This window comes from Ceratotherium simum, chromosome 11 (genome assembly GCF_057802395.1).
Source record: "Ceratotherium simum simum isolate JZ-2026a chromosome 11, ASM5780239v1, whole genome shotgun sequence".
NCBI classification, from domain to species: domain Eukaryota; kingdom Metazoa; phylum Chordata; class Mammalia; order Perissodactyla; family Rhinocerotidae; genus Ceratotherium; species Ceratotherium simum.
The window spans coordinates 11,565,332-11,853,689 of NC_141910.1; the positions used below are offsets into that span (position 1 = coordinate 11,565,332).

A 288,358-nucleotide genomic window follows, 5' to 3' on the forward strand; every position below is an offset into this window, starting at 1 on the left:
AGTGTCCTGGACACCTTTACAAGGAACCCACTCCTTGCTTGCTTTTGGGCCATCTTACTGTGGGGAAACTGCATAATCAAATGTCCCTTTTGTAACAGCATCTGCAGATGCTGCCAAAGAATTCAGGTGGAGCAGTGTGGGAGCTCATGCCAGCGTCTTGCTGTACACTTGTAACAGATTACCTGGCCCGGAATCGGAGGTGTAAAAAACATGCTCTGTCAAACCAAAGGGTAAGAGGCTTCTAAAACCCAGCCCCCACTTCCGTCCCTGCCTTTCCTTCCATTATTAGTGGAAACAAAGCACAATGAGTCTATTGACTATTCCTTGAGCAATGAATGTTAAACGCAAGCAGCCAATCACAGTTGGGGAGCTTATGCCCCAACAGATTCAGGCTAACTATCCAACAAGCTTCCTTCCCTGTCAACTGTCCTCTCAAGGCTGAGGGCCTTACTGGCAAGGTCCCTGGAAGCTGAAGTCCTTTGCAGTTGTCCCAATGTGGGGAGCAGAGAATCTTTCTTCAATAAGTCTCTCACCCTGTTTCACTAGGTTCAAATCCCAACTCTGCCACAAGTAAGTTGTGCAATCTTGGGCAACTTACCTAACATCTCTACACTTCTGTTTTCTCATCAATAAGATGAAGATGATAATAACACTTCCTTCATGATGGTTCTGTGAAGATTCAATTCGATAATCCCTGTAAGTGGTTAACATAGTACCTGCCACAAAGTCAGTGCTCGTTTATTTATTCAAAAAATATTTATTGAACCTGTTCTAGGTCTGTTCAACAAAACAGACCAAGAATAACATGAATCTTACATTCTAGTGAGGAAGATAGACAACCATGAATAGCTTAAATGGGTAAATGTTAGTTTGTTAGACAATGATAAGTGATATGAAACAAAAGGAAAAGTAATGCCAGGTGAGGGCAGTGGGAGGGCTGAGCTGTAAGTAGGCAAAGTCGCACTATTGAACAGGAATAGAGAAGCCTCATCAAGATAGAATTGCAGCAAAGACTCAAAGGAGGTGATGGAGTGAGCTGAATGGACAGCCAGGAGGAGAGCTTTCCAAGATCAAGCCAAGGCCCAAAGGTAAGGGGCCAGCATGATCAGAAGGAGCTGGGGAGAGTGGTAGGAGATGAGGTCAAAGCAACAAGAGGGTCTGATTGCTTGGGGCCTTGGAGGCCACTCTCAGAGCTTCAGCCTTCACCCTGAGTGACAAGGAGAACTGCTGCAGAATTTTGAGTAAAGGAGTAGGAAGATCTGACTTACATTTTAAAGGAATCACCCTGGCTCTTTGTTGCGAATAAATGGTAGGGGAGAAAAGCAAAGTTAGGGAAACCTGTTGCTACTGCAGTATCTCAGGTGAGAGATGATGGAGGCTCAAACAGGGCTTTGGAGTTTGGGTTGGGGAGGGAAAGAAAGAGGGGGCTAGCCATGGAGGTGGTGAGAAGTGGTCAGATTTGGGATGTCCTTTAAAGACAAAGCTAACTACCTTCCCTGAGAAATTAGATACCAAATGGGAGAGGAAGAGTCTAGGCGTCCAGCCTGAGCAACTGGAAAGATGGAGTTGCTGTCTAGTGGAATGCGGAAGATGGTGGGCGGGAAAGAGCAACATTTCAATCTTGTTACTCAAGGAACCTTAGCTACTTTTGTTAGTATCACATGCTGTCTCCTACTGTTGTAAATGCGTGTACCTGTCTTATCTCTTTCCTTGGATGGCAAACTACTTGAGACCAGGGGCCATGTCATGTCCTTCTTTTAGATTGACCACAGTGCTACCCCAGTTCCACTGACATGGCTATATTCCAAATTTGCAACACACACCAACTACATTCCTCATACTTGCCAAGTGAGCAAAACAACTACTGTCTATCCTTTAAAGTCTTATCATGAAAAAAATAAAAATCAATGGAGGATGACCTAAATGTATAGAGGACATTCCTTTACAGATACATAAATATCACCCCTAGGTTAAACTAGGGCTTCTGGAAGCCAGATCCCTGAATTGCAGCACACTGGTATCCCTAAATACTTCTATTAATAGTGTTTTGAAGTGTTGCCTTTGGCCAATATGGAGGAATGCTATAAGAAAGCCCTTTAAAACTCAGTGCTGGGGCCAGCCCCGTGGCTTAGCGGTTAAGTGCGCGCGCTCCACTACTGGCTGCCCGGGTTCGGATCCCGGGCGCGCACCGATGCACCGCTTCTCTGGCCATGCTGAGGCCGTGTCCCACATACAGCAACTAGAAGGATGTGCAACTATGACATACAATTATCTACTGAGGCTTTGGGGAAAAAAAAAAGGAGGAGGATTGGCAATAGATGGTAGCTCAGAGCCAGTCTTCCTCAGCAAAAAAAGAGGAGGATTAGCATGGATGTTAGCTCAGGGCTGATCTTCCTCACGAAAACAATAAAAAACAAAACTCAGTTCTGTGTTTCTTCTATGGATGTAGATAAAGATGTAGTTCAATACATTCCACTCTTTCTATATAGGACAAATTTCTCTCTTGACTTCTCTTTCTTTCCCTAATACAGCCCAATTTCTGCTCCTTTTTAAAATAAAACTCAAGATTATTGTCTATATCATAGGTCAGCAAATGTTTTCTATAAAGGGCCAGAGAGTCTTTTAGACTTTGCAGGCCAATGGGCTCTGTTGCAGCTGCTCAGCTCTGCCGTTGCAATGCAAGAGCAGCCGTAGACACATAAGTGAATGGGCCTAGCTGTGTTCCAATAAAACTTTATTTACAAAAACAGGTGGCAGGCCAGATTTGGGCCATAGTTTGCTGAATGTTAATCTATATTATTACCTCCAATTCATCTCCTGTTCTGGCTTAAAACTGATGACCTCTCAACTCTCCTGAAACTGCTCTTGTCGGGATTACCAGTGACTACCATATTGCTAATTCCAATGGTCAATCCTCAGTCCCTATTTTAACTTGATCAACATAGCATTTGACACAGTTGATCAGTCCTTCCTCCTTAAAACTCTTTCTTCCTTTGGCCTCCAGAACACCTTGTTCATCTTGGTGTCCTACATCACTTGCTACTCCTTCTTTGTCTTTTTTTACTAGCTCTTTGTTTTCTCCCTGATTCTTACTATTGGGGGACCTCAGGGCTCAGGCTCACTTCTCGTTTATATTTATACACATTTCCTGATGGTCTTATTGAATTTCATGGCTTTAAATATAATTTATAAGCTGATGATTCTCAAATTTTTATTTTCAGCTCAAATCTTTCTCCTATCTCCAGAACCATATTTCCAATGGCTTATTAAGCATCTCCAGCTGGAATCTAACAAACGTCTCAAGCTCATATTGTCCAGAACTGAATTTATGCTCTTTGTCCACAAACCTGACCCCTGTGTAGGCTTCCTTATCTCAATTAGTGGCTGCCTCATCCTTTCAGTTGCCCAAAACCTTGCCCTTTTCTTTCTCTCACACTCTACATCCAATCCATCAACAAATCCTTTTGACCTTACTGCCAAAACTCTATTGACAAAATATGCTCTCATCACCTTCTGTGTTACCTCCCTGGTCCAAGCCCTCTCATCTCTCACCTAGATGATTGATGTAGACTCCCATCTAATTTCCCTGATTCCTCTTTCCTTCCTACAGTCAATTTTCAACACAGAAACTAAAGGGATCCTTTTAATATACAAGACAGCTCATATCACTCTCTGTCAAAATCCCCACTTTATTCAAAGTAAATGCCATAGTCTGTACGATTCTTGACAAAGCCCTGTATTATCTCATGTCCTCTCTGATCTCATAGCTTACTTTTCTTACCTTGACTTATTCTGCTCAATGTGCCTCAGATGCAATAGAGCTCTTGTCCCTGCTGTTCTTTCCACCTAAAACACTCATTCCCCAAATATTCACAAGACTCTCTCTTTCACTGTCCTCAAATATTATCTTCTCATTGAGATCTACATTTACCACTATATTTTTTTTTTTTTTTTTTTTAAAGATTTTATTTATTTTATTTTTCCCCCCAAAGCCCCAGTGGATAGTTGTGTGTCGTAGCTGCACATCCTTCTAGTTGCTGTATGTGGGACTCGGCCTCAGGATGAACGGAGAAGTGGTGCCTCGATGCGCACCCGGGATCCGAACCCGGGCCACCAGCATCGCAGCGCGCGCACTTAACCACCAAGCCACAGGGCCGGCCCACCACTATATTTAAAATTGTAGCCCCCTCACTCCACATAAGCTCCCATCCTCCTTATCTTTCTTTCTTCTTTCTATAACACCTATCTCCTTCTATAATGCATATCTCCTTGGCATATCGGGTCCACAAAGGCAAAGGTTCCGTTTGTTTTCTCCACTGCTATATCTCCAGCACCTAGAATGGTGCCTGTCCATATTAAGCACTTGGTAAATATTTGTTGAGTGAATGAATGGTTTTAGGACTAGGGATAACCACGCTCCTGAAAATGGTTTATTTTGTGGACAATGTGGATTTTGTAACTCATCATATTTTCCCCTTCATTTTGACTACTAGGAAACTTAGAACCAGATTTATAGCACTTGTACAGGGCCTCACATGCATTTCACCACTTGTAGTAAAGAACCTCAGTTCTGGAGCTGAGGTCCTGGCTTTGAATCTCAGCCCTACCACTTAGATGTGTGACTTTGGACAGGTACCTAACCTTTCTGTGCTTTAGTTTTCTCTTGAAAAATAGGCATAAAAATAGTAACCTACCTCAAAGGGTTGCTGTGAGGACAAAATGAGATAGCAGATGTCAGATGCTCAGAACAGGGCTCAATACATTGAAAGAATCAAATAATGGTTTGCTGGTATTTTTAAGATGGTCAACCATCTCAGTTTGCCTGAGACTGAGGGGTTTCCCCAAATGTGGGATTTTTCAGTGCTACAACCAGGACAGCCCCAGGTACACCATCTTACTTTTTCCACTAATATTTCCCATTGTCTCTTTTTATTTCTTATTTTTATTTATTGCATCTTGCTGTATATATTTTTGAAAAGTGCCTTACATTCTTTATGAAACAAAAGGCAGTATGAATAAATCATACATGCATTCACATATAATGCTGCACACATTATATGCTCCAAATAAATATTAATAAACCATACGCTTTATAAAGGAAAAATGAATGACTGAATGAAGGCATAGGCATTTCTTCTCTAACAGGGTTTAAAATCACTCTTCTCAATCCTGTATGCAAAGCAGAGGCATAAAAAGATAAGGCAGAGATGACAAATCCTGAAAGACTCCATCACGGGCAAGTTTAGTATTATACAGCAGCCATAAGATTATGTAAATGAAAAGACTAACAGTGTTAAGTGCCACACAAATGTGGGTTGATGTTATTGTAACAATCTGGTCTTATGATACCCTGAGGCTTCTTGAATAACAGAGAAGTGCTAATGAAATGAGGCCACACACTTTAGACATACAAAATAAAGTGTGTGTCTGCAATCCTCCACAAATTCCCCATGTAATTAGCTTCTCCTATGATTGCCTTTGTTGGCATTTTCCCCCTCCCATGACTTTTGTGAATATCTGAAATTTGAAACAGGTATCAACATCCTTCTTACACAAGGTTGTTAGAATTCCTGGAATGGCAATGTGAGCAGCTCTGCAGACTCTCTCCTCAGCAAAACAACTATAACTGGTGAAAACTATTAAAAAATCTTTTTTAAGTCTCTGGAAATTGTCCTAAGGGCATATGGCAAATGGAGAAACATTTATTCAAGAAAACCTAGTATCTTGGTGAGAAGAGTTGGGAGTCTGTGGCATCTGAGCCATGACCTGCTTCCTCCTCTGTCCCCCAGCTCTGCATGGTGGGAGCTCTACTACAGGCAGGTGAAGCCAGGAGCACAGGGCTGCCTCTTCCCTGGCTCCCAGTCTAGGACTACAGCATCATCTGATGAGGAGCAGGCCACCAGTGTTTCTCATTTCTACCCCCAACCCCAGGCTTCCTGTTGCAGAAGCTCTATTCCAGACAAGAGCAGCTGAGAGATCTGGGGCTTTCTTCTTCCACTTAGTTCCCACTCATAGGGAATTCTACTATGTAGCAGAGTGAGAATACTGGACTCAATTACCCCCACTACAGCTTGCTCATAGGGTGAAAATTTCATGCCAGGAGAGTCAAGCCAAGAAGATCAGAAGCTAATGCCCCCACACAGTGCCCCATTCATAAAGCAAGGGTGTCACTCCAAGAGAACTGGCCCAACGTCCCCACCTCCAGCTCTGAAAAAAGGATGCAGAGATTTTGTCCAGAGGAAGGTGCAGCCCATAAGAACAGAGAGCTTCAAAGCTCCCCTCAAGGGAACTGAATTTATTTGGAACAAAGTGTGGAAGTTAAGCCCAACAGTGCCGTCAAAACAACAAGAGCAACAAGCTCAGCTGTAGAGCAGTTATAAATGTAACAGAGAGAACCAATGAAAGAGACGGCTAAGAAGAACTCTGCTGGAGTTGAAACAAGCCTCAAAGATTGTCTTCAAAGACCACCCTTTCAAAGGGGCCTGAATTTAACTAGATCAGATTGTGAAGCAATTTATACCCCATAGCATTGCTGAAAACAATAGAGCAATCAGCTGGAAATTAGTGGAGGCTAATAGCTGGGTGTGATACCAACAAAGGCAGACAGCTTAACAGAGAGATCAAGGAAATAAACTGTCAAAGAGAACTATGCTAAAACTATTGCCACCATGGGGTGACTGTGCATGGCCAAGACTACATCCTCTGAGGAGTTACATCAGAGGCTTCACACAGAAAAGAGAAATAGACTGAAATAGCCTAGGTAAATCATTAAACAAATAAAGAAGCAAGCAAACAACACCACCAAGCCCCTGCGTGTGTGTGGCTGGGTGGAGGGGTGAATCAATATTCATAACTGCTACAATACAGTATCTAAATGTCTAGTTTCCAACAAAAAAAAATTATGAGAAATAAAAAGAAACAAGGTAGTGTGACTCATACACAGGAAAAAGCAGGCAGTAGAAACTACTTTTGACAGGGCCCAGATGTTGGACCTAGCAGACAAAGACTTCAAAGCAAGTATTATAAATAAGTTCAAAGAGCTAAAGAAAATCATGCTTAAAGAATTAAAAGAAGGGAGATGACAATGTCTCATGAAATAGATAATATCAATAAAGAGAAAGAAAGTATAAAACAGAAACAATAAAAATTTTAGAATTAAAAAGTACATAACCAAAATGCAAAATTCACAACAGTAGATTTCAGTTAGCAAAGTTGAAGATAGATCAGTAGAGATTATACAATTAGACTAGAAAGAAAGAATGAAGAAAGAAAACTGAGCAGAGAAATGTGAGAACCCATTAAGCGTGAAAACATACTCATAATGGGAGTAGCAGAGGAAAGGAGAGAAAAAGGAGCAGAAAGAATAAAAAAAAGAAATAATGGCTGAAAACTCCCCAAAATGAAAAAAAACATTTATCTACACATGCAAAAAACTCAACAAACTCCAAATAGGATAAACACAAGAGATCCAGACTCAGACAGATCAGACTAAAAAAGACAAAGACAAAGAGAACATATTAAAAGCAGCAAAAGAAAAATAACTTGTCACATACTAGGGAAATACAATAAGAATAACAGCTGACTTGTCATCAGAAACAATGGAGGCCAGATGGATAATGTATTCAAAGTGCTGGAAGAAAAAAAAAACCTGTCAACAAAGAATCTTATATCTAGCAAAAATATCTTTGAAAAGCAATGATGAAATAAAGACATTTACAGATAAACAAAAATTGAGAGAATTTGTTGCTGGCAGACCCATCTTATAAGAAGTGGTGAAGGAGGTTCTTCAGACTGAAAGCAAGTGAACCCAGACAATAATTATATACCACAACAAAAAACACAGAATACCAGTAAAGGAAATTCTGTATGTTTTTATAAAATACAGTGTAATCACACATTTTTTCTCCTAAGTGATTCAAAACGCAATTGTATAAAACAATATGTATATAATTGCATTGTTGGCCCATTAACACATAGAAATGTAATAAATTTGACAGTAAGCACAAAAGAAGTGAGTGAGAGCAAAGCTATATTAGAGTAAGGAAATGAAACCAGACAGTAACTTGAATCCACAGGAATAAATGATGAGAACCAAGGTTAATACAATAAATTCTATACATATATACTTGTTCTCCTTTTTTCTCTCAGCTTCTTTAAAATACATAAAATTACATAAAGCAATACTTATAACAATGTATTGTTGAATTCGTGACATAAATACACGTAATACATATACTAATAAAAGTATAAAAGAGGGCAAGAGAGAATAAAGCCGTGTTGGAGTTAACATGTCTATATCTCACTAAAATTAAATTACTATAAATCTGGAGTAGATTCTGATAAGTTAAGATGTATATTGCAAGCCTTAGAGTATCTACTAAGAATATAACTAAAAAAATAGTTGAAAACCCATTAAGTGAATTAAAATGTTACAAGAGAATGTATTCACTTAATGCGAAAAAAAGCAGTAAAGGAGGAACAGAAGGACAAAAAAGACATAGAAAACATGAAAGAAAAACTGCAGATGTAAATCCAGCTATATGAATAATCACATTAAATGCAAATGGATTAAACAATCTAATCACAAGGTAGAGATTTAGTCAGACTGGATTTAAAAAAAAAATTCAATTACTTTATGTATACAGGTCATATACTTGAGATTCAAAGATACAAATGGCTTGAAAGTAAAAGAATGGAAAAGATATAGCATGCAAACAGCAACCATAAGAAAGATAAAGTGACTATATTAATACCAGACAAAAAGACTTTAAGACAAAAAAATGTTACTAGAGATTAAGATGGACATTTTATAATGATACAAGGGTCAATCTATCAAAAAGATAAAAGTTATAAACTTTTTATAATAGACACAGAGATTTCCTGGTCTGGCAGCAGGCCACCTGTATTTCTCACCTGTTCTGGGGTCTCAGGACTCAGAGTAAGCATTTTTAACAGAAGAGCATCCTTAACCATGTGCTCAATACCTTGAACTTCCCTGAAATTTGCTACACATCCATCTCTCCAGGTGAAAAGGAAAACATGCCCATACTTTGTCTCTGGATTGCCATAATTTATCTAACACTGAAACCGTGACACAATTCTGTGGCTTCTGATATTTCATCAATGGATGTACCATAAGGTATCTAACTAATTTCCTATTGTGGAACATTTAATTCCCCACCTACACCCCTCGCCCCAGATTTTGGTCTATCTCAAATAACGTGAGGATACTTCTCAGCATAAAGTCTTCATTTTACCTTTGCATACTAACAAGAGGCCTTTTTGGTTGGGTTTCCTAGAGCTGAGGAATGATTTGCCCAAAAGTCTTCAGTCTACATTCCCGTAAATCAGAGAATTACTGAAAGTTTGAAACTACATTTTTTTTTCTGAGTTACAGACTCCCTGTGTCACACAGAGTTCTGGCACAAAACAGAGGGTAAATTCAAACTGGGTCAACTGAGGAGTGTTAAGGGGGGGGGCGCTATTTACTAAGAGTGAACAGAGTTTAAGGAAACCTATCAGAAGGATAGGACAGTAACCTGGGATAGTAACAAAGAGGAGCTATTATTGGCCCTCTGGCTGAAGGTACAAGGAGAGGCAGCAGTTACTAGATTTCATTCATTCAACAAATATTTATTGAACACATACTATATACCATGTGGAATGTAGATACTAAAAGCAAGATGTTTCAGTAGGCAGGTGTTATGTGACTATTACTACCATTTATGTGATCAATGCAATGCTAAGGACATATACATTATCTACTTTAATCCTCCAAACTGTCTTGAGGAAGGTAATACTAATATTCCCATTTTACAGATGAGTAAATGGAGTCTCAGAGTGGTTAAGTAACTTGCCCAAGTTTATAGACGTTGTATATGGCAGAGCTAAAATGGAAGTCCAGATGTACCTAGCTCTCAAACTTTTAGCCTCTATGTATACTTCTTCTTCCACATGATCTATTGCTAAGAAAGCAAGAGTGTGGTGATCCCTACCCTTGAGAAATAAATGTGGCCTTAGAAAAGAAAGGTCTGCTTGAAATCTTTATAGTGCAATCAGATTAGTTGTACTGTACTTATCAGCTGTGAAATTGGTTTTTAATCCTCTGCTGGTAAGCACACATGCACTCCTAGTTATAGCTGACTTTTCTTGATCTTCTCAGCTATTTATCTACTTAAAGAAGGTTGACCTGCCACAAGCAGATGCAGCCATTCCTGCACTCTTTTTTAAGCTTTGGAAATGCACAGGTGAAGGGCCCTACTAAGTCCCTGTATGATTCAGCTACCCATCAAATTCTAGCATCCCCGAAACTAAGCCCCGCCATGAACTAGCAATCCCGAGGGAACAGAGATCTCATGAAAACCACACACTTCCACAATTCTAAAGTACTAAGGAAAGGGGAATGGACTGGATTAGACCCATTTAACTGTTAATTTTCACCTAAATCCCAAATATTACAAATAGAACATTGTCTCTACACAGTGATTCTCCTCAGATCCCAGCAAATTTGAAATAACTGTTATTGAAAACATTTGCATAATTCCTTTTGGAAGTCAGCCAGGAAGATTTATGTGGCAAGATGGTATCTGAGTTAATGAAAAATTTTCAATAGTGTGCTTATTTTTACAGGGCTGTATGATTTTGAAAATAGCATGCATCTAATTTGCAAATTATAGAAGTCTATTATGATAGTTTTAACTGCATTTAGCAAAGGAGAGAAGTGGTAAGAACAGAAAATAAACAAATTACCCAAGGTTACACAGTTTAAGATTGGAAGAACTGCTGTAGAGCCCACCACGTCTGTTCCTTAGAACAACCATCTTTCCAGTTCACTGCAAGTCTAAAAAGCAGACCAGGACCCATTCTACGTTTTACTTTGGGTTGACGAATCTGTTAATAGAAAAGCACTTCAGGCCAAATGAACTGATCAGGTGCTAATACCCTCCCCTCATGACAGATGATAGAGATACAATTATAGATAGAGGGCCGTAAAAACCAAGCAATGGGTTGATGAATTTGACAGTAGAAAGTAAAAGGGTTGAAGAAGGGTGTGAGCTCTATGTTGTGTTAATAATGGCCTTTTGAAAATTTTTTTAAAAGACTTTAGTTTTTTAGAGAACTTTTTGGGTTATAGCAAAATTGAGAGGAAGGTACAGAGATTTCCCTTATTCCTCCTGCCCCCGCACATGCATAGCTTCCCCCTTTATCAACATCAGTCACCAGAGTGGTATATTTGTTACAATAGATGAAACTACATTGACACACCATTATCACCCAAAGTTCACACTTTACATTAGGATTCACTCCTGGTGTTGTACATTCTATAGATCTGAACAAATGTATCCACCTTTAGAGTATCATACAGAATAGTTTCACTGCCCTAAAAATCCTCTGTGCTCTACTTATTCATCCCTCACTCTCCTGGCAATCACTGATCGGTTTAGTCTCTATAGTTTTGCCTTTTCTAGAATGTCATATGGTTGGAATCACATAGTATGTAGCCTTTTCAGATTGGATTCTTTCACTTAGTTATATGCATTTAAGTTTCCTGCTTGTCTTTTCGTGCCTTGATAGCTCATTTCTTTTTAGTGCTAAATAATATTCCACTGTCTGGATGCCTCACAGTTTATTCACCTACTAAAGGACATCTTGGTTGCTTCCAAGTTTTGGCAATTATGAATAAAGTTGCCATAAACATCTGTGTGCAGGTTTTTGTGTGGACATAAGTTTTCAACTCCTTTGAGTAAATACCAAGGAATGCAATTGCTGGATTGTATGGTAAGAGTTTGTTTAGTTTTGTAGGAAACCGTTAACCTGTCTTCCAAAGGGGCTGTACCACATTGCATTCTCACCAGCAATGAATGAGAGTTCCTGTTGATCCATGTCCTCTCCAGCATTGTAATTGTCTTTTTATAATAGCACCCTTGTAGATAGATTTTTAAAAATGTTCCAACCTCTCTTGTGCATATTATTAACATGAAGTTCTCCATCCCAGAACCCTGAACCACATATTCTCCTGATCCAATCCAGACTTTAGGTATTTTGAGGTCTGCTGTGCACTTGGATACTGTCTTCTCTTCATCATTTACTTTCTTGTTTTGCTGAAGTACATCCACTATTAGCTTCCTAAGAGAGAACATATGGGAAGTATATTTTTTCAGTCTTTCCACCATGAAACTGATTTAATTTTTCCACACTACATTGATAGTATGACAGATATAGAATCTTATCATGGAAGTAATTTTATCTCAAAATTGGGAAAGCATTTAACTCAGTGTGTTTGAATATTTAAAATTGTTGAGAGGACATTTTAATTGGAGACCTTTGAAATGGCAATCTGCCCCTCTTCTCTTGGGCCTTTTATTTTCACCTAGAAAAATTTTCTAATCTTTGCTAGGGATGGGGGTTGGTATATCCTGGATGTTGGTATTCTGGAAGCAGGGCTAGAGAAGGGGGCTGAAGGTCCTCAGTCCAGGAGGCAGCTTTTTACTAAGCTCCCTCTGTTTTCAGTAATGTGCCTCACTTTAGCCCTCTGATGTACCCGTAGTCCTTGAGGAATCGCTGTTCAGTTTCCCCAGAAAATAAACTTTTGGTCTCCCTGGGAGGGGGTAATGATGGTGGGTGTTGTTAGTGGAAAGAACAGAAAGGGAAGTCTCCTGGATTTACACAGTAATGGAGGGAATTGAATATTCAACTGTTTAGTTACAGAATTTTAACTTATTCTCATTGTTTTTAGCCCCTCATCTGACCTCTGGATGCCACAGTTGCCTGGAACCAAATAGTCAGCCTTTCAGGGATTTTGCAGAGTGAGCTGGCTTGTTTCTTGTCTTAATTTACAACTACATGCACTTAGATAACAACTTTCTAAATTCTACTATGTCAGCTACCACTCCACCATTTGCTTTTGATGTTTCAAAAATTATGGAAATCTCTCATCTACTACTCTCCAACCTCCCATTCTCTTTGTCCTCATGGGTTTACTATTTTTATTGCCTTACCATTATTTTAACAGGTCTACAGTGGGAGAAGAGATAAGTCAGTGAATCAACCCAACATTTTTAACCAGAAATTGAGAACAGACATTTTAATCATTTGGAATGGATTTTTACTGTAGTTTTTGTTCCTCAGCATCCACTCTCCATCCTTGTGAGGAAATGCTCCTCCCTGATTCTAAGCTCCAGGCAGAGCTGACTCCAACAGGGATCTAGGGGAAGAGCTAATATCCAGGCTGAATCAATCAGAATATTCTATTCTCTAGCACAGTAATTAGTTCAAGAAGGGACATAGACCTAAGTCAAACTAATCCTGACCAACAAAACTTAATTATGAGAATTTAGGTTGAGATCTTGGGGAAGTGGACTATCTCATTCCCATTGTACTGGACTTTTATTGATGGGAATCTGTAGCTGCTGGGCTCCCCCAGAGGAAATCTTGGAATTGAGTCAACTCAGAGAAAATAGAACAAAGAGATGGACCTTGATGACACCAATTGAGTGAGTCCTGGATTGAGCTAACCCTGAAGCCAGAGTACTTGTGGATTTTGTGTGTGTGTGTGTGTGATGTTCATTGATGAATTGTTTTTGGGACTTAAGGAAGTTTGAAATATTTTTAGACATAATCTCAAAGAATTCTAAGAGATACTCAACTGTAGTTCCTGGTGGAGTGCAAGGCAGAGTGGGGAATAGGAGTCAGAACCTAACTCTTAGTTTTGATTTGATTATTATTATTTTGAGTTGAAATTTTGAAATGATAAACAAAATCAACAAACCATTAGCTAGACTAAGGAAAAAGGAGAAAAGACTCAAATAACAAAAAAACAGAAATGAAAGAGGAGACATTATAGCTGATGCTACAGAAATGAAAAGCATCCTTAGAGTCAACTATGAACAATTATAAGCCAACAAATTGGATAACCTAGAAGAAACTGATAAATTTCTAGAAACATACCACCTACCAAGACTGAATCACGAAAAACTTTAAAAATCTGAACACACTTATATATATATCCTTTTTTTTTTTTTTTGAAAGAGTTTCAGGTGATGGGTGTTAATTCTTCTTTAAATGTGTGGTAGAATTCACCAGTGAAGTCATCATCTCAAATTCTTTCAAAAAATAGAAGAGGAGGTGTCACTTCCAAACTTATTATATGAGGCCAGTATTGCTCTGATATTAAAATCACGCAAAGATACTACCAAAAAATAAAACTACGGACCAACATCTCTGATGAATATTGATGCAAATATCCTCAACAAAATACTCATAAACCAAATTCAACAACACATTAAAAGGATTACACATCATGATCAAGTGGGATTTATTCCTGGAATGCAAGGATGGTTCAACATATGAAAATTGATCAATATAATACACCATATTAACAGAAGGAAGGAAAGAAATCTCATGATCATCTCAATTGATGCAGAAAAAGCATTTGACAAAATTCAACACCCTTTCATGATAAAAACACTCAACAAACTAGGAGTAGAAGAAAATTACCTCAACAGAATAAAGCCAAAAATGAAAAATCCACAACTAACTTCATGCTCAATGGTGAAAAATTGAAAGCTTTCCCTCTAAGATCTCAAATAAGGCAATGATACCTCCTTTCATCACTTTAATTCAGCATAGTACTGGGAGTCCTAGCCAGAGCAATCAGGCAAGAAATGGAAATAAAAGGCATCCAACTAAGAAAGTAAGAAGTAATATTGTCTCTGTTCACAGATGACACGAATTTGTATGAATGTCAAAAATCCTAAACATTCCACAAAAAAACTGTTAGACTAATAAAAAATTCAGCACAGTTGCAAAATACAAAATTAACACTCAAAAATCAGTTAAATTTCTATAAACTAATATGAACAATCTGAAAAGGAAATTAAGAAAAAAATTCCATTTACAATAACATCAAATATTTAGAAATAAATCTAACCAAGGAAGCAAAAAATCTTGTGCACTGAAACTACAAAACATTGCTGAAAGAAATTTAAAAAGACACAAATAAATGGAAAGATATTCCATGTTCATGGGTTTGATGACTTAATATTGTTAAAATGTCCCTATTACCCAAAGTATTCTACAGAGTCAATGCAATTCCTGTCAAAAATCTCAATGGTATTTTGTGCAGAAATAGAAAAAAAATCCTGAAATTCATATGGAATCTCAGTGGATCCTGAACAGCCAAAACAATCTTGAGAAAGAAAAACAAAGCTAGAGACCTCATACTTCCTGATTTCAAAACATACTAGAAAGCTGCAGTAATCAAGACAACATGGTACTGGCATAAAGACAGACATATGAATCAATGTAACAGAGAAGAGATCCCAGAAATAAACCCTCACATGTATAATCCAATGACCTTTGACAAAGGTGCCAAGGCTACACATTGGGGAAAGGATAGTCCCTCCAACAAATGAATTTTGGAAAACTGGATATCCACATGCAAAAGAACAAAGTTGAACTCTTACATTACACTGTAAACAAAAATTAACTCAAATAGATTAAAGATCTAAATATAAGATCTGAAACTGTAAAGCTCCTAAAAGAAAATATAGAGGGAAAGCTTCATGACATTGGATTTGGCAATGATTTCTTGGCTATACACCAAAAGCACAAGCAAAGAAAACCAAAAATAGACAAATGAGACTACATCAAACTTAAAAATTTCTGTGCAGCAAAGGAAACAATAAGCAGAGTGAAAAGGCAACCTATGGAATGGGAGAAAATATTTGCAAACCATATGTCTGAAAAGGGGTTAATATCCAGAAGACATAAAGAACTACAATTCAACAACAAACAAACAATCTAACTTAAAAATTAGGCAAAGGACTTGAATAAACATTTCTCCAAAGAAGATATACAAATCACCAACAAACATATGAAAAGATGCTCAACATCACTAACAGTTAGGGAAATGCAAATCAAACCACAATGAGATATCACCTCACATCCATTAGGATGGCCATTACAAAAAAAATCAGAAAATCACAAGTATTGATGAGGATGTGGAGAAATTAGAACCCTTGTACACTATTAATGAGGATGTAAAATGATGCAGCTGCTATGCAAAACAATACGGAGGTTCTTCAAAAAATTAAAAATAGCATTAACATATGATCCAGCCGTCTCACTACTGGGTATATCAAAAAGAGTTGAAGACAGAATCTTGAAGAGATATTTGCACAACCATGTTCACTGCAGCATTATTCACGATAGCTTAAGGGATGGGAGCAAACTAAATGCCCATCAACAGGTGAATAGATAAAGAAAATGTGGTATATACGTACAAAGGAATATTATTCAGCCTTAAAAAAGAAGGAAATCCTATCACATGCTACAACATAGTTGAACCTTGAGGATATTATGCTAAGTGAAATAAGCCAGTCACAAAAAGGCAAATACTGCATGATTCCACTTATATGAGATATCAAAAATAGTCAAACTCCTAGAAAGGGAAAGAGGAATGGTTGCCAGGCACTTGAGGGAGGAGAAAAAGAAGAGCTGTTCAATGGATACGGTTTCAGTTTTGAAAGATGAAGAAGTTCTAGATATCTGTTGTACAACAATATGCATATAGTTAACACTACCATACCATACACCTAAAAGTGGTTAAGATGGTGAATTTTATGTTATGTGATTTTGACTGCAATAAAAAGATGCTATATCTTTCTATATATAAGACACTGTATCTATATGTATCTATATCTATATCTCTACCAGTTAATACAAAGGAGCAAGGAAAACATGAAATCTCTAATAGGACATAGTAAGTGACAGGAACTAGCAATTTAACCCTCAAAATGTTCAAAAAACGTGTAGGAAATAATCTGTCTTACTTATAATCAAAAAACACAAATTAAAACAACTTAAAAAATCAGAAATCCTGGAATAATTTTGGACTTTGCCTTCTCTTTTCACCATTCTTCCCCATGTACAGTCACTGTGGGTGAGTATATATATATATAAAAAATATATATATTTTAATGCATAATTATATATTATGTACATATATAATTATGCATGTACATACATATATACACACGTAATTATATATTATACATATTATATATAATGTTCATAAATAATTATATAATATACATAATATTATATATAATGTTAATAATATAATATATAATAACATATTATACATAATATTTTATATATATATATACTCACCCACAGTGACTGTATGTTGGGGAGAATGGTGAAAAAAGATTATACATATGTAGTCTGAAAACATCTCCTTCCAGAATTTCTTCAATGCATTTGATTTTTTTACTACTATATTATAGACATTATCCATTTCTTCTTTCAATTTGTCAACTAGGTAATCGGAGTATTTGTGAAATAATGGCAAAGAAGATCAAGTGAGTACAAAGTGGTAGTGTTGACATTCATATGTTAATAGTAGCTTATGAAAAACAGTCTTACTGCCTTGTGTTGTGGTGTGTTTGTGTTTGTGTATAACATAAGGCAGATGTTTACATAAGCCTTTACTGTTTTGTGTTTACATATAAGTGCATATAATATACGCGTAATATGTGATATATATATATGTAAAACACAAAGCAACAAGACTGTTTTACATAATATATAGAGAGATATATAATAAAAATTGTGAAAATGCAAACTTAGGTCAATATTTAGTAAATATTTCTTAATTGACATTACATAAGACTGCCTGGGTATCAATAAATACAACTAATAGAAAATCAAGTCAGTCTTTCCAACAGGAAATGGATCATTTTCAGATAACTCGCTTGTTTGCAAGTATGGTGTTCATTTTCCATTTGTCTTAGGCAAATATAAACATGAATTTAAAAAAGAATGTCTAATTCCTCTGGATATATTATTGTGAGCTTCATTTTAATCATAACTCATAGTAATTTTACATCACGGTAATTTTGATCTAAGCTCATTACAAACGAATTCTTTCTCTACTAACGTTCACTGAGAATAGTGGTTTTATAAGGAGGTACGGTTCTGCTAAACCATGGCAACAGATACAGATCACCGAAAACTCTCAGAACTGAGCATCTGGGATTCCGATACAAATGGAAGAACACTGGACTTAAAGTCACCTAACTCTATTCTAGTGCTGTGTCTACTCCTAATCTGTTTGCCTCCTCGGGTATCAGCTTTTTCACAATACAAAAAGAGGTCATGTGACACAATTCCACCCAGCAATGAAAAAGCAAAGGCTCTGAGAATCACCGGGTCAAGGAACATCACCTTCACTTTGGTTTATTTCAGTGTGATGAAGAAATGATGCTTTGTCAGGGTCATTTACCACTGAGCTTCAATTCTCCAGGAAATTGGTTCTGAAGGCAACTGTGCTCCCACCTTTATCCCTTGTCCCTCCCCCGCTCCAACCACAACACCTTGTAGACATATCTAAGAATCCCCCTGCTTGTTCCCTGGAGGAAATATTTTATCAGTGATAAACAGTCTTCTCATTTTTGTTCTGCTTAGTAATTCAGGATTACATAGCCTCAGCCTGGGATCATTTTAGAGTGAAAAGCCCGATGTTTCTGAAAGGTTTAGCCTTATGAGGCTTATCACAAGTTGTAAATATTAATATATCATGTCCTCAGTGAATGTGACCAGGGCAGAGAGTGCTTCCATGAGGAAAATGCCGCTGAAAGCAAATTCAAAAATATTCTCAGGGAGGGATTACAGTGGCAAGGCTGTGGGACGTAAGCGTTCATCAGCTCATGAGTGTGTGTGTGCCTAAGTCAGCTTCCCATTGTGCTCTCTCGTACCGCCCCAGCCTCTTTCTTCAAAGCAGTTACCAAGATTCATAATTATGAATCTATTGATGGGATCGTTTGTTTAATGTCTGTCTGTCCCGCTTGCTTTGCTGAAGGCAGGCGTCACACCTGTTTTGCTCCCTCGTCTCCATTTCCTAGCTGAGTGCCTATAACATAGTAGGTTCTCAGTAAACATTTGTTGAATAAATAAATGAAGCTTCTGCAAACAGGGAGATAATAATTCCCTTTCCTTCCCAATTTCCAATTCTAAGCTATTTGCTTCTCTTGAGCCAAAGGACTTCTCAGACCTCTGGGCACCAATATAATGATCTAGACTCTTTTGGGGGTCTCAGTGAAGAGAACTGCTGCGGGCCTTTCTCCTCATGGGAAGGACATGCATCAGGAAAAGAGCATCAGAGCCTAGAGATGAGAATCAGAAAGCAGGGGACCTTGGGAAGAACTTGATGCTCAGGGATCTGGATAGTGAGAGAGATTTGACCTGTCCTCACTTGAGCATACAGGTCACTTGATTCAGAAAAGGCTAAGGAGGATCTGAATGGACTGAGTCTTTCTTGCCTCAGGAACTTCAAGAGTACACAGAGACCAGGGGGCAGGGAAGCTTCCTCAGGTTCCTCAGCAGAGGGCTGACAGTCAGTCAGCCTCTGTGGAACAGGCCTCCCACTAGCCGCAGGGTTCTTGCTGTGTATGGCATTCTGCTAACCAGCTCTGAGCCCTGGTGAGTCAACAAAGAAAGTAACAACCCACCTAATAAGATAGAGGATCCAAAGAGAAGAAAAACAGAAGGAAAAAAGATATGCCCAGTGAGTTTTCACATTCAACCATGACAAAGCAGTCACACCACAGAGCAGAGACTGGCAAACCAGGACCAAGGAACTATAGAAATATAAACAGAGTAGTTGACATTTTTATATTATAGAATAATACCTGTTTATGGGAGAAAAAATTTAAAGTATAGGAAAGGAAAAGGAAGCATAAAAATGATTACCTATAATCTGCCACCTAGAGGCAAGAAATGCCACTACTTTACATATTTTCGTCTTGGTTTTTCCTATGCATTTACTAAATAGTTGAGAGTATACGTTACTTACAACTTTTTAGCCTGATTTTTTAGCTCAATATTCTATTACAGATATTTTCCCATATTGTTGAAAATTTTCCATAAACACAATTTCCTTGGCTATAGAGTGTGCCATGGCATTAATGTACCGCAATTGATTTACTAATCCTCATAATGTTGCCATAAGATAAATTTTTGTGAGAGTACATTGAAGAGGCCACTTACAAAAGAAACACAAAAATATTTCCACTTTGTGGACATTCCATCATCGCAGGGACTGAGTGTATCTAGTTGCCCTCAATAGGGCAACTTAGAATCCCCAATGCTAAGTACTGGACCTAGCTGTAGCTGGTGAAGACACATATTTGCTAAATAGATGAATAAGCAATGGTTTCTCTATATCAAATATCTAAAGGAATTTACCCTTATTTCTAATATACTAATGGTTCTTTCAGATATTCATAAACATATTTCAGCTTATATTTCTCTAATTATCAACATCAAAAATTAAACAGTGTCTCTATAAGTTGGGAATTTAATAACAGAATTACTTCCTCTTCTCAGGACAAAAGAAGAAAAGTTGGGCTGGCATAAGTCTTATTCTTTGCCACACAAAAGGGAAAAAGAGTTTTAAAGAAATAATTTTGTGACCGAATAACTTTTCACTCTGTCAAATTCTTAATAAGGGATGAGAAAATCTTTTGGTTAATTCTCAGATGTGAAATAAATCAGAGATTGTAAGACTTCTCTATCTTTCTGTAAGACGTTATTTTGAAATACACTGAGATTACTTTGATTACATTGAGCTGGACTAAAATGAACAACTGGTGAAATAGTATTATTAAAGAGCTCATGGTGAGTAGAAAACCAATGAAATAATTACATCTGATAATTTTATGTTTTATAAAATGTAAATGTAAAATTAATTATTGAAATAATTAGACATATTTGCCTAAAATTAACAATAATAATAATTTGGGTTAATATTCCAAGACAACATAAGTGAAAACTTTGTAAGTGGGAGGAGGGGAGATGGAAATAAACATATTAAATTTTCCATATTTCACAAGAATAAAATAACAGATTTAATTTATTTTTTATGTTGAAAATAAGATAGAACAAGACCCATGATATTTTTAACTTCAATGTATTCATTAGTAAAATAACAATAGAAGGTGACTATTCTAACCTATTGAAAGAAAAGAAACAAACAGAGTTAATGTAAAAGAAAAATGAGGGGGAAAATAGCACGAAATAAGATGGCAGAGAGAGTAGTAATAATAATAGCTAGCATTACAGAGAATTTGTTATATCCAAGAAACTATCTAAAGTCTGTACACATGTTAATTCCTTTAATCTTCACAATAATCCTATGAGTAAAGGACCATATTAAGTGACTTGATACTAACTAAAGGCAAAAGAAATTGTTACAACATAAATAGACATCAAATTATATTACCTATTTAAAATAAATAGATAGCTCAACTGTATTTCAAAAAATAAAGACTGCATAGGCCGTATTCTCTGATCACAGTGCAAAAAAATGAAAAGTTAATGTAGTCAAATCCCACACGTTGAGAAATATGAAGAGATGGTCTGAAATTGCCGTTACAGGCTATTTAGGAAATTACAGTAAGAATACTCTGTCGTAAACTGAGATGTGCAGCAAGAACTTAGATAGTCAAAACCTTGAATGATTTAATTATTTAACATAAAAAAAATGAAATGAAGTGAAATAAGCCTTCAAATCAACGTGTTAGAAAATAAACGCAAAATTAAGGAAAACTGGAAAATGGATTAATAAAGACCAAATTGAGAAATTAATATGTTTGAAAATAGTAAAACAGTAGAATCGATAAGTAAATCTTTGAATTGGCTCTCAGAAGGTCAATAAAGATGAAAAATTCTAGCATGTCTAATCAATAAAAATAAGAGTGAACAAAAAAGTCAGTAAACAATATTAATGATAAGGGATGAAATTAGAGAAAAATGTAAGTGCTGCCCTCTAACATATTTTAAACCATTAATGTGCTTCTAGAATAAACATAATTATCATAATTTCCTCATTAAGGAAGAAAACACATAGACTGACTAATAAACATGGACTCATTACATAAATACTTTTAAGTCGTCAGAGAATTATCTCCAAAAAAACTGCTGGACCAAGATGCTTTTTAAAGGTGAACTCAAAAGTCCAAGGATCAGAAAATTGCCTTGCTACAAAAACTATTCCAAGAATATAGAAAAATAATGGATAATTTCCCAATTATTTTTACATAACCTTGGCAAAAAAGTATGACTAAAATAAAACTTAAAAAAAATTAATGTCAGGGCCAGCCCTGTGGCTTAGTGGTTGGGTTCGCCGGGCTCTGCTACTGGCGGCTCGGGTTCAGATCCCAGGTGCGCACTGACGCACCGCTTCTCCAGCCATGCTGAGGCCGCTTCCCACATACAGCAACTAGAAGGATGTGCAACTATGACATACAACTATCTACTGGGGCTTTGGGGAAAAAAGGGAGGAGGATTGGCAATAGATGTTAGCTCAGAGCTGGTTTTCCTCAGCAAAAAGAGGAGGATTAGCACGGATGTTAGCTCAGGGCTGATCTTCCTCACCAAAAAAAAAAAAAAAAATAGAATTAATGTCAAATGTAGATAACATAATCCACAATAAATAGTAGTAAATTGAATACAGCAAAATTTTTAAAAGAATATTTATTCTAGTAATCCAAGGAAAGCTTCAAATTTAAAAATATATTAACATAATATTGTCATATCAACAGACCAATGAAAGAAAATATTTCATATAATCTTGATAACAAAAGTTTAGTAGGCTAGGAATAATTTCCTTAGCATGTTAAAAAAATTCCATACGATACATGAATTAATATACAAAATATTTGAATATTCATTATATATACATTCGTATATTATATATATGAATATATTATTATCATATGAATAATATATCAATTACTATATTAAAAAATTCATATAATAGTACATAAAAACTCTGGTGTGTTTTTCTTCAAATCTCCGTCACGATTAGAAGAAAAACGCACCAGAGCTTTTTCCCTGAAAACAGAGTAACCTCTAAAGTTATTTAACAGAATTGTGGAAGTTCAGAGGAATGTGCTAAAGACATAACAGAACTAAGTACAATATTAAGAAGGAGCCAAAATATGTCATCATTAGATAGCATGTAAACATATACCCAGAAAACACAAGAATATCAACTGTGAAAACGCTTCTAAATTGATGAGCATTCAGTAGGTCTATTATATACTCTACAGCAGAGGTCAGCAAACTTGTTCTGCAAAGGACCAGATAGTAAATATCTTAGGCTTGCCTGCCAGATCATCTCTGCCACAACTTCTTAACTCTGCCTTTTGTAGTGCAAAACCAGCCATAGACAATATGTAAACAAATAAACATGGCTGTGTTCCAATAAAACTTTATTTATATATAAAAAAGAGTTATATTTGTCCCCAGGCTGTAGTTTGCCAACCCTTGATTTACAATATACAATATTGATTATTTTTTATTCAAAAGATTTCCTGAGTATCTACAACCAGTTTAAAAATAGGACAATATGATCCCAGTTGAATCAATAACCACACATACATAATTCCCAGTAATAACATTAATAAGCAGCATGGGAGACTTACATGAAGAAAATTACAAAAAATTACTGAGATTGTATAAAAAGAACAGCTTGAACAGAGAAGAACAGGACAGACATAGCCTTGAAGGGAGGAGGCATTATTATAAAGACGCTAATTCTTCCCAAATGAGTATTGCATATAACATAATTCTAATCAAATCTCTGTGGAGTGTGGAATTTGATAAAATTATGTTAAAATTCACCTAAGGAGTGAGAAGAGCAAAAATGTTTTAAACTGATAGTAAAGAGGAGAACTTTGCTCTGCCATATATTACAACAGATTTTAAACACTATGCTATTTGAGACAGTATACTTCTGGCAACAATGAAACAAAATAAAATCAGACGTCTGAACTAAACAGAATGGAAACTGGAAAATGACAGTGCAAGCCAAAACCATGCAAAGCCATCTTAACAGTCAGTGGGAAAAATTGCAACTGTTCCACGAACTTGAAACAATTTTATCAAAACATTAAAAATTCTCTTATTGTTAGTTACAAATGCACAGGAAAATGAAAAAAACTGTAACATTAGTATTTATTTAGCACACTGAAACTTAGAATATTAGAAACATTGAGTGTTTTTTTCTCTATAAAAAGCTCATCAAAAGTCATTTTAACATTGCTTGCTGTTTTTTCATGGTATAGCTCATGATATGGAGCAAGCATCTTTTCTATGCTTTGCCAACTTTTCACGCTCCTTTCTAAGTTTGGATCAGCTGCCATTACTTTATCCTTTGCACTTTTAGTGTTGTGAGATATCTCTGCGAGTTCATCTAAAGTAGAGCTTTTGCTGGTGTCACTTCCTCAGGCACAACTTCATTCTTTTTATCAAACCACTTTCTCCCTTTATGCCAGTAAGTTGCCCTTCACTTAGTTCCTCTGGCTGCTTATCGAGTCTCTCCAATGGCAACAGTGTCAACATTTCTATGATTATGTATTTTTTATAACTCCATTTATATTCAATTCGAATTCCACTTCCAGTGTCATCACTTTTTATTTCTTTGCTGCACTTTTGTCTTTGTTGGCCAATTCCCCCCTCTGCCTGTCCACTTTTGTAAAATGTCACATGGGTTTATCACTAGGCAACAAGGAGGCAACATGACTACACACTTTTCTCTGCAGGAACTGAATAACAGATGCACAGTGACCAGCCACAGACAGACTTCGAGGGAATGTGGTTGGTCACTGATCATGATGTGAATCTGTTATTTACTTAGTAATTTGTAGACAGAAGAGCTAGCTTGTACTTGATGCAATTACTCACACAATATACCATGGTAACTGGAATTTGAATCGTGTTGTTAGGGGACTGGTGTCATTTAACCAAACCATAGTAACTAAAATCCATGCAATAACAAAACTACGCAAAAAGAGGACTTTCAGTGTGAGTGTGTGGATGTGTGTGTGCGTGTGCATGATCATCATAATTCAGGGTAAATAGAAAAGGGAGGAAAATTATATGAGATGCTGGGACAGTTGATAACTAATTTGGAATAAAGCAACGTTTATATCTGTCTCACTATATTCCAAAACAAATTCCGTGATGTTTGAAAAGTTAAAACTAAAATAATCAAGCTAAGAAAATTATAAGTAAGTGAGATTAAATATGGTTTGGAGATAATGTAAAATTGAGGTCTAAAAAGCTAAGAATAATGAGGTTTGTGATTGTTGAACTCCTGACCGGTAAACTTTATTAAAAAGGGCTTTTTTGGGGGGGCCGGCCCGGTGGCATAGTGGTTAAGTTCATATGCTCTGCTTTGGGAACCCGGGGTTCACAGGTTCGGATCCCCAGTGCAGACAGGCACAACGCTTGTCAAGCTATGCTGTGGTGGTGTCCCATATAAAATAGACGAAGATGGGCACAGATGTTAGCTCAGGGCTAATCTTCCTCACACACACACACACACAAAAGTGCTTTTTCATATATGATCTCATTTTGTCCTTTCAACAATTTTGAAGTATAGCTAGCAGGGATAGCACATGTCTGAGAATGTCTTTGTTCTTATGAGATACAAGTTGAAGTATTTAGATGTGAAGTGTCTTGATGTCTGCCCCCAACTTTCAAACAAACAGTTTAGCCAACAAAGATGTATATCTATAGATAGATAATCTATAGATAGACAGACAGATAGATAGCAAATGACGAAATAGTAACAGGTGATAAATCTAGGTTAAAAGTATATGGGTCCTCATTACACTATTCCTTTCATATTTCTATGAAAACATATTTTAAAATTTTTTAAAATGCAAAATTGGGGAGAATAAAGTAAAGCATCTACAGTGTATTTTTAAATGGATACTTAAAATTTTGTCCATAAATTCTGGATTTTATTCATTATTTTGTTTAATGAGATCCAGGGGAAAATACATCAATTTGAACATTTGTCTATTTTGTGCTTTTAGCATTAAATATTTACTACAGTCCAGCTGTCTTTTAGAGGGATAATGCTGTTGATAGCTCTTTCTCTTAGTTAAAAGCTAATGGAAAGAGCTCTGGTTGTGAGAATGAGGGTGCTGAGTGAGGCAGTTTTCAGTAGCTGGATGAAAGGTAAAGCATCATATTCCAGTTTTAAGTGTCTTACAAACTAGAAAGTCTAATAATATCCCTATTACTTCACCTGACTTTCCCCAACTAGATCCTCAGCTAGTTTGTAATCGACCATCACTGGCAATTGGTCTCCTCCTTTACCATCTCGGACACAAGGTGTGGACGTGACAGTTGACACTGCAGGTCCCTCCAGGAGTAGGAATTGTGGTCTGGTGGAAAGAACACTGTTTCCAACAAGATGAGATGGCAGGCAACGGAATAAATCAACTCTATCGCTTGAACATTAACCAGGTTTCTGCAGCAACTCTTAGAGAGTCCCCATTCCTTCCACCCACCACAGTATATTATCTATATGGATCTGGCATTTTTAAAAAGTATGACCAATCCTATAGGCCATTGCTACCCTCTCAAGAAAGGCTTGATTCCTCCCATCTCTCTGATGGTCATTGCTACTTCTATGGCAAGCTGAGAGCCCTAAGACAGACCTGCACACTTGGGTGATGATTTCTTAAAAGAACCATAAGCATGACAAAGAGCCTGCTGGTGTGCACAGACCTCAGATACCATTCAGGACCTCAGTCAGTTCTGGCATCAAAACAACTTGAAGCAAAATTCCACTTTGAGTCTTGAGATCCAATAATTCTATCAACTCATCCTCCCACCTGACTAGTGCTGGTTATTCTCTTTCTGCAAGTTCATTCTCTACTCTTATCTGCCCTGCTCTGATCGCAAGAGAGGCTGAATCCTATGGACTGCATCAACTGGTCTCCTTTGCCAACTGGCTTCCAGTTGGGTTTGACCAGTGGACACGCTGGAAAGAGACTGGAGGGAAGAAGAGGAAATAGATCAGGGTGTTTCTTTCCCACTAGCTCCCTACTTCGAGTTGCATTTCTGGCAATAGCAGCATCCTTCCACAACTACAGACCCTATTAGGCACTCTCTCTCCGACTTCCATAGTGCCAACTCTCACCACCCTCCTCATGATCCTTCAAGCCCAGGGATGCAATGGGTGTATCTGTTGCTGGTTTATGGATGCCTTGACATTCTTTGTTGGTCCCCAAAACCCTTATCACACCACAGTGGGTAGTCCCTTCACTTAAGGCTCTTCAGCTGAATGATCTGAATCAGATTCTGTTGCCTGCCTGGACCCTGACTCATACAACTGTTCATCTTTTTTTTTTTTCTTTACCACCAAACCATACCATGCTCAATTTCCTATACCTGATATTTTGCACTATTTACCTCACTCTTGACATTTTCCACTGTCCACTCTAGAGAATCATGCAATGATTAGCACACTTTTCTATACCTTCACATTCATCACAGAATGCACCTTCCCATCCCACCCCACCACCCGCACATAAAAATCGTTTTACTTTGAGACTCGTTGCACAGTCCTATATTAACCTATTCTCCTTTTCTTGCTATCATTTACCTTCATTCTTTGAGAATATTGCCATTTAGATCAAAGTTTTTTCTTCCTCTCGTTACCCCCTAGGTGACATCAAAGTTCCTTGATCCAATCAATGTCATTCAAGTTCACATCCACTTCACTGCAGCCAAACACACCTATGGTGATTAGTTAAGATATAGGTTCAATTGCATGGAACAGATTTTTAAAATAACAGTGGCTTAAACAAGTTCAAGTTGGTATGCTATCTATGCCCTATGAAATCTTTAGGGGCGCAGACTCCTACCTTGTCGCTCTGCTTTCTACAGGTTATTGCTCTTGTCTACATGGACCATGATGGGTCGCCACCAGTCTGCATTTTAGTCAGCACTAAGGGTGAAGAAGGCAGGAGAGAGCATGGCTCTTCTTCCAGGGACATGGCCAGGATTGTGCATATCACTTCTCATTTGCCATTGACAGGTATGACTTTGTCACATGGCCTCCCATATAAGCTGTAAGGGAGGCTGGAAATACATTCTTTATTTGGAGTGTCCATGAATCTAGCTAAAAATTCTATGGCTAAGGAAGAGAGGATAGAATGTACACTGGGCTACTACTAGCAGTTTTTGCCACATATCATATCCTAGACATTGTCATCTGTCAAACCTATCCACTATGAAATGTTAACCCTGGTCATCTAACAACCACTTCTTATCTACACACCCCTCTCACTCACTAAGTCCAACTAAATTCGTTTGTGGACAAAAAGAAGATCCATTTTCCATTGAGCCCCTCCCTTAGATAAATCCTGTAGCCAGCTGAGACTGCATGATGCATTTCTCTCTTGCCTATTGAATCTTCTGCCAGATTTACCTGGAAAAACTCCAATTCTAGATGAGCCCAGTTTTCTCCCTTTTTTTTTCCTGGCCACAGACGGCTAACCTCCCACAACCACGTGAGCTGGTCTCATGACACATTCAAGGTCGCCAATGTCTGCTAGGATTTGGTGTTGCCTGGAAATCTTTCTGTGTGTTCCTCACCAGCCCCTCTTCAGTTCTCCACAGTGAGTATTTCACTTTCCTCAAGCCCCTTGCCACACAGCTTTCCTCCTCTGTGCAGGAGCTGATGGTATTAGTTTCCTACTGCTGCTGTAATAAATTACCACAAATTCAGTGACTTTATGTAAATAACATGAATTTATTCTCTTACAATTTTGGAGGTCAGAAGTCTAAAATCAAGGTGTCAGCAGGGCTGCTTTTCCTCTGGAGACTTCAGGAGAGAATCTGTTTCCTTGCTTTTTATAGCTTCTGGAGGCTGCCTGCATTCCTGGCCCCTTTCTCACATCACTGAAACTTCTGTTTCCGTTGTCACATCTCCCACTCCATCTTTGCTCCCCTTGCCTTCTTCTTATATTAGGATCCTTGTGATTACACTGGGACCACCTGGATAATCCAGGATAATCTCCCCATCTGAGGATCCTTAACTTAATCACGTTTGCAAAGTCCTTTTGACCATTTAAGGTAACATCGTCACAGGTTGCCAGGATTTGGACATGGACACTTTGGGGGGGCCATTATTCAGCCCACCACCCTGACGTTTCCTCCCACTTCACAGGCAGAATACAGGCATCCTGGGGACCTTCCCCAATATCTATTCCCACTCCCCTGGGGACACATTTATTTATATTCAGTCTCATCCTGACCTCCCTCTTTCCAGTTTCAGTGGAGCAGGTATTCTTCCCATCAAAGGCTGATGTCCCAATGTTTTCCTGTAACTCGAACTTCTTTCCTCTACTAATGTTTTTCACCTTAAATTCTTCTTTGTCTGATATTAAGATTGCTACCTTAGTGTTCTTCAGTTTACTTTTGCTAATATAGCTCATTCTTTTAATATTAAACTTTTTTGTCATTATACTGTAGTGGTTAATTCTGCAAATACTTGGGTGTTAAAAAATATAGTAAGCTCTTCTATAACACGACATACCATGGTCCTAAAAGTCACAACATTGTGCAAAAGTGGGCAGCAAAAATCACAGGGCTTATGAGAAAAATGGGTTTAGAGGCACAACACTTCAGGCACAAAAACTTCATCAGTAAATGGGTTTATGGGCACTAGAGGCCAAAAACTTCACCAGTAGCATATTTTTTAAAAAGATAGAAAAAAACAAATAATGCAGTTGTATACATTTTAAGCAGTTAGGAAATATAGAAATACTGCAATAGATTTGGCATTTTACCTTGAAAAACAAGTGAAGATTGCTCGTGGAAGTGGCTGACAGAAGGCTTGCAGCTCGCAAGTTGTTGTGAAGTGGTGGAAGGAGGGTTACCTGAACTCGGAAGGAAAGATGTAAAGTCAGATGTGGATGGATGTGGCTCCTTACACCTGTGGGGAGCTGAAGGGCTGGGAGCTGTTTGAGGTGTGTGCGTTCTGTGCAATCCCACACAGCCCGGTCCAGCTGGGTGATGTTTTCAGCGTTCATGTAGTGTTTCTCACAGACAAAGTCACACAAAAGCAAATGGGAAATTTCTGTTATGCTCCAAATGTCTCCAATATATCAATCGCGTTGGAATAAATTCCCATTTCTAAAATAAGCACTATAGCAAAATTAACTGTACATTCTGAATACCTCTATATTTTAATAGGCAAGTTTAAATTTACATTTATTATGATTACTGACATATTTAAGCTTATTTCTACCACTTTACTTTGTGTTTTCTATGATGTATTTTTTACCATTTTTTCTCCCTCCCTCCTTGTCATCTGTTAAATTTACTGAATTTTTTTCATTCCTTTTTTCTTTACCGTCTTGGAGATTGTTTTTGTTTTTATTCTCTTTGTTGCCATCCTTACATTTTAACATGCAGACTCTATGCCAAAATTAGTCAATATGCCTGTCACTCTCCTGCACAAGTACCTTAAAACATTTCAACAACCTCTAAGAAGACTTCTCCCATCTTCCATAGTATTGTTGAAAATAGAATGTCATCTTGTTTTTAAACACCCGTTTTTTAATTATATTTTCTAGTCACTCATTATCAGATGTACCACTACATGTTATAAATGTCATTCTTCAACTATTATTTCTTGCCTCTCACTCCTTTTTATGAGTTCAATTTACTTCTTACTGAAGTGCACCCTTCAACAATTATTTCAGGATGGTCCTGTGGGCAATAAACTTCGTTATGAACATAATTCTATTTAGCCCTTCCTCCTGGGCAATCATTTACCTTGACGTAGCGTTCTGGCTTTCTTTTTCCCCCGCAGCACTTGGAAGATGTTATTTCCTTGTCCTTGGCATCTGATGCTGATGAGAAATCTAATGTCAGTCTGACTGTCATTTCTTTATAAATAATCTGTGTTTTCTCTTTGGTAGCTTTTAAGGCTCTCTCAACATCCATAATATCTGCAATTTTATTACAAATTGTCTAAGTATAGATTTCTTTGACTTGTCCTGCTGAGATTTGGTGTGTCGTTTCTCTCTCTGAAGACTCACAATCATGTTTAATATTGGAAAATTGTTCATCACTGTTCCTTCAACATTATCTCTTCTGCAGCCTCTTGACTCCGTCCTTGAACTCTTTTTAGATGAAGCTTCTCATTAGGTTCCTCATATCTCTTAATTTCTCTTTCATATTTTCCATCTCTATCTCTCTGTGCTGCATTCTGGGTCATTTCTTCAGATACTCTAGTTTACTAATTCTCTATTTAGCTATCTAGTCTTATGGTTAACCTATTTATTCAGTTTTTTTTAATAAATTTTTCCTATTCCTAATGTTTATTTTATCTGCTTGTTCCTTATTTATAGTGTTCTACACTAGCGTTAGGTATTTTATTCCTTCCTTTATTTCTTCCCATTTCTAAACAAATTTATTTTAAAATCTCTTTCAGAATGCTTTCTTATCTGTGAATTCTGTCATTTCTTTTTTCTGACTCTCTCTCATGGTACAGATCGCCTACCCGCTCATGGATGCCTCGCGTGCTTTGTTTGTTCACCAGGAATGTTTCCCACACAACATCAGTCACAAGGAAACCAACGGAGTGTTAGCTTGAAGTTCTGATTTCTCAGGAATTCCTCTTTTCCCAGCATGGTTCAGAGCAGATGGCCTGCTTCGTGCTTGTTCAGAGATATGACAGCCCCTTCCTGATGTCCAACTTCACACAGGGGGTCCTGTCTCAGCTTAGGACCTTGACTTTAGACCTTACATAAAAAATTAGCCTCCAAAGGATTCCCTACTCCTCTCTTGGCCCTTTGGCTTCAAAGCTAGCTCAGCACTGTGGTATTTGGGTTTTGTCTTCATTTCTGATCCCTGAGGCCATACATTTCTTGCTTTAAGGCTTGACTATGTGTTTACAATGAACTTATTCCAAATCATCTAGCATATCTTATTTACATATATGTGTAATATATATAATATATCTATATATATATATTGGACAGTGGTCATCCTGTGCCTGCTTTGTTTGCCATGTTGACCAGAAGTCTTTCCAAACACCATTTATCTGTGGTTAACTCCCAAATCTCCATTTCTAACCCAGATCTGATGACTGAGCTCTAGAACCATATCCCACCATCTACAAATCTCCACTTGGATATAGCACAATCACCTAAACTCAGCATGTTCAAAATTACTTTTTTATATTCCCCAGATCCCAACTCTGAAACTCTTCTCTCCATTTCCCTATCTTAATTGGCCAAGGTGCCCAATCTAAAACCCTGGAAGTCATCTTTGACTTCTACCTCTCCCTCTCTCTGCTGGGTTAATTTCACCAAGGATGACCAACCATCCCAGTTTTCCTGAGATCGAGGGGTTCCCACCATTTTGGACTCTCAGTACTAAAACCAGGAAGGTCCCAGGGAAACCGGGACAAACTGGTCACTTTAATTCCACCCTAAGTATTTCTCCAAACCCTCCACTTCCCTTCATTCCTGCTTCTTTAACTCAGACAACCACAAACACCAGGATTCTTTTAATGACTCTTCCTCTAGTCTCCCTGCCGCTGATCTTACCCTTTCCCATACATTCTCCATATTATTGATAAAGCAGTTTTTCAAGGATATAAACCTGGTTAGTCTCAAATTAAGTCATCAACTAGCTCCCATTGTCTCAAGAATAATTTCTAACTTTTTAACATAATCCACTGCAAATCCCTCTAGAATGTGGCTCCTGCCTGTCTCTCCAGTCCTATTTCTTGGTCCCTCTCCCTTTCCCACACACGTGCTCCAGTCACACTAAATGACTCATAATTCCTCAAATCTGCCATGGGATTTGGTGCTTCTGGGCCTTCCAAACAGGCTACCCCTTCTGCCTGGACTGCTCTCCCCAGGCCCTTTACCTGCTGACCGCCTAATTTGCATTCAAAATTCAGCTCCAAAGTCACATCCTCAGGAAAGCCTTTCTGATTCCCCTTTTCTACCTTTGTCTGAGTAAAATGTCACCCTTGCATGCATCATAAATTCCCTGTGCTTGCAGCTATAGCAGGACTTACCTTATCATGTTGTAATTATTTATGTACTTCTCTGTCTATTAGACCATGGAATTATTGAAGAAAGGGGTGTGATTTCTTCTCTGTAATTCTACTGCTTGAGATATATCCAGCATGTGTTCCATGAATGAACAAGGAACTGAGAGTCTGAGGGTTTGAGAAACAATCCTGGCTCTCGCCTTAACAAGTCACTCAATTTCTCTGGCCTCCGTTTCCTGCCTTTACTTTGCTTGGCTGCTCTACTCATCCTGTAGGTCTCAGCTCATATGTCATCGGCTCTAAAAAACCTTCCCTGATCCCCCAGGGCAAGGTTAGGGCTGCTCTGATGGAATCCCATAGCACCCTACGCTGCCCCTGTCCGTTTGTTTATAAATCCCATTAGCAGAGGCGTCACTTCTGTCTTTTTCACCTCTGTATCCCCAGCATCTAGCATAGTGCCTGGAACATAGTGAATGGTCAGTAAATAACTGTTGGATTAATAAACTATAAACTACAGGCATCAAACAGAAGAAAATGATCTCTAAGTTTCCTTCAGGCTCTAACCTTCTGTCGAGCAGAGATAAAGCCCTATATTTCTACAGTGACCAATAGGCATTAAATGATGATTCCTGTTTTTGGAAGCTGCTCTAAATGTCATGATGTCAGCCATTGCTGAAGCTAATGCACATCCCATCGGGTTTTTGCCAAAAATAGGTGCATCATGAGGCAGAAACTTGGGTGAAAAAAACAGGGTTATCTAACAGTGAAGCTAGAGAGAGAAGGAACCCTAAAGGTAAGCTGTGAGTTCCTCATGAGTATCAGAGATGGTGCAACCTCACTATAAGTCCTGCTGCCAGCCCATAGCAGGCCACATGGAACCTTCTAGCAGCTAAGTCTGGGAGAGGCCAAGGATGCTCTAGTCTCACCTTATCCTCTCCACCTACTCTGCCACAAGCGACAGGGCCAGCCCGCAGGCCAGTCCCCACAGGCAGAGCAGGAGCTCTGTGTGCTCAGCCCCTGCTCTGCCGTTGCTGATCTGGAGAACACAACTGTCTCATTCCACAGGCCTCCCTACCACCAGCCCAAACCGAACCTCCCTGGCTGTCCAGACTTCAATTTCTTCACTCACTTCTCACTTTCCAGAAAGCCCTGTGGCTTGTGCCTCTCTAGCCTACTTTCACTCTGATAGCACACTCTTCATAATGGCAAATAAAGAGATTTAGTTATAATCACTGGCAGTGCCACCTTGTTTTTTCTATTCCTATATTAATTTTATCCTTCCCCAGAGAGTCACTTTCTTTGTCCACCAGTTACCCCCAGCGCTTACTGCCCTTTATCTTCCAGAATACAGCTCTGTGTTAGAATAACTTTACATCTACGGAGAATATGGATGATTAAGACTTTGTCGAGTAGTTTTCTTAAATTATTTACCAAGAATCATTCTCAAGCCGGAATTCAGACTTTCAAATGGACAGACAAGATTAACACATTTCTTTTGGGAGAGTTACTTGGATCTTAGAGATTTTCTACTTCTTATTATTATTGCCATAGTCTTTCAATTTCCTCCACTTAGGAGGCAGCATCTTAATGTAGAAAAAATCTTAAAGTAGAACATAAGTCTTGTGTCAAAAGGGCTGATTTTAGAACTCCTGGGAGAATGATGGGAAAGAAGGCAGTATTGAGGAAAAATGGAAATTACCTCTGTGGAGGTTCATATGTGAGTCCTGGGGAATGATGGGAAAGAAGGCAGTATTGAGGAAAAATGGAAATTACCTCTGTGGAAGTTCACATGTGAGTCCTGGGGAAAGAGTGCTGCAAACAGGAATGAGAGGGGCTATTTCACTGAGACATTGGGGAGCAAAGAGGATCACACAAAGGAGGTGACAGGTGACGCCACAATTTCTGCTTAGACCTGCAGCCAACATGGCATGTTGGAGTTAGAGAACCTTGAAGGTGGCTGCTCCTTGTGGGAAGATGAAGGACTATGTTAGGCTTTGTTAAGGAGGGCTAGAGCAGGAGTAAAGGAACATAAGTGCTATGTGGTAGCTGACAGGATTTGTTAATAAGCACTGTGAGAGAGTCTCTGGAAATTTCTAGAAATATTTGGAGGAGAGTTTTCAGGGGCCAGAGGTCGTTTTAATAATGGATGGGGCCAAGAACCATTGTAATAAGGCTTATTGTAGTTAATACGATACTGCATTCAAGTGTGGCCTCTGTGAACACAGGTTATATTTTGAAAGAGCTAGTCCATGGTTATTGATGAATTCTGATGTGATGACCATCCATGTAAAACAATAATCATTATCCAGAGAATAGAGCCAGGAGGGCATCTGCATCCTGACTGCCCAACCACTGGCAGAGTCACGCCTCAATATGCGTTCCAATTCCCAAGGGTTGGGCTAGTCTTTCTCTAAAAAGAGAAAAATTGTTGAAGCTAGTTAACTTCCTGGGGCACAAACACTGTTTGTGGCTTGATATAGCTGACATAGAGTGGAGTGTTTACAAATTTGCATGAACGGCTTTAGGTGGGAGAAGTGTCAAATGAAGAGAGGTCTTAGAAGCTATGCATAAGCCAGCAGCAACAGAAATCAAATTTGTAAAATTATTTTTTAAAGATGGAGTCTTTCCCAGAGCTAAAAGAGAGACCCATGGTAGCAAATACATTTGGATTGATCTAAATCGCCTGCCCCGCTCCACCTCTCTGTGCAGCATCCCCTGGGATGAGCCTCTGTGACAGGCAAGAGGGAAAACAGTAAAGCCCCGGGGGAGAAATAAAGGGTACACTAAATGTGTATACTTGGGGACTGTGTGACGCCCAGTTCCTGCAGAAGAAGGTTTTGCAATTGAGACTACAAAACACTACTGAGATGGTCCCTAGTGGCAGGTCCCTGAGGCAGGGAAGAGAAGAAAAATTACAGAAAGTCGGTGTTTTCTACACTAGACGTCATATATAACATCAAGCTCACCGGAGCCTTTGTTTTGACTGCTAAAATAGCACATGGAGAATCAACACTGCACCAAAATGCAGGCAAAGCCACCCCCCAGTCGGATCTATACCTGGAGTGCTAATCACAAAAAACAGTGAAGAAGGGCCAGTAATCGGAGGCTGGCCAAAGCAGGCCCATTTGGAACCTGTGACAACAGAGGCTATAAACGGTGACTTGCTGTTGTGGACACTCAGATTGTATTAAAGTCTGGAAGCCTCTTTAGACCCTCACTGTCACTGTTAATTAGGAAGAGCAAATGAACAGAAGGAAAGCACAGGCACACAGCAGCCCTGCCTCAGGCGTTAGCGGTAGAAGTTAAAGTAGACACGGTCAAAATGGCAACTTGAGGTCACGTTGGGTTGTTCATCTTTTTAGGAAGTAGTAGTGACCAGGCCCCATCCCTATTAGCAGGGAACCCCCCCCCCAAAACACACACACACACACACACTAACACACGATTCTACTACTGAAGCAGGGAAAAGGATGGGCACAATTTATCTGCTCCAATGGTCAGGATAAAATACCCTGTGATTGAAAAAAAAATTGGAGGACATTTCAGCAAAGTAACATAAGTAGGTTTCCTTAAAAACTTTTTTACATTGTGGAAGAAAACACATAACGTACCTTAAACATAAATGAATGGTACATTGAATAACTATAAGTGAAGACTCGCAAAACCACCACCCAGGACAAAAAATAAACATTGCCAGCACCCAGAAGTTGCCTGTACGTTCCTTTTCATATCCCCTAAAAATAACTACTGTCTAGAATTTTTTGGTAATTGCTTGCTTTTTATTTTCTTTACAGTGTTACCATTTAAGTATGTATCCTTAAAATCATAATTTTCTTTTGCTTGTTTTTGAGATGTATATAATTGGAACTTATGATATCCAGTCTTCTGCATCTCGCTTGCTTTCCATTCAGTGTTATGTTCATAAGATTCATTCATGTTTCTGTGTGCGACTCTAGTTCATTCTAGTGCATTGCTGTATATCATTCCATTGTACGACCATAACATAATCTGTCCATACATTCTACTGTTGATGGACATTTGTATAGTTATGCTTTGGGACAACTATGAACAATGCTGCTATTAACATTCTTGTATGTGTACAAAATGGTACTCACCTGCTTGACTTTCTCTATGGTATATATCCACGGGTAGAAATACTAGGTTGCATGATTAGTGTATGTATTAGTCAGGGCTCTCCAGAGAAACAGAACAAATAAGATGTGGAAAGAGAGAGACAGATTTATTTTAAGAGATTGACTCATATGATCATGGAAGCTGGCAAATCCAATATCTGCAAGTTTTTCCAGTGGGCTAGACATCCAGGAAAGAGCTGGTGTAGTATTCAAGTCCAAAGGCCGACAGCTGCAGAATTCTCTCTTGCTTGGGAGAGATCAGTCTTTTATTCTATTCAAGGCTTCAACTGATTTCATGAGGCCTACCCGCATTATGGAGAACAATCTGCTTTACTCAAAGTCCACTGATTTAAATGTAAATCTCACCCCTAAATACCCAGAAACATCCAGAATAATGTTTGACCACATAACTGGGCACTTTGGCCCAGCCAAGTTGACACAAAATTAACCGTCACAGTATATATTCAACTTTTGTAGGTAATGCTGAACTATTTTCCAAAGTGGCTGTACTAACACAGGGTCATTATGGGTGGAGCTGATATTGATAAGCAGCCTATTTTCTGTCTTCTAAGATGAATAGCCCCCTACAACTCCCAGAGAAGTGAAAGCTAGATTGAAAGAGGCCTTGCCTCCTGATGCTCAGTGGCTAACGTAATTTTCAAGTCTTTCTTGCAATCAACATCAAGCCAGGTTTCTACTATAAAACATGACAGGCTAGGATATCTGTGTCTGAGTGCTGGGGCTTCTACCTGTGGTTCCTGTCAGTGAATGATGCCACAGTCCACACGATTGCATGATCAGAAACCTGGGTTTTATCCTAACTCCTCTACCTGTTTACAGCTAATTAACCAACAATTCCTGTCGACTCTTCCTCCTATGGCTCTCCCAAACTTATCTGTGTCACTCTATCCTCTCTGAAACTACTCAAGTTCAGGCAATCCATCATCTGGACTACTGCAAGACCCTCCTAACTGGATGCTTCCTCCAGTCTCACTCCAACCCATTGTGGACTCTGTGAAGCCAGAATGATTTTCTGATAAATATCTATGAAATTGTCACTCTCCTGCTTAAAATCTCCACTTTGACATGGGATAAAATCTTTCCTCTTTAATATGGTTTACAAGGCTTAGCATGATGACAGCCCCTATCTGGTTTTTCTTTACACCCTTCTCCTACCTTCTTCTTCCCATTTTGCCCTCACAAAGGTTCAACCACAGAACACTTCTGCCAATTCCTCAAATAAGTCACATTCTTTCTAGGCTCCAGACTTTCACATACGTAATCCCCTCTGCCTGGAATACTCTTTACTTTCCATCCCTCCACCTGACTCTACTCTTTCTAATTCTTCAAGTTTTCACTTAAGCAGAGACAACACTTTGCATTCATCAAGTCCACTTTCACATTACCTCTTCTTGGGCACATGGAAAAGTACACTTCTCAGCCCTAGTGATGTTAAGTGGAGCCATGTTACTAGCTTTTACCGAAGAAATGTGACCAGAAGTGATATGTTTCACTTACAGCCTGAGGCAGTGAAAGCTTCTGCCCAATTTTCATGTCTCTTGGCTTCTCCTGTCTTGCCAAACTCAAAGGCTTCATTTTGAGAAGACAGAACCATAAGACTGAGGAAGTGGATCTATGAGTGGCCGTAAGGAAGAGAGTCACCCAGGCAGGCTTTATGAGCAAAAAACAATAGGCATTTTGTTAACCCGCTAAGTTTTGGGAATGTTTGTTACCACAGCATGACCTAGTATCCTCTGACTAATACAAAAAAACGGTATTAGGAGTTGGGTACTACCACAGAAAACACCTAATACGTGTAGTGTTGGCTTAGCAGATGGGTGGCAAAGGTAAGAAAATTGACAGTCAAGGCTGGGAAAATGTTATAATAATAATACATATAATAATCAATGTTATAAAGTGGAAAAATATTTAGTAAAATTGTTGTTTCTGATTACTTGTAAATAACTTCCCTAATGAAGCTTGGGTTCTCATTGAAAATGTTGAAAAGAGGAAACTCAGTAATATGTGCGGTTTATTATTTGGCTGCATTTGGCAAGGAATTACAAGAAGAGATGAAATCAGGAGGGAGTTAAGCAGAAATGAAAGAGAATAGATAGCTCAAAAATTCATAGCCTTGAAGAACTGGAAAAGCCAATTGCTTTTATACCCCAAACAGAAATAGATAATGTTAAGAAAGTCTTTGAGTGCCAAAGGCTCATTAAAATTCAGTCTTGTCAGAGATCAGATTATGTGTGAAGCCTTTTCATAGAAGCTTAACACATTCTCCATTAAGAGAGTTTGGGGATGATAAAGAAAAAGAGAAGATATGAGAATTATGTCTTGTAAAGAACTGTGAGTATAGGTACAGATACAAGGAACTGGTTAGAATCAAATAGATGTGTTTTTGAAAGAGCTGACTGTCTCTTGCAAACTGTCAAAAAAACCCAACAATTGAGAAAAAAGAAAATCATGATTGGTCAAGACTTAAAAAGACACTTGAGTCCCCATCTCACAGGAGTGACAAATGTTCAGTACTCAAGGAGGGCATACTCCTCAGTGCTCAATTCAGATGTGGCCACAAAGATAAATGGAAAAGGGGGGAAGCTCCAGGAAGGTAGGAACTAGGAGCCACAATGAATCAAGGAACAGGATTAGGGCCTCATCAAAGGATCTTCCTTATCTCCAGGTCAGGATTTCTCAGCCTCGGCACTATTGACCTCTTGGGCTCAGTAATTTTTTGTTGTAGGGGGCCTGTCCTGCGCATTGTAGGATGTTTAGCAGCATCCCTGACCTCTACACACTAGATGCCAGTAACATATCTTCCCCAGTTGTGGTAACCAAAAATGTCTCCAGACATTGCCACATGTTCCCTAGGGGCAAAACTGTCCCTGGTTGAGAACCACTATCCTAGGTTAAGGGAACCCCACAAGGTCTGCCCAGTAGGATTTCAGAATTGCCATGGAGTATTGACTGCTGTGTGTTCCTATTCTCTTCCTTTCCAAATAAGAATGTTGTGATTGTGGTTCTTGGTCCTATTTTACAATTAAATATTGAGTGGAGGGTGGAAGTACAGAAAATTGTCTATTTTAGTTCATATGTCTCCAGACTAAGAGAATCCACATTCATACCTGATTTATCCAGAGATCCTTAACTTTTGAGTTTGATGCTGTAACTAGACAGGATACTGAAATAACTCCCTGAGGAGTGTATTCTATGTGTGGAAGGAAGAATGAAATGAATATCTGGTGACCAGAAGGATTGATTGTGGCAGAGACAATGCTATGCATTCAAAAATTCTCTTTCACCTTCCTCCTTCCTGGGCACATGGTAACTACTCTTCCCAGCCTCCTTGTAGCTTGGTGCAGCCATGTGATTAGTTTTAACCAAGGAAATGAGGTTAGAAATGCTTCTTGCAAAAGAAAGAAATAAACTTTTATTGGGTTAAGCCACTGGGATATGGGGGCTGTTTGTTACTGCGGCATGGCCTTGCTAGCTCAGATGTCACTCCCTTTGTGAAGTCTGCCCTGACTCCTCAGCTCTGGGCCAGGTCCCCTTTTTATAAGCTCCATGCTTCCATTAACATGGCACTTATCATGCTATATTGTATTTGTCTCTCTTGTTGAAGACAGAAACCATACTTATCTTATTTACCATAGGCATAGTACAAGAGTGTGGCACTCAAATATTTGTTAGGTGAACAAAGAATGATTACTAATCTTAGGTTGGTGAGGTAAAAAATTCCCTGAAGAGTTTACAGAGAGGTAGAGCCAGCTATTATAAATGTCCATATCTATGGAAATAGTAGGAGGGAAAAAGCCTTGATGGGGGCAACACCAACCCATTTAAATGTTGTGGCACTGGGACAACATCAAGCGCACTAACATCCGTGTTATAGGTGTCCCGAAAGGAGTAGAGCGAGACAAGGGGGCAGAGAATCTACTTCAAGAAATAATAGACGAAAACTTCCCTAACCTAAGGAAGGAAACAGACATCCAGGTACAGGAAGCACAGAGAGCCCCAAACAAGATAAACCCAAAGAGGCCCACACCAAGACACATCATAATCAAAATGTAAAGAATTAAAGATAAAGAGAGATTCCTAAAAGCCGCAAGAGAATGTCAAGTTACATACAAAGGAAACCCCATAAGGCTATCAGCTGACTTCTCAGCAGAAACCTTACAGGCTAGAAGAGAATGGCATGATATATTTAAAGTGCTAAAAGGAAAAAACTTACAGCCAAGAATACTCTACCCAGCAAGGTTATCATTCAAAATGGAAGGAGAAATCAAAATTTTCCCAGACAAGCAAAAATTAAAGGAGTTTGTCACCAAGAAACCAGTGCTACAAGAAATGTTAAAGGGACTGATTTAAGGGGAAAAGAGAAGACCACAAATAGGAAAAATTATCTATTTCCATGATAAGAATGTAATGGATACAAATGCACAAAAAAGAGGTTAGATATGATATCAAAAACATAAAAGGAGGGAGGAGGGGACTTAAAGAGTACAGCTTTCAGACAGAGGTCAAACTAAAGTGACCATCAATTCTGTATAGAAGAAGAAAGGAACAGAGAAGGACTACTAGAACACTGAAAAAAAAAAGTTTAAAAATGGCAGTAAGTACATACTTATCAATAGCTACTTTAAACGTCAATGGACTAAATGCTCCAATTAAAAGGCATAGGGTGGCTGACTGGATAAAAAAACAAGACTCATATATATGCTGCATACAAGAGACACACTTCAGACCTAAAGACACTCACAAACTGAAAGTGAAGGGATGGAAAAAGATACTCCACGCAAATGGAAATGAAAAGAAAGCTGGGGTAGCAGTACTCATATCAGACAAAATAGACTTTAAAACAAAAACTGTAAAAAGAGACAAAGAAGGGCATTACATAATGATCAAGGGAACAATCCAACAAGAGGATGTAACACTTGTAAATATCTACGCACCCAATGTAGGTGCACCTAAATATATAAAGCAATTATTACCAGACATAAAAACAGAAATAGACAGTAACACAATAATAGTAGGGGACTTTAACACTCCACTTACACCAATGGATAGATCATCCAAACAGAAGATCAATAAGGAAACATTGGCCTTAAACGACACACTAGAACAGATGGACCTAGTAGATATATACAGAGCATTCCATCCAAAAACCGAAGAATACACGTTCTTTTCAAATGCACATGGAACATTCTCCAGGATTGATCACAATATTAGGCCACAAAACAAGTCTCCATAAATTTAAGAAGATTGAAATAATACCAAGCACCTTTTCTGACCACAACGGTATGAAACTAGAAATCAACTATAGGAAGAAAAGCAGAAAAGCCACAAATACGTGGAGATTAAACAAAATGCTACTGAACAACGACTGGGTTAACGAAGAAATCAAAGAAGAAATCAAAAAATACCTGGAGACAAATGAAAATGAAAATACGACATGCCAGAATATACGGGATACAGCAAAAGCGGTTCTAACAGAGAAGTTTATAGCAATACAGGCCTATCTCAACAAACAAGAAAAATCTCAAATAAACAATCTAACAATGCACCTAAAGGAACTGGAAAAAGAAGAACAAACAAAGCCCAAAATCAGTAGAAGAAGGGAAATAATAAAAATCAGAGCAGAAATAAATGAAATAGAGACCAAGAAAACAATAGAAAAAATTAATAAAACCAAGAGCTGGTTCTTTGAAAAGATCAACAAAATTGACAAACCTTTAGCTAGACTCACCAAGAAAAAAAGAGAAAAGGCACAAATAAGTAAAATCAGAAATGAAAGAGAAGAGGTTACAACAGACACCTCAGAAATACAAAAGATTATAAGAGAATACTATGAAAAGCTATATGCCAACCAATTTGACAATCTGGAAGAAATGGATAAATTCTTAGAATCATACAACCTTCCAAAACTGGATCAAGAAGAAGTAGAGAATTTGAATAGACCAATCACCAGTAAGGAGATCGAAACAGTAGTCACAAACCTCCCCAAAAACAAAAGTCCAGGACCAGACGGCTTGCCTGGTGAATTCTACCAAACATTCAAAGAAGACTTAATACCTATCCTTCTCAAACTCTTCCAAAAAATTGAGGAGTGGGGGAAGCTCCCTAACTCATTCTACGAAGCCGATATTACCCTGATACCAAAACCAGACAAGGACAGCACAAAAAAAGAAAATTACAGGCCAATATCACTGATGAACATCGATGCAAAAATCCTCAACAAAATACTAGCAAATTGCATACAACAATACGTTAAAAAGATTATACACCATGATCAAGTGGGATTTATTCCAGGGATGCAGGGATGGTTTAACATTCGCAAATCAATCAACGTAATACACCACACTAATAAAATGAAGAATAAAAATCACATGATCATCTCAATAGATGCAGAGAAAGAATTTGACAAGATACAGCATCCATTTATGATAAAAACTCTGAATAAAATGGGTATGGAAGGAAAGTACCTCAACATAATAAAGACCATATATGACAAACCCACAGCTAATATCATCCTCAATGGTGAAAAACTGAAAGCTATCCCTCTAAGAACAGGAACCAGACAAGGATGCCCACTGTCACCACTCCTATTTAACATAGTACTGGAAGTCCTAGCCAGAGCAATCAGGCAAGAGAAAGAAATAAAAGGGATCCAAATTGGAAAGGAAGAAGTGAAACTGTCACTATTTGCAGATGACATGATTTTATATATAGAAAACCCTAAAGAATCCACCAGAAAACTTTTAGAAGTAATAAACGAATATGGTAAAGTTGCAGGATACAAAATCAACATACAAAAATCAGTTGCATTTCTGTACACTAACAACGAAGTAGCAGAAAGAGAAATTAAGAATACCATCCCATTTACAATTGCAACAAAAAGAATAAAATACCTAGGAATAAACTTAACCAAAGAGATGAAAGATCTGTACACCAAAAACTATAAAACATTTCTGAAAGAAATTGAAGAAGACACAAAGAAATGGAAAGATATTCTGTGCACTTGGATTGGAAGAATTAACATAGTTAAGATGTCCATACTTCCTAAAGCCATCTATAGATTCAATGCAATCCCTATCAAAGTTCCAACAACATTTTTCACAGAAATAGAACAAAGAATCCTAAAATTTATATGGAACAACAAAAGACCGCAAATAGCTAAAGGAATCCTGAGAAAAAAGAACAAAGCTGGAGGTATCACACTCCCTGATTTCAAAATATACTGCAAAGCTATAGTAACCAAAACAGCATGGTACTGGCACAAAAACAGACACACAGATCAATGGAATAGAATCAAAAGCCCAGAAATAAACCCACACATCTATGGACAGCTAATCTTTGACAAAGGAGCCAAGAACATACAATGGGGAAAAGAAAGTCTCTTCAACAAATGGTGTTGGGAAAACTGGATAGCCACATGCAAAAAAATGAAAGTAGACCCTTACCTTACACCATACACAAAAATTAACTCCAAATGGATTAAAGACTTGAATGTAAGACCTGAAACTGTGAAACTTCTAGAAGAAAACATAGGCAGTGCGCTCTTCGACATCAGTCTTAGCAACATCTTTTCAAACACCATGTCTGACCGGGCAAGAGAAACAATAGAAAAAATAAACAAATGGGACTACATCAAACTAAAAAGCTTCTGCACAGCAAAGGAAACCATCAACAAAACGAAAAGACAACCTAACAATTGGGAGAAGATATTTGCAAACCATACATCTGATAAGGGCTTAATCTCCAAAATATAGAAAGAACTCATGCATCTCAACAACAAAAAAACAACAACCCAATTAAAAACTGGGCAAAAGACTTAAACAGACATTTCTCCAAAGAAGATATACAGATGGCCAACAGACATGAAAAGATGTTCAAAATCACTAACTATCAGGGAAATGCAAATCAAAACTACAATGAGATATCACCTCACGCCCGTCAGAATGGCTATAATTAACAAGACAGGAAACAACATGTGTTGGAGAGGATGTGGAGAGAAGGGAACTCTCATACACTGTTGGTGGGAGTGCAAACTGGTGCAGCCACTATGGAAAACAGTATGGAGATTCCTCAAAAAATCAACGATAGAACTACCATATGATCCAGCTATTCCACTGTTGGGTATTTATCCAAAGAACTTGAAAACACCAATTTGCAAAGGTACATGCACCCCTGTGTTCATTGCAGCCTTATTCACAATAGCCAAGACTTGGAAGCAACCTAAGTGCCCATCAAGGGACGAATGGATAAAGAAGCTGTGGTATATATACACAATGGAATACTACTCAGCCATAAGAAACGACGAAATCCAGCCATTTGTGACAACATGGATGGACATTGAGGGTATAATGCAAAGTGAAATAAGTCAGAGGGAGAAGGTCAAATACCGTATGATTTCCTTCATTAAGTAGTAGATAATAACAACAATAAACAAACACATAGGGACAGAGATTGGATTGGTGGTTACCAGAGGGGAAGGGGGGAGGGTGGAGGGTGAAAGGGATAATTCGGTACATGTGTGTGGTGATGGGTTGTAATTAGTATTTTGGTGGTGAACATGATGTAGTCCATGCAGAAATAGAAGTACAATGATGTACACCTGAAATTTTTGCAATGTTATAAACCAATGTTACTGCAATAAAAAAAATAAAAAAAAAAAAAAAAAAAGGAAAGAACTGATATTTGACTGGATCATTACCAAAACCCACAGACCACAGGCTTTCCCAATTTTTGTGGCGAGAAAGAAGTCTAGAGGGCCGGCCCCGTGGCTTAGCGGTTAAGTGCGCGCGCTCCGCTGCTGGCGGCCTGGGTTCAGATCCCGGGCGCGCACCAACGCACCGCTTCTCTGGCCATGCTGAGGCCACGTCCCACGTACAGCAACTAGAAGGATGTGCAGCTATGACATACAACTATCTACTGGGGCTTTGCGGGATAAATAAAAAAAAAAAAAAAAAAGAAAGAAGTCTAGAAACATTTGAATATGTGTGGAGTACCATACTCTTAATTGTCTGATTAATATTGACGATTACACAGCACCCTGTGTACAAGAAGTAGTGGACTATTGGTAGAAAGCCAGCAGTTCACTGTGTTACCATTTCAGAGTAGATATATTAGATGCATATTGCTCTTGAAGATAAGGAAAAAATGGCCTTTATTTGCCTGGAAAGCTTTTATCCATTTAGGAAAGTATCTCAATATTTCCAGAGCCCCTCTTAGTTTTAATGCTTAATGGAGAAGGTGGTAGATAAAAGAATTACGTGAAACACACACAGAAAGGCATTAGAGGGGCAAAAGTCCTAAATCACCTGGTTGAAACTTCTCTGAAATTATCCCTGGCCAATGCCAGTTTTATCTAGACTTTATAAAATATATTAGATAAATAGCACTCCAAGTGAGAGTGAACATTGTTCCAGAAAAGATTTCTGCTATTACCTTCTCGCCATGTCACAAATACTGCTGAGAATTAAAGGCCTCTGTAAAGTTCTATGAGAGAATTAAAGGACTTTGTGGAATTTTAACTCTAAGGACATTTGTAAAGCAATAATTCAATATCACAAAGTTCTTTTTAAATGTGACACAGAGGTATCAGGTCCAAGCTGGGTCAATAGTTAGGAAATGAAGCCAGAAATGTTCTGTGTCTTTGGAAGTTGGTAGGGAGAGAAATCTGAGAGGGCTTTCAATGCTTTGCTGGCCTACTTGGCTCAGGCTCCGGTGAAGAAATTAGCTGATCCTCACAAGCCTTTCCTAGGTTTGTTGTTTTTTCATTACGGCCAGTAAAATTATATTAGGAAGATGAAAACAGTAAAAAGCCCATAGTTTTGCCAGCAGTTCTCTGTCAGATAGCATGATTTGACTCTTTGTCTATAGAATATAATTTTGGCTTTGAAGTAGGTGACCAATTCCCTTCATAGATATTTGTTGACAAACTATTCCTTACCTATGTGCCTGCTAATGCCAGCTTGTCACCTTAGAGAGCCAGGTAGAAGTCTAAGGTCATCAGGGTGGGGGCAGATCAAGAGCATATAACTTGAAGCTTCTCTGGGCTCATCTCCCATGAGATGTGGGGACTGGCAGTAAATCAGAGCCATTATTCAGCTGGAATGCACTGTTAAGGCTAATAAAAATGGGGGAAACTGGTGGTGGGAGGGATTATATGGGTACTTTCTGCTCATTTTTTCTATAAACCTAAAATGTCGAAAACATAAAGTCTATTAATTTTTAAAAAATTTAAGGGGCCGGCCTGGTGGCGCAAGCAGTTAAGTGGGTGTGCTCCACTGCGGCGGCCTGGGGTTTGCTGGTTCAGATCCTGGGCGCACACCGAGCCACTGCTTGGCAAGCCATGCTGTGGCGGCGTCCCATATAAAGTGGAGGAAGACGGGCACAGGTGTTAGCCCAGGGCCAATCTTCCTCAGCAAAAAGAGGAGGATTGGCAGATGTTAGGTCAGGGCTGATCTTCCTCACAAAAAAAAAAAAAATTTAAACACTGCCATACTTGTTAAGAAATAGTCACCTCGAAATGCCTAACAGCTGCCTCCCACTCCAGCCAATCACCTTGATTGGCTTTTGCTTTTTCCTAAGCAGTGGCGAAGAGGCCAGGAAATTGAGCAGAGGTTTCAATAGTTTCAAGTGGCTGAAAAGACAAAAAATGGAGTTCAGTGCCCACAAAGAAGGAAGGGTCCTTGTAAATGTCAAAGGCTTCAGTTTAGACTCCCAAAGAACATTACCCTCGGAGTAATGGTGAACTGAAAATAGACCAGACTTTACAAAGACTAAACTGTTGCTTCCAATCAGCTCAAGCCCTGATTGGATTAAAGTCATCCTAACCCCCTGCCAGGAGCAGAAGTAACTCCTCTCTGGGGGAACAGAACATCATCCAATGCCTCAAATGATCTCTATAATTTTTCAGACACCTTTTCTATCATACAATGAAAATAATCAAGCATGCAACAAGACAAGAATTGACCAAAAATCAAGAGAAAAATAGACAGTAGAAACAAACCCACAGGATATCCAGATATTGGAATTAGCAAACATGGATATTAAAGAAACCATGATAATGTGTTTTAAAAAAGTAACAAGATGGAAAATTTCATCGGAGAACTGGAAACTATGAAAGAAACAAATGAGGATTCTGGAACTAAAAAATCATATATGCTTTGTAAATACTAACCAAAATAAAGGGGGAGTAGCAATACCAATATCAGGCAGTGTAGATTTGAAGACAGGAAATATTACTGGAAATGAAGAGGTATATTTTATAATGATAAAAGGATGAACTCAACAGAAATATATACAAACTTATCTTAAGTCTGTATGTACCTAATAATATAGCCATGTCAAAATATACAAAGCAAAATCTGGCAGAATTAAAATTGTCTTTATTCCTTTCAATGGTTGTGTACATAGAAATTCTAGAGAAATCTAAAATTAAACCATGAGAATTAACAAGTGAATCTACCAAAATCACAAATATCAGGTCAAAATGCAAAGATCAATTATATATCTATATACAGCAACAATTAGAAAGTAAAATTTGAAAAAATAGCACTTACAATGGCATCAAAATGATCAAACGCCTAGCAATATATCTAATGAAAGATGTATAAGATTTCCATACTGGAAATTATAAAACAATTAAGAAATATTAAGAAGATCTAAATAAATAGAGATATACCATATTCTTGGATTTGGAATGTTCAATATTATAAAGATGTAAATCCTTTCCAAATTAATCTATAGATTCAAAACAATCCCAATTTAAATTGCAGCAGAGTTGGCTTTTTGGTAAAAATTGATAAATTAATTGTAAAATTTGTGTGTAACTGTAAAGAGCTAAGAATAGCCAAGGCAATTTTGAAGACAAAAATTGGAGAACTTACATTGCTAGCTTACAAGACAGCTTATTATGAAACTATAGTGGTATCGGGGCAAGGATATCCAAAAGGCCAATGGAACAGAACAGAGAATCTAAAAATAGATTCACATACGGAGATACCTGGTTTATGGCAGCAGTGGCATGGAAGACAATAGAAAAAGAACATTTTTTTAAGTAAGCTCTTCTAGGACAATTCAATATCAATAAGGGTGAAAATGAATCTTAACCCCCTAGTTCACACCAGTCATAGTAATCAATTCCAAGTAGATTATAGATCTAGATATAAAAGTTAAAATAATCAAGTTAACAGAAGATAACATGAGAACATCTTTAAGATCTTGGTGTAAGCAAAGATTTCTTAAAGCACAAAAAGCATTGACCAAAAAGGAAAAAAAGTAATAAATTGGGATACATTTAAATGAGCAATTTTTAACCATCAAAAGACAATGGCAAACTACGGAGTATGAAAAGATTTGCAACACATATAGCTGACAAAGGACCCATTTCCATAAAATATATAAGGAACTCTTACAAATCAGTAAGAGATTTTTTTTAAAAAGTGAACAAACCACCAGAACAAACGCTACAAAAATTATATGAAACGGTGCTCCACTGCATTTCTCTATTCGTTAGTGAAATGCAAACTAAAACCACAATGGGAGACCCATCATGCGTATCTCACTCACCAGAATGGCAGGCATTAAAAAGACTGACAATACCATTCATTAGCAAGGATGTGAAGCAGCTGGAAAACTCGTGTGTTGCGTGTTGCCTCGGGAACGTAATTGGCATAATTGGCACAAGTGACTACATGTTTGTAAATATCTACTAAAGCCGAGCATATGCAAACCCTATGACCCAGCAATTGTACCTAGGCATACATCCAACAAAAATGCATAAATACGTGCTAAAATAAATAGTAACATTATTCTTATTGCCCCAAACTAAAACTAATCAAGTGTCCATCAACAGTAAATTAGTAAACTAGTATTTTCAAATAACGGAATGTTATAGGACAATGACAATGAACAAACTCCTGTTATAAACAACATAAATGAATCTCACAATTGTAATGTGGGGTGAAAGAAGCTAGATAGGTATAATTCCATTAATTTAAAGTTCAAAAACATGCAAATTAAATCTATGGTTTTAGAAGCTAGGATAGTGCTTACCTTTGGAGATGATTAAGAAAGAAGGTACAAGGTGGGGGTCTCTTCATTTTTTTTCCTGTGTGTTTACACAGATACGTTTACTTTCTGTGATTTATTGAGTTCTATACCTATGATATACATCCCTTTCTGTATAAATATTATACTTCAATGAAATTTTATTTAAAAAAATAAAGATAGATATGCATTTTCATTTCAAACATATCGATTAGAGATGGTCTTTAACTTTTCTCCTAAAACATTCTCCAGTAATAGAAGAGAAATACTTAAGTAGTTAGAACAGCTTAAAAGGACTGGAAATATTCTCCAGTGAAAGGAAATTGTCGTTTTCCTTAAGAAATGAGAGGTATACAAACCCTTTAAAAATTTTGTGTCTGTAAAATCATAGAAGCCTGTGAAAGATGCCAAATAGTATATGTAGTTTCTAGCATTTCTTTTTAAAACAAAAGAATATACAGATATGCCAAAGCTAACCTTCTAGTGTGAAGGAGATAGAAAACAGTTTTAGGGCCGGCTCCGTGGCTTAGCGGTTAAGTGCGCGCGCTCTGATGCTGGCAGCCCGGGTTCGGATCCCGGGCGCGCCCCGAGGCACCACTTCTCCGTCCAACGCGAGGCCGAGTCCCACGTACAGCAACTAGAAGGATGTGAACCTATGGCATACAACTATCTACTGGGGCTTTGGGGGGAAAAAAATGAATAAATAAAATCTTTAAAAAAAGAAAACAGTTTTAAAAATGCAAAACTCTACTCATGAGCACTTCCTGAGGAATCTACTACAGAATGAGCTTCTTTCAACCAAAAGATCAAAGCAGCAACTTCAGCAAAAGGCCTGATGGTGAATATTGAATATGTATCATTATAAATCTAAGATCAAAACAAAGGTGGAGATATGTATGAAAGAATAATGAGTAAATGTTAAATATTTTGTCAAAGTAGAAATAACACAACTTTAAAAATGGGAGAAGGCAAGAAATGAGAAGGAAAGAGTATTATCAGAATAAACCACATGAAATTACTGATAATCAGCCATTTTTGACCTACAAAGACAACATTTTAGTATGGTTCAATATAATAGGAATAGCTCACAGATCACTACCTGGGTAAGAGGTGGAAGACTCAAGATGTCATTTAAAGCTGATAAACCAAATAATAGAAGCCTGTATGAATAAAAAGAGACTACAGGCATTACAAAAGGTACTAGTGTAAAGGTAGTCAGCCCTGGTCTAGCGGTTAAGATTCGACACTCTCACCATGGTGGCCCAGGTTCGTTTCCCGTCAGGGTACCACACCACCTGTCTGTGGGTTGCCATACTGTGGTAGCTGCTGGTTACTGTGATGCTGAAAGCTATGCCACCAATAGTATTTCCAATACCAGCAGGGTCATCCATGATGGGCAAGTTTCAGCGTAGCTTCCAGACTAAAACAAACCAGGAAGAAGGACCTGGCCACCACTTCTGAAAAAACTGGCCATGAAAACCCTGTGAACAGCAGTAGAGCACTGTCTGATACAGCACCAGAAGGTGAGAGGATGGCGCAAAAAGACACAGCAGGGTTCAGCTCTACTGCACACAGGGTCAATAGGAGTCAGAATCCATTTGACCACACTAACAACAAAAAGTATAAAGATAGTACTAGGAAAAAAAAAACAAACACCTCACAAATTTTTCTAAATAACAGAATAATTTTTAAAGCCAAGAGACCATAAAAATAACTCATATGCATTTGCCCATAAATGTAAATAAATACACTCAGGAATATAACACAAAATAATAGAACAGACTTAAGACCAAACATATCAGTCATATCATTAAATATAAATAGGTTTAACTCACTCAAAAGAAAATGATTTTCACACCAGCTCATGAAAAGAACCCCAGTTCTATGCTATATTCTAGAGGCACACATAGAACAAAGTGATTCAGAAAGCTAAAGCTAAAGGCATAGGCAAAGCCATATCAGGTGGATGCAAACAAAAAGAAAACAGGAACTGATATCCTGATAGCAGGCAAGGCAGAGTTCATACCAAACAAACATTAAATGGGACAAAGAAGGATGTTTTATAATGTTAAAGGCCATGATTCACTATGAAGACATAGAGTTATAAATATCTATGTACCACAATAACACAGCAACCATCCTCATAAAGAGAAGATAGGAGATGCAAGGAGAAATGGAAAAACCACTCTACTAACAGGAGATTTGAACACACTACTCTGAGTTCAAGTCAGGAAAGTGAATACAGAATAAAAAGTATGTGGAAGATCTAAACAACATAACCAATTATGTAGAGCTTATGTATTCATACCAAAATGCATACTTCGATAGTGGAAAATATACCTTCTCAAGTGCACATAGAACATTGATTAAAAGACCATATGTTAGATCACATAGAATTCTCAATAAAGTAGAAATAATAAAAAAATTATCTGATCATAGTATAAAAATATTAGAAATTAGTAATAAAATTTGAGTTCCTTCCACTTGAAAACTATTTTTAAAACCTCTTTTTAAACAACTTCTGTGTGAAAGAGTAAATGGAAATCAAGTTGTAGAATTTCTAAAATATGATAAATAAAACACTGTCAGAATCTATTGGATACAATTAAAGCAATGATCAGAGGAAAATTCATAGTATTAAATAGTGGAACTCAATTCTTTAAAAGTGAAAGAATGAAATAAATGAATTATATCCCCAACTCAAAATGTAAGAAGAGGAATAACAAGGTAAACTAAAATGAAGCAGAAAGAAGGAAATAATAGTTAAACAACACACTCCTCCAAGTGTGGGAAATCAAAGGTCAAAGAAGAAATCAAAAGGGAAATCAAAAAATATCTTGAAACAAATGAAAATTGGAGAAAAACATACCACAACTAATGGGAGGCAGCAAAGGCAGTTCTAAGAGAGAAATTTATAGCAATAAACATCTACATTACGAAAAAAGAAAGATCTCTAATAAACAACCTAACTTTACACTTTAGGAAATAGAAGAAGAAGAACAAACTAAGCTCAAAGTTAGCAGAAGGAAGAAAATAACAAAGATCAGAGCAGAAATAAATGAAATAGAGATGAGAAAAACAATAGCAAAGATCAACAAAACTAAGAGCTGATTTTTTGAACACATAAACAAAACTGACAAGTCTTTACCTAGACTAAAGAAAAAAGGAGAGAAGCCTCAAATAAAATAAAAAATGATAGAGGAGACATTACAACTGACACCACAAAAATACAAAGGACCATTAGAGACTACTGTGAACAACTATACACCAACAAATTGGATAACCTAGAAGAAATGAATAAATTCCAGGAAACATACAACCTACCAAGACTGAATCATGAAGAAATGGAAGATTTGAACAGACCGATAATGAGTAAGAAGATTGAAAAATAATCAAAAACCTCCCAGCAAAGAAAAGCATAGATGGTTTCACTGATGAATTCTACCAAACATTTAAAGAATTAATCCTCCTCAAACTCTTCCAAAAAATCAAAGAGGAGGAAACATTCCCAAAATCATTTTATGAGGCCAGCATAACCCTGATACTAAAGCCAGATAAGGAAACTACAAAAAAATAAAACCTCAGTTTCTAATTCAATAGGTGTTATGGGTTGAACAGTTTCCCCCCAAATTCATATGTTTAAGTCTTAAGGCCTGCTACCTCAGAATATGACTGTATTTGGAGAGAAGGCCTTTAAAGAGGTGATTAAGTTAAAATGAGGCTGGTAGGGTGGGTCCTCATCCAATCTGATGGGCATCCTTATAAGAAGAGGAGATTAGGACAGACAAAGACACCAGGCAGGTATGCACACAGAGGAAAGACCATGGGAGGACACAATGAGAAGAAAGCCATCTGCAAGCCAAGGAGAGAGGCCTCAGAAGAAACCAAACCTGCCAACACCTTTCTCTTGGGCTTCTAACCTCCAGAATGGTGAGAAATAAATCTCTGTTGTTTAAGTCACCCAATCTGTGGTATTTAGTTATGGTAGCCCTAGCAAATTAATACAGTAGGTCTAGGGTGGGGTTCCAGAATTTGCATGAGCTGGATCAGATATACTCCCATTAGGGTAGAGGAGCAGGCGTGGAGGAGCAAAGATCAAGCCCTAGCCAGCAACTGGCTGGAGAGCCATCCATAAGCAGTGCTACTGGTGAGTGATTGTTTTCCCCTCTGTTCTCCTTTTCCATATTTCTATTTTTTTAAATTATCATGAATTAATTTGACATGAAAGAACTAGATAAAATTTTTAAATTAAATATCCTTCCAGATCTTGTTATGGAACCACAGCTGAACGAGGTGAACCTAACCACCATTCTTCCTAGTCAAGAACTGGTGCCCAGAATGAGTAGATGATTAAGTGAGGCCTTTTCACAATTGTTCCTGAGTGGGAACTGATGCTGTCTGATGGGTTTCAGTGTCTTCTCAGATCCTTGCATGATGCCTCTGGTGCTGAGAGATGAATGAGTTCCACAGCATCCTACAAATAGCTGCATTTGCAGAACTTGAGGAAATGGCAAAGCCCCCAGACAACTAGCTATCCTGAAGGGTCTCTGTAACCTCCAGGACTGAGAAATCATTCTGACTGGGAAGGCTGAGGAGATGGCTCCATGTGACAAGGTAGACCAATTCCCTGAGCCGCTAGTTGCATAAAACACAATCTGCCCAAGAGAAAGAAGGAAGCCATGATGCTCAGGTTGGCATGCCTGGAGCCACATGTAGGAGCCAAAACAAACAATTATCATGAATGAAACCAATTTCGTATGGAAGGCTTTTGGTTCGCAACCTTGGGAATCCCCCAGGTGAAATTTGAAACTGGTCCCTGTACACAGAGAGCAAGGAGAGACCAAAGAAAGAAGCTAGCCACTATGGATTGGTAGGCGGCAGGTTTAATAAGCAAGGGAACTTACTTATGAGCCTTGTCTTGAGCAAGACAAGCAGATGTCTGCACCCGCCTGCCAGAATCTTAACAGTTTATATAGAGGTCTTAACTGGGTTCAGTCACATATTCAGTCCAGAAGTTCTCAGCGACACATTGCTCTCTCAAGGCTACGTCCTTGAAACAACTCCTGGTGTTGGAACCGAGGGCAGAACATACATTCCAAGGACAGGGGCAGGTGTGGAGGGGAGGCGTGGTGGAGATGAGGAGCCTCTGATAACCCAGTCCACTTCTCAGGTCAGCCAGTGGTCATGTCCTCTCAATGACCTCCTCCAACAATGGTTTTGCAACATGACAGTTTTTCATTTTCCAGGAGAAGCCAGTTTTCACAAGTTAAGGTACTCACTTCAGCCACATTGATTTTTACAGTATAGGACTCCAGAACGTATCCCTGATTTTCTAATTTTAGAGAATTTCCCTTTTAAAAATGCATTTGTTCTCAGTATTAAAGGAAAATATATTCATTGTAGAAGATTTGGAAAATACTAAATAATAGAGAAATAAAAATTTAATAGTCTCTATGCTACCACTGTGAATATTTTGATGGGTCACTTTCCATTCTTTTCTCTTCATATGTAATAATTTTTACAGAGTTAGCATCAAATTATAAACACTGTTTAGTATCTTGCTGCTTTCAAATATCTATTATAAGTCCTTTCCTACATCATTCACGTTGAAAATATGATTTTAATTGCTGGATCACATATGAATGTGCCGTGAGTTATTTAACCAAATTTCCAGTATTGAACATTTCATCTGTTTTCATTACTTGCTATTATATAGCAAGTTACAGTGAACTTTCCTAAACAAAAATCCCTGTGTACATCTCTGATGTTTTCTTTAGAATAAAAAATCTAGAAGTAAAATCACTGGATCAAAAGGATAGGTATTTTTTTAAGGCTTTTAAAACCTAATTCAAATTGTCCTCTAAAGAGATTATATCAATTTACACTTCTACTTGCAAGGATTTGATGCCAAAACCCTGGTAATAAGGAATGTCCATTGGCCTAGGGTCCCTGATATACATCTGACATTCAATTACCTGGGATGAAATAGAAGACTAGTTCAGGTTTTGAGGTTCTTGGATTCCAGCCAACAATCTCCTCGTATCAGGAGACCAGATGCAAGGAGACAAAACCAATAGCAAAGTGTTTAAAATCTATCGCCGTAAGTTATACTTGGTATCACACAGTTTTCTCTCCATTTTTAAACCTCTGTGTGTGTTACCATGTTTATTTCGATTTTTACTTATTTCCCGAAGTTTTAATCAGAAGTTTTATTTCAGAAGTTTTAATTCTTTATATAATAAGTTATATTTTTCAAAAGAACCTTCTTTGGGGTAAATTTTTAGCATTCTATTGTTTTTGGACGGGAAGAATAATTATTGAGTTAATAAATTATGATTCCAGAAAATCTTTCTAGTTGAGCTTATTTAATACCCTATAATTTAGAAAGAGGTGACAGCATATGAAAATGTTGATCAAGCCTGAGTTCTTTCTGTTAAACTTAATGTGTGTGAAACATAGATGACATATTTTTATATATCCATAGCTCTCATCTAGAGAGGACATCACATCCCACATAAATCTGGGAAATAAAAGTAAAAACAGAACCATATTGATACATTTATTAATTTTTCATCTACCTTGTATACATTAGCTAGAATTTTAGTCATTAGAGAGGAATGTCTATTTTTAATTTTATTCCTCTGTCCTCTTCCACTTTGCATAGAAACTTTCAGACTCTCATAGTCACTCTGTATCTTTTTCAGCTGTTCACACATATTATCCTTGAAAATTTTCCCAGATATGGGTTTCCATCTCAGGGACTCACAATTATATTCTGTTCCCATGGATGTCAGTGCATCCAGAGTGCTCTCGCTGTCTCCCTGCCCCAATACAGCCTTTTTCTTGCAACTGTCATTTAAATTACAACTCTCAACCAGTTCAGCTAAAATGAAATAATTTGTTTCAAGGCTTGTTGTGACCAACTTCTTCCTCTAAAACTACCTCAGACAACCCCTAGGTCATTACGTCCCTAAAGGCGTGCTGATGTCTGCCTCCCTTGAAGAAACAAAGTCTTTGCATTGGAGCCCTTCAGACAGACCACAGCTTCTGTCCCTGCTCTGGCTGAGCACCACACTGTCCATTCCCACTGTCCTCGGTTCAGTTCAGAGAGGTCTCACAGCTCAGTAAACGAGCACCATGAGGAACAAGGGCCAGAGTGGAAATGGCTCGATGGCGATAAATGTTTCATGTGCCCGGAGAAGGGGGAGGGGAACAACATCCACAAACAGTTATAATGGTTGTACTCATGTGTTATAAGTTAGAAGTGCTGACAAAAGGTCAAATAGAGTGACCACATGTAAAGCACGTGGAACTGTTCCAGGCATGCAGTAAGCACGGTTTAATTGCCAGCTACCTGCCTCTTCATCCCCCTGCTTCCTGTTCTTATTATTAATGTTTATTGTTGTTTTGTGTCAGAAAGATTTACAGTTTGATGATTTCTGCTCTGTTGCTGCCTCCCCACCTCTCCACCTTTCTAAATTCAACCATTTTCATGCAATTCAGTCCAGTTTAATACACATGTATTGATCATCCCCTCTGTGCAAAGCACTGTATGGAAGAGAGTGCTAGCAAATGAATGGTCGAGTCACATGGTTCCTTGGAGAACTAACAATCTAATTTGAAAGAGATATAATGCACCCCAGACAGTTTGCCCTGTGAAAGGATGGCTGAGGAAGGGAGCCAGTGACTAATAGTAACTTATCAACACCGTGGAGGAGAGAAGGGGATGCCTCCACACCAGGGCCTTCAGGGGACCAGGGTTTATGGGGACCTGAACGCAGCTGCCCTCCCTTTCCCTGCTAACTCCAACGTCCTCTCACATCAGTCAAGTGGCTGCAGGCCTCAAGGGCAGATGGACACAGTGAGCCGTGGGGCTCTGTTGGGGTTGAGCCAAGAGAACAACAGAACTGGGCAGAGCTTCCTCTGGCAGGCTATGCTTTGCTAGGAGATCAGTGTGGGAACCTAAAGAGAGGATCAATGCAGAGGAGCCTGGGTTCTCAGAGATCTGAGGGTAGGGGCAGACATCTGCACCAGTTGGTGTACCAGGGGGTCTCTTTGCTGCCTAAAAGGCCTAGAGGGAACAGAAAAGGATGAGCGAGTTCTCTCTGCTCCTGAGGCAGGAAAAGGGCAGGGAGAGTGGAGGGCAGGGAGGCTTCCTGGGGGTGTCACAGCAGAACTCTGACAGCCTGTGTTGGTATGTGGGGGAGGGCGCGGCTAACCCTAAATCTAATTCCCCCACTTCTTTCACGACCTAGGGAATCCCTAAACTCCCACTGCTTAGAATGCTCCAACCACCATGCCTGAGCTCTGGTAACTCTATAAAGAAAACAGCAACCTATGGAAGGGTGCCTAATAGCCAGAAAAGATGAATCTGGGCAATCAGAGAACATGCTCAAGTAAGAGAGCTGCTGAAAGAGCCAGATGAACACTCAAATAATTCAAGTACAAAAGAAGAAAAAAAACAATCTTCAGAAGCTAAATAAAAACATTCTGGCTAAAATATTCAGCATCTGTATTAAAAGACTCAAAGGAATGGCTTAGAAGATCAAGTGCAAGAAATATCTCCGAGCACAAAGCAGAAATATAAAAAAGATAGAAACCATGAGGAAGTGTTTAAGAAACTTATAGAACTGCTTTCAAGCATTTTTTTTTTTACTGCAAACTATGGTAAAAAAATAGATTTTACACTGAAAACCTGTACACATAAAGTTATAATGGAAATAAAAGTTCACAAAACAATACTTACCCTTATTCAAAGTGTTATGCACTGTGATATTTTCTATTCTGTGTTATTTCATTTTTTAAAATACTAGTCACCATTAAGGGGTCAGGAATAGTTTTTAAAACATTCAGAGGATAAATCCAGGAGACCTAGCATGCCAGCAATGAGTCCCAAGAGGAGAAAAAAAGGACTGATGGTAATAGGTAGAGAGAAGAGGTAATACTTTCAGAAAATACTAAAAGAAAAATTTTCTTGGGATGAAGAAAGGATTCATCTAGATTCAGGCTGGATTTAAAATAAAAGGCTCACATATTTCCAAAACTTGCTTGAAGATAAGACTGATCCAGGGTACTTAGTAAAAACAGATTACTGAGCCCCAACCCAGAACTACCAATCAGAATTGTCAGGGGAACAGGATAATGTGTTTATTTAACAAGCAACTCAAGAAATTCTTATCATCTGAGAAATTTAGAAAACACTGGACCTGTTTTAAGCTCCTCAAACTTTAATGTGCTTACAAACCACCTAGGGTCTTATCAAAACGCAGAGTCTATTCTAGTAGTTCTGTATCAGCCCAAGAATTTGCATTTCCAACAAACTCCAGGGTGATGCCAATGTTGCTGGTTCAGGGACAGGACTAATATTTCTGGCCATAGTTAAAGATGAGTTGCTTCTCAATTCATTTTTCATTGCATAACACTAATATCAAAACCTGATCAAGAAAGAAAAGGAAAAAAGTAAAGGAAAAAAATCTCTACATCAATCTTACTTAGGAAAATAGCTTCAAAAATGTTAAATAAAACATTGGCAAGTTGAATCCAGCAGTATATCAAAGAGGAATGATATAGCATCCGACCAAGCAGAATTTATGCCAGGAATGCCAGGGTGGGTCAGTGTTGGGAAGTCTATCCACTTAATCCACTATGTCAACAAGTTAGTGAAAAAAATTACACAACTATATTAACAGATCCTGAAAAAGGCATTTAAAAATAAAAGAAATTACAAGATATTTCTGTTAAAACTTCAAGATAAAATAAAGTAGAAGGAAACTATTTAAACATAAAAGACTGTTGAGCAAATTTAACAACAAATATTATCCTAAATGGTAAAAAAACAAAGCCATCTTAATTTAAATTCAGAAACTATACAGAAATACCTGCTATCACAATTTTTAATTTAACATTGTCTTAGAGGGTAAAGGAAATTCATAGAGACAAGAAAATACTGATGATGTGATTGAAAACTAAGGAAACTCAAGTAAAAAACACTAGAATTAATATTAAATTTAGGTAAAATATATGTATATACACACACACACTCACATACACACAAATTCATATAAATAGAAGTCAACAGCTTTTCTTTGATCTAGGACAAAAAAGGAAAAATATTTCATTTACAATAAAAACAAAAACTATAAAAAATAAAGAAATAAATTTAATCAAAACACTGGATCTATTTTAACCAAAACTATAAAATCTTTTTGAAAGGCATAAAACAAGACTTGAAGAAATGGAAAGCCATACCATGTTCTTGGATGAAAAAACTTAATATCAAAATGTTAATTTTGTCAAAATAAAATAAATTCCAGCCTGTTTCAATTAGAATACTAGTGCAGTTTGTTTTGTTTGATTTTTTAAAAATTGAAAAAAAATATTGATTTAAATGTGATGCCACAAAGTAGATAAGAAAAATAGGAAATGAGCTCTCAGGTGAACTTGCCTTACCAGATATCAGAATATTTTATTCTTGTGGTAGTCAGGATAAACTGCATCATGGTGAGTAACAAGTTAATCCAAACCCTAGTGACTTAACATAACAAAGTTCATTCCTTGCTCACGCTGCATGTCCATAGCGACTTGGCAGGGGCCTGTGTTACACAGTTACTCGGAAACTCAAGGTGATCAAGACCTGTCATCTTGTAGCTGCATCATTTGGGGCTTGGCAGAAGAAAATACATGGAGAAGTCTCTCTCTCTCTTTCTCCCTCCCCCCCTCCCACCCCACACACACACATACTTCTATGCTTCACACATCATTTCCACTTAGAATCTATTGGCTGAATTTGTCACATACATAGCTCTGCCTAATCACAAGGAGGCTAGGAAAAGTAGGAGATCATATGAATTATATATATATATATATACATATATATATGTATATATATATATAGTGTTGCTATAGGAATAGACAAATGGATCAGTGGGCAAGGCTGTAGAATATAAATATTAAATCACATATACTTGAAAATTTAATCTAAGACAAAGATAACGGTTTAATTCATCAGAAAAATGGATGGAGCTGTCAAAACTAGCTAACTACATGAAAAAAATCAAAGTAAATATTTTACATAATATATAATAACAACTCCAGGTGAATTTAAGATATAAATGTAAAAAAATGAAACAATAAAAAGCTGCCAAGAAAATTTAGGAGACTATGTGAAAAAAAGGATTTGGGAAGACTTTTAAACCAAGACTCAAAAACCCAAATGTTATTAAAGTAAGTACAGATTATATAAAAATTGTTTTAAGTTTTTATGGAAAATACATAAATTCAAGAGATAAATAATAGCATTAGAAAAAATATTTGAAAAATTTATGACAGGCAAAGTGTTATTCAAAGAGCACTTAGAAAAAAATGACTGGAAAGCAATCCAACAGAAAAAGAGACAGGAATGTGAATAGACAATTTATAGATGGAAAAATCCACATAGCCAAAAAATCTTAAAAGAAGTTCAAATTCTCTAGTAGTCAGAAAAATGAACACTATGTATTAGCAATGTTATCATATTTTTACATATTTCAGACTGACAAAACTAAAAGATTTTTAACATCTATTACTGGAATAGATGTGTGGAAAAGGGTAATTTAGTTGCTAGTGAAATGTAAGAGTGCTACACCCTTTTGGAAGTCAATCTGGCAACCTTAAATGGAAATATACAACATGTATACATATACCCATACAAATATAAATACAATCCGTTACCTAGAAATTCCACTTGGAATCTCTCCCATAGAAAGAAAACATCAGACTGTGGAGACATAGGTAAAAATGTTGATTAAAGCCTTGTCTTTAGCAGCAAAAGCTGGAAGCAAAGTGAATTTCCATGAATAGGGAAAGGAGTGTATAAATGATGGTGCATCCATACCATAAGAATAATATTTAGCCATTGGAAAAAATGAGTTAAATCTATACCTGTTGACTCTGAAGCATCCAGACAATGTTTTGAGTTAACGCAACAGAAGTACGTTTCTTTTGTTGGACTTTCAAAAAGTGAAAGTCCCATATTTGTATAAGCTTACATGTACAAGTATCGTGTGTATTTCCGTCTGTATAGTATTAAAGAGCCTAGACAAATAAGGAAGGATTTATTCTAGATTGTCAACAGAATTTACCTTGAGACTGGTGGGCCTGTGTTGTGTGTCAAGGAAAGAGTTAAGTAGAAAGGGGAGCCAAAGAAAACAAAGGGTAAGGAAAAAATATCAACTGTTGGAGGAAAAAAGCATATACAGGATCTTATCTATACATCTGTGCTACGTTATCCCTACGTGGGAAAGAAAGTCTTACTTTTATAGAAGGGTCAGAGCTAGAGAAGGTCCCTCAGCAGATTGTGCATGAACCAAGGACACCTTCTGTTACTGTATGGCTGACGCTTTTTTTTTTTATGTGACCCCGTTATGAATATGCTTTGCTTTTTTGTGGGAAAGAAATTAACTTTAGCAAGTCATACATATTCCTAGGACATGGCTACCTGCCGTGAGGAATTAGGAGCAGGAAAGAGAGCCACTGAGGCCAGCCTCATCCACATGTGAGGGCCAGGAATGCAGACCCTTGGAGGCCAGAGTAAGGAATGGAGGTGTTCCTCTAAGTGAGCTGGGCAGTCCCTGTGGGACCTTAAGCAGAGTGCCCTTGTTTGACATATAAAATGCCTATCTGGAATATTCTGTTCCCTTTCATCCTCAGCCTCTTCTCATCCTTAACACATTCTTCAGGCTTCTCTATGGATATGATTTTCTACTCTCCTCCCCGATTCCCCTCGTTGTCAAGGTTAAGTGCCCCCACCATCTTCTCCTCTCATGCAGAGCCTAGTACCTTTGCTTATCCTAATACTTCCCGTTTTGTGTAGTTAATTGTCTCATTCTCCTTCACCAGACTGAGTGCTTGGCCCGGCTGTATCCCCAGGACAGTACCTGGTTCAAGGTATCGACTTGCTCTACTAATGAAGGACAAATGGATAAATCTTTGTTTTTTAGCTTTTATTTTATACTTAGCTTTCATGATATATTTAGGTTTTATTAGCTTTCTTTTTTTCCTCTAAGCGTTGAGTAAAGTTCCTTTAGAAAATGTCAGCCTGCCTCCACTGGACAGGGGGAAAGAAAGACAGCTTTAAACAGCTTGGGAGGAAAAATAAAGGTGGACACACACGCACACTCTCCTTCAGCTCTGCGAGGTGATGGAAGCAGTAATGAGAGATCCAGGGTACAAGGGAAGGCTTTCCGTTCCACAAGAAGGCTCTCCTTTGCTGTCCCTCTAAATAAGGGGGCACAGGGTTTAGGGGTGCCTAGAGGACCACGCAGTGCAAGGGGCAGTTCATATAAAAGCTGACATTACAGGCTTAACAAAACCAGAGCGATTCCCCAACCACCCCGGCGAGAAGATCCGCTTTCAGTCCAGCACAAATCAGTACAATAAATTTCTAAGCCTTAAAGCGCTTCCGGCGAGATACTTTGCGCGATACTTTGCGCGCCCGCCGCAGAGGCTCCCAACAGGAGGGCTAGTGCGTAAACGCCGCTCTCGGGAGAGCGCGGGCTTTCGCCAACTCGAACCTCCGCGCCCCCCCCACCCCGTGCCACCCGTCCCTACCCGGGTCCCACAGTTCCGAGTTCCCGCAGTGAAAGCGGGGAGGTAGAGAGGTAGATGGCCCCCAGAAAGACTCCGAACGTTCGATTCCCCGCGGAACCGTATCTCCTGGGCAGACTGGCTGGAACGCTCTCCGCATCTCAGCCCATCTTCTCTTCTCCAAAACGGTTCGCACCGACTGGCTAGTTCTTCCCGCCTCCTCCCAGTGCCCCGCACCATCGTGGCCGTTTTGAAATGGCCTTGAACTGGAAGATGAGTCCTCAAAGCCAGCCAGGGGCGGGGTGAGGGTGGGGAGAGAAGGCAGGCAGCTCTACCCTCTAGTTCCTATGCAAACCTGGGAGAGAGGAAGAGGGAAGAGTTCGCGACGCCACCTCGGGCCCCGCTCTGGCCCGCAGGCCCGGGAGACGCGGAAGCAGAGGCTGCGGTGTCCCCGAGCGGAGAAGGCGAGGCCGCAGTGGGTGCTGGCAGAGAGCCCGGAGCCGCGCGTCTGGGCGACACACTGCTCACCGAGCTTCACAGGGAGCCCAGCCCAGTCCCCATTGCCTGCACGGGGGGCTCATCTGGGGAGATCAGCTGTAGCTTTTCATGGAGCGAGGGGCCAACCCACTGCTGGGGAATGTGTCCCCAAAGCTTAGCGCCTATCACTGCTTCCCGGGAGAAGCGGCCCACCAGGGAAAGGAACTAGGTATTTTGGGGATGTTTCCTAAACGCGACCTCAGGAAAGTTATTTTCCGGACACCTGGAACCGGGCAACGTCGCCTCTCGCTTCTCGGCAGCAGCCAGAGCGAGCCCGCGGTGCACTTGGGCTGGAGAGCGGCCCGGAGCGCAGCGCTGGCGCGTCGCCCCCACTCTTGCCCGACTTCCACAGCCACAGGCAGGCCCCTCTGCAGAGCTGTCGCAGGGCTCCGGGCTACCCTCCTTGGAAGTTAAGTGTCCATCACCACAGCTCTTTGGCAAATTCTTCCTTCCCTCTTGGCGCATCTGTGGTTCCAGCTGCAGACCCCATCTGGCGCAATTACTCCGGGGCCACCTAGCGACCCCTCGCGGACTGCGTGGGGCGCCCGACTTGCAGACTCCCACAGCAGGTAGCTGCAAAAGGCGTGGCGGCTGCAACGGTGGAGTGAGACAGTTGCCAACAGCTGGTGCAGCTGCCGTGCTGCGCACGGGTACTGGCGAGTACGCAGCCCAGGTACTGCCCCTTCCCGGTGACGTCTCTGCAGCGGGTTATAAAAGCCTCGCGCAGCCTGCCGAGGTTCTGCTAACTCCCGAGCCGAGCGGGACCCAAGCCAAGAGGCGCCTGAGAAGCTGCAGGCAGCTGCGGCGGCGGCAGCGACAGCAAAGGAAAAAATCTCCAGTTGGACACGGGGCATAAGAAATCCGGACATTGACTCAGAACTTTTACGGGTTGCGCTGTGACGAGCACCCCCCTTCGCCCCCAAGTCCTCACGCAGTACGGGGCTTTGCCTTTCCCGCTGCAGGAAGGGGGAATAGGAGTTGCAAGCAGCAGCAGGTGCAGAAAGGCGGGGGTCTCCTGCTTCCTGGAACCGCGACCCGTGGGGTTTCTTCCCCTTTTCCAACCCGACGCAAGAGAGACGCTGTCTCCAGATTTCTGAACTCAAATGCTTCCTGAAGCTTGAAAGTGGAGGAGGAATTCAGAGCCACGAGGGGCAGACAGCGCATCAATAAGCGTTTATCTTCTGAGCCCAAGTCTCCTGCTTACAAGGAAAGAGCTCTGCCCAGAAAGAGCCTGCAGCCCTCCTGTCCTGGTTAAGTAGAACCCTAACCCCCGGCGCCGGCCTCAGGACCCTGCTGCAAAGGCCAGGTGTGTACAGAGAGGAGGGTTTAACCGCCTAGCAGGGGAATGGATAACGTCTTCCCAGTTGACTCAGACCTCTTCCCAAACATCTCCACCAACACCTCGGAGCCCAACCAGTTCGTGCAGCCGGCCTGGCAAATTGTCCTTTGGGCAGCTGCCTATACGGTCATCGTGGTGACCTCCGTGGTGGGCAACGTGGTGGTGATGTGGATCATCTTGGCCCACAAGAGAATGAGGACAGTGACTAACTATTTCCTAGTGAACCTGGCTTTCGCAGAGGCCTCCATGGCAGCGTTCAATACAGTGGTGAACTTCACCTACGCTGTCCACAACGAGTGGTACTACGGTCTGTTCTACTGCAAGTTCCACAACTTCTTCCCCACCACTGCTGTCTTTGCCAGTATCTACTCCATGACGGCTGTGGCCTTGGATAGGTGAGCTTGCCCTTTGTGGAACAGGGAGAAAGTGTCTATAGAGGACCATGGCTTTGCTTTGGAGCTTCGGGGCTGGATTGTGCCTGGTTCAAGGTGGAGATTGGCCACCCAGACCCTGGGGTTTTTACCGACAGCCAGTTGAGTCAATTGTTGATGAGGGACTTTCTCTTATCTCACCATTTTCTTTTCTAGTTCCTCTTTTCTTTCTCCTCATTTTCATCCATCACTAGTCTCCCTTCCTTTCTTTACACATTCTCTTTTTTCCTTCATTAAACCCTCTTCTTCATCCCTTCTCCACTCATCTTCCTGACACTTCTCTTTCAACTCCTGCTTTGCTTCTTTCCATATATGTGTTCTTTCCTTTACCATGAAAACCTGAAGGAGATACCCAGGGTTTGGCCAAGGGGCTGGCCCCTGGCTAGGGCTTTGTAGTTCCCTGCAGGCTTGCTATTCTACTGGGCAGCCTCTTGGTGCCTTCCAGTTTTAAGTAGGCCTAGGCAAAATTTCTCATTTTTCACTTTTTTCCTGAAGATTCAGGGACTCTCTGCTCCCACCTCCTCTCTCCAGTATCATTTGGATGTAAAGAGCGTTTCATTAGAATCATAAAATACTTAGGATTCTAATTCAGCTCCCTCTATGCAGCTAGGGGATCTCATTCAGGAATAAGAGGCAGCTATGCTGTTCTTAAGGAACTCTTCAGATAGGAATCCAAGGAGCTTTACCCAGGAGTTTTTCTAAATTTCTCTTGCAATGTAAGGTCAATGTTTTTAGCCTGTCTGTATCCACAGAGAAACGTGCTTGGCAAAGGCAATTGAGAGCTCTTTCTTTCCTGCAGCCAACAGGTTAGGGCTTCAGAAGCTGATTGAAAGTGAAAAGGTTGCATTTTCAAAGATTGGGGCTGGCATTCTGGAATGAATGGTTCCTCAGGTGGCATGATGGAAAATTGATTATTAGAGCGCAGCTTTATTTGTATTGAATTTTTTATGGGTGTCCTAGGTCTCTAATATGTATATCTGTGTGTGCACAAGTCTTAAATGTTTACCTGGGCTGTGGAGGTATGTTTAAAACACCTGCCACTGTGATTTTTAAGTGGTTTTTTTGATGGCCTTGCTGAGATGAATATGAGAAACCCAAAGAAGGAGCTAAGAGAAAAACTTCAAAAAAAAAAAAAATTCCCAAACTACTGAACCCTTTTGCATAAAGATTGTTTATGGTTTGCAATTGATTTGAGATCTTTTTCAGTTCTGCGGTCAATGAACACTTAAAATCGGAGAAAACTATGTTTACTTTGCAGTGGTGTCCAAATGCTGATTTCTAAGTTCCATGTACACCTCCTTTTATGCAACTTTTATGTGCTTGATATGTTGTGTGCAAAACAAGTTGTGGTGAATCAATTTATATTTTAAATGCAGAAGGGAAACCAGTTACTCAAAGTGCTGGTAAAATGAATGCTTTTCTAAATTTATCTTTTATGCTACTCTGGTTTTTAGATATTCAGTTGGCTGAAAGTAAGGTGCACCTGTAAATCTTTCTGCACTGACTTGCTTTAACCTCACAGAAGCCCCGTCAAACTCAGAATACCCCTAGCATGCTATATAACTGAATATAGGTGCAGAGATATCTGGTACCACTCCAGCCTTCCACACACTCTCTTGACGATCCCTAAATTAGAGGGAAAGTTGGCATTTTTACTGTGTTGGGGCCTTGCATGAGCTCAAGGGAGACCTGTCAGTCAGTGTGAGCTCCAGCATTCAGTAGCTGATGGAGCGCCAGCAGACAGCTCTCTTGCTTTGGCTTACACAGAAATGACACCATGTTCCACAGCCCTGCTCTTTCTCTTTGAACTTAGAAGGTTAGAGGCTGGAGTCGGGGTCAAAATCTTCACAGTGGATTGGGCAGGGAGCCAAATTTCGGCTGCCTTGACTCTGGCTTCTCAGCCTCCACTGTTCTCTCTCTCCAGGCAAACCACAGACAGGACCTTGACCCTGAGTGACACCTGCTCAGTAAGGTCAGAAGATCTCTGGGGCAAGAGCTAAGGGAAATGACTGCAGTGAGAATGTCCCCATGTCCCTAATGTACAGATATGGCCTGGGGAGATTATCAGCCACATGCTCAAGGTTCAGAGTTCAAGGTAGGGTTAGGCATGAGGCTTCAGGGCTCTGTCTCTAAGTCCTCCAAGGGCTCCTTCTATTTTCTTTACTCAGCCTCATGAGCACAGTGAATTAGTCCCCTCAGGCCCTCTGAAAAATGTAGCTCCCCTGCATGCATGGTCATCCATTCCCTCCCAGAAGGGGCCTTATCTCTCCTTTCTTCATCACGGCAATGCAGACTTTGAGGAAATGTTAAATTGTCTTTTTGTATGTTCCTTGAATTTTTAACAGATAATCTTTGAATCAAGTCTTAAAAAATAAAAACAACATGCTTTTCCTGATTATAGAATTAGTTCCTTGCAGAAAACCTGGGAAACATGCAGACCATAGACCCCAAAATACAGATCAACCATTACTACACCATGTAAAAATAACACCTGTTAACATTGGAATTTCTCTTTTATGACCATTATCCTACATAATTGAGGTGAGATTCTATATAATTTTGTAGCTTACTTTTTTCCATTGATATTAGTGGAAAACATTAATAATATTTTCCCATGTTATTAAAAAGTCTTCAGTAATATAATCTTAATGGCTTCCTATTATTCCATTTATGAATGTGCTATTATTACTTTAACCACCTCCAACTGCTGGGTATTTAGGTGATTTCTAGATTTTTTTGCTATTATGATTAATGCGCTAATAAACATTTCTGTATGATAATTTTGTTTTGCTTTCTTGATTATTTTCTTAGGATAGATTCCCAGAAGTGGAATTACTGGGTCAAATTCAATGAATGTTTAAAAAAACTTTTCATTCTAACTTTAAAGGATTACAAGCTCTGAGCAGAGCAAGGCCTACTTCTGTTCTGTCTTATTTACTTTATCTCCTCAGCACAAAGCAGAGTGCTTGGCACCTTAGAATCACTCCGTGTTTATTAAGTGAATGAATATTTGGAAAATACATAAAATTGTAAAGAAAATGTAAAAATCTTCTACAGTCCTACTATTGACAGATAACCAGTTAAAATTCTAGAATGCTAGCTTTCTATACGTGTTTACCTCTGCTGCCTACAGCCACTCACGCTTTTAAAATAAATTTTGTATCATAATAAGAACAGTTTCAACAGCTGCTTTTTTGGTTTTTGTTTTTTTCCTTAACATCATATTATGGGCATTGTCCATGTCATGAAATAGTTTTCAAAGCAAGATTTTTAATGGATGCATTGTATTGTGTGGCTATAATCATTTTTTTCAACCATTCCTTTATTTTTCGATGTAAATTGTTTCCATTTTTAATGATTACAAGTAACTTTGAAATGAATATCCAGGACATAAATCTTTGAGAGCATACTTGTTCTTTCCTTAGAATAAAATCCTTGCAGTGGAATTGCTGGGTCAAACTTTCTTGGTAAATTTTGCCAAATTTCCTTCTAGAACCAAAATGTATGCAGAGAAAAAAACTTCAGCTGCAGATTGTATTACTAATTTAAATCTTTCCTGTAATCTTTCCATTGAGTGGAGAACGAGACAGAGAGAGAGAGAGCCTCTTCAGAAGGAATACTTATTTATTGAAGGCAATGGTTACCTAGAATAAAAAAGTTTTAGAGACAAATAAACTTGAATAAGAGCAGATCTACCTCTAATTAAACTCCAACAAACACCAGGGATTTTACTTTTGGAAACTCTGTACTTTCTCCCACTTAAAATAAAATTTAAAATTTCTTTCCTACTGTACAAACAAAAAAGTGTATGTGATGTTTCATGAGATCAGAAGGTAGAGGACGCTGAAAGGTGACACCTCCATTTTGCAGGGACTGGTGATGATGGCCAGTTCTGGTATTGTGGGACAACATCTAAGAAGAGAGGAGGGAGACCAATCCCTAAGCCCCACCAGAAGGGCTATAGGGGCAAAAGGTAACCTGACTTGGACCCAAGCACACAGCAACAGGAGGCTCAGAAAAGCACTGGCCTCTTAACACCGCTTCTCTACCTGCTAGGGGCAGGTATAATTTCAGCAACATGAAAGGTGAAGGATGCCCACTACGCAGACTGGTTCTGGATATGTTGTATTTGAGTGAAAGGAAACATCCAAATGATGATGGTCTCTGGACAATATGAAATATAGTCAGGACTAAAAATATAGTTGTGCAGATAGGGGTACTGGTTGAAAGGAAAAGAGGAAATGAACTCTTTGAGAGAATAAAAGAGGAACCGGAGCAAAGAAATGCATAAATAACAAAACCTCTGCCCACTGATCCCTGATGTCCATTCCATTTTGTCCCAGTCATCTCCAGCTACAAGTTTAAATAGCCTGCTTCTCAGGTCTCCGCTAGACCTGCAGTCTGTCCATGAACCTCACCATGTTGGCTAGACTTGGGTCCCATTGTATATCTCAGGGCAGTCCTTCCTCACCCAGAGGCTGGACTTAGATTCCAGCATCCTTTGCACTAATTTAGATGGACCTTACAATCCGTGACCATCACTCCTGTAATGCTGAGAATGGTCATTCACTAGAAGCTGGCCCTGACTTCTCAAATTAGGAACCTCGAATGTCTGGGTTGATGTGGATCAAATTTGAGTTTGTTACATCTAGGATGGGTCATTTAGGCTGCAGGATCTTTCCTGGAGAAGTTCAATGCCCATCTGCTCTCTGAAGCTGCCCCCACTGCACTTATCACATCCTCTCTCTACTCACGAGAGTCCTCAGTGTCCTGAATGGTCAAGGCCCTTGGTTTTTTTAAAAACTGGCAGAAACATAGGTTCAATTGGGGGAAAATAAAGAGTAATTCTCAATGTAAAAGCCCATAGTAGGAGCACAAGACTTTGTTACTATTATTGTGTTGAAATAGCAAATGGTAGAATGAGGATCATGGGGGAGAAATACTCACTGTTAAACTTGGACAAAGATCTTCAGTCTATCAAGGGATGATGCCACCAGGTAAGGTGATATTTCCTATGAGGGCTTAGGTTACATATTGGGGCAAATAAGACTGACTGAGAGATAACTACAATATAAAGTGTTAAGCGATATGTTTCATATGGATTGTACAGACAAATTCTATAGGAGAGAAGAGGAGGGAGGTCGTGTCCAGCAATGATGATCAAGGAAGACCTCAAAAGGTGGCAGTCAAGTTGGGCCTTGAAGATTAGATAAGATTTTGAGAGACAAGGATAAAGAAAAGTGAGATTCCAGGTAGAAGAAACTGTATTGACACAAGTGTGGTGGTAAAAAGTTGCAAAGTGTTCGGGGAGAATGACAGGCTGACTCAATTGAAGTGAATTCACAAGTGAATCAGGGAATGAATGGAGGAGTTGATGGGAAGAAAATGAGTACAATTTTTGTTGGATTTGATGTGAAAATATAACAATTAGTTGGAAATACCCAACAAGCAACTTAAGAAATGGGGCTAGAGAATGAGAAGCCAGGAATCCAAATGTAAATTTGGGAGTTTTCCAAACAGAAGGGTTATTGGAATTTGGGAAGTAAAGAACATCACTTTCACCTGTGTAGGCACATGTTTCCCGAGAAGAGGCCAAAGATTCACAGGAATGTCCTATCAGGCGATAGGAGGGGAAAAAAAGAAGAAATAGAGGAGTAGTGGAGAAATCAGCATATGTGGAATGACAAATTTTAAGGGAGGTCACTTGTGGTTAGTTATATTCATTAGTGTCAATAGAATCCAAAGACGATGAGGACATTGGATTTGGTAATTAGAGAACATTGGTGAACTGTGAGAGACAGTCATCCATCCATCCATCCACCCATCCATCAAACCATTGTGGAGCACCTACTATGTGCCAGATGCTGAGGCAGTAAAACACTGCCTTTGCCTTTGTGCTCTCAGTCTTTGGGGATTGACAAAGTCATGAACACCATTATAACCCAATGCAATTAGTACCATGCTGAAGGAGCTTGGAGACAGAGCAAAGAACTACCCTTGGGAATATGGGAAAGAATATTTTACTGGTAAAATAGAGAAAAGGAAGGGGAGGAGGAGGAAGAGGGCAAAGGGGAGGAAGAGGAGAAAAGAAACAGCAAACTAAAGAGAAAACAATGTGGATTTTTGGGGCTTTTTAAATTAACTTCATCAACATTGGATTGGGAATTCTCATAATGATTTATTAATGTTTGTCACTTGGAAACTAGAAAGGAGATTTCATGTTAATAAAATTGACAATGATACCATATATTTGCATGCTCTTCAATCCATTGTTTCATCTAATTCTCAATACCAATAGGGATTCTGTTTCGACCTTGGAAAGACTATTAGGCACTATTTCTTTTAGCATTGTCCTCCCACTCTCCACTCCCTCAGAGCTTGGAGACCCATGCAATTTGCTTTCATGTGCCTTAGATATCTGCCTACATACTCCCGCTTAAGGTGGCTTTTGAATACTATATCATTTAAGGAAAGCTGTCCTTGAAGGCAGAAAAGCGATGTAAGGGTCCTACTGTGCCAGAGAGGACATTAGAGACCCTTAGACAATTTTCTACTCAAGTAAAAATTCAACCCCCCAGCGGTCTAGACAGGGCCATTGTAAGAGTATTAAATTCTGCTTAAATATGTTACTCAATTTGTCTTATTTGTTAAATTAATTCAATTTTGAATCATTACAAAATTATTCCTTTTGCTGAACTAAAATCTGTGCCTGATTGTGGGCTGCTCCTACTAGTAAATGCCTCTTCCATGTGGCAGCCTTTCCGATACATCCCTCCTGAATCTTCTCCCCCACTGGTTAACCATCCCTGGTTCCTTCCTCTTTCCTTCTCCATATGTCTCAACCGGCTATTCTCATTTGTTATTGGTGCTCTTAGCTGAGAGGTTAACTAATGCCCACAACTGAGCATTACCCTATCACCATTACCTCGAGCAGCTCCACCTGCTGCAGGGCTGGCATCCTATCTGGTGACTTCATTGTCCTCTTAGATTTAGTTGAGCTGCCACCGCCACTAAGAAGCTGACCTCAACCTGCAAGTATAGATGAAGTGTCCTTCTCATCTATTCCCATGTCATTTAGCCAATGAGGTTGTAACTCTTGGTAACTTGTCAGTCTCTCCCATACCTCCCTGCCCACTAGGGCAAGCACCATGAAAACAGGGATGCTTTATCTGGTTTCCCATTCCCACCAGCTATCCAGTTGCGTGACATAGAGCAGGTACTCATTAAAATGTGTGTATAATGATTGACTTGACTGTACCTCTCTCCTGCACACATCAACTAAAATCTGAAAACCAGACCCAATGCATCAGGCAGACCTCAAAGCACACCTGTGTACTATGCCCTGAAGCAAAAGAAAAATTTGGACCAATTTATGCCTGCCATGGAGTTTTGCTACAATATAGAACACTTTTGGTTCAGAACCCCCTGTTCTAGAATAACTACATGTTCTAATTCACACTTGCCTCTCCCACACTCCGCTTGACTGGGCCCCACTGGATTCCTGACCCACGTCCTGTCCCCAACAGGTACTGCACCCCAGGAGACCACCTCTAATTGAGGGAGGTGTTTATCATTTCCATCTCACCTCCAGTCTATCCAGGCATCCTGAAAACTCTGGGACATTTTATGGACCCTTCTCTTGCTCAACTGTTATCAACCCTCTGGCTTTTTCTTCAGCATCCCTACTAGCAACAGGAAGTGCACTCTCTGCTTTACTTGTCCTTCCTGAGGCCAGGCCAGCAGAAGCCTACCCTCCACCCATCCCTCCAAGTCTTGTATCCACAGTAGTTGTCTGAACACCTAGTCCGTACCTTGTTAAAACACCACAGACACAGGCAAATTCCAGCAGAGTGGCCTGAGAAAGTCATAGACCTGGAGGACAGACTGGGGGACTGGCTTACATTGCCCAAACCTCCCTCTTGCCGCCTTGAGAGACTGTGATTCCACTTCACTGGAAGGGGAAATACGAGGCTCTGGATGAGGAATTCCAGGGATGAAGAGATGCTTTAACGATGTCCTTGAGACATGAATCTCAGCGTGAGTATTAATGCAGCACATGAACTGCTCTAGGACATTTGTCTAAGCAGCCCTGAGCCTGGTGCCTTGCCCTTCTCTTTTATAATTCTTTACTTAATCCACTTTCCAATTCAGCTTTATCACCCTATTTAATATTTGGGACTCTCCATGGAGTGCCTTTCAAGTCCTTTGTGTAAGAGTGTCCTTTAATAACCTCACATCTAACCTTTGACAATGGAGTTTAGTGTACGAAAGAGCAAGAGCTGTGGGTTCCAGTAGGGATTCTACCACTTACTTGCCGAACCTCAGCAAGATACTTAACCTCTCCGGACCTCTGTTTCCCCATCTGATAAAAGGGATATTATAGGGATATTATTACCTTGTAGAGTATTGTTGCAAGGAGAAAGGCAAGGGAAGTTCCTGATTCATTGCCTGATACCCAGTAAGAGCTCAGTTAATAGCACTATTATGATCTCTAATAAACCCTGATACACCATTAGATCCTTATACACACCCATTCCTGTCTCAGCCTCCTCTTGGAGTCCTTCTACAGCAGGTATGACAGCAACAGGGTGAAACATTTATATCCCCCCCATAAATTATAGTTTAAAATCCTCCTAATCAAGTCAGCAAACCTCTTGCTAAATGCTATTCAGCATCCTTCCCATCTGTGGAGATGCACACACTCTCTACCGGAAGCCCATCATTTGAATATATCATGGTCCAGAAAAATCAAATCATTTTCTTTTATACCATCTCCAAAACCACACATTCACTCCACACATCCTGTAGGTCCCAAAGTCACCACCATCACATGAAGCATCATTTGCATGTTCAATGTCTGAGAGAGAACTTGGTCATCGTAAAAAAACTCTTACAGCTGCGTGTGTTTTAATTGATATTCAGTTTGTTAAAGTTTTATTTATTTCACCTTTGAACACATCTTATAAATCTTGGAAGCTTTCTTATAAATCTAGTTTGTGTGTGTTAAAGTGTTAAACATTCTCTTCCCCTTGTCCTTTGACTAATGTTCAATTAGCTCTTAAACATGAGATGAGCTCCTTCCCCCTAAATATTTTAACATCTTTTAAAACTTAATCAATCTTACACATTTCTAATTAGTCACAAATTTTTATAAACTTTACACATCAAATAATCTTAATGTAAACAGATTATAGACTTGATTAGTTAAATTCCCCTAAACATTTTAAACTATAATCACAAATTTAATACATCTGGTTTTCTCAAAATTGCAAATCCCTAACAAATAACTTATAAATAGGAGAAACAAAATCTTTCTCAGGACTTACATAGTTCTAGTATATCTAATAAATCAAAACTTCTAAATTTATCATATCAAATTCTCTTAAAGCATTTCACCTCCTAAGAATTAAACTTACAAGTCTAGTAAATGAGGTTCTTGTGAGTATCTAAAGATGGACTACAAAATTAATTAGTTAAATCCTCCTAAGTATTTCAATTAAAATTATAAGTCTGATAAGTCAAATTCTCTAATAGATTCTCATTTCCAATATATTAAAAACAAATCACACACAAAGTAACATATATTGATCATAAAACTTACTACTATACACACACATCTTACACAGAAGTATCACTTCTTCATTGTCTGTTTACTTTTAAAACATGCCTTCCCAGGGTTACAAAGCTACACCAACAGAGGTGGCAGAATCATCTTCTCCACAAGGGGCCACTGAAGTTCTGGGATGAGGGTTGAGTTGGACACCCGAATCCAGGTGTGCCTTTCAGGGGTCTCCTCCAAAGCTGCAGCCTGGTACCCTGAGCCCTTCTCACGGTGGAGCTCTGCCCACCCAGTGCCCACAGGACCCACCCACATCTTGCCGCTGGAATTGAACAGTCCCAATGTGCCACGTATCTCCTTGGCTTCCTTCAAGTTTTACCCTTTTCCAATTTTCATCTTAACACTTTACCACTTGAAATACGTGGGTGGAATCATGCAGAACCTCACCCCAACACTAGTTTGCATCCAACAGCTTTGCTACGTGAGTAGAATTACTACTCAAGCTGCATTATATTTTACCTTCATATCGACCTCCGTTTCAGACTTGCTCATTGACACGGATAAGGTGACAAAAAAATTACCATCTGTCCTGGGTCCGTCAGTTGCTTTTCTGAGACTTTGAGGTCGTGAAAAATATGTGCCAGAATTTTTCTGGGTGTATCCTGTTTCTTCACGCGCATCATCAAAAATGGAGAGGTAAATGCCTATCGGTTTTGACAAACCCAGGCTCTCAGCATGTTTTAGATCTTTGCCCAGAGACGTTGTGTGCCTCCTATGTAGAAGGTCTACACAGAAGCTTCCGTTTCTCTTGGCATGAAGTTTTCAGCGGCAGGGCCTTTCTTCTTGGAGCCTGGAAGCCAGCCGGCACCCTTGACTCTTCCAGCTGGATCATGAGATGTTCTTTCTTCAGACCAACTGGGTTTCCCCTATGGGGACAGTCTCTTCGCTTTTTCACAGCTCTAGGAGTGCTGAGTTCCTTTACCTTCCCTTCCTTCTCAGTGTCATAGATTTCAGATAATAAAACATAAGTGACACTGTTTTCATAGCTCAACTCAGTACCCTAAGCCATCTATGGACTAATGAGGAGCTACTTTCGCAAATCACACAGCTGCCTGAGCTCACGCAGGGAGGGTGCTGAGCAGTCACGCTAGCCACCCGGTACTCTGCTCTATCAAAGAATATAATTGAGACCCTAATTTTTAAAAGTCTCATGTGCACATTTAGTGGCATGTGGGGAGATTAGGAGCACAAGGTTAAAGACCCATCTTCTACAATTTATCAATTAATTTTATTTTACTGTAGAGAAATGTCCTTTTGAATAATTAATATGTTTTCATAAGATTTGTCTGAGTCTGAACATGTTTAAACAAAAGAAAACCCAAACAGCAGAAATACTCTCCTAAGTAGCCCCAGGGAGCCGGAAGAGGCTTAAATGCCCTAATTCATGATGGGAACTAAAATGAAAGCAGCCCCAAGGGTGAAAAACAACTAGTTAGCTCAACAGCTTAACTGAGCTCTTCAAAGAGGAGCTAGATGATAACCTAGAAACCTTGCGGCTGAATCCTCACTGGGGGCATCATTTAAATTTCTTCCCAAAGATGGGCCAGTTCCTTTATCTCCCCAGCTGGAATGATGAAGGGTCTGAAAGTTACTATGTTAAAAGAGTCGGCTAGAATATGAACTAAACCACAGCCATCATGGGTTTCCAGTGGCCCAGCTAGGGCACTGCCAGCCTAAAGCTAGGCAAATGCAAAGAAGGCAGAGAACCTCTCGTCTTCTCTTTCTGGTGATTTCCCTCCAATAATGCTCTAAACAGCTCAGGTCTGCATGACGGTGCTCCCCCTTCCTGCCTCACAAATGCGTCGTTCCAAATGACTGCTCTGTTCTCTTCGCAGCCCAATCCAATTTAGTAAATTGAGTTGAACCAAGAGAAGAGGAGCTAATTAAAATCACACTAAGGTGGGAATGATATGAGCTTCTACCTCTCAAGTCCTATTTGCATTTTAGAATGGGAATGTAGCCGTTCTAGTTACCTACTTCTTGAGCAGCAGAGAGTATAGAGAATCAAGACAAACTTAGTCACAGAACTGAGCTGATGTGGGATGTGCTGGGATTCGGGACTACAGAAGTGTCCGGAGTTTGGCTTTCACGACAAGGCCCCATGTATCTCCCAAGGAGATGCTGGGAAGCGCAAGGGGCTGTCGTCATGAGCCTAAATGGCTGCTGACAGAACTTCTCCTGCCACATTCAGAGGGCCCTGAGGTGCCCTCGAACTCTGCATCTGTGTTTGCGTAGTGAAACAAGGTTGAATTTGCTTCTGTTCTTCATACTTCTTTGTAAATAACTAATTCTCTTTGATTAATATGTAATATTTTTATAGCTGGAAGGAGATTTTCACCAGAAGGGACTTTGGGTCACATTCTCAGCCAGTCCTAAGGGTCTGGTAGGTTGGGGTTACCAGCAGCAATGCAGCACAGTCCTGTGTAGATGGCCAAGGCTGACCCGTCACTTCTCTAGCATCTTCATCAGTGGCTCTGTCGTGTTTGCAAATCCTGGGGTGAGGGCCAGGTTTCCAAGAGCTGTGCTTTCTGCCAGGGTCTGTCTGGACCCACACTTCGTCTAGAAGCTTGCATCCGTTTTTCTCTGTCCGCGTCTTTCCTTTCTCCCCTTCTCTCTACACCTGGATCAAAAATTCCCAGCTCCATTTCCTCCCAGCTCCTCAGCATTTTGAAAATAGCATGGCTTCAATAAATGTCATTGACTGAAAAATGGAGTTGGAGCAGACAAAAGCCAAAAGCTGTTGTGCATAAAAGAAACGAAGGGAAGATTAGACAGCAATATAAAAAATGCAAAGTACTATGATTCTGATTAAGCAGATGAGTCCAGAAGGATCCTGAAAAGATTCTTTAAGGTTGTTTATTTAGGTGTGAACTTAAGCTACGTTTTTTTTATTGAATATATTTGACATATAACATTGTGTAAATTTAAGTTGTGCTTAAGCCTACCTTTTTTTTTTTTCTGGCAGAGTTGCCCTGAGCTAACATCTGTTGCCAATCTTCCTCTCTTTTTTTTTTCTTTCCTTCCCAAAGCCCCAATACGTAGTTGTATATTCTAGTTATAAGTCCTTCTAGTTCTTCTGTGTGAGCCACTGCCACAGCATGGCTACTGACAGACGAGTGGTGTGGTTCCATGCCCGGAAATCAGCCCGAGCTGCTGAAGTGGAGCACACGGAACTTGAACAACTAGGCCATCAGGGCTGGCTCTTAAGCTACTTTTTAAAGAGACATAACTTAGTATTGAACATTATCTGCACACCTGCACATTCTCATCTGATAACATTTAATGTACATACTTTTAACACTATAAAGTATTACATATTCATTAGGGAGAATTAGCACCTTACGAAAAAAATAGTATGATGAAAAACAAAAGCAAAATCAACCCTCATCTCACTGCCCAAACACCACTATTGTCAATTCTTAGGAATTATTTCAATACAAGACTTTTCCCCTATACATAGGCTATTTTACATAATTATAGTCCTATGGCATATACAATTTTTAAAATTTAACATAAAGTAAGAAATATTTGATGTAGTTAAATGTTCTTCTATAAAATCATGCTTAATGGTTACAAAGTATCATAATTTAAATAAGCCCCCATCCTGAGACCTTGCAAGTATTTCTAGCTTTTGCTAAAATATTGTAATTTGTGATCAAAACATTTTAGCTAAACTTGCACATGTGCATGACTATTAGGATAAATCTTAGAAGAAAAATCTGTTCAGAGTACTGGACATTTTAAGGCTTTCGCTTCATTACGCTATATTGGTCTTCAGAAAGCTCTAGCAATCTAGCAGCATGAATCAGAATATTTAGACCCATTGTATAGGAGGGCTCCTTTCTCTGTATTCCTAACAATTTCAGAAACATCTTTTCCAATTTAAAAGATTAAAAATGTTATTTATGTTTGCATTTCTTACTGGTGAGATTGAATATTTTTGCATATTTATTTTTCCTTTATATTTTGCTTTTGTGTGAATAACCTATTCATGATCTAGGAGATTTTTGACTTAAATCTTCATTTTTAAGTTACATATTAAATGGCAGAAACGGTATATTAAGGATATAACCTTTTGATTGTCATGTGCTGCAAATATTTTTCTATGTTTCTGGTTAAAATTTTAATTTCCTTTTCAATGATTACCTTACATTAAACTATTTTGCATAGTTACATCCATCTATGTTTTCTTTTATGGCTTCTTCCTTTGGTGTTACGCTTAAAGAGGCCTTCCTCAACTCAAAAGGAAATAAATATGCAAAATTTTATTTTCTTTTATAGTTTAGAAGTTTTTCTTAAATCCATTGGTAATCCATTTTCTTAAATCCATTTCTTGAATCCATTGGTAATTTAATTTAGATCTAATTTACATCTAATTTTTTTTAAACACCGTTTATGTTTATCCTGTTGTCCAAACACCATTTATTGAACGATCATTTCCCTACTGATTTGAGATATTTCCTTTGTTGTACATCGAATTTTATTAACACTTGGGCTGTTTCTGATCTATTTTGCTGACTGACTATTCCTTTAACAGTACCAACACGAAGTTATCTATCCTGATAGATTCTGGATTCAATATTTTAAATCCCCCTATTGAAAAGTCCTATTGGAATTTTTCTTGAAAATGTGTTAAAGTTAGAAATTAACTTTAGGAGGGGGGGCCAGCCTGGTGGCACAAATGGTTAAGTGCGCGCGCTCTGCTGCAGCAGCCTGGGCTTCGCCCGTTCGGATCCCAGGCGCGCACCGATGCACTGCTTGTCAGGCTATGCTGTGGCAGTCGTCCCACATAAAGTGGAGGAAGATGGGCATGGATGTTAGCCCAGGGCCTGTCTTCCTCAGCAAAAAAAGAGGAGGATTGGCAGATGTTAGCTCAGGGCCGATCTTCCTCAAAAAAAGGAAATTAACTTTAGGAGGAATTGTTAGCTTATCAAATTTTTTTCAGTGTATGAACATGGTGTATTTTCTATGTATCCAAGCCTATATGTTTTCTTATATAATTTTTTGTATTTTTCTTCATATAATCCCTCACACTTCTTTAACATGTTTAAAATTTAACATTTTTGGTTGCTAATGAAAATGCCGTCATTTACACATGGTTTTTTTCTAGTGGATTAATGTTGGTGTGTTAGAAAGCTATTGATATTTTTTATAATTATTTTAAACAAGCTATCTTAATGAACCCTGTACAGCTGAAGTTCTAATGTTTTTCCTGTTATTTTTCTCAGATTGTCCTGATAATCATATAGTCTATAAATTATCTTTTTTATTTTATTTCCAGTGTTTGTGTCCTTCTTTTTCACTAGATCTTCCAGACAATGTTAATTAACACTGGTGATAGTAGTCATCTGTTCTTATCCCTGACTTTCAAGGAATATTTCTCTTAATATCACTGTTAAATATGTTGACGATTGGTTTAAGACAGATACTTTTAAATTGCATCATTCAATTTCTAGTTTACCAAGAGAGTTAATCAGATCGAGATGTTTAATTTATCTATTGTCCTTTTGGCATCCATCAATACGTTTTTTTCTGTTGCCTAATTTCCTAGTTTTCAACTGTTTTAGAACTCCTAGAATAAATAGTACTTAGTCTTAAGCTTTATTCTATTAGCACGCCGCCAGATTTGCTGGCTGATATATTTTATTTACATTTTTGCCTCTTTGCTGTAAAGTACAACTGCCATTTCATTTTCTTTTTGGTGCTTTCTTTTCAAGTTTTGGTTTTAGGGCTATAAGTAAAGCAAGTATTTTCTAAAATTTATTCTGTCAGCTGAAATAAATGAACTTCAGTGAGAAGCTTTTTTTCCAAGCAGTTTCCTGGAAGATATTGCTACCCACTTTTTCTCTGTTTAGTCATCACACAGTAGTACAGGGCATTTTCTAGGCCCTTCAGATAACTATACAGAAACTGCCAAATAATAATGTACACCTGATATTACACAATGTTATAAACCATTATGACCTCAATAAAATGGTTGAAAAAATATACACAAAAAATAAAACTGAAAAAAGAAATAACACAAGAGGTTATTGATTCATAAAAATAGGGGGAGTAAGGCCTACAGGTAGTTTGCAGATTTCATCCTCTTAGCTTAGGGGCCTCGCCAGCCAATGATATAAATGCAGGGAAAGAACCCCAGCCACACTCTCACTGTGAGGATGATCAATGCAAAAGGCAGCCCCAGGCAGAGCAGGCAAGAGCCCAGCCACGGTTCTCAGTGCACAGAAGCTGGAGGAAGAGGCTGATTCTCGACGCTCCATCTTTTTTTCTTCCACAATACGCAGTATGCCGTGAGAGATACATCCTCAAGGGCAGACACAGATTTTGACAACATCCAGGAAACTGTAACAGATAAGTAAAATATAGCAGCACAGACTTTTTGAGCTTGGATGTGCATTTTGTAAGACTTTTAACAAGCCTGCAGTTAATAACACTGCCTATTTAAGGAGCTCCATGATTAACATTTTAGAGGGAAAAATAAATAAACATTGTAATTTTTTAAAATTAAATTTTACTTTTAAAACATTCAGTCTTATTTTCCAGACTCTCCCTTCCCATAAACAATATGATTAAGAGAAGCAAGTAAATACTATTGAAGAAGAAATATAAATAAACCTTACTTTGTGGTTTAAATAAAATCATTAGACATACAGGTTATTGGTTTCTAACATGTTATTATTAATACAAATTGAGTTTGGCACGTTTTATTTTCATCATCACTTTGCTTTCGAAGTGATAATTGTTATGTTCTACTGACACTGAACTCTCTCATGCTGTGTAGACGTAGATCTGAATATTTATAAAGGGTCAATACCATACATACTTTGGCTCCAAGGATAAAATAGTCAGCAAGAATCAAGCCTGATTTCCGCCCTCAAACAGATATTAATAAGACATTAATCCAATGATTATTCAAATAAGTTTATAATTACAAACTGTCTTAAGAGCTACTAAAGAACATTAATGTTAAGAGAGTATATAAAAATTCACTTGGAATGGTTTTGGGCTGAGATCTAAAGGATGAGTAGGAATTAGGGCAAGCAGGGTGGCGGACACTGTGGGTTGGCTACACAAAAGCCATTTACAGCCCCTTCTCCTTTGCATTCCTCTACCAGAGACACTGTCGGTGTCCCAGACTTCCCTGAAGGAAGCACTGGCCACATGAGAAAGTTTTGGCCAATGGGGTGCAGGAGGAAGTCTCTAGATCGAGCTTCTCTTCCTGAATAAAAAGGCAATGGTTGCAAGGAGAAATACCTTTTTTGCTCTTTGCCTTTCCCCCTTCTTCCTCTCTAGAACAAGGCCTGGAAGGCAGCAGCACATTTTATCTATGAGAACAAACTCTACCCACTAAGGATTGTAGATCAGAAAGTTAGAAGAGCCTGGAACCCTGAGTGTGTCATTGACCCACATACCACCCCTAAACTACCTAGCTTTGGCCTTCTTGTTATGAAAAACAATGAAATGTCTATTGCCTTGATAAACAGGCTATCTGTTCTTTGCAACCAAATGTAATCCTGACTAACTTAAGAGTGAGGCTGGTTGGAGAGGAAAGAGTTCTAGACAAGTTAACTGCGTTTATGAAAGCCCTGAGCAGGAGGAGGTCTGATGCAATGGAGGAACCAATACTTTTCATTTATACTTCCATTGTTCACATTAAAAATTTATCCATGGATAAAATTAAAAGAAAATGGAAGAAACATAAAATCACAACTCATAAGTACTATGGTGAGTGAGTGACATGACCATAGGGGTCATGTTGAACCCACTTTCATTTATTTTTATTAATCTTAAAATTTTATATTATATGAGGAATAATAAAGTAACTATCCAGACAGTTAAGAACTAACAGGCTGGAGTATGTTTGCTTTTGTTGTTTTTTATTATTTTTTCCCTTATTGAACTTGCCCAGGTCATATTTCTTTCTTTTTTATTTTTTCAAAGGAATTTTGGAAAGAAGTTTTTCAAAGTGACCCCTTGATCTTTTATCTAAGTATAATTGATCTTTTATCTAAGTATAAAGTCGTATTTGTTTTTGAAGTTAATAAAATTAATAGAAGTGGAGAGAATGTTCTAGAGTGGGGAAGAAACTATTGGTCAGGGTTCCAAATAGGAAGTTATTATAATATTGAGGTAAAATATCACTAGAACTATGGGAGTGGAAAAACCTGATTCCAGAGAATCATTCCATTTGCTGTTTGGAAGGGAGCAGGAGTTGGAAATGAGTGAGAGGAAGTGGTTGCGCCTTCTCCCAGTTTACTAACTTGAGAGAACGGATGAATGGATGGTCAAATCAGGAACACAGATGCTGAGCAGGTTAGGAAAGAACATCTTCACACCCACTGTAGAACACTGACATATCCACTGTAGACATTCAATAGCTATTTTTTTAGCCCCTGTTTTATCAGTTATCTACTGTCACAATAATGCTGTGTAACAAACAACCGTAAGATCTCAGTGGTATACAATGAGAAATAATTGTTCAGTTCATTAGTCTGCAGCATTCAGCTGATATGGGCTGGGCTTCTCTGAATCATGGCTGGGCTCATTCACATGTCTGCGGCTGGCCAGCTGCCAAGTGATCCAAGCTGGCCTCAGCAGAGATGACTGGGGCAGCTCAGCTCTGCTCCATATGTCTTTTGTCCTTCCACAAGCAAGCCAAGGTGTGTCCTTATGGCCATGGCAAAGGTGCAAAAGGCAAACAGACACATGTGAGCACTTTTTCAAGTCTATACTTGTGTCATGTCTACTAATACCCCACTGGTCAAAGCAAGTCCTCAGAATAGATCAGATCGAAGGTTGGGGAATCAGATTCCACCTCTTTAGGGATAAGAACGGAAAACACTCATAGTAAAGGGCAAGATTGCCACTGATTGAGCTCTAGGGAACTCCAAATTTAGAAAATCAGGAAGAGGAGTAGGAACTAGCAAATATGACCAGGAAGGAATAGCCAATGAGTTAAGAGAACTAGTAAGTGAGGTATTCTGGGAGCTAAATAAGACAGCCTTTCCTTCACAGTAGGAAGAAGTACCTACTGTGTCAGAAGCTGCTGAGAGCTTAAGTAAGATGAGGACCAAGACTGGATCATTGGACGTGACAAGATGAGTCCTTACTGACCTTGACAAAAGTGGCTTCAATGAAGTGGTGGGGAATGACTGGGATAGACTAACAGAAAATTGTGAGGTGAGAAGTGGAGTTATAAATGGGAGAAGAGGGGAAGTATATTAGGCAGAAGGGACATTAAGAGAGAATATTTTTTTAAGGGGGGAGAAGTTACAGCGTGTTTGTATTGTGATAACAATGGGGCAATTAAGAGAGAAATTTACAATGCTGGTGAGGGTAGAACGTAGGAGCAAAGCTTTTGAGTGTGTAAATGGAGACGGGTCCAAGTTTGGCCTTCAAAAGGAAGAGGGACAATCCACTGTAGCCGGAGAAACAGTGGACTTATGGGTAGAGATGAAGATAGGCTGGTAGATTTAATTATAAAATGACATAGTTCATTTTTATTGTTTCTATTTTCTCAGTGAAATAAAAAGCAAAGTCATCAGCTGAAGGTGAGGAAGGAGGCGACAGTAGAGGCTGAGAAGAGACAAGTTGTGAAATAGTCATGTTGTGGAGGCAGAGAGCAAAGTGACTAGAGAAATACCCTAGGATTGTCGAGCAATGCTGAAGAGCCACTTGAGATTTGTGAATTGACAAGAGAATTTAAAGATTTGTCAACATAATGCGTGTTTTTCTATAATGTAGGCTTACAGAAGGCAGAGAATTATTAGCATTGGGGTTTTATCAGATGAGTGAAATAGAGAGAGGGAGAAAAATGGAGTAGAGAGAGGGAGAAAAGTGGAGTAGAGAGAGGGAGAAAAATGGAGTCAATGGTATGTGCAAGGAGTGATTATAGGGATGGACCACGAAATCTAAGCTGGCTGAATAGAGAAGCAAGGACGTGAAGGGGTGATACCACAAAAAAGTGGTAAGAACGATGGGCTGGAGATCCTGAGTGTTAAGAATTGTTAGACTTGGAGTGCCAGAGAGCACGAACTGAAAAGATAGGAGCTGACAGAAAGTAAGGGGGTTGAAATAGAAATTTTAGAAATGGTGTAGTTACTGGTGATGACCAAGTCCAGGTAATGATTCACCATGAGAGTGGAAGGCTAGAGGCAAGGGGAGGGAAACATAACTGGAAGTGAGGAAGTCAAGGAAGTGAGTCAGGGAGTTAGATTGATCATATATGTGGATGTTATAGTCACCAAAAGTGAAGACAGGAACAGTGGTGGGGAAGAAGACGGTGATCCAGGGGCTAAAATCTTCAGTGGATGAGAAGGATGAGCAGTAGATGAGTCAGGGAATGGCTGCAACAAGTGTAGCAGGTACTGTAGTCTGACAGCATGTGTTTCAAAGAGGCCAAGTTTAAAAGAGAAAGAAGGAATAATGGTCTGGAAATGGAGGTGAGGAGCAGTGAGTACATCTGCCCCGGTCCAGACTCTATGGTGGGTAGACTGTGGAGGAAGAACAGCCACCACCTGAGATGAGGGCAGTGGTGGAAGTGATATCCTGAAACAGCCAAGTTTTAGGTAGTAAAAAGGTGAAGGGGGCCTTTGAAGAAGAGGGTGAGGATTTTGTTGATGACAGACTGTGTGTTCCACGGGGGTTGGAAGGGTGGGAACGTACATCAGACAGGGGAAATGTTTTGAGCCATATTGGAGATAAGAGCCAGGGTAGTGATTGTTAACTGGAGAAGCTCACACCTCTGGTGGTGGTCAGATACACAGAGAAGTAAGGAGCAATGGGATTGGTCCTGGCGGTCATTAAGAGGAAGGCCCATAATGTTCCTGACTAGAGCTTCCTCCTTGATACTGGGCACTGAGACATCTTGTAGTGGCAAGGTAGGGACAGAGTAGAGGTCTTATCGGGAGCATGTGGGCTCCATGGGATTCCCCGAAATCCTGCTGTGGGAAGAACAGTTTGGCCAAAGCTCTTGGAGATCTAGAGGCCTCCTCCAGAGATTTTTCTGGAAAGTTCATGATCTTGGGAGTGGAAGATTACCAGAACTATAGAATATGTCATTGGGGCATTGCTTGATGCCCTTAGCAAGAACAGGTTCAGTGGGGTTTTGAAGGTGATTGAAGGGAGTGAATCTAATGCATAGATGACAGCATTGGCCTGGAGAAGAGGGGCTGCAGGAATCTGAGACACACACATCAGACTCAATGCCCTGCTTTTTTATAACAAATATTTTATAATGTCCCCTTTATTATACAGAAATAAAAATTATAGACATTAGAATCTGCCCATTCACACATTTTCAAGGAAATAAATCAATATAATATCCTATTATAAAAAAGAAATAAGAGAAATGCAATTTATAATAAAATAATATGTATTTCGATATGGAAATGCTCAGGCATACAACTTTAGGATACAGGATAAATGTGCTAGGCTTACACCTTCATTTGGAATAAAAGAGTGTGATGGAGCAACAGATGGAGGCGGATACAGTAGTGGCGTTTCTTGTTCGCTTTTTTTTTTCTTTTGGCAACTCAGATACTGTGAGCCATGCGGCTATCAGTGACATGACGTTCTAAAATGGGAAATGGGGATCAATTTTTGGTAATAATCAAAACAAAAGACGATCTTCTCTTACTCACATGGTAGTTAGGTTCCCAGAAAATTCAAGATATGTTAAAAAAAATAAAGTTCAAAAATACTCTCTAGTGTAGGCAGAATAATTGTCTCCCAAAGACATTCACATCCTAATCCCCAGAACCTGTGACTATGTTACCTTACATGGCACAAGGGACTGTACAGATGTGATTAAGTCAAGGATCTTGAGATGGGGAGATTGTCCTGGGCTATCTGGGTGGGCCCAGTGCAATCACAAGGGTCCTTATAAATGAAAGTGGGAGGCAGGAGGGTCAAAGTTGGAGAGAGATCTGAAGATGCTATGCTCCTGGCTTTGTAAATGGGGGAAAGGCCGTGAGGCAAGTAATGTAGGCCGCCTCTAGAAGATGGACAAGGCAAGGGAACGAATTGTCCTCTGGAGTCTCCAGAAGGAACACAGCCCAGCCGACACCTTGATTTTAGCACAGCAAAACCCATTTCAGACTTCCGACCTCTAGAACTAAAAAATAAGGAATTTGTGTTGATTTGAGTAATAGGAAATTAATTCACTTTATTTATATAAAAATCAAAGCTAGGTTCTGGATTTGGGTAATTATAAGTAAGTTTTTCATCTGCAATACTATCTGGAGGGACATTTGAAAATCATTTGGCATGTGGGACAATATTTCTGTGTGCAGGACTGTACCACTCATTGCAGGCCATCCAGCATTCCTGGCCCCCAAGTCTAAATGCCAACAGCTCCCCCAAGTCATTGTGACAACCAAAACTCACCTCTACAAATATTCAATTTGCAAAAGAAAGTACCCATCATCTAGAAGCAAGGAGAGCGAGGGCATTCATATCTGAAGACTTCTTTGATCTAGAAACCCAGTTTTGAAGATATCCTCATGGACCTTTAGTTACTTGGCTCTCAGTCGCCTCAAAGCAGACACTGTTTCAGAGTAAATGTCAATAAACTATCAGAATTCTGATCAATCAATAAAGAGCCCTGATTGATTCTTAAAAGCCTGTGTTCAGCTCCTCCTCATTCCCTGCCCCTGCAATTGGGACTGAGAATGGAATCTCCATTTGATAATAGAAGCCATTGCAGTCCATAACCTTCTAATTTCCCAGGAAGGCATCTTTAATGAAATCCCCAACCACTATAAAAATTCACAAGTGGGGAGAATTAATGCAATTAAAATAGAAAAAGAAATGATTTTCCTTTTAGTCTCCATTGTTATGGATTATGGAAAAAAAAAAAAAAGAATCCTCTTTTATATAACACCTCTTCCTCCCTCGGCAGCCATTTGTTATTATCTGCAAGGGTGATGCATACTTAGCTCCTGCTTTCAGAAGAGAAATGTTAGAACACAATACGTGATAGACCTCTGTGTTACAGTGGATGCAATAACATCAGTGCCACTTGAGGGTCCATTGGGGGATTCCCGGTATAACATGGAGAGAAGGACCACAGAATTCAGAAAGCGGAATGTACACATTGGGAACCAAGACACGGACGTCCTTCAGTTGGGAGTGCAGCACAGGAGTGGGTGAGGAGTCAAGGCAAGAGAATGATTGCTTCGTTCCTGAGTTCCTGAGCCACAGTGCTGTAATTAGCCCTCACCGGGGAGACTAGGCACCAGCATATTGTTTAGCACATCAGGCGTCTTTCCTCTGGGAAGGCTGCGTGGCTCAGAAGAATGGAGCAGAGTAAGACAGCTCATTACAGAATTGTTCTCTGTATAAGAACAGGAAGGTCTAATTTCTGCCTTTCTCTCTACTTGAGAATGTAGTTTGATCATTACCAAGTCAGAGGATGTTCTTTTTGGTGAGGGAAAAATATGATGAATATTTTTTCGAGTTAAATGAGTAGATAATTATTGTATAATTAGACAAAACTTCACCTTACGATTTGCTTGCTGCTTACCCCTACGTGAAGGTTAGGAAAGGAGTTGTTTTCCTCCCTTTTTGCCTGGTTCATATGGAGATGTCAGCTGCTAAATTCCTCAGTCATTCCCATCCCTCCTTCATTTTTAACACTCTTTTAGTTTATCCAGATATATTTGTCAAGTAGATCGAAAGCCAACTTCTTAAGCAGAAAATGACTCCCAGTTATTATCCATGATTCAATGAGTAACCCAAAGAGGGCATTAAAACAATTCACATCAATAAAGTATGGTAGAGGTACAGCAGAACAGACTCTGGAATCACTCATTTATCAACAAATATTTGATGACTGGAGTCCCCGGTTAATCTGGCAGTCCGTTAATAAAGCTTCTTCAGGCTTTATGCTTGCAATAAATACTCAGCAAAGTAGATAAAATTGTGGAAACCTGCAAGAGCATTGAGTACTGAATTTAACAGCTGAACATATGCCAGTGTGGGGGAGCAATTTTCACCAGATTGCAAGAAGCTTACCCAGGCCTATCCACCCCTCCCCTCTTAACTGGAGTTGCACCACATCCAGGATAGAAGATGGAGAAATGACTCCCTGACACTGTTATGGGGTGAATTGTGTCCTCCCAAAATTCTTATGCTGAAGTCCTAACCTCCTTTACCTCAGAATGTGACCTTATTTGGAGATAGGGCCTTATAGAGTTAATCAAGTTAAAGTGAGGTCATTAGGGTGGGCCCTAAATCAATATCACTGGTGTCCTTGTAAAAAGGGAAATTTGGACACAGAGAAGCACAGAGAGAGAAGATAATGTGAAGAGACATAAGGTGAAGACATCCATCTCCAAGCCAAGGAGAGAGCCTGAAACAGAGCCTTCCCTCACAGCCCTCAAGAGGAACCAACATCTTGGTTGGTTCTACAAAGATTGCTAACACCGCAATCTTTGACTTCTGGCTTCCAGAACTGTGAGACAATAAGTTTGTGTTGTTTAAGCCATCTGGTTTGTGCCACTTTGTTATGGTATCCCCAGCAAATTAATACAAGCATTTTCTGCTTCTAATGTGAGGAAACAGGTGTTGCAGCCTCCAGGACAAGTCATTATTTTCTGAGGTGATCAGAGGAGTGTATTCATCCTATCCTCTTCCCCACTTGAGAGCCTCTTGTCCTGGGAGGCTGCAACTCCCAGGATGCATCAGGGAGGTAGAAGGCAGGGAAGGGACAGGTATTGGCACCTGAGTTGTGTGTTCAATTCCCTTAGGGAGAACATGAGAAGGAATGAGCCCTGAAAGAGGAGTTCTCAAGGAGCTGTTGTTTCTCATGTTCCTTCTCAGGTCAAAGGATTATGTGACTATTCTTTCTCGTAGAGAAATGGGCATTTGGGACAAGAGAAAATGCTATCTCAGTTCAGCAAAACTACACAAGATTAATACCTGACAGGTCCAAAACTTGGGCAGGGGCTGTTCAACATGCCTTCCAGATTTAGATTCTAGAAGGGATTTCTACCAGCTCCCAAATGTTCAATGGACCCTTTTCATGTCAAATCCAGATTTGATTGGCTCTCCAGTCAAGAAACCAATATGGGCGTTGTAAAAAGATTCTATAGTGCAAGATGAGGAGAGCATTATCTGAGGAATTAAAGAAAAACTGTTCTAATAATTTAGCACAAGAAAGAAAAAAAATCAGAAAATATCCGCATTATGTTCTCTGAATATACAAAAGAAATTTGCCTCTCAAATGGAGAAATCAGATGAGAAGAAAATCAAGAGGGTCAGGATAAAAAAGGATCTGAGTGAGAGAAGAGAACACTACAAAGAGACTAAAAATGCAATTTCAGAATTTTAGTTGCATTGAAGATAATAAAAATCTGAACTGACACAGAAAAGCCAAATCAGTCAAGAAGAAAAAAACCAAGTTGTTCTAGAACAAAGGTAACAGAAGAAAAAATAAAATTTGAGAAGGAAGTTATTAGTTATGAAAAATACAAGGTGGAAACCCAACTTCACGTACCAGGTATTCTTGCAAAAGACGCCAGCTTAGAATAAAATTTGCCTGAGCAGAATCTACTCTCCAGATTCTACATAGAATGGGCTCATATATTCAAAGTAACTGGAATGGAAAAAAATCTATACTCATTAATATTCCTTTCACTATCTAGTAAATTTTTGAAGTTAATGTTACAATTTTAAAATCCCGTCATATATCCCAGCAGGAAAAATAAAAGATACCTAAGAGGAAAGAAATACTACTCTGTCCTTAATCTTCTGGTAGATGGCAATAAATATCAGACAGCAAAGTCTATATAGAATTTTTAGGAGAAAAGATTATTATATACTTAGCTACATTGTTATTCATGTGTGAAAGGTATTTTCAGATATGCAAGGACTTTGAAAATAGAACAGGCACATCCTTTTCCTGGATAAAAATTAAATCAATGCAAAGACATATTACAACCAATGAAGAAATGAATCAAAATTGAAGATTCAACTTGGAAGAACTGGTAGAAAAGAAGTAAGAATGAGAATCGTTACCTGTCAAATATGATTTCCACCCAGTTGCTATCTAGTAATGAAACTGGAAGCAAAAGTTAAAATTGAAAAAGATAAATCTTGAAAGAGATTTATATTTTATTAAAAACAATAATGCAACAGTAATTTTCAGTAGCATAAGACTAGGATTTAGGTAGAGTTGGGAAGTAGGTATTTGCCATAAGAAGTAAAGCCATCATAAATTAGATTACTATTGTTGATTTAATAATTAGAGAAATATAGGTTAATGTGTATTTTACCTAATGCTTATTTGTATTTTTTTCTGATTACAAAGGAAATATATTTTAGAAAATCTGGAAAATAGAAAATCAAGTAAGTAAAAGTCACTTACAATTACAGCACCCAGAAGTGATCATTGCTACTCTATTTACGTTTCATCATTGTAACTAGGCTGCCATGCTTAACAATTTTGTAATCTGCTTTTTACTTTAACTAAATTCTTAACCAATATGATTTTTAATTACTGATAGCAAAGTATCCCAATTGTATTCGTTTTCTATGGCTGCTGTAACAAATTACCACAAACTTAATGGCTTGAAACAACACGAATTTATTATCTTATGGTTCTGTAGGATAGAAGTCTGACATGGGCTAAAATCAAGGTGTCAGCATGGTTGTGTTCTGTTCTGGCACTCTAGAGGAGAATCCATTTTCTTGCCTTTTCCAGTTTCTAGAGGCCAACTGCATTCCTTGCCCCTCCCTCCATCTTCAAAGCCAGTAACACTGAATCTCTCTGACGATTCTTCTGTGGTCATGCCCCCATGGGACCAGGGCTGAGAAAGATTCTTCATTTTTAAGGACCCGTGTGATTAGATTGGGCCCATCTGATAATCCAGGGTTATCTCCCCATTTTAAAGTCTTGAATCACATCTGGGAAGTCCCTGTGTAAAACCTTCACAGGGTCCTGGGGTTAGGACTTGGACATCTTGGGGGTAAGGGGAGCATTATTCTGCCTACCACACTATTTATGGCCATAATTTATTTAACAAATTCCCTTTTGTTGGACATCTGTTTCAAGATTTTTTTAAATAATAAATAACAAATATTGTTCTACATAAGTCTGTGCAAACTGAGTATTTCCATAAGGCAAATTTCTAAAATTGGAATTCCAAATTAAGGGTTATTTTTGTAAATGCCAAGCTCTTGACATGTTGTTGAATTTACTTTCCGAAAGGTCTAAACTCATCTCTCTCAGTGGTCTATGAAAATGCTTGATTTTGCACCTTGACAACTGGGGACTATGTATCTATTTTTTAATATTTGACAAATTGATGAATGAAAAATAGTATCACGTTATTGTACCAACCGCATTTCTTTGCTTACTAATAAGCCTAAGAATTTTTTTCATATTTCTGTTGGCCATTTGTATTTCTTATGTTTTGAAACTAGTTTAACTCTTTTGCCCATTTTTATATTGGGGTTTATTTGCTTATTTCTTAAATTAGTTTCTAAGAGTTCTGTCTGTGTTAACAATATTAACTCTTTTTTTTTTTTTTTTTTTTGTGAGATCAGCCCTGTCCTAACATCTGCCAATCCTCCTCTTTTTTTTGCCGAGGAAGACTGGCCCTGGGCTAACATCCATGCCCATCTTCCTCCACTTTATATGGGATGCCACCACAGCATGGCTTGCCAAGCAGTGTGTCGGTGTGCGCCCGGGATCCGAACCGGCGCACCCTGGGCCGCCACAGCGGAGCGCGCGCACTTAACCGCTTGCGCCACCGGGCTGGCCCCTACTCTTTTTAATATAAGGTACAAATATATTTTGTTTGTTATTTACCTAAAGTTTTCATAGATTTTTTTGACATTCAGAAGTTATACGTAATCTATTAAGCATTTTTTTTGCTACTGGTTTTAAATTTAGCAAGTTCTCTGTCACCCCAAGATTAGGTATTTATCTATATTGCCTTCCAGTTTTTGTATGGCGTAAGATAATAAAATTTTTTTCCAGATACCAATTTTGCCAGAAGGATTTCTTTTTCCGTAAATTTGTAATGCCATGGGTATTTTATGCTAATTTTTTATATGTCATAGAGTCTGTGTCTAGGCATTTTATTACAGTTTTTAATCTCTCTATCTTTGTGTTGATTCATCACTGTTTTAATTATTAGGATTTTATTTTAATAACTGATTGGGCAGGGAGATGCCTCCTACTACCAACCATCCTATATACATGCCATGTTGCTGTCTCTATTTCTGACTTACTGGATTCTTTTGCCAGTTTATTCTCCCAGGTGAACTTTAGAATCACTAAGTCATGGTCCAAGAAAAAAATCTCACTGTAATTTTTGTTGGAATTGCATTAAAATATAAAATAATTGGGAGATAATTGATTCCCTTGTCATTATAAGCCTTCCATTTTTAAGTTTTCCATTTCACCTCTGATGAGCACTAAATGTATTCATCATACAAATGTCCTGCATATTTTAATTAAATTGTTCCTATAATTTATCTTTTTGCTGCTATCATGGAAAAATATTTTTTATAATCATATATATTCTTACTTATTATTATTTTTAATATATTTTAAAAATCTATTATTTAATATCTATTTTATAACTAGTTACCTCCCTGCATTAGCTCAACTCAAACCATCACAAGCAAAAAGCATACATTAGGAACACTAGGCATCTCACATAAACCAAAGGTAGGGCCACAGCTGCATCTCAGAATGAACTAGATAGGGCTTTCCTGTCACCTGGCTTTGGACCTCTCTGTATGTCTACTCCATCCTTCCTTCTCTCTCCTCACAGATAGCCTACCTCAGATAACTTGAACCAAATAAAAGAGGATGTAACCTCTAATGGCATCCCAATTTTACATTTTGCAACTCCAGCCACCCACAATCTCTAGCCCACTCCTTTGCTGTGCTCTTATTCTCTCACTCTTGTTCTCACTCTTCCAAAATGCCTTGGGAAGAAACTATCAGCCAGACTACCTCTGGAGGAGTCAGTGATGGCCCAGAGGCCCAAGGCCAATAACAGTGTATTGGGGGCCGGGGTGGGGCAGGAGGGAGGGGGGGGTCCTGATTGCTTGGCCAGTAGCCAAGTGTCCATTACAATCCTCTTGAATTTTCAAGTTAGATAACCACGTTATTATGTTGATTTACTTAAAGCATTTGTAATATTAAACCGTAGTAGTAATAGTGGACATCCTAAATATAATGGGAATGCTTTTATAATTTCATCATTCTATATGTTTGTTGAGCTGTGATGCTTTCTATCATGTAAAGGAAGGATCTGCCCTAGTTTCCAAGATTGTATCAAGAATGGATGTTGCATTTTATTGAATCCATTTCTGGTCTCTATCCAGACGGCCACATGTTTTTCTCCTATAACCTAATGATATGACATTTTACTGTTAATGAAGGTCCTAATATTAAATCATTCTTGTTTTAATAGAGCAGGCTGCCTATGATTGTGTTTTGGATTGTCCCAGAGTCTCATTCTTCTCCAGTCACAGTGATGGGAAAAGTATCCCTTTAGGGCATGTTCATTTATGTGACATTTTAATTAAGGGATAAGAACAAAAGGGATGTTTGTGTGCTTCTTAATAGAGGTTAGTTGTTTGAATTGACTCATGAAAGTATGGAGTTTTTCTTCCTGTTAAAAAGTCATTCTGGCAGGTGTGAGCTCAACAAGAGCGTTCGCTATGTGACAGAGAGACAGGGAAGCAGGAGCTGGGGAGTAGGCCTCAGCAGAACATGGGCCATCGTCCTGCCTCCACTGCTGGTCACTCCTGATATCAGAAGAGGAGAACTAAAGGACAGAGGGCCGGAGCTAAAGCAGTTGCCATAGTGAGCAGCAGACGTAGCCTGGGGGCGTCCTTTGACTCCCTAAGGGCAGAGAGGTCAAAGGCCCCTCCCAGGCTACTCAAGCAGCCCAAGGTTCTGACTTGGAGAATGGAAGGTGGGAGGCCAGCCTCAACTGAGTATCATCCCTTTGACTATCCATAAAGAGTTTGCAGTGAGCAGATAGATCCTTCTTCCTCTTACTCTTTCATGATCCTTTACTCAAAAAGGGCCAGAGGCGGACGCTGTGGCCAATTTGTGCTAAGACACTTTATCTTAATGGTTTTCCTTACAGGAATCGAATCTGCTCTCTAGTCTAGCTTATGACAAGCCCCTTTGGGAGGATAGTAAGACCAGCATTGATGCTCATTCAGTTCATCCGGAGTTCTTGCTGGTACCAGGTCCTGTGCACCTACCCCTCCAACTCAACACACAAGAAGAGCCATGAAATCCCTGAGCAGGATTGGTGCTAGTTCAGTATCAGGTTGTCATGAGCCCAACCTCATTCCTTGGCTTTACTCTACCCACAGCATCATAAAACTAATTAGTTTCGTAAAGTGTTGCTGGAGCTTGGGACTAAGCATTGTCAAGAATCTCAGCAGAGGCCAATTCAAGGCTTGAGCTGGACCAATTAGGAGTAGGCATGGTAGACCAGGAGCCCAACAGACAGGGCCTTCTTGCAATCCTAGGGGCCAGATTAACTATAGTCATGGATAATTCTGCCTAGACTATGATATGTTATCTGCCTTTATATTCATGAATTTGTATTGCAAATATTTTATTTAGCTTTTCTGAGTGAGGGAAGATTCATGAGGGCAGACTGATGACTCATTGAGATTATGCTTCATGAAATGAATTTGGAGGCTTTACCTCTCTTTCTTTGAGTTTACGTATCATAGAAATCATATGATCTCTTTAAAAAAAAGTTTACCTCTTAAACTGCCTGGGTCCAACGTCTTTCAATAGATAATTTTTTCATTTTTTTTCCAAGATTATTGTTCTTTTTAGATAGCCAGTTTATGCTTCAATTGATTTTGGTAATTTTTATTTTCCCAGAAAATTATCTATTTCATTTGCTGCATTCAATTTTTGTGATTGTTATATCTTTTATTAGACATTGTTTTTAATTCTTACAAAATAATTCATTTAGTCATAATTATTTTTTCTATTATTTTTATTTTGTATAATGTACATATGGTCACTCCTGCTTTTTTAGTTTGTATTTGCCTGATTTGTCTTGTACATCCATTTGTTTATTTTTTAAGGGCGTGTGTTTTTATTTCAAGACTAGGGCAACAATGTTTACACCACTTCATGAAACACTCCAAAGAAGTAGAAGAACAATCATTTTGTACAAAATATAAACTGGTTAACCTACACGGAGAAACTAAATGACACATTTTAAATTTCATTGAACAGAATGAAATCATGCAGAGTAATAATGCAATACTGGAATAAGAATCAATCTCTCTCGTCCCCCTCCCTTACTATGAATACATCTACATTTTTATATTGAATAGACTATTCAAAATCACCTTCTAAATAAATCATAAAGTGCTTCAAATGAAAACAAAGTTGAATATCATATTTTTAATTTACCTGTGCACCAACTTTCTGAAAGCAAGTCACTAGGATGTTCTGAGCTCAGTGTTCCTATCTCAACTTTTTCCCTATTTATCTGCTAAAGAATTAATTTTAAAAATAATAATAAACGGCAATACTTGCCTTTGCCTTACCAAGCAATTGATGTAGAATTGCATTTAATAGAACATATGTATATGAAAAATGAAATTGGTTATTAGGGTTTATATAACTGCATTTATTTTAGAGTTTGTACATTTTAGCTGCTATGAATTGATTCACGTTTTCATTCAACGCAAATATTTATAGGTCCTAAGGAAGTTGTGCCCAAAGGAAAGCACAGAAAAGCCTATGTTAGGGTAAGTAATCCATAGCAGCTGCAACAGACAAAGCCTGAATTCTCAGTAGTTTAGTATGAGTTTATTGCTTGCTCTTCCAAGCAAAAGTCTAGGGTAAGTCAGTGGGGGCTGTCCTCCACGCCATGACTCAGGAATCAAGTCTCCCTCCATCTTGTGACACAGTCATTTCAACACATGACTTCCAAGGTTTCCATGACAGGATAAGAGGGAAAGTGGAGGTGGCTCATCAGCTCTTAACTCTCTTAGCCTGGGAGCGACACACATTGCTTCCACTTACATTTTGTTGGCTAGACTTAGTCACACAACCTTGCCCAGCTGCAAAGGGACTGGGAATTGTAATCTCTCACAGAACCAGGACAGAGAAAATAACTGGATGTGGGAGAGCACCAGCAGTCTCTTCCACAATTGTCAAATACATAGTGCTTTATACTCAGTATAGCAGATTGTAAATGGAATCCTTGCATGGGATTTTAACAACCTTGAAACATCAACAAAATTTGTCTGAGTCATCCATCTTTAAAGGAAATGGTAACATAAAATTAATGTGCAAAAAGGTCTTAAGTAAAAAAAGTCAGCATCTTCAGTGTCGTCTTGAGACATAAACAGTGTAACAAAAAATGCTAAAAATATAATCATATTGACCTTCAATTACCGGGAACTGTATCCCCAACAAAGAAATTCATGAAATATAATTAAATATGTCTGAGATAAAACAGAGCTCAAATAAACCTACTCCCTTAGATATATTTTTCACTTCTAGCTGAAGCTTCTCAATATCCACTGACATATTTTATTGTTCTAGTCCCAAGGGGTTTTTTCCCTAAAATGAGATAACTAAATATGGTAGACTTTCATAGATAGGCACAGGCTTTCTTTTGAGATTATCTGGAGACCCAGAACCATTAGCCATTGACTTGAATTAGTTAAGGTCAGCTACACTATGTGCCTCTTCCATATTTTTAAAAACTTCTGTCATTTTTCTTAAAGAACTATTTCAGTGGGGTCATGAAAACATGCAATACTTTGGGATGCCTTTGACCTTCATAAATCTGATTATGTAAACTTTTTATTGCATGACTGTCTTCTGAATTTGTAGGTGTCACAAAGGAATAACATTTTATTGTAAAATGCACTTTTAGAACATTCTTTGGCTAGTATTCTACAAATAGATTTCCAGTATGCTCCTGAGTGATATTAGTGGGAAGATTTCCGACATTTCCTTTTTTTTTTTTTAGTGGTAGTCTGTACTTGTTAGAGTCTTGATTGGGCTTCTCTGTTCCTGTTTTGACAAATTCAGCCAGTATTCACTCTGGTTTAGTGATTACCTGACTCATCACTTGCTCTTGACTCAACACTGCCCATGTTTTTCTCTGCAGCTGATGAGATAGGGCTCAATTCCTTAAGCTGAATTTATACACTGGGTGTCCATTTTTTTATTTGCAACTTTTCCTAGGGAATAGTTTTTTAGGAAGTCTATATAGTTGTTTATATGCTGCTGATCTTTTAGGGTAATTTTCTCTTAGTAAAAATATATTATCCATTTACATTTCTTGTCATAATGAATATGCCTGGTCTGGTTCTGCTTCTATTTTATGTGATTTGTTGTTGTTGTTATTGTCTTTTACTGTTTTCTTTTTTATACCTCCTTTACTACATGGACTATTTTTTCTTTGACTTTGTTTCCTCTAGTGATTTGAAAGTTATATGCTCGCTTGTTATTTTTCTAGTGATTAATTTTACATAAAAAAACTTACTTGAGAAGTTTATAGCGATACAGGCCTATCTCAACAAACAAGAAAAATCTCAAATAAACAATCTAAAAATGCACCTAAAGGAACTGGAAAAAGAAGAACAAACAAAGCCCAAAATCAGTAGAAGAAGGGAAATAATAAAAATCAGAGCAGAAATAAATGAAATAGAGACCAAAAAAACAATAGAAAAAATTAATAAAACCAAGAGCTGGTTCTTTGAAAAGATCAACAAAATAGACAAACCTTTAGCTAGACTCACCAAGAAAAAAAGAGAGAAGGCACAAATAAGTAAAATCAGAAATGAAAGAGGAGAGGTTACAACAGACACCTCAGAAATACAAAAGATTATAAGAGAATACTATGAAAAACTATATGCCAACCAATTCGACAATCTGGAAGAAATGGATAAATTCTTAGAATCATACAACCTTCCAAAACTGGATCAAGAAGAAGTAGAGAATTTGAATAGACCAATCACCAGTAAGGAGATCGAAACAGTAATCACAAACCTCCCCAAAAATAAAAGTCCAGGACCAGACGGCTTCCCTGGTGAATTCTACCAAACATTCAAAGAAGACTTAATACCTATCCTTCTCAAACTCTTCCAAAACATTGAGGAGGGGGGAAAGCTCCCTAACTCACTCTACGAAGCTGACATTACCCTGATACCAAAACCAGACAAGGACAACACAAAAAAAGAAAATTACAGGCCAATATCACTGATGAACATTGATGCGAAAATCCTCAACAAAATACTAGCAAATCGCATACAACAATACGTTAAAAGATTATACACCATGATCAAGTGGGATTTATTCCAGGGATGCAGGGATGGTTTAACATTCGCAAATCAATCAACGTAATACACCACATTAATAAAATGAAGAGCAAAAATCACATGATCATCTCAATAGATGCAGAGAAAGCATTTGACAAGATACAGCATCCATTTATGATAAAAACTCTGAATAAAATGGGTATGGAAGGAAAGTACCTCAACATAATAAAGACCATATATGACAAACCCACAGCTAATATCATCCTCAATGGTGAAAAACTGAAAGCTATCCCTCTAAGAACAGGAACCAGACAAGGATGCCCACTGTCACCACTCCTATTTAACATAGTATTGGAAGTCCTAGCCAGAGCAATCAGGCAAGAGAAAGAAATAAAAGGGATCCAAATTGGAAAGGAAGAAGTGAAACTGTCACTATTTGCAGATGACATGATTTTATATATAGAAAACCCTAAAGAATCCACCAGAAAACTTTTAGAAGTAATAAACGAATATGGTAAAGTTGCAGGATACAAAATCAACATACAAAAATCAGTTGCATTTCTGTACACTAACAACGAAGTAGCAGAAAGAGAAATTAAGAATACCATCCCATTTACAATTGCAACAAAAAGAATAAAATACCTAGGAATAAACATAACCAAAGAGGTGAAAGATCTGTACACCGAAAACTATAAAACATTTCTGAAAGAAATTGAAGAAGACACAAAGAAATGGAAAGATATTCCGTGCTCTTGGATTGGAAGAATTAACATAGTTAAGATGTCCATACTTCCTAAAGCCATCTATAGATTCAATGCAATCCCTATCAAAGTTCCAACAACATTTTTCACAGAAATAGAACAAAGAATCCTCAAATTCATATGGAACAACAAAAGACCCCGAATAGCTAAAGGAATCCTGAGAAAAAAGAACAAAGCTGGAGGTATCACACTCCCTGATTTCAAAATATACTACAAAGCTATAGTAACCAAAACAGCATGGTACTGGCACAAAAACAGACACACAGATCAATGGAATAGAATCGAAAGCCCAGAAATAAACCCACACATCTATGGACAGCTAATCTTTGACAAAGGAGCCAAGAACATACAATGGGGAAAAGAAAGTCTCTTCAACAAATGGTGTTGGGAAAACTGGATAGCCATATGCAAAAAAATGAAAGTAGATCCTTACCTTACACCATACACAAAAATTAACTCCAAATGGATTAAAGACTTGAATGTAAGACCTGAAACTGTGAAAGTTCTAGAAGAAAACATAGGCAGTACACTCTTCCACATGAGTCTTAGCAACATCTTTTCAAACACCACATCTGACCGGGCAAGAGAAACAATAGAAAAAATAAACAAATGGGACTACATCAAACTAAAAAGCTTCTGCACAGCAAAGGAAACCATCAACAAAACGAAAAGACAACCTAACAATTGGGAGAAGATATTTGCAAACCATACATCTGATAAGGGCTTAATCTCCAAAATATAGAAAGAACTCATGCATCTCAACAACAAAAAACCTACCAACCCAATTAAAAAATGGGCAAAAGACCTGAACAGACATTTCTCCAAAGAAGATATACAGATGGCCAACAGACACATGAAAAGATGTTCAAAATCACTAACTATCAGGGAAATGCAAATCAAAACTACAATGAGATATCACCTCACGCCCGTCAGAATGGCTATAATTAACAAGACAGGAAACAACATGTGTTGGAGAGGATGTGGAGAGAAGGGAACTCTCATACACTGCTGGTGGGAGTGCAAACTGGTGCAGCCACTATGGAAAACAGTATGGAGATTCCTCAAAAATCAACGATAGAACTACCATATGATCCAGCTATTCCACTGTTGGGTATTTATCCAAAGAACTTGAAAACACCAATTTGCAAAGGTACATGCACCCCTGTGTTCATTGCAGCCTTATTCACGATAGCTAAGACTTGGAAGCAACCTAAGTGCCCATCAAGGGACGAATGGATAAAGAAGCTGTGGTATATATACACAATGGAATACTACTCAGCCATAAGAAACGACGAAATCCAGCCATTTGTGACAACATGGATGGACATTGAGGGTATAATGCAAAGTGAAATAAGTCAGAGGGAGAAGACCAAATACCGTATGATTTCCTTCATTAAGTAGTAGATAATAACAACAATAAACAAACACATAAGGACCGAGATTGGATTGGTGGTTACCAGAGGGGAAGGGGGGAGGGAGGAGGGTGAAAGGGATAATTCAGTACATGTGTGTGGTGATGGGTTGTAATTAGTATTTTGGTGGTGAACATGATGTAGTCCATGCGGAAATAGAAGTACAATGATGTACACCTGAAATTTTTGCAATGTTATAAACCAATGTTTCTGCAATAAACAAGGAAAGAATTATAAAAAAAAAAAAAAACTTACTTGAAACTATTCTTTTCTTCTTACCACTGCCAATTCCAAGAATAAAACTATGTTTATTGGCTACTTCTATGAACAATTAACATTTTAGCCTGCATTTTTCATTCCCTTTGCTTCTTCTCACTCTCCCAGTTTTTTTTTTTTTTCTTTTTTTTTAATCTATGGAATGTTTTTTCTAGGGTCAAACCATTTTACCAAGCAGCTTGGTGGGGTCTTGAAGGGCTGGGAAGACAATGCGATCTGATATCCTTAGCCTGGCTGGATCTCGCTAGCCTCACAGTAGCTGAAAGCTATATATGGAATTTTAACACATTTTCATGCTGCATTTTATGCTATATATTTTCTGCTTCAAGAGCTGTTTTTAACATTTGTATTAAGCCTTATAATAATATTACTAGTATTATCTTAAAATAACTATTATTAAGCCTTAGTTTCATATTTAAATGGTTGCAATGTCAGCCACAATCCTTTTAGTCAACAGCTTTCCTTTTCTTGTACTATTTTGAGCTGTTGCTCTGCAATCGAAGAATGGCTTTGAGTGGTGTTTTGGAGTTTTTTTGTTGTCATTATTTTTTCAGGGATGATATTGCTGGTATATTTTCTAAGCTCTTATGTTCCTGAGAAATTCTTTCTTTTGTCTTAACATATGAATAACAACTTAGGTAGACAATTCTTAGACTATAAGATTTCTCCTCCTGTTTTATAAATGTGGCTCCTTTATTTTCTGGCATTATAGTAGAAGAGAATTATGAGGTCAGCTGATATTTTTTTCCCTGTAGGCAAAGTGTTTATCTTCTTGGATGGCTGGCAGAATTCTTTCTTTACTCTTGAAATAAGAAAAAATATATATATCAGAATCTTTCTAGGTGTGTATCCCCTCTCCCACATATATTGATTTTGCTTAGTCTAAGCAGCCCCAGATCTTTGTTTTTAATAATTTTATTTATTTATTTTTTCCCCCAAAGCCCCAGTAGATAGTCGTATGTCATAGCTGCACATCCGTCTAGTTGCTGTATGTGGGACGTGGCCTCAGCATGACCGGAGAAGCGGTGCCTCGGTGCACGCCAGGATCCGAACCTGGGCCGCCAACAGCGGAGCGTGCGCACTTAACCACTAAGCCACCGGGCCTGCACAAAGCAGCCCCAGATCTTTATTCAATTCAGGAACATGTGTCTTCTATTATGTCTTAAATCATTACTTCTGTTCAAATTGTTTAGTTCTCTTGTTCAAGAATCCCAATTTCCTCATTATTTTTATCTTATTGTACATTCCCTTTTTATTCTGAAACAAATTCTAAAACTGGTTCATTCATTACTAATTAGCTTTTCTGCAACTTACTTATTCTAATGCTGAATTTAATTCTGTAGTTGCATTTTTAATACCTTACGAGTTGTTTCTCATCTCAATCAACTCTTTTTTCATTCCTGCCATTTTTTTTCCAGCTAAATCCTTTTTATTTCAGCATTTATTCCTTTGACCTCATCTTTGACCTGCTTCATAGAGTCTATGTCATTCTGAACAATTTTTAAAGCCCAAAGCAACTATACTATAAAATTTATTTCTGGAACCTGCAGTAAATCATTTTTTCAAAACTGTGTTCTTCCTCTGCCTCTTAAGCATTCTGTTCTCCTCCTTTTATAATACACACTCATAATTCATTGGCTCTAAGTTCAATTTTTTTTCTATTTACTCATCCTTTAACGTAAAGAGGTCCTCTCAGACTACGTTGTACTGTAAACGCCATATGTTTCGATTTTTTTAAACTTTTTTTAACTTCACTATCCACATAATTACTAATAGAATTCTCCTTTTAGATCTTAAGATGCAGTATTGTTTGATATTCATACTATCTAGCCCATTTTTGCTGTTTTGAAGTCTTTTATTTGGTGTGAATATATTGCAAGAGGAGACATCTAGGTCCACTTCCAGTTTATCTTTTCATTAGTGACCATGAGTCCTGCATAGTCAGACTTTCTTTCTAGTTGCTTACTCACCTAACCCAGTGAAAGGTGGGTTTGCCTGGCATGTAGTAAATGCTCAGTAAGTGGTTCCTCCAGGATTCAGTAGAGCTCCCACAATGCACCACAACTCTATCAAGCTCAACTCCTTCCAGCTGCCAACCTGACCCTTCTAGATATAAGCACTCCTAGTCACACAGGATAGTGGGTAATCACAGTCCCAGAATCGATGCAAGAAAACAGTAATTAATGCCAGGGAAGACGTGGTGAAAATGGCTCTGATTATTCTAGAAGTCAGATTTAGGCTGGCTCCTCTTTGTCTGTTGGGAACATATTTCAAAGGAAAAGATCTGTAGTTGATACAGCTTTATCAAATGCCTTACCACCCTTTTCCTTTCTCCTGCCTGTAAGCTTCCTCAGAACTTTGGCTAATAGAAATTCTTTCTGTTTCCTGGCATATCACTGAGGAATACTCAGTTTTCAGTTTTATAGAAACTAGTTTCTTTTTGCTTTTTTCTTAGTTATTTCACAATAAGATGGAGGAGAGAAAAATTATGATTTATTAGATTTTTTAATAAAAATATAATACAACAATTAATAATTCTTTAGATTTAACTGAGTTCAGTACTTACTGGTTGACCTTTTGCAACATGCCCTCCCCATTTGAATTCTTTGCTTTGATTTGTGTCTCAGTTGCCTTAATACTTTAAATGATATAACTGGGAAGGCATGTGTTTGTGATCTGCTTTCCAAACTCTTACAGATCTAGTGTTAGTTAATAGCAAACCTGGACTAGAAATCAGGTCTCCTATTCCTTGGCATTTCCCGCCAAGTTAGCTCCTTTACTTATCCCTCCAAAAAAAAAAAGAACCAATAAAAGGCTGTTTTTTCACTTAGTGGTTGTTGTAAGACTTAAATGAGATAGTACATCTAAAGCACTTAGTACAATACCCTTAGAGGTTGGTGCGCGTACTATCTCTGTTTTACAAATGAGGAAACAGGTGCTCAGAGATTGAGATGGTCTGCTGGAAGCCACGCAGCTGGTCAGAGGCAGAGCCGCAGCTGGGACATGGGGTTGTCGGAGTTCAGAGCGAAGGCTCAGCTCTCACTAAGTAGCTGTATGGGAGCATCTCCTTGACCACTGACTCCTCGTGTCAGCTCTGCTTCCTCTGCTCTCCTGGTGTGTTCATTGAGGACCGCGCAGCTGTCAGACACCCAGCTGCCAAGTTAGATTATGTGGCAACCAGTCAGCTGTCTCCCTGTGCTACACCACACACTCAGCAGGCATTTCAACAAAAATTAACTGATGAAAATATATGGCAACCACCCAAAGCTGACAAAAACAACTTTTAACTCTTCTGTAAAAAACTAAAGAATTTTAAGGTTAGAACTTTGCTTTTGGCAGCCTGGTCTCCTCTTAGTATCATTTCCACTTTTGCTATTTATCTGATTAAGTATGTATTTTATCTTGGCAAATAGCTGTCCTGTTTCCACCTCTTATAGTAATCCCTTTTAGTAAGTCAGACCCCAGGAATACACAATACGCATGTTCTGCTCAGGAAAAAGGCAGAGAGCAAATGAGAGTTAGGAAGCCTTGGAAATCTCTCAAGGTCTACTTTGCCTAATCGAAATTACACTGATTTGGTAGTTATCTGGAATAACGCCTTTCCCATACATGCCCAGACCTTTGCCCATCTGAAGATCTCAGAGACATTAACCCAAAGTGATTAGATCCCGAAGTAGCGAGGAGTGTTGGAGAACTAACTTGGGTCATATTCAGAGCCTCGTATTCTCTCTGTCCTCAACTATCTCTATGATCTTAGATAAATTCTCGACATAGCTAGGCTCCATTTTCTCATACATAAAATAAGGTTCAGACCTAACCCATGAAGTTGTAATGAGAATTGAACAAATCCATGTGTACATATGCAAGTGCTTTGAGAGACGAGCTCTGAACTAAAGCTCATTTCTGCGGAGACTTGGACTCAGAGTGCTCTTACCTCCCTATCTCTAGGTAGAAAAGCTGTAAATTGTTTCACCGTTGTCAATTCTCTCTCAGTAATGAGAAGATTTTCATTCAGGCTTCTTCCCACAACTTCCTGATAACAGCCAGTAACCAGAACTGAAAGAACAAGATGAAATAGATAAATTGCTTAATACATACCTCTTCCCGAATACAATAAGTACATTGATAATTTTTTTTTTCTTTTGGAGGGATGGTTCCACCTGGGTATGAGGGCTGTGCATTCCTGTGCCTCTGCCCTGGGGTGGGGGTAGGGTTCCCACTGATGCCACTTGGCATGGTCCTGGCCCAGGGCTATTTGGGGGCCCCCTGGGCTCCTTATCTGCCCTTCTTTGGCACATTGTACATAAACAGGTGGGTAACCAGCTGAGTGCAATCCTCCTTTTTCAGCTCTCTCCAGTACCTTCTCTCATTCCACTAAGTCAAATCCTTGTCTTTGCAGATCTTTACCTTGCCTATGAAAGGCTTATTTGTGGGACTTGAGTCCTCTCTTTTGGGAATGTAGGAAAGAGAAGTGTGGGTATTTACCCAAGTTGCCAGGTGGTCCTTACTTCCATGGATGGATGGGGAGGACGGCAGTGGGGTGATGCAAAAGAAAGTGGAAGGAAAGGTGATTTGTTCAGACTTGGTGGAGTGGGGTCTAGCCTTCCTCCAAGTCTTGGTCACCAGTTTGCTCCAAGATAACATCCTTTCCTCCTTCACCTTCCTCCTTATCACTCCTTCAACCCCTATCCTCCCACTACCACAAACCAGAATAAAAGCTGAGGAGACAACCCCTTCCAGCCTTTGTTTCCAACCACTGTGGATCCAAGGCAGACACTGGGATGCATTGGAGAGATGAGTGCTTTGGAGAGATGGATGGAGTATCCAGCCCTGACCCCCACCTCCACCATGGGATCGGGAGAGGTGTCAGCTTCATCGTGTGGACACACACAGGCTTTCTCGTTTTCTTATTCCTCTTAATTAAATAGAAATTCAATGTATCCTTACATGGCACTACCTCTTAACCTCCTTTAGGGGAAAACTAAACTTGAATGAGCATAACAAAATACAACATAGAAATGCAAATTCGAACAAGGATTGGCAAACTTTCTGGAAAATGTCAGTGTATTAATTTCCCAGGGCTTTTGTAACAAGTTATACAAACTCGGTGGCTTAACGCAGCAGAACATTATTTTCTCACAATCCTGGAGGTCAGAAGTCCAAAATCAAAATGTTAGCAGGGACATGTTCCCTCCAAAGGCTCTAGGAGAGAATCGTTACTTTCCTCTTCCAGCCTGTGGTTGTTCTGGGCGTTCCTTGGCTTGTGGCTGCATAATTTCAATCTCTGCCTCTCTTGTCATATGGCCTTCTCCTCTGTGTCTGTGTCTTCTCCTCTTCTGTCTCTTACATGAACACTTGTCATTGGATTTGAGGCCCACTCCAATAACCCAGGATGAGCTCATCTCAAGATCCCTAATTTCATCTGCAAAGACTCTTTCCAAATAAAGTAACATGCACAGGGCAGGATATCAGAGTATGGACATATCTTTTTTTGAGGGCCACAATTCATCTCATTACAGTCAGATAGTAAATATTTTAGGCTTTGTGGGCCATAAATGTCACAACTACTTTCTGTCCCAACTACTCGACTGTGCTATTGTAGCTAGTGTGAAAGCTACCAGAGACAGCACATAAATAAATGTGTGGCTGTGTCCCAGGAACATTTAATCTATGGACACTGAAATTTGAATTTCATAGAATTTTTACAAATGATGAAATATTCTTCTTTTTATTTTTTATCAGCCTTTTAAAAATGTAAAAACTGTTCTTTGTAGGCCACATAAAAAACAGGCATCAGACCAGATTTGGCCCATGGGCTATAATTTGCCTATCCTGGGTTAGAATAATAGAATATATTCTAAATCATCTTGTTTTCTTTTTGAAGATCTCCAATAACCTTCTAATAAGGCCAACTATATTTTCTCTGTATTTTTCTAAAGGTTTTTATTCCTTTTGACACATGTTGTGACTGCTGTTCTTTTTGAAACTCTCCCTCCAGCCATGTGGAGATGATAAAATGTAAAAGTGGCTTTACAAGAAATATAATAAGGGAGGGTAATGTGCTGACTTCCCAAGGCAGGACGATGATGGTCTTGACCTTGTTTACATGCATCTATGTGCATAAGAACAGGACATGGTGACCTCTGTGGAAGGTTTTATTCCTTCCACAGAGGAGATGAAGCAGATGAGCTGGTGATGTGGGGGTGGGAGATGAATGGGGTGATTGTGAGGAGCTAATGACATTAGAGAGGGAGATAGAGACAGAGAAAGGACAGGGAGAAGAAGGGCATGTAAGCAAAGAGAAGGGGAGAAGGGAAAAAGAAGGGCGAGAAGAAGAAAGAGACAGAAAGATGAAATGAGGCTGCTGATGGCAGCACCGGGAAGATAGAAAAGAGAGGAAATTAAATCCGGATGAAGCTAAGTGAGCTTGAGGCTTATTAGGCCACACCAGGAGAGAGGGCAATTAGAGACGTCTTAGAGCTGAGGAGAATTAAGATGCGTGAGGAGCTGAAACCTCAAGAATGGAGAGAGCATTCCTGAAGGCCAGAAGGCGGGATGGGCAAGGACACTGGGGCTTGGGGAGAGTTCTTGAACGTGTTTGGGTTTGTTTTTTGTTATTTTTAAATGGAAGACAAAGTATAACAACCTTCCAAAATAAATAAAGTTGTATTTACCAGCGCTTTCCTTTACTATGGAGAGGAGGGGTCAGACAGGACCGTGTTCGGTGTAAATTTAGATGAGCAGAGGAGTGGGGAGAGCACAGATGGCCGGGGAGAAAGGGAGCTTCCTAAGGCTGACCACCACGAGTGACTGGCAAGTGGGCTTGACCCAGCCTCTGAAGCCAGCAGCACAGGGTGGGCCAGAAGGAGTGACGGGGACGTAACTGGAGCTGAGCAGCACTTTGGAGTGTGCTTTAGGGGACTCCTCTGACAGCAATGGGGATGTAGGGTGGGTAGACAGGGAGAGACTGGGGCAAGAAGCCCAGAGAACACAGCACCTCTTAGGAGCCTCTGGCCACAGTCCAGGCAGGATACACGAGGGCCTGCCCTATAGGTGACGAAAGGAGATGAAAGACGGGAAACACTTGTCAGAAAGGGGCACTACGGCTGGGTGGCTGACAGGCTGGCATTTCTCACTCAGCTGTGCTGGGTTTGGTCCTGAATCCCCAGTGTTTTTTGCTTGGCTGATTATCTCCCTGGGGCCAAACTTGCAGTTAGAAATCTCCCAGAGCGAGCGGCTTCAGCGATGCAGCCGTCCCTTGTGACATGCTCGATATAGAGGGTCTAAGTACTCCCCCGTGGGACCTCCCAGGGTGTTGTTGTTTGGGGGTTTTCAGAAACAGGACATTCATGCCTCAGCAGCAATAACATGACCCTGATCATTGGGATCCCAGGGGAAGCCAGGAGCCTGGGAGGAAGACAGCATTGGGCACAGCCTTCCAGTGAGCCAAGCAGGAAAGGGGTACATGAGGGAGCTCGTGTTCTGCACAGCAAGCCCCCGACCCTGGCCCTTCAATTAGTCTGTTAACCAGCAGGCTCAGCCAGTTGAAATCCTACAGCAGGCCAGTCCCTCACCAAAGCTGATGTCCTTATACAGCAGGGCCCACCCCAGTGGTTTTCTTTGTACAACAACCCGAATAGTGTTGCCCACAGTCCGCGACTCCGGGAAAAAGTTTAATGAGTCTGATTGGAGTATTTACATGTCACTGATGACCTAGAAATAGCTTGAGTAGGAAGAGAGGACATGCGAGGAGTCAAATTCTTGCACGCAGGAGTTAAAACTGTCTCCTCCGTTTTGCTTCCTGGGTCATCCTGCCTGGGTCTTCTGCCCTGATACATTAAAAGCATTAGCAGCCACGTGGAAGGAAATGGGGAATGTGTTGGGTGCATTTCAGAAATCTTGCTGTTGCTTCCCCCTTGGTAGTACACAACTACTCTCAGAATTAAGAGATTTGTTTTAATAATGTTTTTCTGATTCTGGAAACAAATCCTAGGTCCTTCAGTTTGGAAGAGACCAGCCAACATTGGTATTTGACAAATGGGGTCAGTGACCCACAGTGACCCTTAGAGGGGTCAGTGGCTTGCCCTGGGTAAGTTATCCCATTTCAGAGACAGGACTATCTTCCTAGCAGCAATCTTTCCTAATGTCCCACTGAAGTATAGAAGACTTCAGAAGATTCCTGTCGACTTCTGCGTCCATGTCATGCCATGGTGTCTTGTTCAATTCAATCAAGGTGATTGTGACCATGGTGCCATTCCCAGCCTACTCTCCTGCTGAGCTTCTGCCTAAAATAAACTCTTACAAGAGGTGTTGGCCCCATCTTTCTTTGGGATTAGTAGTCAACTTGTCCACCTACCAAGGATGGCAGAGTGCAGTGTGTAGTCCATTCTCTCAGGGAGCATCTGTCACTATCCCCTTAGAAATGAATTACCCTAATAGGAATAGAGTTGGGGTGACTAGAAGAGCTATGATCTATAGACATGTTTAGTGGTATTCATCAATTGTTTATTAAGCATTAATTGAACACCTACTATGTACCAGCTGCTAAGCTTGCTATTTTCGGAGTTAGAAGGAGTCAGACCTCTGACACTTTAAATCTTGGCCTTTTGGCTGAACTGGCAAACTGGATGTCCCTTTTCAGGGTTTCTATAGCACTTTGAACATATGTTTATTAAAGTTCTTATCTCACTGTCTTGTAATTAAGTGGTACCATGTTTCTCTTTTTCACTAAACTCCAAGTTCTTCAAGAGCAACTCAGTGTCATTTATCCTTGTGAACCTTATCCCTGGCAGAGTGCCTGGCATTTCATAGATGCTTGATGAATATACTTTGTAAGGATGGATGAAGGAAGGAATGAATGTGGGGCTAAGCCCATTGTATTATGACCACTTGATAGTTGTCACTGAATTGTTCCTACTGAGGGTCTGAAGAAATGTCAGCCCTGTGGCCATTTGAGATCCCAACGATAGCGAGGACGCACAACTGATATGTCAGCTGATTTGGGCCCTGTGCCACGCTTCTGAGTTATGTTTGGTGGAGGTGCTTTCCAGTTAAGTTCTGGGAAGGAACATGGTGTTTATTTAAGTGCTGGCATCTTAGACAAACAGGAAAACATTCAGGCACCCACTTGATTGGAACTGGAATTCTGCTCTCCATTTGATGGCTGAAACAATGCAGGGCATTGCAAAATATTTCAGATCAGTTGGCTTCCCCAGAAGCTTCATTTGCGTCAGTGCAGAAGTACACAGCAGATCGCGTTTCTGTGTTAACAAGCCTGCAGAACCTGCCTTGGGATGAAAAACTGGCAGTAGAGAGAAAGTGATAGGGAAGTTTTTCAGGGCCATTATCTCAGTGCCGTTATCTTGAACACATTTCATGCTAAAATATGGCCTGGAAGATCACCACGACTAAAAGTAACACCACCTGTTTGTATAGTGCTTTATAGTTTATAAAACATTTCATAGTCATTATCACACTGTTTTTTCGGCAACTGCAACTCCACTTTATAGATGAGGAAATTGAGACTCATTAGGGTTTGGTGACTTCGCACAGTAACTGGTAGATTCCATGTGACCTGTCTCCTCTGTGCTTATCAGCACCACAAGAAATTCGACAATGCTCACCTCTACTTTGGCACTCCCCAGTTCCACTGGAACTATTCTTGCCATTGTGACCATCAATCTCCTAGAAGCCAAGCAGCATGGACTCTTTTCCATTTTTTTCTTGCCTGACCCTTGCATAACAAATAACCATGGGGACTACTCCCTACTTTTTAAGGCTGTCTTCCTTCGTTTCTATGGTGCTGCTCCCTCCTGGTTTTCCTCCTTCATCGTAAACCACACCTTCTCAATCTCGTTTACCGGCACCTCTGTCCCTGTGCGCCTTATGAATGTTAGTGTTCTCCAGGATGTGGTCTTGGCCCTTTTCTCTTTGCACTTCACACTCTCCTACGGGGTCTCATTCGTGTTCATGGCTACAACCATTAACTCTACAGTGGTAACTCCCAAAGCTCTGTTACCAGCCCAGATCTCTCATCTGAATTCAAAATATGTAACCTATGTGCTTTTGCATCTCTCCGCCTGGATGGGCAATAAGAGCTTCAACTTCCCCACACTAGATTGTTCTGACATTGCTGTACTGGATATGCCCATTCAACGGGAGATAACATTTCGTCACTTATCTGTTTCCATTATTTCTTTCAGTAAAGGCATATTAGGTAGTTTTCTTTATATAGATCCTACACAATTCAGTAAGTGTTTATTTCTAAGTATTGTATACTTTCATGACCATTGTGATATGATCTTGTTTCCATTATGTTTTATAAATGGCTATGCTGGTATATAGAAAAGCCACTGATTTTTACGCACTTGTTTTGAAACCATCTTATGAAATCTCTACTTCGTTTTATCTGTTTTTCGGTTGATTCTGTTTGGTTTTGTAGGTAGGCTATAATCTGCAAATAAAGATAGTTTTCTCTTACTTTACACTATTTATTCCTCTTATTCCTTTTCCTTATCTTAATTGCATTGGCTAGCATTCCTCGAACAATATCGCCACTGGTAATAACGGTGATTAGACCACTTCTATTTTTAATCATTACGTTTAAAATCCTTTCACCATTAATTTAAATATATATACTTTAATTAATGGCTTATCATTATATTTCTATTTTATACTACTAAATGATGTTAAATTTTTATTGAATGTCTTTTAGTTATCTAAAGAAATGATTATGTTTTTTGTCCTTTGATCTAGTTATATGATAAATGATATTGATAGAGTTCTTAATATTGAATTGTCTTTGCAGTAATTTTTTTCTAGAAAGGGCCTGTTTAACTTAAGAAATTAAAATTTTATTCAGCTCAGGAGACTACATTCTAAATTTATTAATTATTGCTTCTCCTTCTAAAATTCCTGTTATTATATGATATTTTATCTCGTAAACCTACCCTCTCATATCTCTTGCAGTTTTATGTATTATATTCATTTTGTCTTTTGTTTCTGGGTTTTTGGGAAATTTCTCAAGCTGGGCTTTTGAGTCATTGCTATGACTTTCTATACTATCTAATGGGTTATGTACTACTACCACTTGCAAATAAAAATTTGAAATTTAACATTTGAATTTACAAATTTATAAGGTAAATTTACTTTTAAGTTTTTTAAATGTTTAAGAGTAATATTTCCTTTTTTTTTTCATGTTCATAGTTTATTGAAATATCAATACAATTCTAAATTATCATGGAAATCATTGACATTTTTATTGGTTCTTTTGTTTAGAAATAAAGCATGATTTTCATCTTTTCCAATTCTTATTTTATATCCCTAAGGTATTGTTTGGAATTTTTAATAATATCTACCTTGCCTATTTCTTTTTTTTTTTTTTTAATTTTTTGTTTATGGCAGTAACATTGGTTTATAACATTGTATAAATTTCAGGTGTACATCATTATACTTCTATTTATGCATAGCCTACATCATGTTCATCACCCAAATACTAATTACAACCCATCACCACACACATGTGCCAAATTATCCCTTCCCCCCCCCCTTCCCCTCTGGTAACCACCAATCCAATCGCTGTCTCTATGTGTTTGTTTGTTGTTGTTATTATCTACTACTTAATGAGTGAGATCATACGGTATTTGGCCTTCTCCCTCTGACTTATTTCACTTTGCATAATACCCTCAATGTCCATCCATGTTGTCACAAATGGCTGGATTTCATCGTTTCTTATGGCTGAGTAGTATTCCATTGTGTATATATACCACATCTTCTTTATCCATTCGTCCCTTGATGGGCACTTAGGTTGCTTCCAAGTCTTGGCTATTGTGAATAACGCTGCAATGAACACAGGGGTGCATGTATCTTTTTTTTTTTTTTTAAAGATTTTATTTATTCAGTTTTTCCCCCCAAAGCCCCAGCAGATAGTTGTATGTCATAGGTTCACATCCTTCTAGTTGCTGTACGTGGGACTCGGCCTCACGTTGGACGGAGAAGTGGTGCCTCGAGGCGCGCCCAGGATCCGAGCCCGGGCCGCCAGCATCAGAGCGCATGCACTTAACCGCTAAGCCACGGAGCCGGCCTAGGGTGCATGTATCTTTATGCATTGGTGTTTTCAAGTTCTTTGGATAAATACCCAACAGTGGAATAGCTGGATCATATGGTAGTTCTATCCTTGATTTTTTGAGGAATCTCCATACTGTTTTCCATAGTGGCTGCACCAGTTTGCACTCCCACCAGCAGTGTATGAGAGTTCCCTTCTCTCCACATCCTCTCCAACACATGTTGTTTCCTGTCTTGTTAATTATAGCCATTTTGACGGGCGTGAGGTGATATCTGATTGTAGTTTTGATTTGCATTTCCCTGATAGTTAATAATTTTGAACATCTTTTCATGTGTCTGTTGGCCATCTGTATATCTTCTTTGGAAAAATGTCTGTTCAGGTCTTTTGCCCATTTTTTAATTGGGTTGTTAGTTTTTTTGTTGTTGAGATGCATCAGTTCTTTGTATATTTTGGAGATTAAGCCCTTATCAGATATATGGTTTGCAAATATCTTCTCCCAATTGTTAGGTTGTCTTTTTGTTTTGTTGATGGTTTCCTTTGCTGTGCAGAAGCTTTTTAGTTTGATGTAGTCCCATTTGTTTATTTTTTCTATTGTTTCTCTTGCCCGGTCAGACATGGTGCTTGAAAATATGTTGCTAAGACCGATGTTGAACAGCATACTGCCTATGTTTTCTTCTAAAAGTTTCATAGTTTCAGGTCTTAGATTCAAGTCTTTAATCCATTTTGAGTTAATTTTTGTGTATGGTGTAAGGTAAGGGTCTACTTTCATTTTTTTGCATGTGGCTATCCAGTTTTCCCAACACCATTTGTTGAAGAGACAACTCTCTCTAAGAGTAATATTTCCTGATGTCAGATCATTGCTTTTTGATGGAGTGGGTGCTCAAATCTCAAGTCTTATTGAGAATATGAATGAATTTTGTTTTGTTTCTGGTTATATCTTACTTTTGGGAGCAAACTTCCTTCAGAGGAGAACATTTGCCCTGCTTCTTTAGATACGCTTCCTTCTTTCAAATTGTGGAATCATTTCAGATATGTGGTGATTTTTCTGTTTGCCCAACTTCCATGAGAAAGTACTGTTCAGGGTTGTGTGATACAACGGTTTCCATCAGAGATCATTGGGATGCTTATTCAAATCTTAAGTCCAAGAAGAAGAGAGAAGTCTGAAGCTTTAGTTTGAGGAGTACAGTTGGCTGTGAGAATTGGGAAAAGGTGACAGCCGGCAACATCTGCACAAAAGAGAACCTCAAGTTGTGCTAAAGGATTTCTTCCACAGTGAAGTTCACGGTTGTCTCAACCCCACCAGATGTGCCCACACTTGAATTATCACACTTCTCAAGGCTGGGAGGCCTCCTTCTTCAGCTCCCACAGTATTTCCTGAACACCTTTGAAAGACCACATCTTTTGTCCTAATAGTGGCACCATGGAGTCCTGGTGCCGCTGCTCAAATTTAGGAACATTTATGCCAAGTTAGACTTCCCCTCGACTGTGGAAACTAGGAAAGTAATTATGACTGAAGGCAGTCCCATGGCAGGGAGCTTCACTGCTCAGCAGTTGGGGAGTCGCTCCTCTTCTCTTGTTGCCATAGGTACCGCCATTAGAATGCTCCTTCTACACCCTGCCATGACCTCCTCGGTTTGAAAACCCTCCAAGCTTGCAAGTTAGGGAGATTGTACTGTGTACCCCATCCACCCACTGGCTGGATCAACTTCTCCATCATATGCACAGAATTGGGGGCAGTGGATCCATCAGTCAATGAAGACCACTAGTACCATATTTTTATAATATATTAGGTAGTATAATGCTGAGTAAGTGCTCAGTCTCCAGAGCCAGACTCCTCCAGTTCAGCTCTACCACTAGCTGTGAGACTGATGGACTTAGTTACCTTCCCTGTACTGTGGTTTCTTCATCTGTAATAGGGGGATAATAATAGCCCATCAGTGTGGATAATGATAGCACCTCCCTCATGGAGTACCATGACACTAAACATTCCAGACAACGCCTACACACAGGAATGCTCAGTCAATGTTAATGCAAAAAGTGTTAACACTTCTGGTTTGAAGAAGCCATCCTTCCTTGATTTTTCTTTTTATATATATATATTTCTTTGGATATTTCCATGGAAATTTTAGAAAGAGAAGAGTTAAATGTGTAGGCTCACATTTCCATCTTGGTCCAGAAATTCTACAGTAATCTTTCTGAAATGAAAGCTGATCATTTCACTCCGATTTAAACCTTTGAATGCTTTTCATATCAGAGAGTAAAATTCTAACTCATTGGTGGGATCAACAAGGCCACCTGGGATCCAGCTCACCTTCTGGCCTTTTCTCTAATCTAGTCCTCTCACACCCCAGGCTCCAGCTCCACCAAACCTCCCAGGATCATCATGGTTGTTCACACCACAGCGTCTGCTCATATGGAGCCTTCCACCTAGAAGCCCTCCCCCCTCTCTCATCTCAACACCCCTGTGAACCATATTTGCTCTATTGCAATTCTGAAGGCTCACTTCACATATCGCCTCCTCTATGAAGCCTAGAATTGCACCTGCAGACCCCTCTTTGGTATCCACACTGCACCCATTTATAATATGCCTATCAGGCTTTACTCCCAACTGTCATGGTTGTTGGAATCAACTAGGGAGCTTATTAAAAAATGCAAATGATGGCTCTGGAAGATTCCAGTTCATTAGGTTAGGAGTGGGGCCTAGGAATCCATATATTTATAAAATATCTGAGATGATTCTGAGGACCAGCCAGGTTTTGGTTAATAATACATTCTCTCTGGTTAATATCCTCCTGTGGTTAACGTGGCTCCTCTCTGGTTAGGCCCTCCTTTCTGGTTAACCTGCCCTCCTCTCTGCTTAACCTGCCCTCCTCTCTGTTTAATTCACCTTCCCCTTTGGTTAGCATGCCCTCGTCTCTCTAACAGACCACAAATTCCTTTTGAGCAGGGACCATGTCTTATCTGCCTCAGATCCCCAGCACCTTACACAGTTCGAGACACTCAAAAATGTATTGTATGAATGAATGAATAACTGAATCACCTCATCCCTAAATGCTTGAGCTGCCAGTATCTTAGGTGTTTCCATCCTTTATTGTTCACTGCGTTTGCCCACCTTCATTTGACTTTCAGGGACTTAATTCAGGAGTTTATAAATGAGGCAGGAACCATTGTTTCTAGGTTGGCAACATATGCCACACTTGTTTGCCAAACTTACTGTGAACCTTCTATCTTCTTAAGAAAGGTGGGCCAGGGGGTCAGAGGAACTATTGTGTAACAGCCTTCTCCGGAGACTTAAATATTTGGCAGCTTCAAGTTTGGCATGAGCATTGGCATGAGTAGTGAAAAAACTGAACACCAAGAAAGTGTGAGCCAGCACCTTAAATGGACTTAATGGTGTGCTAGACAAGATGTGGGAGTAAGGCTGGGGACTCCAGGACTGAGCCCAGGACTAGCTTCCACTGGCTGTGTTACTTTAGGCAAGTCATTAACCCCTCTGAACCTCAATGTCCACATCCATATAAGAGGGATGAAAATGGGTTATCACAGAGTTGTTAAGAGAATAAAATGAAATAGTATATGTGAAAGCACCAAGTATAGAGCAAGCAATGTTTCCTCTCTCTTCTCTGTCATATCTTGGGCCAGGGCCTGGAAAATTGCAGCAGAACAGTAGAGAGCAGCCAGAGGCCTGGGCTTGGACTCTTGTGGTGAGTTGGGACAGACAGTGGAGCATGCAGCTGCAGGAAACTGGGGAGAGTCCAGTCTAGCAAGCAGACCACAGTTCCAGGAGGTATGAAAAACAGACCATTGAGATAGACCAAGCATGCCACCTTCTCAGGATATCCAAGAGTCCTCAGGGGGTTGCTGTAACGGGAGAGGGTATAGTGCTTTTCCAGCACATATCAGTTCTCTTTGGGGAAAGGCCCATACCTCATCCATCTGTGCAGTCCTAGTGTCTAATCAAAAGCCCGACAGAGGACCAATAAATAGTTATAAATTGAATAGTGGGAGGACAAAGACACAGCTTGACACCGTCTGTCCCCTGTTCTTTCCTAGTTCCTCCGTCCTCCACACTATGCGTGATGGGAATAAATTGATATTTATTGAGGATCACAGAAGCCGTTTGGTCCATGCCCCTGCCTCCACATGTGGATGTGTTTAAGCCATCCCAAACAGAGTTCTGTCTCCTATGCTGTTCTTTAAGGTGTACAGTCCCCCGACGTGGCAACTTTGAGCTTCCTGCTCTCAGATAAAGTCATGCGCGGTGCAAACCACCTTTATTAAGGAGGTGTGCTTGTTGGAGAGGCAGCAAGTCCTGTTTAATGCAGCAGGGAAAAGCTCCAACTGTTTTCTAAGGAGAGTGGGTTGTGTTATGATTTGGCTTTGTTCTGCTGAGACCCTATGGATATGGATTTGCAAACTGGGAGAGCTGGAGGATTCTACATTCTAAAGGGAGCATGACCTGGGGCTTCTGGGTCAATCCAAGAGAGAGATGAGAGAGGAGAAGAGAGCCAACAGGATGATGTGAGTGGCCCAATGAGACCCTCCTGCAATCTCTAAATAACCAGTTCTTACTAGACTCACCAACTTATATGGAAACCGTAAAGAGTGAGTTTTGCAACCAGGTGAATGACGGAAAAAAGAGATAGTCTATGCATTTGAGAAGTAGTCACAGAGGGAACCATGAAAAGAGAGACCATGAGAATCCCCACATATCATGGAGAGGGCTTTGGACTTTACCAAGATTATGAAACTGAGAGTTTGAGCCAAATTAATCTGGACCACTGAAGGGCAAAGCAGAATCATCTCGAGAGATACCTGCATCCTCTGAACCTGGCATCATTCCTGAACACCACAAGGAATGCAAAATTAATATGCAAATTGGTCCTGTCCTCAAGGAGCTTACAGCTTCATTGTGCAGACAAGATATAAAGCCATTGGGCAATGTGCTTTCAGGCTGCACTTTAGTTTCAGTAGAGAGTAGTAGAGGTGATAGTGGTAGAGAAAGGCCTTGAGGAGGGCTTCTTGAGGGATCCCCCTGAGTTGAGTTTTAAAAAGGAGATGACTGGGTTTGGTTTGGCAGGATACGGGAACAGTCTTTTCATCAGCTACCTGTCAGAACCTCCTACAACAGACCAGCCAGGAAGTACCCAAGAAGACAAAAGCAGCTCTGTCCACTCCTCGTTTTAAGCTCATGCCTCATATAATCTGCCTGTGTAAACTTTGCCAGTGTATTTGGCTTCCTTTTTCCTTATAATGACTTTTTAAAGTCATTCTACAAGTGAACATTTGCCTGTCTTTGCTTTTTTCCCAAAACAAAACAGAAACAAACAACAAAAAAACAAAAACCTTTCTAAGGAAAGTAGGTACTTTGAGAAATTCAAAATTGTAACTTCCAAAGGCTAATGGGTGAAATTGAGTATTTCCATTTCCATTGTGGCCAGGGAAGGTAGAGATAATCATACAGTCTCCAGAAAATGACTGCTCCATATGATGGGACTTCAATTTCCATTTTAATGGAAATATGTTGCTTTAACAGGAACAAAAGCAGATTTCTGAATTACATGTCTTGTCTCCCCATTAACAACCTGATGTGCATCTAGAATTAAGGGGCCACATTTTTATTCCCATTTTCCTGGGGGCATTGACTGGGGCTGTTGCGTGGCCTGATGTCTGATCTTTCTAGTGCTTACCTCTCCATCTCACTATTTCCCCCTCCTGAATGAGATGTTAGCATCTTGACTGCGTCTCAAAAAAAACTTACAATTCAGGTTTTTGTTTCCCCCTGCAATGAAGCCTCTCAAATCCCTTATCTTCAGCTCAACAGGAAGGAGATTACTTTGTTACCAGAATATTGAATGCTGATGATTTACTTGTTTATAGATGGGGTAAGAAGGCTCTGAAATATTCGATTTCATATACAATAGTTCCTGATTCTCTGTGGGGGGGACCCGGTGTGGCTGAAGTGCACAGAAGGATGCTGTTTTACACAGCTTCACCAAGAAGGGAGGAAAGGACACCTGAGCCCACGGGTCAGGCAGAGCAAACCAGACCCGTGGTTACACCCTTGTGGCCACAGCGGGGAAGCCAGCAGCATGATTCTTCTTTGCTGCTCTCATTTTAGCAGAAAAATCACAGGCCCTGAAGTCAGGCAGCCTGGACTCAAATCCTGCCAGATCCCTAACTCCAGCCTAATAGGCCTATTCAGACACCCACTCCCGCCCCAATTTCTCACTAGCAATGTGACCTCGGGCAAGCAGCTTCATTGTTTTGTGCCTCAGTTTCCTTATGGGTAAGATATGGACAGTAATACCCTGGTGACAGAGCAGTTTATAGGAAATAAAAGCCATGAAGAGTCCAGCGTGTTGCCAGGACAGCTCCACTTGTTAAACATCCCCTCCTGAACGCTTAAACAAATGTCCATTTTGTTTCCCTTTCCTTTAGAAGGCTAGATTAATACTTTAACTGTTTAGTGCAGGGGTGAGCAAACTACAGCCCATGGGCCAAATCCAGCCAGCCACCTGTTTTTATAAATGAAGTTTCACGGGGACACAGAGGCACACGTTCATTTCCATGTTGTCCGTGGCTGCTTTCACTTTATGACAGCACAGTTGAGTCGTTGCAAGAAAGACCATGTGGCCTGCGAAGTCAAAAAGATTTATTGTTTTGCCCTTTAAGAACAAGTTTGCCCACCCCTGGGTTAGCAGAAGTTGCCCGGGTTTTAGAGAAACAGACTCAAATCCTGGCTCCAGTGTCTATTAAGTGTGAAGCATCGAACAAGAACTAAACTGCCTGAGCCAAAGTCTCCTCGCCTGTCAAATGAGAAGAACATTACCAGCCTCAAAGGGCTGGGTTGAGCATTAAGCAATAGAAAATATATAAACTGTCTTAACGTTGTGTCTGGTTCTTCCTGCTCCTCTTTTAACTGATAAATGTAAATCCAGCTGATGAGTCAGGACCACAGAAGTGGCCAATGAGGACAAAGTTCAGGAGAGGCAGACCCCCCACACTTTGACGTGACCACAGCCCAGCAGAAGTTTGTTTCCCACAGTGTATAGTCGTGTAGTACAGTCCAAGGCTCCCAAGGTCAACTGGGTGACACTCCCACCTGCCTGCGATGGACCTGTTCAAGCACCCCCTCAATTTGAGTCAACAATATGGAGCACCCCTTCATGGGCGAGGGACTGTTCCGGCCCTGTAGTCTATTTCTACTTGAGTAGCAACCACCTTCCTTGGGAAGAAGGCAAGACAAAGCTGGGTAGCTTCAGCCATGGGTAGAAAGCAAAGATTTCAGGGAGCTTGTTCACTCATTGCTCTGCCCAAAATCAAACTGTCTCACAGCACACAGCACCTGGTACATAAGAGATCGTTCAAATAAGTAACTACTGATGCCACCGTCTGTGACTGGGTCATTTCCAGTCCTCTGTCCTTCCTCAGGACCTCCAAACTGGGGAGGACTCTGCATACCCCTTCCAAAGCATGGGATTTGGAATCAGACAGAACTGATGGGCCGGGGTCCCATCTTTACTATTTAATTTCTGCATGTCTGTGAGCCCCAGTTTTCTCACATGTTGTCAAAGGGTAATGTGATGGCGAATATGTTCATCTTTCCCAATACACCTCTATGCTGGTGTTCAGAGTCATTGCCATTTTATTCGAAGCTATTAAGTAATCTTAGCCAGCGCTGGTGATCTAGTGGTTAACATTTGGCACTGTCACTGCCACAACCAGGGTTAGTTTCCTGGTCAAGGAACCACACCATCCATCTGTTGGTTGTGATACTGTGGCAGCTGCCTGTTGCTGTGATGCTGAAAGCTATGCCACTGGTAGTATTTCAAATACCAGCAGGGTCACCATGATGGATAGGTTTCAGCAGAGCTTCCAGACGAAGACAGACTAGGAAGACCTGGCCACCCACTCCCAAAAAAACTGACGACGAAAACTCTGAATAGCAGTAGAGCATTGCCTGATATAGCGCCAGAAGGTGAGAGGATGGAGCAAAAAGACCAGGCAGGGTCTGCTCTGCTGTCACAGAGTCCCTAGGAGTCAGAATCGACTTGATGGCACTAACAACAAAGTTGTCTTAAATGTACAAATGTCCCAAGCAGCACTGGTGAAACACAGCATTGTATACTCAATACTCTGCAGTGTTTTTTTGTTCTGTTTTATTGAGGTCATAATAGTTTATAACATTGTGAAATTTCTGTTGTACATTATTATTTGTCAGTCAGCATATAAATGTGACCCTTTACCCCTTACGTCCATCCCCCAAGCCTCTTCCCCTATGGTAACCACTAATCTGTCCTCTTTGTCCATGTGTTACTTTATCTTCCACATATGAGTGAAATCATACGGTGTTTGTCTTTCTCTGTCTGACTTATTTCACTTAGCGTAATACCATCAAGGTCCATCCACGTTGTTGCGAATGATACGATTTTGTCTTTTTTTTACAGCTGGGTAGTATTCCATTGTATATATATACCACATCTTCTTTATCCATTAATCAGTCAACAGGCACTTGGGTTGCTTCCACATCTTGGCTGTTGTGAATAATGCTGCCATGAACATAGGGGTGCAAAAGCCTCTTTGAATTGTTGATTTCAAGTTCTTTGGATAAATACCCAGCAGTAGGATAGCTGGATCATATGGTATTTCTATTTTTAATTTTTTGAGAAATCTCCACACTGTTTTCCATAGTGGCTGCACTGGTTTGCATTCCCACCAGCAGTGTATGAGGATTCCCTTCTCTCCACATCCTCTCCAACATTTGTTGTTTTTTTGTCTTGGTAATTATAGCCATTCTAACAGGTGTAAGGTGATGTCTCAGTGTAGTTCTGATTTGCATTTCCCTGATGATTAGTGATTTTGAACATCTTTTCATGTGCCTATTGGCCATTGGTATATCTTCTTTGGAAAAATGTCTGTTCAGATCCTCTGTCCATTTTTTGATGGGGTTGTTTGTTTTTTTGCTGTTGAGTTATGTGAGTTCTTTATATATTTTGGAGATTAACTCCTTCTTGGGTATATGATTTGCAAATATTTTCTCCCAGGTGGTGAGTTGTCTTTTCATTTTGTTCCTGGTTTCCTTTGCCTTGCAGAAGCTCTTTAGTCTGATGAAGTCCCATTTGTTTATTTTTTTCTTTTGTTTCCCTTGCCCAAGTAGACGTGGTACTCAAAAAGATCCTTCTAAGACCAATGCCAAAGAGTGCACGACCTGTGTTTTCTTCTAGAAGTTTTATGGTTTCACATCTTACCTTCAAGTCTTTGATCCATTTTGAGTTAATTTTTGTATATGGTGAAAGATAATGGTTTACTTTCATTCTCTTGCATGTGGCTGTCCAGTTTTCCCAGCACCATTTATTGAAGAGACTTTACTTTCTCCATTGTATGTTCTTAGTTCCTTTGTCAAAGATCAGCTGTCCGTAGATGTGTGGTTTTATTTCTGGGCTTTCAATTCTGTTCCATTGATCTATGTGTCTGTTTTTATGCCAGTATCATGCTGTTTTGATTACTATAGCTTTGTAGTATATTTTGAAGTCAGAGATTGTGATGCCTCCAGCTTTGTTCTTTTTCTCAGGGTTGCTTTAGCTATTCAGGGCCTTTTGTTGCCCCATATGTATTTTAGGATTCTTTGTTCTATTTCTGTGAAGAATGTCATTGGGATTCTGATTGGGATTGCATTGAATCTGCAGATTGCTTTAGGTAGTATGGGCATTTTAACTATATTTATTCTTCCAATCCATGTGCATGGAATATCTTTCCATTTCTTTATGTGATCATCAATTTCTTTCAACAATGTCTTATACTTTTCATTGTATGGGGCTTTCACCTCCCTGGTTAAATTTTTTCCTAGATATTTTATTCTTTTTGTTGCAACTATAAATGGGATTATATTCTTGAGTTCTCTTTCTATTAGTTCATTATTAGAGTATAGAAATGCCACTGATATTTGTAAGTTGATTTGTACCCTGTAACTTTGCTGCAGTTGTTGATTATTTCTAATAGTTCTCTGATGGATTCTTTAGGGTTTTCTATATATAGAATCATGTCGCCTGCAAACAGCAAGAGTTTCACTGCCAATTTGGTTACTCTTTATTTCTTTTTCTTGCCTAATTTCTCTGGCCAAAAGCTCTAGTACTATGTTGAATAAGAGTGGCGAGAGTGGGCACACTTGTCTTGTTCCTGTTCTCAGAGGGATGGCTTTCAGTTTTTCCCCATTGAGTATGATATTGGCTTTGGGTTTGTCATATTTGGCCTTTATTATGTTGAGGTACTTTCCTTCTATACCCGTTTTATTCAGAGTTTTTATCATAAATGGATATTGGATCTTGTCAAATGCTTTCTTGACGTCTATTGTGATGATCATGTGGTTTTTATTCCTCATTTTGTTAATGTGGTATATCATGTTGATTGATTTGTGGATGTTGAACCTTCTATACCCATTTATGAGAATTTTTATCATAAATGGATGTTGGATTTTCAAATGCTTTCTCAGCATCTATTGAAATGATCGTGTAGTTTTTATTCCTCATTTTGTTATTGTGGTGTAACACATTGATTGATTTGCAGATGTTGAACCATCCCTGTGTCCCCGGTATAAATCCCACTTGACCATGGTGTATGATCCTTTTGATGTATTGCTGTATTCAGTTTGCCAATATTTTGTTGATGATTTTAGCATCTATATTCATCAACAATATTGCACTGTAGTTTTCCTTCTTTGTGTTTCCTTGTCTGGCTTTGGGATCAGGGTGATGTTGGCCTTGTAAAATGTGTTAGGAAGTGTTCCATCTCCTTCAATTTTTTGGAATAGTTTGAGAAGAAGAGATATTAAATCTTCTTTGAATGTTTGGTAGAATTCTCCAGAGAAGCCATCTGGTCCTGGACTTTTATTTTTTGGGAGGTTTTTGATTACTGTTTCAATCTCTTTACTTGTGATTGTTCTATTCAGATTCTCTATTTCTTCTTGATTCAGTTTTGGGAGGTTGTATGAATCTAAGAATTTATCCATGTCTTCTAGATTGTCCAATTTGTTGGCATATAGTTTTTCATAGTATTCTCTTATAATCTTTTGTATTTCTGGAGTATCCATTGTAATATCTCCTCTTTCATTTCTAATTTTATTTATTTGACCCTTAACTCTTTTTTTCTTAGTGAGTCTGGCTAAGGGTTTGTCAATCTTGTTTATCTTCTCAAGGAACTAGCTCTTAGTTTCATTGACCCTTTCTACTGTTTTTTGGTTTCAATTTCATTTATTTCTGCTCTAATTTTTATTATTTCCCTCTTTCTGCTGACTTTGGGCTTTGTTTGTTCTTCTTTTCCTAATTCCGTTAGGTATAGTTTAAGATTGCTTATTTGAGATTTTTCTTGTTTAGGAATAAGGTGGGCCTGTATTGCTATTAATTTTCCTCTTATGATCTATTTTGATGCACCCCATATGAGTTGGTATGGTGTATTTTCATTTCATTCATCTCCAGATATTTTTTGATTTCTCCTTTAATTTATTGAATGATCCATTGTGTTGTTCAGTAGCGTGTCATTTAGTCTCCACATATTTGTCACTTTCCCAGCTTTTTTCTTGTAGTTGATCTTTATTTTCATAACATTATGGCCAGAAAAGATGCTTGATATGATTTCAACCTTCTTAAATTTATTGAGGATTGCCTTGTTTCCCAACATATGGTTTATCTTTGAGAATGTTCCATGTGCAGTTGAAAAGAATGTGTATTCTCCTGTTTTGGGATGGAATGTTCTTAATATATCTATTATATATCTTAATATATATATTATTATATATCATAATATATCTTAATATATCTATTAAGTCCATCTGGTCTAGTTTTTCATTTAATTCCACTATTTCCTTGTTGACTTTCTGTCTGAATGATCTATCCATTGATGTAAGTGGGGTGTTAAGGTCCCCTACTATTATTGTGTTGTTGTTAATATCTCCTTTTATGTTTGTTAATAGCTGCTTTATGTACTTTGGTGCTCCTCTGTTGGATGCACATATATTTATAAGTATTATATCTTTTTGGTGGAATGTCCCTTTTATCACTGTATACTGCCTTTCTTTGTCTCTCATTGCCTTTTTTATGTTGAAATCTACTTTGTCTGCTATAAGTATGGCAACACTCACTTTCTTTTGTTTGCCGTTAGCTTGGAGTATTGTCTTCCATCCCTTCACTCTGAGCCTGTGTTTCTCTTTAGAGCTGAGATGTGTTTCCTGGAGCCAGCATATTGTTGGGTCTTGTTTTTAATCCATCCTGCCACTATGTGTCTTTTGATTGGAGAATTCAATCCATTTACATTTAGAGTGATTATTGATATACAAGGGCTTAATGCTGCCATTTTATCTCTTGTTTTCCCATTATCCTATATTTCCTTTGTTTCTTGTCCCATGTATTTTGGACTGCCAATTCAGTTTGGTGGTTCTCAATGACGTTTTTCTCAGTTTTCTCTTTATTTATCATTTGTGTCTGTTCTGATTATTTGTTTAGTGGTCACCGTGAGGTTTGTATAAAAAAACTCACAGATGAGATAGTCCATTTTCTGATAGCCTCTTATTTCTTTGGTCTAAGCAGTTTCCATCCCTCTCCCCTTCCCCTTCTAAGTGATTGATTTCACAACTTATTCCATTTTGTGTTGTGCCTTTGTTGTTAAAATGACAAGATTATAGTTATTTTTGATGTTTTCCTTCCCTTTATCTTTAATGTTATAATTAAGTGTTTACTAACCTGTTCTGGTAGAGAGCTGCAATTTTCTGATTTTGTCTGTCCATTTATCTCCTTGCTCAAGGCTTTGTAAACTCTTTCTTTTTTTTTTTTTTTTTGAGATATGAGGACCTTCTTGATCATTTCTTGTAGGGAGTGTCTTGTGGTAATGAACTCCCTCAGCTTTTGTTTATCTGGGAAAATTTTTATTTCTCCATCATATCAGAAGGATATTTTCACTGGATAGAGTATTCTTGGCTGAAAGTTTTTGTCTTTCTGAATTTTTAATAATTTATTCCACTCTCTCCTAGCCTGTGAGGCTTCTGCTGAGAAATCCACTGAAAGCCTGATAGGGGTTCCTTGGTAAGTTATTTTCTTCTGCCTCACTGCCATTAATATTTTCTCTTTGTCATTGACATTTGCCAGTTTTACTACTATTATGCCTTGGAGAAGGTCTTTTTACATTGATGTAATTAGGAGTTCTATTAGCTTCTTTTACTTGTAATTCCAGCTCCTTCCCCAGGTTTGGGAAGTTCTCAGCTATTATTTCTTTGAACAAGCTTTCTGCTCCTTTCTCCCTCTCATCTCCATTGGGAATACCTAGAATCCTGTGTTGTATTTCCTAATTGAGTGGGATATTTCTCAGAGAGTTTCTTCATTTCTTTTTAGTCTTAGTTCTCTCTCCTCCTCCATCTAAAGCATTTCTATATTTCTTTCCTCCAAGTTACTAATTCTGTCCTCCATAATATTAGCTCTGTTATTCAAGGGCTCCAGATTTTTCTTTATCCCATTCATTGTGTTTTTCATCTCCAGCATTTCTGATGGGTTTTTCTTTGTAGTTTCAATCTCTTCTGTGAAGAATTCGTCTGTTCATTCTTTTTATTCCTGATTTCATTCAACTGTCTTTATGAATTTTCTTGTAACTCATTAAGTTTTTTTCTGAGAGCTATTTTGAATTCTATGTCATTTAGATTGTAAATTTCTGTGCCTTCAGGATTGATTTCTGGGTGCTTGTCATTTTCCTTCTGGTCTGGAGTATTAATATACCTCCTCATATTATTTAATGGGGTGGATTTGTGCCTTCCCATATTGGTAGTATCTGGTCGCAGATTCCACCTGCCGCCACTGGGATGGGGGGGACAGGAGCTGTGTATTCTGAGGCCACCGTGACCCCGGCATCTGTGTCTGTCCTTTGGAATCTATGCTGACAGGACCTGTCTGTGATTGCCTGCTCGCAGCTGCTGCTTTACTAATACTAACATACGCGCAGGTGCTCTAGTGGGGTTCCCTTGCTCTGGCTGACTGGACGAGCCAGTGCACTGGGTGGGGTGCGGGGTGCATTCTTTCGCATGCATGATCCCAAGGGTGTTCTCTCTCTGCCCTCACTATCTGCCCTCCTGGGGTGCTGGCTTGATGAAGTCACCCCTGCAGTAGCTTAGCCTCCTCTGTGTGGAGGCAATTCGGAGAGTGAAGGCATTCCCATGGAGAACTGCCCCTCCCCCCTCTCCTCTGAGCTGTGCACAGTCCCATGCCCCAGGTCACTGCTGTGGAGGGAGAGGAGATCCCCTTACATCCTTCCACTTCCTCCCAGAGGGTCCAGCACCTCCACCTTCAGATGTATGGCTGCATGGATCTGTCAGACATCTATTGTGTTGTGTGAATGCCGTCTGATGGTTTATGAATGTTCTTTTCATTGTGTCTTAGAGAAGAGAGTCTAAGGGAAGAGCTCACTCCACCAGGATGCTGACGTCACTCTCCTCTATGCTGTGGTGTTTTATGTCAAAGAGCCCACCATGAACAAACACATTAAAGATCTAGGGATGTGGGACAAGTGGATATATATAGGAAGGACAAAGGCACCCTATCATCTCAAGCATTGGAGGATCCTATGGGCCAAACGTTCTCCATAAGCAGCTGGATCTCTAAGGAATGTTTTTCTCTTGGACCTAGAAGAGGAGGGGAATTGGAGGTGTGACCACTCTACCTAAATAGCTAGGATTCTGTTTATGGAAATTCTATTTTGTAATGCCAATTTTAAATAACTTGTAGGAGTGAACTAAAATAAGCTGTTCTTTCCATTGGAAAATTTGGCCTTTCTATTAAGCTCTGTAAAGACAGGGGACGTGTTGTTTGACATGCTAAGGATGTCAGAGATATGCAAACTGGGAAAGCCAGTGGCCACAGGGAGACCCAGCATCCCCCAAAACACAAGGTGGTCCATGGGGATTGGTATCCAGGCTAAGACTTGAGCTCACCACCTTACAGGGAAGGATAGCAGTCTTACCCCCTTCTATGGGTACAGTTGTACAGCCACCACTTATAATTACTTCACTTGGGTACAAGAGCAGTTGGCTCTTTCAACCCAACAATGCTCCAAATTATAAGCTTTTCATAGCAAAGCTGTATTTCCTCCCATTTCTGTGTGCAGATTCTCAGTCTCTAGCCTGAGGTCATTGTTCTCATGGACCTTACAAAAACAGCAAGAAAGGAGCCCATAAATGCCATTGGCCCTAACGCTTCAGGCTCCAGCAGCTTGAGATCTGGCTTCCAATGTACAGTGAGCCATGTATTAACCACTGCATAATGAGGATCACCAAGCTTCCAGCCTGCAACAGCTGAGTCCTTAATATATACCTTCCCTTTCTCCAATAAGTTAATGCCATATTTTAGGTTCTGTTACTTACAGGTGCTAAATTCTGTTATCAGTTATGATTCGGATCAGCTACAAGTAACTGAGACCTGATTGCTATTCTTAAACACACAAGGGTTTATTCTATTACATAAAATAATCCCAGAGGGAGGCAGGTTGACATTCTAAGGATGCCAGAGTCATGAAAATGTTAGACTTACCTGAAAGCCAGTGGCCACAGAAGGACAAGAATGGTGGCTCTATGAAGCCATCAGACACCTGGGCTCCTTCTGTCTTTCTGCTCCCCCACATGTGGCTTCCATTCTCAGGTCACCTCATGGTCCAAAGTGACTGTTGAGGTTCCAGTCATTGCATGCACATTCTAGGCAGCAAAAAGGATGAAGGGAGAAGGGAGAAAGGTTCTCCCTTATGGAACTCTTATACCTTTTCTACTTACATCTCTTTGGCCAGAATTTGCTTGACTCAAATTAGGGTTTTTTTACTGAGGAAGAAGGGGACAACAGAGCCTGGTTGGGCCACCAGCTGGCTCTGTTCGTGACAGCGATTAGGTGTCATATCCCAGAGGATGGTGAATTGGATATCTGATATAAAAGGGACCATGCTCAGAGAATCTGAGGGGGACACTACTTTCTCAGAAGAAGAGTGGGTGATCATTGGGTACTCAAGAGTAAACAGTTGTAAATGGATGAGATTTGACAGCAAAGACATGTTGATGTTACCAGAATTTGAACGATTTCTATTCCAGGTGTTTTAATAGGCTCCTCCCTCCCCTTCCTGGGCCCCATTCCCATCTGTCATTCCCACGTCATCCCCGAACTTCCCTTAAACATGGAGGCTGAGTAAGGTAGGGATAATGAAGGGGGAAAGCCTTGGGGATGGAGAAGTCATTTTCTGCACATCACTTGATATAAGAAAAACATTTCTACATGTTGACCCCACCGTGTTAAAAAAGCCATAACAAATCTGTTGAATCAAACTGTCCTGCATAATTTCAGATGGGGTACCTGGCTCAGTGACAGGGCTGAAGTAAGATTCCAGAGCCACTTGGAATATAAACCTTCCAGCTCCTTTTAAGGACAGTAGCTCTGGAAGTGGCCCACAGCCATCTTTGTCAGTTGGCCAGTTACTCAGGGGACTTGCAACCACTTAGAGTAAATAGTCCAAAAAAAGAAAAAGAAAGAAAGAAAGAGAACGTTGGGAGGAGAGGCCTCAAAGCCACTGGGTAGCCATGAAACAGAGACAAAGCCATTGAAGCTGTTCAAACAAATGTCTCTAATCTGTTTGAGACACCTGTTGCCTAGGCACAGAAAAGGCCTCGGAATGTCAGAGCCCTTCAAAACGCAATGGGAGAGAGAGTCCTTCCACCATCCCCCATGCCAGGGCATTGTAAAGCTGGGAGTAAATCATTATCTTTTCTGTTTGCAGTTATTATTATCAGTAAAATCACATTTTAATGAATTCTGTTGGCCCTCCAAATTGCTTTATGGTAACAAAGGTTGGTACTAATGAGTTTGTTGTTAGAAATCACTTCTATCTGGGCATGAGATGGAGGCACAGGTGTCTCTCTGTAATGACCATCCATTGCCCCATGCTGGACCCAACTCTGCTCCTCACCATTGCTTCCCCACGACCCTGGCAGGGGTGGAGCCAGGGCTGCCTAGTCTAGAGGGTAAGCTCATTGCTGTGTGGACACAAGAGGACCTGCCCTCTTCCCCCCTTACTCAAGAATGTTCAGATGGCCACATCTAGTGGAGAAGAGCAGGAGACAGAGTCCTTGGGCATCAAGCCATGTTGGTACCAAAGGGTACCAAAGGGTGGCTTAAGTCCTCTCCCATCTGCATCAGCTCTTCTCTCCTATTCTCTGATATAGACAGTTGGTACTTTTTCCATCTTATGTAAAGTTTTGCACAAAAGCATTCAAGATAGCCCTTCCTCATCCCCTCAGCCTGATTTCTTCCCCCAGCCCTTCCAATATAGAATTTCTGAAGTCACCACTGGCTTCGAGCACAACTTGGCCGTAAACTTGACCTTGATTATTCATGCCACTTCTCCGGGCCCTGGTGTCCTCATGTGTCTAGTGAAGGGACTGGACTAAACAACCTCTCCACCTCCTCCCCAATCTTAACAGCCTATGTCATCACTGAGGTCCTGTGTGCCATCAGCGTGCAAGGAACACGGACACGCTCACCAGATTCCTGGTTCAAATTGCTTCTAGGATAGTGAGTTACCATTGACCTAACAATTTCTCCTAACAGACCATATAAATTGGCAATTAGGACATCCTTATCTGTTGAGGTCCCCATCTAAGCCAGGTGCAGGCACCACAGATTCCCTAGATAGTTGGCCAGGCATTCTGCTCTGCCATCACCCACCCCCAGTTGTCTATCATCTTTCTAAAGGTGGGAATGTGGCATAACGCACCTTAATGAGTTGCCTTTCTTCCCGTCTTTCCTGGGCCTGAATGTCTGTTTGGTGAGTCTCCCTAACAGAGCCTCCTGTAACAATCACAAGTCCTTAATTTTTGTCTTATTTGATCCTCATAATAACCACATGAGATGGAAAAGTTAAAGTGCCTGTTATGGATTTGACCATTTCTGACAGGAGTAAGGGGACTTGGGAGAGGCACTGGCTGAGAGGTCCTGTGAGATGGAACAGAGGTGAGGGAAGGGACAGGCCTCACCGGAGCTGGTAGAAGCAGCCCAGCTCCACGTTCAGGACTGAGACTCGCAGCAAAACATACTCGGAACTTACAGGACATCTACGGAAATTGTTCACAATAAGGAAACCAAAAGAGATGATTTGCCAAAAGCCCCCACCAGTCAGGGGCAGAAAAATAAAGGACTAGAATACAGTTCTTTCTGCCTCATTGTCAGAGGAGATTTTGTTTCTGTTGTTCTGCTACACAGTAAGCGCAAATACCTCACATCTTCTGCTGTGGGCTGTATAAGAATGAAGACATGAGGGCAAAGCCCCTTGGAACTCAGATCTGCATCTCCTGAGGGAGCAACCACCACACAGGGCAGGGAGGAAGGCCAGAGAGAGGGCTGCACCAAGGTATCTGGAAGAACAAGGAGGTGGGCTGTGCCCGGTCAGAGGATGGGCCTGGGTCCCTCTCCACACGGCTCATATCTGACAACCCCTGCTCTCCTCACGCACTTCCTTCTTGCTGGGGGAGGTGCTTTTCTCCTGTGCAGTCCCCACATTCACAATCTGTGTGGTTTGTCCTCTGACAATGCCCTGCTAGCTCCTGGTATCACAGCGGCTCTCTGGCGAGCCTCTAACAACTATTCCCAGAATTTACAAGAGCGAGTCCCAGAGATTTACAAAAAAGGCAGTGAAATGGGATGCTGAATGGAAGGGGAGGATTGGATACCCAGGGGAGGGATGGAGGGGACGGGAGAGGTTGAATCAGGCTCCTCCTGCACAGGGAAGCAGGGTCTTGGGGGTCCCCCTGCAGGGAGGCAATTCACGGAGGTAGGTCCGATGTGTAGCTGGAGGAATTTCAGTGTCCCTTTACTGCCTGAGACACCATGTTTCAGCAATTGTCAGTGGAATTCACACATAGGGACTACAGGGATGAATAATACTGCTCTAATTTATTTTTTCCCATGAAATACTATTTAAGTTGTAAATTGAGTAATTCCACCCTTGACAACAGCTATTAAGCTGACGCCACTGCCTCATCGTCCTCTTGCTGTTTGAGTATCTTTGGGCGCCTGGCCCTGGATCCAGCCAGTTGTGCTGATGGCTTAAGCAGTTTAAGCGTCTGATGCCCTGGGTACTCTGATTTAAGCTAGACTGAGCCTCTGAGGAGACACCGTGTTGCCTCTGGGCATGCGCGTTACAAAGACGCACGGGGAGAGTGTGTCTTGTGCATGCTGTGCACGGGTGGCTGTCTGTTCCTGTCTCACGTGTTGTGTCAGGCAGCCATCACTACCCAGTAAATAGTGTCCGTCCTTCTTCACAAGGAGCAAATTGAGAGTCTGAGAAATCACTTCAAGAGAGATTAAGTAGCTGAAAAAAGCAATAAGGGCAAGGGGGAGAGGGAAAAAGGAATGTTCTGTGCTGGGAGCCCCACCGGAGAAGGAAAGCCATAACTCAAGCAGCAGGGGCTGCCATGCCCAGGAATGCAGGCTGAGGAAGCCCTACATCACCAGCAGGATTGTCTGTAAACGCAGGCCTGGGGAGTGTTTACTTTCTGGAAAGTGTGGGCTCTTGCTCTGTGTTTGGCAGCCCTGGTCCCAGTATCCTTCTTATGTTCCCTTGGAGGCTAGCTTTCCCTCTAGGCACTTTCACCAGCAAGGGTCTGCAAGACCATATCCTTCCTCCTTTGACCCTCTAGCCTTCTTTTCCCATCAATATCTGGAGGGAGCAAAGTCAGAGGTCAATGTCTGCATGCTTAGTAAAAGAAGCCATTAAATCAAGTAGCTGGTGGTCACTAAGGGGCTATGTTGTGCCTGCTCAGGTGCCATGGGGATTCAAGAGAATACAAGATGCAGTGCTTGCTGCTTCCTGATAAGCAGCTAATAAAATCTTAGAAGCGAATATAAACAAGCCAGTTCTTTTCAGGTCCACAGACCTTTGTATACGCTATTGCCTCCTCTTAGAAAGTATGGTTCTCCATATTGTGGAGACAATATGTGGCACACAGCTCTCCAAAGATATACACACCAACTCATCCTTCGAGGTCAAATTCAAATATCACCTTCACTGAGAAGTTTCCCTGACCTCCGTGCCCAGGCCAAAATGGCCTCCTGTCTGCTCCAAGCTTCCTGCACATTATAGCTTTCCTGCAGCACACAGAACATTGCATCTTCATTATCATGTAAGTATGTGCCTCTTCCATAAGACAGACTACTCCTTCAAAATATGAATATGCTGGGCTCAGACCTGACACATAGAAGGGGATCAAATAATGCTTAGTGAATGAATAAAAAAGCAAACAGGAAAAAGTCTGAATATACAGATTTGTATGTGCAGAGAAGGGAAAGTTGCACTCATCATGGACAGTGGGTATGCGAGTCCTGGATAGTGCTATAATTATAAGCAAAGCAAAGGGGGGAAAAAAACAAAAATACCATGCAAAGTCTCTGAAGCCAGACTGCCAAGTTCAAACCCAGCCCTGTACTTGGTGGGTGAGTTACTTAAATTCTCTGAGCCTTGATTTGCTCATCTGGGAAATGAGAGTCATAACAGTGGCCTACCTCAAAGAGTTGGTGAAAGATAAGATGAGTTAATACACAGAAAGCACATAGAATGGAGCTTGGCACTTCCCAAGTGCTCAGTGTGTTAGCTAGGCGTTTCTCTTAAGGAATAGAGGTGGGAGAAAGGCTTTCTCTTTATCTTCTCCTATATTGTTTGAATTTTTCCTCCAAATAATTAGATAACGAAAAGAAAAAACAAAAATAAGACAGAAGAACTTCTGCTTCCAGCAAAATGGCAAACTAGATATCCCAATTGATGCTTTGGAATTAATTTAAAAAATCTGGATAAGATACCACCACCACCAAAAAAAAAAAAAAAAAAAAAAAAACTTCTTAAATGCATTAATTATCTGGCAAGAAAGTAAGGAATATTCAGGTCAAAATTTAAATGAAGACAGAATTTTTAAGTATTGGATAGAGCAATGAAGTTAGCTTTTATCTTAAAAGCACTTGACCTTGACTTTGACTCACAGGGTATGAAGACAAGATACAAAGGCTTGGACCTGCTCAAGGTGGGTGTCTAATAGGGGACCTTCTCTTGAAGTTGAGAAGCAAACGGCTTCACCCTCAGTGTAAAAAAGAGCTAGAGTGCTCGCTTCGGCAGCACATATACTAAAATTGGAACGATATAGAGAAGATTAGCATGGCCCCTGCTCAAGGATGACACACAAATTCGTGAAGCGTTCCATATTTTTTGTAATCTATGCAGAAATAGAAGTACAATGATGTACACCTGAAATTTTTACAATGTCATAAACCAACGTTACTGCAATAAACAAAAAATTAAAAAAAAAAAAAGAGCTAGAAATAAATGCCTACCCTACCAGGGATTGCAAGGAAAATTGCCCATCTCCAACCTTGGTGCTGGTGCTGAGTCAATAGAAAAAAAAAAATCTCTCCTGAAAGTTTGCAGCAAAAAAAGGAGTTCTCACATGGGTATGCAGGCCAAATTCATATCAATTGTTTGGTCTAAAAAACCTTACACTGAAATCTAGTTCACAGTGGTCCCAGCCTGGAAGTTCTCCCAAGTTCTTGGCAGAAACTATTGCAAATCTTCTCAGAAGAAACCCGCCTTCCACCAGGCATCAATGAATTCTCACAGACAAAGTTCCAAGGAAAATTGCAAGATATAGTTAAAATAAAACAGACAATGAAACAAATTGTGAGTGAGAACCTACAGAAGCAGACCCACAAAGACTTCAGCTATTGGAGTTAATAGAGACAAAGAATATAAACTATGTTTATTATGTATAAAGTAATTGAAAAGAAGCTTGGAAATATGAAGAGCAAGTGAAAAATATAAAGAATGATCAAGCATGCTGAAAAATAAGCAAATCAAAATTATAAAAATGAAAAATACTAAGAGTTAAAATGTAACTCAGTGGACAACTCTAGTAGTAGATTAGAAATGCTGAAGAGGGAATCAGTGAACTAGAAGACTGATCCAAAAAAATTATCCAGAAAGAGACATGAAAAGATAGCTTTAAGAAACAAAACTACGTTGATAAGTTGTCTCTGTGTTTCTTTTTAATGTTTTACCAAATTTAGATAGTGCATAATTTTAGTCCTTCCCAATTTGATACCCGTCCTTCCTGATACAGAATATAAATTATTTACTAAAAATTAGGAGATCCATCAAAAGATTCTTCCCACAAGTCAAAATATTCTGAAGAGCAATTTAGGAATTTGAAAATTAAATCATGCACCATAGAGCTTTCATTGTCGTTCCTCTGTTGCTTTATAGGGATTAATTTCAATGTCTTTTTGTTTGCCAGATCTGTATTCAAAAATTGCAATTTTCTAAAAGCTTCAGAAGCTAAACTTTTGGGATACTCCATTGAAAAGATTTTCATGATGATTTTCAACTAATTTTAAACAAAATGCAACCAAAACGTAAGAGAACTCAATTACAAAAAGTTCAGTACTATAACTTAGGTTAACTCACAAAGCAATTTGCAAATACTCAAATACTTCTAAAATCCTGTTGAAGTATACTTTTGTATTTATCATTAACTTTATCACCAAAAAATAAATAGTTCAGTTACCCTGTACCTACAAAATTTTTTTAAATTTCAAGAACTTCAGCTTCTATTTCAATTGGTAAAATATCACCACATCTTTGGACACAGTGGCAAATTATGTGTATCACAGTCTGTTCCAAGTACATTTCTATTCCACAGTTTCTTCATTTAGTAAAAATATTATTTTTATCACTTTAGTACCAAAACAAAGCAAAACAATTCATCTTCACTGTTGAAGTTTGAAATGAATTTATAATAGCATTCACAACAACGTCAGTTGTTTCACCTTCCAAAATCTTTGAATCCAAGAAGTGGATTAAAAAAGAATTGAACCATTATTGGAATTAACTAATTTCCTATTTGGAAAATCTGATGACTCATATAAAACTATAATCATTTAGCTATTTGCCAAGTTCTTCTGCTAAGTGAGCCAACATATTAATAGCTATCACTTGAACTTTTGTACATGGACAGGAAAAATTGGAACTGAAAATGAGTGAAATTAATTTAGAACAGTCATTTAATCTAAATGAAAAGTCGTGCTTCACAGAACGATGGGCAAATGCACCATATTCACTGCATTGTTATATCAACCTCTTTGGGCACAGTAGTCTTACAATAACTAATTACCAACTTTTTGGCGTAGATGCTACTGCTTCTTCAGCAGATTTGTGTCTTCTGGTTTACACGTGTTCAGTGATAACACTTTGGCCCCACAGAAGGCAAATGTCTAAAATCCCTTTGTGCAGATTACACATTCCTCATCGACTTTCATGAAAAACAGAAATCTAGTCCTTAATTTTTCATTGAACATACACTTTTGTTTATTTATAACTTATTGCTGCCAAAAGATTGTTTTTAACTAAGAAAGCACTATCAATCAATCAATTAATTAATTAGTTATGGATTTGCACTACACAATCAAAGCAAAATCGCTGTGGTAAGGGTACCCAAATTGCTCTCTATACTCTCTCCAGCAGGATTGCTCAGCCTCCATCCTGCTCATGTTAGGGATAATTTTCCAGGTTTCTCACCAACCCTGCCACCTGTGGTCTGGTGACCTGGGGCATTACAAGGCTGCAGGCAGAAGACACAGCATGACTTACTGGTAATCAAGTGGTTGGCAGGGCCGGCAGCATCAAACAATTGTCCCACCACTACCTGAGTCCAAGCCCACTTCATTTTATCAGTTATTGTCCTGCTTGATGTACTCGAGAGGGAGATGTTATCAGGGCCGGGATTTTGCCTGGGGTGAAAAATTTAAGGGGGTACAAAAAATTCAGCAATCCGGACAATAATATCTTAATACAATATTTTAAAATATCAAAATTAATGCAAAAACTCTATGCCGAGTAAAATATCAAAATTTTCAATAAAGATAGGATCCAACACTGCACTTGTGCAACCCTCACAGTGAGCGCCTTACTCACCTCACCCTAATCCCAGCCCATGGATCCTGCCTTTATGGGGTGAATAAAGGAGATTCATGGGCGAAGAGAGGCTGCCCTGAGCGAGGAGAGGGAGGAAATATGCCGTGCTCCGAAACCCCTTCCCACCCCAACCTTCTGTCTCAAGCGCCTCTGTTTTAAATTTTCTGCTATCAAGATTAAAAGTCAAACCTATGGTTGTCCAAAAACATGCCAATCACACTGGGGAGAGGGATGGCAGAGAATCAGGGAAATCCTAAACACACCTTTGTGTGACTGTGGCAATCTCTATATGGCCTACTAAGCCTGATGAAATGGGCGTTTCAGTCCCACAGGAAATACATCTTTGATGTTGCTCATACAAACTTCAAAATTGGTCAGAAGAAAACATGAACTAACTTACTATCAAGGCCTGCATGATAGGATGAAAATTCAACCCCATCTCAGATTACAGCCAACTACATTTTCCTACCTAGCTGACCAGAGAGGGTTAGTCAACACCCCAGTGACAGCAAAGGCCAAAAAGCATAGTGCCGACAATGCCCTAAACGTGAACTTCCTCCCATTATTAAGTTTCCAGTAAAATGATAAAGCTCAATCAATACAATTCTTTATTCCTTTGTAGTAATTAAAATCTCAAAGAAATTGCATTTCAACCTTCTGTCCTTTCTTTGCTTCTTACTGTGCCACTGGAGTTCATGTGGCCCCATCAGCACTTCCCAAATCAAATTTCTATAAACCTGAGTCTCTCATCTATCACTACATCCCTCCTACCCAGGTTTTAGTTCCAGATCCCAAAAGTGGGAATGTCACCAAGAATTCGAATTTGACAGTGGCACCATCCTGTGGACCAGGGGATGGTTACTGCTGTGTGTGTCTGTCCCCTGCATACCAGCACAGGCTCAGGACTGGTGTCCCAAATTCAAGCATGAAGACCCTTTACAGGAAGAAAGCAGTGGTTAGAGGTGTGCCAAGCTAGTAAGTGCCTTCAGTCAATCCTCGGCAAAAGCCTGCAAACTGAGGAGGAAAAGGTATATTACTTCACTCACCTTCCATCACCTTCTATCACTCTGTGGACTTGCTGTCATTTCTTCTCTCAGTTAGAAAAGATGCATGCTCTATCTTCCTCCTCAACACCAGCTACCTGCACCCCTAGTCCAACAACTGAGGGGTAGGATTTCTGTTGTGAATCATGGACTCCCAATAATTAGTTGACTAATACTCCTAGTGTTGCTCATTCTCAATGGTAACTGTCTGCTCACCCAAATCTGGCCTGCCTCTGCTAGCAGAAACACTCAGGATATTATACTTGTTTTGGACCTTCACTGCCTTTTCCCCATAGTTCCTTTCAGGCCTTAGTCATGTGTACTTTTATGGTAACCCTGAATGGAGACTTTATATCTAAATCATCTTTGAACCACATGGGCCCTTCTTGGATCACGCATGGACAGGACAGCTCAGACAACAGTCAGCTACATGCCCTCCATCAATTCACTCTAAGTTGTCACAGGCTCTCAGTTCCGTCTGTCTTTGCATCCATTTCTTATGGTCTTGTTGACTGTGCTGTTGCTGTCAGCCAGCACTTTTTGAAAGGAGTCCACCCACGGTGCTGTGAATCTATATTGGGCTTGGAGGCCAAAAATTCCTGCTTTTCAGAATTGTGCATAACATAGCAGTGAGGATGCGAGGGGCTCTGCTATTACCAAAATGCTTTAGTAGTGTGTGAACTTTGGGTCACCTCTGTTGGCTGCTCAAAGGCCTCTTTGGTTATGGTTCGTGAGCTTGAGCTTAGTTGAATAGACAAAGCTGCTGGTCAAGTCATCTGGCTAAATGAGGTCCCTGGATTTTGGTGATTAAAGAAACTTCCTGGAAGAAAACCCCAACTGATGAAATGTTAGTGACCTCAAGTAGAAAGACTGTGTCCTCCTTGAGATGGAAGGGAGTGGAGGGTGGGAAGAAAAAGGATAAAGCAACCTCTTGTTCAGAGGAAGAGCTGGGGATGTAGAAAGACTGAATTCTGTAGTTCTCAACACACTGGTCAATGCAGAAGTCAGCTGACAAATACCTATTGAAAATTTATTTAAGGGTTTAATGTCAAGAGATAGGAAGACCCAGGTTGAGTGAGGTCACTCCTGCAGGATGATCCTGGATGTCTGTATGACAGAAAACACTGAGCAATAATTATTCTCACATAATAGTCTCATATATGTTCAGACTGGGAGGAACAAAGGGGTAATACATATGTATGTCTCCCGCTGCATTTATTTTCATTTGACAACCATTTATGAAGCCTCTGCTATGTGCCAAAAATTTTTCATATTTGTTTATTCAATTAAACTTTCATTGAGTATTTACTACATCCTAGGCACTGAAGGAGGCCAAGGATACCAAGGTGAATAAGTCACAGCAACTGCCATCCTCAAAGAATCCATAGAGGATGAAGAGAGAAGAGACAGTTATGCACATAGATAAATAAAGTGAAGTGTGTTTGGCACAAAGTTAGAGATCTTCACAGCAGTAAAGGCAGAGCACCTAACCCAGCCACAAGGACACGATAACTGGGCCAAGCCATGAAAATAAGTAGGAGTCAGCCAGGAGGAGACTGAGGAGGAAAAACATCCCAGGCTGTGACTGCTGTACTCGCACAAGAGGCGGGACTCTGGGTCACGGCTGGCAGCTGACCACCTTACTGACTGCTTGTGGGCTGTAAGATTTATCCCCCCAATGAGCTCAGTCTGTCAAACATGGTGTTTCTGAAGAGTACAGACTGTTCTCCTGTGGTTCTAATTCCCCCTGCTCTTCACTTCCCATAAAATAGACCAAGAGTCAGCAAATTATGGTCTGGGGGCCAAGTCCAGCCCCCACCAATTTTGTAAATAAAACTTTGTAGGCACACAGTCATGCCCAATAGTTGCCTTGTCTATGGCTGTTTTCACACTACAAAAGCAGAGTTGAGCAGTTACGACAGAAACTGTATGGGGCACAAAGATTAAAATATTTACTATGTGGCCCTTTATAGAAAAATTTGCTGACCCTTGAACTAGATTATTGCAGTCATGCTCTCAGCTGTCATCCCTTCTGGTCGTTTGAACCCAGGAAGATGTGGTCCCTTAGAGGAAACTTGTACCATCCCAGGAAGAAGTAAGTGGGGACTGGAACCCCAGGAGAAAGGCTGTGGAGAAGGGCCTGGTAGATCAGATCTCCTGGTAGAGGAAAGATGCCGTCTCTGCTGGATGATTTAGGGCTGGTATGGGAGGAAGCCATGAGGACACTGCGGCTTGTCCAAAGATTGGAATTCTTTTTCACAGTAAGATTGTTTCACTCTGCCTTTTTTAAAAAATGTGCAGACTTATATTTTGCCAGATTTAAGGGACTATACAGAGAGTTCTTTTTATAAAGCATAATCAGGCAAGGGAAGACAGCATCTCAGGTTTTTTAGCTGGAAGGCCACATACAATTCAAATCAGAGCTGATGGCCCTCTGTGGAACTGGAACAACCCGAAGTGGAGAATATAATCCACACCTTGCACAGCCTCTAGACCCCTGTCTCTGGCAGCCTGTTGATTAATGCGTGAACTAGAAAGATGTTTCATTGACTGCCTTCTAGTCCTGTGAGCACAACGCAGTCAATAAATATTTATTGAATATATTTTCCTAAGGCTTGCAGCACTTGCTCAGTGATAACTTATAACCAAATAAGCAAGAATTGTTCAGGGTGGCTACAAATAAATATATAAATGTCTGTTAATGGAATCCAAGCTAGGAATGGATAGTAAGAAAGAAAATATGCGTCCATCTATGGAAAAGTCATCCAAGAGGTACTAGATGTGGAGTAAATAAGAAAGAAGCATGTTACACAAGCCACAGAAGTAAGGATTGCAAGAGAGAGAAAGAAGAAAGGAAAAAAGGAAGAAAGGAAGAGAAAGACATTTATAAATGGCTCTATTTTGGACAAATGAAAATATATACATTTTTAAAGCCAATCTTTTTTATTCTCTCTGGCTTTGTGTGGGTAATACTTTCATCTGTCACTGAAATGGCTTCTACACTCAAGAAATGGCAGAGCGTTAACTGAAATGGGCTCCCAAATGGCAATTTTTGCAATAAAGATAAAATATGGCTTTCTGCCCCCCATTTGGAGTTACAGCACCAATATGCTGATGCAATCCCCCTTACACCCCTGTTGCATTAGATTCTGGTGTATCACCAATTCGGACATGGAGATGGGTGTCAGGGCACATTTATTTAAGATTGAGCATTTATCCTGAGTTAAAAGTAAATTAAAATCTTGCATTTGAGGGAATATTAAAAGGGGCAATGTAATTATCACATTCTTCCTCGTGCATCCTCCTCAAGCTCCTGCGAAGCCTGAGAATGTACAGCCACAGTGAGAGCAGGAGCCTGGGTGGTGCTGGAAAGGAAAGGCATCTTCATGGCAATGTATCCAGCTTTGTAGGGGAAATATCTTGCCTCTGGGAAATGATCCAAAAAGCAATTCTATAAATTTTTTTTTTTTGGGTGAGGAAGATTTGGCCCTGAGCCAACATCTGTTGCCAATCTTCCTCTTTTTGCTTGAAGAAGATTGTCCCTGAGCTAACATCTGTGCCAATCCTCCTATATTTTGTATGTGCGACACCGCCACAACATGGCTTGATGAGTGGTGTGTAGATCCGCACCCAGGATCCAAACCCAGGAACCCTGGGCCACCAAAGCAGAGTGCACGAACCCAACCACTACGCCAGCAGGCCGACCCCTCGGTCCTAAAATTTTAATGCAAGCGCTCAAAAAGATTCTGGCCATGACCATCCAGGTCCAGCCCTTCACCAAATTGGAAAGAAGACAACGATAGTGGTTGCACAAGTCCACCTCCGTTGGCTCTGATTCTGGGTTCCCCACCCACCACCACCCCATAACTGAAGAGGAAACCAACACTTCATCACCTTCAGGCAGCAAGAAAGAGGCAGATCCAGGAGAGAAATGAAGACTTCTCAGGGTTCTTTTCAGGAGACCACCCAGGGATGGAAGGTCATCAGGTCTGTAGTGTACTGGGCCTCCCTTAGAAGTAGCTATGGCCCCTGGGGGTAACCTAAAGAAGACAGACAATGCCTGCTTCACAGCCTCTTGAGAGTTGTCTTTGCCATTTTGGTGCTCTGTAGACAGCAGTTGAGTGATAGGCTTTGTAGACACCAACTCAGCTGGGGAAACTTGCCCAAAGATTTATAGATTACTACTCACCCCCACGAAGAATCTCTTCCAAGTCTCTTCCTAATTCCACTCTCTCCTGACTTCAAGACCACCTACCCACTTTCTCAAAGATGCAGAAGGAAAAGATTCTGGGAGTTTCCTTCCTGGGGATTATCATCACTTCTTATCATATATGTAAAGGCTGACCTGAGGCATCTTAATATCCAGCCTCCATACACTGAACACCTTCCGTGGCATCACTCTTAGAGACCAGAGAAGAAAGCGTAGGTCCCTGGTAAGAAACTGTGAAGAAAGATATTCTAAAGTTTAGGATGATAAAAGGACGCTCAAAGAAGCCTTCGTGAAAACTGAGCCATCAAGCTTCCGGGAAAGGGAGTCAGATCTAATCATATCTCGGAGAACAAGGAAGGCTCTGAACACTTCCTGCCCTTCAAGCTAGATGCTCAGCAGGCTCACCCCAAATCCAGCTAAGCATACTCTTTAAGCCCCTCCAGTAGTCCGCCTGTCATTTCAAGCCTTGCTTACCTCTGCAGCCTCCCTAAGGCTCTACAGTATTTTTATAAGCTTACCACTTGAGGTCACACATCCTACGGTCGTGCTTTGTGGCTGCTTATTTATGTGCCTTTTCTCCCTGGAGAAATTAGAAACTCAGAGCCCAGAAGGAAACACTGTGCTCTGAGCGCAGCAGGTGCCCAGTGCAAATTTGTAGAACGCTTACTGAATGAAATTGCTTTACTTGTAACCCTGGCCCCAGTTCTGGCCTAGAGATCCTAGGAGTCCAAAGAATGTAGAGAAGGAATTATGTGAAGCCAGCTGACAGCTGTGCTATTTGTCTGCTCATTTCTGAAGTCTCCATTGACCATTCTGTCTCATGGAAGCCAGAAATACCTGCATGTCAGAGGATCAACTGTGTGATTCTGAGGTTTTGTCAGATAATATTTAAATCCCAAAGGTGGTATAAGACATAATTCCTACTCTGAAAAAAAAAAAGCATATTTTAAGGGATGGATCCATAAACTTCGCAAGAAAAATACACAAAGGGAGATGACTTTTAAAATGGAGGAGGCAAAATTGATGTGATTATAATTGATATGAAATGCTGATTGGAATATTTATTCTTCCTAAAATCTCTGCTGCATCTCAGAGGCTGCACATAAATTTAAACATGTGGACACAGTCATTCAGATGATTCCGTTCAGTGCTCGATCCCAGGCGAGGAGGAGGAATGGCTCCAGGCCTGAAGTCATCATTCACTTTCCTTCCCGCTTCCGGCAACCAGGTTTCGTGCCTGCCCCCCTTTGATATGCTCGAGTGTGTCTGTCTCAGCAGGTGGAGACTGTCTTTCTTCTCACGAAGCGTGTGTTGTTAGCCACACACTGACTTCTAGATATTCAAAGAATTGATAAAGATTTCTCCAGGAGCTGTTGTTTTTTGCTGGGTTTAGGTCACTGCTTTTTCATACATACACGTTCTCCTCAAATTGTATGGAACCATGTAGGATTGCTAGCCTTTTTAAATTGCCATATGAGGACTTTAAAAACTAGTATTTCTATCACCATTATTCTGTAATCCAAAAAGGATAAAGACAGTCTTTATGTGGAATAAATTTACAACATTGCTCGTGTTTTTCTAATCGCCTGTTGGGGCATCATGTCCGTAGCATGAGCGTTCCAATGATGGAAACTTCTCTCCTGGGCTATTGCTAGATGGGTTCTAAAATACTAAAATCTGGCTGACTTTTCTTATAGATTTTAGCATTTTATGTCATAAGAGTCATAAAGCTTAAGGATAGAATATGAGAAAAGGATCAGAAAATAGTAAAAATCACCAGGAGTCAAAAGGTTTCTGAGAATTTTTCATTGGCAGGAACAAGGCGTAATTGCTAATGCAGCTTTTGGTGACCAAATAGGAACTTCGTCCTTTCTTCTCTGCTCCAGGTACATGGCCATCATCCATCCCCTCCAGCCCCGGCTGTCGGCCACTGCCACCAAGGTGGTCATCTGTGTCATCTGGGTCCTGGCTCTCCTGCTGGCCTTCCCCCAGGGCTACTACTCCACCACGGAGACCATGCCCAACAGAGTGGTGTGCATGATCAAATGGCCAGAACATCCCAACGAGATTTACGATAAAGTGTGAGTAGACACGACTGCCGGGTGCCTTCTTTGCTCTTTCTTCTCCATTCTTTCTTTCCACGTTCTTTCATTGGTTAGGATTTAACGTGTATCTGTAAGCATTCCTCACAACCGCTCTGATATCTGGTTGATGTGTCTATAATTATCAGGGGACAATTATGTCCCAAATGCTATTCTGGGCTTTGAATGAAAATTTTGAAAACTTAAGACCTGGATTCTGTTATAGCACACCATTTGGGTGCCCTTCCATATCCCTCCTGCCTTTTACCAGCCACTTTGCCCTGCCAGTGTCTGCATTTCTTTGCCTGGTAACTTTTTCCTAAGCTACAGAATGCCACTGGGTCCTGTTGCACAGCATGTTGGAGGGTGGGGGAATTACCCCCACTCCCAGCAGCTCTCAACAACCACTGATGGGAGATGGCGTATGAACACCCCAGCTCCCTCACCCCTCAAGCGGAATGTCTCTGAGGCATCTGTTTTATACAGTGTCCAGGGTCTCCTTTTGGGATTAAGCTTCAGTCACCCTGGCGGCCAGTGGCTCGATGACACACCCTTTGGTGGCCACCTTCCCTTCCCTGTACCACCGCCACACTCCCTACTGGTGTTTCTTTCTCCTCTCAAATAAGTCTCTTGCACTTGAACCTTTATCTCAGGATCTGCCTCTGGGGAAAACCAAACCAAAACACCTACCTTCCAGGATTTTGCAGTTGGAAAAATAAGACATGCATATATGAAATTCATGGGAAGGCAAGGCCAGTGCACTGAGACCTTATGAATTACAGATCTACGGGGCAGGCCTGCTTATCTTCCAGGGGCCTGACTGATCACATTTAGGGTTTTTCAACTCTATTTTGGCAATTTTCTCCAAGATTTCCTATCCTAAAGGCAACAATGAAATGGCTTATTCTTTGTTTTGTTCTGCTCAACAGAGCATCGATGTGACATTTATATTCCCATCAGTTTTCTGGACTCAGAACACTTTGATAATGTGGGTCCTTTTGAAAGTCCCCTATAATTCTCCAGTCTTGAGTTTATTATGAGAATCGTAAAAGAACACGTGTTAGAATCAGAAGATCTGGGTTTTAATGACAAGATTGCCAGTTACTAGCTATGTAACTCTGGGCAAGAATCACAGTCTCTCCTTGTTGTTAAGATGGAAAACGATAAGGGCTGGCCCCGTGGCATAGTGGTTAAGTTCGCACATCCTGCTTTGGTGGCCCGGGGTTCACATCTTCAGATCCCAGGTGCGGACCTATGCACTGCTCATCAAGCCATGCTGTGGTGGCATCCCACATGCAAAACAGAGGAGGATGGGCACAGATGTTAGCTCAGGGCCAATCTTCCTCAGCAAAAAGAGGAAAGATTGGCAACAGATATGCTCAGTGCCAATCTTCCTCACCAAGAAAAAAAAAAGAAAATGATAAAACACTGCTTCCATAAACAACTGTTGTAAAGAGCAAACAAGATAATGTACCCTTGCCTTATAAGCTATTAAAAGCCATACAAGACGTAAGACATTGTTATTGAAGCAAATCCATCAGATAGCAGTATAATCGTTATAGGCCTTTAAACTTGTTAAATGGTAAAATGAGACACTGTACCTGTCAGGCCCCAAGATCTGAGGATCCAAAAGCCTGTTCCACACAGTGATACTGCTGCATCTGTTCCGTGAAGCATGGAAATGTGGCTTGCCAGAAAGCAATACATAAAGCTCAGACTTCGCCTTCCAGACGCAGACTGTGGGATTTAATCGATCAAGCAGTGGAGGGATTAATGTTCAGCCTAGAAGGAGACATTGAAAATTATTCTTTCAAATGAAACTACAAGCCTGAGCAGGATCTTGGCGGGAGAAAGAACATAGCCTTACAAGCCGTACAGGACCCGTGAACATGTTTAAGCCAGAAGTTTCCCTCAAAAGGGAAAAAAAAAAAACAAACATCCTCTAAACTAAAGCTCATTATGTAAACTGCTGCAGAAACTGCCTTGACTTCACGGACTGCAGCTCAGTTCTTAACTCTGTGATCTTTTCAAAGTCTGATCTTCTTTCTACAACTTCTGTTTCAAAATACTCACAGTTCTTTTATCTTCCAACAAATTCAAAGTTTAACTTGGAAATAAAGGTTTATTTTCCCATCAATCTCTGGGGTCTTGTCTAAGAAACAGTGGTGTTTGGTGTTTTACTTTTGAACATTTTGCTGTTTTATTAACACTTTGCTGCTTATTAATGACTAGAAAACCCCTCTGCAACTCGACACAATGAGTTGGGTTGTCGTATCTCCTTGTTTTGGGAATTTAGGGTGGCTGCTACTGGATGCATGGTTAGGTTTGCCATCATTGTTTATTTCATGATTCTAACCTAAAAAATAAGTCTGGATCAGAGCATCTACTTTCATCTATTCAAGATGTATAGAATGCTTATGGATGCAATAGTAAGTTCAGAGAGTCTGTATTTGCCACTCCCATATCAGCTGTGGTGCAAACATTAAGGGCAGAGTAAGCTTTATGTAAACCTATTTTCTTTTTGTCAGTATTCTTCATAATGCATGACGACATATTTTTAGGGAACTTAAACTTTACCAGCTCTAAACTGAGTACTTAATTATATTCTCTTCAGCTAGAATTGATTGCCATTTCCACAGTACATAATAATCCTAAATTTGAAACCAGAAGGAAGCTATTTTGAGGCAGTATAATAATCAGGATAAGAACATGAACTCCGGAGCTAGATGAGGGATCATCTCCAGCCACATCCTGTCTAGTTGAGTCATAATGGGCAAGTTATTTAAGCCTCGAAGGCTAATGTACATTCCACGCAGAGGTATTGAGAGATGTCAGTAAGATACATGCTTAGCTGGGTGCTGTGCACGTGGTAAGAGTCTGGTAAGTGTTAACTACTGTCGTTAGCATCATTCATTGATCTGGGTGCATGGCAGATGACTGGCAGCAGATAGTGTGGTGGGCAGATGCTCAGGCCCAATTCATCTGATGACTAATTTGTGCCAGCTAATTACATAAAAAGGTTTTGTGAAAAATCTTACATTACTGTGTTTGCCTTCTGGCTGCGTGGTGAAGCTCCAACCCCAATCTTTCATCGTTCAGATTCTTTATTAATACATGGATTAAATAAGCACTGTTAAAAAAGGTAATCCAATAAAAGAATAGGCAAAAGTTTTGAACATGTGCTTCACAAGAGGAAATATCCAAATGACCAATTAATGTATGAGGCACACAACTTCATTCGTCAGTGAAATGCAAATTCAAACCATAATGAGACTTTACTGCACATCCATTAGACTAGCAAATATTAAGAAGTCTGACTAGACTGAGCATTCAGAACTTTTGGCGAAGATGTGGAACAAGGAGAACCTTTGTAGACTGCTAGAATAAGTATGCATTGATAAAACCACATTGGAAAATATTTTGTAGTGTCTAGAAAAGAAGAACCTATTCATATCCTATAACCCCACAATTTCACTCAGGTGTAATCACCCTAGAAAATCTCATGCATGTCTGCACCCAAATACATCTAGCATAATGTTCATATCAGCATTGTTCCTAACGCTCCAAACTGGAGATATTTCAAATGTCCATCATCAGTAGGATGGATAAACAATTGTGGTACAAGCACGTAATGGAGTATTATACAGCTAACAGAATGAACAAAATGTAGCTCCATGCGACATAGATGCTCTTATAAACAAAGTTTTAGAACAAGCAAAATGAAAGTACATTTTTAGTACATAAATAGGTGGCAAAACTATACATGCAAGCAAGGAAGTAGTCACCATGGAAGTGAAGACCAGGATTATCTCTCATGAGACACGAAAAGGGTGTGATCAAGATTACTCACTTCTCAACCTTTTGGCTAAGATCAAGTGAAGACGGGACACTTAGAGGTGCTTCTGAGGGGATGGCATTATCCTGTTTCTTGAGCTCAATGGTAGTAGCATGAGTGTTTGCTTAAAAATTACTCAGAATTCCAGGTAATTGATTTATGCATTTTCTGGAATATATGTTTCTTTTTTTAACTTAAAATTAAACACTATTTAAAGGTTTTTACTTTTACAGGCTCTCAAGAAACTGCTTTCATTGGGATAACTCCAAAAGTTCCTCCATAAGAAATTATCTTCCGAGCTGTGGGGCTTTGCTGGGATGACATTATTCATAAGCACTCACCTGTGAATAAACCCAGGTGTGGATGTGCCCTACTCCGTTCTCAAGTTTACTTGACCTCTTGCATTTTTCCTTGCTGACTCTTATGCTTCAGCCCACCTGGAATTTTCCCAAGTGGTCTAAGGGGGTTTAGGACAAATGCTTGCTCCTGGAGAAAGGTGACAAATGTTAACCATATACCTCTGGGCTACCAAATATTTCAGATAGTCTTGGTTCATCTTCTAGAAAGTCATTTAAAGCTTTATTTTGCATTTAAAAATATGAATATATATTATGGAGTATAGTGAAAATTCCTATAATTTCTTTAATCACCCATATTCCCACCACCTACGAAAGGCTCTAACATTTGAATGAATATCCTTCCAGTCTTTGAGTCCATCCCTAGGGAGATACTGTTTCTAGTTTCTTTTGAAGTGACATATATATACAAGTCAACACAAATAAAGATTGTTTCCCTCTTTGTAACATAAAACATAGTTTATTATACACATTGTTCTGTACCCGGTTTTTTTAAACTTAACATGTCTTGGAGATATTTTCATATCAATCCATTGAGAAATTTTCTATTCTTTTCCTTAGCTACACAGTATTCCGTATTGTGAATGTACAATATTATTTAACCAGTCACTTTTGATGGACTTTGGATTGTCTCCAGCCTTTTGCAATTACAGAGTGCTGCCATAAATAAACTTTACATATATCATGGAAGGATATCTGTAGCATATAAATCCCAAAAGTAGAATTGTTGAATCAAAGATATATGCCATTTTAATTTCGATGTTTGCCCTCCATGTGGGATTGTACTGATGTGTATTCCCACCAGCAATGTGTGAGAGTCCCTGCTTCTCCACAGCCTCACTGGTAGAGTCAAGCTTTCAGATTATTGCCCATCTGATGGGGGAAAATGATATCTCATTGTAGTTAAAATGTGCATTTCTCTTATTAGGATAGGGTTGGACATCTTTTCATAATTTAAGAGCCATTTGTATGTATATCTTATAATCTGCTTATTTCGTTTACCATATCATAAACAATTTCCTATGTCATTAAACATGTTTCTACAACTTGATGTGAATATATATACACATATATGTATATATATATAATGATTTTGTTAACTAATCCCCTCCTTTGAAAATTGATTACTCTAGTGGCTTCTCTTAACTGACCAGTAAGATAAAACACTGAACTTCAAAGTGGGCTGCTTCAAGCTACATCCCTAGATTCCTGGGGGCACTGGATCAGTATCCTCTGCCATCCCCTATTTATGTTTAAAATCTCAAGTTATAGAAAATTATGCTACATTATAATATTCATGAAAGTGGGGACTTTGGCTCTTTATTAATACAATATTATCACAATTTGTAATTGAGTCCTGTCATAATTAGCAACCTAGCAGCTGAGCCATGGCTGCTCTAACAAAACTGTGACACCACCCAGGAAGTCCTATAAAGGTGGAATTGCTTGACTGGTGAGGAAGAAAGATTTCATGGGTCACCAAATGTGACTCTTCCTGGTGAAGAAAAAGGCACAGTGAAAGGAAGATGAAAGTATAAAGAAGAAACATTTGACTTTGCAAAATACATCGACCACCCTGTTCTATGAAAACTAGGAGCAGTGTGCAGTAGCTTTCAAAGCTACTTGGAGCCAAGCCCACTCTTGAGGATGCTCTACAGGCTGTCAGGTTGCAGTGGTTCTGGAAGGTTCTAGGGCAACACCCCTGAGGACAAGGAAAATGAACAAGCCAACACCAAGACCAAGAAAAAGTCTGTAACGAGGATGAAAAATGAGAAAGACATCCAAAAGAAAGAGATTTAGACAGCCTGGGGAATTTCCGCTTCCCTGAATCATTTATTAATATTGGTCATATGTCATTTCTGTTAATTAAACTTCTATGTACATAACTTTGTGGTAGAGTTTTAGCAAGAAGTAAGACATTCCTATTCTGAATTCCAAATATTACCAATAGCACTGAGAAAGGAGGTTATGCCAGAAAACAGCATCATTCATGACTCTAATTACCTGGAGAATTTTGTGGAAGTATACATGGATGTAGACATATTAACTCTAATATAATTCTCTATAAGTACTAGTTGTAACAAAGACTATAAAAATATACCATTGTCATGACTTACAACATTTCATCTTTTGTACGTTATGACTCATTATCAGAAATTAGCTGAAAGTTTTATATTTATATGTATTCTTTACTTTCATTAATAATAATGAAAATTGAAAATCAATTAATTGATAGAGAGCAAGAGGGAAAAAGAAGATATAGAAAATGTACCTGCAGCATTACTTCTCAAATTTTCCACTTTCTTGATTATTTTACAAATAACAAAAAAAAAGAAGTGTGGATCCTTTGCCAAGCTGCTCTAGGCCTCGGCCAAAGGGGTGTCAGCATACTTGCGTTTCCAGGACGGATTGTTTATGCTGGCTGTTGTGATTAATCTCCTCCCCTGACCCCTGCTACATTTATAAATATAGCCCAGGGCCCTTAGTATTGTCACTGCTGTTGATGAAAAGCCGTTATATCAAGAATGAAAAGTGCATTGACACTTCAGGAAAAAATGGTAGCATAAAAACAAGCCCTTAACACTGACTTCCAGAAAGAAATGAGAAAGAACAAAGTAAAGAAAAGAAGAAAGTAAGAAAGAAAAACCTACATGAATGCAGAACCTAGGAAAGTTGCCACACAAATGCCAGAAATTTCACTATGTTTCTGGTAGATATTGTTCAGAGAGAGCCAACGAGGAGGCAGCCACCAAGGGCTGTCATGGACAACACATGCTAGCAACCCCTACTTAGGAGGTGAAAGTGCAAGCCTGAGAAAGAGGGGACCACCCAATTTGGGATTCCTGTGGGCTGCCTCGGTCAAGTTCCAGAGGCAGCTGCCTTAGACTGAGAAAGAGGAAGCACAAACAGACCAGACAGCATAACTGACAGTAAGATAAAATGGATGAATTTTCTACGAAACTGTAAATAATCAAATTGATATACTCAATGTCAATTTAATAATCAATTAAATTGATGCAGCTTCAGGAAGCAGGATTGAAAACACTGTTCAAGGATTACATTTATAGAAGGCACTGGGATCAAAATTTGTGCAGAGACATTCTTTCAAATACCCTATAAGCTCTTCAAGAGTTCAGAAGCATATGGAGAACTTGCAAATTTATTATACACATTTGGTATGACCTAAATGTAAAAAGCTGACAGAGAGGGGCTGGCCGGGTGGCGTAGTGGTTAAGTGCACGCGCTCCACTTCGGCAGCCTGAGGGTTCACATGTTCGGATCCCAGGTGCGCACCGACGCACCGCTTGTCAAGCCATGCTGTGGCAGCGTCCCATATAAAGTAGAGGAGGATGGGCATGGATGTTAGCCCAGGGCCAATCTTCCTAGGCAAAAAGAAGAGGCTTAGCATAGGCACAAAGAAGAGGCTTGGCATCGGATGTTAGCTCGGGGCTGATCTTCCTCACCCAAAAAAAAAGCTGACAAAGAGAGCTCTAAAAACAAACCTTCAGGCCAATTCCATTTACAAATATAGATGCAAACATCCTGATTAAACGAGTCCAAATTATATTAAAATAGTAATGCTTTGGTTTTGAGCATGACTTTTTCTGACAAATAGAGTTAGTCTGTTATCAGGAAATCTGTTATTATGTTTCATCAAATTGATTGGTCAAAGGGAAGCATCATATATTTGTCTTAATAAATGTCAAAAATAAATTCCTTAAAATGTAATATCTAGTAAAGAAAGAAAGTAGCTTATATCAGCAATAATCCTTGAGAAAATGAAATGAATGACAGACCTCCTTTACAACAGGAACAACATAAAAACACTTAGAATAATTAAGAAATAGTCAGGAATTGTATGAAGAAAATGAAAAACATCCTGCTATTTTAGACTTTACTGAATGGCATAAGAGAATATTTGAGAAATTTTTTTCGTATGATTCAAAACCTAGAAAGTATCTAAGGGTATAAAGCAAACAGTCTCCCTTCGATCTTGAAGTAATTCCATGAAGCTGTAAGTTCTTCTCAAACTCTTCCCACGAGTGTGTTTACGTGGTTGATAAACAAAATAACCTGAAAGAACAAATGGATAAGAATAGTTCAGGAAAAGATTGAACCAGAAGAATTGATTTTGATACCAGCAAAATAATGAAAAAGAATGGTAACAAGTGACTTACTCTTCCAGATATTAAAACACTCAGTACTGGGGATAGAATTGGTCAATAAAAAACAGAATGGAAATCATACACACACACACAGAAACCCAAGACTATAAAATTTTGTATTTAGTATGTGCTACAGATAGCATGCCAAATCTATAAGGATTATTCCATAAATTGTTTTGGAAATCTGATAACCCCAAATTTTATAGGATTCTGTGCTGAAATAAGTTTACAGGTAACTGCATAACACACCATTACTTCCAACTTGGAGAGTCACAAAATATATTAGCATATTGAAGCCTCTGAGATGCTTTCCATTTAAAATTTTTTTAATTTATTTTTATAAGTGATATATTCACGTGGTTTAAAAACCAGGAAGTATAAAGGGATAATCAGGAAAAGATTTCTCCTTCTAACCACTATTCTTAGTTTCTTCCTTTCCAAAGTTTCTTTATGCTTATCTAAAAGAATTTGAACATATATTCTTATGGTCACCTTTCTTAATACAAAATATAATATATATAATACACCCTATTCTTGCTTTTTCCATTAACAATTTATCTCTGATATCCTTTCCCATCAGGAAATTCTCATTTTTTTCTTTACAACTGCATACTATTCCTTTGCATGGAAAAAAACACAGTTTATTTATCTGGCATGATATGGCTGTATATTTGGACTGCTCTTAGTGTTTCGCTATTTCAAATTATATTGCAATGAATAGGCTCCACTCTGATAAGTTTTGCAGTAAAGAAACCCGATGGTTTTGCTTAAATCTTGTGTTTCCCAAACATATTTGATCACAGGGTCCTTGTTTTGATTAACTCCTGTTAACATACCCACAGAAATATTATCCATAAAAAATGTTCTGGGGAAACTGAGTTAATCATAAAACTGTATTTCTCACAACTTAAAACCAATATAAATTCCAAATAAGTTGAGATGGATGAGAGGCTTTTGAAGCATAACACCCAAGGCAAAACCAAAATGAAAGAGATTGCTGGTTTGAATAGAGACATAGATCTAGATGCAGATATAGACGTATTTGTTAAACTCTGTGTTATCAGGAAGCTCCATGAGGAAGTTCAGCAAATGACAAATTCAGGGGAAAAAATGCAATGTCTGAGATAAACTGTTAATATCATTAACATAAAAGAGCTTTAACTAATCAATAAGAATAAGGCAAGGATCAAAAACCTAACAGCTCATAAAAGAATATGAAAAACTATATTACAATAATGGATACAATTTTCTCTTTATTTGACTGGCTCAGGTTAAACTTAATGAAAATGCTAGGTATCAACAAGGTTATGGGGAGGGTGGCTGCTGTTTTCAGGTGGATAGTTTGGCAATATCTATCAAAGTTTTTAAATGTACACTTGATTTGGATCAGCAATTATATTCTTAGGAAGTCATAAGAGAAGAATGTATGTGCAAGATATTGATATCAGCACAGTTTATAAGGTTGTAAAATTAGAAACAAACGCTCAAACATAGCAGACTGATTAAATCAATGTGGATCATCCACACAAAGAGAAACTATGCAGTCGTTAAAAATAATGTTGGACAAGCATGATAATTAACATGAAAATGTATTCACATTGTTCTCATGAGTAAATAAAACAGGGTTCGAAGTAATATGTATAGTATAATACCATTTGTGTGTTTTGTAAAGTGTATACTTGTACTTACAATTTATAGGGAAAATGTCTGGAAAGACATAAAGCAAAGTTTAATGCTCGATGTTTTTATTATCTTGGAAGTGGGATTACAGGTCATTTAAAATATTTATTTTTGCTTATCTGCAATTTAAGTTTCTTCAAACGGAATATAAATTATTACCTGCACTGCATTTTAAAATTCAGTAATGTGAAATTTTTAAGGCATCTACTTCTAGAATAAAAATATTATCACTTGGAAAAAATCACTGGAGAATTAAAAGGTGAAACAAAAGTGAATATTTTAGCCCCTGGAAAATAGTTTGGCTAATTGTAGAGTCCTTAGACCACAATCGTTTTCTATCTAAATTCTTTAGACATTGTTCTGTGGTCTTCTGGCATTTAGTTTTGTGAAGAAATCTGATGCCATACGATTTTTTCCTTTTTAGATAATTTGTGATTTCCGCCTGCCTGCATTTAAGACTTTCCTTTATTGTTTATATAAAAAAGATACACCAGAATGTATGTATATTTAGAGATTTGTATTGTGTTTTTCTATCGTTGCTGACACCTTGTAATCTAAAATCAGATTTCTAGGTCAGAGAAATTTTCTTCAAAAATTTTTTTAATTGCCTGCCCTCTGTTCTGCTCTCCTTTTCAGAGTTAATGCTATGCATATATTGTTTCCCTCAGTCTATTCTCATGTCCCTTACTATTTTACTAATCTTGGTCATTTCTTTCATCTTTTTTCTGGCTTCTGGGTGAATTCCCAAGCGTTTCTTATGAAATTGTAAGATCGAGAGATTATCTGCTCCTCACTACTTCCGTTGCATTTTAAATTCTGTAATCATGTTTTCCTTTGAAATAAGTATTTCCTGCCCTTTTCATAGATGCAACAGCCTCTCAAATCTTGTTTTAAAAACACATAATGGATTACCTGGAATTTCCACCTGTTTCTTGAAGTAAGATCTTTCACAGAGAGACATTTCTTTCTCACCCAGATTGGTTCCCATTGTCGGTTCTGCCAAGTGTCCAATCATTTTCTCTTTTTGCTCGTCCTTATAAAGTGCAGCCCAGTGTGGGGAGTGAAGATGGATTCAGAGTTGTAGGGGGTCCCTCCTCAAATCTTTCAATCGCAGATGAAAGGAGGAGAAGTAAGCATGAGTTTGCTGTCTTCTTCCTCTTCCCAGCTGCTCAGCCCCCACTGTAGGGGGGCAGCCCAGAGATATTCAGAGCCCTGCCCTCCTTCTCTGGTCATTAGGGTTTGTGCCCTCAGCAGTTCATGCCAGTGGGCAGCTGGGCCCTGGCCCCTGATTTGGCAGTTTCTTACCGTGATACCAGTAGACATTCCAAAGCTGGAAGCAGGTTCCCACTCTAGCAGGTTCCCGGTCTAGCCTCGCCCATTCCCTGAAGCCCTTCCTCAGCTCCACCCCGTAGCCTTCTGCACTGGGGCGCTTCCTTACACTTGTTTTCCCAAGTGGGTTTTTCTTTCTCCATCTGGCTGGATGGAGAAGCTTCCTCAGTCAGGTCTCAGCTGCTCAGGATCCTGAAGAAATTTGCTCTGGCTGATGAATGACACTTTGTACTCATTTCCAAAGCTGAAATCAATTTTTACATTTCTTTCACAATTTCACGGACTATTCTAGAAGGAGAAGGAATTAACTATATTGGGCTTAAACTGGAGTATTACATCCAAATTTTGAAATGACTCCTTTTATATTTTACAACTAATAACATAGCCAAGTAATTTGTTTTTATGAGCGTATCTTTTATCTAGCCACTTTATTGATTCTAATAGTGTTTAAGCTGATTTTTTTTCAAGGAATACAATCATATCATCTGTAAGTAATATTTGTCTTCATCTTTCGAATGGTTATGCCTCTTATTTCTGCTTCATGCTGTATTATAGTGACCAGAACTTTCACAGCATTAAATAACAATGACTTTGAATTTCTTACTTTTCTGGGAATGCCTCCAAAACTTTATCATTAAGTAGAGTTTTCGTTATTGGTTTCACAATTAAGTTTAATATTGGAAACTGTGTTGAAAAGTTTGTTTCTCAATAATCATACATTTTATTATTTTAAGAAGCATCTTTCTGTTCTTAGTTTGATAAAGAGTTTTACTAAAATATGTTAGCATCTGTTAAGAAAAACATTTTTTAATGTACCCTATGGATGCAAATCATTGTAATTCTATCTTTTGATTGGAATTAGCAAAGGAACTCATCCATAAAACCAGCTAGCCCTAAAGCCCTTTATGGGAAGAACTCTACAATACATTGTTAATTCTATCACTGCTACTTTTAGTATTTCTGCTTTTTCAACTAAATTTATATTTTGAAGAAAAAATATCTATTTCATAGTGACTTTTAATTTAATAACACAATTATACACTATCTTTTAATTTTTTTTAATTTCTGTTTCCTTTATTTTTATTCCAAAATACTTGCCAAAAGAGATTATTTTTCCATTCTGCCTTTCGTTTATTAAATTTTGGTCTTTTTTTTTTTAATTGAGAAGCCTCATGTGTACAGCATTATAATTCAACTTCTGTATACACTACAGTGTGCTCACCACCAAAATCTAGTTTCCATCTATCAACATACAATTGACCCTCCGCCCCCACCCCACTTCCCCTCTGGTAACCACCAATCTGTTCTCTGTATCTGTGTGTTTGTTTTTGTTCTGTTTCATTTGTTTGTTTGTCTTATATTCCATATATAAGTGAAATCATATGTTATCTATCTTTCTCCATCTGACTTATTTCAGTTAGCATAATACCCTCAAGGTCCCCCTATGTTGTCACAAACGGCAAGATTTCATCTTTTTTTTACAGGTAGGTAGTATTCCATTGTGTATATATACCAAATCTTCTTTATCCGTTCATCCATTAGTGGGCATTTAGGTTATTCCCATATCTTGGCTAATGTAAGTAATGCTGCAATGAACATAGGAGTGCGTTTATCTTTTTCAATTCGTGTTTTCGTATTCTTCAGATAAATACTCAGAAGTGGAATAGCTGGATGATATGGTAGTACTATTCTTAATTTTTTAAGGAAACTCCATATTATTTTCCATAGTGGCTGCACTAGCTTACATTCCCAGCAGTGTATGAGGGTTCCCTTCTCTCCACATCATCTGCAACACTTCTTATTTCTTGTCTTTTTGGTAATAGCCATTCTAACGGGCATGAGGTAAAATCTCATTGTGGTTTTGATGTTCATTTCCCTAATAATTAGTGATGTTGAACATCTTTTCATTGCCTGTTGGCCATTTGTGTGTCTTCTTTGGAAAAATGCCCATTCAGATCCTCTGCCCATTTTTTAATCAGGTTGTTTGTTTTTTTGTCATTGAGTTGTACGAGTTCTTTCCATATTTTGGATATTAACCTCTTATTGGATATGTGATTTGCAAATATCTTCTCCCATTTGGTAGGTTGTCTTTTCATTTTGTTGATGGTTTCCTTTACTGTGCAGAGGCTTTTTAGTTTGATGTAGTCTCATTTGTTTATCTTTTCTATTGTTTCCCTTGCCTGGTCAGACATGGTATTTGAAAATATGCTGCTAAGAACAATGTCAAAGAGCGTACTGCCTATGTTTTCTTCTAGAAGTTTTATGGTTTCGAGTCTTACATTGAAGTCTTTAATCCATTTTGAGTTAATTTTTGTGTATGGTGTAAGATAGTGGTCCACTTTGATTCTTTTGCACGTGACTGTCCAGTTTTCCCAACACCGTTTCTTGAAGTGACTTTCCTTTCTCCTTTGTATGTTCTCGGCTCCTTTGTCTAAAATTAGTTGTCTATATATGTGTGGGTTTATTTCTGCACTCTCAGTTCTGTTCTTTTGATCTCTGTGTCTGGTTTTTCTTGCCAATACCATGCTGTTTTGATTACTATAGCTTTGTAGTATAATTTAAAATCAGGGAGTGTGATTCCTCCAATTTTGTTCTTTATTCTCAGGATTGCTTTGGCTATTTGGGGTCTTTTGTGGTTCCATATAAATTTTAGGATTTTTTGTTCTATTTCTGTGAAAAACGTCATTGGAATTTTGATAGGGATTGCATTGAATCTGTAGATTGCTTTAGGTAGTATGGACATTTTAACTATGTTAATTCTTCCAATCCGTGAGCACAGAATATCTTTCCATTTCTTTGTGTCTTCTTCAATTTCTTTCAACAATGTCTTGTAGTTTTCAATGTACAGGGCTTTTAATTCCTTGGTTAAATTTATTCCTAGGTATTTTATTCTTTTCATTGCAATTGTAAATGGGATTGTTTTCTTAGTTTCTCTTTCTGCGGAGAAAGAGAATGTATAGAAATGCAACACAGATGCAATTGTATACTGATTTTATATCCTAAAACTTTGCTATATTTGTTTATTATTTCTAATAGTTTTTTTTTTTTTTGGTGGACTCTTTAGAGTTTTCTGTATATAAAACCACGTCCTTCACAAATAGTGGCAGTTTTACTTCTTCCTTTCCAATTTGGATGCCTTTTACTTCTTTTTCTTGCCTAACTGCTCTGTCTAGGAGTTCCAATACTATGTTAAATAAGTGTGGCAAGAGTGGGCATCCTTCTCTTGTTCCTGATCTTAGAGGGATGGCTTTTAGTTTTTCACCATTGAGTATGATGTTAGCTGTGGGTTGTCATACACAGCCTTTGTTTTGTTGAGGTACATTCCTTCTATATTCATTTTATTGAGAGTTTTTATCACAAATGGATGTTGAATCTTGTCAAATGCTTTTTCTTCATCTATTGAGATGATCATAAGATTTACATCCTTCATTTTGTTAATGTGGTGTATCACATTGGTTAATTTGCAGATGTTGAACCACTCTTACATCCTTGGAATAAATCCTACTTGATCATGGTGTATGATCCTTTTAATGTGTTGTTGTATTTGGTTTGCTGATATTTTGTTGAAGATTTTTGCATCTATGTTCATCAGAGGTATTGATCTGTAATTTCCTTACTTTGTGTTGTATTTGTCTTGTTTTGGCATAAGGGTGATGTTGCTTCCTAAAATGAGTTAGGAAGCATTCTCTGCTCTTCCATTTTTTGGAAGAGTTTGAGAAAGATAGGTATTAAATTTTTTTTTTTTTTAATGTCTGGTATAATTCACCAGTGAAGCTGTCTGGTCCTGAACTTTTGTTTTTGGGGAGGTTTTTGATTATTGTTTCAGTCTCTTTACTAGTGATCCCTCTATTCAGATTTTCTATTTCTTCATGAATTAGTCTTGGAAGGTCGTATGATTCTAAGAATTCTTTCATTTCTTCTAGGTTGTCCAATTTGTTGGTGTATAGCTGTTCATAGTAGTTTCTTAAAATACGAAGTCCCTTTGTATTTCTGTGATATCCCATTGTAACTTCTCCTCTTTTGTTTCTGATTTTATTTGCTTGAGCCTTCTTTCTCTTTTTCTTAGTGAGTCTAGATAAGGTTTGTCAATTTTGTTTATCTTTTAAAGAACCAGCTCTTAGTTTCTATTGTCTTTTTAGTCTCTATTTCATTTATCTCCACTTTAATTTTTATTATTTTCTTCCTTGTACTGACTTTTGGCTTTATTCTTCTTTTTCTACCTCCTTTAGATGTAAAGTTAGATTGTTTATTTGAGATTTTTCTTGTTTCTTGAGGTAAGACTGTATTGCTATAAACTTTCCTCTTAGTATTGCTTTTGCTGCATCCCATAGATTTTGGTATATCATATTTTCATTTTCACTTGTCTTCAGGTGTTTTTTTATTTCTCTTTTGATTTCTTCATTGACCCAGTAGTTGTTCAGTGGCATGTTGTTTAGTCTTCACATATTTGTGATTTTTCTAGCTTTCTTCATGTAGTTGATTTCTAGTTTTACACCATTATGGTTGGAAAAGATGCTTGATATGATTTCAATCTTCTTAAATTTACTGAGACTTGTTTGTGTCCCAACATATGGTCCATCTTTGAGAATATTCCATGTGCGCTTGGGAAGAATGTGTATTCTACTGCTTTTGGATAGAATGTTCTATATATATCTATTAAGTTCATCTGTTCTAATGTTTCATTTAAGGCTGATGTTTCTTTGTTGACTTTCTGTCTGGATGATCTATCCATTGATGTAAGTGGGGTGTTAAAGTCCTCTACTATTATTGTGTTGCTGTCAATTTCTCCCTTTAGGTCTGTTACTAATTGCTTTATATACTTTGGTGCTACTATGTTAGGTTCATATAAATTAATAAATGTTCTGTCTTCTTGATGGATTGTCCCCTTTATCATTATATAATGTCCATCTTTGTCTCTTATTACCTTTTTTGGCTTGAAGTCTATTCTGTCTGATGTGATTATAGCTACACCTGCTTTCTTTTAGTTGCCATTTGCTTGGAGTATCATCTTCCACCCACTCTGAGCCTGTTTGTCTTTAGAGCTGAGATGAGTCCCCTGGAGGCAGCATATAGTTTGGTCTTGTTTTTTAATCCATCCAGCCACTCTGTGTCTTTTGATTGGTGAATTCAATCATTTACATTTAGAGTGATTATTGATATATGAGGGTTCAATACTGCCATTTTATCTTTTGTTTTCTGGTTGCTCTATATCTCCACTGTTTCTTTTTACTTGGGTTTCTGTCTGTCATTTTTGTTTGGTGGTTTTCTATGATATGTTTCTCAGTTTCCTCCTTTTTTATATTTTGTGTCTCTGCTCTAGATTTTTGTTTTGTGGTTACCATGAGGTTTGTATAAAAGATCTCATAGATGAGATAGTCCTTTTTCTTTTGATATCATCTTACCTTCATTTGCCTATACAAGTTCTGTCATTTTCCTCTTCCCTTTCTATGTTTTTGTTTTCAGAAATTATCCCTTTTTATGTTGTGTTTGTTACCAAATTCAAGTAGCTATCATTATTTTTAATGCTTTTTTTCCTTTTAACCTTTATGCTATAATTAAGTGTTTAACAACCTATTCTGATATAGAGTTACAATTTTCTGATTCTGTCTGTCTATTTATCACCTTACTCAGAGTTTTGTGTACTTTTGCCTTTTCTTTTTAGGTAAAAGAGCTCCTTTCAACGTTTCTTGTAAGGCAGGTCTAGTGTTGGTGAACTCCCTCAGCTTTTGTTTATCTGGGAAAACATTTATTTCTCCTTCATATGAGAAGGATAACTTTGCTGGATACAGTTTTCTTGGCTGACAGTTTTTATTTTTCAATATTTTGAGTATGTCGTTTCATTCTCTCCAGGCCTGTAGAGTTTCTGCTGAGAAATCTGCTAAATGGGGAATCTTTGTAAGTTACTGTCTTTTTTCCCTGACTGCCTTTAAAATTCTTTCTTTATCATTGACTTTGGACAGTTTTACAGTAATGTGTCTTGGAGAAGGTGTTTTTGCATTGAGATAATTAGATGTTCTATTAGCTTTGTGGACTTACATATCCAGTTCCTTCCCCAGGTTTGGGAAATTCTCAGCTATTACTTGTTTAAATAAGCTCTCTGCTCCCTTCTCCTTCTCCTCTCCTTCTGGGATCCTATTATCCTTATGTTGCCTTTTCTAATGGAGTCAGATATTTCTTGTAGAGTTACTTCATTTTTTTAAAAATCTTAGTTCTCTCTCCTCTTCTACCTGATTCATTTCTAGGTCTCTATCTTCAAGTTTACCAATTCTCTCTTCTATATGGTCTGCTATTTCCAATGCTTTCTAATGCATTCTTCTTCTCATTTATTGAGTTCTTCAGCTCCAGAATTTCTGTTTGGTTCCTGTTTTAGAGTTTCAGTCTCTTTGGTGAAGTATTCTTTTTGTTTATTAATTTTATTCCTGAGCTCATTGAAGTGCCTTTCTGAGTTTTCTTGTAGCTCATTGAGTTTTTCATGAGAGCTATTTTGAATTCTCTATCAGTTAGATCACAATCTTCCATGATTCTAAGTTTGATTTCTGGAGAATTGTCATTTTCTTTTTGTGATACTCTGTTACCATGGTTTTTCATGGTGCTTGCTGAGTTGTTCCTCTGTCGGCGCATTTGAAGTAGCAAACACCTTTCTTATTTAGGTAAAGCTTTGTTTACTTTGATTATAATTCACTGAGCTGGTAATTAGAGGCCTTTCTTTTGTTTTTCACTAGGTGACGAGATAGCACAAGTTTTTGGTTTCTCTTACCTGAGCTGCCTCTGGCTATATTTGAGAATCGGCACTTTCCACCCTCTTTCGCCTCTGCCAGAGTTGTTACCAGTGCTGTCCTCGTTGCTGCTTGTGCCTCCAGGGTCACTGGTGCCTTGCAGCTGCTGGTGCTGGTGTTGCTGCAGTCACTGGCATCACTGTTGGGGGCACCAGGGCAGTGGACACCTTTGTCACATCCAGGGTCCTCTGAGTTTCAGGCACCACTGCCATGGCAGTGGGGATCCAGGGTCATGGGGCTATCGGGTTTGCATGTGCCAATGCCACAGGCAGCAGGGAAAGGGGGCGCATAGTTGTGGATACTTCCATGGCTGGAGGGACTGGGGTCGTGGGCCCTGCTACCACTACTACCCAATTTCCTGTGGCCATGAGTGCCACTGCAACAGGGAGGCTGTAATCATGTGTGCCATCTCCCCTGTTGCTATCAGGCTCCCTGGGGCTTCAGGCTCAGCCATGATAGCTGGGGGGCCAGGATCACAGGCACTGCCTCTGCTGTTTCCCCAGTTCTGACTCCTCTGTGTGTTCCAATCCACCCACCTTCAGATATAAAGATGTGTGGATCTCTCCCGTGTCCTGGCATGTTGGGCAGAGGAACCTCTATTGAGTTATGGATGTTTTACTAGTTATAGATTGAAGGGGAGAGACAAAGGGAGAGTCTCATGCCACCATGATGCTGACATCACTCCCCTTTTGCTCTTATTTTTATTGTCTCTTTCCTGCTTTTTTAAAGTTTATTTAAATGTGCACTTTCTGAGTTGACTACTGGTTACACTTATTTTCATTTTTCAAATAGTGACATATCTACCACTTAGGTCCACTTTGTCTCCATTCCAGTAGCACTGATATATAGTGCTCTCATATTCTTTACTTTTAAAATAATTTACTGCTACGTAATTTTTTCCTTGACCCAGTAGGGATTTAGAAAAGTTTTATTTTTTTAAAGCCCAAGATATATAGAGTTCCTGTATATCCTAGTTGTAAGTCCTTCTAGTTCTTCTATAGAGTTCCTTTTTTCTTTCTTTCTTTCTTTCTTTCTCTCTCTCTCTCTTTCTCTCTCTCTCTCTTTCTTTCCTCCCTCCCTCCCTTCCTTCCTTCCTTCTTTCTTTCCTTCCTCACAAAGAAACAGAGACTATGGCATATAACAAAGTTCACCTTTCAGAACATTAAAATGCTTTTTATGGCCTTAAAAGGATGATGCATGCTCTATATCAAGATTCAGAGTTTGATAGTGAGTCATATTGCTAATTCTTTTGTTCAAATTGTTCTTATGTATTTTTGATAACTTATCCTATCCTAAAGTAACAGTGATACCTTAAGATCTTCTATCATTGTATTTTTGCTAAATTCTCCTTATAGTTTTAAAAGCTTTTGCTTTACATGTGTTGAAGCTATAGTATTTGTATTCACTAGGGATTGTACTTTTAGCAATAGAAAATATCCTTTTCTCTGTTTAGTGTTTTTGCCATCAACACTACACTCTGTAGTATTAATAACGCCACCCCTGTTTTGTTTGCTTAATTAATTAATGTTCTCCCATTATTTTTAGTTTTAGTCTCTCTGTATCATTTAGTTTTTCTCTATGCTTTTGTTGTAAGAGTGCCTCTTATACACAGCATACTTCTGATATTGGTTTATAACTTAACCTGGGAGGCAGCATATAGTTTGGTCTTGTTTTTTAATCCATCCAGCCACTCTGTGTCTTTTGATTGTTGAATTCGATCATTTACATTTAGAGTGATTATTGATATAAGAGGTTTCCCTTCATCTTTCTCATAGAACAGCTGCTTCCTCAAAAGTATATCTGGGAGATTTGAGGATGTTTATTAAGGTAAACAAGATCATTTTTTATCAAAAGTCAGAAACAACCTCAATGTACCATGAGATGGACTGGTTTGCTCCTGCATTAGAATACACATTCTTCCCAAGTGCACACGGAATATTCTCAAAGATGGACCATATGTTGGGACACAAACAAGTCTCAATAAATTTAAGAAGATTAAAATTAAAATTAAGAAATCATATCAAGCAATAATAGTAGAGGACTTTACCCACTTACATCAATGGATAGATCATCCAGACAGAAAGTCAACAAAGAAACATCAGCCTTAATGCTTCTGCATTAGAATATTTTGCAGCTGCTAAAATGTTTAGGACAAATTTATAATTCACATGGGAAAATGCTTATGTTATGTTAGCAACATAAAGGAAATAGAACTGCAGGATGATCATGGCAACTATGTAAAAACTAAACACTAAAAGCAATCTATGCATAGAATTTTCTTTCTTTTTTTGTTTTTTGTTTTTTTTGGAAATGGAATATATCAAATTATTGTCTTTTTTTGGATGGGGAAGCTCCTAGTACTTTTTTTTCTCTGTGTTCTGCTCTGCATTTCTATGATTTTCAAATTTTTTATGTAGTGTATTAATTTGTTAACAGAATATGTGGCCATTCAGTGGTGTGCTGAAGCCGGTTTGCAAGAGCCAATTGTGCACATCTCTTCCCAATTCCATGTTCAGCTACATCATGTGGTACCTTGAAATTGGCCATGGCTGAAGTATTTACATCACAGAATGCTACCAATTAGGGATTTTTCTTTTCAGAGAGCCAGGTGTTACCAGCATACCCCTGGCTGTGTACCACCGCCAGGAACCCCTGATGAAAATTTAGGTACACCCAGAAACAGGCAGATTTGAGAGACAGAGTGCCCCACTTGTCTTTACCCTGATGCAGATGCCTAGAGAGGAGAGAAACGACTTGTTCAGCTGAGCAATAGAAAGAAACAAAATCTGTCTTTCGGATTTAGAGAATAAATGATAACTGCCTCCAATCCGGGTGCCCTCAGGCATGGACAGTGGTCAGCTGCTCACCCCAAGACAAGGAGTGAGAAGGGTACCTGAGATTGGGTTAGTCCCCCAAAGTCATGACACTCACCCCCTGTGTGATGATCTGTCACTGTCATTGCTTTTCACATGCTGGGTTCCACAGTTTTGTCATTTGTTTTAAAAGATCCAGGGTAGCTCTAATCCCGAATGTGCTGTTAGGTGAGAGGATGTTGAGCTCAAGTCTCCAAATACTCACATACTTCACAGAACAGAAATAGTTTCATCACCTACAGAAAAAAAAAAAAAAAAAAATCAATGAAGCAATGACATTGCTGAGAACCCAGAGTGAGAGGATCGGAGAAAAGTTACCGAGTTGTTTCATCTCATTCCCTGTATAACTTTTTTTTTGTATAACTTTTTTTTTGTACTGTGTATCTACTCAGAACAAAAGACTGAAGAACCACCTCTCTTTCTTGCCCACATTCATCACACCCATGAAAAGTTAACTGGCTTTTTAATTGTGGTCAGAAAGTATCTACTTCCATTCTTTCCACTCCAAATGAGCATGGAAGTAGAAGTGGAGAACTTGGGCTATTCTTTCAGAAATATATGTCGTAAAGAGAACGAGAGAAAGATGAGATTTAATCTTATGAGGCGATACGCTCAGGAAATGTGTGTGTGTGTGTGTTTTAGGATGCAAGAGACTTGAACACATTATCTGACTAAGAGAATAGAAATACGGGAACATACAAGAAAGATAGGGATTGATAGATGGAGCAAAGTTTTGATGGAAGTGTGATAGAATGGGGCTGTGAGTTCAAATGGAGAGTTTGGTCCCGGGGCAGAGGAGAGCGCCATCTTCCTCTGAAACAGGAGAGAAGAATGAGAGGATGTTCAAACGTATAGAGAGAAGTTGAGACATCCATAGTGGAAGCTCTTGATATTCTCAGTAAAGTGGAAGGCAAGGTCATCTACAGAAAGAAGTGAGAAGGTTCTGGAATGTACACCATAGGCAATGTGAGAGGCAGCAATGAAGCCCCAGCTGAAACAGCTTTGCAGCTGTGCATGCATGATAATGAACAAACCACACATATTTGCAGAGACCTATATAGTTCACAAAGCATCATTCATACATTTTATTTCTCTTTATTTGCACAATAGCCTTGTCCAGTAGGAAGTGCAATTTTATATCCAATTTTACATGAAGAATACAGCCCAGAGAAATAAAGAAATTTACCCACATTCACACAGTCGGTAACTGATGGAGCCAGAACTCAAATCCAGATCTTCCAGTTCAAAAGCCTGTGCCCTTTCATACTACCAAGGTGTTTTCAAGCTGGATTCTGTGTTGTCTGGGGAGTTCTGAAGAGCCTCCATTGGCAGGCTGATGTGTGGGGCGAACTAAAGGGTCTTGCCTCCTCATGCTGTGCTTCACCTAGAGTATCACCCTTCCCTTTGAGCATCGCATTCTCCAAGGTGTTCAAAGAGCAGCACTGACAAAAGGATGGTGCCCAGTGAAAAGGAGAGGCATTCATGGATTTTTTTAACCAGTGCTCAGAAGAGTCTGCACCGAGAGGAAATTCCATAGATGAAGAGGATGTGATCTTGTACGTATCCTTCCCCATCTCAGCCCCCCCATTTCTCTCCTTGACCAGCCTTAGAAGCTGCCAGGAGAGCTGCCCTTATAAATTAACCAAAACCTCAGGCCCTATCCCAACAATATGTTATTTCTCACTCACAGTGTAAGTCCCGGGTCCTGCTCCTCACAATCAGGAGCTTGAGTAACGGAGGCTCTGCCATCTTGTAGCTGCACCACCTGGAGCATTTCCAAGGGCATCACAGAAGGGGCAGAGAGGGATGGACGAAGCGCTTCTGCTCACATTCCTGTGCGCCAGAGCTCACTGACTACATGGGAGACCAAGACATGAACAGGAACACGTGGATATTAGATGAACACAAATTGTCCTGACTCAGAAGCCCTGCCCTAAGTGTAAGCCCCGCTTTTTTACCTGAGCATTCAAGGCCTTCCCTAGTGTGACCAGAGTGAGTCTATCCAACAGCCTCCACTTGTGCAAAATTGACCCACTCATTCCAATATCTGAACCTCAGCCTCTGCTTTCTTCTCTCTCAAAACATCCTCCCCCTCTGCTTATACAACCCGTATCCTTCCTCAAGACTCAGATCAAATATCACCTCTTCCATGAGGCTATCCCAGGGTCCCCACCCTTCAGTGAGTCCCCTCCTCTAGTAGGGCCTGGGGGAGGGAGCGGTATATAATGCCATCATCCCCAGTCAATTACCTGGAGCCTGACCAAACTGTGGGCTGGATTACAGCCAAGGAAAGTAGGCCTTTGTGTGGGTGTGCCACCGTCTAAACGTGCACAGTCAGGGAGGATGAAGGGAATAGGAAAAGAGGGAAATCCAGCCAGACAGTCAGCTCTTTAGCCAGAGTGACTCAGAGCAGTTAAAGAGATCCCGGACATTTTCAGAGCATCTACTGCGTACTAGGCACAGTGCCAGACACTATGGAAAAGCCAAGGAACACAATACACCACCCACGCCCTCAGAGCTGGTCATTGCACAGAGCGTGACTTTCCCTGGATCCCCACACCCAGTCACTTGTCAAGTTCTGTTGATCCACAAATCACTCTCATATCTACTCTCGCATCTCTATCCTAAGGGCTACTGCCCTGGGTGAGTTCCTCATCATTTTTTGTTTGAATGATTCTAGTCATCTACTGTCCTCCTTGCTGTCTCAGGCAAATACCTGTTAAAATTCCTGTCTTAGTATCCAAAACTTCACCAGATGACCCTAATGCACCTTTCTAAAGTTATCTTTTACACTCTTACCACACACCAGTCACCCCACATTCCAGCCAGTCAGAGAAACTTACTGACACCAGCTAACCTGCTTCCTCAGCTTGGAATTTCCATTCCCACAAATCTCTGCCTATTGAAATTCCTGCTTATCCTTGAAAACTGAGTGCAAATGGCAATACTTCATCACTTTCACTGCCACCACTACTAGCACTACCATCATCACCACTTCTTCCACCACCACCCCCACCACCACCTCCATCACTACTATCACTATGACCACAACTACCACGATCACCACCACCGCCGCCACCACCATTTCCACCACCAACCCTGCCACCATCACTGTCTCTACCACCAACACATCCACTACCATTATCACCACCAGCACCAAGACCACAATCGCCATCATGGATACCCTCACCACCATTATCAGAAGGGTTTGGAAGTCACAAACTGTATAGACTTGACATACTATAAATGTTGTTTACTTTAAGAAGCAGTACCACCCATGGACACATCAGAGATCACTGTGGTCCCTGGTCATCAGTGATATAACCCTCCTGGTGATGGACAATTTCATACCTAACAGAAAAAATAAGAAAATGGAAGCTTTACTTCAGTTTTCTTAATACTTTACCCAAATAAATTCCATAGCCTACTTCTCTTTATTTTAATTTAAGGAATATATATGGAATACTTAATTTGGACCTGGAACAATGTTTTAACTCTCTTGTTTTTCAACTTTGTTCCTTCCATTTGAAAATCTGTGGGGGTTTTTCCCCCATAGCACCCTATTATTAAATCAGCACCAAAAACATTATCATTATCAATCACAAATAGGTTTTAAGGGGCTATTTGCATGTGGTGCTCTCTGCACGTGGTATGGAGTATCTTAGACATAGCCATGAAAACACGGTGTTGGGAGAAAGCATGACTGCTAAGAGTTAGAAGATCTGGTTCTAGTCCTGGCTCTGCCTCTAATATACTGTATTGCCTGAGTAAGTCTCTGCCGCTCTCTGGCCTATTTCCTCATCTGCAGAAAGAGAGGGACTTGAACTAGATCATTGCTAATGTCCCAGGATTCTAAGGCAAAAACTCTCAGCCCTCGTCTTGTTATTCCACAGGTAAATCCATTTATCAAAGAGGACAGTCATGAAATTTTCCAATTAAAATGCCAAACAACATTGATTTTTCACTCTTATTTATAAATTACTATCTGCCAAACAGGCCATATGGCAGGTTGCTGAGGTGTTACAAATCAAAGAGAAAGTGCCAATCGTAACTCCAAAAAGATTTAGAATTACCACCCTACCAAATTCAAGGCAGAGACAGATTCTGCAGGGTGAACAGGCTAAGTGGCTGCAGACTCCTGTCTATACATCACAGAGATGAAGGCCTTTGATCTCCAATGCCTATCCCATGACTCTTTTTCAGTGCATCTAACCAGCACAATCTTGAGTTTGTTCAGAATTCTACAGGGGGATTAACAGTAGATCAGATTCATTCTGCTCCAAGTTTAATGATGGAGAAAATCTAGCTAAGAGAGCAAAGCTTACAGCAAAGCTTACATTGACAAACCTTCTGATCCCTTATCTTTGCCCAACCTCTAAATCCTGAGATCTGTGAGATCTTTGCTGCATAGATACTATGCAAAGATGGAGAATGAAAATATTCAGTAATTCAGGAAAATCCTTTTTCTGCTTTGTGGAAAGTCATACAGGAGGAAATGGAGGATTAATTTGTGAGGAAGAAGAAAATCGGGATTAAACGTCCCTAATTTGTTGTAAATTGTAAAAATAAAACTGCAACACATCTTCACCCTCTCTCTTGTCCCTTCTTCCTTTGCACCATCCCCAGAGACACAGCATATGCCTGCTGTTGCATACCACCCATCAATGGTTTGGCCTATTGCTCACTAAGGTATTAGGAACAAATTTAGTTTACCACACATGAAATAACTTTGCCTGTAGATGACTAGCAGAAAAGACTCTTGATCAGGAATAGTCTTATTTTGATAGCTCTAATTCCATTTCTCTTCAGCAACTCCAGATTGCGTCCATGCTCCTCCCTACAGATAAATTTTATTTCCACTTAATTCTCAGAAGGGACCCTCTAGACAAAGGTAATCACATTAGCATGGTAGGTTCAGCAGAGGGTCCATGATAGGGAGTGTTGATCAGTGAGACTGGTCTCATGAACCAGATTATGGAGGGCCCCACATGTCAGCCCAGGGAGTGGGGTTCTGATCCTCTAGGTCAGGCAGTCCTAAGTGGTCTTTGGAGAACCCCTCACCCCTGCCCAGGAACTGTCACAGATGAAGTGGGGACGGAAATTAGGTGGGGCTCTGGGTCTTGTCTACACTCAGCCAGTGGGGAGTGATAGATGAGCGTCAGTTGATGGATATAGCTGGTTCAATTTTTCTGAGCATAGGAGGCAGCACTCCAGAGCTACTTTATCCAGCATCGGATTCTCTTGATCCATCCATAACTCTTTTGAAAAGTGGATTAAAATGTCCCCAGCTCCCATTTTCTAGCACTTCTCTCTCTTTCTGCATCATTCTTCTCAGTTACCAGCAGATTTTGATGATGAAGATGACGATGATGTACAACGAAAATAATCTTTATTATTTATAACCCCAATAACTGCCTAAAGAGAGTGAGTCCTGTTAACTGGCAGAGACTTTGCTTGCTGAGCACCATAATGAGTTGGAAACATGAGTTTAGAGATTAAAGCTGGCGGTATTGCATTCTGCATAATCAAGAGGGAAGGAATTTGAAGTTGGGGGAGGGATGAAAAGTTCAGGAACCAGAGAGGCTTACCATCACATGAGGACAGGCAACTCAGAATGTGGATATTGAGGTGTTTGCTACAGTGTGTGTGATGCAAACCCTCTCTTCTCTCACCTGTAACATCGTCAGGGAGGTCTTCACCACTCAGTAATTGTGTGTGTGTGTGTGTGTGTGTGTGTGTTCTTTTGAGAGAACTGGAAAGTGTGCTGAGTTCGTCATTCAGGTTGATTTGGAACCAAAAGCAAACACCATGTATAGAGTTTCGATTTGGCAAATGAAACGGGTTCTGGACACGGATGGTAGCAATGGTTGCATAACAAAATGATAATATTTAATGCCATTGAACTGTGCACTTAAAAATGGTTAAGACGGTAAATATTATGTTACGTGTATTTCACCACAATTAAAAAAACTTTTAAAACACCACACACTGATGTTACACTCATTTTCTCATTTAAATTTCTCTTAACAAACCTAAGAGGTAGACGTTATTATCCTTATGTAATGGAGGAAAATAATTTGTAAACTGAAGCTTATGGATCTTATGTTACCTGTCCACAGTCATACATTAGTGAGGGGGAGAACGACTTCTTCCCCATGTGGCTGCCTCCTGCCCAAGTGCCAGCATCAAGGAGTCCCCTGGAGGGTACAGCCCAGCCCACACAGCAGTCAGGTGTCAGAGCCAAGCTAGAAAATGTGAATGGATTCCTCTTCTTGAATTCTGGAATACAACTCAAAGTTCACTCAAACCATTTATTGTGCCCAGATCTGTCATTCATGGCCAAGAGCAATATAAAAAAAATATCAGCCAAGAGACAGCCTAGAAGGAGGAAAGGGACACAGGCTCTGAAGTTAGACAGGCTCAAGATAGAATCCCAGCCCTGTCTCGCTAAGAGTCACTTAAGCAAGTTGTTGTTGTTTTTTTTTTTAACGCTGCTAAGTATTAGTTTTCTCACCTGTAACACTGGTATAATAGTACCTCTCTTATAGAATTATTGAGAGGATTGGAAATGATGTAGTTGAGGGTCCAGCAGGCACTTGTGAAGGGGAACTGCCATTATTATTATTAGACATAGACCCTGCTCTCCAACGGCTTATGGTCTCTTAGGATGTGAAATCTGGAGAGTAATTGAATATCATCTCATTCAGCTTCTTATTGTAAAATGAGAGATTGAGGTCCAGAGTGGTTGAGAAATTTCCCAAGGTCACCATCAAGTAATGGTAGAGTTAGGAGTGGAAGCCCAGTGGGAAATTATTTTTCAACCTCCAAGCACATAAGAAGTGGAAGATTACAAGGAGTTCTATCAAGCACTGAAATGTGTGAGATAAAACAATTTACTCCATGAGCAATCAGGAAAAGGCAGAATCGGTGCAGACCAGAGCCAGGAAAGAAGGATGGGACTTGACTGGGACTTGAAGGGAGACTAGAATGCTACTGGACAGAGTGGGTGCTCATGCTGAGTTTACACTCTAGCAGAGAGGGACAAAAGAATCAACAATCGATAAATAATAAAGAAGTAAATTACATAGCATGTTAGAAGGTGAAAATGCTACAAGGAAAAAAAAAGAAAAAGCAGAGCAGAGTGGGGGGATGGGAATTCAGGACACGGGAAAGAGGTGGGTTGCACTGTGCAGTAGGATGGTCGTGTTGTTGAGAAGTGACCTTTGAGCAGACCTGAAGGAGGTAAGGAGTGCATTTCTTTTAGCAAAGGCCTGTGATAAGTCCTCACACTGTCCTTATGGACAGAACAAGGCAATAGAGACAATTAGATGAATGGTGATGATGATGATTTTGACGAAGATGAGGATGATGATGAGCTGCCATATTTGGTGCATTCATTTTAAGCCAGGCAGTATGCTGTGCTTTCCAGAAATTTATTTCTTTTAGTATTCATAAAACCCTTGTAACGCACTATGGTTAGCGGAGAGGGTGGGCCGTGGAGTGGTGGTGGTGACAAAGCCCAGGCCTCTACACCCAGTCTCCCTTCACTGCTTCCAGCTTCCGCATTAAGAGTTTAACTTCTCTTGGCCTCGGTTTTCTAATCTGTCAGCTAAGACAGTGACAGCCTCTGCCCCCAGCAGTGTGTTCACGTGGTCATACATGTCCTTTCTCTAAATGTTGCCAAAGTAAGATCTTCTACATGTGATTTCATTTGATGAAAGGGCTCCACCTTTTTTTTTTTTAAGTTCAAAACCATTGCACTAGTGTCTATGGTCTCTTATAAGTCACCAGATGCCCTCAAGCAGGAGTGCTGATTTTCTACAAGGGGGTCTGAACCGGCCAGTGTTTCCCTGTAATCTTTATGGGGTGCCTGTCTGTTTTCAGCGAGGTAAGCCAGGGGGAGCCAAATAAAAGGTTAGGGCAGAGTCCACACACTGATAAGATCACGTTTGAGCAGAGTCCTGGAGGAGATGAGGGAGAGCCATGTGCATGCTGAAGAGATGGCACTCCAGGCAGAGGAAATAGCAAATGCAAAGAGCAGAGGCAGGAACATTCTTCGCACACTCCAGGAACCAGAAGGAAGTCAGCATTGCCCGAGTGGAAGGAGCAAAGGGAGAGTAGTAAAGACAAGGTTGGAGAGGGTAATGCACTGGCTTCACCTTCTCTCTGAGGGAGTAATCCACTGGAGGATCTTTGTTTTCTTGCAATTTTATTCAGATGTAATGGACATATAACATTGTATTAGTTTGAGGTGTACAATACAATGATTTGATATATGTATACATTATGAATTGATGACCACAATAAGTTCAGTTAACATCCATTGCCTCACATAGTTACAAATTCTTTTTCTTGTGATGAGAACTTTTAAGATCTACTCTCTTAGCAACTTTCAAATATATGATACAGTATAGTCACCATGCTGTACATTACATCCCCATGGCTTATTTATCTTATAACTGGAAGTTTGTACCTTTTGACCCCCTTCACGCATTTCCCCCACCTCCCACCCCCAGCCTCTGGCAACCACCAATCTATTCTCTGTTTCTACGAGTTTAGCTTTTTAAGATTACACCTGTAAGTTAGATCACACAGTATTTGTCTTTCTCTGTCGGACTTATTTCACTTAGCATAATGTCCTCAAGTCCCATTCATGTTGTCGCAAATGGCAGGATTTCCTTCCGTTGGAGAATCTTAAGCAGAGACGTGGCACGGTTGAATTACGTTTCAACAAGATCACTCAGCGTGTAGTGTTGAAATAGGGAAGCAAAGGCAGAGGCAGGGAGACTATGGCAGTAATTCTGGAGAAAGAGGGCAGTGGCTTGGGCCAAATGCTACCAGTGGAGGTGGCGACAAGTGGTCTGATTCCTGATATGTCTTTGGAGGGAGAGCTGGCAAGTTTTGCTGATGAAAAATCTTGCGTTTATGCAAAAGGCGAGTCATGGTGTACTTGCTACACAAAATTGTGGCAGATGTGAACTCTGGGATGTGAAGAACTCTCTAGCCAGTGGCCTCATCTGGAACTCTGTCCCTACCCCCAGCCCTGTGTGCTAAGCCAGAGAGAGGAGCCTGTGATGAGACTCCAAGACAGCTAATTGAGCCTGTGCTATCTTACGTGGGTGTGTTAAAACTAGAAACCTCTATAATCAGATGGAAAAGTGCCTCCACATGCCCCGAGAGTTGATGTTCTCTATGGGAAACTGCCAGGCTAGCAGGAAGATGGGGGCAGCACATGGCAAGGGAGGGAAGGAACCGCAAGCCACTAATGCAGAAGAGCTATGGGGAAGAGGGAGAAGATTTGAAAATCTCCTCCTTCCAGAGAGAAGAAAATCTCAGAAAGTGAAGAGAAGTAGTTCAGGCCAAAGGAATGAAGAAGGGAGGAGTGATTTGAGATTTGGAGGCCGGAAGGAGACCATAAGTCCTATCTTTTCCATGTGCCTGACTTGTGACTGATCCACCTAACCCACAATCGCCCCACACATGGTAACTATTGCCTAAAGCATGGGGGGTCTCCACCTGAGGGAAGAAGGAGGTGACAGGAGAGTGTCCCCAACCCCCACACCACATGGTCAGCACTCCCACCAGTGTGGTTTGGGCAGTCTATGGAAGGAGCAGAACAAACACATTTATGCATTTGTTCAGCAAATATTTGAGTCTCTACCCCTAGAAATACAACAGTGAAACAAAGATTATCCTCACCCTCCAGGTGCTTAAAATCAAGTGGCAAAGACAGACATCAAATAATCACCCAAGGACATAAACCATACATCAACTGTGATGAGCACTTTGAAAGACAAGCCCAGGCCACCATGAGAGCAAATAAAAAGGTTGGAGGTTTCAAGAAAGATGTGCAGAGGGATTAAGCTTTGAGGAGGAGTTGGTGGGGGAGCGAGGGTAGGAGGATTTATTCCAAGCAGAGAGCACTGCAAGGAATGGCCGTCAAGCTGGAGGCAGTAGGACCCGATTAAGGGCAAGAACCATGGCCAGCCAGGGTGGCTGTAGCAGGGAGCAGGGGAGAGTGGCCTGAGATGTGGCTACAGAAATGTGCAGGAGCAGGTCAGACAAAGCATTACTGAAGATGTTGAGGGTTTGGGTTTTTATCCATCCATCCCTCACCAAGGAGTAGGTTGGAGCTTCAGGCTACGGGACCAAACCACAGGGCACAGATCAGCTAGAGAAGCAAGGACCCAGGCATGGCAGGACTGCAGATGAGGGAAGTTCATTCCACCAAAGAGGAGAGCTTCCCTTGGAAGGATTCAGAAAACAATCTGTGAATGCCTGCCACTGGAGGTCAAGATCCTTATTAGTGAGTAGTTCTCCATGTAACTCCATGTAGCACTTTGCTGCATGAAAATACCACAAATAGCAACTAGACAATTAGAATCCTGAGACTGCTAGAACTGTGATAGACCTTTAAGTAACAGTATCAAAAATGCTTCAAGTCCTCCAGGTGGATAGCTAGTTCTCAGCAGGGGAGAAGTGATCAGGAATAGCAAGGAGGTGAACAGAAGTCCAATTATTTACTGTTTAACATGGCAAGGAGTGGAGGGGTCGGTGACAACCTAGAGATGCAGCTGGGGAACTGTTGACTTGTACAAAAGGAAGTTTAATCACAGATCTCTGCTTGAAGTTGCTTGGGACTGATGGCTTCTTTAGGCAAGGGTTTTACAATTAGTTTCGATTTGAATTCACACTTCTATAGCTTTCCTCAACAGTAAGCCTGTCAAATGTGTGTGATGAATGATGATAATTGTTCTTTACAACCATCTATTAACAGTGTCTCCAAATACCCCAGAGAGATCAACATTGTTTTGCAGAGGGAGGTTTGCAAATTCTTGTCCTTAGGGAAGAGCTACGGGGATCTCTTTTCCTGGGTCTGTGAAAAAGTCCTCTTACTTCGTCAGTCTAGACCAGCACTGCCCAAAAGAAATATAACGTGAACTACAAATGCAAGACAAATAGGTCATTTTAAATTTTCTAGTAACCATATTTTTTTAAAAAGTAGAAAGTGATAAAATTTTCACATATTGAGGTATATGGAGTAGCTATTCTGGTTTAAACCTGATTTGGCCTGAACTAAAGAAGTCTGACTTATGGCCCAGCAAACATAAATTGTACATCTGCTTTAACCATTAAAGGTAAGGATGCATTAAACATTATCCCAAAGTAAAAGAATGCACACTTTGGAGATAAAAATGCATACTTCCTTTCCTATAATGCCAGTATCAGTGCTCCTAAAGATAAGTCTCCTTTTCTGGACATCGAGGTCACGTTGGCCCACTGATCTATAACTAAACATGTCTTTGAAACTTTGATGAATATGTGTCCTGGGTGTGTATAATGTATGTTCTTTGTTCTAAAAAGCTATAAAACTGTACTGAAAACCATGCTTCTCCAGAATGGTTTCTTCCTTTGTGGAGACTGCCTTCCTGGGCTATAGTCCTCAGCCTGGCTCAAGTAAAACTCATCTTATCTGTCTTATCTGTAGATTGGTTATTGATGATTTGCATCAACAAAAGAAACAGGTGAAATTAATTTTAATATTATATATTATTGAACCTAATATATCCATAGTATTTTCATTTCAACATGTAGTCAATGTAAAAATTATTTATGAGATATTTTATACTCTTTGGGTACAGGTACTAGTGTCTGTGTACTGTCTTCAAAATCCAGTGTGCAGTTTACACTTACAGCACAGCTCGATTCCAATTAGCCACATTTCAAGACTCATCAGCCATACTGAACAGGATGGGTCTAGACAGTGATGGTTTCTTCTACCAGATTGAGGATTTTCATATTTTGCATGTTACATTGACTCTTTGAATTGACAATTTCCTCTACCTGGGAAAGATGACCCAAGAGTACCTGAATCTGCCACAGTCGTCACATATTCAAATGCCAAAGTTGAATTAAATACCCACTCCCTTTTGAAACTTCCCCCATTTCTGATTATATTCCTTCATTTAGGCCCCTGTAGGGAAGGAAGAAATTTCTCCTCTATGCTTCTAAGCTCTTCTGGCAGATCTAAGAATTAAATTGACATGAGGCAGATAAACACGGGAAAATAAACAAAAGGTTAATAACATGTGTACCTCCTGTATACATGGGAGAGACCCAGGAAAACTGAGTAACTCACCAAAATGGCTGAAGCCACCATCTTAGATACCATCTTCAGTTTAAGACAAAAGATGTTGTAGGTGGGGGAGTCAGTTATGGGAGGTTACTAGGAAAAGCACAGTAAACAAGGGTAAGGTTGTTATGCAGATTTAAGTGCTTGCCTTCTGCATTGATAAGAGTTTCTAGAGATAATGTCATCCCCCTCTTCCTGGTACAGAGAGGGAGACACCCTTGGAAAAATGGAGATTTTTTTCTCATACATGTAAATGTCTTTTACAAAGGGTAACTTCTACTTGGTTTTCAGAGTTTCTCCCATGTCTGCTGTTTCTTAAAAATAACAAACCTAAAATAATCCTTATGCTAAAGAGACATATTTTGGAGTGGCAAATTCTGCTCCCCTACAAAATCAAGAGATCTTCATTTGAACACAGAGTAACTATGAAACTGGCCTGTGACAAGGTCATTCCGACAGTTCTGTGTTGTTTGGATTGAGAAGAGAGAAAACGGAGGAGGAGGAACAATGACTGTTCCTCTCAGACTTTTGGATCAAAGTTGCTCCTTTCAACAGAAGAACTGGGAACATGTATGCTCCAGGGAATCTGAGGGCATAGCCCTAAGCTATGCATGTCAAGCCTAGACATTTATGTGAAACCTTTTTGTTTTATCTTATAACCTCATGCAGATTTTGTATTCCACACCATGGTACATTTTTGTATCCATTAAAATAAAGTTTTAAATTATTTATTACTGAGTAAAACCAACTCTCTTGGAAGATTTATCATGCCAGTTTTATAAAGTGTGAATTATTCTTAGGGCCAAGCACAGCATTTGGCGTGTAGTGAACACTCAATAAATATTTTCTGAGTGAATTAATGAATGAATCACACTGGAGAGTCTCATATGCCCAGTCCATTGTACTATATTCCCAGGAGGACATGAGCCTGGGTTTGAGCAGCTGGGGATTAGATCACTATTTCAATGGTCCATGTGTAAGGGAAAGTGTCTGGTCAGAGTGTTGGCAGTGTAGGGGAAGGACAAACATGAGAGATGCTTCAAAGGAAGCATAAATGAGACTCAAACACTGACTGCATATGGGGGTGTAAGGGAGCAGAATTTGCCACCCCAAAATATGTCTCTTTGGCATAAGGATTATTTTAGGTTGGTTATTTTTAAGAAATAGCAGACATGGGAGAAGCTCTGAGAACCAAGTAGAAGCTACGCTTTGTAAAAGACATTTACATGTACAAGGAAAATCTCCATTTTTGCAAGGGTGTCTCCCCTTCTGTACCAGGAAGAGGGGGATGACCTTATCTCTAGAAACTCCTATCAATGCAGAAGGCAAGCACTTAAATCTGCATAACAACCTTACCCTTGTTTACTGTGCTTTTCCTGGTAACCTCTCATAACTGACTCCTCCGCCTCTAAGATGTTTTGTCTTTAGCTGAAGATAGTATTTAAGGCAGTGGCTTCAGCCATTTTGACGAGTTACTCAATTTTGCTGGGTCTCTCACGGGAGGAATATGTGTTATTAAACTTCTGTTTTTCTGCTGTTAACCTGTCTCATGTCAATTTAATTCTTAGACCAGCCAGAAGAACTTTGAAGGGTAGAGGAAAATTTTTCCTCCCTTACAATCTCCAAGAGGTTCTAGCTTTAGGGAGACAAAACTAACCCTCCCCAAACTATTAGTTCACAATTAAATTCTAAACTAGGTAGTGTCAACTAGTAACGCCTATATGCAGTAGTTTCTCTGAAAAATGTTCATGTGTGCTGATGGTGTGGGTAAGGAATTCCAGAGGTGATCAGAAAAGGGAGATGATTTTATGGAGGAAGCAAGACTTCAGTAAGATGTGAAGAAAAGGTTAGGAATTTAGCCACGTGGGGGAGAAGAGAGAGTGGTTGGGGCTGGAAGAAATCACAATGACTCCATCCAGGTCACCCTCATTATCTCCAGGACTTTGCTCAATCATTCCTGTGCCTTGGAATTCTTCCCCAACTTTGACAGATACTTCAAGGCAAAATTCAAATCCCACCACCTAGGAGAAGTCCTCTCTGATGCTTACAGTCAATTTCAGTAGGAATTACTTTCCTCCTAATCTTAATATCCTGAAGTGTAAGTAATAATGTAGCAACCTTTTGCAACATTGGAGAATAATGACTTCCTCCGGTGCTGTGATCTGTGGGCAGACCAGCTTGATTACTTCAAAACCAGCTTCCGACAGCCTTCTCTGCATCTTGTGATGCAGCAAGCTGCCCAAGGTGATGCAGCTGCTTAGAAAATGTTGGTCTCTCCCTTCTCCCATTTACTGTAGTACTCAGGCCTGCCACCAATATTTGTGGGCCAGAGATAAGAGTGTGGCCTGCATATCGTGTCTAAACATTTAAAAGTTATAAACCAAGCTAATAAACCATTAATTAAAATCTCTATCCTCTTATCTTGAAAAAACATACCTTAATACTGACCTAAAGGCCAGGTTTGAACCTTGGCATCTGGAGTTCTTTGTGGGAACGTGGCCTTGCAGGACAACCCAGCCACAGCTCTCAGCCTGGTCCACTTTCCTTCCCACCTTTGCCTCTGTCCCCTACCCAGAGAGGGGTCTCACACATGTGACACCCTGATCTCTGCATCCAAGTTCTTTCCACACTGGCCCCCATAAGCAGCTGCCCCTTGGCCATCCCACAGGCAAACAGTCAGCGTTGTCCACCCTGGGGGAGACTGACCCAAAGGAATAAGCTCACACAGGCCCTGGAATTAGGCTCTAGGGAATTCCAGGGTCCCAAGTACAACAGCATGACCAGGGTAGAGGGGTCACTTGTGGGTATGTCTTCTTTATCCCAAGAAGGGCATAGACTGCTCACTCTACTGGGGTGGGCCTGGTCATGGAAGGGCCTAAGTGAGGCCCCAATAGCACAGGACACAAGATAGTGACCCTTTCTTGGCAGGGTACAAGGGTGGGGCTGGCAGCACCAAAGTGTTTTCTCTTCACTCAATTTTGCATCATTTATTATACAGTCCTTTTCTACTTTCTGAGTTTACATCATGTTTCTCTATTCAATTGTAATTTCCCCTAGAGCAGGCTTGGCTCTTCTTTGGTATTCCTCCTAGCACCTGTGGTGTGATGGATTCAGGGACTGATGCATCGATTGACACGCTATTGTTCTCCCAAGCAATCTGCTGTCAGGGAGGGGGAAATGCTGCCGCCCTTCTACTCTTCTTGCATTCTTATGGCTGGACTCGTAATAAAAGTGACACAAGGCCAGATTAACAGGGGAAAACCCCAGTTTAATACGTACGTATTGGAGATCATAAAGAAATGACGCTCAAAGAGTGAACAAAGCAGGCAGCATGTTTATCTTTTACACAAAGAAACAATAAATTTATTTCTTTCCATTTGTGAGGAATGACAGGACAAGGAAACTCAGGTTTGAGGTATGTAATTAGTTAGGAATTTAAGCAGAGTTTAGGCTTGAGGTAGTAAATTAGCAAAGTTTGTTTATATAGGCTTCTCAGCCCTGAATTCCCTAGCTCTGGTGACAAAGATGCCAGGAGAGCACCTTTCACACGGGAGATTTATTTCCTGCTTTCAGGGGGAACAGAGATAGGAGGGTCAAAATGTCTTTTTTTTTTTTTTTTTTTTTTTTTGGCATTGGCTGCTTCTCAAGTAACTTTAATTCAAAATAGTCAACATGCCATTGTGGCATATTTTGGGGTGGCCTGCCCTGGGTGCCAACGCCTCCTCTGAAACTTCCCTGAAAGTTTCACATATTAAAAGTTGAGCTGGTAGATTGTTCCACTATTTCATTGAATAGGTCTGTTTAGTTTAAAACAGTGGTGTCTCATTTCAGGAGATAGTAATGCAGGTGGGCTCACAAAGTTAGGTCTACAGTGCAAGCAATCAGGTATTTAATAAGAGGCATTTACATGGAAACAAAGGAAAACAGTGGTTAATGGTTGGAGCAAATTATAAACCAGTTTCTGAGCCTAGGGGCCAGCCTGTCAAGAAGATTTCTAGATGTCAGAGTCAAAGTGTCTTTTGTAGTTTGAAATGTCTCTGATGATGTCATCAAGTATTCAGGTAAACTTTCTGAGTGGCTTACTCAGCAACAGGCACAAAGGTTTTTTAAATATGGGCTATTGTGATGATGTCTCTTAAGTTTATATCAAGTTGTTCTGCTTCAGTTCGCAGGGCTTCAGGGAAAGAGGGCAGGTTTAGTTCTTAATGATTCCAAGTCAAAAGTGGGAGAAAAACTGGAAATGTTAGTTTGGAGAGTTGTAGCCAAATATTTGAGGAAACTAGGAGAATTTAGGATCCAGTCCAGTTTTTAAGTAAATAACAAAACTTCAAGGAAAATTAACAGCTCTAGAATCCAATATCCACAAATGTGTATTGTAGTTTCTACTGAAATAAAGTTTTTCTTTTTGAAATCACCCTTATTTTTATCAAAGATAGTCAAATCAAGATTAATTTATTTTCAAAATAAGTCTAGTTTCAATAAACTTAGCTTAGTTATTTACTTAAGTACAGCAAGAATAGCAATTTCTTGTATAGGCTCTTTTAAATTTGCTTTGCTGGAACTTTTCATAAGAAATCTCCAGATTGAACTTTTTTTTTTTTTTTTGGTGAGGAAGATCAGCCCCGAGCTAACACCCATGCCCATATTCCTCTATTTTATACATGGGATGCCGCCACAGCGTGACTTGATGAGCAGTGCATAGGTCCGCACCCGGAATCCAAACCTGCGAACCCCAGGCCACTAAAGTGGAGTGCACAAACTTAACTACTGTGCCACCAGGCCTGCCCCAGATTGAACTTTTAATAGCCTTTTGAAGGTAAGAAGCCAAGCCAAATATTCCACCTGTGATACCTATAGATTTGGGTAATTTTCTCTCTTCTTGAGGCTCCCAACGTATTTTGACGTTCTTGTACCTGTCAGGAAGTGACCTCCGTTACTCACTGGTTAGGCTGTCAGGAACCCTGTAAGTAAGGTACCAGGCTGTTTTTTTCCCAAAGGGCTTTATTAGCTTCATAGAATCAACCTTAATTCCTTAAAGCTCTTTGGTCATATCTGAGTTTATGATTTCTCTCTCAAACATGACATTCCAGTCAAAGACTTGGTAACATAACCAATGTTTCCAATTGTGTCCTATTTCAAGGAGAACAGATTCTTATTGAACTTATGCAAATAAATATATTGTCAGGAAAATAAGAATAGTCACTGAGAATTTCTGAATTCTGGAAGGATCAGGTAGGGAGACGAAGTAAATGTTTCAATTCTGCTTACAAAGATATAATTCACCAAATTGCTGTAAATCATAGATAGCTTAAGAGAAAAGAAAAATCTGGCAGGATAAAAGATTTTTAAAAAGTAATATTTCAGAGAAAAATTCATAAAAATTATGTCCCATGTAATTCATTTAGTCCCATGAATTAATTCTTGTTCTGCTTGAATCCAGTTTTTCTATTAGTTCTCTCAACTTTGCCTGACGATTGAGGGTGATAGGAGCAGTGATAATTCCAAGAAGTTGGCAAGATTGTCATTAAGGCTTGTATGATTTGCCTAGTGAAGTGGGTGCCTTCATCACTGGTGATTGTGAAAGGTATACCCCAAAGGGGAAACAGATTTTTCTAACAGTTTCTTTGCCACTGTAAGGGCATCAGCTTTGTGGCAAGGGAAGGCTTCAAACCATCTAGAAATTATACATACAATGACAAGAACATATTGATAACCCATACTAAGTGACAGTTGAATAAAGTCCAGCTGCAGGTGCTCAAATGACCCAGAGGGAGGAGTTCTGAGGCCCCTGGGGACAGAAATAGTTTTTCCTATAGTGGGTTAGGGAATGTAAGAACTGAAAATGGGGTTTGCCAGAGAGCTGGGAAGAACAAAGCAGTCATCTTGGATTTCCCATAGCCCCAACTGTTTGTTTAATTTACAGCCATTTTTTACTGATCTTAATTTCTCTGATTCAGTATCAGACTATTACCACATTACAAGGACATCAGGGGGGCAAAAATCTGATGACAATGAGGGGTTCTTTTTTTTTTTTTTTTGCAGAGGCAGAATGGACTTTGTCTACATGCGCCATAATCTTTATAGATTCTGTTGTTGCTGCCTTTGCATGCAAGTCAGCTAAGGTGCTTTTCTGATATTTAGGTTCACTCCTTTTAGTGTAAGCATCAATTTTGATGACTGACAACATTTTGTACCAGGGCATATCAGACTTCCAGGAGTTTCACATAATTTCTGGAACTTTTATAATGTATACTTATACAGATATAACATAAAGAAGGCTTGATGTTATTTCCTATTTGTCAATACTTCCCATGTAATTTAACTTATCAAATAAGCCTAATGAGTTTAATATCCCTCTTATATAGGGAGAGAGAACAAATCTTTCAAGATGTTTCAAGGATCCTCTGAAAAATCCCCAAAATTAGCTAGAAGTCAAAAAAGACTTCATTTAGAATTTGATTTGGGGAAGTTTGTCAAAAGTATCAAAGAGGTTTTAAAATATTTACCTAAATAGGATCACAGATCATTATGAAACTTAATATTTAATTATCTACTTCACCAAAGTGACAAAAAGATTTCAAAGACAAATAAAGAAGGTTTCATAGCTGTAAAACCTTGGCTCTTTTTAATAGGAAAGACTCAGCTTTTGACATAAAGCACAGGAAACAGTTCTGATAAAACACAAAAAGTGAGAAAAAAACCTTTCATAATCTCTTTTCTGGAGCAGACCAATATTCCAAGAGAATTTTGTTCTTTTAAGAGATTAAGAGAAAATTAAGTTCCAGTTTTATATAAATACACTATTGATATTAAAGCTTATTTTTAAAGTTCTTAAAATAATTTGATTTTGGCTAACTTGACCACACCAGGTAAAATTTCTCTCTCTCTCTCCTTTTAACAGAAAGAGAAAACCAAATTTTAATTTTGTACCACCTTATTTCAATATTAAAATTCATTCACTTAATTAAATTAATTCAATCTTAGTTAGCTCAAATTCATTCCAATCTTAGTTAGCCCTGACCACACATAAAAACCCTTTTCCAAGATTCCTTCTACATAAACCTTCTATAACTTTCTATGTCCATTTTAGTTTGTCCCTTTTTCTCTTTTTTTTAATTCAGAAATAACCAGCTTTATTTTGGGACAAAATTATTTTTCTCTCCCTCAACAAAAATGCATCTCCATGCCTCATACCTTTTCTTACCAAAAACATACATCTTATTTTCCTTGCATACAGAGATTTTTCCCTTATTATTTTTAGTAGTTTTAATTACATATATATTAATTAGAATTCTTAACCCTAAGCAACCTTAATTTCTAGTGAAAACTAATAAGTAAGCAATTGTGAATTGTATGTTACACCCATATTCTTTAGACTGACAAATTTATGAATACATTTTATAATTTGTAGAAATATATGTTTCTTCATAGTGTAATCTTTCAATAAAGCACAAAACATGTTTATTAACAATGTATTATTATCTTTTAGTTTTTCTGTAACAAGAAGCCAAAAGTAGATAAACCTCTATTCAGTAATTAATATTTTACTATTTTATCTTAGCTTGAAATTATCTAGATATTCAATGAATTTTCCATCATTTAATTTCATTTAGCAAAACTCTAAAGTTTCAAGTTACCAAAAGATTTGGGGAAACTATTTTTAAGTACACATATCATAAAACATAATTATTGCACCTAAAAATTCTTATTGCATTTAACATCTATATAATTCATTTGTTCTTAACAATCATACTTAGATTATTCATGAAAATTTCATGAGATATTAAAGCAGTTAGCTATAATCTTCAGTTAATTTTTTCCTTGCAGACAAATTTTGTAACAGAGATAACATGAGCTTGTTTGAATAACTGAGGTAGAATAAAAGTTGCATGTTTGCATTATATCCAATGTTGATAACTCTGAAGACATGCCTATTTTAATTAAACAAAAAAACTTAAGTTTTTATTTACCAAAGATTATTTTATATCACATTAACGTGAAAAACATTTGGGTCAGTTTCTATTATATTTAGAAATAATTTATATAAGTGCTTACTTTAAGTTAATTAAATAGAGCTCTTTAGAAATTAATTTTGATAATACCATCTAGAAGTAGAAAAGTACCATATCTATAACATACATACATATATAGACAGACACAAATAGAGGTCTTATAGCTTTTACTTTAAAAATTTCAGCCATAGGGGCCAGCCCCGTGACACAAGCGGTTGGGTGCGAGTGCTCCGCTGCGGTGGCCCGGGGTTCGCCAGTTCGGATCCCGGGCGCGCACCGACGCACCGCTTGTTGGGCCATGCTGTGGCGGCGTCCCATATAAAGTAGAGGAAGATGGTCATGGATGTTAGCCCAGGGCCAGTCTTCCTCAGCAAGAAAGAGGAGGATTGGCATCGGATGTTAGCTCAGGGCTGGTCTTCCTCACAAAAAACAAACAAAAAAAGATTTCAGCCATAAATCAGGTACAATACAAACTTTACTAGTTTATAAATAATTGTGTCTCGAGCAGATGGAACAAGTTAAGGTTATCTGCTTAAAAGGATTGTTTTCGTTAATATTTGTGGAGAAGACTTTTAAGATTTATATTTGCCCTAGACAAGGAGGCTGTGAATTGATGTTGGTAAGAGATCCTCTCTAGTAACTTCATTTTAAAACAAAACATTTTCCCCTTTTCTTTTTTAAACCTCAGGCTTTATGGATTGAGCTAGCCGAGTTTAGTCTAGTCCCAGGCAATTGTGGGCTGTTATCTATAGGGTGTTTACATCCTAAAGACATGGTAAAATTTTATAACTTCAAAGGACATAGAGAAAAAAACGCAAGTTTTTTCCTAGGAGTTTCAGGGTGATTGCAACTTAAAATTTTCCTTTAGTCTTAGGAATTGGGCTTGGTATAAATAAGGGTTCCCAGAGAGGTTATAAGCCTTTTGAGATAAGTAGGCGAGGTTTGAGGATTGGTGAAAGGGAATGAGTGGAATTTGAACTGCCTTTAGAGCTACATTTTCAGTTTTTCAAAGATTTGTAAGATAAGGACAGTTGCTCTCAATTTCTGAGAAATTGGGTTGTAACTTACATTACATCATCCATTTATCTACCTGTCCAATTACATTATCCCTAATTTGTTTCTTTCCCTCTGAGTACATAATTTTATTTTAACTTAGGGAAGAAGGCCTATTAAAAAATTCCCATCAGCTTCCAATTTGGCCAATATTTGACCGTAGAGTTACTAAAAATAATCTTTCTAAATATCTTGTCGGTTCTCAGTCCAGACAAACGGTAAATATTTCTGGCAGAATTAAACAATTCTATGGACCCAAGAGGTGTCCTCAAAGGTTCTTACCGCCCCCCCGCCCCCCCCAGGATCCAGAGTCATTTCCAAGGAGAGCTAAAAGAAGGAACTGACAGCCTGCATGTCTCAGGCAAGCAGAAAGTTAAGCTAAGTCCTTACGGCACGAAACAAGACAAGCAAGAAGGTAATAGTTATCCCTGGGAGAGAAAGGGTCGATAATCAACTGGTCCGGATTTGGAAAGGAAGGGATAACATGAAATTTTATTCTCCTTTCTTGACTGGGCATTACAGAATGGCCATTGAGTGGAGGTAAAAGGGCTGTTGTCCAGGAGACATGAATTCCCTGGGAGGGGATTCTAGAATATATGCACAAAGGATAACGCATAGGAAGGCGGGAAGCTGGCAGATCCTGATTATGGAGTCCAGCAAAGCGAACTTTACTGCCTGTTCTAGGTGCTTCTGCTAAATTAATTTTCTGGCTTTCAGTGTTTACATGAGTAACCTGTATATGCTTAGAGATTAGGCTAGAGTGATTTCTGTAAATCCTGTAGGAAAAGGGAAGCTAAAACATGCAGATGGGGCCTTATTTTAAGAAGAGGGTTTTATGATGGATTTTTGTTTTAAGTCTAAATTTTTCATTCTCTCATCTTGTTTAGGGAGTCCGTAAGTCTGGCTGTTAATATTTTTCCCCCTTTTCTTCTTAAATGCTAGAAAATTGTATTTCCAATGCCCTGATTTTTTTACAATATCTACAAATATCTGAAGGCAAATAGGAAGGGGTCTGAGTGGACTTTGATTTTTGTTCTAATTTCCATCTTTCCCTCTTATTAAAGGAGTCTCAATGGCTAGCCATTGTACTAATATGAGAGCTCTCCAAGAAATTTTTTTCAGTTTAAAAGTTTTCCAATTTAAAGGATCCATCATCTGGCCATTGACGAGTAGGATCTTAATAGTGACTCAAACCAGTAAGTCTTTTTATGGCCCTTGATGCCAGAGGCATCCCCAAAGGAGAGTACAAAGGGTATAGCCCTCAGCAGATCCAAAAAGTTGACACCCAGATTTAGCCTAAGATTTATGAGGGGCCCTGCTTTAAATAGCTGTTCCAAAACACAGAATCATGTGTTTTCCCCCTTTTGAATAGAATAAGCATTCAGATTCCCTAAGCTCCAAGTCTGTTTGGCTGCCTGCCAGACACATGTGTGTCCTCCAGCTGGCAGAGACAAATGACCATCTCTGGGAGGAGAGGATCAACAAAATCAAGAGTATTCATCCCAAATCTTTACTAGAGTCGCTTTTGCCCAAGAAACTAGTTTCACAAATATTTTCTCCTGCTAATCTAAATTTAGAGAGAGAAAAAGGAAACTCTCACCACTTTCGTTCCCATTGGATCCTGCACGTGGAGATCTGGGAGGCCGACACGGTAAGAAAGCTTACCTTTTTTCTTTCTGCTGCTGTCTGTGTCAGATGACCCAGGATCTCTTAGCTGCAGTAGCCTTAGGGAGACAGCGGTTTCCAAGCTGGTGATGCTCCTGGCTTCCTCACCAAAACTGTTGAGGAGGGGGAGATTTCTCCCTTCTACCCTTCTTGTGTTCTTATGGCTGGACTCATAATAAAAGTGACACAAGACCAGATTAACAGGAGAAAAACTCAATTTAATATGTATGTATTGGAGATGGTAGAGAAATGATGCTCAAAGAGTGAACAAAGCAGGGAGTATACATATACATATATACATATATCTTTTACACAAAGAAACAATAAATTTATGAGGAACAAAAGGACAAAGAAACTTAGGTCAGAGGTATGTAATTAGTGAGGAATTTAAGCAGAGTTTAGGCTTGAGGTAGTAAATTAGCAAGGTTGTTTATACAGGCTTCTCGGCTCTGAATTCCCTAGCTCTGGTGACAAGGATGCAGGGAGAGCACCTTTCACATGGGAGATTTATTTCCTGCTTTCAGGAGAACAGAGACTTTCTTTGCAGTGGTTGCTTCTCAAGTAACTTTAATTCAAAATAATCAGTATGCCATTGTGGGATATTTTGGGGTGGCCTGCCCTGGGCCCCAACACTGCCATCTCCCTGAAGGATGATGTCTCAGCGGATGCATGGAATTATGGCAATTTCCCAGTTGACTTTGTAAAAATAATCCTTCCCTGACTCCTGACTAATTCATCCATTCTCAGGCCATCTCCCCTGTTTTCTTATCTGGTCCCTGCCCAGGCTTCCATCCTCCCAACTTTTCCAGTTCAAGTGTTATGGTTTAAGATGTGTTTCTTCTGTGTGTGTTAATCCATCAGCTAGTAGGGTTAAATAATAATTACATCAGCAACAATAATACCTAGATGCATCATTCTATTGAACTTTCCTAAGTAGTATCACATTAGTTATTTTTATATATCCTCACAACAGCCCTAAGAGGGAAAGTGCTCCGACTAGACCTGTCTGGAGGTATGAAAGCATAAAACTCTTACTCAAGCACACAGGATCGGTGACTAGAAGAGCAAGAATTGAAGCCCTTGCCTTCTGTCCTCACAATTAAGTGGTTTCCTACCCAAGCCAAGTGATGGCTCTAGACACCATATCAGCTTCATGAGCCAGCTAACAATGCTTTGTATGATGAGTAATGCAATATATTTCCAAAGTTCTGAGTTAGAAAGACTATATAAAATGTAGCTATAACTGGCCCGATGGGCCAGTGATTGTGCCAACATTGAAAGTCCAAAGGAGTAGCTATTTCTGAGCATACCAATGGTGATAGGTGCTCAAGGGAAGAGATGATGGCTGTGTGTGTATGAGTGTGTTTTCATGCATGTGCTCTGTGTGTGTTCAGCCTTTTGGGGATCCAACCTTTTTGCCAGGATGGAATGACTGAGCACTACGTTTTTCTTCCTCAGCACATTCAGAGACATTTGGTGTTCCAGCCGTTTGAAATGTGCATGATACTCATAAATATTTATACCAACTTAATTAGAAAGTTCTAATTGCATTTTGATTTCTAATTTCAGTAGGAATTACCTTCGTCCCAAACTTAATATCATGAGGTGTACGTAATAGACATGTAACAATTTTTGCAAGATTGGAGAGTAACTACTTCCTCCGATGCTGTGATCTGTGGGCAAATCAGCTTAATTACTTCAAAACCAGCTTTCTACAACCTTCCCTGCTCTTTGTGATGTAGTAACTTGCCCGAGGTGACACAGCTGCTTAGGAAATGTAGTGGTTTCTCCACTTTCGGTCTTTTTCCCTCCAGATAACTTCAAAGACCGCCATGAGATCAGTCTTCCAGAAGGTTGCTACTATTGGGCCATCTTCCTGAAGGACGATCTCTCAGAGGATGCATGGAAATGACTTACTCCAGACTGAGACAAAAATGTATTAGGTCTAAAAGTACAGTCTGGGCTTTTCCTGAGATGTAAATAATCTCATTTGAACATAGAGGGTGAGGTAGGGAACCTTCCAGAGAAAGGATAAGTATGGAACAAGTGAAAATAAGGAGGCAGAAAATCGCAAGGTATTCTTGACAACAAGTTGCCCACAGTGACTAGAGATACAACCCATGCCACTGGTGTAAAGATGCAGTGAGAGATGAGGCAGGAAAGACAGGTTGGGCAGGTGAGGACCAGCAGTGGTGGGCAGGAAGGACAAGGCATTTGAACTTTAACCAATAGAAAGTAACCCAGTTTGGGAAAAAGAAATCTAACAAGAATAGGGAAGATAGATTAGAAGGGAGAGACTGGACACAGAGAGACATACTAAGGACACTTAGCCCCTTAGTAATAATGGACAACACTACAGCAATGGCCGTGTGTTGAGACATTTCTGTCTCAACATATGCATATGAGATGCATATGAGAGGAGTAAAAAGCTGTCACACGGAAATGGTGTGGGACTTACTTTGGGTCACTCCAGAGAGCAAAATTAGGACCAGTGAATGGAATTGACATGAAGGCATGTCATGTGGCTTCCTTGTAAAGGAATAATTCAGGAACAACTTCAGGAATAATTACTACTGGGCAATAATGGTATAGGCTGCCTGTGAGGTGGTGAGCACCCTGACATTAGTAGGGCCTCAAGCACAGACAGGATTTTGATGCCTTGATATGTCTGTCAGAGAGCCTGTGGGTGTATGGTTCAACTTCTGTATTCACTTTATGCTTCCATTTTATTATTTCTCCTTTCTATTAAGATACTCTTCTTCCAGGCAAAATGTTCAATGGCATCTTGGCTTGCCTTCCCAAGTTCCACCCCAACCTGCTCCAGTCACACCAACTGTGCCACTTCCAACACCATGGAGGTAGCACAGAGATGCAACAGGGCCCTGGCAGGGATCTATTCAGGGGAATTGAGGATCTTATTTGGGCATCATAGAAGCAAATAACAGTTCTAAGTGGATTTCAGACCATGAATATTCTTGGTTTCCTTTGTTCCTTTTCTGAGAATCATGCTGTGTGTAAAATGCTTAGCACCATGACTTGCCTCTTACAGGTTCTGGATAAAGAAGAGCTCTTTATCCCTTTAGTTTTCCTTTCCTTGCCCACCATCTGTTTAGTCACAAATCCTGAAGATTCTCAGAATTATAAAGGGGAAAATGTGGCAAAATATTTCTAAACAGAAGATCATTAATCAGTTATATTCTTGGGAAACTCACCTGAACTCTTTTGTCTGGGGAGTAGGAGGGTGCCAGCCCCATGCCCCCATGATGACAAGTACTCCCCCATCACAGCACCTTCACACCATGTTGTAATGCATTATCCACTGACTCCTCTGAGTTCTCAGTAGACTTGAGCTACTGAGAATTTAGCAGGAGGACTAAAGGAGCAGGGACTGGGTCTGTGTTGCTCATCGCTGTGCCCTCAGCATCTCAGGCCTGTCCCACAGTAACTGCTCAGAAAATATTTGATAAAGGGTGCAGCAATGAATGACCTGTTGACTGCAGGCTCTACCTTAGGATGGCCTGCTAAGCATCCCTTGCCGAGATATTTGTGTATTTGTGTTGTTCCCACGTCAATCACCAGATATTTGTGGATTTTTGAAGATCCTGTGTCAGCCATTTACCAACAACTTCTCCTTCCTTCTAGCCCTTTCTGGAAGAGTTCCACCTTACAGGAAGAAAAATTCACAGTAGATCCATCTGACCTCTTAATGGAGATGTCCTAGCCACTGTCGGTTGGTTACGGTAGAAAACGCACAGTCTCTGGTGTCAAGACTTGAGTTTGAATCCTGTCAATACTACTGTCCAAAGTATTCCCCCTCTGAACCTCAGTTCTAATTAGTAATATTAAAATAATAATAGGTGTGTGAAGAGAACTATATGAAACTACTTGTGTAAAGCATCTAGTAGGCATCTGGTAAACGCTAGTTGCCTCCCTTCTTCCTACTTAGTAAAAAGTCAATTAATAAAAGAGTTATCTCGCCAAGACTCAGAGTTCTCAGTCTCTACCAGAGCTGGGAAAGGCTCAGAGGTTAGAACCCAGTCCCATCACTTTAGAGGTGAGGAAGAGACGCAGAGACAAGCAGCAGCTAGCCCAGTGTTGCACCAGTGATTGTCAGGCCAACCAAACCAGCCCCTGTTACCACACCAGCACTGCCCAATTAGTCCTCCTTAGGCTGCAATTGGAATTGCCACTTAGGGAAGCTGCACTCTCAGTTTTCCCAGATGGCCCCTTCCATGTTTCCAGAGGCATCTGTCCTGTATTAATGCCAGCCTCCCAGAGGAGTCAGCTTGGACTGCCTTCCTCACTCTGTCACCGCCTAATTGACTTCCAGAAGCAAACCAGACGTGCAGTTCCCAGAAGCTGGATCGACCAGGCTGTGCTTTTGCTCTGTTAGCCCTTTAGCTGACCAAGAGGTTTATAAGCTCCTGTATGTGTAAAGGTGCTTGGGATGGGAAGGGGGGATTTGGGAGGTGGCATTGTCAGGGAAAACAGCAGGTGATAGATTCTCCTGGGACACACTGAGTAAAGAGCACCAGCTGCCAGTGGGCTCGGAAGCATCCATCAGGTGACAAAGACTTGTCCCAGACACTGCCTGGCATGGAAGTGTGGATATTTCGTGGAATCCTTACCCATCCAGTCCAGTCCTTTCTTTTCAGATATGAGAAACTGAGGTCTAAAAAAAAGGAAGAGACTTGCTCATAGTCACATAGGAAATTAGGAGGGACAGAATAGCAGAGGCAGATCCAAGCACAAACCTGCATCTGCCACTCACTTGCTGTGTTAAAATCTCCCACTCACCGTGGTTGTGAACTTATCCATTTCTCCTAGTAATTATGCTGGGTGTTACTTTATACCTAGTGAAGCTATGTTGTACAGATTCAAATAAGTTATAACTTTCTGGTGATTTTGTAAAGACTCTCTTGATTCCTAATGTTGGACATCAGGATATTAGATATTCCTAATTTTTGCCTTAAAGTCTATTTGTCTGATGTTAACATAGTGACCTCTTGCTTGGAATATCTCCTTCCGTCTTTTTAATTTCTATCTTTCTGTGTTCATATGTTTTATGTGTGTCTTTTAAAAAAGAGCGTTTAGCTAGATCTGTTGTTGTTTTTAACGTATAATCTTACCATCCATGTGTTTAGCCAGTGAATTTAGTCTCTTTACATTTATTGTGATCATTGACATATTTTGATTTATTTCTACCTTCTTATTTTCCTAAAACATTTATTATATATCTTTTATTTTTATAAATCAATGTATATAACATATATGTAAGAATGTATATAACATATATGTAAGTTATATTAATAATTTGAAACATATGAATCTAATACCCATCTTGTGAACTGGAGCATTATTAAGCCATAGAAATCCTCCTTGCTCTCTCCCTTCTGTAGGTGGTCTATATGCCTTCCTAAATGTGTTTAGTTTTGCATGATTTTCACCATTATAGAAATGGTACCATATTGCATGTAGTTTTCATGATTAGTTTAACATTTTTGCTCACATTTTATTTCTGAATTTTGTCCATATTATTATGTGTAGCTGTGGTTCATTAGTTTTAACTGCTGCATATTATTCCATGTGTAAATACTTCATAATTTATTCATCCATTCTCTTTCTTGTCATCACTTGGGTGATGTCCAATTTTTCTTTTTGGTGAGAAAGATAGGCCCTGAGCTAACATCAATTGCCAATATTCCTCTTTTAGCCCTGAGCTAATATCTGTGTCCATAGTCCTCTATTTTGTATATGGGATGTCACCACAGCATGGCTTGAGGAGCAGTGCATAGGTCTGCACTTGGGATCCGAACCTGTGAACCCTGGGCCACCGAAGCAGAGCATGCAAACCTAACCACCACGCCACCAGGCCAGCCCTGATGATTTCCAATTTTTTGCTGCTATGAACATTCTCATGTATGATTCCTAAGGCCCAAGTTAGAAGATTTCTAGGGCATATGTCTTAAAGTAAAATTAACTTGGATTTGCACATGTTAAACTTTTAAGATAATGTCTATAAGATAATTGTTTTCCAAAGTGGGTGTATTAATTTACACACCCACCAGCAGTAAATAAGAATTCTTGTTGTTCTGTGTCCTTGCCAACACTTGGTGTTGTCAGACTTCTTTATTTTTTGCCTACCTAGTAAATGTAAAATGCTGTTTTGTCATGGTCTTAATTTGCATTTCCATGAGAAAGAGACAGTTGTTTCAAGCAGAAGGGGATGATCAGCTATATAGAATGCTGCTTCCAGCTGTAATGGTTTCATGGGTCACCCCTCTCAAAGGTGTCTGCATTTTAATATGGGATATCATCTTGACTCAAAGGAATGGATCTTAAACAGTGTATGCTTAGTCCTATCACAGGCCAGTGAAAGAGAGGATGGCTGGGAAGAGGAATAGGCTCACAGCACCCCCACATCTAGGGTGACCAACCATCCTGGTTTGCCCGGAACTGAGGGGTTTCCCTGGATGTGCAACTTTTAGTTTTAAAACCAGGAAAATCTTGGGAAAACCAAGACAAGTTGGCCATGTACCCACACTGCACATGTAGATGCTCCCGGACCCTGTTAGTCCTAAAACATTTTATTCCATGCAAGGAGCCTAATCCTCATGCACACAGCCCCTAGAGCAGGTCTGACCTCCTGACCTCTATATGACAGATGGCAGCATATAGGCTGTAATCTGAAGCCAGCTTCTCACCTGAAAACACTACTCCAAAGGACCATTCCTGTTCTTAGTGGATAAGGTGAGTGAAAGAATTTTATTTCTTGCTTTAAAAGAGAAATCTGGATCACATTGCATTTTATGTCAGTGCATTCCTCAGTTTTTCCAAAAATCCCTACTTCCTCAGGCTGGGGAAATGTGATATCTCAAAAAGACATCTCAGAAATGGTACAGGCTCCAGGGCCAGTCTGCTGGGAGACTCAGCCACAGCTATGGAGCCACGTTACGTGGACATGAATCTGAGCTCTGTCTCCCCCACAAGGGCTGAGTATACCCAGGAGCTCCTGATGGATGCCTACCTCTAAAAGCAGACTTCATAGGGCTCTTGCTAGACACTGGAGTTTCAGAGAATGAAGACGACAGGAGCCTCTGTTGTCAATGTTTCTCCTTTGCAACAAGTTATGACAGCCCCAGCCAACACTTGTATCGGTGGTTTCTTACCTTGAAAATAATCTTGGTGCTCCTCATGAGCCGGGTTGGTGTTCAGCAGGAGCACACGGGCACAGCTGCACTGGTTGTGAAGATATTTTGATACTTCCCTCCATTGTAAATTGTACAACATGATAAGTTGTTAAAAAAATCTGATCAGTAATATAAATTCTAATATGTGTGGTTTATCTCAGATACTGTACATGCCTTATAATCCCAAGGCATGTTTTTCCTTTGGGCAGAGCACTAAATGGGAAAGGTGGGGGCCACTGCAGGTGTCCTTCATTTATGTCAGGGCTTGTGAAGTTGCCTTCAGGTTCCAAGCCCTTGGGTAGGAAAGGGCCTCAGAGCTAAGCCAAGGAGAACCTACTCTGTAAATGCCTCACCCTGCCTGGCAGAAACGGTCCTTCAGGTTGGTTTTGGGAGCCTCGCTTCATTTGGCCACAGATCTCTTGGTGACAGGCAGCCATTCCCATGTGAGGCTGTGGAAAAGGAATTTACCCAGAAGCCCATTAAATGGCCAGAAGAGTGGGCATCTCAGGAAGTGGAAGGAAGATTCCCTTTTCTGTCCCCTACTTCCCCTGTGACTGAGGCCTCCTGTCAGCTCGCCCTCCCCGCAGGTTGACTGCTCCCTCCTCCCAGACCAGCGCCAGTCGGCGCCCGTCTGACTCCCAGCAGGGAAAGCCCCGTGGTGCACTCCCACCTGTATGCAACCACCGTGCCCTCATCTTTTACTCCTTCTTGTTTCTTTTTCTCTTTGGTCTTCATCAGCTCAAAACAGTTGCTGCCTTACCAGCCAACAACAACATCATGTGTGGCACCTTTGTCACACACACTCCCTCAGAGGGGCAGTCAGACGGAGGATGCAGGCTCCAAGCTTGGGTGGCCAGCTTCAGCCAGTCACCACCCTTCTCACCCGTCATTCTCCCCCTCTTGGAAATAAAGTCACCCCCTGAGACTTCCACTGGGAGCCTCCACACACAGGATGCAGGAGCTGTCTTTACATTAGGAGCTTGTCTGTGAAAGTGAGACTGCTGAGTTTGGGAACACCTGAGCACCCCAATCAGGGTGATCTGGGAAGTGGGGCTGCACTGTGATTATAAGTGAGTGGGTGGAAATGAAATCAATGAGATTGTAGCTCATCTGGAGGGTGGATCCAGGCAAAGAGACAGAATGATCGCCTTTGAAAGATGGCCCATATCCCAGGGAGTACCAAACACCCAGTCCGTGTACCTGTGGGTAGTGAGGTTGCTCTTTTAATGTAGTGAGGTTTTCTGTTTAAAGGTCTGCCTTTTATGCTGAAATTATGCCCTTACTTCTTTCTGTTGTTAAAATATACTTTACTGACTGTAGTGATAATGTCAATAGTCAGTAGCTTACTTTAGTTTATATTAGTTTAGTTTAGCTTTGGTTAGTTTTTTTTTAATGTCCTTACTTGGCACAATAAGAGACTGAAAAAAACCTACATCAGTCCCCAAGTTTTGTTTAAAAATTTTCCATGAAATGCAGAAGTCTGAAAACCATATATCTTGAAGACTCGGGCAAAAGAGTCCCGGGGTCAGCCTCACCTTGCTAACCCCTCTTCAGGACACCAACTGCGTGTCAGGCACTGTACAAGGGTGGGGGCGTCCCCTCAGAGGCAGGCATGTCCATCCCCATGACAGATCCTCACTATGGAGGGGGGTGCACCCGCTTTTCAGACTCTCAGAGTCTGATGCCAGGAGGCCCTGGATTCAGCCAACCAACCCCCCGGTGCCGAATCTGATTAGGTGATCTGCAGCTGATAGATTTGGTCAGCACCAACATCCAGTTTGCTTATCAGTTATATTTCTCCCTTAAAATGATTTACAAATCAGATTCCTGAAAGCATGGTTAGCATGCCCGTGCCCCCGAGGCTGTGCATACTGCCTCGCACATTGGGTTCTGGGATTCAGACCAGGGTGAGCCCTTGCACTGAGGAGAGCTCAGCAAGGTGAACGCCGTTGAGGGGGTCTCTTGGCAGCCAACCAGGCAGCCATCCCCGGAGACACCTTTGTGCACCACAGACATCCAGTTTCTTTCAAACTCCAGCAGCTCACTGGTGGATCTGTCTCTAAGGAGGAATTTGGAGGACTGCCCTAAACTAGACACCATTAGGACTTAAACTGTGTTAAGCTGGTGAATTTGCGTTCCCTCTTGGCGCACTGTTTTCTTCCATGTAGGAGGGGCCTCCTGCCTCAGAATCACTGAGACACTTGTTAAAATTCATATTCCTGGGCCTTCCCTCATAGTCTCTGGGGGAGGTTCCAGGAATCAGTATTTTAAAAGAATGTCCACAGTGATTTTTTTTACACTTTCTGTTTGAGAACAACTGCCGTGGAAACGGAAGACAGCAAATGGATTTAAACATGATGGAAAAAAATCTCTTGTCTTTCTCCTTCTAGAATCAGGAAGCCACTTTATTTCTTATCTTTAAAAACACTTTTGTTGCAGGGCCAGCCCTGTGACATAGTGGTTAAGTTCGCACACTCTGCTTCGGCAGCCCGGGGTTCGCAGGTTTGGATCCCAGGCATGGACCTACACACCACTAATCAAATCATGTTGTGGCGGTGACCCACAAACAAAATAGAGCAAGATGGGCACAGATGTTAGCTCAGGGCCAATCTTCCTCACCAAAAAAAAAAAAAAAAAAAAAACCCACTTGTTGTTATTGTCAAGATGGCACCAAAACAGGTTTTCTCCAGGGGATTGTACTCAGAGAGAGTCTGGAATAAATCAGGGTTTTCTTAGTAAGTTTAAGCTGCTGTAATAAAATACCGTAGATGGGGAGGCTTAAACAACAAACACCTATTTCTCACCATCTGAAGGCTGGAAATCCAAGAACAAGGTGCCACCAACTCGCTTCCTGAGAAGCGAGTTGAGAACCCTCTTCCTGGTTTGTGGAGGGACACCTTCTTGCTGTATCCTCACATGGGGAGGGAGAGAGATCATCTCTCTCACGTCTCTTCTTAAAGGGGCATTAATCTCATCAAGAGAGCTCCACTTTCATAACCTAATTACTTCTCAAAGGCCCCCCTCTCCTAATACCATCCCACTGGGGGTTAGGATTTTGTGTGTGTGTGTGTGTGAGGAAGATTGGCCCTGAGCTAAAATCTGTGCTCATCTTCCTCTATTTTATGTGGGACGCCTGCCACAGTGTGGCTTGATAAGTGGTGCATAGGTCCGTGCCTGGGATCCGAACCTGCAAACCCCAGGCCGCCAAAGCGGAGCACACAAACGTAAGCACTATGCGACCAGGCTGGCCATGGGGGTTAGGATTTTAACACATGAATTTGGAGGGACACAAACATTCAGTCTATAGCAGGGGTCTAGCTGGAGAGTCCTAGTGAAGAGCAAAGGGCTCTTGAGGTTGGGCCCTCATTGGTCCCCTTCCCACTCCAAGGGGAGCTCAATAAATGTGTTGACCAAGGCATTGTTCCCAAGGCTTTGCACAGTCCACAGCCCATCCCCAATCTCAGCTTTCCCACCTCATATTCTCCTTGTATTTTCTCCCCTCTCCCAGTGATGCTAGTGAAAGTAAGGAAACCGTACTAATTGTGGCCATAATAATTCATGCTCCTTGACAATCTTTCAGCACTTCTCTTACTGATGTCATCAGCTATGGCCAGTCTCGTCAGATCTCTACTCCTGCCCTGCATCTTTGACTCATCCTTGACAGGAGTCGTATGACTCTTATGACTCACATCAACCTCACGGAGAAGACAGAAACTGGACCCTTTCTTTCCTCCCTTCCCTTCTCTCTCTGCCTCTGCACTTGAGCCCTCTTCCTGCTCCTTCTGAGCTATCCCTAGCCAACTCCCTCCTCATATTGCCCGTGACTCCTTGTCTCTCCCCCAAAATCTATGCCGTGCTCTCCCCAGACTAAACATTGGCCTCCTTAGCTGCGGCACCACCCCTCCGTCTCAGCACACATATCCACGTTACACTTGCTGCTGTTATTTTTTTCATTGACATATTCCTTTGTCCCCACTTTCTGGCTTTTGTCCCCATCCTCACACTGAAATTGCTCTTGACTGACCTCATCATTGTCAAATCCAGTGGTCTGTTCCCAGTTCTCTTCCAGTATGGTAAGGGCATGAGAGAAAGCAAAGTGGAGGAGAGCAGGAGGGAACACGTCCTGAGCAGCCACTCTGTTCCCAGCACTAATCTGGGCACTAGTTGACCTGTAAGAAAGGAGGTTGAGGATTATATTGTAGCCAGCTTGAAGTGTCGTGCTAAGGAGTTCGTGTTTAATCTGGTAGGCAATTCCAAGCCTGAACCGGGAAGTCATTTGTATCAATGATCAGAGCTGGGTTGTGGAAAACTTAATCTGTGATTGATAATGTAGGGAGTGGAGAACATAGATACTCACAGTCCCTGATTTCAAGGAACTTGCCGATAACTTGAAAGATAAAGCTAACGTGCATGAAATGAAGAGCTGCACGAGGCATCATGTAATCAAAAACTAAGTTGACGTTACATGGTCTGAGAGATGAGAGGAACAGGAGGGATTATGAAGACCAGACAGGTCCAGAGAAGCTCCCAGCAGCAGGAGATGGACCTCAAAGAGGGAAAGGAGTTGAGTTGGTGCCAGAAGAAGGGAGAGCATCCCAGTGGCATAAGTAAGACCAGTGAAGGCACAGCCCTGGCCTATGCTGCTTGCCTCTGTAATGGTTGTAACTCAGCCCCATCCCTTCCCAATGCAATGGAGCAGGGTCAGCAAGTTTTAAGAGGCCAGGGAGTAAATATCTTAGGCTTTGTAGGCCCTGTGGTCTCTGTCACAGTAACTCCGCTCGGCCACTGAAGCATGAAAGCAGCCACAGACAATGCTTAAATGAATGCACGTGGCTGTGTTCCAAGAAAATTTTACTTCTCAATGCCAAAATTTGAATTTCATATAATTTTCACATGCCATGAAATAATATTCTTCTTTTGATTTTTTCAACCATTTAAAAATATAAAAAGCATCCTTAACACATGAATTATATGAAAACAGGTGGTGAGCTGATTTGACCTGTGGGTGGTAGTTTGTGGCCCCTGCGGTTGAGGGCTTAAGTGTGGGACACGTGGAGTCAGGGGACCTGGGTCCACATCTGCCGCCACGCCCCCATTCACCAGATGGGCAGCTGTGCATACGCGACCTCTCTGTGCCTCAGCTTCCTCGCCTGCAAAGGGGAGATAAAGAGCGCAGCCTCTGTCTTCTCTGGCAGTGGTGAGGACTCCATGAGTCTTGAACCCGTGAGATGTACCCAGAGGCGTGGAGGAGCAACAGAGCGCAGAAAATGAGAATGTGGTTGTAAAAACCTCGAGGCTTAGCATCATGAGACTTAGAGTGTAGTTTGAGATCTGCTGTATGATCTTTGGGGGCCAGTTTCCTCATATGTAGAATAGGAATTCTTACCAGACATACACCCAGGGTCTTTACCCGCCACACAGGAGGGGGCAAACAAAAACTGGCACGCCAGGCTTAGGGCAAGGAAAGAGTTTATATTTTGGGTGACGTCAGCTGGGGGACGAGAGCTCTCAAATTTGCCGTCTCTCGGAAAGATGGGAGGCAAGGGGTTTTAAAGGCTGTGAGGAATGTGGCTGCTTGTAGGGAGGGGGAGCCTGTGGCCTTGCTGGTCAGCACTTTCCCACCAGCCTGCGTTTGGCCTAGTGAGGCTGCTTGGAGAGAGGAGGAGAGCGAGATAAGGGAATCGCAGATGAGCGTCCTTCAACCATCTCTGTGGTGGATGGTGGATTCTGGCACCACAAAGCCGATGAGTTGAGGTCTGAGAAGCTTTAGCTTCTTGCTCTCAGTTTCCCTGTAACAAACCTCAAGGACTGGTAATTATCCAGAACATCAGTGTGAGCCCAGCTTGAGGCCACCTGGGCTTTTAACAATTTATAACTTCTATCTGCCTTGTGAAGTTCTGGGGATTTAAAAAACCAATAGTTACATATGAATGTAACTTCCAAGCAGGGAAAGAGGATGAGTGCTTTTGGTTTTAACTCCATATATGCTGGATTTAATGTAGGGGAACTGATATCAGGGCCAGTATCAATTTCCCCCCTATTTAAGTTCATTCCTCAATCTTGAGGGATTCAGGGTGACGACCAATCTAGCTACTTCATACTGAATCCGGGTGTAGATCTGGGTTAGAGGAATGAGATTGTTTAGCACTCATTTGGAAATATTTTTTTGTTCCCGGTTTCAGGTTGACATTTAGTATTATTAGAACTTTTGTACCTTGTTCAACAGTTTTGGAAAAACATCTACTGAAGGTACATTAAGTATCTGACCAGAAGGATAAGAAGAATAGACACCCCAAATTTTAACAGTCCCTGAAAAATAGACTTAATCCCTTGGGGAGTCCAAGAAAACAGTCCTGAAAATCAGTTTGGATTTGGTACCTCTGGGGATACTTGCTGATAAGTGACATAGGTTGTTCCATTTCATTGAACCAGACTCTTAGTAAGGTGGTGATGTAGGTGGGCTCCCAAAGTTAGGCCTATATTGTGTAAGCAAGTAACCAGGTGTTTAATAAGAAGCATTTCTAGAGAAACAAAAAGCAAAACAAGGTTAATGACTGGAGCAAATTATAAACCAATTTCAGAGCTCAGGGGATGGCCAATCAAGATCTCTAGACGTCAGGGCTGAAGCATCCCCTGCAGTTTAAAATGTCTCCAATGATGTCATCAGGCATTCAGGTAAACCTTTCTGAGTAGCTTACATAGTAACAGATATGAATCTCTCTTAAGTCTATATCAAGTCCTCCAGCTTCAGTTTTTAAGGCTTCGGGAAAAAGGGCAGATTCAGTTCTCAATGATTCCAAATGAAAAGGACAAAAAAATTGAAAATGTTAGTTTGGATATTTGTAGCCAGATATTTCAGGAGACTAAAAGAATTCATGATCCAGTCCAGTTAACAGATATAACAAAAACCGCAAGACAATTAACAGAAGCAGGATTTAACATTCACAAATGTGTATCATAGTTTCTATTGAAATATAATTTTTCTCTGTAAAATCACCCTCATTTTTACCACAGATAGCCAAATTAAGAGTCATTGGTTTGTAAAATGTCTAGTTTTAATAAAGTTGGCCCAATTATTTACATAAGTACAGTAAGAATAGTAATTGATCATATAGACTCTTTTAATTTGCTTTGCTGGAACTTTGCTTGAACTTTAAGGGCCTCTCAAGGCCAGGAAAGTCAAGCCAAGGACTTGTCATTAGACTTGCTTGTAATACCTACAGGTGAATTCCTCTCTTATTTTGAGGTTCCCCAAAATATTGAGGTTCCAGATAAGTGACCTTCCTTACTTATTCGTAAGGTTGCTGTTTGGGAATGCTGTAAACAAGGTACCAGGCCAATATTTCCAAGTGGCTTTATTCCATAAAGTCCAATCTTCATTCCTCAAAAGCTGTCTGGTCATGTCCGAGCCTGTATATGTTTTTTTAAATATGATGTTCCAGTCAAAGCTTTGATAACATGACCAATGTTTTCAATTGTGTCCTGTTATAAGGAGAACAGATCCTTATTGAATTTATGCAAATAACTATATTGTCGTGCAAACAATTCTCACTTGTTAAGAGTTTTCAAATTCTGGAGGGATCAGGTAGGGAGAAAAAAATAAATGCTTCAATTCTGCTTACAAATTGCTATAGGTCATGGTTCCTTAAGAGAAAAGAGAAAAAGTTTTCCTTAAACCTGAAAAACAAAACATTAAAAAAAGTCAGCAATGTTTTAAACAAAAAGTTATAAAAATTGTAATTATCTTCATTAGTTTACTCAGTTCCGTGTAATCGATTTTTGATCTTAATCCTCTCTTAGCAGCTTCATGAGGCCATCAGTTTTTTTTATACTTCTGCAATTTCTTTTACCCAGCTCAGTTTTATAATCTGAAAGTTTATCAGAAACCTGTAGTCTCGAGTGTCAGAGTCCTTTCCATGATTTTTTCTGAAGATGAAACATATTTTGTAAAAGCATCTACTGCTTTTTATTGCAAAAGCTTTTTATTATGTTTATTGCAAAAAACAATAACTGTCTGTAAACAACAAAAGACTTTAAAAAATGACATTTGACAAAGAAACTTGGTTATTTCTGTGACATACAATACTTTAAGATAACCAGAAGTATGATGGATAACCATGACAGATCAGAATTTTAGGAATGTTATACAATTTTAAAACACTTCTATTGATAACATTTATCAACATAACTTCATAGGTTTCATGAAGCAGTGTTTAGCTATCCATTTAAAGAAGGTGATAATTAAAGAGCCAACTTGACCGTGCACAAAACTCCTCAGGGTTTTACTTCCACAAACCTTCTGTCACTTACTTTTGATGACAAATTTTGTAACAGAGATAACATGTCTGTATCGTATCTAACGTTGATAACTCTGAAAACATATTTATTTCAATTAAATTAACAAACTTAAACAAGCTTTTATTTACCAAAGATTATTTTATATCATGTTAACTTGAAAGACATCTGGGCTAGTTTCTGTTACATTCAGAAATAACTTATAAGAGTGTTTACTCTAAGCCCATTAAATAGAGCTCCTTTAGAAATTGTACCATCCAGAAGGAAAACAAATACACATAGAGACAGATAAACACAAACAGAGATCTTCAAAATTTTAGCCACGTCTCAGGTACAAAACTCAAAAGAATAGTTAGATCCAAACTATATTTTTAGCCAGTAGATCTGCTCAGATGGCCAAAAATATTTACTAAAGATTTTTTCCTTTTGTTGTAAGACCTTTTTACAGCTGTTTTTGACATAACATTGTGTTTTAGAAGTTTCTGCATATTAATCAAGATTGCATCCCACCGTGAGAGGTTTTGAATCCTCTTTTAAGGATGACATTGAAGGCAAACTCATTTGAAACAGAAGTTCCCCAGAATGGCCATTACAATTCCAAATTATCTCAAAAGTTTACTTATTTTTACTTGCTTAATTTTAGGTCAAGAATTTCGGGGGAGTTGAAGTGGGGGAGCTCAGTAAGAGAGGAGAGAGGAGCAGCAGATTCAGCTTCCGCTGCTGGCGTGTTTAATTATTTACTTATTTTCTTTTAAAGCAAAAGTACAGTATTCCTGATTTCATTTAAAAGCCTCAAAAAATTAAAATAGGCTTCCCATTGGTTGTTTAACTCTGTAGCTGGCTTTTTTCAAAGTATTACAATACTGTGTAGGGGACGCATTCCCAGCCAGACATAACATTCATTTCCAAAAAAACACATTCAGACAAAGTTGACATAACCTCTTCATATAATATTAGCTTAAATACTTTAATCATTATAGTCTTATTAACCTGAGCAGCCCAACTGTTGTTCCAAACAATTGCTGGTCAGGTTTCTCATTGTGATTTCTGTCTTCTGGCTTTTTAAATTTTTCAAACTGGAGTGAATAGAACAGGCCTATCTGAGGTCCTTTAATGTGGGGGGACCAATAGGGGTCCCTTTAGCCCACCGAACCTTAGGCAGTATTTTATTCAAACCTGTGTTTTAACCTCATTTATGTTTGCTTCATTTATCCCATTTTTCTTTTTTAATAACCAGCTGAAGATTTCCATCCTACTGAGATGAGTCCTATGACTCTTCCCTTTTTGTTTCCTCTTTGCTTTTTCCTCTTTTAATATTTGTTTTATTTACCCCACTGTCTTATTTACCTTATTATTATTTTTTAACTCCTCTAAAAATTTCCACCTTGTTGAGGAGTCCCTTTTTTTTCTCCCAGCTTCCCTTCTCTCCTCTATTAACTCAGTCCTTCATTAGCGTCTGTAAGACCATGAAAGGAAGCTGAAACCCTGAGTTTAAATTCTTAAGACTAGTCGTCTTATTTTTTTTTTCATAAGTACCAATAAAACAGTTGTTTATGAGGAGAGCTCTCTAAAACTTTTCCAACTTAAGGATCCACTGTTTGGCCATTTTTTTCTCCCCAGAGTCTAAAGAATATTGTGGCCATGTGGTGTTATAAAAGAAAACCATTCCTTTTTAGACATTGGCTTATAACTATAATTAGACCAGTTATTCAAAATTTGCCCCAAGGGGCTTTTCCGGGGAACTAATGGTGAACTTCCCATTATTACACAAAGTTGACATATCCCACACGTACACACAGACACAGAAACACAAAGGAGCACCAGAGAAAAAACAAGACACCAGCAAACTAGTTCCCAGATTTCAAGTAAAGTCCCACAACTATTCCCACTCTGAGCGCGCCCACAAGGTCCTACTGGACCCCAAATAGCCCTCCCGCAAGCAGAGGGGCCCAGATGGCCCTGCTGCAAGCAGAGGGACCCTAGAGAGAGGGAAAGGAAGTTCTTGGGCGTCCCCAAGGCGACTTATGGAATTTCAGATTGAGTCCATTGACTCACCAGAAGCAAAAACAAACAAACAATTCTAGAGCCTGTTTCCTTGCCATAAGAAAATGTGCCTAGGGTCAATGGTGCCGGGTCAGACGGAAAGTACTGGGAACAGTCTCTAGGGCAAACCACCTAGGCAGTTGCTGGACTGCTTCCCAGGAAATCCCAGTTGGCCCGGGGCCGCGGGGCCGCGGGGCCGCGGGGCCGCGGAGCCCCAGGCTAAGAGCCTCCTGGCTGGCTCGCCAAATTGTTACCAAACTTACATCCAGGGTCTTTACCCGCCACACAAGAGGAGCCAAATAAAAACTGGAAGGCCAGGCTTACGGTAAAGAAAGTGTTTTTATTTCGGGTAACGTCAGCCGGGAGACGAGAGCTCTCAGATTTGTTCCGTCTCCCTGAAAGACGGGATTCAAGGGGTTTTAAAGGCTGTGAGGAATGTGGCTGCTTTTAGGGAGGGGGAGCCTGTGGCCTTGCTGGTCGGCGCTTTCCCACCAGCCTGCGTTTGGCCTAGTGAGGCTGCTGGCAGGGAGGAGGAGGGCAGGATAAGGGAATTGCAGGTGAGTGTCCTTCAAACTGTCTCCATGGTGGATGGTGGATTCTGGCGCCAGAAAGCCGAGGAGTTGAGGTCTGAGAAGCTTTAGCTTCTTGCTATCAGTTTCCCTGTAACAAACCTCAAGGACTGGTAATTATCCAGAACATCAGTGTGAGCCCAGCTTGAGGCCACCTGGGCTCTTAACAGTTTGCAACTTCTATCTGCCTTGTTAAGTTCAGGGATTTAAAAAAACCAATAGTTACATATGAATGTAACTTCCAAGCAGGGAAAGAGGATGAGTGCTTTTGGTTTTAACTCCATATATGCTGGGTTTAATGTAGGAGAACTCATATCAGGGCCAGTATCAGAATGATTTTACCCACTGTGTAGAGTGGGTGTGGGGAAAAATGACATACTAAATATGATTGCATTCAGAAAAGATAACAAGCCCCCATCACCCACTGCCCAGATCTTGGTTTTTGATACAGATTCCAGGATTCCAGACTCATCAGCCCCCACAACTGTGTGAGCCTTAAAATCAATCTCTCTCTCTCTCTCCCTCCCTCCCTCTACACACACCCCCTATTGGTGCTGTGCTGTTTCTCTGGAGAGCCCTGACCAGTGCAGCCTCTACTCCCACCTCCATCCTGTCTTGCCCAGATGAAAGGGCAGACTCTCACCTGGGCCCAGGCTTGCACGTCTAATACCACCCACCCACCCCCCACAGGGCTGGATCATGACCCATCCTGCTTCACCCCTTCAGTGACTCACCTTGGCTCTTCAAGTGTAGGCCCAGCTCTCGAGAGCATGGCCCACAGGACCCTACAGCCTGCGGCCCCTGCCCACATCTCATGGCCTCATCCTTCCACTCCAGTTCCAAAAGCCTTCTCTTGGATCCTGCAATGTGCCCAGCTCATTCGGACCACAGGGCCTTGTGTCTGCTCTTGTCTCTGCATGGGCCACCCACCCACACCCTTCCTGTGGCTGCCTCACCCTTCAGGTCACCACATCAGAAAGTGCTTTGGGTGCACGCCCTGATGTTCTCTACCACACCCCTTGTGTGGTTCCTCTATGCAATTAACACATTTGTGATTTTATATTTATTTGCTGGTATATTTGTTTATAATCTGTCTTCCCCACTATACTTTAAGCTTCTCAAGGGCAGGGACTGTGTCTTTTTCTTCACCACTATATCCCCAGAATCTAGCACAAACAGGAGGTTCACTGATGATTGGGTGGCTGAATGAATGGGGCCTGGCAGCAACTATGTGGCTCCTTCTTTCATATGTCCTCATCCATAACTGAAGGTGCTGCCTCAACACAGGGCTGGCCTCTATCCCGAACTAGTGACTTTGCTAACAATACACATGCAACCCTTATAAAGCCGAAATCTACATGATTCAGGATCTAAGCAGAGTCAAGTTCAGGAACCCTAGTTTAATAGGCAAAAGTAATAAAATAAGAACTCCATTCAAAAGTACCCAAAACAATTGTCCACAGCGATAACTACAAAAAATTCCCTGTCTTTGCTTACCTCCTACTCTTGTATCTCACTGCTGCCCCCCTCCCACCCTCCCCAACCACAACCTCCTTTCCACACCCAGGCCACACTGAGTTTCTGTCTCTATTGTATAGATCAGCTTCATTTTCCCTCCAGCAATAAAGACTCCATTTTTTGTAAGAAGAGAGGACTGCATAAAGGATGGTCCAGAAATTACTAGATTCTCTTTGGCCAACTTGGGGAGGTACGAAAATCTGTCAATGGTCCCACGTTAAAAATGTTTGTCCTTGCATACAACTCACAGCAGCCTTCAAATTGATTGATGTGGTCTCCTTGATAATTCCTCGTGAGATGCGTCAGTCGCATTGCTCAATTTGTTGGTGGAAACTAGAGACTGGCAGCCTGTGTGGCTCACGGCGTCGTGGTCTGTTGTCTGTGCTGAGAAGCTTTTGGCTGAGGAACAGCAAGTAGGGTGTTTATCTTTCCCACATATTTCAGCTAAGCGAGAGTCTCTTTGGGCTCAGGGTGTAAGGCAGGAAAAGGCTGTGGAAATACAACAATGAATTCAGACATAAACTGGAATCTAAGACTTGACCACATTCCAAGTCACCCAGGTAGACGGAATTGAATTCTGGCTCTGATGTTTTAAGCTATGCTATTTTTCAATAAATTGTCTCCCATTATTAAATGCTGCAGATAATTTTTGTGCTTGATGTATGTGTTCATTCTTGAAAAACTGTGGTTTCCCTGCCCTGAGTGACATTTATCCATTCTTCTTCTGAGCTCATCTGAGCAGAAAGAAAAAAATGCAAAGGATTGAAAGGAGAAAAGGACAGATCTGTTTGCTAGTCCCATTTCAACCCTGAGTGGCTTGAACAAGGCAATTACCTTCCCTGTACCTTAATTTTTCCATCTAAAACTGGGTTAGCAGTATCTGTCTCTTACCCCACGTCCCAGAGGCAATGAGATGAAGTCAAATCTACTTTCCAGAAACAACTTTACGATGAAACTACTGCACATAGAAAATGTGGAATTTCTACCACTTCTACAAGCCACACTTGTCCCACACTTGATACTAGATTTCATCAGAAGATTTCATCTAAAGAAAAGAAAAATGGCCACTAACTGGCCATTTGTTGATGGGTGTTGTGCTAAAATTTCCTTGTGGAGAGGAAATAATACTTTCAGAGCCCAGCAAGGAAATCGGGCATTCAACGTTAGGGCCGTGAGTCCAGACTGGGGGACATGGATGGTTATTAGTCACAGGCTATTGTGACTAGGATCTTTGTATTATTTTAAGTGTTTTTCAGACCCCAGGGACTAGAGGGAATGTAAAAACCAACCAAAACCCACATTTATGGTGCAACTTACTTACATCAGGAAATGTTTACTGATATCAGTTGGCACCGATTGAAGCAATTTTTGAACAATACCCCACCAAAAATCCGTATTTTAAATGCTCAACAGAATGTAAAGTACAAGCTTCAGTTTGTTGCATGTATCTGAGCCCTCCTTGGCTCAGTGGTCACAAAGGCTGCAGCAGCCAAGGGAGAAGCCCATCCTAGATGTGTCCCTGGTCACTCATCCAGAGAGGAGTATCCACTGCAGCGATGGTCAGCTGTCAAGCAGAGCATAACACTATAGAGTTGAGAACTAGCTAGAGGACTTGAGGGTGAGTGAGTTGTATCAGCAAAACATTTATCAGTGCCCACTGATGCTCAGAGAAAAGATGTCACAGATAAGATGCAGTCTTGTTCCCAATAGAGACGTAATAATCCAAGGAGGTTTGCAAAGCTCACGCTACTTTGGTAAAGACTGGGCCAAGGTACATACTGGAAAACAGCATTATGACATGGTAAGGGATTGAGGGGTGGAGTGTGCATGTACAATGAATTCAAGCACATAAATGTGTTGTGCTTTATTGCAGGGACACTGAAATGCCAGTAGCCTAAATGAAATACAATTGGTCCAGATGCCAGCTGCAGTTTGGCGCCACCTAGTGGTGACTCTATTCAGACTTCAATACTGTGCCTGATCACTGGCTGGGGTCTCCAGAACTACCGTGGGGATTCCAAGACTATCTACATGATTTGATGTCATCTGTCAGACTTGAAAGATTGACCAAGGAGCATAGTACAGATTCAGAGACTTCCTCTCTGTCTCCATGCTTCCTGAAACACGGTCTCCCTCTCCATCACATCTCCTACCCCACCCAAGGAAAGAACCTTAACCCACCACGGGAAGTTTGTGGCCGCCACTATCTCTGGCCAGCCCAATTGGCTGCACTCTGGAAACTTGCCCTCCTTCTTCATTTCCTCAAAGCCCCACTGACATGGAGTTGTTGGGTGAGGCATATTTTACAGAAGATTTTGGGAGAGATTAGAGAAATCAGAAAATTACAGCATAGGACAGGATTGTACTTTCTTGAATTTATTCTCAGATAGCACTGTTCCTTGCAGGATATTGAGCAGTTCTCATCACAGGAAATTTCTCATTGTCTGTCTCTTTACATGTCGCTGCTTCCAACCACAGGACTCAGGCTGGTTCTCTCTCTCTCTCTCTTTTTCTCTTTCATGCGTAATCTCTCATCTTTCTCTCTCTCTTTCTTGTTACCTGTATTCTTGATATTTTTTTCCCACAGAGACCAATTTATCATTTTTCACGCCACCCTGAATTAAGCTTCTGGCCTATCTTTTCTTATCCCCAAACACAATAAGGTCCTCAGCCAAATCAACCGCCATCTAATTTGCTCTGCTCTCTCAGCAATACAAAGCCTGCAGAAGCTTTGTAATTCAGGGTTCGTTTTTTCTTTAACATATCCACCAAATAAAAATTTCAGACAAGAGTATTAGCCACCTGCTTCCACCCATCCCCACCCTGCCCCTAAGCAGACTGGCGAGAGGAAGGGTGTGGGTGAGGGAGCTTAGATTTTTCTGCTGGACGCCAGTGTTTAAATAGCTCTTGATGGAATATTTCCAAACTTTGCCCGGAGTCGTTCCTGGCAACACATCCTCTTTGGGACCTTTCTCTTTGCCTGAGAGAGCTGACCAAGAAAGAATCTGAAACAAGGGCATCAGACCCTGGGCACATCCATAGCATCCACCAGGAAACTTCGTCATGAGAGTCGATGCTGGGATGCACCAGTGAATTTACTACCTGATGTCTTCTGGAAGCTGCAAATAACTGAAACCATCCCCTGACCCTCTTCTTAAGAAATGTGCGGGTCTGGAGATACTTTATTTTTGGTAACTAAGTAAAATAATAAGAGATTTGTATTGCCATAGATAAAAGATGTACTACAAAGCCAAGAAAATTGAGATGGTGTGGGGCTGACACCAGAAAGGAGGGAGCAATCAAGGAAACAGAACAAAAGCCCAGAAACAGAACCAAAGATGTATGTGAGTGTGTGAGGAAAACGTGCAACTTCAAATCAGCGAGGAAAGGATGGAGTACCCAATAGTGGGGCTGGGAAAATAGTAAACAATGGTTGGAGAAAAAAAATTGGAGCCTTTTTTCATAGTACTCCCCAAAATGAATCCCTGAGAGTCTGAATAGTTGAGTGCAAATAATCAAATAAATAAACTGGGAGAAAGTACAGGTGAATGTTTTCATGATTTTGGTATGGAAAAGGCCATTCTGGGTACCATATGATAGAAGCCATAGTTCTTACAAATTAGTGAGGACAGTATGAACACGCCAATGTAAAATTGAGTAACTTATATCAGCAGGCAATTCACAAAAGAAGAAATGACAATGACTAAGTAACATAATTATAAAATTTCAGTTTACGATGAATCAAGAACATTAAATATGAAGTAGGGAGCCTTGTATATGTTATCATGTTGTCGAAGACTGAAAGACGTGCCCAGTGCAAGGACCTCTCATAAAGTGACTGACAATATATACCAAACCCTTAAAAACACTTTAACTTGGTTCTGGCTAATTCTTGGGAAATAAGAATGAGAGCAAATACATGTATTTGAAGATGTTAATTACATATCAATTATATATCAAAACATTGTAAATAACTCAAATGTCCAAATTAAAAGATTGGCTAATTAACGATGTACCTCCAAAAAATGGAATAGTTACAGCCATTAGAAATTTTGTTGTAGAAATATATTTGACATAAGAAGATGATTGTGACGTAGTGTTAAGTTTTTAAAGTAATCTGAAATATGCAATATGAATGTGTATGCACATAGAAGAAGATATTAATCAATTTTATTAGAATTTACTTCTAGGTGATGGGATTATAGGAAGTCTTGAAAGTTTTCTTTTAATGCTGGTCTATATTTTCAAATTCACAATGAATATATAGTACTCATAGTGAGTAAACTATCGATTAAAATATGAAGTAAGAAATGCTCAGGTCTCCAGGCTCTCTGCCTGCAGGACCTGCGTTCAAGCAGATGCTGGGCACACTCCTGTGGAGGGTGCCATCAGGAAGGCTTCTTGCTGCTGGGGGGCGGGGGAATGGACCAGCTGAGAATTCTAATGTCCTCAGAAGCCTGAGATGACGTCTTTCTATGAAGTACTTCCTTGGTGCCAGTTCTATGAAGGGAATTTAAGAGAAACACCACTGGGCTCTGCCTCCAAGGACCGTATTATCCAATCAAGCAGATAAAATATGAGAAAGAGCCTGGAGAAGGACACAACAAAATTCTGCCTTGTATGGTTTGGACGGAGATTGCAGAAAAGAGTGTGCTTTATTTCTTGTCTTGTTCACCCGAGAGCACTCTGACTACCGCCAGGAGGCAGCACCATTTGGGGGTGGGGATTTTGTGAACCCAATTTTTCCATGGATTAAATAGATGTGCTTGAGCATCTGCCTTGATTGGTCAGCCCGTCCTGAGGGAGGCCGACTCGGGGGCATTTCTGCTCAGAGTTCATGGCTGGGTGCAGCTGACCGAGGTTTGATCCTGGCTCTTCTCTGACAGAGAGAAAGACATGTCCTCTCGTCACCATAACCCAGGGTAGAGTGGGTGACGAGCAGGGAAGAGGCACAGAGGGCTTCCTTATCCCCGACCTTGTCAAACACGGATGTCTTCCTTTGGCTACTGCCCTCTCCTCTCCCTTTCATGGCCCAGCATTTTAAGAATGGAGTCTACACCTCCTGCCTCCACTTCCTCACTCCCCATCAGTCAGCCCACCTGCTCTAGCCTCTGGCCTCCCCACTAAAATTCAATCTGCTCCTGACCTCCAATTTCCAAAACCACAGAGCAAGTTCTGGTCCTAATCCTCCCTCCCCTCGGGCAGGCTCCACCAGCCCCTGGACTCTCCCACCCTCCTGCCCCCATGCATGCTATCCTTCCTCCTTCCCGCCCTGGGCTTGTCTCCCTGATGTGGGCCTCCCCTGTCAGTCCTCACCCTCCTCTCTCTTCAGGACTACCCTGAACCCCTAATCTTCTCATGGTTTTGGACATCCGAGGGCTACAAATCTAATCTCCAGCTCAAGCCTTTTGTCCCAGCTCCAGCCAGATCCAGCCATCCACCTGCCTGCCCTCAAGGTCAACATGTTCAAAAGTCAACTTACTGACTTTCCCCAACAAGCCTGCTCCTCCTCCCCGGTCCCTATACCAGTGACAGTTGGCCTCACTCTCCCCCATTCACACAGGCCAGAAATCCATCCCTTCCTCCGTAGTGCTAGCTCGGGTTGTCACTTCCTGCCTGGATCCTGCACAGCATGCCCAACGCTCCTGCCTCCAGCCTTCCCCGCCTCCATCCATGCCCCACCAAGGCCAGAGCACAAGCACCTGATCGTGCCACTCCCCTGTTCAAAACTATTTCATGTTTTCCAGCAACTTCAGAATAAATGACAAACTCTCCAGCTGTCATAAAATGCCCTTCATGATCTGGCCTCTGTCTGCCCTTCTGGGCAAGTCTCGCGATACTTCCTCACACAGCCACGTTCAGTCCCGATCGCACCACAGCACCCTCCTCGTGCCATGGTCCTCCTGCAACACCCCTGCACGTGCTGTTTTCCCTACCTGCAGTGCCCACCTCGCCATTCTCACCTGCCTGCCTCCTGCTAGTGTATCAGGTCCCAGCCAAGGACCACCTCCTCCAGGAAGCTCCCCTGATCAGCTTGGTCAGTGTCTCACTTCTGCGTTCCCATTACTCTCCGTGCATGTGGTAACAAAACACCTATTCTATTCAGGGTAATTTTAAAATTTTTTATATATTTTATATATATTTATAAAGGCCCCTGACACCCCTCCTCAGTGTCTCCATGCCCCTTGAAGAGGGAGCCACTGTCCATCACTTCCCATGTCACACTCTCGGCACTTCTCTACCCCCCATCCCCACAGACTGAGCTCCTAGAAAGAGACCAAAGGCTGGGACTCTCCTCCATCTCCCCAGCCCCGAGCACAGGGCCAAGTATACAATAGGCGCTGAATAAATACTTGCTGAATTTATTAATTAGTAGGTTGCAGTTTTCACCCACCTCCAAGAGGCCTGCAGGGGCTTTGGGATTTGGCTCTAACATCTGGAAGTAAAAGTGAACCAAGAAATATATGGGTTTTGCCACAAAAAAACCCCACATTTATCTGCAAAGAAGACAATTTTTGGCAGGAGGTAAAAGGTCAAGCCAGTATCTAGCGCTTTGCTCTGAGAAGGGACAGCCTGAGGGTCGCTCATGGAGGGGCAGGAGGATGCGGCTGCTCAGCGCATGTCCCATGAGGGATGGCCCGAGAAGTCCAGATGCAAAGAGGGCTCTGGGGAAGGGCGTGCTCCAGGTCATCTTGAGTTTGCAGAACCATCTGAAGAGATGGGTTCAGCCCACGGCCTAAGATGAAGTAGTGAAAGCTACAGGGCCGCAGGTTTGCACTCAGTTTAAGGAGGAACCGCGGCAGTCCCAGCCGCCAGCAGCAGGAGGCTCAGTGACAACGACTCAGCCCCAGACGCCCAGGACAATCACCTGAGGAGCTTCTAAAACTCCGATGCCCAGGCTGCCCTGCAGGCCAATTTTAAACAAGAAGCTCTGTAGTGTGATCCCCATGCACTGGAATTCCCGATGATTCCAATGTGCAGCCACGATCCAGAGCTGTGTGCTTCCAACTGGAACTTGCACATGAGACAATTTTAACTTGTCTTGTTAAAATGCACATTTTGATTCGGTCCATCCAGGGTGGGGCCGGGATGTCTGCGTCTCGAACAAGCTCCAGGGCATCACTGATGGAGTGTGGCTTTATAGCTAGAGAGCAGCATGTCAGGGGGTATTTAAGAAGATGCCAGATGATCACGTGATGTGGATGATGCAGAGAGGGCTCATGCACTGGATGGAGGTTGGGAGGGCATCATTGCTCTTCAGCCTTTCTGTAACAGCTGGAATCTTCCACCACCACCACCTCCCAAACTAAATCATCCACAGAAAGTCCATATATAAACCCAGTAAAGCAGGGCTGTCTCGTTAGAGTGAAGGTGGGGAACCCAGAGGCCTGCCTACTTGGCCTCCTTCTTCCCCCACCCCGGGCACCTAGAGTCTCTGTGAAGTTTGTTAGAAGACACCCTAGATACTGTTTAATAAAACTATCTATCTTGATTTCAAATGCTGAGGATTATTTCAGAAACTGGAACTGTTGATGCTCAAACAACAAGGTGACTCCTGCTAGTGAGACATCTGTAAACCTGGATTAGTGAGAATTAAGGCATTAAGGCCAGGGGAATCTTCGGGATTTGGGGCTGCACAGTCTGTATTCAGCAAGTTTATCCTGTGATAAGTGTCAAGCCCCATTCGCTGCTCAGAGGAGTGAACTGGAGGGAACAAAGACTCTAACTGGTCGCGTGCACCATCCTTCTGAAAGCGCTGAGTCGTGGGCAGGATTTAACGATCAAAATCCATGCACATACCTCATCAAGTGGGAACCAAGCAGTCCCTGCTGTCGCAGTTCCTCCTATTTCTCTCTCCGCTCACTTCTGCTGCATCCCTGACCCTTGGCCTCTTCTCCCAAGGCAGCTGTTAATTCTGAGAGCTGATAAAATTCTGCCTGGCAGGAACCTGGGGAATATCAGATTTGAGAGCCAGAAAACAGTGTGTAGCCACACAAAATAAGATTAGACTAGGTTCATTGACCAGCTCTCTAAAATAATGATTTGGGCAAAAAATAAAAAAACAAAGTTATCTCCAACTAACTGCAAGGATACGGTAAAATTTCTCCAAAATGTGTCAAGGTGGAAGAAAGGTATTTATTTTCATATTTTCTTTTTATAATTTTTATTTATTTATTTTTTTCCCCCAAAGCCCCAGTAGATAGTTGTGTGTCATAGCTGCACATCCTTCTAGTTGCTGTATGTGGGACGCGGCCTCAGCATGGTCGGAGAAGCGGTGCGTCGGTGCGCGCCCGGGATCCGAACCCGGGCCGCCAGCAGAGGAGCGCGCACACTTAACCGCTAAGCCACGGGGCTGGGCCTATTTTCATATTTTCTAATGCTGGAGTTTCATTCATTTGACCCACACTCACTGAGAATTTTTAGTAACCTGGACAGAGTCTGGATTGAGCATTTGCAATTTCTATGTAAAAGGGGGTTATCTGAGCAAGATTTAGGAGGATACGTTTAACACTTCATCCCGTCCGAGGAGCAAACCTACAGGATTTTTTGTTTGTTTGTTTTATTATTTTGGAGGGGAGGTTGTTGAGGAGTGCCTGGAGGGAGCAGAAGATGCAAATCTGGAGACCGAGGACCCCAGCTCAGCTAAAATGTTCTTACGGTTTTTTTTTAATTAAATTTCTTTTATTGTGATAAAATATACATAACCTAAAATTTACCATTTTACATTCACAACATTGTCCAACTGTCACCACTGTTCATTTTCAGAATTTTTTAATCATCCTAGATTCTGTACCTGTTAAACAATAACTCCCATCCTCTCCCCCTCAGCCCCTAGTAACCTCTAATCTACTTTCTGTCTCTATGAATTTGCCTATTTCAGATATTTCATACAAGTGGAATCAAACAATATTTGTCCTCTTGTGTCTGGCTTATTCACTGAGCATAATGTTTGCAAAGTTCATCCTTGTTGTAATGTGTATCAGAACCTCATTCTTTTTTAAGGTTGAATAATGTTCCGTTGTATGTATACATCATACCACATTTTTTTAATCCATTCGTCTATCGAGGGACATTACGGTTGATTTCACCTTGTGGCTGGTGTGAATAGTGCTGCTGGGGACATGGGCGTGCAAGTATCTGTTTGACTCCCTGCCTTCAATTCTTCTGAGTATATTATCTAAAAGTGGAATTGCTGGGTCATATTCTTACGTTATTCTTAATTATCCCTATTAGAGCGTGGACAAGCTAATGCTTTACCTGACTAGGACACTTTTTAGCTGAAATTAAGTCCACACTTTTTGTTGTTTTCAAATAAATAACAAAATTACTTTTTCTTCTTTCAAAAAAAGGCTGATAAGTTATGTTTACTGATTCAGCTTAGCATTTTCCTAATGGTCTGATCTGTGATTTTCCAAAAGGCACTTTGTATTAAAGTGTAGATTTATTTTTTATTCAGATATGATGAAGCGGACAGATAAGGACTTGATTGCCACTGAAAAGATCGTTTATTACTCCTAGTTCCCAAGAGGAAGGGGCACGCCATGCCACGCAGGGCCACAGGCAGAGAGGGCAGGAAACTGCAAGAAAGGCGTTATGGTGTTTTCAGGGAAGGAATGGGGGAGGCAGGGTAAACAGGCTTAGGATTGGCTAGTTTGAATCATTTCAGTGGGCTCCGGGTGTAGGGGCTGCCCCTAGCTGTGTGAGGTGACTGTGGGGTGATTACGGCCAGGGGATAGCATCCCACAGTGTCAGAGCCCAAGAAGGCAGGCCTTTTGGGGGAATGGGCAGTGGACTGGTCAGTTTGCATATGAAAGGCACACTGTCAGGAGTTACCTCTGGAATTAGCTAGCCCTGGGACAGGCGATTCCTCCCAGGTCAGCAAATCCCCAGATGTCAAATCATCAGAAATGTGGTTAATACACACTTAAATGAAGTCATAAAATCTCAAACAACGGAGGCCCAACCCGCTTGCAGACCTTGAGTCTGAAACAGTGGTTCTCGCCGCTAGCCAGACACCAGAATAAATTGGGGAATTTTCTAAAATATGGTTTCCTGCTCCCACAATCAGGCCAATTAAATAAGTACCTCTGGGCACTGATCATTTTAAAGCCCCCACTCCCCCTGGGGGTGATTTTCATGTGATTCTGAGAGTGAGAACCATTGGTCTAGGACAGCGTTTCTCCAAGTCTGAACCGGGACCAGCAGCGGCAGCATCACATGGAACTTGTGATAAATGCAGATTCTCAGGCCCACCTCAGAGCTGCTGAGTCAGAAACTCTGGGTGGGGCCCAGCCCTCGGTGTTTGTACAAGGCCTCCAGGAGGTTCGGAAGCTGCCTCAAGTTTGAGAACCCCTGCTCCAGGGTAAGAAGCAGTATCCTCCATCACGACTCTGACTCGGACGTGGACGCTCAGTGCTCTCAGGCAGCGGCCCCCCAAAGCTCAGCTAAGGTGTTTTGATCACAACCAAGTATTTGTCTGCGTAACACAGGGCTGTTCTTACAGGAGGAGAAGCAGGTGTAGCCTGGGGATTCTCAGGGTCTCCCTGCCCCCTCTAGTCTCCAAATGCCTTGACTGCAAGCGTGTCTGTCAGCATTCAGAAAGAGGGGCTGAGGTTGGGTAGGAAACCCAGGATGCAGTCCCTGACAGGGTGGCTGGAGAACCCAGAGGATCCCAGAGGGGACAGTCGAGGGGGACCTTGAAAGCGTGGTGAGCTTGGAGCAGCCTGTCTACGCAGAACGGATACCCTCGGCACCCAGCTTTGCTGACTCCGTGGTTCATTACTTAAGAACTCTTTGAGTGTTTTCAAGTTGCAAATTTTAATATTCAAAGGAGGCTGAATAAGTGGTAACACTGTGGGGCTTTGCAAAGAACTGATTGAAAACAAAGTATCGACAAAGGAGACATTGAGTGAATTGTGGGTTTTCCTTATTGAAAAAAATCACGGCAGAGAATAAACATGAACAGAGTGGAAGAAAACATCATTGGGTGACTTTCCTCCGGTGACGAGAAGCTGGCTCTGGGTCCCAGTCCTGCGTTCTAATCCCAGCTCCTCGTTTTACCAGCTGTGACTTTAGGAAAATTAATTAAATTTGAAATTTCAGTTTCCTCATCTACAAAATGGGACTCTGATAATACCTACCTAATCATTTGTTTGGAGGATTAAATAAGACAATGCCAATAATGTGCATGGTATTGTGCTCTTCACTCTATAAAACCTAACTACCATTTCTGCTTTTAATACTATCACTAACATTATTATTAGCACAGTCACATGGAGTAACCCCCCAAAATATTAGCTGTTCTCATTATTTTTTTTTGTGAGGAAGATCGGCCCTGAGCTCACATCTACCAATCTTCCTCTTTTTTTTTTTTTTTTTTGCTGAGGAAGACTGGCCCTGGGCTAACATCCATGCCCATCTTCATCCACTTTATATGGGACGCGGCCACAGCATGGCTTGACAAGCGGTGCATTGGTGCGCGCCCGGGATCCGGCGAACCCCGTGCCGCCGCAGCCCAGCACATGCACTTAACCGCCTGCACCACCGGGCCGGCCCCCTAGCTGTTCTCATTATTATCATTACTATGAAGAACGCTGCACCTCTCCATCAAACTCACATCAGGGGGAAAAGCCAAAACTAGCCAGACTTGCCAAGAACCCCCTGAGAAAAATATTCTTTCTCAAAATTCAAAAATCTTATTTGAATGTCCTGCTTAGAAGGAGCCTTGCCTTAAACAGAATAGGACAAGTTATGCTATTGTAACAACACTCAAAGTCTCCGTGGTTTATTAAAAGGTTTCTTTCTCGTTTATATGTCCCAGTCAAACTCAAGTCAGTTGGTATCTGTCCTCTTGGTGGCTCAGAGACCCAGGCAGTTTCCATCTGGAGACGTATTTTTAGGACCAGATTTAGAAATGGCTTACACTTCGTGGCTTTCACCCACTGATCCTAGTTCTAGGATTAGTCTTTTCTCTCTCTTCCAAGCTAATTATTCTTATATTTGTGAATCCATTTGTCATATAGCATGAATTAGGGCTCATCAACCATCATGGTGGGTCTCATCCATATGCACTAGTTGGTCTACATCCCTGCCTCAAAATTGAGCCTAAGTGTAATCTGAGAGGTATAAACTGGGTGGCACAAACACCTTCATTCTAGAGCATATACTTCCATTAATGCAGCCTAAAGTTGCATTATTTTTTTTTGGAGGGGTGAGTAATATTGAATTTAACATCAACTAAAATTGACATAGATATACAATGGATTCAGTTCCCTCTCATCAATGTTTATTCTTCTCTTTTCAATCTGAACAGGAATCGCCATTATGGAAAAAGTCCACAAGAAAAACATAAGTTAAAGAGTTTGCTTTCTCTAGTTTATCCATTAATGTCACCCACCCACCCTACGCAGGTGGCAAGCCTCCTGCGGTGAGCCTTATCATCCAAGCTTATCAACGTCAAATGCTGGGAAAGGTAGCTGTCAAGGCTTGACCGCCTGTGTTATTTCTTAGATGACCCCTCCCATCCGCCTCCTTGCAGGTACCACATCTGCCTGACCTTGCTGATCTACTTCCTCCCCCTGCTGGTGATCGGCTACGCCTACACCGTGGTGGGAATTACGCTGTGGGCCAGCGAGATCCCCGGGGACTCCTCTGACCGTTACCAGGAGCAAGTCTCTGCCAAGCGCAAGGTGAGGCAGGGGCAGGCAGCACCGAACCACCCCCGGCACAGGTGACAGGCTGCAATCACAGGAGCCCAGAGCCTTAGGAGGCCCAGAGGCAGCCAGCACAAAACATCCCTGGGTCTGGGGACCAGCAGAGGTCGGGGGGAGGAAAGGGAGGAGAAGGAAAAGATCTTTCTTCAGCGTATTTGTAACCCAGGCCTGTACAGACAGGAGCCGCCTCATTGGCGCCTTAAGAATAATTGCAACCTGTCAAGCCATTCAAACACACACACACATTTAATTACAGACACATTGAAGAGTTATTCGGTCCTCTTTTTATTATTTATTTGAAGTTTGACAAAATAATACATTCATATGGTTCAAACAGCAAAAAGTATTAAAAGGAGGAAAATTCTGGTGATGGAGAACAGATCAGAGTTGTCACTGGTCAGTCCTGGGAGGAGGGTCTGCCTATAAAGTGGTAGCATGCGTGAGTTTCTCTGTGGTGGCGGAGCAGTTCTACACCCTGATTGTGGTGGTCCTTTCACTTATCTACACATGATAAAATTTCATAGAACTATACACCAAAAAAATGAGTGTGTGTGAAAACTGGCAAAATCCAGATACAGTCTGTAGGCTAGTTAATGGAACTGTGCTAATGTCTGTTTCCTGCTTTTGATCATGTGGAATCGTTTTGTAAGATGCTGTCATTGGAGGAAGCCGGGAGAAGGGTAGCTGGGATCTCTCTGTACTACTTTTGCAACTTCTTGGGAGACCTAAGTTATTCCAAATTAAAAGTTAAAAAAATATATTGACACCTACCACAAAAAGGCTCCCTCTTTTCTAGGTCCTCCATCTACCCAGTTCCCATATGTGTGCACACACACTCACATACACACACACACACTCACAGTAAGGTAACCACAGTTTTTTGTTTCTTATTAATCCTTCTAGATATTGTAATGCATTTATAAGCCAAATAAATATAAATTCTTTTCTCTTATTGTTTTTTACACAAATAGTAAATACACACTGTCCTTCCCCTCATTTTTTTTTTTTTTTTTTGGTGAGGAAATTAACCCTGAGCTAACATCTGTTGCCAACCTCCTCTTTTTGCTGAGGAAGATTGGCCCTGGGCTAACATCCGTGCCCATCTTCCTCTACTTTATATGGGACACCGCCACAGCGTGGCTTGATAAGTGGTGCGACTGTCCGCACCCAGGATCCGAACCTGCGAACCCTGGGCCGCCAAAGCAGAGCGCACGAAGTTAACCACCACGCCACTGGGCCAGTCCCCTCACTTTTTTCACTTAATATTCACAAGATGTTCGAAAATCAATACATAAAGAGCTTTCTCATTTTTTTTTTCTTTTGGTGCCTCTTTGCATAGTATTGCGTTATGCGGATGCTACGTAGTTTTTCTCTGAAGATTTCTTGGGGATAAAAGGGAAGGGGTTACATCACCCCGTGTTCATAAAACCTTCTTTTAAATCCCCCTTAAACATCTGACGCTCACTTGCTGTAGTTGCCCAAGTCCCTGTCCCTGCCGCTGAGTCTCCAAGCCCTGCCCGGGCTTGTTGCCCCGCCCCCTCTGTGGCTTCCTCCCCATCCTGGGTCTTTCCCTCCTGAACACCATTCTCCTTTGCTCATGAATCTGGTCCCTCTTGGCTTCTCCAGTCACCGCCCAGAAGGACGAGATAACGCAGTGGTTCTCAAACATGAGTGTGCGTCAGAATCGTGGAAGGGCTTGTCAGACACAGAATTCTGGGTACCACCCTCAGAGTTGCTGATTAAGTCTGAGGTGGGGTCCAAGAATTTGCCTTTCTGACAAGTTCCCAAGTAACAGTGATGATGCTGGTCCTGGGGCCACACTCTAAGAATCAGTGACATAACCAAAGTCCTTTGGTACCGCATATAGATGGTCCTTCCTCCCCCTCGAAGGGGGTTGTTATAAGTACTTCCCACCCTATACTGCACTGTGCACAGTGAGGGGGCAGGAGAGGAGAGAAAGGAGCCAGGAATACAGGAGGATGTGCTGGTGGTCTCACCTGTCTCGCTCTCTCGCCAGGTGGTCAAGATGATGATCATCGTGGTATGCACTTTCGCCATCTGCTGGCTGCCCTACCACATCTTCTTCCTCCTGCGCTACATCAACTCGGATCTCTTCATGGAGAAGTTTATTCAGCAGTTCTACCTGGCCATCATGTGGCTGGCCATGAGCTCCACCATGTACAACCCCATCATCTACTGCTGCCTCAATGACAGGTGAGGACCACATCCTCCATGTTGACTCCAGAGGCCACAGGACCATCTGTCTATACAGCTGCAAAGCAGCCAACCTCCATGAGTAAAGCCAGCTGTGAGATAAGAGGGAGTGGTGGGGACTGCAGAAAACTCATCACCACACTATTCAATCCCTGCTGATTATCGCCATGCAGGCATGAGCCCAGAGGCCACACATTTTTTTCTTTTCCAGGAGGAACCAGAAATCCATATTTTTGTGTGAAATCTTCTCACTTTTGGACACTGGTAACTAAGTTGGTGGGGGTGGGGGTGCAGATTAAAAAAACCCTCTGTGATTGATGCATATAAAGCAGGTCTGCAAGCTGGAACCAGTTCATGGCCTAGATGTTTGCTCCCTCTGCCCTATGGATCCAGAGGGGGCTGTGCATGCAGAGAGAGAGAGACAGAGGGGGAGAGAGGGGGAGAGAGGGGGAGAGAGGGAGAGAGGGGGAGAGAGAGAGAGAGAGAGAGAGAGGGAGGGAGGGAGGGAGGGAGGGAGAGAGGTGGCCCTGGAATAGCATCCCCCACAGGGCATCTTTTCCCTTCTGTGGTCTCTCGCTTTCCTCTTCCCATCCCATCATACAATCTGGGCCGCTTTACCCAGTTTCTCCCAGCAATTCCAGCAGGACAGAGTAAGCAAAAAGGAGTCAGGGTCTCGAAGGCCTGATTCTGCCCTTACCTGGTCACAGGGGTCGAGAGAGCCATCCAGGCAGCAGAAGCCAACCTCGGACCAGAGAAGGGAGAGCTGGTCCGGAATGGTGGTCAGCAATAGGGATTTCACTGCGGTGTGCAGAGTCCCCAAGAGGGAGCCGAGACCCCGTGGTGGCAGCTCAATGTATCACCCGGAGCAACCCCCGGCCTCTGTGTGGGAAATGTTGAGACAAAATGCTTGTCACAGGCTTTATAGCCATCAGTCACCAGCCTAAGAAGTGCCTTCTGTGAACGAGACACTCAGGTGCTATGAATCTGGAGACAGTCTCATGAACTCCAAACTGTCTCTGTTAGTCGAACTCACAGATTCATCCTTCATCTGAGAGCCTGACAACCTGCCTAAACATTTTTCGGTTAAATCTCCCAGTTTGTCTTTAAGTAAAGGCCGATTCTCCCAGTTTAACAAACAGGGAAACTGAGGCACACTGAAGGGACATGATTGGTAGAAAGTCATCCTCAGTCATTGTGCTACTTGAGGGAAAGGCCTGAGTCTTGATGTGTGTTTTTACCGCCCGGTGATGAGCACAGTACCGTGCACAGAGTGACCACTTGGTGATTGTTTTTGTTGATGCTGAATTGACCAAAGTCGGCTGCCCCCGCACCTATGGAGGCGGCAGAGCTCCGAGGCCACCCCCAGGAAAGACGCATTTCACGTGAACCTGGGTTCTAGGCTTGGATTTGACCTTGACGACTGACCTTTAAATCTTTGCGGCCTTAGCATCTCCAGCTGTCAATTAATTTAAACAATAATCACACAGAGTCGTGCTCGGGTGTGTCCGTGTGTTAAAGAGCGAACGCAACGGTGGGAAGGCGCTCTGAACGCAGGCTGTCCCGAGGCTCACCTCTCCACCTGCTCTCTCTCCAGGTTCCGTCTGGGCTTCAAGCACGCCTTCCGGTGCTGCCCCTTCATCAGTGCCGGCGACTATGAGGGGCTCGAGATGAAATCCACCCGCTACCTCCAGACCCGGGGCAGCGTGTATAAAGTCAGCCGCCTGGAGACCACTGTCTCCACGGTGGTGGGGGCCCAGGAGGAGGAGGTGGAGGACGGCCCCAAGGCCACGCCCTCGCCCGTGGACCTGACCTCCAATGGCTCGTCTCGCAGCGACTCCAAGACCGTGGCAGAGAGCTTCAGTCTCGACTCCAACATGCTCTCCCAGACCACGGGGCCTTGAGCAGGCGCCGCCACCACCATCTTTGTCTTGCTTCCCTTCCTGCATGGATAATTCCTTGATCTGGAGACCATCAGAAACACCCTAACACTGGAGCTTGCGAAAAGGGTCAGAATGGGTTAGGGAAAACATTCCATCCTGGAGCCAAAAAACCTGGATTCTTCCATGTCTTTGCCACCCCCATGCTGTGTGACCCAAGGCAAATCATTGAACTTCTCTGAGCCTGTAAAATGGGAAGCTTGGACTAGATTTTCTCTGCAATCCATTCTATGATTCTGGAATTAACTTTGGTGGCGGGTGGGCACTCATTTCAGGATGAAACCAGCAGTGCAGCAACAGACGACTGATTCGTTTGCCTGGAGCCCCTGCCTTACTTCAGTAAAGTCGCTCTCAGTCGTGCTCAGATTACCCTGCTTCAGCTGGCGGCTCACGTCACATCAGCCTTCACTTGATGGGATGAACGAAAGAAGGAACCACATGAAATCTGAATAAAAGATTCAACCCCATCTTCTAAGCACCCATGAAAAGAAGGCATACTTCTGCCCCCTTTTGACATCCCAACATTTCAGTGCATTTAAACATCAGGGATTGAGAGCCTCACGTTCATCTCCCCAGTGACTGTCCTGAGCAACCGATGCAGGCGGAATATGTCCACTGACACCAGCTAATGTCTGTTAGGGACCAAGAGTCAGGAGACCTGTGCCACACACAGTCTGTCTGGGCCTCTCTTTCCTTATTTGTAAAACTATGAAGTTGAACTATATTATCTAGACATCCCTTGAAATTTTAACATTCTGTGGTGCAATTATTGTATGAGTTTTTTTTTTTGTTTATTTGTTTGACCAAAACTTGCTGGTCTCACAAAGAATAGGAGCAGCAAGTCTAGTGACTTAATACCCAGCTCCCAGAGATGTAGCAACTGCTAAGATCACGTGTCAATATCCATATCAACATTCTCCGTGTTATCGTAAAACCATGAGTACTTTCCTTCTCCTGAAAGGTTTTTGCCTTTGACAGAGCAGAGGACTTCGTGTCAAAGCCGGTATCTCACCATCAGGCTTTAACATGCTGAGTCCCACAGCTGGAGAATGCCATCAGGGAAGACAAACATGTGGGATGCCTGCTGTGGCCTTTTGGGTATCTTAGGACAAGGGCACTAACCCAGAGTCTTAGCTTTATACTAGCATAAGGCATGTGCTCAGATGCCCAGTGAGCGAGGAGGCTGCACCTGCAGCAGCACTTGTGGAAGAAGCCACCTTGCATCTTCCCTTCAGACTCTCTGACTCTCCCCTTCCTGCCCCCATGGCTTTGCTGGCCTCCTGTCTATAAGAAATGGGATGACCAACCAACCCCACAGAACAGTCAGTCGTCCAAGAGCCGGTAACTTAATGCTTCATGTCCCAGTACAGCTTTGGGGTTTCCAGCAAGTGAGCATTCAGTTTCTTCCTGTCTCTCAGATCTGTGCTTTCTCCAGATGTGGCTGAAAGCAGAAGCCTCATGTAACATCCATGAGTGTCCTTGTGGTTTGAAGAATGGATGCACATGCGCTGCATCTGTAGTGTGGAGGGAGAACAATGCTGCCCACAAGGTTTACAGCCTTTACCAGCCATGCTGGCTCTAACCCTACTAGGGCATTGGCAGGCCTGGGGGAAGTTCTGTAGTGACAGTATAAGCCAGAAAGACCCAACAGCCATATTCTGCAAAGCAACATCAGGAGGGTTAAATAAATTAAATAAAGCCAGCTCAGTGCAAATGTATGAATGGAAGACATGATTTAGGAGCAACAAAAGTCAGTGCCCAAAGCATTAGTCATATTTCTGGTAAAGAATCATGCCATGTATGGATTATTCACTTCAAAGGGATGTAAAGAACTGGCGTGATTATGAGACGTACCTAAGAAGAAAGTGTCAAGGAGTTGGGGACATCCTCTCTGTGGACGAGATTAGAGTTGAATGAATTCAACAAAGACTACTGAGGACCTAACAAGGGCACCTGCTCTGGACTTGGCCCTGAGATGGGAACACACAGCTCCCTGCGCTCTTGAGGAGCCTACTGGACTGGCCATTGCTAACTCACTGGTCCTAGTGGGTCCAGGCTGCCCAGCAGGCTTGGAGGCAGCTGAGCAGCAGATTCTCCACAGGACTTTGAAGACCCACACTGAATGGGTAATCAGGCCAAAGGCTGGGGCCTTCAGAGAACCTTTTGCAATGAGAGTTCTCTGAGATAATTCCAAAGGGAGCCACCACTCTGTCCAGGGGAAATAAAGAGACGTGGTTGAACAGCGTGCTCACTGCACATAACAAGAGGGCAAGTGGGATGCTCCTGGGCAATTTCAAATATGGCAGAATATCCCCTTTGAGAGACCCCAGCAAGCCTTTCTCTGACCCACTCTCCAATACCCATTTAACTTATAAAAATGTTGTCAGCTCCCATGTGTGAGAAACACTATGATGTGCACTGTGCATGGGTCTCATTCTTATAGAAATGTGTCACCCTGTGTTTATCTCTTAAGTGTTTTCCTTGATGTGCTGTTCAGTAGTAATGGAATATAAGGCACTATGGGGCCATCTTGGTTACGTTACTTGCTCACTGTGGGATCCAGCTGCTGTCAGTGTGTTATTTGTGTTGTGCCAATCTCTCCTCCTCCTCGTTCTCTCAGAGAGGAGCTGACGTATATCGTGGACTCACAGCAGGACCGTAGCAATTGGGAGTGGGGAGGAGGAACCTTTATGAGAGGAGCTAAAGGGCAGGAGTCCTTGTCCTCCTCACCCCCCACCAGAACGCTAAGACATGCTGGAACGTCCTTTCTCTTGGAAGCACTGAGTGGAATCCTGGGAAAGGGAGACTTGGGAGCTGACCTCATTGACCTGACTTTCGGGAAGAATCATGTAAGTGGAGAAGGGTCATTCCTGAGGTTTCTATGTTTTCCAGCCTGGGGTCTTGGAAAGAACCTCCATACAGAAATAAAGTATGTGTTTGACTATCTCATGCGTCTGTCTCCTCTCCAGGGAACCTAAGCCCCCTATGAAAGGCTGAATGGGGTGGTACTTTAAAGCTTAATAACTGGCCTAGCCATAAGAATGGAACCCAACACCCAGCAAACTCCTAACTGTGACAAAATGAGTTGGCAAGAGGTGGGAACTATTTCCAGGTGGGGATCTGGGATTGTGTGACGTGACCAACAATGTCCCCTGTGAGTAGAGCTGTGTCAGTTCAGGTCCTCCCAGAAACTGACACCAAGACAGAATTAGAAGTGCAAGAGATTGATTGCGGGAACTCCCGGGAAAGATCAAGGGAGAGGAAGCTGGAGTTGGCAGGGGCACCTATGAGACTGCTGTGCAGATCTGATGCCTGTGAAGAAACGGGGAGGGGAGGACTAGGCTCTCAGAGAAAGAGCCTCAGGCTGCAGCGCAGCTCTGAGAAAGTCTCGGCAGGCCAACGGTGTGCAAGGAACCCACAGAGAAGCCCTGCTTTGGCAGAAATGGCCACACCTGGTACGCTCGCCCCATGTGGGGTCACTGGCTGGGAGCTCTCTGCCCTTGAACACTGTGGAAGGTCCTGAAGACGCTGCAGCTAGAGCTGGCAGCTGACTGCACTGCCACAGCCCCTTCTCTCCTGAAGGGACACCTGAGCCATGACTTCCACAACTGCCAACAGAGCTCTGGTCCAGCCCCCTGTGTTTGCAAACACGTCAGGAAACCGTTGGCAGTATTAGAAACTTCCATGGTAATCTCCCTGAGCAACCTGCCTCCTGCTTCCTGGAGCTGCTCTGTACCACCTCACCCCTCAGGCACACTCCCTCAAAAGAGTGATGGGCATCTGTTAGCAGACCAACGACAAAGATGGCAAAGTCTTCGAAAGAGGGAGTTTTGAGGAGAATATAGACAGCCACTCAACGTATTTAGTATCAAAAACAAATAACAAAGATGTTTCTGTTTAAACTAAGGCATCTTAAACTGGGGTGCCTGGAGAAGCTTCAAGGAGTCCACAAATCCCCCGCAAGACCCCACAAATTACACGTAAAATATTGCAGGTGTGTGCGTGTGCGTGTATGTGTGATAAGGATGCAAAACCTGAATCCTCTCAGAAGAAATCATTTACCCTCTGCTCTCCAGAGCAGGAAAGAAATTAGATTGTTTACAGAAGAGGGATGAGGAGCCTTGAGACCTTTAGAGCCCAGTGAGAGGTAGATGAGCCCCAGGGAGAACCAGAGTGGTGGTGGGAACCTGGAAAGAGCTTTGGAACAAAGTCATATTCTTCTCAGCCGCCCAGATGAATTAAAGCTGTAGAATGTCATTAAAGATGTTTGTGGCAGTAAAAACACCAAATTCATGATTAAGGGGTATGCTCACTCTTCTCCGTGGAAAGATGAGTATTTGTTAGCTGAGGAAAGACTAACCATAGTTATAGGTCAGCAAATAACACCAGCTGTGGAGTGAGGACATCCCTATGGAAATGCGAGAACATTTTCATGTAGTCCTGGGGAGACATGTGGTAGGAAGGTGTGGCCTACACGCACACCGACAGTGTTTAGCCTTAGGAGCCACCCGGCTTTCATAACACACCCCGTGTGGCTGTCTCAAATCCCTTTCATGTGACAAAACAGATCTCCTCAGCTCTGGAACCCAAGAAGGGGTTTCAGTCAAGGCCCCAAGCAGAGGTGGGTGAGGCGAGGACACTCCAAGAACATTCCTCTCCTTCATCTTCAAACATGAAGGGAGCATCTAACTGCAGACGCTGCTTTCCTGAACCCCACAGGCAACATTCTGAAATGCTCTCATTTATCTCTACTGAGTTCAGGAAAACAGGGAGGAAGGGGAAGGAGGCCATGGAAGGGTGGATCTCATGAGCACCACATTCAACATGGAGCCATTGCAACCTTGGTCCTGGCTTCTCTCTCAAGCAGCACAGCCAGCAAGAAGAAAAGGCTACTAATTAGAAACAGTGACTAAAGGATATCAGCAATGACAGGTGCCTGACAGGTGGGCTGCCCTGGCCCCGTCACTCTCTGATGACCGTTAGCAGTGCAGACTCGGCCAGCTTCAGAGACTTTCACACAGAGAGATTCAGACCCGGGTCCTCTGCATCGCGTGCTAGTGTCCTTTCTCGCTTTCCTCTTCCCTTTATGTCCAGTTTCCTTTTACTCCCCACTCTTTAGTCCAACAGTGTTCCCATCCCTGGAAGCCCTCTTCTCCTCCACTCTCTCTGCTGAAATCTCTAGGCTTTATTCCCACTATTCTGATGCTTTCCCTGTGCACTCATTAATAGACAGAGGCTTCAGGACGATAGTGAGAACGCACCCATACCTGTAAATCCCCTTTCCCATCTCCCCAAGTCCCCATGCCTACTCTACGTACCCGCCTACCCACACTTTCCCTTCATCCTCTAATCCCCACCTCCTACTCACCCACTTTCCCAAACTGAGTTGACTATCAGAGCGGGGCTCCTAAAGCAGCAGCTGAAACAAGAGATCCAGCCTCTAGGTTAGACGGGAGAACAGCAAACTCCAGAGGGATGCCAGGTTCCAGTGCTGTCGTCTCCTAACCATGCCAATATATAGATTTCAAGAACCACGTTAGTGCATGATGAGGCCACGGGATGGAGTGGAGGGAGTAGGGCAAGACCGTGCACTCCAGCTGTCCACGAAGCTCTTTCTGGGTTTGGCTGCTCCTCTGCCCTTTGCTGACTCACTGACCCCTGCCCATCACCTTCTTGTCCCATCACCACCTGAAGGAGTACCTGTTTTGGCAGAAGTGTCCTGTGGGGCAATAACTATTCCTCAAAGATTGCAGCCATGTGGGCTGGTGCAGACAGTCAGAAAGGGATGCTCTTAGGGATGATTATGAACATGGTTCTGTTTTGACCTCAGAAATTTAAGGACAACCCAAATGCTTTCTCAAAAAGGGAAGTAAACCTTTTCAGCTTATTTTATACTAATAAGGATTTGGCAGCTGATAATTCAACTTTATCTACTGAACATTTTCCCAGCACCCATGATATATCAGGTGCTCTGTGGGGAATTTGGAAATATAAATTTCAATAGCACGTGGCGCCCGCCCTCAAGAAGCTCACAGTCCAGAGGGGTAGACAGATGTTCACTATAGACCAGTGGGAGAAACGTCAAAGCAGAGATGCTAGAAAGTGCTCTTACATCACACCCCACCAAACATTGTCGAAAGACAATGCGGTCTTAAGCACAATATTTTCCTCAATGGCGATGCACACACAATAGCTAACAGAAAATGTTTGCCCATCACATTGACTTACTTCCAAAACTTCCCAAGTTTTCTCATATCTGGTGGATATCCCTGCTTTTTTAGGTCATGTAGTTCCAAATTCCTTAACCTATGCATCTCCCTTTCTACTGTTGATTTTAAATCCTCTCAAATCAAAAATCAGTCCCTCAGCAGTCCCGTAGAATGTGACCGCCACCACCTATACCCCCACCTCTCTCCACGTCTGCCTTAGGGCCACAGGGCTGCTCTCTGCTGTCCTCTGGAGAACCCATTTATAAAAAATGCATGGGTCAAGAATTCACATGAATGAAGTACCCAACACTAAGGCCATATGCACTCTGCCAGCAGGTGGGGACTTCACTTTGAAGTGGCCCAGAAGTCAATGCCATGAGCATGATTTTCCTGTACCCAGGCGTTACTTGAGTTATGGATTTGAAGAAAGAAAGACACATGTTAGACTCTGTGTGGCCTAAAATAGGGACTTGTCATTATGGGCATATTATCCTTCTGCTTCTGTTCCCACCAGGAGAACTCCCGGTCTGATCATGGGAGCTGATCATGGGGCTCCATTGTGGACCCCTCATACCCTTCTCCCTCCTCCCTCTGTGATCTGAAGAGCCCATGCCCCTAACCGTGGTGGGCATTCAGCCAACTCCTGGATGCTCCTGTGCTGATCCTAATGTTCCAGAGGGAGTTGTCATAACAGTGTAGTGAAGAGCAGTGGAGAGCTATGCCCACTACTGAGGATATGCAGAGTGGGGGGCACAGGCTCCCAGCAGCCCACCCAGAGATGCTGTGCAAGGCCCTCTCTTTAAGAAACAACAAGATTCTCTGCTTCTTATGCTGCTGCTGATGCCAAGTTGTGGCAGGGCAGGCTCAGTTGCCCACCTAAGGCAACACCTGTGGGGCAGGTGGAGTTTATTTTGCATTGGATACCTTAGCCAGCCCTGGTGGTCTAGTGGTTAAGATTCAGCACTCTCATCGCTGCGGCCTGGGTTCATTTCCCAGTCAGGGAACCGCACCACCCCTCTGTTGGTTGACATACTGTGGTGGCTGTGTGTTGCTGTGATGCTAAAAGCTGTGGCACTGGGTATTTCAAATACCAGCAGGGTCACCCATGGTGGACAGGATACAGCGGAGCTTCCAGACTAGCCAGACTAGGAAGAAGGATGTAACCACCCACTCTCAAAAAAATTGGGCCTGAAAACCCTATGAATAGCAGCAGAGCAATTGTCTGATATAGCACTAGAAGGTGAGAGGATGGCGCAAAAAGACTGGGCAGTGTTCTGCTCTGCTGTACACACGGTCGCTAGGAGTTGGAACAACAAACTTTAAGTTTAACGGGGTCATTCTTGGCCCCTCTCTACACTGGCCTTGGACTTGGAGCTGTATGCCATGTCTCTGAAGCGTCGAGCCTCACCAGCTTCTCACCCTTACTGAATGATTGTCATGAGTCATTTGTAGATTTCCAGTGCAGAATTCAGTTCCTGTGTCTCCTAAGGGACTGGGAATAAATACTGAAAAGGACAATTGGAGGAGGGGAAGGAGGGTGACCCACACCCTGGGTGTGTGTTCTGGGAGGCCTCTCCTATGGCGCTGGTCTCAGGGTCCCATGGCCTGGACAGACACGATTCTGTCAGCTAATTTTTCAAAAAGGAGACATTGAGATTGAACACCAGCGTGAACCCATTCTCCCGCTATCCTCAAGGTGAGATGAATGCACGCCCTGCCCTTCCCATTTGTTCACTGAGAGCTTGAGACCTCTTTGGGCCTGGGTGTCAGTGTTGCCTGGATTACATGTGCACACAAAATGGGGTGGGAGAAGGGACACAGAGCGAGATCTCCCCAAAGCCCTTGTTTGGTAGAGGAAAAGGGCATGTGAGTAAGAGTAGAAATGTCTGTTCCAGAAAAGTCTGAAGCCTTGAGAAGTGGAAGAACAGAAGAATTGCTTCCTTCCCCCCCCACCTCATATCTTATAATAATAAAGACAGTGATAATAATGATAACGCTATTACACTCTGGACCTCTTTTGTCAAGCACTTTATGTGCATTATCACGTTTAATCTTCACATGCCATGAAATCGATATTATTATTGTCCTTAATTTAATATGAGAACAATGGGGCCTAGAGAGTAGCTTACCTGAGATCCCATTGCCAGAACTGACTCTCAGAGCTGCCCGATTCCAAAGTGCAAGGTCTTAAGCAAGACCCTCTGCTGTTTCCTTTATTCATTGTATTTCTGGGCTTCTGTCCTTCTCTTAAAGGAGCCACAGCCCAGGCTGGAATGACCACCCCAAACATGTTGCCAAAATGCTGATTCAAGAGGTGGTGTTTCCAGGAGCAGCAAACTTCCTTAGCCCCATTAAATCATCACAAAAATATTTCAAAGGGTAAATTGTCCTCATATTCTCTGTAGTCATTCCTACAATTAGGCAGGATAGGTGGCCAGGTTCTAAGTGTGATTTGAAGAGTGCTTATCAAGGATTTCCAGGTGTAATTAGTCTTGGCCTATTTAGCCTTAGGTGGATAGAATTCCCTAGATACGTATTTCTCTAGAGGATAAAGGCTTCTTTTAGAAGGATAAACATCACTGGGAAGGATAATATCTTATGTTTACAACTAATAACTTAGGTATCCGTGTCCTGACCATAAGGCTAGACTCACCTAGGTATGGTGGGGATGGGGGGTGCGACACAACACGACACTGCTGGACTGCCAGTGAAAATGGTGCACAAGGGAGGGTGTCCTGGGGCCAGGTTAAACCAGAACATTGCCCACGAGATTGCTGAGTCATGAAAGAAAGGTGAGTTCAGTACCCAAGCAAAGGAACTGGGAAGTTGAAAACCAGAAAGACCAAGTCAGTGGTTTCAAACCCTAATGGGCATACAAATCACTTGGGCATTTGTCGAGACCTAGATTCCTATTCTCATCCCAGAGATCCTGACTCAATGGATCTGCATTTTAACAAGCATGTCAGTGATTATGATGCAGATGGCCCATGGAACCACTGGACTAGGCAAAACCTAAACAGAAAACAGGTTGGGAAGTCGATGAAGGACTTTGACAGAAAAGAATGACTTATAAGCAGGTGAATGTAGGGAGTTCCTAACACACAGGCTTCCTTTTCTTGGCCAAGGTAGACTCTCAAAGAAGTTGGCTTGAGAAGTTGGTTGGGAGTAAGGCCCCAGGGTCAGTGCCCCAAGAGGGGAGAGGGACAATGGGAGGAGACTTGGGGGGGGGGGTTACAACTCAATCCACTTCTCGGCTTTACTCTATCTCAGCCCCCATTTGCAGTGTTTCCTTCCAACATTCCAGTACTATCCCTCTGACAAAAAGAAACTGACTATCTCCCGCCCACCCTTTGTCCCGCCTTAGTCTTCCTTCATGCAGTTTTGCAAAATCATATTTAAAGTACAAAATTTTCACTTCCCAGGTTTCTAGACATAGGCCAAAGCTGCCTACTCCTGGGAGTCCCCAGTGTTGAACTGTGTCCAACTCAGGATGGAATTGTTTGTTTTCCCTGAATTCTAAAATAATCCCAGAGCATTTTATGGGAAAGTACTTTATTTTTATACAATCCTAACACTCAATCCAAGTTTATGATTTTTTTCAATTATTTACAACTCTCCCCTTATGCTCAACTCAGATACATATCCAAGCAAAGGAAGAAGTCTAGATGCCAGGGCAATGGTGTGTATGTGCTCAGGGAGAGAGAGGGGAAAGAAGATCAAAATATAACTGAGACAAAAGCAGCAGAAGTTGGATGATTTCTTTTTACCAGAAGTAAAGAAAAGACACTAGAAACCACAACTCTCTCCAGTTTTATCCCTCTTTGGATGACAGACATTGTGATCTTCCATTAGATGTTGTGATAATGGAGGCAGCCAAGTGCTGGAGTCTCGTTGCCAAGCTGGGGTGTAGGATCTCTGGACGCCCTTTCTTGGCTACATAATCAGAGCAGGGCTAATTGTGAGATTCCCTGAAACCTACTCTTTCAACAAACATTTACTGAATTCCTAGAAATGTTCCCTCACAAACAATGAGTAATTTCCACAGAAGCAACGCTGGTGCTCTGGCACTCTAGAAATCATCTCCAATGGTCCCTGCGACAAGAAACATGAAGCTTTCTTCAGGTCTGAGAGTGCCTCACTCATCAATCGTTCACTCTTTGATCTCGTATAATACATCAGGCCCTGTCCTGGGCATCAGAGATGCAAGGAGAGTAAAAACAGACATGGTTCCCACTTGCAAGGAGCTTTCAGGCTAACGGAAAGATGTTGATCAAATAATCCCACAAAGGAGGGTATAACTAAAAACTGAGAATGAGGCCTATCAAAGGAAGAAAGGCTCTTTTGTGAGAGACTGTTACAAAGGAAGTAGACCTAGCATTTGAAGCCAGGGAAGTCTTCTCTGAGAAAGTGAGGCCCTGAGGAGAAGTACGAGTTAACCAGGCAAAAGGAGATAAAGAACGTTCCAATCATTGAGAATGGTCTGGAGAAAGGCCTGTAATGAGAGGGAATATGGCATATTCAAGATGCTGATAAAACAAGACCAGTGTCCCTAGATGGAAGAGGGAGGAGACAGTCGTGGAAGATGAGGCTGGAAAGAAGGGAGGCAGAGGACTTTGGAGAACCTTATAGGCCTTGATAAGAATTTGGTCTTTAGTCTTAGAGCAAAGCAAGTCACCAAAAGATTTAGGAGGTGATAGAATCAATCTGCTTTTGGAAAAGATCACTCAAGCTGCAGGGAGACCAATTAGGAGGCAATTTCTATGGTTCAAGTAAGATGAGATGGGGGCTTGGACTAAATTGGTGGATGTGGATGGCACAAGTGGATGGATTTAAGAAGCCTTTAGGAACTATATGAGAAATATGTATTTGGTGATGAGCTGCACTGGTTGTGGGGAAAGGGAAGGTTTCAAGGGTGAATTTGATGTTTCTTACTTGTGTAACTAGTTGAATGATGGCATCAGTTACCGAAACAGGGAACATTAGGATACCAAGCTTGGGGGAGGGAAGAGGTAGAAATACTGCATTGTGAGTCTGAACTTAAACATGTTGAATGTGAGATAACTTTGAGACATCAAAGGAAATAACAACTAAGGAGTTGTATATGCAGATTTGTAGATCAGGGATCAGTCTGGGCTGAGGACATCAATTTGCAAGTCAATTATAGATGGCAGTTGATACCATGGGCATAAATAAGCTTGCCGAGTGTGATAGTGTTGGGTAATCAACTGCAACATTTAATAGCTGGGTAGAAGAGGATTCAGATTGTGCCTAAAGAGATGGGAAAAAAACCCAGAGGAATGTGATGTCTTGGAAGCCAATGAAAGAGAATGTTTAAGGAGAGGATTCTATGATGTTGAATGCTGCAAACAAGTAGAGAAAGAGGGACCGTGGAAAATGCCCAGGAGGTTTAGTGATGACAAGATCAATGGTAGCCTTAGCAAGAGCTATTTGAGTGGAGTCCTGAGATAGAAAACAGATCATAGGGAGCTGAGGAAGGAATGTTTGATGAAGAAATAGAGACCCAAACCTACAGAACTTCTTCCAAAAGGCTAGTTTAGAAGGAAAGAAAGGGAAGACGGTAGCTTGAGGGAATGTAAGACCAAGGAAGGTATTTTTAATTTGTATTTGTTGTTTAATAGAAGAAACTTGGACATACTTCAATGCCTATAGGAATGATCCTATTGAGAAGGAGCAGTTGAATTTATAGGAGAGAAGAGAAAATTGACAGCAAACACTCTGGGAAAGCAGGGGATGGTATGCAGAGCACAGGCAGAAGATGGGAGACGAAGGGGAATGGTAGATTAGGAGATCTGAAAGCAAGATATCAGAGAAATTCCTCTAGCTGATGGTGTCAGTTTTCTCTGAGAAGCAGAAAGCTAGGTCATTTACTGGTAATGGGGCAGAAGGTTGAGGAACAGGAGTGTCAGCTAATGAATGGGGGAGCACATAGAAGATTTCAAGAACTCACTGCAGATTCTCCAAAAACTCTGATTCAGTAGTTTGGGGGCGGTGCCTCCTAATCTACCTTTTTAACAAATAACACAGCTGATTCTCATACAGGTGGTTCAGGGACCAGCTTGGAGAAACACTGGCCAAGATGTGGGGACATGTCCCCTTTCATGTCCCCATGTGAAACTCATCATCAAGAATGGAAGACATAAATGTTTCCAAAAAGATTGTCCTGGAGTACATGATGATCTACGTGATTCTATGTCCCCACATGGCCCCCCTCCCCCAGGAGGACTGATTGACCAGGGCAGCTCTGGAGCCATTCTTGATCTTATGCAAAATTTGATAAATCTTACTTCAGTTCTGAGGCAACTCAACATCAACTTGAACTAGTCTTTTATTCTGACCTTAGTCCTTAGTCCTAATAACCAGAATTTTATCTTGTCCTGAGAACCATGCCCCAGTCTTCTTAACCCTTCCATTCCCAGAATTACCACAAGTTACAACATTAATCATTGTAACTTATCTATGAGAATTCCAAGGTATGACCCTCATCAAAAGCTAATAATAAATACGTATGCACACAATTCACCTAAAAACTCAATATAATATTTAACTATAAATGTCAAGCAAGATGGATCAGAACCAACTTTACCCAGTTTAATTTTGGAAGAAGAAGAATGGTACAAGTTTTGAAAAAGCATTGTAACCATGCCAAGATCATACATCTTGACACATAAATTGTTTCTGTCCATGAATTTGACACCTGAGGACAGCTCAGTGAACTCTACAAAGGATCTTACTTGGTTTTCGGTCATTTTCTTAATGAACGTCCCTTCAGTCTTTGCTTGGCTATCACCCATTTATCCTTCAAATCTCTGATCAAATTCTACTTCCCTAGAAAGGTTTCTCCCCACCCCAACATTAATAGATTCCTCAAAGTTGATCTTAATTATTATTCCCTTTCATATCACCCTGTTCTCTTCCTTCATGGCACTACCACAATTTGCAAGTTTAAATTGTTTGCATGATTTTTTTTAAGTCTGTAATCCCTTTTCAACTGTAAATACTATGAGGGCCCATGTTAGTTTTGCCATATAATGTATACCTATTTCCTAGCACAGTATTGGCACAAAGGGCTGATTTTAGATTAACTAGATTAACTCAATAAATACCTATTGAATAAATAAATGAGTGAACAAATAATTGAGATAGAATCATGTTTAATAAGGATTAATAATATTATGGCTATCTTAAAATCTGCTATCTTAAAATCTTTTATCTTAAAATCTTAAAATCTATCCTCATACTAAATATTTAATTAAGAGACTCAAATCCGAAATGTGTTTCTAAAGCAAAGCTAGCAGAGGGATTTAAGATTACTAGCAAGGGAGTGGCTCTGTAATTAGGAGAAAATAATTTGTTACTCTTTTTGAAAATGGGTAAAACCCATTTTGAGTTTTTAAGGGACACAAGGAGACCATATTACTTAATGTTAGGTGGTCTACAGTGATGTGCTAGTAAATGTTTAATAACTGACTGTCTGGAAAAAAAACTTTTATAGCATTTGCTGATTTCTCTGGTGTAAATGCTACCACCGTGGTGAATTTAAAACTACCAATAGTTTAACAACCAGTTCATTACATTTCTCAAAAATCGGCAATTGGCTCTCACAAGCTGGTATGGGCCAGTTCAGCACACCACTGTTATTATTAGCAGTCCTGGTTTAGGAATGGCTTCCAGGAACACTACTATCCGCTGTGCTGACTCACCTCACAGATATATTACTCAAGTGTTGAAAATGTTCTAAGTCATCATCTTCTCTGCCATGTTTGATAATATAAAACTTTGGTGACTGAATCAAGGACTTTGTCCAGGAGTTAGAGTAGATCAAAATTCTTTCTGAGGAAAAAACAAATCTGGCTTTGTGTGAAAATATCTCCATAGTTCATCTCTGTATAGATGCGGGCTGACCTCCATCTGGGGAATGACACTGGAGAAAGACTCTCAACTTTAATAAAATTATATCAACCACCTCCAGTCATTCGGAACATCACAGAGTCCACATACACATCAGGAAGTCAACCCCACCCCATCCTTGCTGGTTTCCAGAGCAACATGCGGTGATAGCCCTCCAAGCTCTGGTCAGTGCAGCTGAGAGAGCGATACCCAGGCAAGAGAATCTAAGGCAGTGGCTCTCAGACCTTTGTGACAGTCACTTAGTCAGAGAAAGCTACTCCAACGGACAAAGGTAAAAATGAGGATAACACACTAGAAGAAGCACAATTTGAGGAGATCATACAGACATTAACTTTAGCAATACTGTTGATGAAAACATAAACCATAATCCATTGTCAGGTTAACCAAAAAAACCTCAGAAAAAATAAATTAATACTTTAAAAATCAAGAATAATTGCCATTGAAAAGCCCAGTAAACTCGGGATACTGCTAACGAAGACCCGATAACAAGCCGCCCCACTCTCTGGTCCCTGCAGCAGTATCAGGCACTGGGGAGTAGCCGAACTTCTTAATAGTATGCTGAATTAGGATCCTCAGGAAATTCTAGTATAGTATTAATGTGAGTTTTTTGAGTACCAAATTTTAGTAACCCTCAAAAGTTCACATAGTAGTTACTAGTAAGCAATTCACTAAAAGTCTATGGAATTGCACCTCATTTGTCTATAAGAACTTGGATTTTTGGATTAGTTCCCTGCTCATCTGATGGATCCTCATGGTTTACTGGATGACTAAGAAACATATCTGAGAATTACTAGTCTAGGAGGTGTGCAATCCAGCCATTTCTCTAGGTCCCCTTTGTTCTGTCCTTTGATCCAATGAGGATATCCGACGGCCTCACACTTGGACCACATTAGCTATGGCTCCTGTTGGCCACCTCACTGAGTTGTATTAACATCATGCTCTTGTCTAGAGCTGTTTCAAGAAACAACTGAAGGAAATCCACTTCTGCATTTGCTATAAAATTTCACTATGAATATTATCAATGTTTATTATCATGTAATTTGTATATAATTTTTATATAATTATTTGTACATAATTTTGTATGAATTTTATATAATTTTATATAAATTATAAAATTTATACAACTTTTATGTAATCATGATGATGATGATAGTGCTTGAGTTTACTATATGCCACTCATAAATCTAAGGGCTTAGCATGTTTTATTTCATTTAATCTTGGCATATCCCTAAGGAGGAAGGTACTATGGTTAATCATTTATCCACAATGTCACACCATGCTCCTTAATCTCTACATGAGAATTTCTTTTGGAGTTTTCTGCCAGGAAAATTTTGACTCTATTGGGAAATTGGTATACTTCCTCCTTCCTGATTATGAGTAGTGTAGTGTGTATTGCTTGCCTTTTATTCCTGGATTCCAGGAAATGGGCAGTAAAATTTGTGTCTCACACGTAGGCTGGTGCTCTCTTATCATTACTATACTGGTTTCCACTTATTTGTCTTTGTACTGACTTTCTGTTTCCATTTTATTTCCTTTGTTGCGTATGTCCTTGCTACTAATGGCCTCAGAACTTTTTGGAAAGAGGAAATGTAGAAATAAGTTTAATCAAACAAAGAAAAAATACATACTTCGAGGTTATCCTGAGAGCAATATGTCTGAGGAATCGGTGAATGGAGACTGAGAACAACAGCCCCACCACTTGGGATAAGTTTGAAACAATCCTGGAAGCCAAATATCTTTTCTTGGACCTTCCAGGATACAATAGCTCCTCACATATTTTAAGGATAATGGAGTTATTGGATCCCATCCAAGAAGAGCCCTGAGATCTATGAAAAAACTTCTGGCCCAAACATCGGAGATCTTTAAGGAAAATGGAAACATCCTCCTATTACAGACACCATGCCAGAAGCAGGTATCTTTGTACATAAGCATCTATTATATGCCTCTTACTCTAATATGAATACATTATTAAAAGAAAATGTTTTATTTATAAAAACCACCTTAAGCACACATATGTTGCTAGGTGTCAGGGTAACTATTGCACTCTCTCTCTTCTGGCAAGTGAGTACAGCTGTCCATAAGAGTCAGCATATGAAAAAAACCTTTAAAAAATAATGCATTCAGATACACAAGGCATACCACAATCCTTTCTCTTTATCTAAACAGGGTTTGGTATTGCAGTTTGTCTCAAGTGATGGGTCTAGAAGTGCCAAATGTTTCATTTTAGCAGCTATAGTGACCACAGAAATATGTCCATCTCCTCCTTAAGACTCTTAAAATTCCTTGGGAGGGATGGTTTAAAGCTTAATAATAAATGGCAGTTAATATCCAAATTTCGCCAGAAAAAAAAATTAAAACACAAAGTAACTGAGAAAGAAAGACATGGGAACCTGATGCACTTCTTTCTGTGACTCCCGTTAGATTTTCTTAGCTGGTTCCTGCTGTAGTTCAGTGCAGATCCTCTAGAATTCTGGATGATGTCAACTCCGCGATCACTCTAATGGCTCAAACCATTCTCAGTAACATGCTTGCAATCTGAATTTTGATTTCTAAGAATCTCAAGCTTTTTTGGCGTCCCAAAGGAATTCCAATTCTTCCCTTGAAAGTTCACACTTCAACCACTTCAACTGATTAGTCTGATTTATCATGAATTTGTGATACTTTTTTAAACCTGATTTGTTCAATTCACTTCCTCTTAAACCTCTGTGCTCAGAATGCTTGATTACGCTCTGGGAATGTGCATCTGGTTTAAAGAATTTCTTATATGATAAGATCCTCTAGTTTTTCTTCTTCCCTCTCCCTCAAAGCAAAAAACACACCTATAGCTTTTAAATGAAGAGATGTAATAAATGTCTGCATCCAGGAAGAATTAGCAAGGCTCTGTTCATTGCACCTCTTCTCTCTAGACCAGCACTTCTCAATTGTAATGTGCATATGAATATGAATGTGCAAGAAATCTGGGCATCTTGTTACAGTGCAGCGTCTGACCCAGCGTCTGGGGCAGGGCTGAGATTTGCGTCCCTAATAAGCTCGCTCAGAGTGATGTCATCATTATGGCAGAGTGAGTTGTTCCCTTTGTCTCTCCTCTCTAAGTTACAACCAGTCAGACATCCATCGACCCACAAAGGACTCCCTGCACAGTACGCCTAACAAGCTCCCAGCTGATGCTGGTGGTGGTGCTGACGCACAGCACGTGGAGTAGCCGGGAGCTGCAGAGTCTAGAGCAGAGTGCCACACATAATTGTAAATGTTCTAGTTGCCACATTAAAAAATTAAAAAGAAACAAGTGAAATAATTTAACAATACATTTTATTTAACCCAACATATTCAAATATTATCATTGCAACAGGTAATCAATACAAAAATTATTGAGCTATTTTACATTCTTTTTTTCATACTAAATCTTCAAAATCAGGTGTGTATTTTGCATTTGCAACATGTCTCAGGTTACGCCAGCCACATTGCAAGTGCTCAGTGGCCACATGCAGTTAGTAACTGCTGCATTGAACAGTGTAGGCCCGGAGAGTCTGTTTCCCCAAGAGAAATTCCATCCCGTAACTCTTGAGTGTTATCAAACTCTGGGTCTCTGTGAGACCACCTCACATAACTGTCTTTGGGTGAAAGCATCATCTGGACTGAGAATGGCAGTTCTAATTTGGAAGATGAGTTTATTCAAAACCAATATGGCCTCCCTGGGCGGTAAGAGCCTCGTGTTTAGGGCACAGATAACCCGTAGCATTGTCTCCTTTACCTTGGCACTTCCTGGTTGCAAGTTAAAAGAGGCCCACAGGTGAAAGATGGAGCGTATTAAGCTGTGTGAGATGGGGAGTATTAAGCTGTGTGAGACGGGGAGTATTAAGCTGTGTGAGACGGGGAGTATTAAGCTGTGTGAGACGGGGAGTATTAAGCTGTGTGAGACGGGGAGTATTAAGCTGTGTGAGACGGGGAGTATTAAGCTGTGTGAGATGGGGAGTATTAAGCTGTGTGAGACGGGGAGTATTAAGCTGTGTGAGATGGGGAGTATTAAGCTGTGTGAGATGGGGAGTATTAAGCTGTGTGAGACGGGGAGTATTAAGCTGTGTGAGACGGGGAGTATTAAGCCATGTGTGAGCAGGTGCTACATAGTACAAGACCTAGAAATCCTCACTTAACTGATTGAATTTTATCCTAAGAGCACTGAGGAATCATTGAAAGATTTTAAACAGAGAAACATGGTATCATCAGATTTTCATTTTAGAAAGATCTTTAGCAACAATGGAAAATTTTCTGGAAGAAGACAAGATTGAAGGCAAGGAAAGTATTTAGGACAGTTTTTCAGAAAACCAGACAAAAGATGATAACGGTCTGAGTTAGGATGCTAGTTCTGCGGTTGGGGAAAAAACAAAGAAAAGGATTTTATTGATATGCCTTGGTGATAGACTGTAGGTAGAGAAAGAGGATGAGAGAAGAATCCAGAATGATGCCCAGGTGTATAAGTCAAGGCCCCAGGAGGAAAGAGACAGCACCCTCAGATCAGGAGACCTTGAGGAGGACTAATAAAGGCACTGTTTACCAAAGTGTAGACCGGCTGCAGTTCCCCAGTGGTGGAGCTGATGCGACCCCTAGACCTGAAGGCACAAGAGAAGGGAGCAGTTACTGGACCCAAAAGGAGAAGGTTGTATGACAAAAGCTGCCAAGAGAGGAGCAGTGACCTCGGGTGGAACAACACAGCCAGACAGAGACAAACCAGCAGGGCCAGAGTGAAAGTTATGTGCATTTTAAATTTCTGTAGAAACCGCCAAATTGGGGCCGGCCCCGTGACTTAGTGGTTAAGTGTGCGCGCTGCACTGCTGGTGGCCCTGCATTCGGATCCCGGGCGCACACCGAGGCACTGCTTGTCGGGCCATGCTGAGGCGGCGTCCCACATACAGCAACTAGAAGGATGTGCAACTATGACGTACAGCTATCTACTGGGGCTTTGGGGAGAAAAGGGGGAGGGAAATAAAATAAAAATAATAAAAAAAAAAAAAGAAACCGCCAAATTGATGCCAGCTCTGATATCAGTTCCCCTATATTAAACTCAGCGTATATGGGGTTAAAACCGAAAGCACTCATCCTCTTTCCCCGTTTCTCTAAGTTACATTCACATGTAGATATTGGTTGTTTTACAAATTGTTAAAAGCCCAGGTGGCCTCAAGCTGGGCCTACACTGATGTTCTGATAATTACCAGTTCTTGGGATTTGTTACAGGGAAACTGATAGCAAGAAGCTAAAGCTTCTCAGACCTCAACTCCTCGGCTTTCTGGCGCCAGAATCCACCATCCACCAGGGAGACGGAGACAGTTGAAGGACACCCACCTGCAATTCCCTTATCTCGCCATCCTCCTCCCTGCCAGCAGCCTCACAAGGAAAAGTGCTGATGGAAACGCAGGCTGGTGGGAAAGTGCTGACCAGCAAGGCCACAGGCTCCCCCTCCCTACAAGCAGCCACATTCCTCACAGCCTTTAAAACTCCTTGCCTCCCAACTTTCAGGGAGAAGGGGCAAATTTGAGAGCTCTCCTCTCCTGGCTGACATCACCCGAAAGAAAAACTCTTTCCTTGCCATAAGCCTGGCATTCTAGTTTTATTTGGCCCCTCTTGTGTAGTGGGTAAAGAACCTGGGTATGTATCCAGTAACAAAACCACTGTTTCATCTGTTCCCAAAAAGCTGTTCTGTATAATCTCTCACCAACAATACGGAAGAATATCTATTTCTCTCGCTTCTTATGAACAATATATATCATCAATCTTTTAAAAAATTTTTTGCCTATTGTGACGGTTAATTTTATGTGTTAACTTGGCCAGGCCACAGTGCTCAAATATTTGGTCAATCACCAGTCTATATGACACTATGAAGTGACAATTTTTTTAGATAAAATTGACGGTCATTTCTGTAGAGTTTGAGTAAAGCAGATTACCCTCCATAACATGGGCAGATCTCATCCAATAAGTTGGAGACCTTAGGAGAAAAAGACTGAGGTCTCCCGAGGAAGAGGGAATTCTGCCTCCAGACTGCCTTCAGACTCAAGCTGCAACATCAGCCCTCCCCTGGGTCTCCAGCCTGCCAGCACGCCTTGCAGATTTTGGACTTGCAGGCCTCCATACAGTCACATGAGCCAATCCCTTAAAACAAGTATTGTACACACACACACACACACACACACACACTGTATTGGTTCTGTTTCTCTGGAGAACCCTGACTAATACGTCTATTTAGTGAGAAATTGTGTCTCAGCTTAGTTTCAGTTTGCAATTTTCTGATTATTAGTGAAGTTCAATATTATTTATAGGTTTGTGGGTTTTTTTTTTACCATTTTTATTTCTTTTTCTATGATTTTCTGTTAGTAATCTTTGCCCCCCATTTTTCTACTGGGCATTTTGACTTTTTCTTGCAGAAGCTCTTTATACATTTGTATGTTGATTTGTATCTTTCTTTTGTAAATTGCCAATAAGTCTCACAATCTGCCCTCTGTCATTGACACAGTGAACTGTGTTCCCTCTGAGCTTAGAAGTGCTCCAGAGTCCATGAGGAAGACTGGCTCTTACCTCTCCACCATCCACACCTGGCCTGTTTGGAGTGGAAGTTTCTCTAGGCTGGTTTCTCCATGATTTGATTATATCTATCTTCTATTTTTTAAGAACCCTCAAAATTTCCAATTTATAGTGCTTTTGTGAATGCATTCTTTTTCTTGTACTTTTCCCGCCCTTTCAACAAGATTTGGGGAGGGCAGAGAGGTAAATGTGGATGCTCAGCTGACCATATTGAACCAAAAACTGAGGGAATCACTTAACAATGAAAGCATGGTGAGAGTTTTTAAACTCTCTAGGACCCAGCTGGTTATATTTTTTAAAACCCATTCAAATGTAATAGTAAAGCCCAAAACTGTGCAATTATCCCCAACTTCCCATGAAGAAGGAAGAGAACAGTACCATGCTCTTTTAAAAGTGCCAACAAATGCCTAATAAATGGGAAACTGTACAAAGAAGACTACAGGAACATGTTTTTGGAAATTTAAAAGTTTACCCTAGAGAAGTGGTGCTACAATCACAGGGGGAGCTAAAATAATATGCAATTATGCATACAATTAAGACTACTTTTTTCTTTTTTATATAGAGTTCTGTTATGGTTTTAACGAAAACAGAAAGAGCTACATTTGATTGAGAAAATATTACTTTTTACAATATACATAATTTACAAACGAGAATTAGACATACATGAACTCAGAGACACTTCCTCTCTGAACAACATCTTAACATACATAGAACAATTGGGAAAACTATTTACAGACGCTGAGGGACAAACAGCAGGTTTCCAAACACTGCCTGGCATGGGGGAAAACAGCATTTATGGATAAGAGTGGAAATAGGAATGAGATTTGCCTCCCGAGTTAGAAACAGATAGCCAATTCCACTCTTTCCATCTTCTAACAAACACAGTATACAGCAGAATTCTAGCATGGCTGCTGCATATGCCTGTCTCTCATCTCAATCCAGCTAGCTTCTCTCCATTTTCCTTTGGGGAAATCTTGGGGAAACTGCCAGGTATATTGTCCTCCTCTGACCAGGGGATAGGTACATGATTCAAGTTGGACCCAGGAATGGCCACACAATTTGCTGTGCAAAATGAAAATGCACTGATACAAGGTTAATATACAAAATTCGATTGCTTTCCTATATACCAGCAATGAACTAGTGGAATCTGAAATTGAAAATACAATACCATTTACATTAGCATCTCCAAAAGTTAAATACTTAAGTATAAATGTAACAAAATAAGTACAAGATCTATATGAGGAAAACTACAAAACTCTGATGAACAAAATCACAGTAGAGCTAAATAAATGAAGAGATACTCCATGTTCACGCATAGGAAGACTCAAAATGGTCAAGATGTCAATTCTTCCCAATTTCATCTACAGATTCAATGCAATCCCAATCAAAAGTCCAGCAAGTTATTTTGTGAATAACAACAAACTGACTCTAAAGTTTATATGGTGAGGCAAAAGACCCAGAATAGCCAACACATTATTGGAGAACAAAGTTAGAGAATTGACACTACCTGATTTCAGAACTTACTATAAAGCTACAGTAATTAAGACAGTGTGATATTCACAAAAGAATAGACAAATAGACCGATGAAACAGAATAGAGAGCCCAGATATAGACTCCTGTAAATATAATCAACTGATCTTTGACAAAGGAGCAAAAGCAATATAATGGAGCAAAAATAGTCTTTTCAACAAATGGTGCTGAAACAACTGGACATCCACATACCAAAAAAAATGAATCTAGACACAGACCTTATAGTCTTCACAAAAAATATCTCAAAATGGATCAGAGATGTATTTTTTGATTGTTAATTCAAGCCTGTATTTGTAATTTCTAAAATGTTGATCCATAGACACTTTCTTGTTACACTTGTATTCTAATGAAAATAAAGGCAAGAAAGAATCACTGCCATCCCTACACAAGAAATGGCTCCTTTTCTAACATCCTCAAATGTAAAATGCAAAACTATAAAACTCCTAGAAGACAACATAGGAGAGAACCTAGATGACCTTGGGTATGGCAATGACTTTTTAGATGCAACACCAAAGGCATAATGCATGAGAGAAACAATTGATAAGATGGACTTCATGAAGTTAAAAACTCCTGCTTCGGAAAAGACCATGTCAAGAGAATGAGAAGACAAGCCACAGATTAGGTGAAAATATTTGCAAAAGACAAATCTGGTAAAGGACTGTTATCCAAAATAAACACAGTACTCGTAAAACTCAACAATAAGAAAACAACCAACCCTATTAAAAAAATGAGCCAAAGACCTGAACAGATACCTCAGTAAAGATATACAAACAGCAAATAAGCATATGAAAAGTTGCTCCACATCATATGTCATCAGGGAAATGCAAATTAAAACCACAGTGAGATACCAGTACACACCTATTAGAATGACCAATATCCAGACACTGACAACACCAGATGCTGGTGAGAATACAGAGCAAGAGGAACTCTCATTCATTGCTGATGTGAATGCAAAATGGCACAGCCACTTTGGAAGACAGTTTGTCAGTTTTTTACAAAACTAAACGTATGCTTAGCATAGGCTCCAGCAATCATGCTCCTTGGTATTTACTAAAAGGTCTTGAAAACTTATGTCCACACAAAAACCTGCACATGGATGTTCATGGCAGCTTTATTCATAATTGACAAAATGTCCTTGAGTAGGTGAATGGATAAATAAACTTTGGTACATCCACAAATGGAATATTATTCAGCACTAAAAAGAAATGGGCTATCAAGCCATGAAAAGATAGGGAAGAACCTAAAATGCATGTTATTAAGTGAAAAAGGCCAATCTGAAAAGGCCACATACTATATGATTCCAAGTATATCACATTCTAGAAAAGGAAAATCTATGGAGACAATAAAACTATCAGTGGTTGCCAGAGGTTGGGGTGAGGGGAGGGTAGAATAGGCAGAGTACGGAGGATTTTTAGGGCAGTGAAAATACTTTGTATGATAGTATAACGATGGATACACCTTGCTATACATTTGAGCAGACTCATAGAATATACAACACCAGGAGTGAAGCTTAAAGTAAACTACGGACTTTGGGCGATTATGATATGTCAGTGTAGGTTCATCAATTGTAATAAATGTACCACTCTGGTGAGGGATGTTGATAATGTGGGAGGCTATCCATGAGTGGGGTCAGGGGGTATATGAAGTCTCTCTGTACCTTCCCTTCAATTTTTCTGTGAACCTAAAACTGCTCTAAAAAAACTAAAGTCTTAATGAAATGAAAATACAGGGTCCCTTGCTCAACAATTATTCAGAATCTCAAGATGACAACAGCAGAATATTAAACCAAGCAGGGGCTCTTTGAGGCGCGGCCACATACCCATGAAGCTAGCCCCACTGGCCCACTGGATTCCTGAGAGGAAAGTCACAGGGAGAGAAACAGGGAAGATGAGCCATGTCCTGGGCAGAGCTCCACAGGGATACCCATTCATTCCTGCAGATACAGGGACTGCCCTGGTCTCTGCTCTTTGCTTCCCAAGGCCTTGTTGTCCTGTTCTCCAGCTTTGCCTATAATTCTGTGAGCTCTCGCCTCTTTCCAACACATTCCATTTTGGTTTGGTTTTGCTTTGTTTTTCCCTATAAGTTTCTGGGGCTTGCACTAAGCCTAATTGATCAGAAAGTTAACAAGTCATTCTCATTTATTGGGCATATTTTTTTTTTCACCAGACTCATTTCTAGGTATAAGGGATAAAGCAGTGAGCAATCAGCAAGATCCCTGCTCTCGCAGAGCCTCCTTCACACAACATAAGTAAGTCAACGAGCAAATAAGTAATCTCAAAGGGTAAAAGGTGCTATGAATAAAATAAATGGGATAACAAGATAGAGGGTATGGTAGAGGAGAGGCAGTGCTTCCTGCTCAGGACCTTTGCACTCGCTGTTCCTTCTGCCTGGAACGCGATTTCCAAGACATTCCTGGGGTTCATTCTCTCATTTTATCCAGCTTCCGAGTCAACTGTCACCTTATCAAGGAGGCCTCCCCTAACTTACCCTACCCAAAACGGCGCTGCCTCCCTTCCCTGCTCTCGTTTCCTCTCTCCTTTCCCTGTTTTAATTTTCTTCATAGTATTTGTCACCACCTGATACATTATATATGTTTACTTATTAATTATTTGACTCCACCCACTAGATATATGCTCCCTAGAGAATAGGAGTTGCACCTGTTTGTCCATTGCTGTGTCATTGCACTGAGAACAGCGCCTGGCACTGAGTGCTCAATAAATATTTGTTGAATAACTTAATGAGAAATGAATGACTAACAGTGGTGAGAGAAGGCATCTCTGAGGAAGCAGCTTGAAGGCTGAGACATAAATGAAGAGGTGGAGGTGGCTCCGCGTGGAACGTTCCCAACAAAGGGAGCAGCAAGTGCAAAAACGCTGAGAAGCAAACGAGCTCCCTGTGTTTGAAGAACAGAAAGAAGGGCATCGTGGGCACCCAGCTCACCCTGATCTGGGATGAGAAGAGGCCTAAGGACAGCTATGGTAGACCAAGCCATCTGGGCTCAGACCAGCAGTAGAAATCTGCCCACTGTTGTCCTCTGGGTTCAAAGGCAGAGGGGAGGGCATCTGCCACTCTCTGGTGGCACTTTCAGACTGAGGTGACAGCTGGATATGAGGTCAGGGGCCTGGCTGTGGGCTGCAGGTGTGACAGCTGGAGGCTGGCTGGACACAGGGAAGATGGAATGGTGAATGCCTGCCATTCAGGGTGATACTTCCAGAACCTCACAGAGCTTAGAGGATAGAGGGTGCTGCTTGTGAGGGATGGGGTCAGAGTTTGGACAGTGATGAATCATCAAGGAAATCAGAGGCAGAGAGATGTGAGGGAATGTCTATGGCTTATAGCGGAGCTTCTGAAATCTCAAGTCAGTTCTGTGTTGGCATAAGTCGGGGTCTATTTTATGACCGAAATTGGCTAGTACCTGATTGTACCATCAATGGGATTGGCTAGTACTAGGCACATGTGCAGCCAATTCTCTCTCCCTCAATCATGACACAAGTCTCTTCTTGGCCATAGCACTCTCTTTGCTGCTGAGCCCAGACACTGACCCCAAATCCCTCTCTACTCAGTGCTCCAGGCAGCCACCACTAACTGAGTGGAGTCAGCATGTGACATGTGTTTGCCAATCCTGACCTACAGCCTGATGCCCAGAGTCACCAGGACACGATTTAAATGCAACAACCATGCAGGTCAAGAACCAGAGCATTGCCAGCACCTAGGAGCCCCCCTCCAACCCCTTTCAATCACTTCACCATCCCCCCACCCAAAGGGACCACTTTCCCAACTTCAGACACCATAGAGAAGTCCTGCCTGTTTCCAGCTTTATGTAAATAAAAGCATGTAGTATGTATTCTCTTGTGCTTGGCATCTTTCAGTTATATTTATGAGATTCATCAATGTTGCTCTGGTGGAGGGGAGGGGAAGATGTTACTGTTAGAACATGTAGGGCCTTGGAGGCCATCCTAAGGACTTGAGCTTTTATTCCAAGCAAGATGGAAAGCCAGGTTGGTTGTTTTGAGCAGAGATGTGATGCACCAACTTGTTTCTAAGTGATCATTCTGGCTGCAGTGTTAAGAACAGCCAGTAGGGGCGCAATGGTGAATGTGGGGAGACCAGGGAGGAGGCTCCTGCAACAACCCAGGGAAGAGTGAAGCGGCCTTGGACCAGGGTGGGAGCAGTGCAGGTGGAGAGAAGTGATCTGCTTCTAGATATGTTTTGAAGGTAGAGTCAAGGGAATTGGCTGGTGGATTGCAGGTCCGTGTGAGAGAAAGAGAGGGGAGAATAATGATTGCAAACTCTTTGGCATGAGTAACTAGAGGCTAGAGCTGCCATCCTCTGAGATGGGGAAGGCTGCAGAAGGAGCATATTTGGGTCAGAGAATGAAAAGTTCTGTTTGAGACATGTCAGATTTGAGATGCCTGGTAGTCATCCAAGTGGAAACGTCACATAGTTAAATGAATACGTAGTTCAAGGAAGAAGTTAGAAGGAAGTTATCAACTTGAAAAGCATCAGACTATAGATGCTAAACCCATAGGACTAAATGAGATCACCAGGGAAGTGAGAATAGGAAGAGAAGACAACTGGGAGGCTGGCATCTGAGTTGAGCCTAGAGGATGAGTGTGATCTCATAAGTAGAAAAGCAGGAAAAGATATATTAATAATAATAGTAGTGGTTGGCATTTACTGAACACCTTCTCTGCATCTGTCTGTACACTAAGCACTCATGTCATTATTGCTTTTAGCGCCCACATCAACCATATGGGGTAAGAGCTATTTGCCATCCCCATGCTACAGATGGGAATGCTGAGACTTGGAAGAGTCAGATTTGTTCAAGGTCTGTAAGTGGCAGAGGTGGTTCTGATCTAAACCCAGATAATCTGGTTCCTAAGTATTATTCTATACCAGCTTTCCACAGGCAGTCCAGGCAGGGCTAACAAAATGAGCCAAGGCATGGAAATATAAGAGTAACCCATATGCCCCACAAAATATCAAAATAAAATGATCAGCCCTCTATCACACATAAAGACAAAGTCTTGCTCACCTTCCTCAACATCCTTAGGGGGCTCACTTTTTCCTAGAATTGTGTCATTGGGAGAGGTAGAGGTTTGTCACAGGTTCACTACTAGGGCAGCCCCAGCCAGATCTGGCTCTGCTGTCCCCTGACCCCAAACCTAGACCTCCAGTTCTGTGTTTGTGATCAGTGGACTTCACTCCTGATCAAAGCCCAGAAGACAAGGCCCACCAGCCTACATCCCATATACGTCCCCCACCCCCAAAACACTAACACAAGGCTGTAGCATGCAGCCGCCTTTCACTAAAAGTTAGGAATAATGATGGGGGTAACATCACAGCACAGAACTAGTAGCCACTGAAAGCTGAATATTAGGCATCATTGTCCTAGAGATCCCACATCATCTCGGGTGAGGAATTTCTACCACTGACCCAGATGCTTAGGACCCAGCGCCACCACCTCCTTGGACTATCCCTGCTCCTCCTTCTCTACTTTTCTCCCAATCTAGGGCTCTCCAAAACCCTACTCTGTCTCCTCTACCCAACAAAGAACACTGAACATTCCTGCTACTTTATTATGCAGAGCAATGTCAACATAAAGTTTATCAGACTAAATATTACCCACCTAGTCTATGGGAGGAGGAGCCCCTCCATAATAACTCAGGACCTTTTTTTTTTTTTGGTGAGAAAGATCAGCCCTGAGCTAACATCCAATGCCAATCCTCCTCTTTTTTTTTTGCTGAGGAAGATTGGCCCTGAGCTAACATCCATGCCCATCTTCCTCTACTTTATATGGGATGCCGCCACAGCATGGCTTGACAAGTGGTGCATCGGTGCGCACCCGGGATCCGAACCTGCGAACCCTGGGCCACCAAAGCAGAGCGCACGCACTTAACCATTTGCGCCACCGGGCCGGCCCCAACTCAGGCCCTTTTAAGTATTTTTTTTTTTACCCCCTAACAAAAGAGCCATCCACCACTGATCATTACCCTTACCTACTTAAAGAACGAGCCAGAGCTCAGAAATTCCAGGGCATACAGAGTATTTTCCCCCGTCTGGTGCCAGTTCAAACTCTCAGGTGGAGCCTCCCCACCAACCATCTCTGTAACCAAAAGAGGGTCAAGAGGACATCCTCCCCTCTTATCCAAAGCAAATTCTCAAGAATCCCATAGTCATGGCCGTAGGGGAAGGAAGTTTCTTCCCCTTTCACATGGAAAAGGTAAAAGGTAAAAAATACTTTATTGATAATAACGTAGCTACTGTTTTAAAAACTAAGTGCTTTACACAATATCCTTATGAACTTTGACCTCTAATAATCTCCCAAGTCACCTGCATAACCTGGAAGCTGAGTTAGCCCAGGCTGTCCTACTGGAGGAAGCCAAGGAGCTCTGGCTACCCCATGTATGTTTGAAGGAAAATGAGCAGACCTTTCTTCCAATCTATCTCACAACTCTTGGTTAGAATCTACTGTCATGTGTTTTGAGTACGTTGAGTCCCTGTCTCCTCACACCCATGCCCCACCCCTTCTCACCTGCTCAGGTAGGCTACACCTGACTACCCCGGAGAAAAGATGCACATGATGGTCAGTTGAATATGTCAACTTGACCAGGCCACAGTACCCAGTTATTCAATCAAACACTAATCTAGGTGTTGCTTGAAGGTATTTTGAAGTTGTGGTTAACATCTACAGTCAGTTGACTTAAGTGAAGGAGATTATTCTTGATCATTTGGTTGGCTCATCCAATCAGTTGAAAGGCCTTAACAGCACGACTGGGGACGAGGGTTTCCCTGAGGAAGAACAGCCTTCTGCCAAAAGACTGCAGCATCAGCTCCTGCCCAAGAGTTTCCAGCCTGCTGGCCAGCCCCACAGATTTCAGACTTGCCAGACCCCACCATGCTGATATTTCTGGGTATTTTCTTCCAGATTCTTCTTCTATTTACTATAACAAATAAGATATACTTTTGTTAGAAGAGTAATTTTTTAAAATTATTAATAGGCTTTTCTCTTTTGCCTTTCTGAGTACATGCCTAATCTTTCCAAGATTTGGTACAGACAAGAGATAGAAGGGGAAAACAATGAATTAATATCTCCAGCACCTAAAATAGGATTATACAGTGAAACAAGAGCCTTGTAAGCCATTGTAAGGCTCCTGAGAAAGGGTAATCCGCATTTCTTTATCTCCCTCTTTAGCTGATCAAGGTCCAGACTTGACTAACTGGACCATAAGGTAAAGATCCCTGTAGGGAGAGGGAGGGAGGCACCCAAGACATTGTGGGAAGGGGAAGAAAAAGAAGGTAAAAATTGAGAGAGGTGTTCCGATATTACTTCTCCAAGCTTCAGCCCAGAGGAGAGAGGAATGTCCCATTTAGCACTCTTATAAACCAGATAAAACTAGATGCTAATTTTTGTCCATTACCTGGATGGTAGGGGTGGCATGAAGAAGACTCAGTCAAATATAGACAAAATAAAGGACCACCATTTTCCCTTCTCATTTGATGCTCCACTTTTTAAATGTATTTAAGAACCATACTATATATATATAGTTTTGTATCTTTTTCAATTAAAATTAAGTTGTAGCCTTTTTCTCCTGTCATTAAAAATGTTTTATAATAATTTTCATATTTTCAAAATATTTTATCTAGAGGTATATACTTTAATTTTCTTAACTGTCACCCAATTTAGGTTTATTTTTCTAATTTTTATTATTATAAATAACGAAGTGATAAGCTTTTTGTGTTTCTGTTTATTTCTTAGAAGTGGAAAAGTCAAAGTTAATGAATATGTTAGGATTCTTGATAAGTTCTGCCATATTGTTTTGCAGAAATATAATACTAAAATTAACAATTACAGCAGCAGAAGATGAATGGACCGACAGACCAAAACCTATAATCATTTATTCAAAAAATAGTTATCAAGGGTCTATTAAGAGCTAGTCATTAATCTATATGCTGGAAATACATTAGTAAACAAGACAGAAAACATCTCTCTTCTTAGGAAGTTTCCGTATATGATATATCATGTAGTAAGTGTTGCGAAGGAAAATAAAACAGGGCAAAGGCATAGCGCAGTGCTCTAGCAGCCCCCAAGGCCAAATCTTGCCAGCCACCTATTTTTGCAAATAAAGTTTTATTAGAACAGAGCCACAGAAATTCATTCACTATTGTCTGCGACTGCTTTCACTCTACAGAGGCAGAGCTGTGTAGTTACAACAGAGAGCACATGTCCCACAGAGCCCCATGTGTTGGCAGCACACAGTCTCTTGGAGTAGAGGAAGTTCAAAGTCTCCAGGGATGCTGGATTAGTTACAGTAAGCTAACTACTGTAACAATAAACCTCAAAATGTATGGTGGCTCAGACACAATAGAAATTTATTTCTTGATCACATAACAGTAGTGGGTATGTGAATAGATTGGCAGGTCTTTCAGGAACCCAGAATTGACAAGGCTTTGCTTTCTTCAACATTTGGCTTCCAAGGTCACTCTGGGGTTGCCACTATTCTGGCCAGACAGAAGGAATAAAAAGTATAGTGTATTTCTTAATAGGAGGTTTTTATGGGCCGGGCCCAAAAAAGACTCAAATTACTTCCACTAACACTCCATTGGCTAGGACCCAGTCACATGGCTGTACCAACTGCATGGGTTGCTGGGATATGTAGCCCTTGTCTACTCAGCATTTACCAGTTCTGCCCTATGGAGGGGGAAGTGCACAGATTTGGAATAGGGGAGGTGACAGCAGGCTACCTCTGTCTCAGATAGGATACGGTTTCCAATTTCCAAGTTAACAATTCCTTACTGTTTTATCGTGCATTTATTTAACACTGAAGCTGGTGTGTGTTTTTTATATGGTTCTAAGCCATTTATAATTTCTCCTCTCCAAATTTCCCCTTTGTGTGCTTTGTTCATTGTTCAACTGAGGTCTTGGAATTTTTTTAAATCATTTTTATGAGTCCTTAAATGATTAAAAATCATAATCCCCACTTGTTGTTTTCTTTTTCACTTCACATTAGTTTTTGAAGGTAGAAGATTTTAAAATTTTATGTAATCAAATCTATGTTTTTTCCTTCGTAATTCCTTCCATTATTTTCTACTTGGAAATTACTTACCTGTTCAGAGATTAAATACCTATTCATCTGGTTTCAAGTTTTTTAAGGCTTTCCGTATACTTTTTTCCAGTTTTATTGCGATATTATTGACATCAGCACTGTGTAAGTTTAAGGTGTATACACATACTTTTAAGTGAGGTTCTAAGTTTATTACTTTTGAAAATAACCAATTTTCTCAACACCAGTTATTAAATAATTCTTCTCTTATGGATTTGTGATGCTTCGATTACTACATTTTAAGCTATTTTGTGTTCTAGAGCATGGATGTCTATTCATGTCTTGAATCAGTACCATGAAATTTTAACTGTTATAGCATTATAGTCTTTTTATATATTATATTCATATCTGGTAAGGTAAGTCCTTCCCATAAAACTTCTTTTCCAAATATTTCTTAGTTGTATTTACTCATTTATTTTTTATAGCTGTATTTTTTCTCATTGCACAAATAATAAATATGTATTCTTTATTTCAAAAACAATACAATGTGAAAATAGAAAGTTTTTTAGGTAACTTTTATAATTATTGTGTTAATTTCCTGTTAATTTTCTAACTATGTTTATATTATGTCCATATTAATTTGAGAAATTAACATCTTCACAGCCTTGAAAATGTTCCTCATTTGTTCTTTTCTGTTCTTCAAGAACATTTTTTGGTTTTCTTTATGCAGATTGAATACATTTCTTATTAATTTTATTCCTAGGTATTTTATATTTTTAATGGTATTTAAATATGATATTTTTCTTATTTTATTTTTAACTGTTTTTGCTGATATATTGTAAAACTATTAATGTTGTGGTTGGTCATATAGTTTTTCAATTGATTCATTGATTCTCTTAAATTTTATAGAGAAACAATCATATCATCTAAAAATAAAGTATTTTTGTAAATAACCTTATAGCTCTTCTTTTTTGTCTTCCTTTTCAGTTCTTGCCTCACTGTATCCCCTAGAACAGTGTTACCCAATCCATGGTCCACAGAACCCTAGCATCCCCTGAAGTTGGAAACACTGAGTACTTTATCCTCCTCTCACAGGTTCACAACTTACACTTGAGTGTTGAGGACTATGAAAAGTCAGATGGTAAAGAAACCTAGTTAAACTTATTCAGCCTTTCATCACCAGTGTACCTGGTACCCAGAAAACATCCATTAGTATACCTCAGGACAATGGCAGTCCCAGTCTCAAATATTCCCATCCCACACATGTATGTCCTCTTAGCCTTTCCTACCTAGAAATTCTACAGCCACCACTGCTTGTAAAACTTGCATTCATGGATTGAAGTTAGGGTAATTCTGGACAACAACTTCCAGAACACTGTTGAAAAATGGTTGTGATAAAAAGAAATCCTTTGATCTATTATTGTGATCTACTGTAATAGTCAATTCTGTTTGTTCATGTTTTCTTTTTTTCTTGAATAGACTTACCAAAGGTTTATGTAATTGATTGTTTTTTTTAAAGAGTCTGCTCTTCAATTTATCAATTCTATAATTTTTGTGGGTTTTAATTCATTAATTTCTGCTTTTACCTTTACTACGTTTTCTTCCTGCTTTTTTTGAATGGACTTTGCCTTCATCTTTTCTAATTTGGGGAGTTAGGTTCTTAGTTCATCTATTTTCATATTTTCAACTATGTACCAAAATGTATGGGATCTGGCCAAATGCTAAAATGCTCCCAGTATTAGAGAAAAGAAAGGAGAAAAAAAGATTAAGTCATTAAATTTCAGGCTCATTGTTTCTCTAATATAATGCAATACATTGATTGAACTTTATACCAAAAAGGGCTAATATAGATAAGAATAGAGAACTACTGGCTTTTGGAAACAGCTTTGAAAAATAATGAGGTATGGGGAACCCAAACACCCAGATTCCGTTCAGCTTTGGGCAAATCAAAGTCACATGACAGGCATAGAAGAAATGAATATGCCATCATCACGGGCTCTTTTGGTAATAAAGGTTGGCATTATAGTTAGCTCAAATTTGTCTTACAGTTTTAGACGTTGGCTTCGTTTGGGTTCCTCCAGAAGCCAACCCTGAGGCAGGAATTCCCAAGTAAGTGGTTTATTTGGAAAGCAATCCCAGAAAACACCAGTAGGGGAGTGGAGAAGTGAGCCAAGGAAGGAAGCCAATAAAAGGAGCATCATCAAGCAAGTTACCATTGTGGGCCCCTGGAGCTCGATTCTGCTGTGGTACACTGGGGGCCGCTGTCGGACACGTGCCTTAGGGTTGTCCCACTCCAGGGGTGAAGGTGCTGGGGTACTTATATGTACATCAACTCCTGTCAGTTGATGATGGCTGCTGAGGGTGGGGGCCACTCCTCGCCTGCAGCTTGCACAAGAAAAGCCCACAGGTAAGGAAATGCGAGTGCTGGCAGTCAGAAGTCAGACCAGCGTGCCTTAAGTGACAAGGGTGACAAGGGTGAGGGGACATGATAGGGGTGGAGAGTGAGGGGTGGGGAGTGCCTGACAGCTGCCATAGAGGCATTGAATTTCCTTCCCTCCAACTAGCCGTAAAATATCTCCCCCAGGCTTGATAACTGCCTGGAATTACTTATGGGCTAATTTGCCTTCTGGAAGACAGAAAACTTTAAAAGGGATTGTTTCTAGTCTAGACGAGACTATGACCTACTCTAGTCTCATCATCAGAGAAGCATCCTCTAGAAAAGCAACTGAGAAGAGCAAAGGTTGAGCCCATGGATGCTGTCCAGGAGTGGCAAAGGTTTGTGGGAGCAGGGGATGAGGAAGGTCCCTCTTCAAAGTTAGGAGACATCAAAGATCTCTGGGGCTGTTGCTAAGGGGATTCAGACTTCAGGGGGTTGACATGGGCAGGGAAGTAAATACGGCAAAGGAGACAGATAGCACTTTCATGACAATATTATTGTCTTAATAATCGCTTCACTCTTCTAGGGACTCCTCTTGTTACAAGATCCTAAACCATAGTTAAAGAAAACCGTCCTCTCTCCTAGTTCTAGTTCAAGCTAGATGAACTTGAGTCAATTTCTTCGTCTCTGAATAGGGAAGGAAATAAAAACTGCTATACCCGGAGAGTAGTTGTAATAACTGATTAAATGTAGGGAAAGCTTTTTGAATAATAACTGCTTGCTTATAAAAGCAAGTAGTTCTCACAAGAATTTGCTCAGCTTAATTAGCATGGCAATCTGTTCTCCAAAGCACAGTGCAAATGCAATATAAATAAAAGGGATTTGACCCTATTTTTCATTGCCAATTTCCCAAGAGTGGAGAATAATAAAATCTAGGCTCCACTCAGCTCTTTTACGCTGATAAATTTACTCTCCAAAGTGATATTTTGAAAATGAAAATGCGTTTTCATCAATACCATGTCCTTTTAATAAATGTAGTTCTCTTCCATTTATTAATAGGGTTTTATAAACTGCTAACTACAGCCACAGTAGAATAGTCACTAAGAATACTGGCCTTTATTTTACTCCGTGGAACTCCTAGTAAATACTTATCAAAATGCTTTTCCTCTGGAGAAAATATTTTACCTAGGTCATTGTTACCTGTCTGCTTTTTTGATGAATGACTTCCTCAGCTAAAACCCTCACACACCAATTTGCTATTCTACGTTTTCCTGTTCGTTTCTGGTGACAAACAACTGTGTCCTCATATAACTCCTTTCCTGATTTCAGCTTAAATTTAGACACCACAGGAACATTGTACCAGTCTCAGTTTCTGCGCCCCTCAGATCTGCCCATGCCTTGCTTTCCGGCCCTAGGAACAGCTGGTGATTGTGGAGTCAGGTCACTGCTGCTGGCACCACTGCCTCTGATTGGGAACCCCCAAGCACAGGACAGACGAAGAAAGATTGCTGCCCCTACAAGCCAGCCAACTGCTTGGAGACGCCAGGTGACACGAGCTAGAAGTGTGGTGGAGTTACACCCCATGGGGTGACTGACCAGTGGGAGACAGAGTGGGGCTTGGAGCTGGGAGAGAATTCCTTTTCCCTTTTTCCTCCAGTTGGACTATTCGGAGACCCTGAAGATGTCCTGTGAAACCAAGCAATTAACTGTGCTTGTTAAGACTAGGACCAGCTAAGCCACACACCTCCTTGTATTCTTTTTCTCTCTCTTTTCTTTAAATTGTGGAAAAAATACATAACATTAAATTTACCATCTTAACAATTTTTGTGTACAGTATAGTAACATTAACCGTATGCACATTGTTGTACAACACATCTCTAGAATTTTTTCCATCGTGAAAAACTGAAACTCTATACCCACTGAACAACAATTCCCCCATTCTCCCCTCTCCTCAGCCCCCAGCCACCACCATTCTATTTTCTGTTTCTAAGAGTGACTACTTTATATACCTCAGATGAGGGGAATCATGCAGTATTTGTTTTTTTGTGACAGGCTTATCTCACTTAGTGTAATGTCCTCAGGGTTCATCCATGTTGTAGCGTAACATAGAATTTCCTTCTTTTTTAAGGCTGAATGATATTCCATTGTACGTATATATCACCGTTTCTTTATTCATTCATCCATTGATGGATATTTATGCTGCTTCCACCTCTTGGATGTTGTGAATAATGCTGCAGTGAACATGGGTATGCAAATAGCTCTTCGAGATCCTGTTTTCAATTCTGTGGGGTATATACTCACACTTCTTTATATTTGAGGGATATTTATATTCATACCTCACTCCCTCTTTTTCTCTCACTCTTGGTTCCCTGGGTTTGTCCAGCGGTGTGCTGGTAAATATTCAACAACAGGCTCTCCTAGTGTAGTCCCATTGTAAATGTTGGCTGATATTTTCATTTAAATTAAAGAGTAAGATGGAAGTGAAACTACGAAGACATGTCTGAACTTCATTCATCAATGGCGTGAGCAACTTCCTTGTTGTATTGGATAGTCGTTCTAAAGTACCGGAAGAATATTTCAATTTTATGTGGTAGTCACAATATAATGCCTGCAGACATGACATGCTTTTAAGTTTAATTTGCATTACTAACCTTTTTTCTTTCACTTTCTTAACTCTAGACAATCAGTGAGACAAGTCAAGCCCTGATTTGCATCATTTGCCTATTTCTGTTGTGTAAATACTTTCATCATGGCTAACTTCAAGCTGCCAACATAATGTTAGCGGCAGTGGAGTTGGAAAGAGGTATGCCATAACACACCATTATTTGGTATTTCTGCCATACAGATATAATAATCATAAATAAACTCAAGAACATAGATAATATAAAAATATAGTCAAATAATTAGAGAGCAATGAATTTTGGGGTATTTATTACCTTTGTTTTTAATATAATCTCTTTAATTGGAAATTTATGTAATTAAATTTTTAATGACAGCAGTGTTTAACAACAATCCCTGAAAATTAAACAATCAGCTCTTGTGAGACAGAACAAGCTGGCTCCAGCACACCACTGATTTGCACTCCCAAACCATTTGGGCCGTAAGCTTTTCCCTCAGGGTCTGCTTTCTAGGATATGTAGGCTATGAGAAACACCCTTAAAACAATTGTGAAGTGTTTTATTGTTTCATATTAGTTTTGCCTTTTCTTCCCCATTTATCTTGCTTGTAGAAAAAGAAAGAAAGAGAGAGAAAAAGAGAGAGGGAGAGAGAGAAGGAGGGGGAAAAGGGAGGGAGGAAGGAAAGAAGGAAGTTTTCAACTGTGGCCAAAGACCTTGAAGTCCTCCTTAAATATGTGATTCTTCATAAAGCCCCTGGAACATTTATGCCATTCTGGAGCAAAGAAGGAATAATTAGAAAGTGATGAGTTTTGGGTATTTATCCCCCTCAGAGTCTATCCCATTTCCGTCATGTAACAACCCTGTGACAAATGAGAGGAGCACTATCAGAAGAGCATAAAGGAGGAGGGCCAAGAATATGATCTCCGTGTCCCCTCCCGTTTGGAAGTGTTGGTCCTTAGAATTCCCTCTCTTATCAAATCTTCTCCACCGGGGGTCTTGTTGACCCCTTGTGACATGAACTCCATTCATGAGCAGTACAAGATTCCCCATTCTCAACCTTTTATCACAAAATATCACTTGGATACCCACATAAATTCCCCAATGCCTACCCTCAGAAAACGAGATGAGGAACAAATTCCATAAATGCCAAATATTTGATAGAAGAAAGATAAAAGAACCAAATTCTACTCTTACAAATGTCCTAAGTCATAGGCCATATTTCCTCCATAAATAAGGAAATTAAGATGATAAGAGCTGCTAAAATACTGTCCAGGGAAAAATAGAGGAATCTTGGCCAAGAAAATCTGTCTATAAATCCCTGCTCCTTATTTTGAGTAATTACAGGTCACCTCAATTGCATCTAAGTGCCCCCTTCTAAGTCCTCCCCAAACATATCCTTTGCCCACTTTTCTATTGGAGATAATTATCTTTTGCTTCTTAAGAAATTAAGATATTAAGAAAACTAACTTCTTTTCTAACTTACGTATTGTAAATGCTTTCCTAATTTGTCATTTGCCTTTCAGTTCATTCGTAAACATGCATGTAGCCACATTTATCAATATTTTGTAACTACTTTTTTGAGGATCCACTTTCTTTTCCCCATCACTTCCTTCAACCATACCTTTCCCTATTCCTTAATTGCATTCTGGCAATGGCTGGAGCTCTCTATCTGTCGGCTCTCATCATTCCTCTGGCTAACCATGGCCACAGAAGCCCTCTGAGTAACAGATGTCCAAATGCCAGCCCCAGCATGGGAAGAGGTGCAAGTTCTCTAGAAAGCCCCGAAGGGCATTCATCCACTTGGCACCCTGAAGAGGGAGGTCTGGCTCCACTTGACCTTTTCCTTTCTGCCTCATCTCTCACCACCAGTGGTACAATCTGTGGCATCTTGCTGCTGGAACACCTGTTACAAGTAGTATCTTGGGTATAGCGCTAGCTGGATAATGCAAGACCAAAGTTCATGAAGTTGACATGACCAATGGAAAATTCACAAATCTTTGCTATGGTGTTTTCAGAATATGTCCACAAATTTTTTGGTACTCCTTTGATGAAGTAGGCCTAATTCTTCTCCCCTTGAATACGGAATGAACATAGTGACTCTCTACTAACCAATAGAATAGACAGAAATGATGTGTGACTTCTGACACCAGGTCATCAGACATTGTGGCTTCCATCTTGGTCAATCTCTAGGGTTGCTCCTTCTGGGAGAAGTTAGTTGCCGTATTATGAAGACAATCAGGCAGGCTATAGAAAGGCCCATATGGCAAGGAATTGAGTCCTCCTACCAATGGCCAGGGAGGAACTGAGGCCTCTTGCCAACAGCCATGTCATTGAGTCATCTTGAAGGTCAATCCTCCAGCTCCAGTCAGGCCTTCAGATGACTGCAGCCTCTGCCAACATCCTGACTGCAACCACATGGGAGATCTTGAGGCAAAACCTTCTAGCTAAGCTGCTCCTGAGATTCCGACTATATTAAATTTGTTGATATTGTAATTATGACTTCTGCATCTACATCCATGCAGAACTGCTACTCCTTCTGCAAATCCCCATGCAGCCCACATGCTCTGAAGGCCTCCTACCCCTGTCAGTGTCCAGACTCCCACTGCTTGCCCTGGCCACCACTTACTGATTGCCTGCTCCCACACTTGCTCTTGAGACAGTAACCTATTGTTCACCCAACAACTCCAGACTAGCTTTGGACTGGAAAACCAGCAAACTTCTCTGCTATCGGGTGGGCTGAATTGCACCTTCATCAAAGAGGTCTGAACCCCTTTCAACTTTATCCTTTCTGGGGTACTTGCCCTCAGCCCTAGGTTTCCATAGAGTTTCCTTGTATCTGATAGTGATTATTTTATCATAGTTAGTAATTCTTGTATTATACTTCTCCTATTTAACCTACTGTGTGGTTTATATCACCTGATTTGACCCAGACTGCTACAACCAAGAAGAACTTCACTAACATCTCTTCCTTGGAACTGGAAGGGCTGGAGACTCAGGCCATCCCTGAGAGGTGGATCAGGAAGAAAATCCAGTCCTCGCTGCAGCAGTGGGTCCTCAGGGCACCCTTCCCAGCCTGCATCTACTATTAACATGAAGCTTCTGCCACATTACAACCTTCTCAGTGGATGCAGCTTACAAGGAGATATGAAAATTAGCTCAGTGCCCCATTCTTGATTCCGCACCATTTCTCTTCCATCCTCATACGAAAATCCTGCATCCCTTGAAGCTCACACGGTAGGTTTTTATCTCCCTCTGGATGAGAGGCAATGAGGCCATCTACTCACATCTGTCATCCACTGATTACCCAGATTTGCCCAGCTGATCTGGATGATCAGTATGGTGAACATTTCTTCCTTCACCTCTCTGTGTTCATCCCTTCTTTGACCTCTGGCTCGTAACATTCCCCACATCCCAGTACTGAATAGCAGTTAGGGGTGTGGGCTCTACAGCCCAAGCGTGTGGTTCAAGCACCACCTCTGTGACTAGCTGTGTGGTTTAGATATGCTACTTCACCTCTCTGTGCCTCAGTGCCTTCACACGTGTAATGGGGAAGAAATAGTAGTACCTATGTCATAGGACTAGTAGAGGATTAAATGAATTAATGCATGTAAAATGCTTAGAAGATTTCCTGGCGCATAAGTGCCTAGGAAGTTTAGCTAACATTATGATTGATTTCATAATCATCTTTATGGGGGGTTTTATCATCCATATAAATGAAACATCCCACACATTGGCTTTACACTTTGACAGCCTTAGCTGCCTAAATCCCCCACCCCTCTTTGATTTAGGTATTGTGTTAGTCTGCTCAGGCTATCATTACAAAATGTCACAGACTGCATAGCTTAAACAAGACATTTATTCTCACAGTTCTGGTGGCTAGAAGTGATAAAGGTACTGTCAAATTTGGTTTCTAATGAGAGCTCTCTTCCTGGCTTGTAGACAGCCCACCTTCTCACTGTGTCCTCACCTCACCTTTCCTCTGTGTGCATGTGAAGAGAGAGCTCTTTGGTGTCTCTTCTTCTTCTTATGAGGACTTCAATCCTATCATATTAGGACCCCACCCTTATGACCTCATTTAACCTCAATACCTCCTTAAAGGCCCTATATCCAAATATGGTCATACTGGGGGTTAGACCTTGAATATATGGATTTTGGGGGGACACAATTCAGTCCATAACAGGCACATACTTCTGCGGTCACAACCTGGAACATGTCATCACCTGGAAACTTTAACACCAGCCACAATCTCCTGTCCAGGAGGCTCTCTGATGCCTTCACTCTCAGTACATCTGCCCTCTGAATTCCCTGGATTCCTCCATTTCTCTCCATTGTCACCTCCTCAGCTCCCTACTCATGCACTACTTTTTCCCTCTTTTTTTTTGGACCCTATAATTGATGTCCCATATGCCTCGGTCCAGGCATTTCAAGATTCCTAATGCATCACCACTTCTGGACCATCTCCAAGCAACGTGTGTTTGAGAATCCCCAGGAGGACTTTATAGCCACATCTTGTCTCCCCAAGTGTTGAAGTGATGCCCAAAAAGATGTCACCCATTCTGGAAAGAGGCCCTCTAGGATACTCAGAGATACACAGCAATCCAGGAGTCCATCAGGTGCCGCAAATAGTTCATCCCTCAATTCTCTGCCAGCACAGCAGCAAAAGAATATAAGCAAGGAGAGAAGTAGCCCTCATCCTCTCATGTAGGCTGTAAATAGAATGGGCTCTCTAATTCCTGACACTCGTTAATCCTTATGCTGCTGGGAAAATAATGAATCGTGCTGAATGTTTATCTGCCCTCCTCCCACCTTCTATTCATCCTCAATCAGCATCTCTTCACTTTTCTTCCATGTAAAAAAGTAAAGAGATACCTCTTAGGAGACAAATAAAATCATGTCAGATAATGTATGTAAAATAATATCCATCCCAGTGGCTGAAACATAATAGCTCCTCAATAAATGTTAGTTCTTGGCCCATTTCTTAACCATTCTTAGAATATTTGCATTTTATGTGTTTATTTAAATATTATAAAGAATGTATAGTAACATCACATTGGGTGGAATATAAAAAGAAAAATTCATCAATAATTCCACCATCTTAACACAGCTATTTTCCATTTTATATATTCCCTTCCATTCTTTGATTACGTTATTATTATGTATTTTTAGGGCACTGCAATCAAGAGTGTACATAAAATTTCACATCATTATATTCCTATGTGGCTACCGTCTCTCTAATTAAAATTTTCCTGACTGCATAGTATTTCATCAAGGAACTATAGTATGATTTAGTTAATCATCTTCCTATCATTGAATAGTTAAGTTCATTTCAATGTTTGCCTATTTTAGTAAAAATGAGGTGCAATAAACATTTTTGTGTTTATTACTTTTTTTCCTTATTTGGAGTTATTTCTTTCTGACTTATTCCTGGAAGTGGAATTTCTGTGTCGAAAACTGTGAATATTTTTAGAGCTCCTGATGCATTTTGCCAAGTTGCCTCCCAAAGCATTTCCGACAGTTTCCACTGCCACCCGTAGTGCCTTAAAGGGAGTAGTGGCGTATTTAAAAGGACATTTATTATTCTCCAGTTCTAAGTGCTTAGTATCTAAAGAGCTTAGACCAGGAGTGGCCAACTCCCTCAGGCTACTTGACCTGAAGGAGAATGCAGTGTGTATACATATAGCTTTATTTTCATGTAGTATTTTCTCTAAAACGCCTAGTCTCCAGAGATATCCCATCTTCTCGCCTCTTTCTGTTATTAGAGCCTCTTTTTTTCTCTGCCAATCCTGACTTCTCATCATCTCCAGGCACAGGCTTTCTTGTAGACCATGTAAATATAACAGCCTTGGACGTTAGTTCAATAGTGTGGCTGCTCTGGTTACTTATAACACAGGCTCAGTGTTGCTGGGCTGAAGTCCAGAGGAAGAGCGATACTGGAAGGAGCAGGTGGACAAGGCCTCCTCACCCAAGGACACTTTTGTGGGCTTCCCAGAATCCAGGAACAGGTCTTTACCTTCGCGAGTCCCAAAATTCAGTTTTGCCTGATCTCCTGCCCTAGGAGAGGCCATGAAAAGGGTGGATTCCCTGAAAGAAAATCCAGGCAAAGTGGTGACTTTTGTTAATGATTAGAGCATGCAGATAATACAGAAATTTGAGAAGTCGTGTTCCAAAAAGGATCCAAGAGGAGGAAAACAGTTCATAATGGGGTCATTCAGTCTGAAGGGATGGAGAGAAAGTAGGAGTTATCCATTTGGTACCTTGGTAAGATGGAGAAACCAGGGAGCTAAAGACTGAGGGGTAGAATCATGAGTAAGTGGGTAAGGGGGGATAAAGGCGAGGAGTTTGCATGATGGGTGAGTGTGGTGCTGGGGTAGTGTTGACACTGCTGCTGAGGGCACAAGGACATGGTAGAATTGGAATGTCAATGAAAAGGACCTTCAGGCTGAAGACATAGAGGCAGTCTGTAACAGCAGCGGCTTTCCTCTGGTGCCTAGGGGGAATGCTCCCTCTGGCTTTCAGCCTGCAGATCATCAGAGGTGGATGCAGACATGCAGGGCTTGGACTGGGATCCCACTGTGATTCAAACCAGGGGCCCCAGTCTGAAATCAGGGGCCTTGGGACAACATGGAGGCCAAAGAACACCAGCTGTAGCTGATGTGGACAGAGTGGAGTGGGGACAGGATGTGAAACTGGGGCAGTGTGACCTCTTCAGGAGGCCATCACATTCCCAAGATAGGGTTATGGCCACATGCCTGTGTGTCTGTGTGTAAAGGAGGGGAACATGAGCATGAGGTTTTGGTAAGCTGTAGTTCCAGGGGAGTTCTGGAATAGAAATGAATACACCCATCTCTTGGGTAGCCTGAGCCTGGCCTTAACTTGGGGGCAGAGGTCAAAGCAAACAATGTCCTGAGAGAGTCAGAGGAAGAGCACCACATACAGTGGCCTGAGAGATGACACTTCTGTTGAGACCCAGGTTAACAAAGGTAATTATAGATATGAATTTTGCTGGCCAGTACTTTGAGCCACCCACCCCTGCCTTAGACTGGCTTTCCAGGCATTCTGTGCCTTCTGAAGCCCCTGGGAGGCCTGGAACCTCCTTGGTTGGTTCTGCGGTGCTTAGGTGTCCTCCAGGGTCCTCTTTCCAGGATAGAGCATCTGCCTATTGGTTCAGTCTGCCTGAAACTCAGCAGATGGCACACACTTCCCAGCTGGTGAACACTCCAGTGGGAATTGGGCAGAGAAAGCTAATCAACTGGGAAGAAGTGGTTGGCATTTAAATAGGATAATTTGCTTTGAAGGACCCAAGTGACCCATAATGGAATCATTCACCTCCTTGCCATGAAAGTCAAAACAATAGAGACTTTTCTCAACTATTCCCAGTCTTCAGGGGCTTCTTTCTGGAATGTAGGGGTTTAGTATAGCTGTTTGTAAGGTAGATCTTCTTTTTTTAGGGAATTCTGGGGTTATGTTGAGGGCACATTTGTCAACTGAAATATTTGTTCATTAGACATTTCCACCATGTCCCAGACGCTGTGCTAGAATATTGGTTTAAGTACGTTTGGCTGCAAGTAACAAAATACCTGGCTGACAGTGCCTTAAATAATGAAGACATTTAATTTTCTTGCAAAACAAGAAGTCTGGACATAGGAGTGCCAGGATTGGTGCAACAGTTCAACCATGCCAGCAGGAACGCAGGATCTTCTCATCTCCCATCTCTGCTACCATCAGTGAGTCAGCTATGTCTTCCCTCATGGTTTCCAGATGGCTTTCACAGCTCCGAGTATCACAACCTTATATGACGCTATGGATTGAGTGTGTCCCTTCAAAATTCATATATTGAAGCTGAATTCCCAATGTGAGGGTATTAGGAGGTGGGGTCTTTGGGAAGTAATTAAGTCATAAGAGGGGAGCTCTCGTGGGCCAGCCCTGGTGGCCTAGTGGTTAAGTTCTGCATGCTCCACTTTGGCGGCCCGGGTTCCATTCCTGGGCACAGACCTACACCACTCGCCTGTCAGTGGCCATGCTATGGTGGTAGCTCATGTACAAAAAAAGGAAGATTGGCAGCAGATGTTAGAATTGGAGCCCTCATGAATGGAATTAGTGCCCATATAAGAGACATGTGAGAGATCATCTTTCTCTCTGCTATGTGATGACACAGCACACAGGTGGCCATCTACAACCCAGGAAGAGGGCCTTTGCCGGGAACTGAATTGGCTGGCACCTCGATCTTGGACTTCTCAGCCTTCAGAACTGTGAGAAATAAATTTCTGCTGTTTAAGACACCCAGTTTTTGGTATATTTGTAATGGCAGCCTAAGCAGACTAAGACATATGACAACATCCTAAAGAGGAAGGAAAAAAGCAGAGGCAAACAAGCTTTTGCCTCACATGGATTGCTGTTTTCACTGAGAGGGGAGATCTTTCCACAAGACTAGAACTAGGTCACACATGAGGCCAGCCCAGTAGCATAGCAGTTAAGTTAGCATGTTCCGTTTCAGCAGCCCAGGGTTCACTGGTTCGGATCCTGAGCGTGGACCTACTCACCTCTCATCAAGCCATGCTGAGGCAGTGTCCCATATAGAAGAGCTACAACTCTACAGTTGTGATACACAACTATGTACTGGAGCTTCGGGGAGAAAAAAGAAAAAAGAGGAAGATTGGCAACAGATGTTATGGCAGGGCCAATCTTCCTCAAAAAAAAAAAACTAGGTCACATGGCCATCTGTAGACCAATCACTGGCAAAGGCGAATTGGATTACTTCATTGGCTTAGACAGCCATGGTTCATCTCTTGGGGATGGGCACAGTACCCTGGGAACAAAATTGAAATTCAATCACTCAGGAAAAAGTAGAGCAGCTGCTGAGGGGCTACCCACACACGACATGGTGATGAACACGATAGATATAGCCTCTGCCCTCACGGAGCTTACAGTTTAGTGATGGAGACAGGCAGGAAACAATCATTAAATATATGATCTCAAATTGCATTAATTGCCATGAATGAAAAGCTGAGTTTTATGAGACAAAACTTCAATGAGATTAGAAGGTAAACCTGCATCATCCATTACATCCGTCTTTCATTGTGTGGCAGCAGGGTGGTTTCCCAAGCCACCAGTTTCAGACCAGGTCCTCCTGTTTGAATCCAGTGTAGTAGGCAGAATAATACCCGTCCCGCCAAAGATGTCCATGACCTAGTCCCTAGGACCTGTGCAATGTTACCTTGCATTGCAAAAGGGACTTTGCAGATGTGATGAAGGTAAAGATCTTGAGATGGGGAGATTATCCTGAATTACCCAGATGGACCCAACGCAATCACAAAGGTCCTTATAAGAGGAAGGCAGGAGGGTCAAAGGCGGAGAAGCAGATGTGATGACAAAAGCAGAGGCCAGAGTGATGTCTATGAGCCGAGGAATATGGACAACCCCTAGAAGCTGGGAAACGCCGGAAGGCATTCTCCCCTAGAGCCTCCAGAAGGAAGACAGTTCTGCTGACACCTTTATTTTAGCCCCATAAGACCCCATTTCAGACTTCTGACCTCCAGAACTGTAGGATAATAAGTCGGTTTTGTTTTAAGCCTCTAAATCGTGGTAATTTGTTATAGAAGCTATAGGAAACTAACATACCCAGTGAGTCCCAGTTCAAACCATAAATAACTGTCCACCTATAAATAACTGAGACGAAAGCCAGAGTGAGCACATCACCTAACTTGGAGGAAGAGGGTCATGTCAATCATTTTGAACAGCTTTATTCTAAGGGTAGGTGACATAAAAGGAATTGCTGCAATATTTTTGTGAATCCTTTCTCTTTCTCCCTCTGAAGAGACATAAAGGGAGGCTTAGTACTTTCCAAGTTCTCTGAAATACAATCTGAGGAGTCAGTTATATTTTTCTCTCTAAGCTAAACTTCCCAAGTGCTCATCATCAGGTATTCATAATAGAGAGCATGACTTAAGATCATAGCATTCCCCTTATAGAAAAACAAAAACAGCTAACAGTATTTTTCCAGCAATTCTCCAGAGCTGATGCCAGTGCTGGACATAACCTGTCTCCAGGGGAGGATTCTTTCTGACCTGCAGTTTTCCTGTGAATCAGGAATGCAAGTCAGCCTGGAGCCCTCCCTTGTGAGCTGACATGGAGATCAAGAGGTGGGTGGTGAGATGAGCTTTGTAGAACTCAGGAAGAAAATCCAATGAGAAAAAGGCAGCCAACCACCATTATTTAGGGAAAGAAACTGTCATTAAAAGACGGTAAAATAAGCTAAATGAAACATTTAAATAAAAATTCAAAAAAATCCTAATATGAAGAAGTACAAAATCCCAATGAGCAAACACTCCCAAAAAGGGCCCAAAAGGTTATTTTATGGAATTTAATTGGCAAGCAAAGCCTTATCCCCTCTCCTTCCCTTCCTGCCCAGCCCTGCGCCATGCCTTGGCATGGGCTCTCGACATCTCTTGCCTTGGTAATGAAATAGCTTTATAAATCATCTTTCTCCCTCACCACTTTCCAGTCCATTTTCCACACTGCTGCCAGAGTGGACTTTAAAAACATAGATTTTATCAAATCACTTCCCTGCTAAAAACAATTTGCTGGCTCCCAACACCGGGCACCTGGTAGGAAATGTGATATATTTGTATATGTATGGCACATATACCCCTGTATGAGCTGGCCCATCTCTCATTCACGCTCTTCCTTACCTTCAGCCTACAAGTCAGCCATATTGAGCTGTCTGAGCAGGCCGTGCTGTTTTAAGACTCCATATGTTCACACATAATCTTCCACCTGTCCGGAATGCCCCTTCTCCCACCCCACCCTAAATCCACCTAGCAAACTCCGACTCAGTCTTTAAGACCACACACAAACATCTCGCGGTCGTCTTCTTGGTTCATTCAGGATTGATCATCCTGACCACTGGTGCTTGCCTCTACAGTAGCTGTTATCATAGTGTATTACTACTGTTTTTCATATATCTGCCTTCTCAACCTGACCGTGAGCTTCTGAAGAAAAGATTTGGCTTATTCACCATTTTATCCCCGGCAGCCAACACAGAGTCAGGTACTCAATAAATGTTTACTGAAAGCAAATCAATGAGAGCTTACATTTGGCTGCATGTAACAGAGACACAAACATAAATTTGTGGGAATTATTTTTTTCTCACACACTTAAGAAGTCTGGGGGCTGGCCTGGTGGTGTAGTGGTTAAGTTCATGTGCTCTGCTTCGGCAGCCCGGGGTTCACGGCTTCAGATCTTGGGTGCAGACCTACACACCACTCATCAAGCCACACTGTGGTGGCATCCCACATAGAAAACAGAGGAAGACTGGCACAGATGTTAGCTCAGGGCCAATCTTCCTCACCAAAAAAAAGAAGAAGAAGAAGAAGAAGTCTGGAGGTTGGAAGTCCAAAGCAGCTGGAGCAGTGCCATGGTGGCACCAATGTCCCAGTGTCTTGTCTTTCTGCTTCTCTTCCCTGAGCTTGGTCACCTCAAGTTATCCGAAGTCTGCTCTCCATGCTAGGAAGCAGGAAAAAGAAGGACGTGGCAAAGAGGAAAGGAGCTTTGCCTATATCGTGAAAGCAAAACTTTCCAAAATATCCCCAGCAGACTTGTACTTACATCGCATGGGCCAGAACTGTGTCACAGGGCCACCTTTAGCCGCAAGGACAACTGGGAAATGTAGTTTGCTCGCAGGGCACGTTGCCACTTTGAACAAAAGCCGCACTTTCTTAGAAAGAAATAGAGAATGAATATTGGGTACACAAAAAGCACAGAATTCATACATGGGAGCACGCATGAGAAATTGAGCCTTAACAAGGTACTTACGATAGTAATACCTTTTAAAAGGTATACTCAAAGCTTCTGAAGGCCAAGGTGCCCAGTCCAGGGTCAAGTACAGAGAACATTTACTGTAGTGGTTCTCCCCCAGTTGCAGAGCTTTTTAAAAATGCAGATGCCCAGGCCCAACCCTTGTGCCACAGAATCAGAATCTCAGAGGTTGGGAATCTGAAATGCAGGTCCACCATGTGCAGCTATGTGCAGCTGATGCCACTGTATGGCATGGCCCCGCAGACACACGTGGCTTTTGAAAACTCTACAAGCATATCTACTACACGCCCAGGGTTCAACCTCTGCCATAGACTCTTGCCCTTTGGTTTACGCCACAAAGTCAAACCTCAGATGGGAAGATGGGAGTATAATGCAGTGGTGAAGTGCATGGGCCCTGGAGTCGGACTGTCTTAGCTCCTTACCTTACTAGCTGAGCAATCTTAAGTAAGTTAGTTGATGTCTCTGTGCTTCGTCTTCTCATCCTGAGAATGGGATAATGATAGTACAAATAGCATAGGGTTATTAAGAGGATCACATGAGATGATATCTGTATAGAACTTGGACTGAGGGCTGACACATAGTAAACATTCAATAGGTGTTAGCTGATACTATCACCCTAGATCTGTGAGCAAAGAGTGAAGAGATTTCATTCAATTGTTTTTTAAAGATGCCTTTTATCAGGTTAAAGAAGTTCCCTTCTATTTCTAGTTCACTGAGAATTTTTCTTACAAATGGGTGTTGAATTTTGTCAAATGCTTTTTTTTGTTGTTGCGTCTGCTGAAATGGCCATTTGATTTTTCTCTTTTATTCTGTTAATATGATTTTTGCATTGATTTTTTTGAATGTTAAATCAAACTTGCATTCCTGGAATTAAACCCTACTTGGTCATGATATATTATCCTTTTAGGATGCAGCTAAAGTAGTACTTAGAAGAAAATATAGAGCTTTAAATACTTGCATTAGAAAAAAGGCTGAAAATCTATTATCTAAGTACAAATTTCAAAAGTTAGGAAAAAATTAGCAAATTAAAATATATTCAAAGCATGACTTGCCTGGTACATAGTAAGTACTATAAAATTGTTAGCTGTTATTATTATTACCTAGCTTAGGGGAAAAAATGGGTGCTATATAAGCTGCATGGTTTACCAAAACTTACCAGATTCTCTGCAGCAGAATTTGGGTTTAAAGCCCATGTATTAATAAAATAGCAATTCTAATTTTTTTTTTTTTAATAAAATGAAGCAAAGAGCAATGGGTAAGATGGACAGCTGTAAAGCTAAGCTGCCTGGGTTGGACTCCAGGATCTACGGTTGGCAAATTATATGACTGTTTCAATTGTCTATTGCTACATAACAAACTATCCCAACACTTGGTGGCTTAAAACAGCACCATTTTATTGCACACGATTTTGTGGGTTGGGAATTCGGGCAGGGCTCAAGAAGCATGTCTCTGCTCCCTGTGGTGTTAGCAAGGCTCCCACATGTGGCTGCATTTAGCTGGTGACTATGCTGGGCTGACTGGTCCAGGGAGGCCTCACCCACAGGCCCAGCCTGAGGTAGGGCTGTCCGCTGGCACACTGTGCTTGCACTCCACGTGGCCTCTCTCTCCACGTGATCCCTGTTACCATATGGCCTCTGTCTCCAGCAGGATAGCCTGGACTTCTTTACATGCGGAGTCAGGGTCCTAGGAGAATGAAAATAGACTCTGCAAAGCCTCGAAAGGCCTCCATCAGAAGTGGCACCATATCACTTTCATTGCATTCTGTTGGTCAAAGCAAGTCACAGACCAGTCCAGTTCAAGAAGGGAAATAGACTCCACCTCTTGATAGAAGTGACAAAGTCACATTGGAAAAGTAGGAGGGATTGTTGCCACCATCTTTGGAAACAATACATCACAGGGATCTTGAGCAATGTACTCATACTTTCTGTGCCTCAGTTCCCGCATCTGTATGGGGAGATAACACTAGTTCCTAGGTTGAGTTGCTGTGAAAATTAAGTGAGAAAAAAATATGAAGCACTTAGATGTGTCTAGTACAGTGATTCTCAAACTTGGTGTGTATAAGAATCACCTGAGGGGCTTATTAACAAGAGATTCCTGGGCCCCACCCTCTAAACTTTAGCCATTGAGCAGGTCTGGGGTGGGGCCCTCAAATTTGCATCTTTAACAAGTTCCCAGCTGATGCTGATGCTGCTGGTCTTGGACCACACTTTAAATAGCACTGGGGTATACAACAAGCACTCAATAACTGGTATTTTTATTTTAAAGAAAAAGGAAAAAAAAAAGATTATCGACAGCTTTGCTATTTAGACCCTGAAGGCACAAGCAAGTAACATTTATTGTCTCCCTCCCCGCAAAGGAGAGAGTTTGTGAGTATAAAAAAAACTTTGTGGGGGCTGGCCCGTGGCGCAAGCGGTTAAGTGCGCGCGCTCCGCTGCGGTGGCCGGGGGTTCACCGGTTCGGAACCACGGGCGCGCACTGATGCACCGCTTGGCAAGCCATGCTGTGGCGGCGTGTCACATAAAGTGGAGGAAGATGGGCATGGATGTTAGCCCAGGGCCAGTCTTCCTCAGCAAAAAGGGGAGGATTGGCAGATATTAGCTCATGGCCGATCCTCCTCACAAAAAAAAAAAAAAAAAAAAAAACAACTTTGTGAAGCAGGACGGAATGTGTGGTGGAGCCTTTCAACGTTGTGATTCGCTAAGGGCCAGCGGATGAGGAAGCCCTCCCTGAGGAAGCGGGTTTGGAGCTGTGCAGCCAAGGATGGACAGAAACTAGACAATGGGGAGAAGTGCCTTCCAGGTAAGGACAAATGCGTGAATAGACGTTCATCAGCACAGTCACTCTGCGTGCTGTTTAATGTAATGGGTTATTTTTTTAAATTAGGCAGTGTGGCAGAACTGTAAGGGAATAAAAGAATATTCAATTCTACCCAATCCCCAAGCCTCCACAGCCCCCATTTTCCTCATCTAGAATCAGGATGCCAAGCTCTGTCAGCTCCATGGTATCATCAGCCAGCCTGGGCCTCTGCAAGTTGTCATGGTAACAGAATACCCTCATCCCTCTTGTTTTTTTCTCACAAACTATTCAAAAGAATGAAATACCATGATACCAGGATCTCTCCCCTTTCTCAGCTGAATTTCCTTGGAAAGTGTGTGTTCTCAAGGGCAGATTCACAAGTTCTCAGGGTTGGGTCCTCTCTTTTGTGGGTAATCCTTGTCAGAAACCCATCCCTTTGTGTTCTGAAGCAGTATATGACCTTGTACTTCGGCTCTGGGAGACCTTGACTTTTGAAGACTGAGTCTCATGTTTCCTGTGATTTTGAATGTATCTGTTTTCTCAATAAGAAAGAAGTATATGCAGTTGTAATACCAAATTTATTCCAGCCCTATGCCACATCACTCTGCTCGATAAAAATCCTCAGACAAGGAAAAGGAGTACACAATTCAACTTAATTTCTGATACCATAAGGATTAATTGGGGTTTTTTCTAGAGTCAGTTCTCATGGTTTCACATCATCTATTTTAATTTAAGAGAATCCTCAAAGTTGCAGTATTTAGGTCATCTATGCCGGTGGTTCTCACACTTGAACCTGCATCAGAAGGCTTGTTAAAGCACAGATTGCTGGCATTTCTGATTCGGCAGGTGTGGAACAGGGTCTGAGAATTTATATTTCTAACAAGTTCCCGGGTAGTGTTGATGCTGCTGGTCTGGGAACCACGCTTTGAGAACCACTGATGGTGGCCAAGGCTAGTTAGTAAGGCTATAAAGGACCAACAATTGGCAAACTCCTGGAATGCACATCTGGTCAGCCTGTTAAAGCGAGGGCAGCCAGGGGAAGGGCCCTCACGGTCCACGCAGATAGAAGATACTGGTTCCACATCTTCACTCCCTCTGCCCCAACTAAATAGTGAGTCACCTGAGGCAAGTCATAAAAGTTCTCTAAGCTAAAATTTGACCTTAAAAAGAATAATAAGGGGCTGGCCCCGTGGCCCAGTAGTTAAGTTCAGTGCACTCCACATTGGAGGCCCGGGTTTGGTTCCCCAGTGCCGACCTACGCCACTCATCGGCAGCCATGCTGTGGCAGTGACCCACGAACAAAATAGAGGAAGATTGGCACAGATGTTAGCTCAGGGCAAATCTTCCTCAGAAAAAAAAAAAAAGAATAATAATATCCCCTTATTTAGCCTTGCAAAGTTATCATTCTGATTAAATAGGACAAAGTGTGTCAGGCTTCTCAGTCAGCAGGGAACTGCCATACAAATGTAAGTTGTTAGGAGTATTGCTGCTGAGGCTAATTATTTTCATAACTGTTGAAGTGAAATTCTACTCAAGGCCACCTCAGAGGTTACCTCCTCAGGGGCATTGTCCCTAATCCCCACAAATAGAACTGATCCTTTTCTAGTCAAAGCTCCCACAGTACTTGGTGTATACCTCTCTTTTGATGCTTCATTTTTGGGAGGTGTAAAACATGGTAAGTTACATGCCTGTCTCCCCATAGATTCTGAGCTCCTTGAAGATAGGGCGTATGTTTTTTTTTTTGCCTTTCTGTGTCCCACTCCCTACCTTCATTCTTAGCACAGTGTTGTGCACTTTTAAATATTTAATAAATACTTGTTTGAACTAATACATAAGTGAATAAAAACATTAAGATTACATATCCTTGATTTCAGATGCAATGATAACATATAGATGGTATCTACTTGCATTCCCCTACTCCTCCCACATGACCTCACCATCCAAAAATATATATATAATATATATGCTATATATTATATTTAATGTATAATATTATATATATATATATATATATATAAACACATATACACAAATAATAAAGAGTGAACTCAAGAAACTAAAAATTGTGGCCCACATGGCTGGCCTGAGCTGGGCTCTTAGACCCAGCATGGCTCCCCCAGTTACCATGGTTCAGGCACCCTCGAGGTAGACTCTTTGGAAGATGTAAGCAAGCTCGATGGTGAGCAACTCGCATCCCCAAAACTGATGGCTGACCTCCACTAGGACCAGGTCCCAAGAGAAGAAGTTACAGGACAGAGATTGCCAGATGCCAGATGGAGCAACATGGCCCCCAATGCTGTGCTGTGGGCATTGGCCTTGACCACATAAGCCTAAGTGGGGTCAGAGAAACTAGAATTAGTGAGAATCTGTATGTTTTCAGCTATCTTCGCCACTAGAATTCTACAACTGCAGAAGCCAACCCCCCTTTCTTTCTCGAGTATCTTGGTTACAAAAGAAGACTGGGTGGAAAGACTGGGAGGAACAAAACACTATAATTTTCATGAAGCCCGTCTAGGAATTACTAAATGCCTTCAACTAACCAGGAAGCTCTCACACCTTGTTGGTATCTTGGCTGGTAGGAGTGAAAGCCTGATAAGCCCCTGCCATGAGCAAGTGTAGGTGACTTGGCCTCAAGCTCAGAAGGGAGCACCAGATCAATTTTACAGTCCTAAACATAACAGGGATCACTTCTTTCTCTCCATGTCTGGAGACATCTTCCCCTATGCAGCATGTTTATCTGGAATCCTTGGCATGGGGTGCAGAGTTTAGATTCTGATGGAAAACCTAGGCAACACAGAAGTTTGAGATGAAGTAGAAGTGGCGGGTCCTTCAAATGGCCCAGCTAGAGATCTCAGCCAGAGGAAGCCATAGGTGGGCCAAGGAGGGGTAGACCAAGGGCCATAGCAGTGGGCAATAGACTGCGCCTGCTGCTCCTCCTTGCCCACCGCCCTATGCAGGGGCGATCTCCAAGGCCCTCCCTCCTGCAGGGGTATGGAGTGCCCACATGCAAAAGTCTCCTGCGGATTTGGTTTTTATGAGATTGTCTTTGAATTTCCAGCACATAGAGCAAAGACTCGGCCATGGACATGACGGCCCAACACCTCTGGGGCCCTGACTGGGCACCCAGATGGCCTTCCTCCCTCTCACCTCCCCTTCTGTCCTCTATAATGTCAATAGTGAACAGAAGGTATTTGAACACAACTTTCAAATCCAATTTATATTTTTAAAATATTTTAATCAACCCCGGGTTTTGCCATCTGCGGTGAACACCGCTTTCTTATTGCTGTGTAAATATTCCCAGAAATACGTTTACTCATTCAAAATACCACAGGAAATTGAATACCTAGGAGGGCTATCATTTGTAACTGTCACTCAACCTTCTAAGTCCAGCAAGATAAATGGGTTATGGAGAATTTTCTTTATGTTCTGCACCTTCAGTGTCTGCTCACCTAAAATAATTCTTGCTCTGTGCTGTAAAATATGAAGAAAGAGAATGTTCTGGTTATCTTTTAAAGGACGTTTCTGGTGATATTCAGCTTAAAAATCCTTATAAGATTCTCCCCTCAAAACTGTTGACTGGAGCCCCGAGTGACTTTCTAGCTCGCCCTCAGTGTCCCGGGTCCTCTGTCACTTGTCCACCTTTGGTGAGGGTGTTCACTGGAGCCATGCCTGTCACAGATTCATGACCTGCCCTCGCATGTCATTTAAGGAAATGGCCAACAGGAGGCACAAAGCCTTGTGAGTTTTCAGAGCCTTGATTTGTTTATTTCATCAAGTAATTTGAAAGTGGTTTCTTCAAATCAGCTAGAAAGCCGACTGTTTCTGAATGCACCTCAGACAAAAGAAGACAACAGGGAAGAACTTTGATGGAGACCATGAGAAGGAAGCTCATTCCATCCAAGTCACTTTTTGATCAGCTACCCTCTACTTGGCCCAGAAGAAATAAGGAAGAGAAAATGAGCGGCACTTATTGGTGGTATGGCCCAGGGGAGAGCAAGGATTGACAGCTGTGATACCTTAACTTTTAGAGAATTTCTAACTTCTCAAATTAGTTTTACATGTATTAGCTCTCTGTATTCTTCTAGCAGGAGGTCAGGAATGATTGTTTCCATTCATATTATTTATTATCCCACTTGTTATTTCTGCTTAACAGAGCCCAAGGTCCAGGCCAGAAGAATCCGGTAAACCCCTAGCACACCTCAGAGCAAGTGGCTTCATCCTCAGAGACTCTTCTGTTTAATGCTTCTGTTTTACACATTATGAAGTATAATTTTCCCAACCTCCCTCTCAGTGAGCTTAATTAAAGACGGAACATGATCAGAAAGTGAGGAAGACAGGGACCTGGGCAAGAAGTGGGGCACAAAGAGGGCAGAGGAAATGGTTCAGCATGTGGGCTGTGAACAGAGGTGACAGGAACATGCTGGAGGCCATCACATGGAGCCTGGTCAGCCCACTGACCTCACAGCCAGCTGGACAGAGGATGGTGGGGTTGTGGAGACCTAACCAGAAGATTCTAAGAAACATGGGTTTACTGAAAAATGGGTGATGCTACACCAGCAAGCACCTATTTGTGGTCCCCAACCCAGATTAGGATATATTAGGGAAAACTCTTTTGGTGGCAGACAGAAATTTTTCATCATTTTAGAAAGTTCTACTGGACAGGGCTGATCTAGACTATGCTTGAAATTATCCAGGCAGTAGATGATAACAAGGGCCCCCTCATCACCTGGGCCCTGAAGGCACTGGTGTGACTCTGAGCCAAGTCCTCACCTGGTGGAGCTAACAGATCTGCTTACAGGACTCCCAGGAAGACGCTGAATTGGCCCACAGGACAGCATTTGCTCATAGGAGAGTAAATGGCTAAAAAGGAACCTACCTGTAAATACTGGAGGGACATCTTCCCCTTTTGCAGACAGTGCAGTTCTAATTCAAAAGTCCTTTTAGAATCTCTGCTTTGCTGCCCCCACCCAAGCTCACCCACTCCTTAAGGTCTTAGAAGGCAACACCAATAGGGATAGAGGAGAGACAAGGAGCTCCTCAAGGAAGATCCTGCTCTTGCACTGCCTGGGGACATAAAACTTTCCTCCCAGAGCCTTGTGTTTTCTTCTCTCAGAATGAAAATGATGGTACCAAAGCTCCCTTGCCCACTTCCTGGGAACCTGTGGGGGGGGCGGGCACACCAAATGGGTGCTTGCTAGTGTAGCATCAGCCATTTTTCATTAAACCCCACATTTCTTAGAATCTTCTGGCTACATTTTTTCACAACTCAACCATCCTGTGGAATGTACACCCCTGTTTATATACCAGTCAGCTGTCCCATGCAACTTTATATCAGCCTGGGAAGCTCTTGGGCCCACCAGATCCAAGCAAGTGCCAAGACATCAGAGCCAAAAGTAGTGACTGGTTTGTGACATTACTATGAAAGTTCAAGCCAGAATGAACCAGGAAGGTATTGAAATACATATATATGAGTTAGAAATAGAAGATTCAGGTAAGAAACCAAGGTCAGGACAAAGGATGGAGCATGGGAAAAAACAGAGATGGGTGGTCAGGGTACCAAGGAGGGCACCAAAATGGGGAGCCCAGGACCCCCACAGAACTGTGCCTGGGGTCCAGTCAGTCAGGTGGCCTTCTGCCCAGAGTGCCTCTTTTAAGTCTGGTAGCCACACAGCCCTTTGGCCATAAAAGTTGATCCTGGACCCGATATACACAGTCAATGAAGCCAGAAGCTACACTGGGGGCTTTTCTTTGCCCCATTCCACTACAGCCAGGTCCCTTCCAGAGTATACAGCACAAATCCCCAATTTAGAACTAGATTATCAGGTAACTTCACCTACTTGGAATATAAATGAAAACCAAGTCTGAGAAAATATAAGCATAAGGGCCTCCAAACAACCAAACAATTGTGTTCAAGTTAATGCACTCTATGTATGAGATTAGTCTTCAATCCCTCATTCAGAATTTATCAATCTTATTTTACACCCCATACTAACAAGCTTAACTGTTTGGTTTATCAGTTCGAAGCAAAAAATTAGAAGAGGAGACCAAACATTATAAAAAGTAGACATGAGGTCAACTCACAGAGCACAAGTTGAGGCCATTTGTTGTAGTGTTAAACTGCTCCACTGTATAACAGTAGCTTCTGGTAATTAATGTACAAAGTGATTAAATTATGTCCTGTGTTCTCTGCTTAAGCCACAGATATGTCAGACATAGCAATTCAGAGATTGCAGATACTGGTTTATGTGCTAAGTTATATCTCTTTTTTTGTTTTATTTTTGGTTTTTTATGTTATCCTTGAAGAAAGGAGAGAGAAGCTGCTTCACCCTCTCGAGACCCAGAGGAGACAGAGGCCCTGACTCTGCATCTGGAGTGCCCTTAGCTAGGTCCTGCAAAATGATGACCCAGTCACAGAAAGCGGAATAGGGGTCACCGGGGCTGTGCGGAGGGAGGAACGGAGAGTTATTGTTTAGTGGGTTTAGAATTTCTATTCAGGATGATGAAAACGTTCTGGAAATGGATAGTGGTAATGGTTGCACAACATTGCGAACATGATTAAGGCCACTAAATTGTACATTTAAAATAGTCAAAACGTTAAATTTCATGTTATGTATATTTTACCTCAATAAAAATAATTAATTAATTATGGATAAAAAGGTGGCCAAGCCAAAGGGTGAAAGACAGAGGGTGTAGGGAGAGAGAAACTCCAGGGAGGAATTCTGGGAGGGGTGATCTCTGCCACGCAATTTGAATTTCCCTTTTCTGCATTGTAATTACTGCCTGTTCTCATCAAATCTTCAGGGAAAGCCTGCTCTAGGCTGTTCTGGGAGAAAAAGTAGGTCCTTCTTGGACTGTGACTAACAGGAGCACAGTGGTCACCTGGAGAAACAGTAACGAGAAGCATTGACCAGCAGAGCAGCTTTGCTCAGGGGCCAAAAGACTGGCTGAGGCTGCAGGTGGGAATGAATGAGTGTAGAGGACACGTGAGCATTCCCTGGAACCTCTCCGGAACCGCAGGGGAGAGGCTGGATGCCCGCAGGCTGTGAGCCAGGTGCCGAAGGCTGGACCACTGGCCACCACCCTAACCTGTTCCCTGACTCCAGCATCTTCTCTGATTCCTGGCCAGTCCGGGCCCCGCTACATGCAGTGTGGCACTGGCAGCCTCTTGGGGATGCTTTAGACTTGAGTCCAGGGTTGCCCAGTCCTCCTGCAGCTGAAATATTCTGGTCAGCTTTCCTCCCCCAATCCATCCCATCCCCCTCTTTTCCTACCCCTCCTAGAGTCCTCGCCTCCCTCACTCCTGGGATCCCCACTGAAGCCAGCTTTGCCTAGGCCCCAAGAAACATCACGGTGTTCCACTGTGGCTGTCACCCCTTTCTCAAACACAGAGCCGCCCCTGCTGGCCCACAGTTCCACCCAATACAACCTTTGCAGCTCTGTTGGTCACCAGGGCCTAAAGCACACCCAGGAACATCTCACTGCCCAGGTGCATAGCCTTTGGCCACCTGGTCCTGGGTGTCATCATTATCAAATACAACTCTCAGAGTCCCTGCTCTGTGGGACAGTGAGGGGCTGACTGGCCCCTGGTACCACTCTGTGTGACCCCTCTTGGGCTTGGCTGAAGGCTCTAACACCAGCTGTGGTGCTGCTTAATCACTCTTTTCCTATTTAGGACCCACTGAATGCAGCTGGTTACAAGGTGCTTGTATCAGTCAGGGTCCCAGCATACTAAGCTGAGATGGCACATGCAACTTTGGATAATTTGTGGGCAGTTTACTAAAGGGACTATTTACAAAGGTGTAGGCAAGGAGAAGGGAACTCACAAGGAATACTGTGGTATCCTGAAGTCAGAAAAAGACTCCACATGGCCCCTAGGCCTGAAGGGGTGAGGGATGGTGTGGTTAAAGAAACTCGAAGATGGGGAGGCCAAGTTTAGAGGGGGCCTGCCAGGAGCTGAGACGTTTGGTCAAGGGACAAAGCAGCCTGTGGCGATCCCATGGGGAGAGAGGAATAAGTACGTTGGCTTCACTCTCTCTCCCATCTCCTGTGGGGTCCCCATTGACTGAACCCAACCATCAGCTGGAAGGCAGGAAGCCCATTGATGTAGGGCAGGCAGGTCAGCCTCCCAGGGCACAGGGCAGCGGGGAAGTGTGCAGCGTGGCTGATAACCAGCATGGTGCCCCTGCCCTTGGTAGATGAGCATCACTGACCTGCATGGTGCTGGCTAATGTGCCCCCAGAGTGCTGGTGACAGGGTAGGTGGGGGAGAGAAGACTAAGGTAACCTCTGCCCTACAGAGTTTTAAACCCAGACCTCGAGACACAAACCCAAAGAAGAGAAGGAAGAAAGCAGGTTAAAGATCTGAGCAAGCCAGATTTTTCCAGGTCAAATTCAAATGCCTCTGGCACTGTTCTCTCCCCATACTCACTCATCGGCTGACTTCCCACTCAAAAACATAGCTAACAATACAATTTTCAAAGCAATCTATAAAGACGTAAATAGGCAATTTATAGAAAAATAAATACAAATGACTTACAAATATATGAAAAGATGCTCGATATCATTTATAATTTATGAACAACCAAGGTACTGTATATTTTAACCTCTTATGCTGGCAAAGATTAAAACATTTGATAATATACGATATCTGCAGGGGTATGAGGAAACTGTTGGTAGCAACATAAATTGGTGCAATTTCTTTGCAGGATCATAAATTTAAGATTTACATCCTGATTAATTTAGCAATCTTACTTCCAGAAATGTATTCTTGTAGATACCCTCCCACATGCAACCAAAAAAACCGAACAAGGATAGTCATTGCAACATAGTAGGTAAAAGAAAAGACGAAAAATCCTAATTGTTTACCAATAGAGGAATGGCTAAATAAATATGGTTGTACATACAGTGGAGTACTACATAACAGACTTTAAAACAGGTACATGTGCATGCTGGTAAGGAAACATTTCTAATAGATATTGTTAGGTAAAAAGCAAGGTACAGAACAGTAGGTTCTGTGGGTAGAACAGTAGGTATTTGTAAAGGCTTTTTGATTTTGGAGTGGGGTGAGTTGTTTGTTTGTTGGATGGAGCCATAATCAGTTGGAACAAGGTGCATGAAAAAAGTAAGTTCATTCCTTCCCACCACTTCTGTTTAAGCTCACCCTGTGGGTTTGTTCTTTCCCCGCTCCAGGATGGCATTGCTGGCAGGTCCTATAGTGTTCCATCCACTCTTAGATAATTTAAAAGCCCCCAATCACATTCAAGCATAAGAAAAGCGTCCTTTTAGTAATTTAACAAGCCAGCCTGTGTAACAGCTAAAACTCCAGTCTCATCCAAAGTAAACTCTCTCCCTTCCCTGTCAGTCTAGGCCTGTTGTCTGCAGGTTGGTGCTGTTGGGGACAGGGGTGTGGTGGGGCAAGGTTGGCTGTTTCTCTCTTCCCTACTCACCTCCCCCAGGCACTTGCTGGCTGGCGTTTCTGACCCACCCCCCACCCCCCCTCGGTCTTCTGTGGCTGATGCAGAGGTAAGGGAGCCTGGTTCTCTGAGGGTGACAGATGCGGAGTTTCCAGATGTTTGTTCTACAGAGAGCTTTTAGGGGTTTTGATGTTTCTTTTTTTCCTCCCGTTTTGGAGTTTCTCCCACTGGGAACCAATGGCTGTGGATCCCCTGCTACAAAAGCTTCCTCTTGTCTGGCTGTGGACAACCTCTCTCTCAGGCCCACAGACTCACTCTGTGGGGATCATACGGTCTTATGAGGAAATCCTCTTGAGTGGGACACAAGACAACCCAGGCTGCTCCCCAAACCTGACAGAATCCACATCTGGTCCCCTGAAAACATGTACCTTTGCCTCACAGCTACTGAAAACACAGCTCAATTCCAGGATAGCCACCTCTCCTCATTCAACCCCCAGGTGGCCAGTTCCCAAACAGCCTTTTCACCTTCTCCAGGTAGAAATAGATGCATCTTTATTTCTAACAAATGCCAGGCAACAGGTCCAGCTCTCTGGGAGACGGCCTTGAAGACTTGTTCACTTGGACAAGTGCACTGACAACATTCTCCAAAGAAATCTCTCAGCCTCTACACCCCATACTCTCATTGGCCAGAGGGAGGGTTGCTAATGCAGCCCATCTTCTCTTACAGTCTCATACCACAGCCTACAAACGTGGTTGAACCGGTGTAAGTATAAGGCATCTACAGTATTGTTGCGGGCCTGTGGGCCTCACCCAAAAGGGAGAGGAATACCACTTCAACATCTTATTGCATATACATATACCCATGTATGAGCAAAAAAAGTTCTGAAAGGGTTATACAAGAAATATATCCCCCACAGTGATAAACTGGGGGATCAGGATGAGAGGGAAACTTAATTTTCATTGTATACCCTTTTATATATTTAATCATTTTTATAATGTCATGTATTACTTTTTAAGCTAATCAAAAATCTAGTTAAGGGGCTGGCCCAGTGGTGTAGTGGTTAAGTTTGCACTCTCTGCTTTGGCAGCCCAGGGTTCACAGGTTCGGATCCCTGGCACAGATCTATGCACCACTCGTTAAGCCATGCTGTGGCGGCATCCCACATACAAAATAGAGGAAGATTGGCACAGATGTTAACTCAGAGCCAATCTTCCTCGTCAGAAAAAAAAAAAATCTAGTTAATACATTTTCAAATATGGGGGAGATTTTTATATGTCAAGATCAAAAAGACCTCATTAATACAATGTAAGTGAAACACCAAACAGTTACAGAGTGTATTAGAAGACATGATCTCATTTATAATAGCAACCAAAGAGATAAAATACAAGACATGGGCAAAATCTATCAGAAGCAAACTTTAAAATTCTACTGAGGAACATAAAAGAGTAATGGAAAAGCATGCTCTGTTCTTGGAAAACTCAATAATTTAAAGATGTCGATTCTCCCTAAATTAAACTATAAATTTACATGATCTCAATAAAAATGCCAATGGGTTTTGGGGAGATGCAAGGGGGGAGACTAGGCATATTGATTATAAAGTTCATATGAAAAAATAAAAATGAAAGATGAATCAGGAAAACTCTTTTAGACTCACCAGATAGCAGAACATTTTGCAGTGTTCTGGTAATTAAAACCATTTGGGAGACTTCTGAGCAAACACAACCATTGAAACACCACCAAAAGGACAGTGAAATAATAAACAGATGTGTAAACCCAAAATCCAAAGAGAATGGGAGGAACAGGGGAAGCTATCGATTGGGTGCCTTTATCGAGTAAAGGGAGTTAAGAATGAGGAATAAGTTGCCCCTACAGACCCCAGAAAAGCCTCAGGAGGCAGAGGAAAAATGTTCTGAGGAAGGAAGGGAAGGAAGGGACTGAAAAAATGAAGCATGGTTGAAAGTCTATTTATAAACA

General features: G+C 40.9%; 1 protein-coding gene and 1 non-coding gene across 3 annotated transcripts; both read left to right on the plus strand.

Annotated features, from left to right (window-relative positions):
• The first annotated feature begins 64,940 nt into the window (after nucleotides 1–64,940).
• On the plus strand, nucleotides 64,941–228,995 carry TACR1 (tachykinin receptor 1). 2 transcript variants are annotated; one of them, XM_004437186.3, is made up of 5 exons: nucleotides 64,941–65,913; nucleotides 145,533–145,727; nucleotides 221,759–221,909; nucleotides 223,951–224,147; nucleotides 225,742–228,995. In XM_004437186.3, the coding sequence occupies exons 1-5, from the start codon at nucleotides 65,525–65,527 to the stop codon at nucleotides 226,046–226,048; spliced, it is 1,239 nt and encodes a 412-aa protein (XP_004437243.1). In that variant the 5' UTR covers nucleotides 64,941–65,524; the 3' UTR covers nucleotides 226,049–228,995. The 2 variants fall into 2 exon arrangements, with proteins under 2 accessions (XP_004437243.1, XP_087292640.1); XM_087436514.1 differs by lacking the exon at nucleotides 225,742–228,995 and having other exon boundaries at nucleotides 223,951–224,151.
• On the plus strand, nucleotides 135,531–135,637 carry LOC147915919 (U6 spliceosomal RNA). Its single transcript, XR_015553701.1, has one exon. It is a non-coding gene; the product is annotated as a U6 spliceosomal RNA (small nuclear RNA).
• Nucleotides 228,996–288,358: the final 59,363 nt, after the last annotated feature.

Coding starts and splice junctions, on each gene's coding strand:
- TACR1 (XM_004437186.3), top strand. CDS start 65,525: ATGGATAACGTCTTCCCAGTTGACTCAGACCTCTTCCCAAACATCTCC. Junction 221,910..223,950: donor AAGTCTCTGCCAAGCGCAAG/GTGAGGCAGGGG, acceptor CTCTCTCGCCAG/GTGGTCAAGATGATGATCAT. Junction 224,148..225,741: donor TACTGCTGCCTCAATGACAG/GTGAGGACCACA, acceptor CTCTCTCTCCAG/GTTCCGTCTGGGCTTCAAGC.